The sequence below is a fragment of the Eretmochelys imbricata genome, chromosome 10, assembly GCF_965152235.1.
Source record: "Eretmochelys imbricata isolate rEreImb1 chromosome 10, rEreImb1.hap1, whole genome shotgun sequence".
In the NCBI taxonomy this organism is placed as follows: Eukaryota; Metazoa; Chordata; order Testudines; family Cheloniidae; genus Eretmochelys; species Eretmochelys imbricata.
In genome coordinates this window covers 13,076,812-13,365,169 of record NC_135581.1, presented here as the reverse complement: position 1 = coordinate 13,365,169, position 288,358 = coordinate 13,076,812, and the positions used below count along the sequence as shown (strand labels likewise).

Below are 288,358 nucleotides of genomic sequence, written 5' to 3'. Positions count from 1 at the left end.
CCCTTTCTGATGCCTCAAGTTGGCCACTCCAAAACTGAGGGTCTCCAAACACTAGTTACTTTAGAAAATCTGGACCTTCACCTTTCAATTTACATTACTTTGCAGATGTAAAAGATCTCCCATTGCTTGAATTAGTGTTGTTCTTTAGATTATACAATCCGCAATAATACTGAAAAATTGTTGATTTTTTTTGACAAAAAGATTGCTCAGTAAACTTTTTGCCGGTAATTTGTGTTTATTTGATGGTTGTACAGACATCGATTTAGGAGATTGTCACATTTTGGGGTTCAGCCCAGACCCATGAGAGGTCACCACCTGCCCTGTTGCCCTGGGTGTCTTAAACGCTCTGCTGTTGTGGCTCACAACCAGGACACCAATAGCCAGCAGACAAGCATGCAGTTCCCTGAATATGTGTGCACGCGCTGCCCAGGTTCAGCTCTCTCTGACCCAAGCAGTCTGCCTACAACACAACAGCCCCACCCTGCTCTCCACCAGCTTTGGTTGCTATTTGTAAGGTGACCCCAACGCACCCCCAGCCCCAAATTTTCCCCAAACCATCTGCCCTCAAGTGTTCAGCCCTCTCCTGGAACACTCAGAGAAGTAATAAGGTTTGTTGCTCCTTTGAAGAGACCAATATACAGTTTATTACTTTAGCTGGAGTTAACAATCCCTTCAATTCAAACAAAGCACTTGTTTTATTTTTAATCTAAACCAACCAAGTTTATTAACAAAAAGAGAGAGGTTTTAAGTGAATTCAAGTACAAGGGAGAAATACAAGTAGGTTACAAGCAAATAAAAGTAAAATATGCTTTCCAGTGGCTAAAACTTTACAATCTACAGCCTTGGTTCAAGGTAGATTTCTTACCGATCTTTTTCTTCCAAGCCATGGCTGACTTTCTCTCAGTCAAGACCTTCCACAGAAGTACAAGGTGCTGGTTTCCCTTGTCTTCCTAGGTGAATGATCTTTGCCTAAGCAGGTTTCTCACCTATATTCAGTTCCCTAGACTTCAACCTCTTGGTTGAAGGACCCATCTTTCTCAGCTTGCAAGAACTCTGGCCCCTTGTGTCTGTCCAGTGATGGAGGCCAAGATAGAATAATAGAATCATAGACTTTAAGGTCAGAAGGGACCATTATGATCGTCTAGTCTGACCTCCTGCACAACGCAGGCCACAGAATCTCACTCACTCAACTCCTGTAACAAACCCCTGACCTATGTCTGAGATACTGAAGTCCTCAAATCGTGGTTTAAAGATTTCAGGGTGCAGAGAATCCTCCAGCAAGTGACCCATGCTCCCAGGGCCTCTGTCAATCTGCCCTGGAGGAAAATTCCTTCCTGACCCCAAATATGGCAATCAGCTAAACCCTGAGCATGTGGGCAAGACTCACCAGCCAGACACCCAGGAAAGAATTCTCTGAAGTAACTCAGATTCCACCCTATCTAGTGTCCCATCACAGGCCATTGGGCATATTTACCGCTAATAGTCAAAGATCAATTAATTGCCAAAATTAGGCTATCCCATCATACCATCCCCTACATAAACTTAACAAGCTTAGTCTTGAAGCCAGATGTGTCTTTTGCCTCCACTGCTCCCCTTGGAAGGCTATTCCAGAACTTCATTCCTCTGATGGCTGCTTCTTTCTCATTATATCTTCCAAAACTCACTGTGACCAAAGCTGTTCTTTGCTTCCTGTGGACTTCCCATTCCCCTGCTGATTTATATGTAAATGGGGCTTCCATTGTTTTTTGGTCACATCTTGTTTAAATTTATGGGTTACCTTCCTTTTTGTATGGGAGAAAACCCATTTCTCCCTGTGTTTTGTCACAGACTTTAAAGTATAATATCATTAAGTATCCATAATTCCTCATATAGCATTAAAACATACATTTCACAATTATCTTCATCACCAGTGTGTAAGTAGTTTTCATAAAGGACCTTACTTGATAACACAGTAATATTTCTTACAATTAGTAGATTCAATTGCTTATCATCTGAGGTTCAGACCCCCGCAAGAGGCTATCTCCCCCACTCACTAGAGTTGATGGATTTGTTTACCTTTTATGCAAATATGCCTTCATTGTGTCTGCCTGACGACCAGGCTGGTCGGACAATCAAATACACTTTCCTTTATCTAAGGCAGGCTGTGCTTATGCATTGCTTGCCAAACAAATTTTAGGAACATAATTCTAGCACATATTCATAACTCGTTGTACACAGCCCATACATACATCACACAAGAATATTCAAGATCAGTGAGTTATTAGTTTTCCAATGATATCTTATATGATACCTTTTAGATACAGATTATGATGACAAGAGTGTGTGAAGTACAGTATATGAGGCCTGACAAGAGTTGCTGACATAGAGTAGTGAACGGCCAATGGGCCGCTGTGTCACAGAAAGTATACATGTTTCAGCCAGTTAGAGTTAGCTATGGTACCCTTTTATAGCTACCAAGCACATGTACAATATAGAACCCAAATCCTGAACTGAAATCCATTATCTTGGATGCCAGTGAGATCTTGCACTGATCCCAGGACTGTCACTAGCACATCCCATTGCAGGGACATAGCCTTAGAACATGGAGATTCAAAATACCAGGTACTTAATCTGATAATATTTTGTAGGTCTGATCAAGAAGTCCTTGCTTGGGCAAAACTTCTAAAGACTTAGGGCTTTATCCTGGAATAGTTGCAGGAAATGTGTGCTTGCAATCAAATGAACAAGAACAAACATATCAGACATGAATTTGATACTAATGTTCATTCTTTATGGAAAGAAGAAGCTAAGAACAAAAGCCATGGCAAGCGGTTCCAGATTGTCAGCGTTCCCTAATGCCGATCTGGAGAACACCCCTAAGAGAAAGAGCAATCCATGGCCATTCAATCCTAGGCCTTGCAGCTAGTCCATGGTTCTCAGTGGGGCTTTCTGATATGTATTATTATCTTATTTAACATTTGTCTTGTGTTAGAGCCTACAAGCCAACCAGGTCAGTGCCCTATCATGCTAGGCACTGTACAAACTTCGCGAGAATGCTTGATCATTCTCTCTCAAGATTCAGCCAAAGCAGCACCAGGGATTGAAAGAGAAAGAAAGAAAGAAAGAAAGAAAGAATGTGCGGAAAGTTGCCCAAAGTCACACACAGTGAGTTAATTTGCAGAGCCAGGAAGAGAGGTTTTGACCCTGAGCCCCCAGCTCTAACCACTAAAGAATGCCCCCTCCTTCCCTGCATGGACTCATACATAGGGGACATTTTTTGGAGTCAGCTGAACCAAAGTCTTAGCTGCATTTAAGATACAAGTTATATCCCTGTCTCTGCCTCCATTATCAACTGGGGGTGACCAGGAAGAAACTGCTGAATCCAAATGCAAGTAACCCAACTCTGTAAAGAAATATCTGACTACATGGATCTTTGTCTGTTAGAATGTGGCCTGAGACCACCAGCTCATTTCACATAGATTGTAAATGAATCTCGGATGACTGTTATTTTGAGTTACTACCATCCTGGTACAATTCTGAGCTGCTACCATTTAAATAGGCAACCTGCAGATGAAAGATCCCATATCCCATGATCTTTGAACTCTCCAGTCACCCCAGAGTCTACAAAAATGTGAAGAAAAACTCTTCATAATTCAACCTCCTCAAAAATCGGTTCCCAACTCTGAACAATCAAAAGAAAAATGTCTTATCTCCTTGTCAAAAATTAAGGTCTCACAAGTTGCACCTCTGTCATCAGTAACAATGGTTTATACTACAAACAGAAACTATAATGGGCATCCCCATCAGTTCTGAAATCACAGGATCTCCTGTTTGTTTTGTGGTTATGAGAGACTGAATGAAGAGCAAGACTGATGGTTCTGAAAGCAGCAGAGCTCCTGTGGGAGATTTGTTGTGAAGGGGGTGTTAGCAAGCACATGATTGTTACAAACCCAGGATCTGTATGCATCCAGCTTTGTTTCCAGATGGAGCCTAGTGCAGGAGACAATTTACCAATCCCATTTGCTTTTCCAGTTATCAGAGCCATCACACACAATATATCATGACTCCCAATGTCAGATGCACAGAACATGGAAATGCAGCTAGTGTTCTTTGAAAATTCACATTAAGGTAATTATTTTCAAACATACTTTGAAGACTTTCTTTTCTAAGCAGACTGATTTGACAGTGAAATGACATGACTTACTTGTGCCACAAAGTATGTGTCCGATACGTAGGATATTAGTCCCTTATGCTTTTAAGAAATAAACACAGGAGCACAGAAGCTGAGGGAGACACAGGTGGGATCTCATATACTCTGCCAATATACCATTACAGGAAATGGAAAGAGGCCAAAGTTTGAGAGCTCCTTCCCCCTCCCCCGAATCAGCATTTGTCAAGGTGAAAGGAATCCATAACAGCAAAGAACATTGTGCTTTTTATCACACCAAAGTCTTTTTAAAATGTTAACATTTAATAGGCTGTTCCCACGCTTTATATATATTTAGATAACAATGCATGGGCTGGTAGGCATCACTACAGGTTGTAATTCAGCTGAAAAGTCTTGTGATACATATGAGCTCCTTGAGGTTCACTCTCCTGGTTTATTACATTATCAGGACTCAGAGATTGAATTACAGCCTTATAATAGCTCTCTCCCTCTGCATTACCCTACTATTATTGTAGTTGTTATTACCCTATCTCCGATTAGAGGATTATATGTCCTTCTCAGGGCAAGCACACAGAAATTAGGTAAGTGTGGATGTTTAATCTATTGGCCCAATTTCTACAACAAATGCATGAATTATTTCCCTGAGCTGCAGATAAAATGGCATGTGTCCACACAGTAAAATTTGGTCCCTGCGGGTTGACGCTCCCTTCAGCTTGTGATGGTGGGGGGGAAAAGAAGCTTAGCAGAGTGAGGAGCAATGTGTTCGGATTCCCTCTGAGACCTTTCCACTCAGCTTATCCAGAACACCTTATCCAGTTCTGGAAGAACACTTCATCCAGCTCCCCAGGGGTCCAAAAAACTCTGTTCGACTCCAACTCCTCACTCAGGTTACTCTATTAGGCAGCTCTCCGCCCACGCTGGCCAGGCCCAGACACAGGGGGTTTAGGTAGGGAGTGATACCACAATTCCAATTCATGTCACATGCTACACAGTTTATATTCATCTTTTCTACTACTAACATCTATACTTCTTGCATTTAAGGACCAATTACTTTGCAGATTGTGTAAGGCAAGTTGATCAGTTCAGGGTGTGACACTCTACTTTGTTTACTATAAACATATCCACAATATTTAGTTTATTAAGCTTCTGCCTCCCTTATTTACCATGAACATATTCCCAAATGTTAGTTTTTCAGCAATCTTTTGTTTGGGCTCGCTCAGCAGTTACTTGTTCAGGCTTGTCTTAATTTGGGCTTGCTCATGTCAGCTAAGTTATCCCTCCACAATGCTCTCTCCCCAATCCTATGTGGTCACGTCCCCCCACCCCCAGAATTGGCAGAGCATGGGTTCAGAGGGAGCAGAAGCAGATCAGAAGCAAAGAAGTATAGGGAGGAAATGGAGGTGGGGGAACGGCATTAGCAACGTTTAAAAAAAAATTTTCTCAAAACTAAAGTTCTCAATAATCATTCCCTGCACTTATCCAGGGATCACAGTGCAGGTTCTTAAGTCAGTGGGCGTTTTGCCTGAGAAAGGTTTTGGCCCTGTGTCATTAGAGAATGTAACTGTAGTGGTTAGGAATTAGGTACTATCCTTTAAAATAGTTTGGGACCCCTTTAATGGGTCTCCCTATCTTCTATTGCAGAAGCCACCCAGAACCCTAACAGGGCAATAGCTAGACCTTGTATGTTTGTGTATCATTAGTAAACATGGTTATAGCTGTGTCCATGGGGTTTCCTCATATTCTTAATATTGTGGCGAGATCAGAGACAACAGTTAGTAGGATCCATCAGCACATATCTTCATGTCTATGAGAGCTCCATGTGTCAGAAAAGGGTGCTTATGGGAAGGTCCATTAAAGGAAATAAACTCAGGATGGCTTGCATAACTGCTTGACAAATCTGAGTGATTTGCCCATCCATATCTTCCCTCTTCCTTTCCGCACATCTCGATCAGAGTCTACGCTTCCTAGGGTTATTCCCTTTTGCCATAAAACCCCTTTGATATAAGCATCTAAGAGCGGACAGGGATGTACAGTCGCCTTTGTTAATTTAGTTAGAGTTTATTGATTCAAGCTGCCTTTGGCTGATGTAATTTTATTATTAATGAATAATCAGCATTTTCCCATCCAAGCAGCTCACACCCAGAGGCTTCTGAGCGCCCTAGCAAAAATATTATTAAAATTAAAGATTTCTATTGGGCTCTACTACAGCACGGCCTAATAAACAAGCAGAGTCTACAGATGATGTGAAAAATACCCTGATTTGGAGTATAGAACCAAATTGGCTCCTGTCTTGGCCCCTGGCAATAGTTAAAATTCATGGCACTCTGGGCTATTTTATAACAATTTGTTTTGCAGAATACATTATGTCTCCAATGAATTTGAGAGCTAGATTCACTCCGGTGGACACAAAGGAATGGAAATTGCTCCTTTGTGAGCCCATGCACGGTGCTGCACCAGAGGGGCGCATCACTCCCTGAACTATCCTCTGGGAATATATCTGGGGATTGCTGCTGCAATTGTCAGTAGCGACTCCACAGGCTGAGGCTGCCTGTGAGATGCACTGAGTCAGCTCATCATCCACTCAGCTTGGATTTGCCTCCTTCCTGGCTGGGTCCGCCCTGTCTTGGGACTGCATCAGCCAGCCATAGGCCTCACAACACAGCAAGTGTTGCAGCAGCTTTTACCGCTGCAATCCGCGACTTAAGTACAAAGGGAGCTCACAAAACCAGCTGACAGAGCAACAAAATGGCAGATGAAATTCAAGGTTGATAAATGCAAAGTAATGCACATTGGAAAACATAATCCCAACGATACACACAAAATGATGGGGTCTAAATTAGCTGTTACCACTCAAGAAAGAGATCTCTGAACACATCCACATAATGTGCAGCGGCAGTCAAAAAAATGAACAGAATTTTAGGAACCATTAGGAAAGGGATAGATAATAAGACAGAAAATATCATAATGCCTCTGTATAAATCTGTGGTACGTCCATGAATACTGTGTGCAGATCATATTATCTCAAAAAAGATATATTAAAATTGGAAGAGGTACAGAGAAAAACAACAAAAATGATTAGAGGGATGGTACAGCTCCCATACGTGGAGAGATTAAAAGGATTGGGACTGTTCCATTTGGACAGGGCCGGCTCCAGGCACCAGCGTTCCAAGCAGGTGCTTGGGGGAGCCCTGTGAAAGGGGCCGCAGTCCGTGTGCCGTCAGGGCAGCACTCGTCTTTCCGCAGCAGCGGCAATTCGGCGGCAGCCCCACTCTGCCCGCTGCGCCGTGGCGGCAAATCAGCAGCCGCTCCACTCTTCTGGCTGCCGCGACGGCAGCTTCTGTCTTCAGACGTCCTGCTTGGGGTGGCAAAAAAGGTAGAGCCGGCCCTGCATTTGGAAAAGAGACCACTAAGAGGGGATATTATTGAGGTCTATAAAATCATGAATGGTGTGGAGAAAGTGAGTAAGGAAATGTTATTTACCTCTTCCCATAGCACCAGAACCAGGGGTCACCCAATGAAATTAGTAGGCAGCAGGTTTAAAAGAAACAAACAAACAAAAAACAGGCAGCAGGTTTCAAAGAAACCAAAGAAAAATTCACACAGCACACAGTCAACCTGTGGAAGTCATTGCCAGGGGATGTTGTGTAGGCCAAAATTATACTGCGTTCAGAAAAGAATTAGATAAGCTCATGGAGGATAGGTTATTAGCCAGGATGGTTAGAGATGCTCCCCATGCCATGGGAGTCCTCAACCTGTAACTGTCAGAAGCTGGGAGTGGATGACAGGAGACAGATCACTCGATAATTGTCCTGTTCTGTCCATTTCCTCCTGGCATTGGCCACTGTCAGAAGACAGGATAAATGAACCATTGGTCTGACCCAATATGGCTGTTCTTATGCTCTTCCACTTTATTTTATGCTGCTCAGGGCTGGTAGCCAGGGGCCAGAGTAACCCAAGGGCAAATTCAGCACAAGGGACTTCCCTTTCCCATTATGGGCCCAATATTTCAATGGGAGCAGAATCCGGCCCTTACTCTCCTGAGTGCTCAAACACATTACTGAGGATATTCACCTGAAAATAACCCCCTGCTCAAGTGCTGAGGATGAAATAGGAGCTCTGGCTCAATAATAGCCAGGATAATCCATGTTTGAAACAGGGCTTTTGCTGACAGTTTCCCAACAAAATCTGATCTCACTGTAAGTAAACAGAGGTCTGAATCCCTCTCACTATGAAAGAGCTGCATCCCCAGAGGGTGTGTCCAGGCATCTCTATAAAAGGCAGCACCAAGATGAGATGCTCATGTATTTGTTCACCTCGCTCTGTGCTGTACCTTGATCTAAGTATGACCATGGTGAAAGTTTTGCTACAGTACCTGAGCACTAGCTCGCTGCTCTGTTTGGCAGGAGGACCGGTGGCTTTCATTTATTTTTTGACCAGCTCCAAAAAGTCAATTTGCAGTTTGTCTCCAGGGCTACCTCCCCTTCCTCTCATCGGGAACTTGAATGTGGTGGATCTGAAAAAGCCGTTCCAGTCGCTGATGGAGGTAGGATAGAAATGACTGAATAGATATGAGGAGCTTTGCAATATTTGATGATTGGGAAGTGAAAGGAAAACTAGTGAATAAGGATGTCGTTGTATCTACATTGTGTGGAAACAAAAATGAACACATTTAAAATTTTTATCTATAGTTACATACACACACAAATATGCTTCAGTCAGAGCCATGTGAGTGGACCCTGGAGCATGTGACAATACCCATTTAATCCAATGAGACACTGTGTGGGTGTAAGGCACATCTGTGTATATCTGATTGCAGGATAAGGATCATATATTAAATGGACAGAGCTGTACCTCCTTTTTAAAAAAGATATCACCCCAAACATAGACAGACTTGCTCATTTGTACATTATTTCCAGTGTTTGATGTTTTTTGCTAAGGCAAGTGCAAATTCATCCCTTCCCCTGAGCCAGGGTTATTTTAGTTGGGTTGGCAGGAAAACAAAGAATTCTGTTTGCAAAAAATTGAGAGAGACACACACACACCACCCTGGAATAGCCAATCATCCAGTGCTCTGAATTAGGTAGAACAGGGACTTGAACCAGAGTCTTCCATATTCTAGGTAAGTACCCTATTGTATTAGGTATCCAGGGATGGGGGGAGAGTGTCTTCCTCTCCTTCTCATTGACTAATTCCCAACCAGGCCTATATTTAAGATTCTTGTGCATGATTTTAATTTCACCCCGTTTGGGCAGTTCCATGGACACCTTTTTCTTACAGGAAAAAAACAGCTTAAATATATTTTAATTTGATCTATCCCTCATTTCATAAAACAACAGTGGTGTTCATGGGAAGAGGTGTGAACCATTCAAATCCCTTTCAAAGCTGTTTTGAATCCCATGGCATGCTGACTCATTTTGCCAAGCAGTTTTCCTCCTATTTTCAAGGCTGCCAGATCAAATATTCATGTTGCAGACAGAAGTCAGCAGCAGCAAGTCAGATGTGATGCCAAGAAATACTCATGCAAAGAATTAACTGAAGGAAAGCAGGGAAATTACTATGATTACCCACTTCTGGTGTGGTGCTGTGTTTAGGGGTGACCAGACAGCAAGTGTGAAAAATCTGGACAGGGGATGGGGGGTAATAGGTGCCTATATAAGACAAAGCCCCAAATAACGGGGGAGGGATAGCTCAGTGGTTTGAGCATTGGCCTGCTAAACCCAGGGTTGTGAGTTCAATCCTTGAGGGGGCCATTTGGGATCTGGGGCAAAAATTGGGGGTTGGTTCTGCTCTGAGCAGGGGGTTGGACTAGATGACCTCTTGAGGTCCCTTCCAACCCTGGTATTCTATGATTCTATGATCGGGACTGTCCCTATAAAATCAGGACATCTGGTCACCCTAGCTGTGCTGTACAGTTGACAGCAAAGAATCTCCCAAGCTGTCAAACCATCATGTGATGAAAACAAAATTCAATTTGTCTTGCATAATAGCAGGAGCCTCTTGTAATCTGAAATGTAGTTTACAATATGTACATAATGCATTGCAAATCATCACCTAGGCACATATGAAACAAGATGAAATATGTTGGCACAGATGACTCAGAATATGTTTAAACTAGATATAAAATTCTGAGTGAACAATTAGATTGTCAAAGCTGCTGTGGAGTGTAACAGATGATTCATTCTTACCTTGCTGTTAAAGCCTAGAGCTCCTGTGACATTATCCAGGAGTATATGCCTCAAGGCTGGATTCCAGTGTCTGACGGACAACAAATAATCCTTGATACGACTGAAACAGTATCCTCCTTGCAACTACTGGGGAGACAAGTGCCAAAGATAGAATTATTTTTTGAATTGTTTCTTGCAAATGTTGTAGATTGTATTTTAATGCTTTATGCACAAGTCCATTGATAACAGGTAAGTTATTATAAGTCAACAGGACCCCATGCAGCACATCTCTGCTATAGCATTTTATACTGGTCACTGTGTGAGCGCAGCAATATTTCGGATTGTTACTGTAGAACACTGTAGTCCTACAATGGCATCTCTCACCAAGTCCTTCTTGCCTGACATGAGCGGCCTAGTGAAGACCGTGGGCTTTGTCAGTTGAGACAAACATGACATGTCCTCCAACGCAAGCAGAGACACTAGCGCTGGCTGCTAATATATTAATAAATATCTATTTGTCAATTAAAAACTTGTCCCAAATCCCAGCCTATAACTGAGCTGTGCTCAATGCAGCTCAAAAAAAGGGTTGCAAAGGTGGCTTCAGACCACCTTTATGCCACCAAGCCCTGGGGTAGGACCAGCACCTGCCATAAATTAGAGCAAACTTGGGTTTGCTCTAAGTTATGCCTAGTTGCAAACAGGCCCAGGGGCTGTTCTATCAGCTGGATGTTGCCAGGTCATGGGATGTCTTGGCAACATTGAAATCAATGGGAGTTAGGCACTAAAAAAACGTTGAGAGTCTGAGCCTTACGGCCTCATTATGAGACAAGACAGTGTATGCTACAGACAGATGGGGGGAGCACAAGATAATACTAAAGCTATTCCAGCCACGCCCCTCAAAGCAGGGGCCAGCAGGGCAATGACACAGCAGTTGCTCTGGTGGCTCTGCCATCCAAGACACAAACCACTCAGAACAGGGGACAGCATCTGACTCACCTCTGATCAGCTATCACAAAGGCACAGTCCCCTGTAACAGTCTGACAACATCTCTTTTGTAGAGAAGAGGCACTGGAATTTTTACCCATTAACTGATCCAATTAGCTAAACATTCTTAGAGGCATTTAGAATGAGCACAAGAAACGCCTCGGGCTTTGTGGCCTCCACTACAGCAACTATTTAAAAGCTAGAAGGAAAAACATGTTCATTTTGCAGTGACTGGGAGAATTCTTTACATACAGTGCAAAGATTTTCTTGCAACCAATATAGTGCCAGATTATGCCTGTAGCCAAGCATATGCTGTGTATGCTACTGTGTACGATGGTTAATCTTCCGGTTAATTCAATGGGAGTCAGACAGCTGGGTGCTTTTGAAAATCCTAGTAGGCGCCTAAATACATTTAAAAATCTGTCCCTGAATGCCTCCCATTCCTACTGAAGTCATTGCAAAGTCCTAGTGAAGTCAATGGGAGTTAAGAGTGCTCAGTTCTGCATAGAATTGGGCCCTTTGGACTCTTACTGGGCTGGATTTTGACATCAGCTCTATATAAAGCTATTCTCATTCCATGAGTATATTCTGAAGACAGAACTTGTCGCACCGGGTGTGAGAGGCATATCAGGCTTAGAAGATTGTGGGGTTACTACATTTCTATGAGCCAAAAGCGGTGGCTCAGACAATGTGTACACAGATGATGGTACACTGTTAGCTACATCTGGGATCCAGAACTGTTTCTGAATTAACGTATTTACTTACATGTTGAAGCTCTCTGAGAAGTATGGCAACATATTCACTGTGCATTTTGGATCCAGAAAGGCAGTGGTGCTGGCTGGTTATGAGAACATTAAGGATGCCCTTTTAAATCATGCTGAAGAATTTGGAGAGAGGGCAGAAATACCCATATTTAGGAAGACAAAACACAGACATGGTAAACAAGCTTTTGTTTTGTTTTTGAATTTGATCATATTTAGTGTATTCTTATGAAAAGGAAAAATCCTGTTACTACACATTTTCATACATAGAATACTTTGAAAGTACATAGCAGCTTTCATACGAGGTACTTTACAAGCACTCATTAATCAAACTCGGTACCAGTGTGTTCACCTGTATTTTAGGCATAGCCTTCAGTCACGGAGTTATGGAAAACAATGCGAAGATTCACCTTATCTACCCTACGGGATTTTGGAGTTGGAAAGAAAACCATTGAAGTGCGAATTCTTGAAGAGCTAAATTTCATCATTAACTATTTTGAATCTCACCAGGGTGAGTGTTAAGAATTTCATCCTGAAACGGACAGTTAGGCCCCAGTTCAGAAAGGTACTTTAGCATGAGCCTAAGGCTTTGTCTACACTGGAACTTGGTCGGCAAAACTTTTGTTGTTCAGTGGTGTTAAAAAAAAAAAAAAACACACACACCCCCAAACGACAAAAGTTTTACCAATGAAAAGTGCCAGTGTGAACAGTGGTTTGTTGGCAGGAGCGGTTTCCTGCCGACAAAGCTGCTCCTGCTTGTCGCGGGTAGGATTTTTTTGTCGGCAGGACAGCCCTCTCCTGCCAATAAATAACAGCTACACGGTGCGGCTTTTAGCAGCACGGCTGTAAGGGCACACCCATGTTGCTAAAAGCTGCGTAGTGTAGACATCGCCTAATTTTAAGCATGTGAAGTCAATGGGATTTCTCATGTGCTTAAAGTGAGGCACATGCTTAAGTACTTTGCTGAATTGATGTTTTAAGCATCCAAAAAAGGTAGCCCTGGTGCATATCCTGGATGGTGAACTTGTTTAGCTCTAAGAGTTAAGGACAACATTTTCAAAGGAAACCATAACCAAGGATCTGATTTTGTGTTCACACTCATTTGAATGTGTGGTTTTACACACCATTACCCCAGCGTGTACCAGAACTTAGTCAACCGCTCTAGAGAAAACAAAATCTAGCCATTTCTACCTGAGAGTGAGCGCTTCTGTATGGTAGACTGAAATTGATGTTTTCAGCACAAGTGCAATTCCAAAGCCAAGTTGTTTTAATTGTTTTAAACATAGGGAAGCCCTTTGATGCGAAGTGATACTGAACAGTGCTGTATCCAATGTCATATGTTCTATATTGTTTGGTGAGAGGTTTCAATATGAAGATCCTATATTTCTAACTTCGCTGAAGTTGTTAAATGAAAATTCCAAATTGCTGGGCTCTCCTATGGTGCAGGTAATTATTTTTAATTTGGGGGGTTTATTAACACATTCCCACTCTGAACAGACTGAGGGCTAACTGCTGGGTTTAATAGCTACAAATGAAGAGGGGACAGGGTCGGTTGTATGGACGGGGAGCAACCATCATAACGACGCAGTGATGACCAGAGGAAATCTTAGAACACAGCAGTTGCAGACAGAATGCCTCCCAGGTCATGATGAGCCACAAGCTGCAGCCCTTGGTTGTCCTTTAAGGAGAAACAGCATATTCCTAACTCCTCATCCCAGCTACCTGATGCTACCATGCATGCACATCTACCTGCGGCCCTTTGGGCTTCCACCTCTGGTACTAACAGAAGTACTCTGGCTGCCTCCTGCATGACTGTGCATTCTGGCTGCCTCTTCCCTGAGCCCTCCCCCAGACCAGCCCAGACAGAATTTGGTACTTCAAATCCAATGCAGAATCACCACATACTAGATTTTCTCATCTCAAACTGTCCTGCTGCACCAGCAGCTTTGGTTGAGACATTCAGTTGCCGCTGTTTGTTCTCCCTGCCTCCTGGGGTGGGATGGGGCTAGGCTGTAGGTTGGGCAGTTAGCTGGTTTGCAGGGTGCTGGTGGTCTCCGAGTGCAACAAGGCGGGTGCTCTTTGGTCTGGTTCCGTGCTCAGATCCCCACCTTCCAGGTCTGTGGCTCTCAGTGTCCATGGCAGACAAGGCAGGTAGCAGCAGAGTGACTGTGTTTAAGGTTTAATTCCTTTCTGATGCGGGGATGTGCCCTGAAAAGGAAACAGCAGATTAATGTGGAACTTGACTGAAATGGACCAACCCGTGAAGGGCCAAGTGAAAACTGACCCCAGGGGCCTTTCCCCAACTCACTCACAAGAAGTGACATTCACTCTACCCACATAAAGACCCAGCATTTGAAGGTTTTTTGGGGGGAAGAGAAAATTGACCCCCACAATCTGCGGTCTGCCCTTCTGGCTGCTACCCCCAGCCGATGGGGGGGAGGGCGGGGTCACTATCCTCTTTGTGCTACTTGGTAGGAAATCAGAGCCATTTCCCCCTTATCTAGATGGGTCCCATGCCTCTCCCCATCATAACCCCAGCAACAGTGCCATGAATCCTGCCTTATTTCAGACCAATATGAAGACCCATCCTCACCACTGACCTTTGCACCATGGGTGAATTTCACCTAACTCAGCATACTCAGTGAAACTGAAAAGCAGTCAAATAAAAGGAAAAGCTTCTCTATGTGGCATATAAACTAACTGAGGAATCTGTTGTCAGAGAGGGATTGAAGCAAACATGGAGGGCTGGAATAGCAAGGGCATAATAGCTTTATAACCACTCATAGCAGTTTGGGCTGTACAAGCTAAAGCATGGATGCAGTGACCTTCCCATCTTGATGCTTCAGGGCATCCGTAGTTCACATGTGGGGGGGTCAGGAAGGAATTACTTGTGGCGCATCAGAAACATTACATGAATTAGCTAAGTACACCCTGGGGATTCTCCCTCCATGCTTCTTCATGCTTCTCCATGCTCTCAAACTCTGGTCACTGCCAGACCCCACTAGACTAAGGAAAAAGCTGGTGTGATGTGGAATGCCGACTCCACCCATTTTATGTAAAGATGTTACACAGGTTCACCACAATGCCGGTGAACAGTAATCCTTTTGTTTTTCCCAGTTATATAATTTCTCTTGGATTTCTGTTTGGAGCCCCAAAGACCGTGTTACGAAATGTAGATGAGCTGAATGCTTTTCTGGAGAAGTTCTTTAAGGAACACAGGCAGGAGTTTAATGAAAACAATTTAACAGGTTTTGTTGATGCGTTTTTGATGAAGCAACAGCAGGTACTTTAAAGCTAATTCTCAGCTTAACTTGCATCTTTCCGTTCTGTTAGCTTTCACTTCATTTATTAATGCTGTGCATCTGGCAGGGAACTGGAGGTGTGAAGACACAGATTTGTTATGATCAGAATACTCTAGACCAGGGCTAGATCCTGCTAGCCATACTCACATTGAATAGTACCTTACACCACGAGTAGGCTTATTGAAATCACTAATGAAGTGACCTAATTAGCAGAGTAGTCCCACTGAAATTAATGGGACTAGTGGGGGAGTAAATTATTACTGAATGTAAGGGTTGCCAAATCCTAATCATCATAGCTAACAGTTTGATGTTTCTATGATACCCTTTATTGAGATAACTGAGGGTCCACTAATTGTTTAATATGATGATACCAGCACTCCTTGCATACTTGCAGCGTGACCAATTCTTATATATTCTATGGTGTTTGGTCTACAAGATATCCCTTTTATTCCCTATAACGAAAATAAACTAAAGCAGTAAACTAAACCCTAATGTCTATACCCATACACAGCTGGAACAAAGATGAAAAAAATACAAAAGCTAAAGTCATCTGTATCATTTGCTGTAGAACTAATGTTCATTTTTTGCATGTCTCGAAGGAGTCAAGAAATTCTCACACACACTTTCACAATGAGAATCTTCTGTTCTCAACGCTGGACCTCCTTGCTGCTGGCACTGAGACTACATCTACCACTGTCCGTTGGGGTCTTCTGATGATGATGAAATACCCAGAGATTCAGAGTAAGACTAAGAACTAATCTCTTATAAAATTCTGTTAAATACCTAATCAAGTCTCCAGTTACAGAAGGGAGACAGCAGGGTTCCCACAGTTGAGACTTGAGTAAATAACATTAAGTGCTAAATTAGAAAACATCTGGCTTTACAAAGAGGTTTCATTCAGCTAATCTTAACTGAAATACATAAGCAAACAAGAAAAGCTGAATTCCAGTTCTGTTCATAAGCCTCTATAAGCCTCCACCCATCAAAACTCTCTTACAAGCTATTAGGTTACACCAGCATAACAAACTCATAGGTTTCCCATCTTATCTGAGAGAAGGTGGGCTGGATTCTGCTCTCACTGCCACTGAAGACTATGGAGTGACACTGGTGTGAGAATAGAATCAGGCATGGAATTTACCACAATACCCCCTAACTCTGCATTGGCCCAATAATAGCTCTCAGGGACCTACAGACCAACCCGCGCTAATTTCTGCAGCATGCAGATTTTTCTACTGAGGAGTGCCACCCAAATCCTGGCTAAACTTAATCCTGTTGAGATTTCAAGACAAAGTGAGCTCACAGCCTGTGGTAAAGTATCCTCAGCATTCCTGGAAAACTGCAATCCCTCTCCTTTTTCCTTTTCAAGGAAGGATTCAGGAAGAAATAGATCAGGTCATTGAGCCAGGACAAATGCCCATGCTGGAGGACAGGAAAAAACTGCCTTACACTGATGCAGTGATACATGAAATACAAAGGTTTTCCAATATTGTCCCAATGAGTGTATCATGTTCAACTTCCACCAATGTTAGTTTCAGGGGTTATATGATACCAAAGGTAAGTTTTGAAGTTGACAACAGAAACTGCAAATATTCATGAAGTTTTGTGAAACACTCATAAGAAAATAAATTTAAGAAGTTCTGGTGTTTGGTCTTTCGGTATTTAATCCCTCCCTCTACCATCTGTGCTACATCCAGAACGGATAGTGCAACTATGGGCCAGATTCTACACTCAGTTAGAGCCACATAAATGCAGAGCAATTGGACTGCTGTCAGTGAAGTTACTCTGGGTTTACATTTGCTTATCTAAGCACAGAACTTGTGCTGGATCTTTGCTTGGAGGGTGAATGAAAACGCTTAGGAAATAAATCAATTTTTATGTTATGAGGTGAAGAGGGAGAAGTGGAATATTAACCAATCTCAGTATCAAAAAACATGTATTCTGGGTACTAAACATCCATAAACAGTGCTTATAGCTTCCTGTTCTGATGTTTATTTCTATGCATGTGAATCTACCAGATTAAATATTCCACAGAGTAAGGAGATATAGTTAATCCTGCTCAGAAATCCATCTACTCTTTGCTTTCTTGCATGGAAGAATGAGTTGAATTTGTGAGAGTGACCACCACAGACCATTGGCTGCTGCACCTTCCAGTTTCCCTTATTCCTTCCAGGGAATAGAAGTGATTCCTCTGCTGACCTCAGTTTTGAAGGACAAATTGCACTGGGAGACACCAGATCAGTTCAACCCTTCCCACTTCCTTGATGCTGATGGGAGCTTTACTAGGAAGGAGGCATTTATACCATTCTCCATAGGTAACAGCAACTTCCTGTGCTCAGTCTGTAGTTACACTGATTGTACAGCGGGAGCAGCGGATGCTTGGCACGTCTGAAAACCAGGCCAAACATGTCTGAAATGGGGCACCTCAAATTGAGGATCTCCAGATTAAATGGTACTTTGGGCAATTTAGGTGTGAGTCATCCAAAGCACATAAGTAGACACTGGCATTCCTTTGTCTGCTAACCTCCAGACAGTCTGGAATGGTCACAGATTCTCACAACTTCCTGAATGGGCAGAAACTATTTCCTTTTAAATAGCCCTTCTGATATATAGATTGGGGGTGGGGTGGTCGGGGGTTGTCAGCTGGCTCCTCTGGTTGCTGTTACAGACTGTATATACATTTTAAAAGATCTCAGACAAAAGCACTGACCAAGCCATGCCTTGCTGACTTTCGTTCCATTGACCTCCATGTGGTTAACTTTACAGGGCGAAGGGTTTGCGTTGGAGAAGGACTTGCCAAAATGGAACTTTTTCTCTTCTTTGCGGGTTTGCTCCGGAAATTTATTTTCCAGCCGCATCCAGGGGTGGCGAAGGCTGATCTAGATCTCACTGCTGATGTTGGCTTTACCTTAAACCCAATGCTCCATCTGATTTGTGCTGTGCCCCGTGAATAACTGAAATGTAACTGAATGCATGAAATATTGTCTGTGGCTGATATCTGAATTTGGATCTTTGATTGCAACGATGCAAAAAACAAAAGATAATTAATGGAGAGAAAGGGGTGACCTGTGGTATGACGGTTCATTCTCTAAGTGCCAGAACTGCTGTGTTACTCCAACAGGTGGCGCTACCTTGCAACGGTTGACTCAGAATCATAGTAGAGGTGGAAAAGACTTAGGGCCAGATTGTTCCTGCGTCGCGGAATGCAGGTGTGGTGGTTGGGTTCAACCAGTCTTTCCCTCTTGTCAACCTGGTGCAAGGCCAAGGTCACTCATGGTGCCTGTATTTCTATGTGCCACTGAGGCCATGGCCCAACCTTCCCGTCCCCCCACAGCTTTTGGCTAGCCCACAAGTTGGCTGGGAGCAAGCTACACCATTCTAATAACAGGTGCAGCCTGCATGCTTCCCCTGCTCACTTGGTAGCTCAAGGAAGATGGAGCTGAGGATCTGGCCCTGCGGCCTTTAGGAGAAGGAGAACATGAGTAAATGCTGATTGGAAAGCTGTGCCCAGCACAGAGTCGGCAGTGTGAAAAGAGAGGTGAAGGCAGGAGGGTCTGTAGGAAACACAGGGAGCCCATAAGAGACAAACAAATACGCAACGCAGACAAAGCAGCACTTCCAGTCTCTGCTAAATGAAAGCCAGTTGCTCCATCAAATGCCTATAATTTCCCAGCACCCCATCTGAAAGAATGGGGAATTCTATGGATTAACTGAAATAACTGAAAGCACCTTTCTGTAGATAGAACCTGCCACAGGCTGGGAAGATATTTTATGTCCTAAAATAGAACGATGTGCCGATTACCCACAAGCATTGAAACCATCAGCCATGGTTGGGCCAAGATCTCTCTTTTTTGTTTTAAAGCACTTTACATCCAATTGTAAATGGCGCTCCCAACTCACTCCATATTTGGTTGTTTTTTTTAAATTTCCAGTTTCTGGATTCCTGCGATTACTTGAGAATCTTAGCTTCCATTAAAAAAAAAAGTAAGTTTTTATACCCCAGGATTGTAGAGACAAGCCTGAAAATGCAGACCTAGTACACCCTAAAGGCATGGAAACCAGAAGGCAAATAAAACAAAGCAAAGATTTATTGTTTTTCTTTTTAATCTCGTGATTTTCAAGCCAATCTAATGATTTTGGGGGGCCTGATTCATGTTTTTTTGAATGTATACAGTTGGCAACACTGCATTCAACCAAAGCACACAAAGATTCCATACATCTCAAGTGTACCTGTCATCAGTGGCCTCATTCCATTCCTTTCATGCTATCGGTTACTCCCACTAAGGTCAGATGTTTCCCTCTCCTTCATATCATTCTTTTCAAGAACTCTACTGACGTCAGCAAAGCAAAACTGGGTATCAAAACTGGGTATGACTTGGAACAAAGGGATCCATTGCCAGAATGGTGCCTATAAACTGGCAGTAATCAATGGCGTTTTTAATCTAAGGAAAGAAACTGTTGTAAGTGTTCTCTGCAGAGGAAGCCAGTGTGGATTGATGGTCTCGTCAGAATCTTCCTCTGGTATTTCACAGCACACAACACAAGTGTCACCTGGATTATAACCCATCACTCATGCATCAGCTGGAGCACAGCCAACATGCAACTAGAAATACTTGATGGGTTTAAAAACCTTCTTGAGACATTTTGATTCAAACTTTCCGCTAAGCCTCAGCTTGGCTTCCTTTGTGCAAGCACAATCTTCCCTTTCTATTTTTCTGTTAGTCCCAGCTCTATTGGTGCCACATGGGCTTATTATGATGATCTGCTAAGTGTGGGTACAATGTTCAAAAAGAATGAAGTGACTACATCCCGTTTTCAAAAGTGACTGACACACTTAGGTTCCCAAGTCGCTTCCGGGAATGGGACTTCCAGGCTTTTGAAAATTCTGCCTTCTTTGCTCACTATTAAACAAGACACATATTCCATGCTCCAAGGAGCTTGATGTTTCAAAACTAAGCAGCGAAGTCTCCAGGAAGAGCAACGTTATATTGTCTGGTCTCCAGTTTACCAAACAATGGGCTTGAGTTTGTTTGGTACCAAGCAAATGCAACTGCCATTGACTCCAATGGAAGCTACAGGTCCTCAGCACCTCTCAGGATCAGGATAACACAGCAAGATTTGGGGCCAAATTCTGATGTATGCAAAAGGCGCAATGGCCCCTCAAGTATGGACTCAGGTATGCTGCAAAACCAACGTTAATAAAGGCCCATATTCTATCCCCCGCCCGCCCATCACGACCTCTGTGCAATCTATACTACTACAAGCATATTTAGAAATGTAGACACCCTTTCAAAAATACCATACTTAGCTCAAAGGAAAGAATTTAATCTGAACTCAGAAAATTGCAATTGAAAAGGCAATTATAGCAGATCTTTCTTACTCATTAATTATCACCTTTAAATGTCTCCCCATCACGGGAATATGCAAAGTCAATTCAGATAGTTTAATCATGTTATGGTCCTGGGAACTTGGCAACCGCATTAGCAATGCCACACCTGGTCTCACCCACCCGCTGAGTAACAAGGATTAGAAAGATTAACAGTGTCTATAGCTCAACTCATGGTGAAGCAGAGGCTAAATCTGCATGCGCTGGCAGTTCTCAGTGCATGTCTGGTCAGTATTAGAAGGCCTGTGCAAACTCGGCATAGACCAGCCCCTTTAGGTTTGGTTAGAGTCACAAACCTCCATGAATTCCTCTTCCCCCATAACTGCCTCCCCAGAACCCCTGCTTCACCTTACCTTTTGATGTCTTCAAGGGAACTGGTGACCTGACCCCTCCTGTTCTGTTCAGGCCAAGGCTCTTCATGGGTCCTCTGGTGGTGCCAGGGTGCTGTTCACTGCCAGACCTTCAGCAGGGTCTTCAGAGGTGGATCTGTGTGGGTGACTTCACCTCAATCCACCCAGGGCTGTTCTGAAAGGGAAGAGGGGCATGGTGGAGGTGGGGTCCCACTCATAGGGCAGGAGATGCTGGGAAACGACTGCGTTCCCAGCCAGCTCTCTACTGAGTTGCCTGCAGCAATGATTCGCAGGGAACCCCCTGGGGTCAGCAGCAGTAGCACCATCATGCCAGCTATTTCTCAACCCCCGTGCATCTTTGCCAGGGAACACCCGCCATAACCTAACATCGCCATAACCCAAAGCGCTCCCTGATTACAAGTGGGTTTTTGGCTCTACACAAAACTTTTGACTGCATTAGTCATGGGGAGATGGCGACTGGCTGACACATATGTTCAACTTTGGTCACCATATCTTCAAATGGAGGCAGCGGAATTGGAGGGTGGTGGGGAGTCCGGGATGGGGCAATAGGGCTGATTATAGACGTGAAAAACCTCTCACAGAAAGAGAGGTTGGAAAGGGTGCCACTGTTTGCATGAGAGGGCAGATGAATAAGAGGAGGGGCATGAGAAAGATAGATAATGAATGGTGCAGAGAAGCTAAATCAGACACTTCTGTTCAGCATTTCTTACTGTAGAAGCATAAGTGGACATTCATTGAAATTGAAATGCAGCAAATTAAAAAATAATAAAAGGAAATACTTTTTACACGATGCACATGTAGACTGTGGAAGTCATTGCCATGGGATATCATTGAAGCCAAGGATTAAAACAAATTGGACTCCAGACCATCCAGAGTTATAATAAGGAAGATTTAAAAACCCCAAGAATTTGGGAAAGGATGGAAACCTTCAAGCTTTAGGTCGGGGTGGGCAAACTTCTTGGGCCGATGGCCACATCTGGGTGGGGAAATTGTATGCAGGGCAGGGAGTTGGGGTGCAGGGGCGGGGTGTGGTGTGTGGCTCAGGGCAAGGGATTGGGGCAGAGGATGGGGTGTATGAAGGGGGTCAGGGTAGGGGGTTGGGGTGCAGGTGGAGTGCGGACTGTGGGAGAGAGCTCAGGACAGGGGTTTGGGGTGCAGGAGGGGTGCAGGGTGCGACAGGGGGCTCAGGGCAGGGAGTTGGGGTGCAGGAGGGATGCAGGGTGCAACAGGGGGCTCAGGGCAGGGAGTTGGGGGGTCAGGTGCAGGCAGGGGGCTCAGGGCAGGGAGTTGGGGGCAAGGTGCTGGAGGGGTTTGGGCTCCGGCCTGGTGCCGCTTACCTAAAACGGCTCCGGGGTGGCAGCGGCACGCCGTGCAGCTCTGGGAAGCGTCCAGCACCACGTCCCTGCATGGCCCCTGGGGCGGGGGGCACAGGGCTCTGAGCGCTGCCCTTGCCATGCCTCCAGGTACCTCCCCCGAAGCTCCCATTGGCCGCGGTTCCCTGTTCCCGGCCAATGGGAGCTGTGTGTGTGTGTGGGGGGGGTGGGAGGCGGTGCCTGGAGGCGAGGGCAACGTACTGAGCCCTCTTGCCCCTCCACCCCCGGGGCCCCAGGGACGTTGTGCCGGCCGCCTCTGAGAGCGGTGTGGGGCCTGCGGCACCATGGGGGGCAATCCTGCGGACCGGATCCAAAGCCCTGAAGGGCTGGATCCAGCCCGTGGGCCGTAGTTTGCCCACCCCTGCTTTAGGTCATAAGCCAATCTCCAGCTAATGGTGATGAGGCAGAAAAATTTCCTCTGGGCAGATTAACCCATAATTGTCTGGTGTAGTTTCTTGTACCTTCCTCTGAAACACCTGATACTGGCCACTGTCAGTCACAGGTTACTGGGCTAGATTGACCACTGGTCTGGCTGAGTCTGTGTTCCTAATGCTCTGTGTGTAGTTACAGAGAAGGCACTCATAACAAAGAAAGCTAATGAGGAAGTCACTAGTAGGTGTCTCATAGACTCACAGACTTTAAGGCCAGAAGGGACCATCATGATCATCTAGTCTGACCTCCTGCACATTGCAGGCCACAGAACCTCTCCCAATCCTGAAATAGACCCGTCACCTCTGGCTGAGTTACTGAACTCCTCAAATCATGGTTTAAAGACTTCAAGTTACAGCAAATCCACTATTTACACTAGTTTAAACTGGTAAGTGACCCAGGCCCCATGCTGCAGAGAAAGGCAAAAAACTTTACAGATTCTGTTCTCCCTCACATTTGCTTTACTTTAGTGTGACATTAGTGGAGCTATTCCTGATTTACGCTCATGTAAATGAGAGCAGAATGAGGCCCTCAGTATGGAGAATGCTGATATCCTAACCGCTGATTGAAAAACACATGTTGAGGCCCATCTACAATGTACACATATTTCTTTAATGATTCAGGCTTGTGCACACATTATGCCATACCTGCTGCAATCTGCACGATATAAATAGGAATGGCTAGGGAGCTAAATAGGGACACGCCTTTAAATCCCCTTCACATGCATTGGACTAGGAGAGTTTATTTCAGGTACAGAATGGAAAATGGTTTATATTTTGTTAATAAAAACATGCCTATAAACAGGTCTATAAAATCATGACTGGTGTAGAGAAAGTAGATAAGGAAGTGTTGTTTACTACTTCTCATAACACAAGAACTAGGGGTCACCAAATGAAATTAATAGGCAGCAAGTTTAAAACAAATAAAAGGAAGTGTTTCCTCACACAACGCACAGTCAACCTGTGGAACTCCTGGTCAGAGGATGTTGTGAAGGCCAAGACCCTAACAGGGTTCAAAAAAAGAACTAGATAAATTCATGGAGGATAGGTCCATCAATGGATATTAGACAGGATGGGCAGGAATGGTGTCCCTAGCCTCTGTTTGCCAGAAGCTGGGAATGAGCGACAGGGGATGGATCACTTGATGATTACCTGTTCTGTTCATTCCCTCTGGGGCACCTGGCACTGGCCACTGTCAGAAGACAGGACACTGGGCTAGATGGACCTTTGGTTTGACACAGTTCTTAAGACTGTCCCTCCCAAATATGGATGGTGAAGAGGCATGCTCCTGATGTGCACATATCAACCGGTCTGATTTGCCTTTACTGCCAGTGTAAGAAAGAGGAGAACCAGGCTCAAAGGCCTTAAGAAATATAAATGGTATCTGTATGTTGAGTACCCAGCGGAGAATGCAAATGATCACTGGGCACTCTTGCACAAAGGAGACACTAGCTACCCCAGGCAGTTATCGTGTTAGCAGATGATCCACTGAGCCTTTAAAATATTTCCTTTGAAAAATTTGTGTCGTGTGATATCACAGACAACAGAACTGGACAATGGTCTGAAGTCAGATGGACACTGAAACCTGCCATACCCAATCTAGCCCAATCCACCACATGCACAGGTTTGGAAAGTTGCTTTTGGGGAAGTTGGGCTGGAACAGTGGCTGTGGGGTTAATCTGGGGACCTGGATATGCACAGCAGTCATGTTGTCTGGTACCTGGAGTTGTACAGTGGGTGTCATGCTGCTTGGGAATTTGGAGTCATGCAACGGCTGCCAAATAGTTTCGGAATCCAGACTGGGGCAGTGGGTGCAGCAAGATCTGGAAATTTAGATTTCAACTAGGAGGCTAGAGCGTTTGCTTTTCAAGGGTTGATCTCTGTGTGTGCTCAAGCAGGGGAGCACGTAGCAAGTGGCATGTCAGGGAAACACGTAGCAGATGCATTATCTAGACAGGAATTTCTTGTCATCACAAAAACCCCATGTAACCTTGTCATATCAAAGCATCACACCCAAGGGCCTGTTTCCAAAAGGTCTTTTCTACAGCCATTTAAAACTATTTCTGAAAAATCCCTTTTTATTATTTAAACATTTAACAAAGTTAGCGCAAAATGCCAAGGTGGTAGGTAGCAGCACATAGCTCCATAGGCTGGGGGTATGGCAAGCCAAAAAATCCTGCAAGACAGCACAGGTCATAGTGGCTTGATGTGTTGGGAGTATATTGACTGTTCCTTTCTGAAGGGAACAACATGCTTGCTTGGTGGTTGCTGTGGATGGCAGTGTATGCAGCTGTTGAATAGCATACAAGCCTTCTCTCTCACACTGCACCCCTTCCTCTCTAAACATGTCCCTCATGGTCATGGAAATATACTCCAAAGTGACAACAGCAAATTTGGCAGGTCCACTGTATCCCACATCAGGGTGCCATCAGGATGTCTGCATCATGTGCATTATGACAACAAAGGTTTTTGCACCTCTTTACATGCCTGCAGAAGCAGGAGTTAGTCTTGTAACACATTTTTGGAACCAAGGCTGTCCATGAGCGAATGACTACTGCAGGCCGTTTTATAAAAATTGCTTCCAGACCTCCATGTATCATGTAACCAAAAATTGAGTTTGTCTGCATTTTTGGAAGGGCTAAAAAGCACAATGAATTTCACTGGTCCTACAACACCCAGGAACAATGCTACATATTTTTGAGCCCCCATCTACCAGTACTGTCTCTAACTATTTCCGTATGTACATCTGTAGAGCACTTGTGTAACATGAATGTAGGGGAAGCTGCAGGGCACTTCTTGGAAATGAATGTAAAAAGCCCCAGACATGTTCACGCATGATTGCCAGATCCGAAGTTGGGTTGGCTGGTAATCAGAGTTCCTCTTCCAACCCCACTAGGAATGTGGTGTATCAATAAACTCAATTCAGATGTTGGAGATTCATGTAGAATTGTTGTATTTTCGGCCATCATTTTAGAATGCTGGTGCAAATGGAAAGCATTTTCACGTAGGGCAAATGATGCCAAACAAATGAAGCAATTGCTTCAGTAATGTCAAGGATTAACTATTCTGTGCCTCACCTTGCTGTCATTCTTGGGAAGATCTCAGTTAAAGACTGCTGCTTTTAGTTTACTATTTTCACACAGCCCTTCTGCACATCACTTCCACTCTTACTGGCTCCTTGTTAAGCTCCATACTGACAGCAATTATTCTGGGATGTGGCATGAACACAACTGCTGAAGGGTAAGGTTTCATTGCAATTAAGGCTATTGATTTACAACCAAATTTTCAACTACCATGCACTAATACACTTGCAAAATGTGCTGGTACATCCATTTGTACTCAAACTTGTGAATTTGTGTGTGCAAACAAGTATTTGTGCATGCAAAGCCGGAAGTTGGGTGCACAACTACCTGCTTTGTCCACACAGTTGCACAATTATTCCTGAAAATTCTCATCTACATGCACAAAGATGAGTTTTGCAGGCTCAGTCAGGTTCAAGTGCAACACTGATGAAGGTCCATTAGAAAATTTGACCAATAATATCATAGTTCTCCATATTTCATTAAAATCAGCAGAATAAGTATTGGTAAGATTCCAGATTTTAGCATATTTCCCTGGTCCAGATGTTCAGGCCTTGTAATGTTTTACGCTCACTTTGTACAGGCTAAAATGACTGTAGAATGTGCAAGACAGAGCAGAATTTGGCCCACAGTTTCTACCTAAGATAGAACAAACAGGAGGAGATGCACCCACCACTACACACCTTTACTGAGGTGGGCATGGTAACCGTTTGCACACATTGGGCCTGAAGCCTTATAGCCAAGTGCCAGCCACTGTCTATTCCAAAGGCCATAATCAACCACAGTGACTCTCAGCTCCCATGACTACTTCTTGAAGAGTCTCGTGGTTATGGCACAGATCTGGGCATCAGAAGTGATAGGGTTCGACTCCACATGAGGAAAACAGGCTGTTGCTTACAGTACTTGTCAATGACAAATCCTTATGTTTCCCCCTTTCAACAGGCATCGAAAATGGTCTGTCTACACTAGGGCCTTTTGATCCCACCTTCACTAGAAGCTACACCATTCTGAAGCCAGAGGAGGACGACCCACTGCTGACAATTCAACAGGCCATTGCCCTAGGGTAGACAGACCCCCGGGGTTCTATTCTTATCTCTGCAATTGACTTACTGTGTGATCTTGGGCAAGTTACTTCACTGTCCCGTGCTTCTATTTCTCCATCTGCACAACAGGCATAATGGTACTCATGTCACTGCTCATAAAGTGCTTTGAGATCCTCAGGTGAAGGCGCGACAGGAATCGCAAAGCTCGCATCAGACACACATACTCCTGCACAAATATGCACAGGCTTGTAACCCGAAACCCTGTTTATTGCTGGACAGACATTGCAAACTGCTTAGACCACATTCTCCAAGGTGTTTAAGGAGGGTGGAGTTTACAGTATGTATTTAGGTGTTTTGCAAACCCTAATAAGAGCAGAAAACGTGTGGCAATCGCAAAGAACAAACATAAAACCTGCGGCTACACTCTGAACAGCGCCACCGCATTTCTTTGTTATTGCTTCTAGCCCAAAAACCAGATTACAGCGAGAAAACAATGGCTTTTTTAATGCCATTTATTTCTGATCCTGCATTAATCTGTCTGCTAGGTGCACTGCTTTTATTAGGTGCATTTTATTTTTCAACTGGCTCTAAAAACTCACCTTTTAAACTGCCTCCTGGTCCACCTCCTCTTCCGATCATTGGCAACCTGCATTTGCTGGATATTAGAAGACAAGATAAATCACTATTGAAGGTAGGGGGGAAAAAAAAACGCCTCATGCATTTTAAGTCTGCCTCAGCTAAACCAGTGAGAAGACTTTGTTGTTGTTTATTAATCTGAATTAAATTTCAGAGCTGTAAAAATTGCACGGTAATGTTGTCTCAAGCTTCTTCTAGCTCCTGTCTATGTGGTGGCAATCTCATTTCTGATCAACCACTAAAAAAGGGCCCCTGGGGGTAGTGTGGATTTTTTCATGTAAACTTGATAAGGTACATAAAGTATACAGTGCATGTGGGACTTTAAATATGAACTTGACAACTCTCATACCCAAAGGGCTTTTAGACTATTAGCAAATAACTAACATGAAAAAGAAAATCCCCAGGAAGAAGTAAGAGGATTTCACTATAAAGAGTCCAATAGCCACATAAGGAAGGGTCAAATCCAGATATTCTTATGCAGTTGTTACTCCATTCCTAAGAAGGCAAATTCCCATTGAAATCGAGGGAGTGGCAGAACAACAGGATGGATTAATTTTGTCAAGTAGCTGGAATAAATATCCTGTGAATTCTTCTGTTAACTTGTAATTAAAACCACTTATCGTTGTCTAAGCAGATAATGAGTTCTTATCTGTAAGAGGATGCTGAAAAGGAGCCTGTCAGGCTAGGGTCAATCCAGGAGCTTTGCTTTTCCTTACCCCAAGAGAAAGGTTTTGCAAAACTTCTCCCTGGCTGTCTGAGCATGTTTCCTTCCTGCCCATCCAGCTCTGCCTTGGATCTGTTTCTGCCAGGGTTTAATAAACAGTGCAACAAATATTTGGGGTCCTGGTGCATGACTAGGACTCTTCGACACTAGGGTGATACAAATAGTAAAACAGCTATCATTGCAGGGTTCCATCCAGTGCATAGTACCTATTGGTTACTAACATGGGCTATATCCTTAGCGCATTGACCTCACGCAGGGGGATTTGCAGGGTCAGAAGATCTCTTCCCAGGGCCCAAATGCAATGAACGGGCTGTGGATGAGGCTGCCCTCTGCCATCTATGTTTAGGTTACAAGGCATTGAATTTGTGTAGTGGCCACACATCTCTGTGTCTCCAACCCCTCTCTATGCTGGCTTGAAGCACTGGCACAGTGACTTTGTGTGCAAATTGTGGTGTGTTAAAAGCCTTCCACCATTGTATCATTGGGGGTGGGAGTCAGAATTCACCCCATGTGCTTAGACCCTACTTTATCCCTTACCATATGGAAGGGCATGAAACTTTGCAATGCTTGAAAAATGAAGTTTCTTTGTAGGGATCCCATTCTGCTCCCCTAAAAATGCAAGATACGTAGCGGCTAGCAGCATGTACACACATGCCACCCCCATGAAACTAGGATTCTCTCCCCAGGGTGTTATGCTACATGCAGAATGCCTATGGGAGTCATTAGCAAACAGGATTCTTTACCAAACATGAACAGGAATCTGCCCCCCAGCACAGCCAGCTCTGCAGACATACTTATGAAATTAGACATGGTGGAGGTGAGGTAGTATCTTTTGTTGAACCACCTTATCGTGGTGACAGACACAAGCTTTGGAGCTACAAGTGCTCTTCTTCAGGTCCGGGAAACGTAGCAAGAGTGTCACAGCTAAAAACAAGATTGAACAGATAGTTTAGAGTAGTTAGCAAAAAAAAAAAAAAAGTTCAGACGTGTCAAAATGTCGACATTTTTGGAACAAAACATTTAGATGTTTCCTTTCAAAACAACTTTCAGTATGAATTTTATAACGTACAATACAATAGAATACAATATAGTAGAATATAAAGTCAAAAAATCAAAACGAAACATTTTGATGGAGCCAAAACATTTTTTTTTAAATATTTTCTTTCATGGAGAATTTTGCAATTTTCAGTTTTCATTCCAAATCAGAACAAAAAGAAATTAAAAAAACTTGAAATCCTGCATGAAATGGAATTTCTGTTCTTTTTCTGTTCTTTGTAACAACAGGTCTGTTTGTATCTGTCTTTCTCCTATTCCGCCATTTTGTTTATTAACTGATTCCCATTCTATAGGGGTCTGTTTGTTCTTTATTCTCCTTCTTCTTCAGAACAAAACCAGACTATTAGCTTCCTGTAGACCTAAGAATATTCTCTTGTGGCACTGAGCTCAAACACCCCACTAATAGTCTATACCAGTCTATAGTCTATAGATTATACCAGTCTATACCATACTATCCTTTTAATGACTATACTTCAGCTACCTGTCATGGAACCTTTTTCCCCTTTCTAACTACCCAACACTGATTCTGAATCAAGAACAGACTTCAATGACTTCCTAGATTTTCACTGACTAAATTAAGAGAAATGCAAAGAGTAAACAAAGTGCGTAAACACTGGGGATTTATGAATATCTCATTTTTAGCATTCAAGTATATGTAAAAGTATGAGTTTGTTTAAAATACATGGGGCCAGATTTCCTGGTCTGAATGCCACAGAGTTAGAGATTGGAGTGTGTGTGGTTTTCCCCACACAGAACAGGACTGAGCTCCTACTAGACCAACGGGTCTCATGCATATGCTAGTCAGATTAGTGCTATAAACAAATACACCAGCGTACGCCTTGGGTATTAAGAGGAAATGAGGGATTTCTGAATGCGCTGTCTCCACTGATGACACTAAAATCCTCTTCCTCTTTTTCAGCTAGCAGAAAAATATGGGCCAGTGTTCACCCTCCACTTTGGGTCCCAGAAAGCTGTGGTACTGACCGGATATGAAGCCGTGAAGGAGGCGCTCGTGAACTTCACGGATGAATTTGTAGACCGACCACCCATCCCAATATTTGAACAAATCCAGCATGGAAATGGTACTAGCCATTGGAGATGTGAGAGCTTCAAAAGGGCTCAGCCTTGGCCTAACTCTTCTCCTACTGCCACCATGGCCTGAGCACTTTTGGAAGTCCTGCCCCAAGTCTGTATTTTAGCCAAACTGACCCCAAAATTCTGCTTTTCCAGTTTATTTAGAATGGTTTGCAGCTGTTGTCATTAGTGGCAATTACTTTGGCAAACAACTTTGTAACCAGTTAACATCCTGAATTTTAAAAAATGAGGGCAGAATTTTAAAGGCACAATGGCAAGTAAGTGACTAATTCCCATAGGCAGCCAATGTGAGTTAGGTGCCTCACTGCCATGAATGCATTTTACCTGAGGTATCAGTTCATGAGAGATGAACCATACTGGATTTGGCACTCAGGTATCTCTTGCCAGTCAGTGCTGCCATTTGGGATGTATTCATTCCAGAAAGTCCTGCCTTCAAAAATCACCCGTTGTAGAACAATATATCACAGGTTCAGATAAGGGTTATGGGCCAAATCTGTGATCCCTTCCCTCAAACAGCTCCATCATTTCCCCAAGGCAGTTCCTCCATTCCCATATCCATGAATGGCTTAGAAAACATTTTACCTGGATCCTCCTCTTATTTCTTCCACTCTCTAGCTCAAAGTTTAACTAGGAGCTCCAGCATCAACTATCACACAGTGCTCCTTGAGTACAATGTGTGATAGAGCCCCCCCAGTCACACTCTGAGAACTGATCTCAGTGCTACAAACTGACAAATCAATGGAAGGAGGAAAAGAATTGGTCAGAGTCAGTATATCTGTAACACTGATATAATGGGGGGCAGTAGAAAAGCTTTCACATTTAGCTCCTAGGTCAATTCTAATGTAGATCAGCAGCTATTACAAGCGGCTGACTTTTAGTGATCTGGGTGAAATGAGTTTGGTAGGATACCGTCCACGTCACATAAGCAAACACTAATACCAGTAGTAAATAACAGTCTTATTGGTAGCTTCAGCAGAGATGCCAAGGATTGACTAAGGGCTTGGAGACTCTGTTATCCCTTGACCACTAGAGGTCATGTCAGATCTGGGGCACAGCCGGAAGCTTTTGCCTCTGCTACCCTTGCAGCACTTGTTGAATGGACCAACAGAGGATTTAGGTCTTCAGGGCTGTTAATCTGGCCCATTACATCAGCATTAAAGTCACACAGAAAATGTATTAAAAAACAGAGTGCTCTAAATGCCTGGTTGCCTCCCACATGAGTGTGATGGCAAAGACTGAACCAGGAGGAAAACTATTTCCATGAAGTAAAAGATGGCTAGGATTGGTGGATGGAGCTAGGAGGAGGACATAGAAATGAATGTTAAATGGGATAATGGGACAGCAAGGAGAAATGGAGGGAGAGAAACGGTGGAGATATTCTCATATTCTTTTAAGTAGAGTAGGATCCCCTTGAATTCTACGTTCTCAGCAATCACATATACCTCACATATACCTCAGGTGTGTTCTTTTCTAATGGAGAACTGTGGAGAACGACACGAAGATTCACTGTGTCAAGCATGCGCAACCTTGGAATGGGGAAAAAACTGATAGAGGAAAGAATTCTTGAAGAGCTTCATTTGCTTATTGAGATGATCAAATCTTTCCGAGGTGAGCTGGGGAAGATTTAGGTTAAATATCGCATTGCGCAGACTTTTCAAACACCATTGTAAACACAAGTCAGCGGTGAGGCTGCGGCATGAGAGTTATGTTTATGCTTTTGTTTGTTCTTATTATAGGTGAACCATTTAGCCTCAAGTCATTTAATGCTGCTCCAACCAACATCACCTTTCTTATGCTGTTTGGGGACCGGTTTGACTACAAAGACTCAACCTTTGTCACTCTGTTAAGACTCATAGATGAAGTTATGGTTCTTCTTGGATCTCCATTCTTGCATGTAAGTAACTCTTTCCGTGTATTTTGAGTCATACAGGCTCCATGATCCAGTGCAGAAGATCTCAGGCTGTAAGAACTAGCACATCCCATCTAAAACTCAATACTATTCGGGGTGCTGCCTTCATAATTATAATCAGTGTCATTAAAATGGAGTCTGATCCTCAGACCATATTTGAAACCAAGCTGTATACTATGTAATTGCAATCCGCCTACCACCATTTACAAATCATTGGTCTAACAGACTGAACAAAGGGACTGTGAGTTAGGAATAACCCTGTTATGCAGGGTTAGATTCACTCTGAGAAAGGACAAGAAGCAGCACTGCAAGCTTCCCCAACTCTCCAGCCAATGTGCTTCAACCATGACATGGGAGGAAACCCTTCTAGCCCCCAAAAATGGAATTCAGGCTCTGCACCCTCTTGGCCTCAAGGCTGAGATTACCAGTGAGTATGAGATATAGTGTCAGCTGTATTCATGGATTTTGTAACATGCCCATAAGATTGAAACTCCAAGAACATTTTGTGTCGTGACTATTTTCCACATCTATTAGTGACCTGTACTGAATTATACTTACTAAACGAAGGTTATCTACATTGCATCTGTAACAAGAAAAACTTGTCTGGGTGGATGAAATCCACTGGTTGGTCTATAGGTCCCTAGACAGTGTCACAAATCCACAGTGTTCCCGAGTGTTGTAATTTGCATTTGGATCGTTAATTCAACTGCAGGGAAAAAAATCACATTTCACCAGCCAGTTCCCTCTATTGTTCATGTGAGGATGGTCACATGCAGGGTTTATTCCAGCCAGTTCATTGCATGTATCACACTAGGAAACTAAGGTAACAGTTGTGTTTTAGTATGAACTGGTATCACAGTATCTATTTGATACTAATGTGATAGGTAATAGTGCCGAATGGAAGATATCGTGCTCATGAAACAGTTTACTAACGTGCTAGTTTCAGGTAGTGAAATATGAATAACTGGTGCCTGGAGTTACAACCTACTAGTTCTTGTTTTTATTCTCTTCAGCACAGACAAGAGCAACATCTTTGTGGCCAGGCTGCTGATAGCCTCTATGATACATAAAGTAGTCCCACTGAGAATTGCTGTCTGGTGTGGATTTGAGATGAGAATTATGCTATAAGAATTTTAGCCCTGTACTGAGTGTTGGTTTCTGCCCCCAAGATTTGAGACTTGTGACAGTGTCAGGCCAGATTGCTACAGTAGAGTGTTTTGTTTTTGTTTTTATAAGCATCAGGTTTAATACAAACAAGGGGAAGTCCTTTTTCCACACAATGGCAAGTTCAACTGTGGAACTCATTGCCATGGGATAGGAGGTAGATATATTAGCCCCAGATTAAGCAGATCCCTTTTCCCTGAGTAAGATAATAGGCTGTTCCAGAACAATCAGGAAGTTGCTGGAACCAATTAAGGCAGGCTAATTAGGACACCTGGAGCCAATTAAGAAGCTACCAGAATCAATTAGGACAGGCAGGCTAATCAAGGCACCTGGTTTTAAAAAGGACCTCACTTCAGTTAGCAAGGTGCATGCGAGGAGCTAGGAGCAAGAGGCACGCAAGAAGCTGACAGTGAGAAGGCATACTGCTGGAGGACTGAGGAGTACAAGCGTCATCAGACATCAGGAGGAAGGTCTGGTGGTGAGGACAAAGAAGGTGTTGGGAGGAGGCCATGGGGAAGTAGCCCAGGGAGTTGTAGCTGTCACGCAGCTGTTACAGGAGACACTATAGACAGCTGCAATCCACAGGGCCCTGGGCTGGAACCTGGAGTAGAGGGCGGGCCCGGGTTCCTCCCATTCCCCCAACTCCCTATTTGATATAAGAGGAGTCGATCTGGACTGTGCGTCCCACCAGAGGGGAAGGTCCCTGGCCTGTCCCCCGACTCATTAGGTGGGCCAGCAGAGACTGTGGGGATTGTTCTCCTCCTTTTCCCCATGCTGGCCAGTGATGAGGTTAGCCGAGTAAACGGCAGGTTTGTGCCACTAACAAAAGAAGCCAAACTGAGGACTGCTGTAAACCTCTGAGGTGAGCAAATCCATCAGAAAGTGCAGAACCCACCAAGGCAGAAGAAGAACTTTGTCATAGACTTTATCTTTTTAATTTATTCTATTTGTTCTTATATGTCATTTTACTGTGCATGACAGTGCAGCCTTTGCCTGCCTCCTTTGTATTTTCTAATCATAGTTCGTGTTCAGAGGCTATGTCTGTGTTAACCATGCTTCATAGGAGTCAGCAAACTACTTAATCATGTACCTAGCCGCACTGAAATCAAAGGACTAGATTTTGTTGCACAAAGTGGACTTAATGTGACCAGAGGAGAATTTCCTTTGTGCAAGGGAACTCTCAGCTGGCATAGCCAACTCCTGCTCCAGCCAAACATAGGGGTTACAGGGTCAGCATGTCAGGGACATTTTGGCAGGAGGGGCTTGGTGGAGTAGTGCACTCAATTTGTATCTAGAATAAGGTTCCCAAGGGACCCTGCACCTGTGATGTAAGTTAGAGCTGCTTCCTTTTAGCTTTGCCCTTGTGCTGAGACCTGGCACCTCAGAATCAGGGAGACATAACTGGCTCCCTTGTGGCCTCAACGCTGCATTTTAGCAGAGCCCAGATGCAGTAGAAAATCTGCTCCAATGGGACCACATAGTTAGGCCTGTCCTTAAGAACCTTGCTGAATCAGGGCCTGAAAGTGTAAGGCCCAGCCCTACATTCAAATGTGCTAGCTTCACCCAGGTAGAGTCCCAGTGATATCAGCATTGCTGGTTATCATTACAAACCTCTTTTGGGCAATGTTATGGACCTCTAATGACAGGCCGTCCAGAACCCTTTTGCTTGGCTCTTTCTGTATCTTGGCACTTTGAGTTTAATGCGTCTATTTTTTTTCCTTACTAGTTTTTTAATTTCTACCCATTCCTTGGATTATTTCTCAAAACCCACAAGATTTTACTTAAAAAAATAGAAGATGTGCGCATCATTTTAAGGAATTACATCCAGATCAGCAGACAAAATGTCAACGAGAACTCATTGAGCTACATTGATGCATTAGTGTTCAAGCAACATGAGGTATGTGACTGAGATGCTCCATTTACAATTTACTCTGTTTTCAACAAAAACACTTAACTAGATCCTAATCTCAGCCACATCAACTTAACCTTCCTGAGGTCAATGCCGTTATCCAGATGTAACTGAAATCAAACTCTGTTCCCTTACTTTTGCCATAATTTATCTAGTGAATGTTTCACCAAAATCGGATGTGAAAACACCACCCCACTTTATAATCTATGATCAACTGTTTGTTCCTACAGGAAAATCAATAGGGTTTCATGAAGGATGAATCTGACCCTTGTGTTAATAAAGAAACCAATCATTAATCTAATTGTTCTAAAAGGAATAATACACTCAAAGAAAGTTAGTTGTTATATCACAGCTACATGTCCTGGCCCTGAATTTATTTCTTGCATCCGGCCACTATGATTTCTAAGACAGATTGATCTCAGTGTAATATTAAAACAAAAAACATTGAGACTCTAAGCTTTTCTTCTTTAAAACAGAGCTGGGCCAGATATGCACACTGCACCTCCTAGCCACTCATACTGAGCTGGGTTCAAGGATCACTATGCCCCAACAGTCTGGCAGGGGAGAATGTTCACAAAAAATCTTTGCACACATTCCAGCCGGGCAGGTAGAGTGGGAGGTGTCTCTTGGAGGTTTGAAATGATTGAACTCGAATCTCCAGCTGCACACAGAAGGGAATAGGTATTTCCAACCCCTCCAAAATGAACTGCAGTGGTGAGTTTGTGAATACCATCCTAAGCAGAGCTCAGCCCTGCTTCAGATTAGAGATGAACCCTGAACCAATCGCTTGCATCAAAACACCTCTAATTTCTGGGGAAGTTCAGCTCTCCATGCAAATCTGCACTGTGTGGCTCAGACCAAACTCTGCCCTTGGTTCTGAAATCCTTTGCTGGCTTCCCCTTGGCTCACAAACCAAGGAGAATGCCAGAAAATGCGATGGACAAGGTGGGGCTTCCCAAAGCTTACTCAATGGTAATTTTGCCTCAGTCAGAGTGAACAAGAGCACTTTCAACACTAACTGAAACTTGTGTGTTTAAAGGAGACAAACAAGAAAGACAGCCTGTTTCATGATGAAAACATAATCGCCTCTGCACTCGACCTGGTCATGGCTGGAACTGAGACAACTGCCACAACATTGCAATGGGCCATCCTACTGATGATGAAATATCCAGCGATCCAAAGTGAGCCGCTCTCTGGTTTCACTCTTTGTCCGTGCCTTGTTTTAATAAGAAGGTCAGGTTAAGTGTCCGATGTGTAGATGCCAATGCTGCTTTCTGCCCCAAAAGCTGCATCCCCTCTCTTTATTATTAGTTATTATTTGTACTGCAGCAGCATGGGGGAGCCCCAATCACGGGTCAGGACGCCGATGTGCTAGGCACTGTATGAACACCAAACAAAAAGATTGTCCTTGTCCCAAAGAGTTGGCAGTCTAAGCTGATTAAGGCTGGTTTCTGTCTTCCAAAACTGGATTTTTCTATTTCCTAGCGGGAGCATGTAGAGAAGAGTTGTATAGGTGGAATCATATAAAACAAAAACAAAACAAAACAAAACACACATGCCTGAAATCCAGAGAGACTTGGGGTGCCTGAGGAAGCCAGGTTTAGGTTTGAAAAATGTGATTTGTTTTTGCCAAAGCAAATTCAAAAGTGGGGAGAGAGGCCTTCCGATGGGACACATTTGTGTTTGCTTCTACTTTTAGAAAAGGTACAAGAGGAGATTGGGACCATTGTCCAATCAGGAAATCAGGCCACATATGAAGACCGGAAAAACATGCCATTTACAAACGCGGTGATACATGAAGTGCAGAGATTCATCACCCTGCTGCCACACGTTCCACGGTGCACATCTGTTGACACACATTTCAGAGGCTACTTCCTCCCCAAGGTATGTATCGCATTTTTTAAATGGATACCAGTATGTTCCGCCCTTTGCCAACAGCAATGAATGGATACTTAGACGCTAAGGGCCAGATTCTGCCAGCCTCATGTGAGTAATTCCTCACTCCAAGAGGAGCTCTGTTTGACTCAGTGGGGCTATTTGCAGAGTGAGGTACTCTGGAAGGCTGGCATGCAGGATCTGGCCCCATGTTTGTAGTTTTCAAGGCAGTGCTGGGGATTTAGCCATCTTCTAAACACCCTACACGGCCTTGAAAATCTCAGCCTGTATTATGTACAGTGCTCTGAATGAAAGGGTTCAAATCATCTATGCAAGTGCACCTGGTAGAAACCAGAATTAAAGCTGGAATTTGGCACAGCCAACAGGTAAAATCCAGGTTTCAGTGAAGCCAGTAGCAAGATTCACATTTACTTCAATCAGACCGAGGTTTGGGTCACAGGAAGAAGCAAAGCTTTAACAGCAGGGTGGAGACTGACAGAGTAGATCAGCAGAATTCAATAATCTTTGAAGACCAAATCCTGCAGCCCTTCCTTGCCTCAGCCACCAGTACTCACACAGTTACAATGTCCTTGCCCATCTGAGTATGGCATTAGCAGCATCATGTCCTACTCTGAATGTTGTTGTTGTTGTTATTTATAATTGCTACGGGGTAGCACTGAGGAGCCCCAGCCAGGGCCAGGACCCCATTGTGTTAGGCACTGTACAAACACTGAACAAAAGGATACTCGTTGCCCCAAAGAGCAATGAGCAATGTACCTCTAAGAGAATTCCTCAGGATTGGAATGTCAGTTCAATCAGAGGTTTCATTTTGCTTTTGGATGTATAGAGGTTTGTAGAACCCAACACCTCTTTTAGTTTGTGCCTCATGTTGTATTCCAGGGAATAACCGTGATTCCTTCCCTCACTTCGGTGCTGCTGGATAAAACACAGTGGGAGACACCACATGAGTTTAATCCCAACCACTTTCTTGATGCTGGTGGGAAGTTTGTAAAGAAAGAAGCTTTCCTGCCATTCTCCACAGGTAATTAAGGGGCCCTATCCTGAAAGGAGCAGAGGATTCTCAGACTCTGGCAGGATCAGGAACTTTGTACTAGGAAACAGAGCATTGATCAGGAGAGATCTATTTCAGTATTTCAAAAAGGATCAAACCAACCTAATACCCAGCCAAGCAAAGCCAATGAATCTGCAACAGACCTAACTTATCTCAGCATAAGCCTTCCCTCTAACAAAATGGATCAGTTCTCAACTGATACAAAGGTAGACAAAGGGAAGGAAGGGTGTTGGCTCCAAAAGAATAAGAAAGGGAGCCCAAAAGGTGCTAAGGAGAGGCCAGCCAAAATAAACAGGACTTGAATGATACCCTAAACCAGAGACAGGAGGCTGTACCATTGACTTACTGTGTGGCCTTGACACATCACTGAATTCTTTCTGGATTTTAATTTCTTCATCTGCAAAATACAGTCAATAATACTCGGTCACAAGGAGGTGGTGGGCTTAATTGAAAGATGCTAGACCAGGGGTGGGCAAACTTTTTGGCCCGAGGGCCACATCTGGGTATGTATATTGTATGGCGAGCCATGAATGCTCACAAAATTGGGGGTTGAGGTGCGGGAGTGGGTGAGGGCTCCGGCTGGGGGTGCGGGCTCTGGGGTGGGGCTGGGCATGAGGGGTTGGGGATGCAGGAGGGTGCTCCAGGCTGGGATGAGGGGTTCAGAGGGTGGGAGGGGGATCAGGGCTGGGGCAGGGGGTTGGGGTGTAGGGGGGGATCAGGGGTGCAGGCTCCAGGTGGCGCTTACCTCAAGCAGCTTCCAGAAGCAGCGGCATGTCCCCTCTCTGGCTCCTACATGGAAGCGCGGCCAGGCGTCTCTGCGCGCTGCCCCATCCGCAGGCACCGCCCCTGCAGCTCCCATTGGCCATCACTCCTGGCCAATGGGAACTGCTGGGGCGGCGCCTGGGGCAGGGACAGCTGCGGAGTCCCCTGGCTGCCCCTACGCGTAGGAGCCAGAGGGGGAATATGCTGCTGCTTCCAGGAGCCGCGTGGAGCAGGGCAAGCCCTCAACACTGCTCCCCAGCATGGAGCGGGGCAGGCCCCAGACCCTGCTCCCTGGCGGGAGCTCGAGGCCCAGAGTCAAACGTCTGAAGGGCTGGATGCGGCCCCTGGGCTGTAGTTTGCCCACCCCTGTGCTAGACAGATGTGTAAAATACTGACCTACTCCACCCTTCTAAATGTGTATTTGTGTATGCATGCACGCACGCACACACGTATACACACACACACATGCAAACATGCAGCCAAGGTGGAATAAATCAAACAGCCCATCCCAAGTATTCAGATGAAGTTCCGACAGGCAAGGAACATTGCAAGGTATCAGGTGTCCTGTGAAATTCCATCCGAATCCCTCTTTAGTGGAGAGGTGTCCTCTAACCAGCCTCTCTGCTGTGGCCCAGCAATAAATGTTTCCAAATGCTGTTAATTTCCAAAGCTGCCTGTTTCCTGGCCTGCATGTGCTGCCATCCAGCAGAGTGCATTACAAGTGGCCACAGCTGGAAAGAGTAGCCTTACTATGAGGTTTACAAATCCCAGCACTGCATGAACCCTGAAGTACTGTTGTCAAGGTTCCTCCCCCACTCTGAACTCTAGGGTACAGATGTGGGGACCTGCATGAAAAACCTCCTAAGCTTATCTTTACCAGCTTAGGTCAAAACTTCCCCAAGGTACAAAATATTCCACCCTTTGTCCTTGGATTGGCCGCTACCACCACCAAACAAATACTGGTTACTGGGGAAGAGCTATTTGGAAACGTCTTTCCCCCCAAAATACTTCCCAAAACCTTGCACCCCACTTCCTGGACAAGGTTTGGTAAAAAGCCTCACCAATTTGCCTAGGTGACTACAGACCCAGACCCTTGGATCTTAAGAACAATGAACAATCCTCCCAACACTTGCACGCCCCCTTTCCTGGGAAATGTTGGATAAAAAGCCTCACCAATTTGCATAGGTGACCACAGACCTAAACCCTTGGATCTGAGGACAATGAAAAAAACATTCAGTTTTCTTACAAGATGACTTTTAATAGAAATAGACGTAAATAGAAGTAAAGAAATCACCTCTGTAAAATCAGGATAGTAGATACCTTACAGGGTAATTAGATTCAAAACATAGAGAACCCCTCTAGGCAAAACCTTAAGTTACAAAAAAGATACACAGACAGAAATAGTTATTCTATTCAGCACAATTCTTTTCTCAGCCATTTAAAAAATCATAATCTAACGCATACCTAGCTAGATTACTTACTAAAAGTTCTAAGACTCCATTCCTGGTCTATCCCCGGCAAAGACAGCATATAGACAGACACACAGACCCTTTGTTTCTCTCCCTCCTCCCAGCTTTTGAAAGTATCTTGTCTCCTCATTGGTCATTTTGGTCAGGTGCCAGCGAGGTTACCTTTAGTTTCTTAACCCTTTACAGGTGAGAGGAGTTTTACTCTGGCCAGGAGGGATTTCAAAGGGGTTTACCCTTCCCTTTATATTTATGACAATTGTAGAGGAAGATTGCCTGCAGAATCTCTCAAATCCTGCCTTGCAACCTGATACTTTACAGCTGCCTCTGTTAAATGTCAGCTGTGGAGTCCAGATCAGGAGTCCAGCTGTGATTCTGGACCCCGCTCTCCAGCATGGGGTTTGCTGCTACAGCACTGCATCAGCCAGGCATTTGCATTTTTGATGCAAAAATCATCAGCAGTGATTTTTTGATGTCAAAAGCCACGTTCTCACTTTCCCTGATTTCTACATGATGTCATCTCTCAGATACTGTCATTCTGGGGCAGGGGATCCTGCTAATAAAGAAACAGTTTTACAGGAGCCAAGAACAAAAGACAGTCACCAAAATGTGACTGGCTGGGTGATAACCTACAAGTCTTCAAACCATTCCACCTTTGGGGAAGGGAACATTTCTCGGGAAGACTGATTTTTAAGAGAAAGAGGTTGTTTGAAAGTGCTCAGGGGGCTGGGGTGTCAGGATAAGTCTGTGGATGATGTCTGTGGACTACAGTTGCATCTCAAGATTTCAGCCTAGATACAGAGCCCCACTGTGCCGGGTGCTGTACAAATACACAGCAAGAGGTAGTCCCTGCCCTGTAGAGCTCACAATCTAAACAGACAAGACAGACACAGCATGGGAGGGGAACAAACACACAGAGAGGGGAAGTGACATACCCCAGGGTCACACAACAATTCAGTGGTTGAATTCAGATCTCTAATTATGTCCTATCCACTAGAGAACACAGCCTGCCACAGAAAAGGGTGCACAATAATTTCATGTATTACATAGCCTGGCAATTTACCATGTGGCTATCACCTCCTTGCTATATGAACGTGTCTGACAAAGGAATCAACATGCATACCGTGGCAACATGAGCTACTGGCATAATCATCTGGCTACAACACAGATTATTTTGCTGTAACTATGTCAGTTCAGCTGGGTACAATGGTACACGAGGAGTCCCATTACTGCTCCTAATAGATCACCTGATGACTATAATATTAACATACATCACCTCTGTAACTATTTCTCTGACAGTTAAATCTAATCATTTTTGACACTGCAGGGCGCCGGAATTGCATTGGAGAAAGTCTGGCCAAGATGGAGCTGTTTCTGTTCTTTGTAGGGTTGCTGCGGACGTTCACTTTCCAACCCCCGCCAGGGGTCACAGAATCAGAGCTGGACCTTGCGGTTCCTCAGACTACTTTTACTTTAAGACCACAGCCTCAGTCAGCCTGTGCTGTTCTGTGTGAATAAGCAGGACAGTATTAGGGAATCATTCCTTTGTATTGACTTTGAGTGCATAGGACATTTCTGCTGAGCGCAGCAAAGAGAAGGCAGAGCCTTGGAGAAATGGTTAATATGTTTCACTCTCTGCTTCTCATAGACTTTAAAGGACAATTGTGTAGTCCACAGAACCTCACCCACCCACTCCTGTAATAGACCCCTATCTTCTATAATGTACACGCTCCTGCACCTATGGAATGAGCTGTGTTCTGAATAAGAATACTATGGGAATCTGACTGTAAAAGCTACCTCTCTCAAGAAGACTAGAGCACCATTAATCTGTAATGGGCAGAAATGCTATAGGAGCCCCATGCTAGTGCCATCCAATAGGATCGAGTGCAGGGGTTCTCAAACTTCATTGCACTGTGATCCCCTTCTGACAACAAAAATTACTACATGACCCCAGGAGGGGTAATGAAGCATGACCCTGCCCAAGCCCCGCTGTCCTGGGTGGGAGTGGGGGCAAAGCCAAAGCCTGAGCCCTGCCACCCCAGGTGGGGGGACAAAGCCGAAGCCCAAGGGCTTCAGCCCCTGCCAGGGGACCTGTAACCTGAGCCCTTTCACCCAGGGCTGAAGTCCTCAGGCTTCAGCCCTGGCAGTGGGGCTCGAGCTTTGGCTTCAGCCCTGGAAAGTCTAAGCCAGACCTTGCGACGCCATTAAAACAGGGTTGCGCGACTCACCTTGGGGCCCCAACTCACAGTTTGAGAACTGCTGATCTAGTGAATGTCTTCAAGGTTTCTGTAGCCATTTGTAGCTTCTACCAAAATTCTACTAGGCTATCCTCCCAGAGATGCTCCAGATGTCAATGGTGGAGGCTGTAGAACTGAGAAAACTTGACTTGTTCACGTGATTTGAGAATGGCCTTAGAGGGAGTGAGCAAACACTGGAAACTGACATAGGGAGTTCTGTCTCTGACAATACAAGTCTGCTTCATCGTCTAAATGAAAGAGAGAAGAGATGCCTCTTGAGACCCGCACTGGCAGCTGACTATAAAGAGCTGATGACATGGAAAAGTAATCCAATGCCTTGCACACATTTATGGATTTCTGCCCTCCTTGGGCTGGCTAAATCAGAGAAAACGTTCTTCTTGTTCTCCACACAATAGATAACTAGTCTGACTTTTGGAACCCATCCTTGCAATCGGTTTTGAGTGAGGTCTGACAGATTGTTCCTGTGTCAGCTGGATAACTGGGATCAGGAAACCAGCAGAAGGAGGGGGTGGGCTTTGAAGTTTGTTCTGTTCTGTACTCTTGGCTATGGCTGTCACCTCTGCCAGAAAGTACTCTTTTTATCTGCCATCGTAGTAATGAATCATGCTCTAATTCATGTCTAGCTCAGGCATCGTTCTGTGTTTGTATTTGCTTGCTAACTCCTCTCTCTGCATATCCATCATCAGATCAGCTCTCAATGCATACGTTCCTTTTTATTTGGCCACCCAATAAAGTTTTAACCCCAAAATGTATTTATTGCATATAATCTACAGAACTGAAGTCATTTAAACAGGACACCGAAAGTTGCTTGGAGACAAACCTCAGACCTCAGAGAAAGAGATTTGTCCTACGAAATTGAGGCAGACTAACAGCCCAAGTAATTACCCCAGGTCCTGGGCAAGCTTGTACAGCCCACACTGCAGTTGTGTCTATATAATCTGTGATTGCAGGGCACGCATATCTTCAGATTCACAGATGTGACCATTATGATCATCTAGTTTGACCTGGATAACACAGGCCAGAGAATTTCAGCCAGTGTCCCTACGCAAAGCCCATTCTTCAGGCTGAAGTAAAGTATGTCCGTGGCAGAGGCATCCATTGATGGCAAGCGTTCAGTAGGAGGGCCTCAGCATTCTGCACCAAGGGTGAGCATGCTAGGACTGAATCACCTTCCCTTTCACCTACCCCAGGTTAAGTTCTCCCTCCCACCTCTGATGAGAGACTTTCCTTCCACTGATAGATACAGGCTCTTTGTGCCCGGCCTGCCTAACCCTCACCCCCCAAAGCCTGCCTGCAGGCTGTGAAAGAAAGAACCTTTCTTCCCAAGGAGACAAAAAGCCTCCTGCTTCGCATCAAACTTTTGTTGCTACTCATGCAGCTTCCCTACTTGGAGCTGCTGTGGGCTCTGGGTTCGTCACTCTCAGCTGTTGGCAGCTGCTGCTGGCCTGCACTACTTCTCCTGGTCTGGGGATCCCAGTCCTGAGGGAGGCGTCAGAAGGAGATGGTCCATGGTGGACACCAGGCCGAGGGAGGGAGGCTGGGTGTTCTCGAAAGAAGGGAGGCAAATCAGGTCTGGAATCACTCAAGGGCTGTCCCCTCAGCTTCCACAACGGCTCCCTCCCTCCCTGCCACAGCGCTCTTTAGTGACACCCCACAAAACCTGGACTGAAATCCTTGCCCCATTGAAGTCAATGAGAGTTTTTTCATCAACTTCAGTGGGTCTAGATTTCATCCCTGGGATTTAGTCAGTTTCCAAGTGATATCCATCTAGGGATGCACTGGTTTCCAAACAATTAAGAGACAACACAGTCTAGTGATTAGAGCAAGAGATGGGGATTCAAGAGACCTGCGTTTAATTCCCAGTCGACTCATTGTATGAGACTGGTCACTGAAAGGCTCTGTGACTCATTCTCCACACCTGTAAAATACTTACCTTCCCAGGGTGTTATGCGGGTTTATTCGTTGGTGTTTGTAAAGCGCTTTGAGAGCCTGGGGTTTGGAAAGTGAAATGATTATGTCTCTCTCCTCTCCTGAGCAACAGCTTTCAGACTCTGCTGAAGCCCAGGCAACACCTCCCACACTTGAATCTTCTGATGAAGTGAGAGGAGCCTAGTGAGATCAGCTGTTTATAGAAAATTTGCAGATTATGTGATGCAAATACATCAGAAATGACTGAGATGGACTATTAATCAGAGCCAACTGATCAGCTGGTAATGTCAGGGGCAGAGAACAGGCTCTGATTTACAATTTTTTAAAAAAGGTATCACACTTCTTATGCTCATCCCTGTATCATCAGCATATGGGTAGAATGCATCACTCTACAGCCCTCAGGAAATCAGAGAGTGGGGTACATCTCTGCACGAAAGACTCCTCCTGTGTATCTGTCCACCCAAATTATGGAAAAACATTGATTATAACTCAGCTACAGATCTGACAGAAAACACCTGCTCATGAGCCTTTGAAGTGGGTGTAAATACAATCTCCATATTCTTCAATGGACTTCAACTTTTCACCTCCTCTACCTGCAAAGTTTGTTGGTCAAGTGCTTGTGCTCTGCATTGCAATATAACATTTCTAAGGAATTTGATTTATCTATTGCTCCCCTTTTGGCCACAAGATGGCACCAATATCCTGCAACGGCATTGACTGACAGCCAGGTCTTGCAGTCCTTACTCAGGAAAAACTCCCATTGAGCTTTGCAAATAAGGTTTGACTGAGGACAGAAGGACTAAGCCCACAGGGTTTTAGCCATCCATTGGAACAAAGCATATACAAATTAGCTTACACGAGAGGAAGGCTAAGAACATAAAGTCATATGTCCCATTTCATCATTAACCAAGAAAAATTCAGACATTACCCAGTGGGTAGGTTCCTTTACTTCACACAGGCAGGCTGTGGTGGAGAAGGGAACTGAACCCAGGTCTCTTGAGTCCCACTCTAGCATCCTAAGCATGGAACCACCCTTCCTCTCTTGAGTAAAAGCGGCCTGATGCTCAGAGGTGCGGAGCCCACACTGCTACACTGACATTACTACATAGGTCCTATGGGAACAAGTGTGTTGCCGTTATCTCTATAGGTGGCCTGGGGATCTATATGTAACTGTGATAGGAACTTGCTGTGGACATCGCTAAACCAGTCCTGATATAAATATAAGGATCATTCTTAGCATAGGGCCGAATCCGGCAAGACAGTGGTACCTCTTGAGGGGTACTAGGCATGCTGCCTCCCTGCGGGATCAGGCCCTTTTAGTTACCTGTGAAGAAAAGCAGGAAAGCTTCTGTCTTTGTAAACTTTCCATCAGCATCAAGAAAGTGGTTGGGGTTCAACTCATTTGGTGTCTCCCGTGGCATTAGCAGCATCCAGCTAACAAAGGAATCCAGGTTGTTTGTCCCTGGGACACAAACACATTGCTCATTAGCAGGTGTCAAACTCACAAACTCCGGTTATCTTTGCACATTCAAAGGCTGAAAGCGATAGAGCAGGGGAGCGCTTGCATTTACTTGGCCAGTCAGAACTAGAACCATGTGAGCATGGGAAATGGCACCTAGTCTGCTATGTTTTACAGCTCTCTCCAAGGGCCCTGGATTTATGAGCCAAAGTTCACCTAATGAAAGCCAGTGGAGAATATTAAACACACGGGTAAAAGGTGTGTGTGTGTGTACATGCATGCATAGACTGATCTACCTGATTTTATATGTATGTAAACACACACATACATAATCATACTAGGGGGCTGATCAAATTTTTTCTGATGACATTTTTTTCCCATGGAAAATTTGGCCTTTGATTAAATGAAATATTTTTGGGAAAAATGTCATCTCCCATGATGCACCATGCCACATGACTGCCACGATGTACCACATCCCCTTACCAAGAGGGGAGACCATGGGAGTCCAACCAGGGAACCCAGCCTATTGTGGAGAAAGTAAGTTTTAAGCACTCACACTACAACTCCCATGAGACACTGTGGTGACATTTCAGAATTGAAATATTTCAGTGTTTGGCTAAAATATTTTGATTTTTGATTTTCACCAAAAAAACTTAAGTTTTCAGCAGAAAAAACATCAGTTTTCCAACCAGCTCTAATACACACATATAACATTCTCGGTCCTGACACAACCCAACCCTTGTATCAACCATACACTACAAGGCTTAGCTCTGTCTCTAATGACTGTAGAAACCAGGGTGGGGCTTGAGCCCCATCAGTATTAGTTAAAGGGCTAGGATATGTCAGGACAGGAATGTTATGCAGGAATTGCAACAAGGTGGGTTGTCAGTAGTATTGGACTGGCTAGTGTGATGTGTATATGTATCGTTACCCTCGCCTGGATAAAATAAGAAACCTGTGTGTTATAGGCCCTGCACTGCTACCAGCTAAAGGAGTTTCTTGTTTAGCTCAAACAGCTTAGGGACTATGTGATTTTTGGATCAGGAGGACCTGTGTTTTATTTATGTTGCACCTATGAAGTTCTGAGTGGGCAGCATAGTTATATTGCAAAGTTCCTAAAGGTGGCCACAGATGTTTTGGTTCTACTGATCTTTGCTCTACATTTCTGGATGGTAATTGCAGGTTTTACCCCTTGCTGTAGTCTCATGAAATCATTATCTTCTGGTGAAAGTGCTAAGGAAAATGATATGTTCTCATGAGCAGTGTAATAGGGCACTTTCATCTCTGTGCAACTAGTAAACTGATCTCTATTCCAGTGTCCTTAGGGAGGTATGTGATGGTCTTTAATGCTCAGAAAGAATGAGATGCTTTGTCTCTGCCTTTCCAGTAATAAAGGATACCACCTGAGGACAAGTTTTGCACAATTATGTCACGCGGCATAGTAAATTCTTTGGGTCGGGTTATCCAATTTCTTGCTTTTCTTGAAGGGCCAAATTTTAACAGCTTGCAAAGATGTCTGCTGGATGTGAAAGATGTGTAGGTAATGTAATTATTTTCATATAGAACTTAGTAGGACATACTCATTAGATAAACTACCCTCAGCGTCTGCATATCACATGTTAACGGAGCAATAAAATACCTATTGTTTGATCACTAAGGCATCAATGTAGCTCCTTACATTGTTTTCATGAATATCTTGTCTGCGTGTCCTGATGTATTTCCTAAAGACCACACATCCCTCTTCTGCTTTTTTGCATAGCATCTTGTGAGGTTTGAAAAGACATCTAAGGAACGGTAGAAATTAAATAACTGAAAACAAAACAAGATCAAAACAGAAATTAGATGTGCTAATTATATTGCAAAACTAAAGTGTTCTGACAGAGAAGCCATCCGTATGGCCATCAAAATGACACATTACTGAAGTTTTGTCCTTTTTGGTAACTCAAGCTTTCCATGTATAAAGTGTCTCTTATTAAAGAATCTCTAAAGAAATGAATGGAGCCTATTAGGCTTGTCTAGACATAGACTATAAACATTAATTAAAAAATACAATTAAGGGAAAATCACAGAGAAACTGGTGAAACAATGAAATTACATTTTAAAAGAGGTAATAAAACAAAACGATAAAGCATCACACTTAAGGGGGAAACCCTCACAAAAAATCTTAAGAGCCAAATGTTATGTTTCAGAGTTGTTAGATCATCATTTTTAACTTTCACATGAATTATAAATCAATTACACTCAATTACCCAGCAACATTAAATTTCACATCACAATAAACCATTTCATTTTATACACCACATTGCTATGTTGTAATAAACCAGACTCCAAATAAAAATCACAAATCTCATGATCTCCCTTTTGCTAACTGGTTATAATTTTTGCTGTTCACTGCAGAATCCAACCTGCAGTAAACAAAAAACAGATCCAACAAAAATGGAAGTTTCTAATCTTTTTTGCTGCAACAAACTTTCATACACAGAATAAATTCAGGAGCACTCATGCTCTGTCATAACAACCATTTAGAAGACGGTCTCCAAACTAACAAAGCAAAAATGTGAACTGTTTCTTCTAGTCTTCACACCAAAGTATTAAACTTAACATTAGCTGCTTGACTGTGGTTGAAAGTTTGGTTAAATCCAGATGGAATACACTTTTTGTGCTGCCAAAGTTACAGGCAATGGAAGCATCCACAGCAGGGTGTACTGTGGAGTAATACAACCTGCATTCACTACTCTGAGACCTTTATCAGGATCTTAAAGGTGACCAACAGACTCAAAGTGCCAAATCCCAATAACATTTTAACTTGTGCCAAATTGCCCCAGTAGCTAGGCTAAGAAAATCAGTTACTTTGGGGCACTCACACAATATTCAGCAACAAGTTATTTATTTAAGTAAATCTTCCTATTTAGAAACGAGTCACCATTCAATAGTTTTACTAGTATTTTTTAAAAAGGAAGAAACTCTGAGTGCCACTTTGTGGCCTGTCTCTTCTGTCTCAGACTGCAATGTCTCTTGCGCAGTGCTTAGCGCATTCTCAGTCGGCACTTAACAAATAAGAGTAGCCATACTAATAACAACAAAAGATTGGCAGAATCCCACACAAGTCTCCCACCAAAGTGTTATGCTCTTTTTTGAGAAACAAGGGGCAGGAAACTTTTTCTAGGACAGCTAGAAAATGCTAAAGGAAGGACAAGGCCCAACTTAAGATCCTAACCCTACAATCAGATCTGTGTTTGTGGATTCCATGCACGTGGAGAAAAGTCGGAATCACTGGAAAATGTTTAGTTCTTTTTTTCAGATTAGATGCATGTGGGTTCTTATCCTGCAGCTGGATCGGTGTGTGGATTCCATTAACATACAGAGCAGAGTCCCGTGAACCTTCAAAGAACTCCAGAGAACCCACCCACTTTGATACATTGGCAGGACTGAGGCCTAATTTATCTTGGCATCAATCTAAAAAAAGAATCAAGCACTTTCCATTTAGATTAAGGCTGAATCCATCTCTCCACTGAGAGGCCACATCAGGCTCACACAGTTACTGCTATCACGTGATGTCTTCAGTCTGCTATAAGAATCTGTGCTTTGCAGCTAGCAGTAGTATATGCATTTGTGTTTCATGAATGAGGCACAAACAAACAAAACAAAACAAAACAGAGGACCTTAAGTTTAACTTTAGGTTCAATATCCACAAGAATCATCATAAAAACCCATCAGTGTTCAAAGTCTGCATGACCCACCAATGCAGAGAAGACATTAGAAGCAATATTAACATATGAAACGTATGGAGATCGAAGAAGGATCGTACCTTCATCTCTGAGTCTTTACAGAGTGACAAATGTTGGGTCTTTATCATTGAACCTGACCCCACACAGCATCCAAGGTGATGTTGGTGGCAGCAGGGTTAAATGATCTTATTTTAAAAGGTTCAACTAAAACAAATAAAAGCATAAACTTACTCATCATTCAACAGCTGGACAACACAGTGGTCTCTACAGCAGTGCTGTAAATCAACATGAAAGTATGGAGACTGGAAATAAGGCATAATGTTTTGAGAGTGAGGGTAATTAACCATTAGAACAATTTACCAAGTGTCATGGTGGAGTTTCTATCCCGGACAATTTTTAAATCAAGTTTGGATGTCTCTTCTCAAAGATCTGTTCTAGGAATTATCTGGGGGAAGTTCTATGGCCTGTGTTATACAGAAGATGAGACTAGATGATCACAATGGTCCCTTCTGACCTTGGAATCTATGACTCTGTGAGACATTTAATCTACAAATTCCCACCTCACCTTTGAAGATTTGGTCATCACAATAAGAAAACGAAACTCTTCAAGAAATCTTCCTTCTGTCCATTTTTTTAGCCTATTCTGAGATCCCGCACGTTTGATATAATGAATCTATGTTATTCTCCCTAGGTCACCAGAAAAAAAGAATACACCTCCAGGAAGGATCCCATGTAACACACTTAGCAGGACTTCTACAATAATATTTATATCATAGTCCAGTTAGCTGGATAGTTTTGCACAAGAAACTCATTACAGTAACATAGTTGGGAAATAAGTTGAGAGTTATAAAGAGGAGCTGTACCAATGATAGCAGTCTTTATGCTTTTATTCCAGGAGGAACTGGTAGAGCTGCTGATAGTTAAGATTGAAACCTGACACTTTTCATTATAAGGCCCTCTTTTCAGTTGCTTATAACTTTGCCAAACTAACATTTCAGGCTGAAGTCTTCCTTGCTGCGTGACTGCTTCAGGCTGAATTTTTCTGGGGAAGTTTCAGATTCGACAGTTCAGATGTTTCAGAGAACGAGATAAAGAGAAAATACGTTGTTTTGGCATGTTTAAAAAAAACCATACAACTGTTTGAGAAATCCTAGCAGCTCTATGCTTGAGGACACAGACTTGACAGGAGAGCTGCCCTGCTAGCAGCGATGTGCTTTTTGCTATCCCCATGAAAATAGCCCCAGATTTGGCCTTCACCAGCCCCTCCAACATGGTCCAGCCCCTCCTAGCTCCTACATATGTCCTACAAACCAAGCAAACGCTGGTAAAATCTAACTTAGCTGCTTCCATACTCCCACTCATGTTCTGACATATCCAGATACAGTAGAATCTCAGAGTTACGAACCCCTTGGGCACGTTCATAAAACGTTCTGGTTGTTCTTTCAAAAGTTTACAGTTGAACATTGGTTTAATACAACTTTGAAACTTGACTATGCAGAAGAAAAAAGCTGCTTTTAACCATCTTAATTTAAATGAAACAAGAACAGAAACAGGTTTCCTTACTTTGTCAAAAAATAATTTAAACTTTCCCTTTTTTTTTTTTTTTTTAGTAGTTTACGTTTAACACTGCACTGTACTGTATTTGCTTTTTTCTTTTGATCTTTGCTGCTCCCTGATTGCGTACTTCCGGATCCAAATGAGGTGTGAAGTTGACCAGTCAGTTCATAACTCTGGTATTCGTAACTCTGAGGTTCTACTCTAGCACGATCCAGTGTGTTGAAACAGGCCAGGCCTAACAAGACAGTTACAATACAAATTACAATATGTGATCCTTTAGCAGGCTGACAGGATAGCTGTAAAGTAAGGCCTGCTGAATTAGCAGGGCTGTAGTACCTCAGTGTATCACAAGAGGATACAAGAGAGCCAAACCTATGCTTATTTATTCAAATAAAAGAGTTAAGTGTAAGCTTGGCTATAGTGATGTGAATTAATATAATTCAGCAATGACTTACATACACTAAAGCAGGCCTAACAAATTAAATAATATTCTGAGTCCATATAAGGAAATCAATAACAATAATATACTGTATTATTCAGCCATGGTAAACTGAATTGCCCAGACCATCTGAAGTGGAGTGCGTGTACATTATTAAGCAATAAAATTTGGTATGCCTTAGCTAGATTTGAGATACTAGGTAGTAAGAGTTCTCTGAAAGGCTCCCAGGTCTGATCCTATTATGCCTTATGATGATGTAAATAATAAATTAAGTCAATGGAGTTACATCAATGTAAAACTAGTGAGAGATCAGAATTAAGCCTGGGATGTCTTATGAGAAGAGACCAAGATCTGGCAATCTCAGCTATCTAAGGCCTGGTCTATGCTGAGAGCATGTCTCTATGGCACTGCAAGCATGGGTGTGAATCTACAGCACTCCAGCATGTCACATGCTAACTATCCTACGCGTGTGCACTGAACATTCTCTAACCTTTAGAGTGCAGCACCAGGCTCCACACAGACAGACATTGTGCAGCTCACTGGAGCGTGGTAGATTTACACCCCTGCCTGCCACCCAATAACTCGTTTTCTGGACATGCTCTGAGATTTTTAGCTACCAGTGTAGCTGTCCCAGTGCAAGCTTGCAGGGTGCATACAGTTTACACCAGTGCAGTGTGTTTTGCACTAGTGCAGTATGCCAGAACCTGGTTTCAAATGGCATTGAAACTTTTATTTACGTTGTAACAAAAGCAGCTCACGGGGAAATTATTTCAGCTCATTTGGTGAAAATAAAATTGCAGCCGATGCCTCACCCACTGCACAGTGTGTGGTTTTTTAAACTTTCATGATGAAATCCTTTAGCTCCTTTATGGGGATTTTCTATTTCACGTCAGTTATTTGTTAATGCCTTAAAAGCCTTCTGGCACTGCAGCTGTCACATCGCTTTTACAATGCCACAAGCCCTATGTAAAGTGTATTACATGAACTGTCATGGAAAGGAAATGTCATGTGTGAAAAGTGTCTGTCTGCGAAAGCATGAGCATTCAGATACAGTGATGTGCATCAACTGACACAGTAACTGGAAGAACAGCAACTGACGAAGAGCCCAGTTCTGACACCTCTTCTCCTGCTGAGTAGTCCCTTACTGCATGAGTAGATGCATACATTTCTGAAGGACTGCTGACATAGTAAAACACTTCACCACAGGAGTAAAGATAGCAGAATTGGGCCCGTAGGTCCTGATCCTGCAAAAGACTCACACACGTACTTAACTTTAAGCACAAGTAGTCCCGTTGATATAGGGCAACTCACATGCTTAAAGTTAAGCATGTGTGTAAGTCTTTGTAGAACTGGGGCCTCAAAGATTACCAGAACATTTTCAAACCTTTAAAAACTTATTACCTTTTTAAAACCATGTTTTGGCACTGCTTAGTCCCTTTTGAATTGCAGCAAGTGATAGAATTTTAAATCAGCAAGACCCATGAGTAGCTGCTGCTTAGCTTTGGTGAGCAAAGGGAAAAGCTGGTTGAACAGTTCTTAGAAAGTGGCTTTTGTATTTGTTCAAGGTTATTGATGTCAGGTTTTTGCACACTACCTTAAAGTTGGAATTTAACTCATCCCCTCTTCACACACTGAGATCATGAGCTAATTTAGCAGGTTGCAAAACGTAGTCCAAACACAATTAAAAGAAGCTTAAAACCACAAACTCGCAAAATGGAGATATGGGAAAGGCCTACTTCATTCCCAGAGACTAGTGCAGAATTGCTCTGTTTCCTCTTCACTGCAGTAAATTGTCCAGCATCTGTGGTTCTACTTCTTCCCCCTCAGACTCTCACACAGTCTAAATAGCTTTACTGTAAGGAGATATTTCCTGATGGCAGTCTAAAGTTTTCCTTGCTCATTTTCATCCCACTACATCTAATCGGTCTTTTCCTGAACCATAAACAATTTTTCCCCTTCCTTAATGTGAATTCACCTCTACACACTGTCCTCCATAAATTCTACACATGCTCTTTAAACATTAGCCCCACAACAGCCCTCAGAGGTAGGTAAGCATTATTTGTTCTATTACTGTGCGTATGTCTATACTGCAGCTAGACTCCCATGGCTGGCCTGTGGCAGCTGCCTCTGGGTCTTGGGGCTAGGGCTAAGGGGCTATTTAATTGCAGTGTAGGTGTTTGGACTTAGGTTGGAACCTGAATTCTGGGACCCCTGAGGTGCTAGGGTCTTCAGGTCTGAAGAAGAGCTCCATGTATGCTTGAAAGCTTGTTTCTCTCACCAACAGAAGTTGGTCCAATAAAAGATATTACTGCCCTCACCCTGGCTCTCTAAACTTTTTTAAAGGGATACTACCCTGTACCTATGCCCTACATTTTAAGCACAAGTGGGAAAATACCATTTGTCACCTTCCGATGGCTTTCTACAGGAAAAATATTTTGCATCACCCTGTTCTTATGTAATGAAACTGTGTCAGTCTGGAACCTGGGATGGTTCCAAGGTCCTGCAAGCTTTGCTTTTACATCATGGGACTTTTCCTTAAAATCAGGACCATCTCACATAAATCAGGATGGCTGGTGACAAGTAGCGTGGCATCTCAGTGCAGGGGGTCTGAACCGCTTTGCTTCCAGATGTGATACTGCTTTGAAATATTACAACACGAACCCATTCCACTTGTGTTATAAATGACAGTGTTTTCTAGTGGTTAGAGCAGGAGACTAGGAGTCTGGATATTTGGGTTCCAGTCCTTACTTGGACAATGACTCTGTATGGGATGCTGAGCGATTCATGTCAGCACTCTGTACTGCCCTGCCTGCTCTGGGAATGAAGCAGAGTTGTGTAGCGAAGGAGGCTGTTGTCTGCAGCAGCCCTGCCTAATTTGGGGCTTGACACAACTTCCATTCAACTGATTCAGCTCCTACTCTTTGTAAAACATGTAGCCATTTCTGAAAGGCGCTTTGAGATTCACAACGAAAACACGGTAAGTGCAAAGTATTACTAATAATTGTCATTTTACAGCATTAGAGTTGCTAAGAGCAGTAGGTTGAGAAATTCCAACCTTAGACTGAAAACCTATTTCTAATTACTAAATGGGAGGGACTAATGGAGCAATCAGATTAACTAACCAGCAGTCACTCATCTGCGAACCTAGTACCCTCCCTGCCTTCTTCTGAAGCTACATGCTCTAGGATGAAAGATGGATCACTACACACACGGTAGAATAACCCATGGAAAAGACAAAGCTGAGCAAAGATCAGAATAGCTCCTTCAAAGGGCGTTTAAATATATTTTCACATAGGGATTTAAGTTAAATATTAAATCAGAGAAAATTAAACTTTACCTGGAAGTCAATGACCCTCATGAAAAATTAAACATTGGCAATTACTTCAGGGCCACGCCATTTACAGAGACACTGTAAATGTCACAGACGGCGAGGCACAGAAAGAGGAGTCTGCCAGACACGCTGGACCAAATCCAGCCCAGGCCAGCTGTGGTGGAAAGTTATTGCCATCTGACAGCCATTCCATGGCCTGTGTGTCTTGAGTGTGAAGATCTTAGTCTAGCTCCCCAAAGCCAGCTTCTTTTGGCAGTAATTGTCTCAGCAGGGCTGATAGGCCATCAGAAACTTATCTACCTTCTCTTGCCCCTTGGGATGTTCCCTCCAGGTCAGAGTTAGGGACATGGTCCATTGGCAGGGAAGCTTGCACTGCTGCATTTTGCACTGTATCATGTGGATAACTCAGTCTCCAGTAGCATCCCTCTGGCACTTTTCAGGAGCACTAAATCCACAACATGTAAAAGAACCACAAACAATAAACCAGACAAGGCAGGACATGAGAGTTCAGATGAGCAGGCATTTTGGTGGCATGGCTGATGCTCTCTAGACACTCGGATGAGTCCATGAAGTATACAATAGTTTTCTGGCTGGAGGTGTTTGTTTTCGCCACGTGCGCAGCATTTTGCAAGTGCTGCCTTTTCTGGGCTCTCCCTGGCTTTGCATAAGTCTTTAGAAATCAATATAGAATTGAATTTCACATGAAGAGGAAAATAAACTGGGGAAAGGAGCCTCCATTAGAAATCAAGCTCTTTCTCATCTCCTTTTGGGTCATATAATTTGTATCGATTTCCTTGAAGTGAGAACAAAGACTGTATACAGGGGAAAGTAACATTTCATCCCCTTCCCTAATAGACCCGCTCAGCTGCTTCCAATCTGACGCTGCTATGCCTCAGAAACAGGAGCCAGCAGATGTGTTGTTACTTTAGAAGCCCAGGTCTCAAAGTGCTCTTCTCGTTTTGTATGCCCTCCAAAAGCCTCAGAATCCCATCCTAATCCAGATGCTGAGCTGCTCCTTCTGCCATTGTCCCCACCAATTCTCTGGGCCAATCCGACGAGTAGGGCATTTTGAGCATGAGTCAATCTATGCATTTTAAATAAACCTCATCCCGCCCATCTGCCAGGCCCCAAAGCCTCAATCCTAATCTCTGGCGTTTAATTATGAATAAATACCACATATAGAAAACAAATATCTTTTCGCTCTCTTTCTTCGGTCTGGAAATTTCTACTCCGATGAATCCTTTCTAAATTCCATCACCTCCCTATACTGATCTCCTCTCTGCATCCATGCCTGTAAGCAATCTTCTCTCTGTTGCACTTTATTCGCCTCTGTAGGAAGCTCTTTGGGGAAGGGACATGGGCTGGGTATCATAGGCTCTGGGAGGCTGAGCCTCCCCAAACAGCCCAGCATGGCCCCGTTCATGCACCACCAACCTGTGCTCTGGGGCTAGGGTTGCGGGCGCTGGGACCGTGCTACCCGCCTGGTGCTCCAGCGCTGGGGTTGGGGGCGCTGGGACCGTGCTACCCACCTGGCGCTCCAGGGCTGGGGTTGCAGGGTGCTGCAGCCACGCCACCCACTCAGTGCTCGGGCTGGGGCACTGGGGCTGCCTGCCCGGGGCTCCGTGGCTGGGGGTGCTCGGGTGGCCCGGGGCTGGGGAAGGGAGGCCAGCGGCTGTGGTGGGGGTGCTCTGGGATCCGGGGATGGGGGGCCTGGAAAAGGAGGGGCAGAGGAGGGGCCTCGGGCAGAAGGGAAGGGGCCGGGGACTAGCTTCCCACAAGGACCAGTTCACCCACCACCCACCAGTAAGCTTGGCCGCTATCTATGGAATTATAAAAACAACACTATTTCTGTGTAGCATCTGTCCTCCAAAGATTTCAAATTGTGTTACAAATATCAATTCATCCTCAAGACCTCCCCAGTAGACAGGTGGCTGTTATATGCCTTTCACAGACGGGGAAGTTGAGACTGACAGAATTATATCCAACTCACACAAGAAAGCACAGGCAGAGTCAGGAATAGCGCTCAGGGCTCCTACCCCCACTGTCCCATGCTGTCATATATCTGAGTTACTAGATCTGCACTCAAAAATCCAGCATTCCCTCACTGCTGGAAGGACGGATGTGTTTGCCTTGCTGTGCTAGCTTACAAGATGGTTGAGACAACGGTGTCAGGCCTATAGACAAGGCAAGCACTTGGTTTTAGGGGGCCCTGTGCAAACTGGACACACAACACTCTTCTTCCCACTTGTGACTGGGCTTCCTGTTTCCACATGCCCACTGCTAAGTGAACTCAAGGCTGTTGAGGTGTACAGAGGGGAGCTTGTACTCCAGGAGGGTAATAAGTGAAGCAGGAAATGGGGCTAGTCAGTGCATAACTAGCTTGTAGTACTAGTGTCACACTGCAGATAGATAAGGAAGGAACTGAGGGGGACGGGGGGAGTTGAAGGCCAGTATGATGTGGATGGTCTATTGGAACGTCTAATGCTGGCACTATCAGCTGTTTGGTGGTTGGGCTCTGTGCTCCTGGCAGCCGCCACAGCTTATAAGTTTCCAGATAAAACGTTCAAGACCATTTACGATTATTTTTCTTTCAAACTATGTTTTGAATGTTATTTTGAATGGCCCATTGAACAGCATGAGCGCCCCTGGCACCTTCTCTTTGAGCCTTAATTAACACCCGCCGTCAGCTAGGACTCAAACGAGCACCGAAAAGCTGATTCACCACCCTTAATTTATCTCACTGCAGCTAGAGCGGGGCCCAACCCAGACTGTTGGATTCCTCAAAGAAGTTCTATTCTATCTCTTAGGTAGCTACTACAGCACACACAGGGCCAAACTACTTTCTATTATGGAAATTAGTAGATGCAGTAGATTCCAGCCTTTAAACTTTAAAAAAGCAACGACTTCTTGCTAATAGGCTAGAATTGATGCCACTTAATGTAGACTCTTCTCCATAAATAGGGCTCAGGGGGTGAGTTATTATTGGAAGGGTTTGATGGGGATAGTTTTGATTTGAGAACTGGTTGCCAAAGGTTAACTAAAAGAACGCTGAAGCTCAAGGGCCAGAAGTTGCATACCAGTTCTCCAGTTTCCTTGTAATGCTTTCCAGAACAAAACCATCATTTTCTTCAGCATAATCTCTCTCTCATGCTCATGGCTCCATGGGTTAGCTCAGCCTTGATGAGTGATAGCACATCATTCTTTATGTAAACATTAAGTGCCCTCTAGTAAGGAGGATGTTATTGTCTCCATTTTACAAATGGGGATTTTCAGAAAGAAAGGTGAAGTGACTAGTCCAAGACCACATGAGTCAGGATTAGAACTCAGGATAACTTCCAAGAGACACTCTACAGAATTAGGTTGCATTGTAAAATGCAATGATGTCCCAATGTCCCCAGGGGATAATAATATAAGGTAAGCTGTCAGGAATAGGTACATTTTGCCAAATGGGAAGAAAATAGAACATGACCTGGAGTCTCTGAACTATTCCATGTGTCAATGTCCCTGAAACTGGCCAGATTCCATGATGATGAGAACTTCACAGAAGGGAGCAATGTTTTCCCTTTTTATCTCAGAAAGATTAATTTTTAATCAATGACTTCAAGTTAAACTATTAAATTTAGCAGTCCAAATAAACAGTATGTACAATTACCAAATCCAAAGCAAGCAAACAGGGTGCTTATCTGCCTTTCCATAGAATCTGAACAATTTCCAAAATTTCTCCCCTCTTCAATGTGCTTTCAGGTCCTGCCAGAGCCTTCAGGAAACGAGCACTAAATCAAACAATGTTTGCTTCATGAAGTGTTAGCTTGCAAAAACTGAAATTGTCATAAAATGCATGGGCTTGGTCTGGTAAAAAAATGTGCATTAATAATGTTTGCTCATTTGGTAATACTATTGTAAGCCTCACAAAATTCAGAAACATTTCAGAATTTTTCAAGTTGCATCACCATTAGCATTTTCACATTTTTTCTAAATTGGTCAAAATAGAAAAGGTGGAAGTTTTGCCTGTGAAGAATAGCCTTTTGCCATCATATCAATGGTGAACATTTTGACACAAATATAGCAACTTCTTTAAAATGTGCTGAAATGTGGGACATTTTCACCAGGAATTAGAATCTCTTTTCACTGCTCTAGAGCCCTTAAGTCAGGAGATGATGGAAACAAAGCTAGAAACAATCATTGTACCGTACACAGTATAGTTTTAAGCTTATGATAAGGTAAATCTAGCTGTCAGAATAAAGTCTTACAAGTCATCATTAAAGCATTTGCACTTTTTATAATGCAGAGCCATTTTATAATCACCATAAAATATTCTAAGCAGAAGTTACTGGGCCATTTTCACACTTCTTGAGTGATGGCCACTCACAACCAGAGCGGGACAAAACTACACAACTTAGCCTGAATATTACCCCAAATCCATGAGCCACCAGGTGTCACTCCCACATCACTACTGAATTATTCAGCAGTGGATACAAGATGTGCGTCTTATTGCAAGCACCACTTAATTCCAAAATTGAAGAAATCCTGAGCACTTAGACTGTGTGTAGCTACCTACAACGATTCAACAGACACTCTCTTTTCTCCTCATCCTGTTTACCCAGGCCTCTTCTGAACGGGGTGATTTTGGGAGGGGAGTTCCGAAAGAGTTGAATCCTGGGATGAAAAGCTATTTTAGGGCATGTGTCCACAACTTCCATTTGGCCTGATTCTGTTCCTACTGATGACAGTAGAAATTTTGCCATTAGTTTACATGTGAATGAGAGTAATTCTATGGACTTCAACAGGAGGATAACCACTCAGCATTTTGCAGAAGGCAGGCAGTATTACAAATATTGGCTTCATTAACATTAATTTACTTTTCCAAATCTAGGATTCAGAAAGTGCCTGCTGGAAAAATGAAATGGACTGACCCCTCTGTTCATGTGCATAATCACACCTACTAATATTTTTGGTACGCACAATGCACAGGTTACCTGATATGGTGGAACTCTGCCTAGGATATTCAGTGACTATGGCTAAACTTGGTGTTCTTTATTCATGTGCAGATTTGGCCCATAATTTGTGGTATCGTTCTTTCTTAGCCACACAAGAGAAGGTGGTTATGTATCATAACCTCCCATTAAAGGGGCTTGCTTTCTAACGGTTGTCCATATAAGTGATAGGAGCATTAACTGTGGATTTTCCGTAGAGTGAGATGTAGCTGAATTTCAAAATTCCAGTTTCCCTTTTGACGTTTACTCTGGTTGTTGTGACTCTTCATGTTCCACATGTGGGTTTGCTATTATTCGATACTGAGTCCATGTACAGCCTGTAAAAATATATGAACAACATAGAGCTGGGACAAACCAAAAGGAACGGACCGTGGCATTGCTGGCTACTCTAGTTTAAAAGAGGAATGAGCCACGTGGCTAAAGTGTCCCTTGGTACAAATGGATTCACCACTGCATTCTGGCAATGTATCGAATGCTTTAATTTATGTTTGATTGACCATCCCCCAGGGCTGTGAATTACACAGATTTCATGATTTGGTTAAAATGCCAACATATTTTCAACTCCCAGCTTCAAGTCTGTGGTACATTGGAAGAAAGGATACTTTCTAGAATACAATGTCTTATAAACATTGGTTTGATGACTATCATACCAGAATCGCCTTTGGTACTTTAAACATAGTAATCACAAAGTATTTTGAATAGTAGCCTACAGCTACTGAATAATCTTTAATCTCAGAATAGAAACAAACCACCTCCTCTCTTCTGTCCTGGTCTTTTGGGCATTCTGAGGTTATGGTGGTTCTTTCTGGTTTCCTTTTCTGTATTTAGCAGGCATGTCCTCTCTGGATACCAAGTCTCTGATCTGAGTCCCAATCCACCAGTTTATTATGCAAGGAAAAGAGTCAAAAGGACAAAATATTAATGGGAAAGTTTCAAGGAGGATAGGCTTAATCTGTTTGCATTTACATTTTTAATAAGGTAGCATGATCTAAAAGGCAGAGGTGGGAAGCAGAAGCCAGGAGACCCGAGTTCTATTTGCAGGTCCGCCATTGATTGCTGAGTGACCTTGGGAAATCTTAACTTCTTTTCCTCTGTTTCCCTATCTGTAATATAGAGATATTAAGACGCACTTCACCATGTAAGGCTTGGTGTACTCCTTAAAGGAACGGTGACAAATACAGTAGAACCTCAAAGATATGAACACCAGAACAGAACACCACGTGAAACTGGAAGTGACGATCAGGCAGAAGCAGAAACACCAAAAAAAAAAAAAAAAAAAAAAAGCAATACTGTGCTGTGCCTGTCCTCACCCCACCCCTGGGGCAGCCACTTACAGCTACAGTAAGAGGTGAAGATGCTGGGGCTGCCAGCCCAAGGCAACTGGAGCCAGCAGAGCAGGAGCAGCGCTGGGGGCTGTGCTGATTTCACACATACCCCCCGGGTGGAGGACATGCTGTTTAGACACACATACCCGGGCCTCTCTCTCTCACAATCCGCCCCAGCCCTCTCAGGGGGACAAGCTTGAAAGAAACTGCCTGCTGGAGCTGAGGAGGGAGCTCAGCTGCTGCTGAAGCCTGGCCTGGAGTATCAGCTGCTAGATCTGGAGCCCAAACTGTGCTTTGTTCACAGTTACGGACAACCTCCATTCCCGAGGTGCCCGTAAAGCTGAGGTTCTACTGTACTAAGTACTAATAATTATTCTACATAGGGCAGCAAGGAGATCACAGGTATTGATACTTAGCTTAGATATTCTGTCCTCCTTACTTGTCTGCCACTTGTGCTGATGTTAATGGAAGTTACATATTAATGGGAGAATAGCCCCATTAGAGGACCATTCTAATTGCATCTAAGCACCACTGAAACAAAAACAGGAAGACTTAACCAGCCCAAACAGAGAGCAAACCAGAAGTAAAGGCTATATTATAGGTCAAAACTCATAGTCCTCAGGCCAGACACCCGAGCAGGCCTCAATTTCCAATTAGAGCAAAGAAGAGAATGAAAAGGGATAGCAAATACCAAAAGGGAGGATTCCTAGGGGATGGCTCCAAAAAAAGAATAAATATGCTACATCAATTTGCCTCTCCTTATTTATCTGACAAGGGGCTTCATTCTGTAAAGAAGCATGCTGGCCCCAACATAGCAAAGCACTTAAACACGTGCTTAACCTCAAACACATGCACGGTCCCATTGAAGTCAGTGGGATGACACGTGTTTAAGTGCTTTGCTGTTTGAGGCCAGATGACTGGGCACCCCGTGGAATCGAGCTCCATAGTCCTCTCATCACATCACCCCTTGTTCTTCATATACCAGAGATGCTGGTCTCAGTGCGGCATTTGTTCTCTCCTCCCACCAAATGACCTTTGCCCTCTGTTCCACAGTGTCCTCCCCCACCACCCCAGGCATAGATCTCCCTGCCAGAGCTCTTCGGCAAAGCCATTCCACTCTGCTCCTTCAAACCCTACAACGCACTTGCCTATCAGTCTTCTGCTTATTCATTCAAGCCATTTATTTCATTGATTAACATTATTTTAAAAGTCCATGCTGCTTAATGCCATGCGCTAGCCTTGCTGAGTAGCCATATAACTTATTAACATTGCCACATTCTATCGTTTTATTGCATCCTATCAAGAATTAGCATGTAAACTCCATGGGGCAGGTATCTTTTTCTATATTCATTTTGAGAAGTACATAAAGACCAAGAGCAGACACCACCAGCCAATCAAATTTGTTGTCCAGGGCAAAAGGCATGGATGATTGAGGTGAGGGTCATGTCGGAGAAATGGAAGGATTTTCTGGATAAGCCAGTTGGGACATCTGTTTCCTCACAGACAATTTTTAATTTCCAAATATTAAAATATTATCCTAAAAATGTTACAACACATTCTAATTTGAGAAACAGCAGGAGGCAGTGCAACTTAATGCTTCATCATTTCGGTATCTTGGGAGCAAACTTTCACAAGGACAACAAATATTTTCCTGTAGTTGATCAAACTGGAAAAATTTTTCAATCCCTCTGGAAAAAATCTGAGCATCAGCAGCTTAGAATCATAGAATATCAGGGTTGGAAGGGACCTCAGGAGGTCATCTAGTCCAACCCCCTGCTCAAAGCAGGACCGATCCCCAATTAAATCATCCCAGCCAGGGCTTTGTCAAGCCTGACCTTAAAAACTTCTAAGGAAGGAGATTCCACCACCTCCCTAGGTAACGCATTCCAGTGTTTCACCACCTTCCTAGTGAAAAAGTTTTTCCTAATATCCAACCTAAATCTCCCCCACTGCAACTTGAGACCATTACTCCTTGTTCTGTCATCTGCTACCACTGAGAACAGTCTAGAGCCATCCTCTTTGGAATCCCCTTTCAGGTAGTTGAAAGCAGCTATCAAATCCCCCCTCAGTCTTCTCTTCCATAGACTAAACATCCTCAGTTCCCTCAGCCTCTCCTCATAACTCATGTATTCCAGTCCCCTAATCATTTTTGTTGCCCTCTGCTGGACGCTTTCCAATTTTTCCACATCCTTCTTGTAGTGTGGGGCCCAAAACTGGACACAGTACTCCAGATGAGGCCTCACCAGTGTCGAATAGAGGGGAACGATCACGTCCCTCGATCTGCTGGCAATGCCCCTACTTATACATCCCAAAATGCCATTGGCCTTCTTGGCAACAAGGGCACACTGTTGACTCATATCCAGCTTCTCGTCCACTGTAACCCCTAGGTCCTTTTCTGCAGAACTGCTGCCTAGCCATTCGGTCCCTAGTCTGTAGCGGTGCATTGGATTCTTCCATCCTAAGTGCAGGACTCTGCACTTGTCCTTGTTGAACCTCATCAGATTTCTTTTGGCCCAATCCTCCAATTTGCCTAGGTCCCTCTGTATCCTATCCCTACCCTCCAGCGTATCTACCTCTCCTCCCAGTTTAGTGTCATCTGCAAACTTGCTGAGGGTGCAATCCACACCATCCTCCAGATCATTTATGAAGATATTGAACAAAACCGGCCCCAGGACCGACCCTTGGGGCACTCCACTTGATACCGGCTGCCAACTAGACATGAAGCCTATATCAAGGAACACCGGCTATAATTGCTATTTTCAACCAGCATCGAGGCAGTTCAACACTGCAGTGAAGTCTGCACCCTATTAAAAGGTATGAGCGAAAGCACGGAACCAGATTTTGTTCCCGATTTCCTGCATTGGATCACCTGACACCATGAACTAATGTTGGATTCTACAGAACCTCCTCTAACACTTTCCTGCAGAGAGAAATTCAAAACACAGTGGCTCTCAGCCCTACAGCTGGTCAAAAGTTTAATTTGACTGTTAGGCAATTCTATGAGGAGAACGAGATCCACTGCCAATGCAATGATGCAACCAAGGTTGATTGATACAATCTATTGAGTCAAATAAAGTTCTATTAAAAAGAAAACATCAGCACGAACAGATGAGCAATATTCCAGTGAAGTATTGTTTTTCATGGGCTTTTGTCATGTTATCTTCATTCTTCTGTTTAAATGGCAGTTTTCTTATAGAACCTTCTTTTCCACTAAAAGAAAAGGAGTACTTGTGGCACCTTAGAGACTAACCAATTTATTTGAGCATAAGCTTTCGTGAGCTACGACTAACACGGCTGTTACTCTGAAACCTTCTTCTCCACTGCGATTAGTAAAGAGAACCCAGTGATTTCTGCTGCTCTGTGTTATCTGGGTAATCCAATAAAATTCACTCTTTTCTAATGAAACAATGTTTCAGAGTGGTAGCCGTGTTAGTCTGTATCACCAAAAACAATGAGGAGTCCTTGTGGAGCCTTAGAGACTAATGAATTTATTTGGGCATAAGCTTTCGTGGGCTAAACCCACTTCATCAGATGCATGGAGTGAAAAATACAGTAAGCAGTACATATATACAGTACATGGAAATATGGGAGTTGCCTTACCAAGTGAGGGGTCAGTGCTAACAAGGCCAATTCAATTAAGGTGGAAGTGGTTTATTCTCAATAGTTGACAAGAGGGGGTGAATATCAAGAGAGTGAAAATTACTTTTTTAGTGCTAATGATGCCAGTGCAATCAAGGTGGATGTTGGCCATTTCCAACAGTTGACAAGAAGGTGAGTATCAGCAGAGGCAAAATTACTTTTTGTAGTGACCCATCCACTCCCACTCTTTATTCAGGCCTAATTTGATGGTCCAGTTTGCAAATTAACTCCGGTTCTGCAGTTTCCGTTGAACTGGAATTAATTTGCCAACTGGATTTCTTCAACAAAAAAACTTCAAAAACAGACTTCAAGGACTTCATTAGCAGTTTTGGTTTTTGCTTTGTTCAAAGACAGCTGAAATACTATTAAAAATTATTTAGAAAATGAAGAGAGAGCCCTGTGGCGATATTTTATATACATAAGAAAGCCATTCAACATTTTCTATGTTTCAGCCAATCTCTGTAAACTATTGTCAAAATGACCACAGTTTCATAGCCTGTTCTCTGCTATATCCTGTTTTAAAAAATAATAAAGTAATATGATGTAATAAAGTGCAGAGTATTATTTCATTACAAATTGCTGTATAGATGGTCACTTTTTGTCTCAGTTTTTATTTAAATGTCACAAAAGTTTGAAATCCAAACAGCTATCCAGGCTATTTTGAGACTGAGGCCAGCTCCTGCATTTAACTGTAAGATTTTATCTAACTTTGAGGAATGGTTTTCGTCCTGGTTTGCTGTATTAATTCACTTGGCTAAACTTTTCCACATATTAATTAGGCTTAACTATAATTTGCTCAGGAACTTCTCCTCCAGGAAGGAAAGCAAGAAGACAGGGTAATTCACAGTGTAACATTTGTAATGCAATCATCTGTTTATTGAAGGTTTGTCATCGTTTCAGTACAAAAAGCACATTGTGGGGAAAAAATAACCAACCCTTCAAATTAAAACATGTCGGAGTTTTTCTTCATTTAGACCCAAAAAAACACAAAGTTCCTATTTGTAACAGGCACTGAAAGCTACAAAGAGGAGTTTATTAGGGGCAGCTAAAATTTGGTTGCATTTATGCAATAGGTTTCACCCTTAGACAACTGACCACAAGCTGAGTTCTATGATCCAAGTCAAAGGCGTTCACTCAGGCAAAGCTCCTATAGACATCCAGGGAGTTTTGCTTGAGTGAGGACTGCAGATTCGGAGTTGATAGCATCCAGGTGCTTTGTGATTAAAACCAGAGGATGGTGACTTGGGGAGCGGTCTCAAAGCAAAACTTAAAAATTTCCCCTCTCCACACTTTTTAATTGCTTATCTTTTTACCCATCCAGAGTAAGACAAATCTGAAAGCAGACAGATTTCACCCCAGTGTAATCTCCCCTTTTTCCAGTACCAGAGTTATCCCCTTTGCTCCAGCACCAGCTCTCTTTCTCCACCCACAAGTCATCCATTATCTCCTTGTGCATGAGCATTGGGGAGGCAGCTTCTCTGACCTGTGCTGGCAGCTTCACTTCTGGTAGTGGTGCACAGTCCACAGGCACAATTGGGTCTGTGAGGTGCAGGAATTACGCTCCCTCAGATCAGAGTGAAACTGGAGTTTCACTCCAGTTTGAACCAACATAAATCCAGAGCAAAGCGGCTGACTTCAATTAAGTTACTCCAGGTTCTACTCCAAAGAAGAAGGATGGTCCAATGGTTAGGACTCTAGCCTTGGACACTGGGAGAAGGGACCTGAACCCCACTCTCCCATCACAGATTTTGGAGAAGTCACTTAGCTTTTCTGTTCCTCAGATAATAGCACTTCCCTATCTCACAGGTGTATAGCCAGGATAAATATATTCAATATTGCACAGAGCTCAGATACTGTGGGGATGAGATCCATATATGACTCTTAGACAGATACTGCTTCCAGTTGTAGGAGAGTATCTGGATGATGGATCAGATTTACTCACAGATGACAGTTGGTATTTGCAAAACACTTTGAACAGGTAAGTACATTCCAAGTGCTAAATACTATTATTATAGTTTGGTTAATGTTGTAATAAAAAGTAAATACCTCTGCATTCTTTTCCTTTGGATTGAGATGTCCTGAAGGAGACGAGTCGGCTTTGTGATGCTAGTGAGCATACTTAGACATGAATTAAAGTTTTTTACACGTATTCCACCTGTTTCGCAATACATTGTATACAAGACCATATAAAAAGGAACAGTGCTGTTTTGCAGTTGTTTAGACCCTAAGAGGGAACTGCAGACAGAGTTCAAAGAAGTTACAAGTTTATTCCTCTCTGCATATCACAGAGTACAATTCAACAAGGACAAAAATGCTCCTCTCGTAACATGGAGACTATTTTTTTTTATATTTAGAAGTTATGGCAGCCAAGAGTCATGACAGGAGGCATGTTGCCTTAACCATAAGCACGCAGCTTCAGGAGGTTACACTCCTTACTGTCATCCCTGCCCTCAGGCATGTTTCATGCCCCACAGGTGGTTTCTTGGCTCCGGGCAATCATGTCTATGTGCTGGCATGTAACTGTGCCCACTCACAGGTTGAGTGGGCCATTTTTAACAGGGCATAGGCAACAAATAAATAGGTGGGCAACTTCTAGCTTTTTACAGGACCCACCTCTTCTGTAGGGCATCCTTCCTTTGTGAGAGACAAAGAAGAGGTTGTTTGTATTTATTCATGCACCTGGAGAACACCCCCAATAGAAGGTTTCATTTTGACTATGGGCACACAGCGTGACAGTCAGCTTCATCCTAGCCACTTTCAGCCTGTGGACAGAAATAGTTTGGAACAACTGGTTGTGACAAGCAGCAGCCCAAGCCCGTAAATGGGGCATTATATTCAAGCAAGAGATATGGCTGGTTCTGCTTAAGAGTGCAGAGGGGTGGCTGTGGTCTTGTGGTGACTCAGAGAATTCCCCGTAGATGGATGCGCTGGTTCACTCAGCCATTCGATGAGCAGTACTGTATCACTGTACCGTATCGTTGCAATTTCATGGAGCTTAGGGAGGTACAGCTAATTCAAAGGATGCTACCAAAGCATCCTTTATAGCTCCACTAGAATAGTGCAGACAAACATCCAGTTTCAAAGTCATGCTTTGGTTCCACGCCAGCCCAACTGCAGATGTTTCTTGCAACAGTGCCACAGATACACCTGGACACTTACAGTCAAACCACAGCCAGGTTCCCGCCTTCAGAAGCTTACAATTTTATTTAGACATAGCACAGCCAAGGATGACACACACAGGGTTGAAAGGATTGGTGTATGTGAAAGATGAGCATTACAACAGTAAAAGATCATGTGATGTTTTAGTTACACATACATCTTATTAGCTCGTTTAAAAAAAACCCCGTGTAATTATGGGGGAGATCCCCCCAGCTTAGGTTGCTTCACATTTTCCATTATAAAAGATTGTTTATTTGAGATGCGCTAACACCACTATTGTTTGCAGTGGGCCTTTGAAATTCAGCAGGAAGAAATTATTTGGCTAGGGAAGTTCCTTTTCTTTGTTCCTTTAAATTCCTTTCAGATTGAGCTGTTATAAACAATTAAATCACTATTTCCCTTCTCTTGCTTGCATGCTTCAGATGAAAGATGGCAGCATGCCAAAATAATGGAAAATGAATATTCTAAAGAGCTGGGGCCATGCTCCCACCAAAGCAGGCGCAGGGGCAGCACACGCTGCATTGAGAGCAGTGCAGAGTTCCCAGAGCAGCTGTAGCAGCAGGGAGAAATTCCCTCCTGATTAAATCTCTGGACCTGTCACATGGCCCCACTGCCCCATCCACCTTCCTCTGGGACACTGCCTGGGGCAAGTGCCCCCACTTCTTGTGAGTTAGAGGGGAGAGCGAGCGAGAGAGAGCACGGTCAGGCTATTCTTGACCATCTCTAGGCACAGCACATGGGACCAGTGGCCCATTTCCACTCTGGGATAACAGCCTTCTTCTGCTACCAGTCACTATGGTTAGGCTCAAGGTGTAGACATCTGTGCTACAATGCAGGGTTTAAATCCTTATGTTTGTACCTAATTTTTTAAAGGTCATTTAACCCCTGCCCTCCTCCAAACTAGGAAATCACAAAAAACTATATTACAAGAATGTCATTGTGGTTGAAAGTGAAGCAATTGAAAGTTAGGATATGCCATATTTATTGTTGCCCATGCAACCTTAATTTTACCTCCTTGTGTGTGAACATTATAAAAGTCTTTAATTACATGCACACTATTTTTTTTTTTTTTAAAAACAGAAGATCCCTGCCTCATTAGCTCCTCAGACTGGCTGCACAAGGGGGCAGAATTAAAGTTACATGGCCAGTCACATTTCCTAACTTTTGAGTGGTTTGTATTACAACCTAAATATCTTTCTTCTCATGAGGTTTTTTTGCATGTAACTATGAATAGTTTGAAATAGCAAATGCTGGCGAGTGAGCAGGAATGGCTGAGTGGAGCTCAGTACTGGAAGGCTAACTGGAAGCAAAGAGTGTTGGGAAGGGACTGAAGGAGGAAAGGGAAGATACAAGGCACAGAAAATCAGGGAGGAAGCTCCCAGCAGAGGATGCAGAATGAAAAAACCTTTTGTGTAAGATGGAGGCCACAGGAGTTACAAGGCAAAGACCCAAAGCATAAAAAGACGAGTAGAACTCCAAATTTTTGCTGAGTGTACAAAAAACAATAGTAACAGGCAACTGCATCACTGTTCTCTTTCCATCCTCGGGTTCCTCCAATTGTAATAAAAAATAATATAAAGTGAACAGTGTACACGTTATATTCTATGTTGTAATTGAAATCAATATATTTGAAAATGTAGAAAAACATCCAAAATATGTAATAAATTTCAATTGGTATTCTATTGTTTAACAGTGCGATTTAAATTTCAATTAATTTTTTTTAGTTAATCGCGTAAGTTATTGAGTTATTGATTAAATTTGTTTTCCTGCTAGGTAACGTGTATGCAATAAAATTGTACTGTACTGAACAAGGTCCTGGAGGTGGGGTTAGAATTCCTAGAAGTCGGGTTCAATATGAAGACAAACTGAAACAATGGTTTCTCTTAGCTTGTTGAAGCTTGAAGAAGCAGCTTGTGCTAGAATGAAAGTTTGACTAGAAATGGTGTTGAATGGAGATTGAATGGTGGTTGAAGCATGAAGGGACATATGAATCTTTAGCGCATCTGACATGTAAATATCTTGCGATGCCAGCTACAACAATGCCATGCAAACGCCTGTTCTCACTTTCAGGTGACACTGTGAACAAGAAGTGGGCAGCATTATCTCCTGCAAATATAAACAAACTTGTTTTTCTGAGCGATTGGCTGAACAAGAAATAGGACTGAGTGGACTTGTAGGCTCTGAAGTTTTACATTGTTTTATTTCTGAATTTCGTGGGGTTTTTTTGTACATAATTCAACATTTGTAAGTTCAACTTTCATGACAAAGAGATTGCACTATATTACTTGTATTAGGTGAATTGAAAAATACTATTTCTTTTGTTTTTTACAGTGCAAATATTGTAAAATATACTGTACTGTACACTTTGTATTCTGTGTTATAACTGAAATAAATATATTTGAAAATGTAGAAAACACCCAAAAATATTTAAATAAATGGCATTCTATTATTGTTTAACCGCACGATTAATTGCAATTAATTTTTTTAATCGCTTGACAGCCCTAATATATAATCTAATTTCTGAATAGATAAAATTTTACCATATAAGTGAAGAATTTAATTATAAATCACTGCTACAACCAACTTGCTTTACAAAGGAAAAGCACATTGTGTCCCAGAATGACCAGAATCACAATAAACAATTAAGAACCTTATTTGCTGGGATATAAATAACTTCTCCATAACTGTAATAACAGGACGGAAGGCATAAATGAAACCATTCATGGCTAAAACAGATTAAACCACAGGAAAGTTTTATGCTGAAAAAACCCAATTTAGTTTAATTAACACTGGTTCAGTATTTGGATTATACATTAATAACAAAATCCGGACCTTTGGAAAGCTTTTTTAAAAAATTAAACATTTAATCAAATGACATCTCTGACCTTATCCTGTGCTCAGTGAAATCAATTGCAAAGTTCCCATTGATTTCAATGGTGCCAAATCAACCCCTTGCCCAGTCTTCAGCATAATGATGTAGATTTAATTTTTGGAAACAGGAAAAGAGATCTATTTCTTGAAGGTGGAAAATACAGAGCTTCACCAATTAAAACTGTCAGATATCTGTTTTACTTAGTGGAAAAAATAGTATGTGATCATGCAATTAACGACTGTGTTGTCATGTTTATGCACCCGGAGAGTGAATTAAGGTTGCACAGGCAACCTTAATACTGGCATTTCCTAACTTTTGAAGCTTGTCTCTGAAACCTTTATGTTCCTTTCCCATAGTTATTTGTGTGTAATTTATTTATAGACTGAATATACTATCTGATGGTTTATTCTGTACATTTAATACTGTAGGTTAAGCTGCACTCATATCTTTCATGCTGTTCTCCAAAAATGCGTAAGTTTGACACTGGATGGGTCTTTTCTAATGGGCTGTTGCTCTGCTCTGTTCCATGTTTGTTAGAGACGTGATATAGCCTCATACAAGAAAAGAAATCTCCATCTCCACCAGATCCCATTCCTTCCCTTTCCCCTTTTTTACACTGGTATCTTCTAAGCCACTCCCCAATACTAGCAATTATTTGGTAGAAGGAACCTAAAACTTCATGTATTGTATTGCTACTGTATATTTGTTAACTTAACTTAGTGGGTGGGAGGAAGAATAATAATTTCTAAGTAACTGAGAAGGTGTGAAATCAGACTAGGTCCACCCTTCTTTACAATTAACCTAAGACCAATAAAATAGAGCCATCCTGCACTGGGTAAAAAATGAACTACACATTCAATATCTACAATTTCTGCTTCCTAAATGAGGATGGAGAATCCATTTCTTCAGTAATTTTAGAATTCTGGTAACAAATTAAAAGTGAGGGCAGACACGAGATAACCAAGAAGATGCACAACACACAGTGGAGATCATCCAAATTAAAGAGAACTCTTCTACACTGTCAAATTTTTAGTAATTAGTATCGTCATTAGAGGCACATCTCCAGCTTTAAGCAATTTTGAGTAATTAATGTTTTTATATTTTGCATGAAAAGTCCTGACTTCAGCATTTTCCTAGCGTATGAATTCTCCTAGTCAGAGCAACACAATGCAGATTAACTCAGTTGAAAGGCAATTAGAGTAAGCAGAAGAAAATGTAATTTGTCATTCGGTACAAACTATTACTTCTAGTCTTGGATTTGATTTTTGTTAACAATACAATTGGCTGATTAAAAGAGAGGCAAACACGTGATTTTGTCAATTCATATTAACACATTTGCTGAGTATCTAAGCCACAAGTGCTATAAAATATTGAAAATTTTAAAATGACCATATAGACAAAAAAGCTAAACAAATGACAAACCCGAATTCCTTGCATAGGCTAGGCTGCTTACAGGATTTTAATGAAAGTATAGACTTTAGAACTTAAAATATCAAAGAGGAGGCCTTGTTATCTGTATTAAACAAACAAACAAACAAACATTTAAAATAGTGAACTGTGTAAGAAACTGGAGTATGGCTTAGTGGTTAGTGCACGGGGTGGCAAGTCAGAAGTCCTGGGTTCTATTACCTGAACAACCACGTGGGACCTTGGTCGAGCTCTCTGGCTCACATCCTCAAAGGTATTAAGGATACACCTAACTTCCTGTGCCTGAGACTTCTCATCTGTAAAATGGGGCTAACAACATATACCTACCTTCCTACAAGTGTTCTGAAGGTGACTTTTTCGTAAATCGGTGTGAGATTCTCCAGTGAAAGGGTCTGTAGAAGTGCAAAGTATTATTAAGAGAATCAAAGACCACAATTTGTCCCTTCCTGTTTTAATTACAGTGTTAGACATAAGATGGAACTTAGAACATTGAGGAATTTAGAGCCCTGGTAGCTTTAAGTTAACAAATACACAGTAGCAATACAATACATGAAGTTTTAGGTTCCTTTTACCAAATAATTACTAGTATTGGGGAGTGGCTTAGAAGATGCCAGTGTAAAAGAGAGGAAAGGGAAAGAATGGGATCTGGTGGAGATGGATATTTCTATTCTTATATGAGGCTATAACACTTCTCTAACAAACATCACCATTGCCTTTGAGACAAACCCAGAAAACACTTTCCCCCACTCTCCCAAGCCTTCAGAATTAGCCACACTGATTAATCAAACAAACAAACAAACAAACAAAAAGACATGGCCGATACAGAAGACCCCTAATCTCCGGTTCTTTCTCATCCTTCTCTGCTGAACTACATGGTACCTTGATGTTGGCTGCTTGAATAGGCAAGTCTTTAGAATTCAGTCAACCCCATCATAAAAGGGGCATATTTTCTGCCCTGAGCAACCCTACCATTATTGACCTAGCCCTTATTATACAGGACTGTTAGTTCCTTGAGTTTCTTGTGTCACCACTTGCTGTTCTGAAACCCATCTCATCCAGTTGCTTTTCATCTCAGTTATTTATTGTGAACGACTCAATTCAGTTGGCTCTGGATCTCCTCATCTTCCAGACAGCCAACAGTGCTCATACATCAGCCTCAGGCCAGCTGGTAGCACATGGGTATGACGGCGTTCTCTGAGTCACGTCAATGATAGATTAAGTAGAACAACAAGTTGATTGACAACTATGCTCCAAAATGCATGCAGGACGAATAGTATAATTAAATGGCTTCCACCCAGCTTTACCCTCCTGAAGAAAGTAGATGAGACAGGCCACCTAAACACTGATTGGTGACTTGGGATATGGTATAGCAGGACTATGTGTACCCAGTGGTGAGCTGGAGCCAGTTCGCACCGGTTGGAACCGGTTGTTAAATTTAGAAGCCCTTTTAGAACCGGTTGTTCCACGAGGGACAACCGGTTCTAAAAGGGCTTCTAAATTTAACTGGCCAAAAGTGGCGCCTTAGGCGCCGACTCCACGGGTGCTCCAACCCTGGAGCACCCAAGGGGAAAATTTGGTGGGTGCAGAGCACCCACTGGCAGCTCCCCACCCCACCCCACCCCTGGCCCCAGCTCACCTCACTTCCGCTCCGCCTCCACCTCCTCCCCTGAACGCGCCACCCCGCGCTGCTTCTCCACCCCCACCCCAGGCTTCCTGCGAATGAGCTGTTCGGTGGGAAGCCAGGGAGGGCTGAGAAGCAGGCCACGGCTTCCCGCTCAGGCCCAGGGAGGCAGAGTGGAGGTGACCTGGAGCGGGGGCGGGGCGGGCGCGAGGAGGGCCGCCTGTGCTGCACCAGATAACCGGGGGGGAGGGGGAGCGTGAAGGGAACTACTCCCCGCCCCAGCTCACCTCCGCCACCCTCGGCCTGAATGGGAAGCCGCGGCCTGCTTCTCAGTCCTCCCCCCGGCTTCCCACCGAACAGCTGATTCGCAGGAAGCGGGTGGAGGGGGGGTGCGCAGAGAAGCAGAGCGGGGCGGTGCATTCAGGGGAGGTGGCAGAGTGGAGGTGAGCTGGGGCCGGGCGCGGCACGGGGCAGGGAGCTGCCGGTGGGTGCTCTGCACCCACCAAATTTTCCCTGTGGGTGCTCCAGCCCTGGAGCACCCAGGGAGTCAGCGCCTAAGGTGCCACTTTTGATGTGATCAGTGGGGGAGCGGCCGCTCCCCCTGCTCTCCCCCAGCTACGCTCCCCCACCCCTAGGAACCAGAGGGACCTGCCGGATGCTTCCTGGGAGCTGCCCCAGGTAAGCATCGCCGGGACTCCCCACCTTGCCCCCCGGCAGGTGCCTCTGGCTCTTAGGGGTGGGGTGGGCACCCACTACAGTGGCCCACGAGACACTCCTGCCTGGTTCTGGGGGCAGTCAGGGGACGGGGAGGGGGTTGGATGGGGCAGGAGTCCCGGGGGGGTGGGAGTGGGCAACGACCCCCTCGTGGGGTGAGGAGGGAACCCGTTGTTAAGATTTTGGCAGCTCATTACTGTGTGTACCTGTCTCCATGCCTTTCTTTCATGCATGTGACCTCTATGCTTTCATCTACCGAATTTGCCGTGCAGCCACTCATCTACGTACAGGCCCTGTTCAAGATTCCTTCAAATTACATCAATCTAAAGGTGAAAGAAACAGGTGGAAATGAGGGACCTCCCATCCTTATGGGGGCAGGAGGAAATCTTATGATTCTATTAGGGTCAGGTGAATTAAGTGGAACAAGGGAGAACGAACCTATGTTCTAAATTCAGATGCATTCAAGGTAGTTTGCCAACACACTCTATTCATGCAAATGGAACTGCTCCTTTTCACATTAGCACAGAAAACACAGATTATTTAATATTCTGAATGCTACTCTAAATATAAGAGGTGTGATATTACTGCCTTCACATAATCTTGGATTATAAACTACACTGAGACCAGCAGACAGCAGAGTGCACATCTGAAGAAGCAAAACCAGTATTTACGAGATGAGGATATCTTCTTGAGCTTCCCATTTTATCTTCCAACTGAACTTCATCTTGGGGGAAAGCATGGAGCTCTTCAGGTTTTGTTTGTCTGATTTTAATTTTAATCCGCCGCTGCCTATGCTTGTAGTAAAAAAAAAAAATAGAAAAAGGATACAAATGCAAAAAAGGAGGAAATGAAAGAAAACAATAGAGATGAAGATACGGCAAGAAGGGGAAAAATGAGAGAGAATGAGAAGGGAGCCAGGTAGCACAACTGGCAAGTAAGAAAATGTCCATAAGCAACATGTGTGTCCTCACTGTTTCTGCTCCGGGGATTAACAGGCACTTTGTTGTTTTGTTCTCTCTTTATTATACCTTGGCTCACCCATTATGTTAAATTCCATTATAGTTACCATATTAGAATAGCACATGTTAGATCACTCAAAATTTCTGGCTCCCAATATAATTGTCTTAAAGAAGTCACTATGTATAAGCTGCTTTTATAACTGGTTGTATATTTCAAGAGTTACAGCAAGTCATGTATGTGTAGGTTGTCAAAATCCAGCCAAATGCTGTAATTACAAAACCTTTTGAGAATCAGGTCATGAGTGTTGGTGGGGAACAAGTGCTCAGTTAGTATTGTTATTAAAGTGAGATCTCAAACTTTTGAGTAATTAATGCCCCCTTTTTTTTTTTTTACACAAAAGTCTGGTCTTCAGCATTCTCCTGGGATGCAAATGTTCCCTCATTGAAGCAACTGAATACAGATTAATTCAACTGTGAAACAATTACAAGAGAAAGATGAAGATGTAATTTGTCAGGATGAACACAAAATGTTATAACACAGCACTTCCTGTTCTGGACAGCATGTTATTAAAGGTATAATTGGCTGATTTCACAATGGACATCTGATTTGGACCATTCACATCTGTACATTTTCTGAATACCTAGCTATACCATAAAGCACCCAAAAAACTTTAAATATCAAGAGGAAAACTAACAAAGCTGACAATCTCCAGCTCTTTGCTTAAATTGCTAATAAGCAAATGTGTTATAAACCCATGTTCGACAGATTGAAAATGATGTTTCCCAAATCCAAATGACATGCCGCTAAAGCTGAAAGTGACAGATTACAGCTGGCTGATAAAACACTGTGCTTTACATTCACTTTTAAAACTACCCTGTGTGAAAGAACCTCCAGGCTTTCTGTTGGTTGTTTTGCTTTTATTAAGAGACACAAAGCTCCTCTCATCAGTTAATAGTAATTACATGTTGATATGTGAAGAACTAAAGTGAGATGGATGATTCCATTCATTTCCAAGAGATGCAAAAATTACTTGATGGAGCCAAAATAGAATGTTTAATAATGGGCAAACACTGGTTTGTTTTGATTACAGTCTCCTTAATAAACTGTTTAATGATTGATTTAAAAATATTGTACAATGAGCAATGGAAAGATGAAATCTTATCATAATTACAATTCTTAATGAAAAAACATGTATTTACATATTTTTTTTAGAAGTTATTTGTTGCATTTCACCTGCTCTCCATACAATGATAGAAACAGACGAATCTAGCAATCTAATGACAAGGTTTACACACTTTCATGATAATAGCTGTAAAACTTTTCGTATGCGCTCACACTTCTCCAACTGACCTGGATCTTCTGTATCTGAATTGTCATACTCTTTCATAAGAGCTTCAGCTTTCTGCATGGTTACATCTCGCGCACTGCCTTTAAGCCCCTCCAGATAGTCCAATAAAATAGAGAAATATTCATCTGGAACCTTTAAGAAGAGAGATGGTTGACACAATGAAAGTCGTGTGATGGCACCAGGCTGAATATATACCAGGCTGAGTCAGACAACTACCAGGACTACATGGTTACTAGATGCAAGCAACTCTCGACTCAAATGGGGATATTTATTGGCAGTGTGCTAATCACTGTGGGAGACAATCATTACATGTTTGCTCTGTGCTCAGCTTTTAGGATAAAACTCTTAAGCAAAATGCAATCACAACAGAAGCTGAAATGCCTATTAGTACATCCCTCCACTTACTGACCAACATCTCAACCCTATACGAGCTGTTGAAGAAGAAAACAGTGGACCAAATACTACCCTTGGATATATGTGTGCAAGTTCTACTGAATTTAATGAGAGCTGCACGCACATATCTGAGGAAAGGATTTGGCCAAACAGCTCAGAATACGTCTAATAATAGCAACTTTCCTCCATCAATACCCAAAATTATCTGAGCTGCTGGGAAGAGATACCACCCACTGTCAAACAATAGATTGTAACTTTGACAGAACCATCATAAGAGGGGCTAGCATTTAGTCTGAAAAACAACAGATAAATTCAGACATATGGAAACCATTTTTAGATCACAGTGAATCAGATTCTGATAGAATCATTTAACTAAAACATGCCTAATGTGAAACAGCGTCATAGTCTCCAAGCGCCCCATCTGTTTTTTCTCCTCTCTCTTCCCTTCTCATTACTTAGTTAGTAATAGGTTACATTTTAGCTTCATCAGGTGGGATATGACACTGTTATAACCAATAAGTTGTATTTACATTACTGATAATCCAATAAAGACATTTTAGACATTGGTTTACTCCACATTTTTAACCATAAAGTAATGTATTTTCAAGAAGATCACATAAACTGATTTTCTACGAAGCATTTCTTAAATTTATGTACAATTTCTATGACAGCAATTCCTGTTATGAATAAAATATTTCCCTGTGATTCAGAAGAAGCTAAAATGACCCATTCTGCACACATTTACGCACATATTTAATTTTACACATGACTTCAACAGGACTACTCAATATAAAGTGTAAAGGGAAGCACACGGACAGGCGTTTGAAGGATCAGGGCCTTACTTGACAGAGGACTGTATGCTTTTATTCTACCTGAGAAATACAATTTTCCAGAAGAAAGAATTTTAACAGATAATGAACTTATCCAGTTATTTCTGCACTGTCACTGAGCCCGGTAACTTCACTGACTGAAAGTTCTATCACTCACAGTGCTCTGAGGAAATGACACTCCAACAATGTCATAGTAAATGAAGGATAATACAGAGCACCAAACCAAAAGCAAGATCTCTATTTATACTTATAAGTTATCCAGTAGGGAAGCCAACTATCACTCTTCAGCTACAACACTCTTGTTAAAAACCTACCCACACGAAAAAGGACATTAGCCAGAGGGATAATGATTAAACTAACTATACACAAAGTGCTGTCAAATGCATAGAGTAAATATACTGAAAAAATAAAAGGATCTTCTTGTTTTCTAATCTGGTTCAGTTACAGTAAATTTGTAACAACAGCAGACAAAAATGATAAGACACAAACATGAGTTTTAGGTTGATAATATTCCTTTAATCGAAATAATTCTCTCGATAGTGAATGTTTGAACTCAACAGGCTCTGTGTACTCTGTACTTTAGCCAAAACATCCATATATAATTTACCCTTCTTTTTACCAGACTTTATTTGTGTAGTTAGACCTCATCATGTATAATTATATCTATCATTATATAATTTAAGCAAAGTGCTTAAAGGGGCAATTAGTAGTCTATGCTAAACTTAGAAATTGTTTGTGTGGAGTAAATCATGTGGCTGCTTTGTTCTTAAGGCTATAAAGCATTTAGTTTTCAGCCTCAAAGAAAGGCGAACAAAAACCTTTGAAACATTTCTTTATTCTAGCTATATAATTTATTCCAAGTAAAAACCATGTTAACCAGACAGTGTTCTATGTATTTTTCCCTCCACTGAATATGCAATAGTGGTAGACAAACTTAATGGGTTTATGGTTTTGTTTATCATTTCCACTTGGCTTTTGTTTCATTTCCTCTCTTCCAAACAGCTTCCTTGCCCCTAGCCTTATCTGGAGAATGGTTGCCGTGTGTAGACTTGCTGTGTCTACGGTTAGTTCCACAGGGCTGCATAAGCACACCAACTGGGCATGGAAGCAAAAATAAATAAATAAATGAGGCAAATATCACATCTTCCCCCGAGTTAGACTGTCACCAAAACAATATTTAAGAGCTTCTTGTTGAAAAGTTATTTTTCTTCAACAAAACGATGCCATGGCTCCAAAGGACAGAGAGTTTGTTGTACACAATTCAAATAATTACTATTAATAAGTGAGAATAATTTTTGCAGAACCATTTCTTTTCATGGTGATCTCCTCGATGTAATCTGAATTAGGCCTGAGGCAATATTCCAGCTGGCTGTTGACGCCAGAGGAAGTAAATCAATTGAATATGTATAGTCAAACAATGCCATTTAGGTATGTAGGAGCCAAACATATTAAATGGAAATATTTACCTAGAAGTGAACCAAATATTATCAACTCTTGAGTGTTCAACAGTACTATATAACTGTGAAGGTGTTCAGCATTTACACATGCCACATGCCCCCACAAAGATGTAACCCAGAAGGCTCACACCTTTGAGTGGAGTTCTGGAAAAGACCAGGTTTAAACTACACGAGAAGTCAGAACTGGTAACGGGAGAGGCAATTTGACTGCAGAGATCTCAGCTCTCAGGCTGGAGTGCTGGACAGATGGTCTGAACTCCAAGAATGTGCTCAGCAGCTCCAATACTGGGGTTATGCCTGGTATCTGTTGAGACTCCAGAGTCTTAAAATACACAGGATCCAGCAGCTGTATCCCCTCACAGGAGTCCAGGGAGTTGCTAACAGGGTGCGCTCAACCAGACCTGTGACACCAGTCACCCACCATCTGGATTTTACAGAGTCAGCCCTAATTGATTTTATAGAAAGAAGCAAGTACACCTTCCTCTCTGAATCCTACTTTGCCCTACAGCAGGACCTCTGTTATCAACTGGGCACCACCAGAAGCTAAAGACGGAACTTGGGAAGGAACAGAAAAAGTGCTTTCTTTTGTATTTTATTCATGACTGGAACTCTGTAGACTGTATTGGCTAAAGAAGAAGCAGACTGTAAGGATAAAAATATATTCACCAAAGTGGTCCATCCTCACCAAGGGTCTGATGCAGGGAAGTACTTATGTATGTGCTTAACTTTATGTACTTGAGTAGTTCCTCGTTCAAACTCCTAGATATCAGTGGAAGTGGCCTATTTAAAGACCATTTGCAATCTGACCTCACCAGTAATAGACAGTTCAAAATATGTTAGTATAAATAACTCATAATAATCTCAATGGATTACAGAAGATACCAAAATAGGAAACATTTCTATTTCAGTGTTGAGAAATACAGAATTAAGCTATGTATTGATACTCAAATCTATTGAAAACATGCTATTTGAAGATACTATTAACCAATTTATGTCAATGTGAAAAGAAAGAAACCCAAAGACAAACAGGTGTAAAAGCAAGGACATCATTTTGGCTCTGAAATAGCTCCTAGACAGCTGTAGAGAACATGTTGTGTTTGGTAGGATGTTAAGGACTGTTTTAAAGGAGAAACAAATCTAAAGTACGAAGCAAATTATTCCACATACCTGCAATTAAACTTTTATTTTGTCACTTTCCAAATACAGCTATGCCAGTAAATGTACTAATGCTTTATGAACATTTTTGCCTAAATTAAAGACTAATTTTTTTTTAAAATCTCTCTTCTCATCAAGGTAACACTTTAAGTTGGTAGCTGGCTTGAAATTTGCATCAAATAGGCCAAAAACTATTTTAATTGGGTTATGTATAAAGTAAACATAAAAAAATCTTTAACTGTATGGACACATCCAGACAATGGGCAAAAATTGATTCCATGTCAACTAAAAGAATAAATGAACAACCCACTATGGATTGGCAAGGTGGTTTGTTCTATTATGCAACAAAGTGGAATGATCTGAAACATTCCCTCACTGCCACTGTAACCAGAGGCTAACTGGAAATTAAATCTCTTGTTTTCAAAAGTTATTAAATTGCTGGATTCTACCACTGGTGCAAGCCTAGCCTTTGATTTTTAACATAGATGCACTGCCAAGCCTTTTATAATCAGTCTAAGGTCCTATGTACATTGTACTGAGTGAGAAACCATATTAGCAGCCCGCTAACATGGTTTCACATCTGAGTCAGAGCCTGAAAGGATCTGAAACAGCTTCAGCTGCCTAAAATGTGAGTATCTATGATTTTAGCATTGGGTTCCACATTCAGAAGTTCAGATTAACCAATATATCTGAAATGTGGTCTAACTTTATCATTCATTTGTATTCAAAATGCAATAATATTTTCTGTACATTAATTATAACAATCTAGTGTACACAGGAGAAAAGTCATTCCAAACCATCCATGGTCTATTATGACCTTTCTTCTAAGTCTTGTTGCATTAACTATAAATGATTTAAGAAGAGATTGGCAAACATGTCTTGCCCATTGTTCTGAAAGGCTACAGTAACAAATGATTTCTAAACACTGCTGATTTGAGAATCAAAAGTATACATTGATTCCTTGTCCAGATTAAATCAAAAATTACAAATGTGTTGGGACACCATAGTAACATTTGGTTAACAAAAAATAGGCGTAACTAATTTATAACTACTTGCTCTAAGATATTACTTCGCTAAATAAAAAATATTGTTAATACAAACCTTCTCTTTATCATACATGTGCAAAAGAAGCCAAGTCTGCCTGGTCTTTTGAAACTTCCATTCTTTTGGTTTTTTGGACCAGCTGTAACAAAATAAATGAGAAAAATAATTGCTCAAATAAAATACTGGATAATAAAAATACTCAGCACTCACGTAGCACTTTTATATAATGATTCAAAGTACTGTACCAGCATTACATTAACTAAGCCTCACAACGTCCATGTGACCAGGTGTTAGAGTACATAGTCTACAGGTGGCAAAAGTGAAGTACAGAAGGATTAAGTGGCTTGCCCTAAGTGCCACATAAGTCACTGGGAGAGCAAGCAGAAGAACCCAGGAATCCTGACTACCAATTCCTTGCTCAAAACATAGGATAACTTTGCATCATATTTGAAAAATACAGTACATTTTAAAATCATGCAAAACAAATGCACCATGTCTGCAAATACTCTCTCAATGCTTCACATGCAAAAATTTTAAATATGTAAAAACTGAGCTGGGCTAAAATGTCAGACCGATGTGTGCAATTTACATATAGCAAGACTGCGATTTGAAAGCTGGTATATTTTGCTATAAATACAAAGAGGGAAGAAAACTGAGAAAATGGATATTTCGCCTCAAAACAACAGTAGAATAATGAGCGAGTAACAAATCTCACTATGAAATGCACACTGCTATTTTTGCCTCTACAACATAATACACAAAAATCTAATATCTTAATATGAAACAGGACTAGTCAATTTACTGAGGCATTATTACAGATGTAGCCCAATACAAGAAAACATAAACCCTAGTAAACTAAAATTATTAGATTTTACTCTGAAGAAGACAGTTCCCTTTTCCGTAACCGGTGTTCTTCGAGATGTGTTGCTCATGTCCATTCCACATTAGGTGTGTGTGCTCACCACATGCACCAGTACTGGGAGTTTCTCTAGGGAACCGGCTCTGGCACCCTCTGGAGTGGTGTCCGTATAGCATGGTATAAGGGGTGCCGCCGGCTCCCCCCGCCCTCAATTCCTTCTTGCCGGAATCTCTAACAGTGGGGAAGGAGGGCGGGTCATCAAATGGACATGAGCAACACATCTCAAAGAATACCAGTGTATGGAAAAGATATCTGTCTGTACAGGGAGAATTTGGCAAATCGGTAAAGTTCCTGAAACCACTATGGCTTATTGCTAAAAGCAGCCAAGTAACCCAGGGTAACATGTCTTTTCTTCTTCAAGTGCTTACTCATGTCCATTCCATATTAGGTGACTCCCAAGCAGTACCCCTGGAGGTGGATAGGATTTCATGGATGTGCAGATTGCAGCACAGCTCTTCCGAACCCAGTGTCGCCCCTGGCCCGCTGAGTGATGGCATAATGAGACGTGAACACGTGGACCGAGGACCATGTTGCGGCTCTACAGATGTCCTGGATAGGAATGTGCACCAGGAAGGCCGCCAAAGACACCTGCGCTCTCGTTAAGTGGGCTTTGACAATCGGCGGCGGCAGAACCCCCGCAGGTCATAATTGGTCCTTATGCATGAGGTAATTCAATTGGAAATCCTTTGTGAGGACACCGGGTGACCCTTCATCCTATCCGCTGTAGCGATGGAAGAGCTGAGTTGATTTATGGAAAGGCTTGGTACGTTCTAAGTAGAAAGCCAAGGCCCTCCGGATGTCCAGGGCATGAAGATGCCTCTCCTCATTTGTCTTTAGAGTAACAGCCGTGTTAGTCTGTATTCGCAAAAAGAAAAGGAGTACTTGTGGCACCTTAGAGACTAACCAATTTATCTGAGCATAAGCTTTCGTGAGCTACAGCTCACTTCATCGGATGCATACTGTGGAAACTTCAGAAGACATTATATACACAGAGACCATGAAACAATACCTCCTCCCACCCCACAGCTGGAGAGTGGGGTGCCACAAGTACTTCTTTTCTTTTTGCTCATTTGTCTTGTGCAGTTTGGGACAGAACACCGGGAGGAAGATGTCCTGGTTCATATGGAAGGTGGAGATCACCTCTGGCAGGAAGACTGGGTGGGGTGCAACTGAGCCTTCTCTTTGTAGGGAGGTTCGGAGGTCAAGGCTTTAATTTCAGAGACCTGTCTCGCCGATGTCACCACCACCAGAAACACGACTTTCCACAATAGTTGTGAAAAAGAGCAGGAACCCAGCAGCTTAAAGGGTGGGCCAATGAGCCTAGAGAAGAGCGAGTTAAGATCCCACTGCGGGACAGGAGACCGTACCTGCAGGAAGAGTCTCTCGAGCCCTCTCAAGAATCTGACTGTCATGTCATGGGAAAACACTGTTTGTCCTTGGATTGGCGGGTGAAAAGCAGAGATGACTGCGAGATGCACTCTAATGGAAGAGTGTGCCAGGCTCTGGTTCCTCAAATGAAGCAGGTAGTCCAGGACAGCCTGTATGGAGGAATGCGAGGGAGAGATGCCCTGTTTGGACGCCCAGTGGGAAAACCTCGTCCACTTGGCGAGGTAAGTCAGTCTAGTTGAGGGCTTCCTACCTTCCAGGAGGACCATGCAGCATCCACGCCGAGAGGTGGAGGGACTCGAGGTTGGGGTGTAGGGGTCAACAGTGATCCTGTGACAGCAAGTCTGGTCGGTTGGGCAGGGGCCAAGGAGGGGCCGCTGATAGGCTCATGAGTGTGCTGCACCAGTGCTGGCGAGGCCGTGTCAGGGGCGATCATGACGACCTGCGCCTTGTCTCTCTTGATCTTTTTCAGGGCCCTGCTTATGAGTGGAATCAGAGGGAACGCGTACAACAGGCTCCCTGACCACGACAGGAGGAAGGCATTGGAGAGGGAGCCCTTGCTCAGACCTTATTGAGAACAAAACTGATGGCATTTCCTGTTCTGTCTGCTAGTGAACAGGTTCACTTGGGGAGTTTCCCACCTTTGGAATATCCTTCAGGTTGCCTCTGGATGGAGCGACAACTTGTGGTGAGAGAAGTCCCTGCTGAGCTGGTTCGCCAGTGTAGTCCTGATGCCGGGAAGGCGACAAGCATTCAGGTGGATCTTGTGGCTGATGCAGAAGTTCCATAGATGGAGCACCTCCTGACAGAGAGTCGATGAGCGCGCTCCACCTTGCCTGTTGATGTAGAACATCGAGGCTGTGTTGTCTGTCAGGACTTGTACCACCTTGCCCGACAGGTGGGGCAAGAAGACTCCACATGCCAGCCAGACTGCTCAGAGCTCTTTGATGTTTATGTGTAACCACTCTTTATCCGGGGCCCACATTCCCTGAGTCTGGAGGATGCCGATAAGCGCCCCCCCAGCTAAGGGGCCGAGGCGTCTGACACCAACTCAATGGAGTGGGAAGGGTTCTCAAACGGAACCCCTTCCAGGACTGTTCTGCAGTCTGTCTACCACCGCAGTGAGGTATGTATTGCCTGGGGAATGATAACGATCTTTTCCAGGGGGTCACGGGACTGGGAATAGACCATTGTTGCAGGAGGTCGCATCTGGAGCCTGGCATGGCAGACCACGTAAGTGCACGCTGCCATGTGACCCAGGAGGCGCAGACAGACCCAGGCTGTAGTCAGAAGGAACACAGAGACTTCCGTGATGAGGTTCGTCAACGTGTGGAACCTTTCTAGAGGCAGGAATGCCCTGACGTAGGCTGAGTCGAGGACCTCTCCGATGAACTCTATCCTCTGCACTGGCATTAACGTCAACTTTTTGGTACTTACCAGTGCCTATTACCAGTGCTCTTAGATGGATATCGTGCTCCTTCTTTGTCCTAGGTTTGAAGGACTTGCAGATACGGCACTTGTCACTTATGTGCCCTTCACCTAAGCACCTTAGGCAGCTGGTATGTGGATTGCAGGACTTAAAGTCTGGGGACCGGGGCACGCTCCATCCCCCGGCTGAGTCCCATTCGGGACTAATGAAGAGTTCGAGAACTACTAATAAGGGTATCTAAGAAACTACTAACTATGTATAACTATTTTACAGGATTTCAAAGTTCTCAAGAACAGAGAATGAAATAACACTAGCCAAAGCAGCAGACATTGCAGCACCATCACTGGCGGCAAGAAGGAACTGAGGGTGGGGGGAACTGGCAGTGCCCCTTATACCACTCCATGCGGGCGCCACTCCAGAGGGCACCAGAGCTGGTCCCCTATGGATACTGCTGAGGGAAAAACCTCTGGCACCGGTGCATGTGGTGAGCACACACACCTAATAGGGAATGGACATGAGCAAGCACTCAAAGAAGAAAAACACATCTCTACAGGTATGATGCAAGTCCACCTTTAATGTTCCATTTTGTTTTACATAGTTATATCGAGTATAGAAATCAACTGGAAAGCCAGCTGGGCAAGAGTATTAACTTTGTTCAAACACTGTCAAGTCTAATAGAGCAAAGCCGCCCTCACATTACATTTCTTCTGCACTGGCAAATCAATTGCTCAGTGAACTCTGTGAAACAAAGACCAAGTGATAACAAATTTGTCCAGGAGGGTTTCATGAGAGCTTCTGTAGAAACATACAAGTGTACAAGATAAGCTCCTTTTTAACTTCAGAGGTTTCCAAACTCAGAAGGGGTGTGGGGGAAGAGGGGAGTCTGTAGTTCCTTTCAGAGTATTCATTGGTAAATTAAATGGAAATCTGCCTCAAAAAAAGACAAGGTAAAAAGCAAACAAATGATAATAAATTAAAAAATAAGACAAATGGTTAACAACCCAATGCATCAATTAAAGGTAAATTTTATACCATCAATTAAAGGTAAATCTGCAAATTAAGAAAGTCAATCCAGAAGTCTACTACGGGATATTGCAGTTAAAGAATCAAACTATTAGAGAACAAATATTAGACTGAAACTGAAAAAACAAGAACACTGGCAAAAGCTAAGATCCAAAAGTTATGAAATCAAATACAAAAATGAAAAAGAAATCAAAAAACTTCAGTTAATCATGATTCAATCGTTTGTGTTGTTTAACTACCCAGCAAGGATGCCTGCTATAAAAAGAATGGCTAGCACCAATATCAGATTTGTGGAGAATAAAAAATTAACAGTGAACGAGAAGGGAATAAAATTCAACATTCTTCACTGGTACTTTGCATTCATTTGTAGGCAACTCCTCTGTGCATCCAAACAGATGCAATGGCTGCAAAAGGGGAAACTGGCACTTGTGCAAAAATAGATAATTTTACATCAATTGACGGACCAAAGTGTGTGTGTTCTTTAAAAAAAAAAAAAAGTATGTGGTATATTCATGATGTTAATGGAAACTATGTTTGTGCCTATTATACTGGATAAACTCTTCACAAACAGCTCATTCTAATCTAGTGCACCCTCTGCACTATTATGGTCATGATCAAAGTCAGCTGTCATTTAAAGAAATTGTATGATATGTCAGTCATGTTTTCCCACATATGGGTTATTGGTGCATTCACATTTTCAGAAAACAGTTCTACATTTTTTTAACTAGTGCTCTTGGCTGGATTGTTCTGGTTATACTCATTCTCCCAACTTCATTGCACGCCAAACTCTGGTCCCATTCTGAGCCCAAGAACCCATAATCATGGATACAGAGTTAATATAATTTTCATAACAGAATTTATGTGGTTGTTCCACATAATGAACCCCACCCCTCCACCTATAAGCTTTTAGTATACACAGCATAAATATTTCATTAATACAGATGGCTGAATGAGGGGGAAAAACTGATAAATGACAAGAATATCACTGCAGAGATCATTAAAATCTATGAAAGTATCACTTCGTGAAGTGCAGAGCATGGGAGAACTCTGTTAGAATTATATATTTATACATTCACTATTTTTTGGATTGCCCTGCCTTTAAAGTACAAATAAAAGTTAAAGCCTTTCAGTACAATGTAATACAACAAGCCACATACAGGTCATCCTAGTCACATGCAAAGATTTTGTTAATGGACTTCAGGTTTTCTTGACATATTACAGCACTAATGCAGCCTTTTTATCTTGAGTGATTTAAAATCTAGTATAAATAAGATTAACTACACTACACTTAATAATAAACCCTCTTTATAGACAATCACTCCTTTTTCATAGTTTGAATGAAGCTGGTGGTCTTCAGAAATAGCTATATCCAGCACAATGTCCATATCTAATATAAGAAGTTATGGCACCAGATGGAAATATGTACATGTAAATATTTTTCCCATTATGCTTAGGGCAAATTTTCTAATATATCATACAGCTGCTAATTATTGTTCTGTATACAGTTACTGTTTATATCTTTTTTATAAGCACAAGCTGACTGAAAAAACATGTAGCTGACTGAAGTTTAATGGATCTTAAACTGATGTTTCAACGTAGTTTTAAAAGAGAAAAGTAGAAGACACATAGAAAATGGAGGTTTCAGAGTAGCAGCCATGTTAGTCTGTATTCTCAAAAATGGAGTTCATTGCAGCATGAATCAGACAGTCCCAGGACTTTCTTGGAGAATGACTGTCTCATGTGGGAGGCTTGCTCAAAACCCTCAAGACCCATCCACATTATAAGTACAACCATGATTTTAAAGTCAGTTCATCAGGTCTCCTATGACTGTTATACAAAACATGACTGAGTTGTGTACTCACAGCAGCAATTTTTATAACACAACCATGTGTCACCCACACTTAACAAGCTACTTACCCATGTATTTATTTTAAAATGCTGGGAAAATCTAGGAAAATAGCACCCAGGGGGTATGAATACAGTTGGCCACTAACATAGGGACACCGCACTCTGGGATGCCCTAGTATGCAGAGCCCTGAAACTAAGGAAAACGAGTTCCGCAGGCACAGTCAGAGAGTCCAAGCCACAGAGCAAAACAAAAGTGTTACAAACTGGATACAGGAAGACAATCATGTGCCTGTTTAGACTGCGGGCCAGGGCAGAATATTATTAGCTGCCATGGTTATTAACTGAGTATATAGAACACTGGGTGTGAACACAAACTATGTTCAGAGCCAACCATCTCACAAACTGTGTGACAAGGCTGTAGTATGGACAAGGCTAAAAAGACAAAGCCCAAGGAAACAGAAAAAATGAGAGCTACCCCATCGTGACCATAAAGACACAGGGTAAGATCTGGTGCACCCAGGAATACAGGCACGGGCTAAGGTGGCTTTAAGCAATCTTCTGATGGATTTATCCTCAAAGATTGTGAGGCTCTCAGACACTACAGTGATGGAGGCCATAACTTAGACAGAGGAAAAAACAGAAACGAACCCTCAAACTTGTTAGTGTTAAATAGAAGTTCAAAGTAATATTTTGTTGACTTTCAAGACAGAAATTGAATCAATTTGTTGTGTTGTTCCTTTAAACATACATACCCTTCTTGGTCTTAATTTCAAACCAAGAAGAAATCAGAAAAGAAATTAAGGATGCAGTAAAACAAAATAAAGCACCTTTTCTTATAACGAACAAGCCAATTGAAATTCTGATAACCAAGATTTTTCAGACCCCATATGTAAATCTTTTTATCATTTTAAACAAATATTGTCTGCTTTTCTTTTGGGATTTACCTTGACATTTTGCCTATTTTGTTTTGCCAAATCTGAGCTTTTCCAGCTGGTAGGGAGAACACAGTCTGTCTGTTTAGAAGGCAAAGGAGTCAACCTAGTTAAGCACAAATATATTTTCTGTAAAGAACTTAATTAAAAATACCTAAATCCTTACTCAGACATTTGGCACTTCAAAGTGACTTGTACAAACCAATAGTTTACAATACAGTATACAGGATATAAATGATACCCACACATTTGTGTGTTCTTGAGCTCCTACCTTATTGCATTCATTTGGGAGGTGGGTAGCATGTGTGTACGTCAAGACCAATTCAGCAGGTAAATTATAGAAAGAGTTACTGCACCAACACATCAGGCCAATGGGTCAGCCATATGTGGCTGGAAAGTCCCAGGAAGCTGGAGAGCTTGGCTGTGCTTGTCTAAGATGGCACGGAGGTATGAGGAGTTTGGGGCAAGTTTATTTTTTGTGGAAGAAGAGGCATTTATATGTGGTTTGGCTTTTATAATACAGTACTTGGACTAACTGAATGAGCAGTCCCTGCCCCTGTACTGTACATAGCGCATTTAGCACTGCTAACCTTTTCTCAGGCCACATAATGTTGAAAGCATTTAAGGGGGAAATACTCATGTCCTATTTATTTATAGTTTGGTCATTTATTTTGTGTTCAACTACTTTCAGAGTCTTCCCCCATGACTGTGAAAAGTCTCTTTCTTTTCAATAGTTGGTTTCTTAATGATTTAGACTGCTAACACCAAGCCACCTGTATCCAGATCACAAAGAGCAGCACCTTCTGGAGCAGCTCCTTCGTGGGGAAGGATGAGAGGGACAGGAGATGCTTGTGGAAGTGTAGATTCTGAAAAGTTGGGTGAGGGAGCTAGAAGTAATTTCTGATATTGTCTGTGGGATAAGAAGAAATCTCAGTGAATGTTCAGCTTTGAGTTGATGTTAGGCAAGTTTGCCATGTTTGCAAAAGAAATTCAAAATGTACCGTATGGATACATTTTCAAAGAACTGAGTGGAGGACTGTGACCCTAATAGCCACTAATGCCCACTGTCTCTCATCAGATCAAACCAACTCACTACATACAACAGTGTGTTGTCATGGTATTTATCCAAAAGGTACTGTGTAAGGTATCATAAAAAAGCCAATACCATACTGGCTATTAATGTCATTGTAAAATGCATGCGTTAATATTATATGTGAAATTATGAATTTCCTCTGTGTGATGTTTCTAGAACATGTTTAAGACAAGACAGCCTAGCCTAGGTAAAGGTAATAAACAGGTCTGTCCTAGACCAATGTGGGTTTACCTCAATTTACATATTAGCAGAAATCAAAGCTATTGACCTAAACCAGCTGTGGTTATCCTGATCCTGAACCCAAGAGACAGAGAACTAACACAGCTCCTGTATCACATTGAGACACAGGAGAGTGAATCTCCAGGAGGCATCCCTGACTTGTAAGACAAAGCCAGGCAATCCTTTTGGGGCTATAAAGAATAGAGAGAGACTCAATTTTTATCCTTCACCTTGGGAGACAACGAAACTAAGCAATCTGATGTCTGTGATGGGTCCTGGCCAGTAAAAGCTGGAAGGGAGACTGGGCGTGAGAGAAACCAGCTTGAACAGACTGTATTTTGCTAGATTAAGTTTTAGACTTTTAGAGATGTGTTTTCACTTTTATTTCCTTGTAACCATTTCTACCTTTCTCTGTTTTACTTGGTATCACTTAATCCATGCTCTTTTGTTAATACACTGTTTGCTTTCATTATAAACAATCAGTGCTGTGTAAGTTCAGTGAAGTGCGTATTTTGAGAAAGGGAACAGGTTGGAATGTTTTACTGTCTTGTTTTCTGTGTGAGGGTCCAGTCAGAGGGACTAGTCCCTGCAGTAGGATGATTTGGGGGTGAACTTGGGGCTGGAAGGGTATTAAGGTTAGACTGCAAGGAGTAACCAGGTTGGGCAAAGCCATGGTGAGGCTTGTGGGTTGCTGGCAGGCTGTTTGGATCAGATCTCTGGTCCAAAGCTGCACAGCCACAAGACACCCAGGGTTACAAGGCTAATGGTGACCAAACCTCATACTGGCCTGCTGGGTGGACGCCAAAATGTCACAAGGGCCATGTTGTAAAATCCTAGACAACACTTTGAAAATGTAGGAATCACATAGGTTAGGTAGAAGAACAGACACAAATTTGTCAAATTTATTGTACTAGTAATTTTTCTTACATTCGGAATGATTCTTTTTTTTTTTTTGGCCATTTTTGGGAAAGTTAATGTGCTTACATTGCTATTCTCAAATCCAATGTTCGCAAAAATAGATGGCTATATTAAATTATGTACCAGATAAGGTTTCTCCATATTGTTTGGATGATTGAAAGAAAAAAATGTCACTGTGCCAGAAGAGAATTTTTTGAAATTGTCAACAGATCCTCAAATCAATACCATGTTTTTGGCAGAACAGCTATACTGGCAACACTGCTCTATCTGTGGTTTTAAAAGCAACTTTTAATATGTTCTTCCATCTGGTTCAGACACAGAATACTGGCTAGAGATCTGTGCAGGGGGGAAAAAAAGGTTACAGACATTTTTTTTTTCTTTTTTTGGCAGCAAGGTAAACAGGACAGTGAAAAAAAGAAACAACAAAACTGTCAAAAATGCTTCTTTTAATATCTCATTTCTGCCCTGGTGTCTAGTAAAAGGGCAGGCGGTACCTGCCTAGCAGACTGAACTAGAGCCCAAAATTCTCTGTAGAAAACATTATAAGGTAAAAGAAAGATCCTGAAATGCCTTGAAGCAAAGAACATGATTATGTCTGTAGAAAAATAAAATTTGCATCAACCAAACCCATATTTGTGTATACAGCAGAACCCAGTTTATCTGATCTAACTGGGACCAGAGCCAGATTGGATAATCAAAAATTCAGATAATCTGGAGAGCAGGAAAGTGTGAGGCTGGAGAGTAATCTAGCAGCCAAGTAGCGATCGCCTACTTTTGGACCTGTGCACGCTTGTTTCTCGGTTAATATGGAGAGCCGGATAATGAAGGGTCGGATAAATGGGGTTCTACTGTATATTTTTATTGTTAGTATTATTAATTCTTTGTATTACAATTGCATCTAGAGACTTCAGCCAAGACTGAGGCCCATTGTTCTAGGCACTGTACAAATAAACAGTGAGAGACAATGCTTACCTTGAAGAACTTATAGTCTAAATACATAAGGCAGATCAAGGGTGGGAAAGGAAACTGGCCCAGAGAGTTGACATGAGGACTCAAAAATCACAGCAGGTCAGTGACAGAACCAAGAACAGAACCCCTGTCTCCTGAGTCTGAGTTAATACCCTGCCCATTGGACCACGCTGCCTCTTCTAGTATTTTTTGTTACATTTCATTCAAGATGCCGCAAGCAGTATTACACGGGGAAGATTTGTAGTTGATTTTGAATAGATCTCTTTATAGTGCAGCTAGTAAGTTACTGGTATTAGTGAGACTGCAAAATATTATATTTTGACTCTAAAAACGTAGATAGTAGTAGCAGTGATGTTGAGAACTTAATGTATTCCCTCCTGTATTAACAAAGAAGAGCCAGCTGGTAGGCATCAAAGACCAAAGGTGATCTGTATGATTTCTAACATGCTGTCAATGTACTTTGCCTACATATATGAACAGGAGAAAAGATGGGAGTAGAACAGCCTCACAAGACAAAAGTCTTTCTATCCATTTTCTTCCTTCCCAATGTATTCTCTTTTATTTCACAAAAGCCCTTTAGAATTTTGCCTGTCTTATCTTCATCCTGGGATGAATATGCTGCAATGTACTATCTGAGTGATGTGCTGAAGTCTTTCTGTCCAGATGTCAATCTTTTTCAACACATAATTCTGATCACCCTGATGGCCAAGAGCAGCAGTGACGGCGTGTACAGTAATGGGAGAGAAGAGAAGAAAATAACTAACATTCTTTCCCTCCCATGAAGAACATCTTGGGCGATGTGAGTGAGTGAGTGAGGAAGGAAGGGGGCCCCTTTGTTGGCATGAATATAACTCAAAAAGCCAACTGCAAGCAAGATCATTTACAAATACTGCCAGTAATGTCTCATTTATACAAATACTTTATAATGATCAGATGAAGGATACATTACCAGACTCAGGAAAAGCATAATAAGGTCTCGTTTTCTTTTCCCTCTCTCCTTCCCCCGCATATTACCACAATGTCACAAACTGTCTGATTCTTGTATTAAAATACTCCTGGTGGGGTCTGATACCTAGCTTGTCTGGGACTGACTGCTTGTTTTGGCAGTTTCTAACTAATCGGGGGTTTTTTGTGGGGTTGGTTTCACTTTATGTTCTAAAACTTTTTGTTGGTCTTTTTTTCCCCCCAGCCAGTTTGGGATCCAGAGGAGGAATACTTTGCACATAAGAGCAAAACTGAAAATAATTTGTTTTAAACCACATACTGTACTGGTCTGGACTGATTCCAGGTGCTCAAACAGAACTCTGTTTTCGTCCTTCATTTCTCCACTTCAATAATTTTTTAAATCAAGATGGTGTGATCTCTTTTAGGCTTTAGGGCTACATCCACAAAGGGACTTAGGCGCTTAACTGCCACTTTAGTGGCAAAGTCCAAAATCTAGACCCTCAAAACCTTTGCCCAGCTGCTGACTAATTCTGTGGGAACTTAAGTTTCCACTGGTAAATTTACCATGGAGCCAAAACTTCTGTCAATGGGCACACACAAAACTGCCTAAGTCCTGATTCCGCTGAGCTGCTTGGCACCTAAGCTCTGGAAGGTTTCTCAAACTAGGTGTCATCTTCTCCCCTGCACCACTAATGAGTTTAAGTTCCTGCTCCAAATCAAGTGGGGATTTGAACCTGGATCTCCCTCATCCTGCCCTAACAACTGGGCTATTGTGTATAAGGGAGTATGGGGGCACCAGCACCTTTTCCTGCATTTTTTCATGAGGAAGGGCTGACCTGGTTTAGGCACCTAACTCCAGGAGGGTTCATGGCTGTAAATCCCGAACAGAGTCTGGGTCAGAGTAAGACACCAAAGTTCCTTTGAGGGGTGGAGCTTAGGTCCCTGCCTCTCCTTGGCATTTCCTATTGGTTAGTTTAAGCAGTTCCCCATTCATCTTGCTGGCTTCTGTGAATACTATTTTTAGGTGCCTATCTCACCCTATGCATTATATAGGGAGCCTGGGCACCTAACTCAGGGCTGTGAATTCCACTGGATGGCAGGGTGCCTAAACATTGGGCATTACAAGACTGTGCCTAAAGTCACTTTGTGGATGTAGCCCTAAGTATTACACTGGATAAGATGCTACCTAGTACTCTCTGGAAGACAGATTTAAGATGTCTCAAAAATCTGACAGTCAAATCAGCCCTTATAGACTGATAAGATTACAATCACCATCTGTGAGAACAACAGTTTGGCAACAAGTGATTTTCCAGTCAGATGGTCAAGAGTTTCCCATCAGTCTGGAATATGACCAATTTCACTAGGTATTTCTGCAAACCTGTAAAAGGACATGTACCGGAGTGGACAAAGGTACAGGTACAGGTCCTTATCTTATTCAAATTATATCAGTTTTAAATATCCCATGATTTCAGTGGTGCAGGATCTGACTTGAAGTGATTGTAATTAGAGAGTGTGTAGGGTGGGAATAGTGGAGGGGGGAATGAGAGACTATACTAGAAGCTGTTATGAACAAATCAAATATTCATTAAAAAATAAAAGATATAGTCATCTGAGACTTGTTACTTTAAGCAGAAAAACTTGCAGTGGTTAAGAATATCACCAATTATAATTTTTGCTAAGGAAATACTGAGGTCATGTTTTTGTGCCTAGTGAACCTGAAAGTGTTGTCAGAAGAAAAAACATTAAACTCAAGGATGAAAATTCATCAGTGAAACTTCCTGAACAACTTGGAGAAGAATTTGGACTCTGAAGCTCTGGATGAGTGATTTTGCTTTGATGTTGCTAGGATGCCAAAGTATCAATTTATGGCTTGATAGATTTCACTGGAAGTTTATCATCATCTCCCTATTTTACAGCAATAGGTAGGGTGCAGCTGGCACCATAAAGAGGTGTGTCACCCAGCTGAGCCCTTAATCAACAACACTGTTGAAAATGTAGTGTTTCTTCTTGAGCAGATGTTTTTAATATAGCTTTGGTTTGTGTATTTGCGGCGCTACTCCCACCTTAATAATGAGCTATCCGACTTTTATTGCCAACAAGCTACAAAGTACTCCTCATCTCCAGTTCCAGCCTCTAACTCTTGATACAAGTGATTTCTTCTGGGAATAGGTAGGAGAACTGATATTTATCAACACTGATACAATCCCTAGACACTTGGGCAGCTATGAAGTTTCTGGGATTTTTGTTTTTTTAATAGGTCCACGGTTACTATTCTAATTGTTGATAGATAACTGGAGATAGTTTCTATGCACTTTGTTTATTTAGATTTTAAAATATTAAAAAAGTCTATCCAAGGTTCTAGACACCCTGACATCACTAACACCACAATAAATCCCAGCAGCATTATAGAATTACTTTACAGAAGTGATTCACTTTCACACTTACAGAAACTCCTTTCTACCCCCTTCATCATTATGGAAAGCATGCTCTCAGCCCTCTACAAAACCCAGTGGAACAGATGGCTTTTACACCATACCTAAAAGATCACCAAATTTGGGCTATTTTGGACTAAGGGTGGAAGCAAGCTCCAGAGTCTCAGGGCCTTCACAGAGAGTGACCTACCATCCACCCCATCTCTTACATAATGAGGGGGGATTCAGGTCCAGCCTCCTTACTGACTGCAGCTGTGGCAGTATGGAATGAGGAGAGAGGTGACTCCTCAGGTAGGCCATTTCTAAGCCATTTAGGCCTTTATTGTTCATAACTAATAACTTAGACTCCACTTGGAGATCAGTAATTCACCCTACTGTTTGTAAAGACAGATTTCTTAAAGCTGACAAACACAATTGCCAATAAAGAATAATCTAAGTGTACCTGATATCTGAGAGCCCTCTCTCAGATCTTACCATTTCTGCTGTAATTGGCATGCAATGCCACATACCTGCAAAATCTTCTACTGTCCTGGGGCATGAGTGTTCAGGACAGCATCACATTTTCTCCTTAATATGCTGTGATAGGCGTGGTGCAGCTGAGATTAGATTTCTGCCCCAACAATTTATGCTTGGGGAAACTGATTCACCAATTACTGCTTCCTGCAGATGACTCCCATTCCAATTTCATTTTATTCATCCAAAAGAAACAACGTTTACTTTTTTGGCATCATCATATTAATAATGAATGTGTGAAGTGGGAGTCTAATTTTATTAAGCATCTTGTTTTATTTTTAAAAAACATGTCTTGTTATTTTAACTTTGGCAGGGAGGTCATGATGGCTCCCCGGAGCTAACTGATTAATAATCATTGTCAACTGCATTTTATATTTTAATTTGGGCTTTGTTCGACTAGCCTAGACTCTTCCCTCAACTAGGAAGCTGTTCTCCACTATATTTTCAATGTTTGGGTTTTGGCTAAGAAGTCTTCACACTTCCCAGGAGCCAAAGAGAATTGTTCATTCTTTTAAAAGTTGTCTCATATTTTGTGACAAAAAGATATGAAATCATGCATAAAGCCCGTTGTGTTTCTCTCATGTCAAGAGCAAAACTAATTTGAGTGGAGAAAGGTGGGTGGGGATAAAAGGTGCGTGCTAGAATAAATAGAAAACAATCCGGTCTACAATACCTGTCCTGCAAAAAACCTTCACGGCCAAAGGTGTGGAGGGCCTGTAGTATATCAGCTCTGGAGACTAGGATGTAACAGTTGTGCTCCGTGGATCTTGAATAGGCATCATAAATAAAAACCTGAACAAGATCTCATGTGAATAAAATTGGACTGATCTATAAAATCTATAAAAATTGGACTGATCTATAAAATCAAGGAATAATAACCAATAGCTAGGATATTTTGGTAGGTTTTGCATATGACACCAATCTGTAGTGTTAACTGACTTTAAGCATTTTCCTGAGTTACAGTGATAATAATAATGCACTGATAATAATGCTTGTTATCTTGGAGGAGGGTATTCCAGTCATTTTTATTACTCTGTTTTTATGGTGTGACTTGAAAAAAGGAAAGTATCCTATGTTTTCTTCATGTAGTGTGACTAGACACAGGTGATCCTATGAGGTGCTCAGCACCCACAACTTCAGTGGGAATTGAGGTGCCCAGTAACTTGCAGGATCAGTCCTAATCTAGGTTGGCCTCATGATGCATATTTCTTCTGTTTCTGCACCTCTCTCTGATGTCTTGCAAGTGTAATAAAGGTCTTTTCAACGTTTTCAATTAAAAAATTCATTTGGAGCAGCAGAGTTGGATCCTGGGTCTCCCATTCCCAGGTGAGTGCTCCAACTACCACGCTCTATAGTCATCCTCATGCTTGCTTTCTCTCTCTAGTCCGATGAGTCTTTCATTAAATATCCACAGTGGAACTCTTTCAACAGAAGAGACTGAGAGAGCCTCACATCAGAATATCTCATAGCCCAGTGGCTAGGGCACTCATTTGAGAGGTGGCAGATCCCTGTCCAAATCCCTTCTCCATTGCAGGTGGAGGGGAGACTTGAACCAGGGTCTCCCACATCCCAGGTAAGTACCCTAGCCCCTTAGCTAAAAATTATGAGGGAGGGCCTCCTCTTCCTGTGACCCCTCCCCAATTTGTGTACTCTGACCTATAGGGGCCCGACCTGGTATGCGAGGTCTGAGCATGTATACCGAATCAGGCACTGAAGGCAAGCTAGCTGGAGGAATGCCTATCTTCCTCTAGTTCACACACGGCTCTGGGGCTTAGGCGTGGGGCTGCAGCATGAATGTGCAGAGGGAACTTTGAAAAGCTTCAGACAATGTGCGATTTTAGGGTTATGTAGCAGCTGAGCAGGATTCTTGTGAATCCCAGTGGTGCCTAATTCTGGGATTTAGGCTACTAAAGTGGCAGTTAGGCACCTACGTCTTTTGTGACTTTACCCTTATTGGACAGTATATAAAGCATTTGGAATATGGAAGCCAACTAGCAAACTTATCTAATGACTACATTCAATATACTGTAATAAACTGCCAAGAAAATTCATTTATGCCAAATTATATTTTGCTGGAAATTACAGTCATTAAGAAAGGATGCATTCAATTTTTGGAATTAAGTTTGAAAATTAAGCAGTTTCTTGACAGGAAAGAGAATTAAGCAGAGAAACGAATTATTTTGGTCAAAGTATTTATGGGTTCAACACCTGTAATGTATTTCCCCCCATCCGAGGAAGCATTTACTGCAAGATGGTCAACCTCACTGTTAATACATTTTTACAACCATTATATTTTATCTGAGAAGGCTTATGATGAGCTTTAAAGATACTACTGAAGTGAAAAAAATACAAGTAAACTAGGGCTTGAAAAATTCCATTCACCAGCAGTGAATGGGAAGCCTTCCTTGGCAAGCATGGAGGCTTTAAAATAAACTCCTTTATAATTATGAAGATAATCCTGCAAACATGAACTGATGTAGTACTGTTTTACCTAATCTGGAGTGCTTCTGCTCCTGCTCATAGATTTGCCAAGCAGCAAAAAAGTGAAATGGTCAGTTTCACTATACTACTTAGAACCCCATAAACAACATTGAAACTTTTCAAGTCAGGTTAATTTGATAGGGTTGCTGCTGTGAAAAGCTATGGAAGGTTTTATGGAAAAGCATCATTACTATGTCTTGATGGAGATGGAGGACATTATGATGAAAAATAGTAACAGAAATCCACTTACTGTTGGGTAGTTGGCTGTATTATAATTTTAACAGTTGATTCTGGACTCAATAGATGCCATATCCAAGGGACATAAGATTTTGTGTTAATGATACTATTAAATATAGTATTTTCCCCAAAGAGAGTGTTTGAACCAAAAGATTGTGTAAATATTTTGATAGCTTTGCTTCACACAGACATAAGGGTAGGAGTGCAGGGAGGCAGGGGTGGTAGGTTTCAAAGTAAATTGCTCTGCAGCTTTTACTGAAATATGCTTTGAGATGTGTAGTTGTGACCCTCCATAAAATAAATCAAAGTTTCAGAGAGGAGAAGGAGATGGTTACAAACTGTAAAGCAGCATTAGAGTTTCTTATTCTATTTCTCCCTTTTTGTAAATTGAGTGACCATTTATGGTTATAGAGATTATAGGAAGAAGTCTCTTACTTGAGCCATACACTAAATAGGATGATGGGCAGATTTAGCAAGATGCAAAAAGCTGCTGATTCTGACAGCAACTTAACAGGGGCAAAAGCCTCTTCAGCTTTTCCCTTTCCTTCTTAAGACATACATTAGGGCTAGGCAAAAGGTTCAGTGAGCTAATCCAAACCAGCTCCATACAAAAGGTTTTATTTTTTACAGAATATCAATGACTGTATCTTAAAAGGTTTGGTTCAGCTAAACATCCACAAGTCTGATTGCTTCTCAGAACCTCATATGAATGAGATGAACCCCTGAAGCCCACAAAATTTGACTGGAAAATCTCACAACAGGTGAAGTTCTGATACTTCTTTCTTCTGACTGGGTTGGAAATACCACAGAACAAATGCAAGATCTCAGAACTTCTACTTCCTGTCCCAGCTATAATCCAGCAGCTCAGAGACTCATAATTAGAAAATGGTAGGGTGGGGAAGGGAGGGAAGAGGGGAAGGGAGATGTGTGTGCGTTTGAGTGCGTTAGTCCCATATTTCAGACAATTTTGCTTGCTTCTGGAAATGAGCAAAGGTTTGGTTGTATTCTTTGGAGGTGGGGAGGAATTCTTATTTTCTCCCTAAACTAATTCAGCCATCCCTAAAAACAAACGCCTTTACTTTACAGAGTTCGGATTCAATTGCCAAATTATCTACTGTACCAGTCATATTATTCGTTACTCTTTTACCAGTATTACCATAGCTGAAAGTACACTCAGTTGTCCAAGACTGCAGACTTGGTCCCTCAAAACACAGAGCTATGAGATGGGTCAGTCATTTGTTAGAGGGCAGTTACAGAGTAACCACCTTCACCTTCAGCATGTTCTCTTTTCTTTTCAGGATGTGATGCTACTAAAAATAGGACTGTAACTCCCACATGTGTGTCTATTTCAGGTTGTAAATTAATCTAATGAGTTCAGTCAGGTTTCTCTTCTGACATTTTAACTCTTAATATCCAAAATACTTGACATGTGCCTAATTGAAACACCATATAGAAAGAGAGAGGACAACCTGTTAGGACAGAGATGGCTGGGATTTTTGATTATATGATTTTGCCTACCTGGAAGTCCTCATCAGTTTCCAGAATGCTATAGGTGTGGTTGAGGTAATTCATGGGATCCTTGATAAAAATAGATATCTGACAATAGTACAGAACTGCTTACAGGTCTTACTTTTGGTTGCAGTTTTTCCAGTGAAGTGGTAACTAATAATAGAGGGGAAAAAACAAAACAAAAACACCAGTTTGTTGGATTTAGTTTTTGTCTGATAGCAAATTTCCCTTCAGCTAAAGGGACTGACTGAAGTAGCCTCAGCATCAGGATTTACATATACACCTGTTGAAATAACATGTTTAAGACCCTAGGAAGTTTGGGGATGTATATTCAATTTCACCTCTCAACAGCAGGTCATATCAAATGGCATTAAGTACAAAATAACCTTGCTGGCTGGATGAGTAGCAAGAGAGGCCATTTCACCAGGTATTTAACATTGAGAATCCTGGATTAAATTAGATCAGCTGGAACAGAAAGCTCATTTGCTCAGCACCAGAGAAAAAGGTCAGGAAAAGGTCTAAATTTTGATAGCACTGGTTCCTTACAACGCCCACGGTGAGACTCAAAGAGACTTGGTGGATTTACTTAATTACTCAGATTTTTTTCTCACTGGGGTTCTGTAGGATGCAGCCCATGATGGTTTGTTTATTTTTTAGTACGGCACAATATAAAAATGAAACGAATTAAAAAGAAAATTAAATGGCTCCTATGCATCACAAAAGTTCATGATATTGATCCCAAAGATGTAACTGACACAAACGTAGCACGGTAACAGGGCCAGTGTTATTGCTAGATCTGCATCAATGCAGACTTTCATGCAGGTCCCTGGCAGTGGAAAATCCAGTAGGAGAGGAGGCTTTGGCAGCACAGAGTAGCTGTCACCTCTGTTGGGCTGCAGAGGAGCAGGAAGGGGCCTGCACAGCTCCCAAAGTGAGTCATGCTGGGTACGAAGGTCGCGTAGCCTGGACAGCGAAGAGAAAGTGCTGGTTTTGCCTGAGCTCTGAGACCCTTCCCCTTCGCCAGGTTTGAGAGTCGGGGCTCCCGCTCAAGCAGGAACATCTACATTGTTATGTTTTATCAGAGAATCATAGGACTGGAAGGGACCTCGAGAGGTCATCTAGTCCAGGGGTTCTCAACCTTTTTCTTTCTGAAACCACCCCCCCCCAACATGCTGTAAAAACTCCATGGCCCCCCTGTGCCACAACAGCTAGCTGTCTGCATACAAAAACCAGGGCCGGCATACGAGGGGCTAGCAAGCAGGGCAAGTGCCTTGGGTCCCATGCCACAGGGCCCCAGCGAAGCTATCTTGCTTAGGCTTTGGCTTCCGCCCCAGGTGGGAGGCCTCAAGGGCCCAGGCTTCAGCCCCATTCAGTGGGGCTTTGGCTTTCTGCCGTGGGCCCCAGAGAGTCTAATGCTGGCCACGGTTGGAGGACTCTCTGAAACCTGCTCACGGCCACCCAGGGGGCCCCAGATCCCGGGTTGAGAACCACGGATCTAGTCTAGTCCCCTGCACTCGTGGCAGGACTAAGTATTATCTAGACCATCCCTGACAGGTGTTTGTTTAACCTGCTCTTAAAAATCTCCAATGATGGAAATTCCACAACCTGCCTGGGCAATTTATTCCAGTGCTTAGCCACTCTGACAGGAAGTTTTTCCTAATGTCCAACCCAAACCGCCCTTTCTGCAATTTAAGCTCATTGCTTCTTGTCCTATCCTCAGAGGTTAAGGAGAACAATTTTTCTCCCTCCTCCTTGTAACAACCTTTTATGTACTTGAAAATTATTATCATGTCCCCTTTCAGTCTTCGCTTCTCCAGAATAAACAAACCCAATTTTTTCAATCTTTCCTTACAGGTCATGTTTTCCAGATCTTTAATCATTTTTGTTGCTCTTCTCTGGACTTTCTCCTATTTGTCCACATCTTTCCTGAAATTGGAGCCCAGAACTGGACACAATACTCCAGTTAAGGCCGTATCAGCGCAGAGTAGAGCAGAATTACTTCTCGCGTCTTGCTTACAACTCCTGCTAATACATCCTAAAATATCTGCTTTTTTGCAACAGTGTTACACTGTTGACTCATATTTAGCTTGTGATCCACTATGACCCCCAGATCCCTTTCTGCGGTACTCCTTCCTAGTTAGTCACTTCCCATTTTGTGTGTGCGCAACTGACTGCTCCTTCCTAAGTGGAGTACTTTGCATTTGTCCTTATTGAATTTCATCCTTTTAATTTCAGACCATTTCTCCAGTTTGTCCAGATCATTTTGAATTTTAATCCTATCCTCCAAAGCACTTGCAACCACTCCCAGCTTGGTATCATCCGCAAACTTTATAAGTGTACTCTCTATGCCATTATCTAAATCATTAATGAAAATACTGAACAGAACCAGACCCAGAACTGATCCCTGCGGGACCCCACTCATTATGTCCTTCCGGCATGACTGTGAACCACTTATAACCACTCTCTGGGAATGATTTTCCAACCAGTTCTGCACCCACTTTACAGTAGCGCCATGTAGGTTGCATTTTCCTAGTTTATGAGGCGGTCATGTGAGACAGCATCAAAAGCCTTACTGAAGACAAAATATACCATATCTACCCCCTCACCTTCCCCCTCCTCCCCACCCCCGCTTTCATCCACAAGGCTTGTCCCCATAGTGTGAGCCTGAGTCAGCTGACCAGGACTCTGACATTTACTGCAGCTTTTTTTTGCTGCCTAGCTGTACCCTGAGTGGCAGCTTGTGGATTAAAGCATCTGGCCCTTCGTCTTGGTGACTCCTCCCTGAGGCACAGCCTGAACTATTGATTCATTGCCAGTGAATTTAGGGGTGCACAAAGAAACAAGATATACATAAGCCATGAGCCCAAAAAACAAGGAGTGTAGATGTTAATGTGTCTACAGCACTGCAGCAAAACATGTTATACCACAAATAGAAAGAGCAGCTACTCCATCATGTAGTTACTAATCCTTCTAAAACAACAGTTGTACAACAGCTGCACAATATTCCTGCAGCAGGACATTTTGAGGTTAGGAAAACACTGGCATGGGTCCAAAAGCAGTTCATTGTGTCAGCTGCCACCAAGATACAGAAAACTGAATCCAAGTGCAGTGACTACATCTATAGGGACAGAAAATAACCAAGTGGTTTGCAGTTTAACATCTTGATGAAATGGAAAAAGTTGTGTGCTACTCCCTACTACTACGGGAGTGTAAGATGACATTCATCTGGTTCTCAATGTACGCTTTTGAAAGTCCGATTAAGAGGAGAAGACTATCACCCAACAATCTCTATATAGTAATATCTAAACCCATCTCTGATGACTCCAAGCCAGGACCGTACGTGACTTTGCTAGAGCCACCTTGAAATGGGAAGTAATTACTGTTGGAACAGCAATGTGGGCGAGGTAATATCTTTTATTGGACCAATTTCTTCTGTTGGTCCAATAAGAGATATTATTTCACCTACCTTGTCTCTCTCATATCCTGAGACCAACACGGCTACAACAACATTGCAGACAAGTCTGAATAACACAGAGCATGAGAAATTATTATGCTCAAGGTTGGTAAGGAAATACTGTCATTACCATGAGAATGAATAATCGTTAAAGAGACCCAGGGGTTACAGTGGACAGAAAATTAAACACATGCTTGCAATGTGATATGGCTACAAAAAAGATCAATTCAATTTTGTGCCTCATAAGCAAAACATGGAGCCAGCATGGAGCCAGGGCTTGGGTCAGCCAGTGTGGCTGGGGTGGGCTGGCCGGAAGCCTGAAGCTTGGAGTGGTTTGGCCAGGGCAAAGGAAGTAGCAGGTGGTCCTGAGATGGAGAGTTGAAGCAGGTTTTTTCGGCATTAGGCGGCACTGAAGGTGCAAGTGGCCTGTCCAAACTTAAAATGGTCACTGTCTTATAGCAGTGCAGAATGTGAATTTATCGCCTATCTGGCAGTGTCCATTTAAGGTATCTGGAAATTGTCCTGATTTTTTCATCTGATCCCATGAATTTGACAGAATGGCCAGAATCATGTATGACTAAATTACAGTTCATCATGTTTCTAGTTTATCCCTACCCCAAAAAGGTTTCCATTAAAAAAAAATACTCCCCCTTCATTTATTAAAAACAAAATATCCCCATTACACAATTTCCTTAATCTATGAGGCAACGCTGCTCTTTCAAGTCACTTTAAAGCACCAGTTTTTTAAGGGAACCCCCCAAGCAGTTCCTAATTACAATAGTTTTTTGCTTCTCCTAAATCAGTTGAAAGCATTTTTTTCCCAGAGGTTTATTCACATTCCACTCTAGATAATGAACTAACTGTGACACAATCTGATCAACTCTTGAGCAGTCTTTATGCAATTCAGGATAACATACGGCCTTCTGCATACATAGTATTTCCCTCTCATATGGGGAATTCCCTATCTTGTCCAGCGAGAAGTGTGTAATGAGACTCTGCTGTTCTATGTGTTAGAGTCAACATCAATCCAAAGGTGTCACAAATTCCCCAGCCTTTCAAATGTTACATAATTCAGTAACTGCATTCTGGGGACATAAGCAAATCACCACTCAATTGGAAAAGAAATCTGGATATAGAGATATGTTTAAGAATTTGCTCAAGTCTTCTTGGACCCTAGATGAAACTGTGTAGTTTATGGAGTGGCTGGGAATTTATGGAATCTTTATGACACACTCTGGTTTATATACTAGCTATCATCGTATGTTTTATTATTTATGTATTTATGCCTAAAACTACATGATTCTTTAGCATTGTATCGTAGGTCCTATTTATTTTGACAGTTCTGAGTACACTCAGTGCCTGGAATTTCATATTCTGCATAAACCATTTTCTTGCTATTATTCTAAGGAAGAAAACCTATCCCAAAGTTTTAACAATATTTGCACTGGAGTCTGAACATGGCTTTGTTTTGAACTTAATTTTCGTGACATCCGTATTATATATTACTAAATTTTAACGCCAGAAGACACCATTATGGAAGTCTGACCTTCAGCATAACATGGGTCATAGATGGCCCATTCCTGCATTAAGCCCATAACTTCTAGTTGAGCTAGAGCAACCATGTCTTTTAGAAAGACATCATGCTTCACTGAAAGTAAAAACTGATTTAAATTTTATTACACAAAATACTAAGATTACAGTAAAAATAAATTTGCTGCTGTTTCCACAATCAGAGCATTAATTTATTTGTACCAAAACCTAATATGAATTATACCACCAATTAAAAAAGAATCTAAATATGCTCTAATTTGGTTTAACCGCAATCGTAAAAAGAACAACAACCAAAAAAACCAACAACAACAACAACAACAAAAGTTGAGTTAAAGGTTCTTCTTCAGAGGTGCTTCAGAAAAGAGAGTGATCTCACTCTGTTCTTTTCTATCTCTGGAGGGAGAGCCAGTGAAACAAGGTCACTGGTTGCTTTCCCACTCAACCCTATTGTGTTTGCAGAGAATAGCCCCACTGATGTCTTCCCTAAACAAATTTGCTATATCCTGAGAGAGGGAGGGAGCAGACTGGATGTTAAATTTCTGTCAAACCCAAATTACTCCGTGGGCTCTGGAGGGAAATATCTATCTGTATGTTTAGAGTTCCAAAGCATCTACTACCCCCATATCTAAAGTCCTAATACTAGATATTAAGCTAGATATTATTGGCCTCCTCTAGAAGCTCTCTAGGAGTCTGGTGGTAGGAGCCTGGTAACAAATCCGAGCTCACATACAGCTTGTCTTCTGAAAAGCAGAGTTATTTTGAGCTGAAACAAGTTTGGCACTGCTATTAACAGGCTTGGCCAAGGGCTAGGACCCCTTTGATTCTGCTGACAGAGCTAATGCCTTTGGTTAGCAAGGATTCTAGTTCTAGAGCTGGTTGCAGTACTATTGGAATTGACCAACAGTGTGACTGAAAAACACAAAAGCTGCATTTTTACATTTGTGGTTTGGGATATGCCCTGTTTCTCTGGAATTTCTTTTAAAAATGTTTTATAGTTCTCTAGATACACTCTAAATCACTCTGTTGGCCAGGTGCCATAAAAAAAGAATGATTTGCAGAGAAAGGTAAAATCTATCAGGGAACAGAGATGATCCTCCCCAGGAAAGTGTTTTGACACTGGACGTTATTTGGTGCGACACAGAGCATTTCAAAGCAGGGGGTGGGGTGTGGGGACTTCCAAAGTACTTTTTAGCAGTAGGTGATAAATGACATCTCAGGTAGGGATGGTTCATAGCTATATCCAGTTAGGAGATTAACTCATCTCCTTTTCAATTCGGATTGTATATGGAATCAATCTTGGCATCCCACTTGCTTTGGTTATATCTGAGTGATCACCGTATGGGTTCCATGGGCGCTGGATGAGGCCATGTGTGCAGATCCACATAACAGCACATTCCTAAATCAGGCACAATAGAAAGAACAGCTCTAGGACCAAGTGAGTTGCCAAGACAAAGCAAGTTTTGCCAGACATTTTAGTGCCATGGCAAATTAACCATCTCTCATCGATATCTCTTATTAGCACTCCCACGAGTTGCAACATCCTTTTCTTGGAACCAAGTAGCACTCAGAAAGGTGTGAATTTTTCCCCAACTCTGAAATCTTCTAAGTAATGAAAAGAAATAATCTCTAAATTCAGCCTTAAAACTGAATCCTCACTGATCACTATAAATGAAGAGCAGCCACATTAACAGGATAGCTTTTGAAACTAAGATCTGATCCATGTTACCAAATGAACACTACAACCCTCTGCCCTTTGAGCCCTTTTATATAATTTGGCATATTTTCTAGTCTGTCTTCCTATCCTTTGGTCTTCTTCTGTTCCCCAGACATCCTTCATCTGTTTCTCTACCTTCATTATTTGTTCCTCTCCCACCCCATGTTCTTATAATCTCTCCGCCTCCCCACTGAGTCCACATTCTTTCCCCTCCACACTCCCTCAAATCTTTTCCCTGGTTTCCCTTTGATGGGAAACTGGTACTTGCAGATTATAGACATGCTGGGATCTTCAAACTGAAGAAACCAAGTTGGAGGGAGCTGACAAAGCCTCTATTTTGAGGGTGACGTGAAATGAGATAATCATGGGGAAGCAAGGGTTTCTTCTCCCCCTTTCCTCTTTTCACTGGCCAAGGAAAGGGGAGATGGAAAACAGTCTTCCTGCTCTTTAGGAAGGAGACTGGAAGGAAATGGCAGAAGCTTTGGTCTGCCCTCTGCTGGTTGCTTCTGGTCTCACACTAGTGAACAGAAAGCAATTCAAAGCTTCTGGTCTGCACGGGGGCTGGTAAACCCATCCAAGGGATCAGCCCATGAGATAAATACCTGGGTTTCCCCAACGTCCAGTTTTGGCATATTATTTGCAAGCTGACACTAGCTTATGACTTTTTCTTTGGAACTGATTTATATTGATACATGGCCATTGCATAAAACCCCACGTACCTGTACAATTGTTAGGAGGATCCATAATTTCGAAGGACCAGCAAGTTCAGATAAAAAAACTACCTGAAGTTTTTGGAAGCTAGAAATGGTTTGGTTAACTTTGTAAAAAATCTTCATGCCTCTCTATACTTCCTGATTTCATTCAGAATTAGAAGCATAAATATCAAAACACCAAAAGAAAAAAAAAATACTCTCATGAGCCTTTTACTGCATCTAAAACCAAGAACAGGAAATCTCATGAGAAAGTCTGTTCTTAGATTTACAGACTAATTTCTTGGTCAAACAGGACAAGAGATGTTCAGCTGCTGAGCTTTGGGATGTTTTTCCAAACTAAATATTTTGGTGGCTTTCCCATCACTAGCTCATATTATCAACAAATACTAAATATTGACCAACCTTCAAAGTTGTTACCTATTAGGGCACTAGTACACAGAAATTTTATACCTTATAAGATTCTATGACAATTAAAAACATGGTTAAAATGAAAAAAAAAAATTTACACAAAATTCAGATATGACAAAGGCTAGAAAATGTTCTGATCAGTTCTCTGTCATGCATGTTTTTTTTTTATTTTTAGACCTGATAAACTAAGGACGCAAGCTGAGTCTTACCTTTCAATTTCCAGGCTTTTGTCAGGGCAGCAGTGTGTCACATCTGATATTATTTAAATACAGGGTGTTTTTATTTTTAATATAACCAAATATTAGGAAACACTGTAATTAAAGTGTTCCTTACTAGTGTGACTTAAATTCCTTCAATTACAAGGAGGCATTGTCATCTGAAATCACTTTAAAGTGTTTTTGATCAGCTAAGGAGTCTTTTAATGAACATCCTTATACTTACAAGGGATTTTCATTTTGAAGTCAGCTGAAAAAATAAATCTGCTTTAGAGAATATTAAGGTTCATTTCCTGATGGATTTGTCCCTGTTGGCTCACACATGATCAATTAAATGACTAATGGATTGTACTTCCTGGGAATCCATCCAGTCAGAACTGATTTTACCTGGCTTGTCCTTCATCATCTTCCCATTTCATTTTGTGCCCCTTATCTATTTGTGAATGTAGTCACCTATCCTGCTTAGGCCTGCATTTATGACAGTGCTGATATGGCCATAGTCTAGGGTTTCCTGCCTTTCACCAGAGCAGATTCTCTGGTGATGTAAATTGTGATTTACACCACCTGAAGATTTAGACCATAACATTTAATATAGTGGTATCTCATCGTAGCATAGGATATTATGTTGCCAGGGCCCAGACTTCTCTAATTCCTCTGCCCCTCATTAGTAACAAACTTATAGTTCAATTTCTAGCACACTATGCCTAGCAGTACAGAACTTTCTGAAGGCAGGCAACCAACAGTGTTAATGAAGGATTGGAGGAGGAAGGGGACAAGCAAAAGCAGTTATTTCTACCACGGAAAGTCTAGCGCTGCTGTGCCATGCTGAGTATTATTTTCAATGGAAGTGTGATATTTTTATCATCAGGAGATAAAGTAACCAATCAACAATTACAACCTGCCCCACTCTGTGCATGCCTTATTCCCTCTTATAAATGTTATCCTTTCGTTAAATCATCTCACTTAGGAGTATGAGGCATGTCTTGGGGGAGAGATGCTACGCACCATCAAAGAAGGAACTCTAGCTTGTGGGCTGAGTGCTACTTCCATTTTATTTTCAAATTACCCCATAAAGGTTGCTCCTGAACTAGGGTCTTCTATATAAAGAAGTACTGACAAAACATAAAAATCAACTCTTGTTTCTTTCCTTCCCTTATCATCTTTCTTTCTTTTCTTTCAGTATCATTTGAAATAGGTTGACCCATCTCTGGTAAGAATATATTATTTATTCTGTCCCGTATAGTAGAACAGCTAAACAAAAGAACGAATAATCTTGGAATATGCAAACAATCTCCTCTCTCCTAAAAATAACAACTTAAATGTTCCCATGCATCTCTAGCATATAGATCTGTATATGAATCTCTCACTGAAGGTTTTCTAATATTTTCCTCTGAATTCCCTTAACTTGTCAAAAAAACCTTCACTATAACAACTTGGTGTTGATTTCTCTTAGTGAATTCAGAAGCCAATGTGGTGTTGTGTAATGTTAGGAATAGTCTGTAGCTAATGAACTGAAACAACAGTCTCAGCCCTCAGTGAGGATGTGAAGTTCCACTTGTTCCATAGGAGATTCACCCTGTACTCAGACAGTTAGGCTTCCATCCCATTTACCAACTATTTTATCTCTGGTAGGTCATATTACCGAGAAGGGTCAAAACATTCCCCTTTGTTTATTTCAAATTTCATACAACTCTTGTATCTGTGCTACTGCCTTGTCTTCCACCATATTACTTTCTTCAGAAAATGAGTGTAGGTATTACAAAACACAAGGACTAAAATCCTGGCCCTATTGAAGTCAGTGAGAGTTTTGCCATTGACTTAAATGGGGCCAGGATTTCATTCTAGATTCTCTTGAGAATACAAAACAAAAGCATGTTCCTTTGCGACAAATTTAAATTCAGGTTGATTTGTTGCCCATCTCTAGGGGTTTAGGAAGTTTCCCAAATGAATAAAAATCAGGCAGATTATTCTATAATTTATATTACTGCAGGAGAGCTAACTGGAATTCAAGGTTGGAAACCTACATCAACATGTTTGCTCTGCAGTTCAGCATCTTACAACCTCTTTCTGTCAAGCTTACTAGACACAAGTCAGTGGTTTATACACTAATTCCCTGGATATCCTACTGCGGTATATATCCACAGGACTCCATCTTTTTATTACCTGACCGAACTGTGTATCAACTGTACTTTGACAGCTTCAAAGGTAATTTAGTATTGGGTCAAGTGAAACTCTTGCAGTCAAATTTATTTAACTCCAAAGAAAAAATACTCTCAGAAGGTGACATAATGTACCACCTAAGTAAGCAAAAATCAACAAAGATAATACTAGAATATTAACCAAAAAACCTACAGCTTGTTCCTTTGCTTTCCAATCCTGAAAACCATTATCTCCATATCCACCACTAATACACACACATTCCACAGTACAGTTGAAACAGATGGTAGCTAGCTGCCAATCAAACTGCAGTTCAAAACAATGGTGAAGTATCCCAGCTGTTTTCCAGACTGAAAATATTATTGTCATTTTGCTATCACTCCATGATGAAGTTTATGTAACAAAAATGCACGTGTCCCCCAGTCTGGAATGCAATTAATTTCCTCCTGCCCCACTGAGAGTTGTAATACGTTGTAAGTAACCATTCAGACTATCTGATAATTTCAGTATTAAGCACTACCAGAAATAGAAAACTGGGGCTATTCCAAGTGATAACCTATTCTTTGTAACATGCAAATCTGGAGTTTTTAGAGGTGTAGCGTAGCTTGCAGTTTGGAAAAAAAATGAACACTCCTTTCCTGTTTATCCATAATGTCTAATTGGCTGAAGCATGCTATGAAAGTTTCATTGCATTTCTTTTTATTGTAAGCACTGACGTTGTTTTATGCTGGAATTTTACATACAAATAGGCTAGTAAAATATAGTAAATAACTATCTGCAGTCTGAAACCAATCACTTAACTTGTCATGTAATTATAAACCTTTGGTATGCAACTATAAGCCTTCGTACTTTACGAAGTTTAAAACAAAGTTTCATGCATCTAATTTATAACTGCTAAATGTCATAGATTGCTTTGGGTGAAATTAAGTAATATTGCATGATCTCAAATCATTTAATGTAATTTCATTACATAAAGAGTAAAAGCAACGGTCTCTCTTTTAAACAACAAGTTCTCCCAATGAAATCTCTTTAGCAACCTTTGTTAGCAAGATCGCAACAATCCTTTGAAAGTGCAGTATTCTAGGAATATTTCTACTTAGACTGTAAGATCTTCAGGGTGGGGACTGCCTTTTTCTTTAGGGTTGCCAACTTTCTAATCGCACAAAACCGAACACCCTTGCTCCGCCCCTTGCCCCCCTTCCCTGAGGTGCTGCCCGTGCCCCACCTCTTCTCTGAAGTCCCACCCCCACTCACTCTATCCCGCCTCACTCTGTCACTCGCTCTCCCTCACCCTCACTCACTTTCACCCGGCTGGGGCAGGGGTACGGGAGGAGGTGAGGACTCCGCTGGAGGTGTGGGCTCCAGGATAGGGCCAGAAATGAGGGATTCACGGTGTAGGAGGGGGTTCTGAGCTGGGGCAGGGGGTTGGGAGGGGATGAGGGCTCCGGCTAGAGGTGCGGGCTCCGGGATGGGACCAGAAATTAGGGATTCAGGGTGCGGGAGGGGGCTCAGGGCTGGGGGTTGGGGTGAGGGCTCTGGCTGGGGTTGAGAGCTCTGGGGTGGAACTGAGGATGAGGGATTTGGGGTGCAGAAGAGGGCACAAGGCTGGGGCAGAGGGTTGGGGTGTGGGGTGCAGGCTCTGGGAGGGAGTTTGGGTGCGGGAGGTGGCTCAGGGCTGGGGCAGAGGGTTGGGGTGCAGGCTCTGGGAGGGAGTTAGTGTGCGGGAGGGGGTTCTGACCTGGGGTATTGGGTTGGGGTGTGGGCTCTGGCTGGGCGGTGCTTACCTCAGGTGGCTCCCGGTCGGTGGCGCAGCTGGACTAAGGCAGGCTCCCTGCCTGCCCGGGCTCCACACGGTTCCCAGAAGCGGCCGGCATGTCTGGCTCCTAGGCACAGGAGGCTCTGTGCGCTGCCTGCCCCCACAGGTGCCCCCTCCGCAGCTCCCATTGGCTGTGGTTCCCAGCCAATGGGAGCTGCAGAGACGGTGCTCGCAGCAGGGGCAATGTGCGGAGCCACCCTGTCTCCTGCGCCTAGGAGTCGGACATGCTGGCTGCTTCTGGGAGCTGCAGGAAGCCTGCCTTAGCCCTGGTTAAGATATTGTTTACAGATTACTTTTCCTAGGGAGCTTTATATAGATTTTAGGGTTCTTACCTAGTTAAATACTCCAGTGCTAATTCAGCTCCTGATGGTTTTTTGGGCTCTGCTTTCTTAACAGCAATTCCAGCTTCCCGCATCAGTTTTTTTTCTTCCTTCTTACGCTCTTTCTTTAGTTTTCTTTCCAATGTCCTCCTTTCCTCTGTGGTAAGTTCCTCCGCCTCCTCCTCCTCCACCTTTTTTGTTCTCTGAAATAAAATACAAGCATATCTTTAACTGAAGAGCTCATGAAATAATTCACACTAGAAACCTCAGTGCTCATACACTGCAGGGAATACTGTTGTGGCTAAGAGTTCATGTCGTAGGGAACATTTACACTGTGGGTCTTCTCTTCTGAGTTGGGGAAGGAAGGATCACATACAAGTTTCCTTTCCTCTATTCCTTAGAGGAAATTGTCAGGTTGAAAAAATCCTGTGGAGAAAGGTTTGCATGTGACAAAGTACGTAAGAGGGAAAGTGTGCATATAAGATACTTTAGGGGTCAGCAAAATCCTAACATATAGAGGGATTCAAATAACTGAGTGAAGATGGGGAAAAGGAGAAGCGGAGAAGCTCATTGTGGACATCTGGGGAAGTCTGCACAGAAGTTGAGTGTTTCCTGATGTCTTTGTCAATTCTCCATTCTAGGGGTTCTTAAGCTAGGGTACACAAAGGCTTCTGTGATAGCCTCCAAAATCCCCAAGCAAGGAAAACCACAACGAAGACAGGATCTTAGGACGGGGAGTGACCTACATGAAGCTCTCTAGACACATAAATAATTTGCTGCATGAAACGGAGAACCATTACTCTGTCCTTTACGATTCAGCTGCGGGAAGAAAGGGCAGAGCCAGGATTCTTGACCAAACTCACTTTCAGAAATGTCATGTCACTGGGAATTTAAAAATGCACACAAAAGAAACTCTCAAACATTCTGAACGTCTCTCAAAACTCTCTGGCTCATACCTAGGTATCACTGCATGTTCATTAAAAGTCTGGTGTATCCAAGTAGTGTACATCTTAACTCTTAATAGACAAGACAGCTTTTCAATATTTTGCTACAGTAGTTTATTCCCAATCACCAATAACAAAGCACGTTTCTAAAGTATGGTCCTGTGACAGACTCGGGTAGGCCTGTACCCAGTTATGTCACACATTTTGTTTTCTGGCTTTCATTTTGTATCTGAGCATACTTGATGTTTTATGTTGCGAGCCAGTTTAAACAATATATGTGTACCCTGGTTGTGATGGTTAACAAGGTCCTATGGCGGACAGGGGTGCTTCTAAATCAGGAAGAATCATCAACAAGGACTAGTCAGGACTTCAGACTTGCTAATGACTTTTATCCACTAGCCCACTACTTATGAAACAGTAGTATTGTGCACATGAACCCAGCATGACTGGGGTATGGGGTTTCACATGGGGACTTCATGGCTGTGTTTATAAGCAAGGAGGTTTCTGGATAGAAGAGGCTGACCACCACCAACAGCAAGACGGACTTGATACAGGGGAGACAGGGGAGTTTCTGCCTAATCTGAACACGGACAGTCCTCAAACGAGAGATGAGATCTATCTAACAGGTGGGGATTGCATTCAGTTGTTTGTTGTTTTGCCTAGATCCCTGGGCGGCGGGTGAAGCATCCCCTCGAGGAGTCTAGCTCCTTGTCCTGTCTCTTCTGCCCCAGGCCCCGCCCCCGGCTTCACCCCAGGCCTGCCCGCTCGTCACGGGTGTCCCTCCTCTCCTTTCCGCTGCTTGGCCCCCCCCACCACCACTCGCCATTCCCTCCTCCCCCCAGTTTGACCCCCTCACCACCTGCCACCCACCTCTCCTTCCCCCCTCCTCCCTGCTCAGCCCCCCTGCCGCCACTTGCATCCCACCTCTTCTTCTCCCTGGTAGACTCCCATCTCGCCGCATCCCTCCTCCCACCACCCATGGCAAGCAGTGGATGGCGGGGAGGAGGGACCATTGAGCAGCAGCGGAGGGTCCCAGTAGGGAGGAAGGACTGGAAACCAGAAGCGGGAGGTAGGGGGAGGAGGAACTGGCAAGTGGCAGCAGGGACCACCAGAGAGAGGTGGAGAGGAGCAGCCAGGTGGAGAAAGCTGAGCTTTTATATGCGCCATGCAGGTTCCAAGGCAGCTCAGGACGTGGTATCTGCTACTCAGCTTTCTGGATTCATCAGTAATCTCCCTGGGGAGTCCAAGGGTCCCAGGAAGCTGAGTGGCAGATAATACCTCCTCAGCCGCTCAGGAACCTGCATGGCACATAATAAATAAGCAAAAACATCCTGTAGAAGCCCACTCCCAGCAGGGAGGGGAAAAGGCAGGGCCACCATGGCCCACCATGGTGCCTGTGCCAGGGGAGGCTTAGCTTCTCCTGGCCTATTATATCCGCCACCCCTGCCTAGATCTGTAACTTTCTTGAGTTGTCAAAAGTAAAGTGTGTGTATTTAAGAAGTCCATTTGCAAAGCGTGTGTTCCTTGCTGGAAAGGTGTCCCCAAAGACTTAGACTATGAACCAGAGTTCCCGCAGGGGTAGAACCCTGGGGTGAGTGTGTATAAGCAACTGAGGAAGTTGGGGGAAGGGAGGCTCTGTATTGGTTCCAGAGCTTAGGGCAGTTGGACTCCAGAGTCCCATATCCCAAGAAAGGGGCCAGACAGTGAGTCTGCATCCTGAGAATGTTCCTGATAGGCCGGAACTAGATACTGTGTCTGGACTCTGCCCAGGCCCAGCTGGCTCAAAAACATTTGGGATTCAATGGTTAAGTCTGGTGACCATCCGGTAGGGTACTCAGCCAAGTCTGTAACAGGCTCCATAATACCCTCTTTAGCTTTGAGAAGGCATTTATAACAAGAGATCAAATTTGTTAAAAATGAATCCCCCATGAGGAGGATTTCAGTTGCGTACCTACAGTCTCAAAGTACCTACAGTACCATACTTGCAAAGGGAAAAAAATAATTCCAAGGGACATTATTATATCTATATACCGGAGCACACGGAAGCCAAACTGAACATATCCACCAACAATATAACTAACCATTCTCTGTGCCTCCTTTTCACCTATTATGAGTATAAGGCACCCAAGACTGAAACCAGAATTGCACAAAAAGATAACCGATTACAATAAAAGGCTGGTTAAATGACACGTCCCTATTAAGGGCCAAACCCTTAATGTGTCAATCAGTGAATGTTTGTGAAGTGCTTTAAAATGAAAATCACACTGTAAAAGCTAACTAATAATAACTTGTTATTTTTACATGCAGAGAGAAGGAGATGTTAGATAAAACAATACCTGTATGCAACCTGATTTGCCAAAGACACCGGCTGAGAACTAAATATTTTTCTGTCTGGATTCACATATCACCCAAGTTTACTCTGACTCATCTCCCCAACCTGGTGCTTTCAAAGACTAAACTGATCTGAACAAGACAGAGACAGAAAACAGATATTTGAATAAATGAGGGAAAGTCTAAGAAAGGACATTTGCTTTGTTTTCTAAAACATTTTATTGAGCAGAGGTTGCATGCACATGCACAAACACTTAGAAAAATCAAGCAACGTGAGTATGCACTGCATTTGTACTGGAGAGGTTTTGTAACTCATACTGAAAAGAATTAGTATCTAGGATGAAGGTAATTATTTTCCAGGAAGCGAAGTTTTCACTTGATAAGCTGCTGTAGTATTTACTGAAATAACAATCTAGCCATGCAAAATCCAGGAAAAAGTGTGGAGTCATTCCTAAGATGTTTATGAAAGATTACTATAGCAGCTGTCCAATAGAGGACACAATATGTTTAATCTTCTTTTAAAAATAATGCAATGAACGTGTTTTCTTTTCTCATTGAGACATGAAGCTTTCAAATAAAGTGACTGTGGCACATCATTAGAATAGTTCTGAGAAAGAGGCCTCTTGGATCTGCATACTTACAGTAAATGTGTATCGCTGCATCTTCCCTTCTCCCACACATTCCACACATTATCAGAAAGCTTTTTATCCCTCTCCCTCTTGCTCCCGTAAAACAACACAAGTTGCTGTATCCATGTAATTAGGTCTAAATACAAAATCCCAATCGCTGACATTTGTTTCAAGCATAACAATTTTTGCTCTTCAGTGCCATCTGAAACAAAAGCACTGTTCTCCCTTTAGACTGGAATTTATCCTGTGTTAAGAGAGTCCGAGTTTATACATCAAGGTACCTTCTGGCAGAACAACCTATTATCCATTCTGATTAAAACATGATCCACCCAGGCTGCTGTTCGAAGTTCCCAACACATTCACTATGAACATGCTAGGAATTTTATAATTCACAGAATCTTTCTAATTACACTGAGCTTTAACCCTTTCATACTAGCTTCATCGGTTTTTATAAATATATTTACTGTGGAAGCCAGGAGTTTCAGCCTTGCTAATGAAATTTGTATGCAATCTAGCTGCATACTGTACATTAGATTTAAGTATCTCAGAATGAGTGCAAGCCACAAAATCACAGACCAACATTTTCAAATGAATTTCAAAGAGCATCCCTCCCCTCCGCCTCATCAATACCCCTACTGCCTGCCCCCAACACTGCCACCACTAAGCTCACTGCCCCCCTCCAGCCCCACCAATACCCCACAGCCATCTCCTTCCCTCGCAAATAATGCCCCCATTCAATCTCCCTGTTGAGTACAAAGCATCCAAGACAAAAACCAGAACTGCATGCACAGATAACCTATTTTTATAAAACGCTGGCTGAACTACACTTCCTTGGTGCCAAAGCCTTAATATGTCATTCAATGAATGTTTGTGAAATGCTTTAAAATGAAAATCACAGTGTCAAGGCTAAGTATCATTATTATTATTTACATGCAAAGGGAAGGATATGTTAGATAATATAATACCTGTATGCAACCTGATTTGCCAAAGACACCTGCTAAAAGCTAAACATTTGTTCTGTCTGGCTTCACATACCATCCAAATTTACTCTGACTCATCTCCCTAATCTGGTGCTTTCAAAGACCAAACTGATCTCAACAAGACAGAGTGGCTGGAGCTGTTCATCTGTCCCTGAACACCCCCATGCACTCCTTCCTTGCTGCAGCCAAGGCCCAGGGAAGAAGGAGTCATGACCCCCTCCCTGAAATAATCACCTGCCCCCAACCTTGGACCTGCCTCTGCCTCATGCTGTCCAGGCTCTGTGACATTGCCAAGGCCCCACATTTCAATTCTCCCTCCTCCCTCATTATCATAAGCAGAAGCAGAGCAGAGGTCACCTACAATACAAGAATCTTGGGCATCACCCACACATGCACATCAGTCTCTCTCAGTGACTTGGGGCAGGGCTGATGCGCATGTGTGGCTGACACAAAGCATTCTGGGTAATGTAGTTTTTATATGGGAGAAAATATTATTAAGTCGGGAGTTTTTTGGTTGCAAATGGGAGTCTCCCTGACATATGGAGACTTGGACTATTGTCTACACTACCATTTATGTCGGCAAAACTTATGTTGTTCAGTGGTGTGAATATTCCATCCCCTTGAGCAACATAGGTTACACAGGCATAAGCAGTCAGGTGCACAGGTGCACAGGTCTCTCGCTGCTCGGTGGGGGTGGTTTAATTTTATTGATGAGCGAGCTCTCTTCCGTTGGCATAGAGCGGCTACACAAGTGATCTTACAGTGGCACAGCTGCATGGATACAGCTGTGTCACTGTAAACTCTCTAGTGTAGACATAAATTCTGCATGAAGCTTGGATTTGAATCCAGGTTCCTCAAAGTTTGAGGAGTGGTTCAGATGCAGAGTTTTGGTGTGGTCGCATCTTTATTTAAAGAACAACAACAAAAATAAATCATGATTTCACTTGTTTTATTTAGATTATAAATGTTTCAAGTTATCTTTTTCCACCTTTGTAAGGTCACATGGTAATTTGTGGTGCTTTTTAAAAAAAATATAATAAATAATAATAATAATGTAAATCCACATATGAGCATGTGATACATTTGTTTGTTGAGGTGATAAATTTAAAACGTGTGCAATACATATGCTTATTTCCAAAGCCTGCTCCTAGCTATTATGCCACCTTGGTTTGTGAACTCCTTAGGTCTCAGTCTAAACAAAGTCAGGCTATGTTAGCGCTTGAATAAAAGACATCTGGAGAAAACCCAGTGGATTTTGTGATAAAGGATGTGACACTCTTCAGCTTGGAGTTTGTCCTCAACTAATGCCCTGACAAGCTGTTAAGGGGCTTTTGCCACCAGGTGGGCCATATTTTAAATAAGACAGACAAAAAATTCCTAACCACTTGTGCTCATTGAAGAGCCAGGTCACTTTCTGCAAGAGTAAGGAGGGATGCTAGCTCTGATGTCTTCACCAAATTCCTATTTGGGTAACTACTTTCTGTCTATTGTAACTTAAAACACCCCTTGCATTTGCAATTACATGCAGTTGTCTCTATTTCTTCATTTCTTCTCTTAAATTGTTATGGTGTTGCACTTGTTTCACTCCAGAGGTGGCTACATTTCAATGGTGGGCAAAGTGATTCCTATATATCACTATGAAATATTTCCAGATAACAATACTTTAGTTAAAAAAAGATTTCAAAAATTATGCACTGGGATAATACTATCAATATAAAAATCAACATGGAGAGTTTGGCTAATACGTACTCTCTCCTAATTCAGTCACTCTCTTTCAGAAACTGCTTCAATCTACAAAACATGATAGCAATATAAACTTTGTTGGTGAAAATGAAAATATTGCGTATATATAAGGAAACCATAAAATGGTAAGGGACTATCTAGCTCTGCACACCGATAATACAAGATGGAACAATATATCTCTGAGTCATGGCTTATAATTTGAAACAGGTCTGTAACAACTAAAAGGCCCTACACAAAGACAGCTATTGAATAGGCTTTGATAAGAGAATGAGTGGTTTCGGTTTAGTTCCTAGCTGACAGATAGTTACATTATAATTGGCATCCTTATTGGCTGACTAAGAAGACAGGCTAAGGATTGAATGGGTAAAGAGACAATACCATCACCCTCACAGAGATGGTCCTTCTAGGACACAGGTGGGCAAACTACAGCCCGTGGGACCCCCCTGCCCGGCCCCAGGCCCTTCCCCACTGTTCCCCTTCCCCCGCAGCCTCAGCTCACTGCACCGCTGGTGCAATGCTCCAGGTGGTGTGGCGGGGCTGCGAGCTTCTGGAGCAGTGCAGCTGCAGAGCCTGGCCTGACCCGGTGCTCTGTGCTACGCGGTAAGGGGGCAGGGAGCAGGGTGGGTTAGATAGAGGGCTGGGGAGTTCGGGGGTGGTGGCTGGGGGGTGGTCAGGGGGTGGGGGGGTGGATGAGGTCAGGGCAGTCAGAGCACGGGGAACAGGGGGGTTGAATGGGAGCAGGAGTCCCAGGGGGCAGTCAAGAAGGGGGGGGGGTGGATGGGGCAGGGGTTCCGGAGGCGGTCAGGGGACAGAGAGAAGGGGTGGTTGGATGGGGCAGGGGTCCCAGGGGGGCCGTCAGAGAACGGGGGTGGGAGGGTTGGATGGGGCAGGAGTCCTGGGGGGGGGGGGGGGGGGCTGTCAGGGGGCGAGAAGCTGGGGGCCGGGGTTGATGGGGGGAACATCCACGCCCCCTCCCCTAACTGGCCCTCCATACAATTTTTGAAACCCAATGCGGCCCTCAGGCCAAAAAGTTTGCCTGCCCCTGTTTCAGGACACCACTGAGGAACATTGGTTGGGCAGTGTGTGGAAACTCACACAGTACACTGTTTGTGCCACAGTACCCAGTGTAACAGCAGCTTGGAGCTCAGCAAATCACATAAGGCCATCTACAAGGGTTGGCATTACACCACTTCCACTCACCAAAAATAACAAAGAGAGAAAAACATTAAAATCATACATGAATGTTTCCTATTTGGTATAACTTTCCATCCTATGCTCAAGCCAGTCAGACTTGGGCTGTAGTGGTCTGTCAGGGAGAATCAGTTTCAGAAGTTCTCAGCTGAGGAAGCCCTGCTGCTTATGAGAGTGTATAAAACCAGGAACCAACAACAAGAGCCTCCTAGTAGATCTCAGCTAAAACCCCACCATACAATCTATCCAACAGCTAGATGGCAGATCGTTTAGCGCTTCAGCGATTATCACCAGCACCTTAAACTGCACTCAGAAAATGAAAAGGAAACAATGGGAAGACTTGAAGAGTTACATGCTCATAGTGGCTATTTAGGGGTTGAATAAAAAACTGTGTCAATAGGAACAACCGCAGATTTACAGCTGTAAAGCGGAAGGAAGTTGAAGTGGTTGTCTGTTCATATGCCCATCACTCCAGAGCCCTGTTACACTTCCATCAAAAACTAATGGCTGGAAGACCTGGCCAGTAAGATGAATATAATACAGTAAACTCAATGCAATTATTATAAGGCTACAACTATGATTAATTCTGTCATGTCTCCCCATAACAAGAAATATATATTTGAAGAATAACCGGCAGAAAGATGTACGGTAGGTTACAGTTTTGTTTCTCATATTTCCATAGTATAAAGGAGAGGGTGCATTTTAAGATTAGCTGAACATATGGTTTTAGGTACAAGAGACTGTACTGGACTACATGGCAAACTGAAAGTGGTTTTGTTTTTAACTAGATTTTTTTCTCATTACCTGCTTTCCAGAATGACCACTGATCTAAATCTCAGGCCACCTGACACTTAGATAATACTCAGGACATTATTCTAAAGGCCCATGATCCTTGCTCACCTGCTTCAGGATTCCCACCTTTACACTGTCACTGTTGTGTGATGGCAACAAAATGGAGTTTATTAAACTTGTGATCTCTGAAGAAAAGACTGTGGCAGGGGAACCTAATTTTTTATTCATATGGGCTTCCCAGTTATTACAAATTAGGCTCTGGGTCACAACTGTCTTGAGTCTGTGTTCTTTGTTACTTGTTCTGCTTGCCAACCCATTCTATGCGATGTCCTTGTCAACCCCTGGCAAAAACAAGCACAAACAGAGCCAAATGGCTGCACATTTAGCTGCTGCATCATGGCCAAGAACATACAGATTTCTACTGCTGCAGAGTGCTGTGTCGAGGCCACATTAGGCCATTAGGAATGTAGGAGAACTACTTGTAGCCCACTGATTTCATTTCAGTGACCCTTACAGAACTGGAAGTGATTACAAAGAAATGGGGAGGAACAGAGGATGAGGAGCAACACAAATGAGACACACCAGACACACAATGCTAAAGACAAGAAAGAGCACCACAAAATGGCATGAAAAAGGGAGGAAGCCAAATTCACCATTGATGCAGGTGGATCCAGCTCCACAAAAGTTGCACCCTTTTCTGCTAGCACACAGAAGACAACAAGGGAATAGAAGCCAGTGGGCAAGAATGAAGAGATATGACAGAGTTAAAGGAAGCACCAACAAAAGTTCACATGAACAAATCTTAACATGAACAACAGCGATAAATATACTGAGGATACAACAGATTTCCCCAAAGAGGAAGATGAGAAAGGACTCCCACTTTGCTCCTAGCAGAAGCATTATACTGCCTTGGTCTTCGGTTTTAATCAGAGTTATTATTATTTTTAAACAGTGATGCCAAAAGGGGCTTGTTCACACAAAAGACCAAAAATATGATTAATTTCATTTTAAAATGAAGTCTTTTGCCACCCAATTTTAAAGTTAGAGTAGCTAAAACATTCAGTGTCTTCCCCCACACTCAAAACACCAAACACTGACAGATCTGTGGCCATTTTCCAGCTAAAACATTCCAGCAGCTAAAAATATAATTTAACAGATGCAAAGAACCAGACCAAAGTTATACAACTCTCAAAAGCAAGGTTAATAATGAAAAGGTTGATAGATGATTTATTAATTGAGGTTTTGCCAGACAATTACACTGTAACTATAACTACAGAGACTACGTAAAAAACCTCACAATCTTACAAACTTCTTTAAACAATTTTCTATAGGTCACCACATTATCAACAGAGAAAGTATGAGCATAAATAGCATTTTTAAGTTTCAGGAAGATACAGAGAGCAGACTTGAAATCAAAGGAGCCCCTCCTCCCCGCAATATACGCCTTTCAACAGATGGACATTTACTTTATAAAGAAAATTGATTTTTATTCGATTTTTAGGCCCATAATATTCTTAGAATCGAATAAATATTTTAAAAAATGTACAAACACTATCTGGACAAAAGAAAAAATATTTTTAAAGTGACACATTGTACAAAGAAATAAACTGTTGTTTCTTTAAAAATAATTTTCATAAAAGCTAAATTGTTCGTACAATCTTACAACTCTTGGCAAAAGAAACACTGGGATGAAATTACATTAACTTGATTTGGAAAGGTTTCTATAGATGCAATTCAGGCAGAAAAACCTCAAATAAGTGCTGCATAAAGCCAGATTTAAATAAGAACAGAAATAAGCTTTTGTATCTTTCTGATCCAGGAAAGGATTCCTTCAGCTACTGTATACGTGAAGGGAGAAAAAGTGCATGAGTACACACATAGAGATATACAGTATCTTCTGTATCTCTCATACACAACAGGCAGGTATCATTTGCAACTAAAATTGAATTCAGCAGGCATGCAATTTCACTGACATAAAAACATAGCCAATTAAAAGCTTTAACTATTTCATATATCTGCATACATGTTTCTGAAGAGTACACAAAATGTTATCAATAAGAAATGCTGAATAAGAAAAAATTTTAGTAAATTTAAATTAAACAGAAGAGTTTAAGTGCACATGGGAGAAAAATATTTGCAGAAACTATTATGTTAATTAAATTCCACTAGAATGTATGTTCCTTTAAAGTGATCTGTACTGAAACTGATCACGTTCTGAAATATGAATTAGTATTTTATTTCTCAACTTCTATCAGTCATACTGTAGTGTCATTATTCTGAACACAACACAGGCCTAAGGAACAACAACAAGCAGTCTTGCGAATGCAGCTTTGCTTAGCCTGTAACTATGGCACTGACAGGAATCTGTACATATCTGCAGTACTATTTTACTTATTCCCTTACCATGGTTTGCTTAATTAAACCAGCTCATTCTGATTAAATGGCAATGCAGCAGAAGACAGAACAAGGTCAGAAAAACATTTTTACCCATTTATTTGGTACTCAGATTTGTAAAATTACTCCATCCTCTGCTAGCCGCCCCCCAAAAGAAATAAATTAACAGAATGGTTTTTAATAAAAGGAGCCTGAGATTGTTATGGAAACATTTGAATAAACAACATAGTATTCAGCACTTGCATCATCTTCTACAAAGTTATCTCTTTAAGGGTGCAAATAAAATTACCCCAAATATTGAACAGCTTCAGACTTAGGAAAGGTAGAAACAGAGAATAAGATGTTTTGAAGTTCTTGCTGGAGAAGAAAACAAGAGCTTGGTCTCCTCCAATGAAAGAAGTACCACAGAGAGTAGGCAAGTTGCCAGGCAAGCTCGGCAGCGTGACCACACTGCATTGAGTTTCTTTAATGAAAGCCAGGAAAGAACACATTACACAGTGTTTCTTCTGAGAGCTAGCTAGCCTCCAGTGATTGAAATCAATAAAAACAGTCGGCATGGGGCCCAGTGGGGGAAGAGAGAAATCTCTACTACAGCATTCAGTTTGCTTTCCACTTTCTCCGTCTTCCTAAAGTTAAACTTTGAACACCAAGACAAACTACTTCATTTCAGCATTCAGAAGATTTTGAGGGGGTGGGGGGAAGACAGTGTTTTAATTTTCCTTCTGCTTTCTGTGCTCCCTCTGCTCTCTTACGGAGTTCAGAAAATGAAAGGGTTGTTTTTAATTTGAATCCTGCCTGGAAGAACTTCTACAGACAAGTGCATCATCCTACACTTCAGAAAAGGGATGAATTTTACAGTGAAAGGATGTTAAGTGGTGAAAGAGAAAAGAAAAAATGGAATCTTATTCAGCAAAAAGTACACTCACTGGATAGAACGTCAACCACTGAGGTGAAAGCTTCTGAAACTGCATTCAAAAGAGTAAGACCAGTACAATACACAGTCTAAAGCAGCTGAAACTTATAAAAATACATGCTCAACGCAAAAGACAGGATCACAAGGAAAATAGAGGGTAAGTTGGAGCTGTTTTTAATGATTCGGTCTCTCAAGTTTGAAATCAGCAATGCACATTTCCACTGTAGTTTCTATAAAAAGTTTTAAGTGTTTTCTTGTTAACTCAACTCTTTGAGGACTGAATATTTAAAGTTACATACTATTTAAGCAATATGATTTATACCATTTTAAAATTCTGCTAGGTCACTGACCTTCACAGAGAATTATCAAATATCCACAGAATATATTTCCTTGGGTTTTTTTGTTTAGTTTTGTTTATTGACAAGGTACAATCAGGCCATTACGCAACTCCACCCACTCCGTGTTCCATGCTCTCGGAGGTCTGTTTGCTATTTTAATTATGGAACACTACAGAGACCACAAGTTGAAACTGAACTGAATTTGAGAAACTGCCAGGAATGAAGCTCTATTATGGTAGATATGTATTTGTTTGACTTATTTTACAGAGCACTTAATCACCATAGCAGCTACACTACATACCTAAACTGAGTTCTGTATGCTGATTTAAAACATAAATTATAGCAAACTGTATATATGTTGGTTAGTCTCAACTGACATCAAAGTGTACATATGAGGTATCTCTTAAAGGCATTTTTAAATCATTTATTATTACACCCAAGGTGGCTTTTTTTTTGGGTTGGTATATTGTTTGAAAAATGTTACATAAGTACATTCAGCACTTAAACATTCAGCCATAATAATTGACAGAACGTTTCACAGGGAGATACTAGCAGAAAGTGGTACAGATAGATTACTAATGCAGCAAATCCTTCTACAAGATTTCAGTAATTTTAAATAAAATTTTCAGTTAGATTAATGAGACTATGATAAGAGATTGATCCTGACCACAGCAAGGATGAGCAAAAATACTGAGTGTGCAGCTTCTTTCATAGTGTTCCAGCAAGCGCAGGAGAGCCAGAGTACCTTATTGTGGGGGTACCCTTTGAGCAAGAGCACCATACATGCCCTGTACGCTGGCTAGCACTTGCTGGTGACAGCAACATATATGCTGACTTACTGCAGGTGGGATGGGGGAGGAACTGGGTTCCTCTACAGTCCCCTGAGGAATGTGTCGTGTGGGCTGGTGCAATAAGTATCCGCACCTCCCAGCACAATCCTGTACGTTATAGAGGGAGCATGCCTGAATGAGTATAGGGGTGGAGGATGGGAAGAAGAGACTTTCTGTGCCTCCGCACTTGTGCTCCAGCTGGCTGAATTCATCCCTGGGTGCCTTAAAACACGCTTTCAAAGCGGGGAACCTCATTTATGTCAGGGATGAATTTTAAGCAATACTACATGATGGGAAGAAGCTCACTCTAACTGTTGGAAGCAACTGAAAATTGAAAGTTTGTTTTTTCAACTTTTGGTTAATTTTATTAAGCTAAGAAAATTACACTGGTGACAGTTTTAAAGAGCTGTATGACATTCTAAATGATCTTTTATAATCTTCTTAAAAATACAAATGTTTGACTATCCACATTGAAGGACGATTTCTTAAGACAGAGTTAGCTCAGGTTTAGGTCCCGGTCATTTGTACAGTCATATTTTTGCATTCAAATGAGGTAACTATATGTGCAGATTAGTAGCTAGGTGTGCTATTATCTGCTTTGCTTGCAGAGCGGTGGGATTTTGTTGGTGCAACAGGTGCATGCATGTTGTGCAGGTGCACCCATTGTTCCTGCTTTGGAAATCTGGTCTCTTATGGCCACTTCACTGTTTCCATTACATGGAAATACAAAAGACATTCAGTCTTGCACGTTACCAGACTAACAACAGAATTTGGTTAAAGTCTCCAGAACTGAACTGAGGAGCTGTTACTTTTGCACAAGTATCTATTTAAATGTTTTTAAAGCACATATTTTTTCAATCAAATGTTGGAAATAGCTGAGGTAATAATTACTGAGGTAGCGACACATTTTAAAAATGATTTTCATGGTTCCAATCTTCAGCACTGTATACAAAAAAAAAAAAGATACTTGGCAGAGCAGCTGGTCAACATATAATTAAGTAACATCCATTAAAAATAAAAGAACAAGGTTACATACAATTCATGATAGTGACAATACTGCTAGCTTTTGACATCTGCCCAGCTACCCCAAATTCCACTCTTTCCCCTAACCACTCATCCAAATATGCTTTCCTTTGTCTTGTCCTTTGCCTCTATAGGCCACCCTGAGCAAATGACAAAACCTAAGGTTAGGGGATGTTGGCAGCCACTCCCACAACAAGTGGACTACCACTTTTTCTACTACTCTTACAGCAAATATGCAGAGGGGCCTATATGCCACGTAAATCCCACCTAAGCCTTCAAAATAGGGCTTAAGTAATACAAGTGGCTTGTGTCAGCCTTCTGTTTGAGGTGAATTTCACATACCCCCACCACTCTTCTCTTAAGTAGAAGGAAAAGAAATGGCTTCTAGCTCGCCGAAAAGTGTAAGGCCTGCTCTACACTATTGAGTTAGGTTGACATAAGGCAGCTTATGTTGACCTAATTATGTCAGTGTACACACTACAGCCTTGCACTCTACTACACCAACATCATAGCTCCACCTTCACAAGAGGTGTAGGGCTTATGTCAGTGTAGTTAGGGTGACGAAGTGTCCATGTAGACACTGTGGGTTACTTACATTGGCTGTGGACTGTCATTCTTGCTCACAGCTCGGCTGTCATTCCTGGGCGGGTGGGGGGCTCCAGTGAGAGCCTGGCTGCCCCCAGGGCTCCCCTCTCTGAACCAGGCTGCCCCCAAGGTCCTGGCACCCCGCTCGGAGCCAGGCAGCTGCAGGGATCCCGGGTGGCTGCTGAGTTCCTGGTGGGGAGCCAAGAGCCCAGGTGGCTGCCATGCTGCTAGCAGGGAATGGGGAGTCTGGGGGTCAACTGGGCTCCCGGCAGGGAGCTGCAAACGGAGTTGAGAGCCTGGGTTCTCAGCCTCCCACACTGCCCCTCTGATGTCAGTGCAAATGCTCCTGGTGAGAACATGCACCACCGACAGAAGGATGGTAGTGTAGACATGAACCACCGCAGTAATTACCTACCCATTTAAAGAGCTAGGTAAACAGACTTGGCTGAAACATAATATCTGTCTATACTGGGTGGAGAAAGAATGTTTTAGACTCTTTCAGATTAACATGATCCAACACTTCTTGAATATCATAAAACTTCTGGACATCTTGGCCCAGATCCTCCAAGGTATTCAGGCATCTAGTTCGCATTGATTTGAATGGGAGACACTGAAATGCCTTTGAGGATCCGTGCCCTCCTACTTATACTGGTGGTTCATGCTGATGGCATGAGATGGATTCAACTGAGCACTTTCAGTTTGTCCAGTGATGTCATTACACAGCGGCGGAACTCAAACTGATTGGTTTTCTGTAATTTATTTATTTCAATATACAGAAAAGCTGTAATAAAAAATGGTTAGAAAGGGCACAATTTTCTTCTACATACTGAAAAGTTAATGAAGGCATGAGACTGTAATTATTAAATGAAAGATGATGGACAGTTTTCTCTAGGCAAGATAGGTTTCTGCAACTGTTGTATACAGAGTCCCGATATTTCACTTAGGAAGAAACGAATTGTTGTTGTAAAAGGTAATGAGTTTCGCATTTTTGCATACTTTTAAAAAAGTATCTACTTAATTATTAATCTGTCATCATTAGTTTCAGCTCCAGAATTCAACAGAATATGTAACTAGGAGAAATTAGTGTTCTGGGATTCATTCTCTACCTTTATCTCTCTAACTGTACATCCTTCCACCTAAATTAAGAGAAAGGATTACCTAATTGCAGAGTGACAAATTACTAATTTGAGAGAACCAGGACCTCTATAATTTGATTTATTAGGGACCTTTAAATAACTGTTGAAATATTCTATCATTTATTCCTTATAATTACTATACTTATATGTACTTCTATTTGCCATAGCTCAAATATCAGACAAAAAACCAAAATGGACAAAAAAACCCAAATACTGTGGGCAATTTTACATTATGGGAATTTATTTTTTCGCACAATTAACTTGTTCTATAACCTCCGAATTCACTATTCTACATCTCTGATGTAAATTCTCACAGTAATAGCTAGAGTACTGTGGACACAATTGTCCATTGCCCAGCACATTCAGACCAGTGCAAGCTTTGCAAAAAATCCTACCATTGTGAACTGTACCATTCAGAACTACCATACTCACCTTGCACACACTTTACAACAGGATAAATGCCTGCCTGTGGTCCAGGGAGATGGAGAATTGGGGGCCAATTTTAATCAAAACAAGGAACTACTGTGGGACCATGTTCCAGCATTTACATTTGACTTTGAATATATCTAATAATAACTGGATACAAGTGATTCAGCCTCTCTCTGCTAATTTTTCTGTGGACGCGTTCTGTGCTCAAATGTATGTGGTTTCCATGGATTTCAATGGGAACCTTGTAAGCACACCTGAGACCCTGGAAATTTAAACTCAAGAAAACAAACACAGCAAAAACTTCTGCTTATGGCTCATGCACTGAGCAAGATTTCTAAGAGTCTATACTAAACTTTCTTAGATTTTCTAGCTTCCTCTGGATCTGTTACTCTCTCATCCAGCCCAAAATTATCAATTCCAAATGGTTACATCTTATTAAAAGAATGATTGGTGGCAACTCTATAGCTAATGTAGACTGAATACTAGGCTGCATTGGTTTCAAAAAGAGATTCCTAGACATTTCAGGACCTGAGTAAAAGCTCCATCTCAGAACAGAGGTACAATTCCTGCCTTCTTCCATCATAAGAGAGGTTTCTCTTTGAGGAACCTTCATATGAAACTGCTTTAAAAACATCAGGATAGTAATAGAAGAATTGAGTTATCTTCATATAGAATTTGAACAGATTATGTACTTCTGTAGTGCACTCATAAGCTATAAGAGAAGGTCTCCTTGAAGGTCCTCAGGAAAAATATATCCATTTTATTCTGTATTTGAAATGCATTGGAATTAAAGAGTAATCTGTTCCCAACATACCAAATTTCTCTATTAAGTCTTTCCATGTTTTCTGCTCTTGCTAGCTCTCTGATAACTGTCTGTGACACTAACCTGAAAACTCTCCACGTTTACTATATAGTACTAGAACACTAAAATGACATATGTTTTTCATAGCATCAGGTGTACCTTCATTATGTTTCTGTGAGGCAAAGCAGAAAATTGAAAACCAATTATGATTTAAGACCCCAAATCAAAACCTGTCGACTGTTTAGTAAAAATACTCAGTAAAACTTGTTTGCCTTTCAACAGACATAATGAAGTAGTTTGCAGTGTTGTTATAGCCGTGTGGATCCCAGGACATTAGAGAGACAAAGTCGGTGAGTTAGTATCTTTTATTGGCAGAAGAGCTCTGTGTAGCTCGAAAGCTTGTCTCTTTCACCAACAGAAGTTGGTCCAATAAAAGATAGTACCTCATCCATCTTGCCAGTCTAATGCCTCTGAAGCAGATCATTTTAAACGCAACTAGCATAAAAAGGATTTTAAAAACAGAGACAAAACAAAAAACAAATCAAAAAAACAAAACCACCCCCACCCCACAAACCACAGAACCAAAAAGAGTCAGTCTTTTTCAGTTATGCTAAAACTTATTTTATCCTCAAATGTCTTCTACCTCGCTACAGTACATTTTTAATTATAAAAATAAATATTAACTGTTTAATTCACAAGTATGGAAGTTATGTCCTGATTTCAATTTGGAACATCCTATTTCTGAAAATTAATCTTTACACCTTTGTTTTCTTTCAACTCATAGCTCATACTAGTTACAGTATCAAACAAATCCCTAAATGAATACTTACTACGCAAGGGGAAGAAATGTATATTGTAATAATTTTATGTATTACTTATTATTTGCATTGTGATAGCATGTAGGAGTCATGGACCAGGGCCCCACTGTGCTAGGCTATGTACAAACAGAGAAGAAAAAGATGGTCAGTGCCCAGAGAGTTTACAGTCAAAGCATTAAACAAGACGCAACAGGTGGATACAGACAAAAAGATGGAGGAACACATGAAAACAATGAGACAAAGATGATCACCATGATAGGCAGTGGTCTCAGCACACCAGCTCCCTATTCGTCGTTACGTTTTTTGGAGGCATCACAGCAGAGTTTAATGAGGAACTTGAAGGAGGTTACTTTGCAGATATTTATGGGTAGCTCCTCCCAAGTATTAGCAGCTGGATGGCCGGTGGTGGTGGTGGGGGGGAAGCACATAGGTGCTTCTTAGAAAATTTAAGCAGTGGGTGCGGGAGGCTGGCATTATGGGCTGAGAGAGGCAAGAGAGTCAACATCTTGACAGTGAATGAAAGCTGAGAAAGGCTGTATGTTGTGCAGAAAAAATAAGCAAGAGTTACATGTAGCATGGATGTGAAGACCTAGAAGGAGGCCCGAGTCAAAGATGATGCCCAGGTTACAGTCCTGAGTGACAGGCAGGATAGTGGTGTTGACCACACTAACGGAGAAAGCAGGTAATGGGGCGGGCTTGGGAGAGAAGATTAGGAGTTCTGTTTTGGCCATGTTGTACTTGAGCTGATGGCTAGACATCCAACAGGAGATGTCAGACACAGGCATAGACTGTAGTTTGAACAGAAGGAGACAGGTCTGGAGTAGAGAGGTAGATCTGTGAGTCATCAGCATACAGATGGCAGTTGAATTTGTGTTTGTGGACAAGATTACCCAGAAATAAGGTGTAGAGGAAGAACAGAAAGGGACCAAAGGCAGAGCCCTGTGTAACCCACAGAGAAAGTTGGAGCGTGGATGAAGGGGATCCTCCAAAGAACTCACTGAAAGAGTGATTAGAGAGGTAGAAGGAGAACCAGGAGAGGCCAAAGTCGCTGAAGTGAAGGGAGTACATGATTTCAAGAACATGGTTGATAGTGGCAAAGGCAGGGGCAGGTTAAGGAAGATGAGAATGGAGTACTGGCTCCGAGATTTAACGAGCAAGAGGATATTAGAGCCTTTGGCAAGAGCAGTTTCAGTGCAGTGCAAGGGGTAGAAACTAGATTCAAGAGGGTCTAGGGTGGAATTGGAGGGGAGGAACTCCAGACAGTGATTGCTGACACCATGTTCAAAGAGTTTAGAGAGGAAAGGGAGAAGAGAGATGGAGCAGTAGTTGAAGACAAGCCCAAGGGAGAGTGAAAGCCATACTGTATTTTGTCACTCTTTGAAGAAATTGGTGAGATCGTGCGCAGAAAGAGAAATGGCGGTAAAAGGAGGGCACGGTTCAAGGAGTGAGTAAAGACGGTGATGAGGCAGCTGGGGTGGTGAGTGTGGGGTTCAATTAAGCTAGAGAAATAGAGTTGTTTAGCAAGGAACATGGCATAGAGAAGTGGCAGGAACAGGAGAGAAGAATCCCAATAACCCCACCAACATCTGATCCATGGAGGGGCATGTGAGAAAAGGAGAGACCTCCACAAGAGACGAGAGGGCAGATGCACATGCAGTGTCTGATGAAGGGATTCAGGTCTATGTGAGAGCCAAGAGACAGAGGGAGTGAGATAGAAAGTGGATGACTGAAATAATTTGAGAGACCGAGAGGGCATTTTAGATACAGCAAGAAAGGCGAGGGAGGCAGGGAGGGAGGAAGGGAAGGAGGAGGGGGATAGGCGTTATGTTAGGAATAGTGGCAGGAGAGGGGTAGAGGTGGTGGCAGAGACAGGTGTGGGAGGTGGAGAGGGTGGGGATGGAGGGAGCACCACGGTTGGGGCAAATGTAATCAGAAGTCAGCAGGCAGCAGAGGTTGTGCTTGTGAGATCTGCATTTGTGCTGGCGGGAGGAGAGGGGAAGAGAGCAGGTGGGAACTGCTGGGTGGTAAGAGGGATGGGGAAATGGAGCTAGTAGGCAGTAGGAAGGGGGAAGGATCTATGATGCAGAAGAGGGGTGTGGTAAGAGTCACGGGGGAGTGAGCAGATGGACCAAAAGGAAAATAATAGAAGATGTTATGAAGGTAACGCTAGCACAGCTGTCCTTCAAGTAGCTGGGGATGTGTTGCCTCTTCCTGCTAGGGAGGGAGAAAAAAGAAGCAGGGCTGCACCACTGGGAAGTCTGAGGAGAGGGGACCAACGGGAAGTGGAGCAGCTCACCAGTGCACAAGTTAGAGCAGTTTTCATACCAAATAAACCTCACGTTTTCAACAACATTACATAAACATTTCTTCTTACACCAAGGAGACAAACAAATTATTTCTGGATCATATCTATTTGGTCTTAAGTGATTTGTTTGTTCAATTCTTTTCTGCCTTTAGATGATGTCCTTTGGCAGCCTGAGCTATTATTTCCTGGATCACAGGGTTTAACTATTCAGCAAATGCATTGACATCTTGCCCAAAGAAAACTGTAAAGCAAATCCAGGAAACACAAACACTAGCAGCCAGGGAAATAACTAGAATCCAAGTGGAGTTCTAAGCTTTTCTAGCTGTCTCAATTTCTCTCTGCAGTGGCAAGATGCTGGCTTGCTTTCTGCATTTTAAAGTGGGGTTGTGATCAATAAAACCTCCACCCCCAGCCCTCGCAATTTCTGCTCCATGTAGTCAGAAGATTAAACAAAAGGAAAGCACCCATCAGAAACAATCACTTCTGTTCGTTTTTTTTAAAGGATTCATAGAATCATAGACTTTAAGATCAGAAGGGACCATTATGATTGTCTAGTCTGACCTCCTGAACAACGCAGACCACAGAATCTCACCCACCACTCCTGTAACAAACCTCTAACCTATGATTGAGCTACTGAAGTCCTCAAATCGTGGTTTAAAGACTTCAAGGTGCAGAGAATCCTCCAGCAAGTGACCCGTGCCCCACGCTGCAGAGGAAGGTGAAAAACCCGCAGGACCTCTGCCAATCTTCCCTGGAGGAAAATTCCTTCCCGACCCCAAATATGGCGATCAGCTAAACCCTGAGCATGTGGGCAAGACTCACCAGCCAGACACCTGGAAAGAATTCTCTGTAGTAACACAGATCCCACCCCATCTAACATCCCATCACAGGCCACTGGGCATATCTACCGCTAATAGTTGAAGGTCAATTAATTGCCAAAATTAGGTTCTCCCATCATATCATCCCTTCCATAAACTTATCAAGCTTAGTCTTGAAGCCAGATATGTCTTTGCCCCTACTGCTTCCCTTGGAAGGCTGTTCCAGAACTTTACACCTCTGATGGTTAGAAACCTTCGTCTAATTGCAAGTCTAAACTTCCTGATGGCCAGTTTATATCCATTTGTTTTTGTGTTCACATTGGTACTGAGCTTAAATAATTCTTCTCCCTCCGTGGTATTTATCCCTCTGATATATTTATCGAGAGCAATCATACTCTTGTTTGCTATTTTTGGGTGGCTAGGAGTACAACGGTTGTTAAACTGCAGAGAACTGCCGTGCTCTAATAATAAAAAACAGACTGTATGATTGGATTCAAAGAAAATTTGACTTTTGTTATGAGAGGGTAACATTACCAAAGTAAACTAAGGTTTTTAGTTGATAGACTTCCTCTCTTCCTGCAGTTTAGAAGAGCAGTATTATACTAAACTGATGAATATATTAAACTAAAGTAGAACTTCAATCCTTAAGTATTTTTTGTGAGCAAATTTTTTTTAAATTGATCCTTCACATTAGGGTTTTTTTTTAATACCACTGATGACTTAATTTTAATAAAATATGATATAATTAAGAACCGAGCCCAATAGACATAATTTTATATTTACATAAACTAAAATACAACAGTATATGGGTAATGTGATTAAAGTGATTAAAACTGCTCTGTTCTCCATTTACTATCTGTTGCCATCCTTTGCTTTTTCCCTTGTGCTTTTCCTCTCATCTCATTCCCACTTAGTGCAGGTCTACACTACCAGTTAAGTCGATTTAACTTATGTCACTTAGGGGTGTGAAAAAGCACCTCCCCCCCGAGCAATACAAGTTTCACTTTGTCCACACCGGCACTATGTCAGTGGGAGACGCTCTCCCACCAACATATCTTACTTTTTTCACAAAGATGGAGTAATTATGCCGATGGGAGAGCGCTGCATCAGTGCAGCTACACCAATGTAGACCTAGAATCATAGAAAATCAGGGTTGGAAGAGACCTCAGGACAGACCTCAGTCATCTAATCCAACCCCCTGCTCAAAGCAGGACCAACCCCAACTAAAGCATCCCAGCCAAGTCTTTGTCAAGCTGGGCCTTAAAAACCTCTAAGGATGGAGATTCCACCACCTCCCAAGGTAACCAATCCCAGTGCTTCACCACCCTCCTAGTGAAATAGTGCTTCCTAATATCCAACCTAGACCTCCCCCACTGCAACTTGAGACCATTGCTTCTGGTTCTGTCATCTGCCACCACTTGCCCTTAGAGAAGTTCCATCTCTGAAGTGCTAATTCAGCTCAGTATACTACTGGAAGCCAGAGGCAGTGCCAGGTTGACTGAGGTTAAAATCAAGTAACAGGTTAAAGATGCTGCATTATATAAACAGAGCATGTAATAATTACTGAACTGAGGAATTAGAATGGATCTACACTTATTATTTACTGAGCATGGAGAATGTGCTTTGTGCTGTACAAAACAGAAGAAGATAGTCCTCAGTACAATCAGAGTTTGAAAGACGTTACCGGGGTGCTGGAACAATTTATACAGTGGGGGTGCTGAGAGCCATTGGACCAAACTGTAAACCTTGTAATTGATGGAAACACCTTCAAGCCAGGGGATGCTGCAGTATCCCTAGTTCCAGCACCTATGGATGTTACCCAATGAGAGCAGGACTACATCTATCCCATCTCAAATCTATATAATGTTCTTGAGAGATCTTCATCCAGCTGCCTCGTGACTAGACATTTTAGGACACTGCTGCATGTTAGTTATTCCTCTAAAGCAGCGGTGGCCAACCTGAGCCCGAAAAGGAGCTAGAATTTACCAGTGTACATTTCCAAAGAGCCACACTAATACGTCAGCAGCCCCCATCAGCTCCCCCCAACCCCGTGCCTCCCGTCCACCGGCAGCCCTGCCAATCAGCGCCTCCCCCTCCCTCCCCGCACTTCCCAATCAGCTATTTTGTGGTGTGCAGGAGGCTCTGGGGCGGGGGGAGGAGCGAGGGCTTGGCAGGCTCAGAGGAGGGGGTGGGAAAGGGGTGGGAAAGGGGGCAGGGCCTGTGGCAGAGCCAGGGGTTGAGCAGTGAGCACCCCCAGCACACTGGAAAGTTGGCGCCTGCAGCTTCAACCCTGGAGTTGGTGCCTATACAAGGAGCCACAAATTAATGTCTGAAGAGCCGCATGTAGCTCCAGAGCCACAGGTTGGCCACCCCTGCTCTAAAGGAATTCAATAATATTTTCACCTTTAGCTGTTTTGTAATTAAGTCAGTGTCAGGATGATAGAATACGAAGTAGTAATATACTGAGCTATAGATATCCTTTCTGCTTAAAACGCACTCATCTGAAGATGTGTTGCCACAATATGAAAATGTACAGCCTCCTAAAATGCCTGTTTTTATCTGCAGTGCAGCCAAAATATCTTTAATAAGAGTCATTTACGTATCTTAGGGGAGGGAGAGGAGTACAGGGAAAAAAGATAATGAAAGTGGAATAAATACTTTCAAAGTTTATTGGACATAATAGTTCACATGAAAAATTTATATTTTCTTCAGTAAATAAGATAGCCTAGTAATTGAATTTTGTTGTATTAACTTAGCTCTGACTTATAAATGTATTTTTTTCATTTAAACATATTACATTAGGCATATGCAACCTATTTAATATATCTTTGGCTAATTAATGGAAAATTGTAATTGTAACCATCCTTTATACTTCCAATTCCTTTACAAAAAAATTACCACATTTTTGGTATTAAAAGGGTACTGTAATATTATTAGGCTTTTCTTTAACAAACCAGTAAAATGTGAAACATTCAAATATATTATTTTTAAAATATATGCATCCGGTAATGGGCATTATTAAAAATTGCACACATACATTTATCAACCTGATTTTCATAATGAGGAACTTATGTTTTGTACAAAGTGCTTAGACGAATTAGTATAGACTTAATGACATAGAACAGAAAAGTGTTCAGGTTCAAATTCTCCAATTCCTCAAACATTAGACTAACGATTTTCTTCTAACATTAAATCAATATTTGAACAGTAGAGCAAATATTTGAAATGCAGCTGGTTAGTTACCTATTACAGAGAACAAACTGAACTTAAATGATTTCTTTCCCTAGAAATGCTGAACAACCTCTGGATTTAGTTCAGAATATTTCAAAGAATTTATATATTTTACTTTATTCTCAAATTAGAACCCTTCTAAGATATTACTGTTATAACACCATTGGTGTACAGGCTGCCTAATCATGAAGAAAGACATTTAGTTCCCTGAGGATACTGGTCTGATTTGGACATTCACATTACAAACCCTGCTAGTGCCAAGTGCTCTTCACTTAGCAGAATCAAATGACTAAGCAGCAGCAGAGCCAGTTCAGACAACACTGCCAAACCAGTAGTCACAGAGAGCCTCTGGCTCCTGAGTGTACCATCCTACCAGGGACAGGCTGAAATGTTAGTACCATGTTTACTACTCATGCTCCAGTGCTGTATGCTGTGGAGTACGAGCTGGTTTGTGATGATGAAGCTCTGAGGTGTTAATAATTTAACTTCATGAAGATCACGTCTCCCTTTTTATCATGACCTGGCTAGGTCACACTGACACTGTCCTTCTAATTCCCTCATCTTTCTGTTTAACAGGAATCCTCCATCCACTATTTCCCCAGTTACTGCCTCCCACAAACACACACAGCATTTCTGGATGCATTCTGTATTCTCTCCACCTTGTGGAGCGGACACCCTCCCATAGTTGCCAGGCACAGAAGTTTAATACAGGTGAAGTGGAGATCACACAATGAATGCTAGACTGTTCAACTGGGAGCATACTTATATGCCATAACTAGATTTACTTGTGCCAGCTGTGAGGATCAGGCACAAGAGCAATAGCAGATAGCACTAATAGGCATCATTATTTGAAGGAAAGGCAAAAAGAGTGGGCTTAAGTTTGAAAGAGAAGAGGACACATTTCAGACATTTGTTATCAAAGGCTAATCATCTGGATGAAAATAATAGATAACTGGTATCTGGTCCAAGTACAAAGGAGTTACACCTGAGACTATAACTACTGTTCCTATACTTGCAACTGACAGCAGCAGATTAATTTATATTATTTTTTCAACTGCTAACACAAGAAAGTGTTAGTATAATAAAAGATGCCCACAGTCAAATATTTTAAAACTGAATTTTATCACGCTTGACTAGAAAATTGGTCATGTTAAAGACGCAAATTAATGCTGCAGCTTAGGTACCATTGATACATTGTGTAAGTTTAAGTCTCCATTAAATTCAAAAACGACAAAGAAAAAACAGAGAAACTTTTCACTGGTGAAATGTCATATAACTTTGGTTTGTTTTGTTTGCTTGTTTTTAAAGAGGGAGGCAAACATTGACTGCAAAATAAAATGAAAGTAGAAACGTTCATACTAAAATCTTAACAAAATATGTACGATAGACAGAAAAGAGATAAAACAAGTTAAAAGTGGAATCTCAAGTACAGTTTAGCTCCAGTTTAAGGCAAAACAACCACAAGGGAGGAAAACTATCACCTGTTAATTCTTAATGAACAGTGAACTTGAAATACCTTCTAAATTAAACTATTAGGATTTGGTTACAGTAACTCCTCACTTAAAGTCGTCCAGGTTAACGTTGTTTCATTGTTATGTTGCTGATCAATTAGAGAACATTCTCTTTTAAAGTTGTCCAATGCTCCCCTATAACGTTTTTTGGCAGCCGCCTGCTTTGTCCACTGCTTGCAGAAAGAGCAGCCCGTTGGAGCTAGCTGGTCGGGGCTTGGAACCAGGGTGGACCGGCAGCCCCCTATCAGCCCCCCGCTCCCCTACGTTTCCTGTGCGGCAGCCGCCCAGCAGGCCGGCAGTTCAGCTGTCCCTCCCCACACTGCCATGTGTTGCTCCTGCCCTCTGCCTTGGAGTTGCTCCCAGGAGCCTCCTGCTTGCTGGATGTGTGTGGGGGGGGAAACTGAGGGGGAGGACGAGGAGCAGGGGGGAAGAGGGGTGCTAATGTCAGGGTGTCCCCCTGCCCCCTGCTTACCCCATCTCCACAGAGCAGGGCGGGGACACGACAGGGCTCAGGATGGAGGGAGCTTGCTGGCAGCAGCTGCTCTCTCAACTTGCTGATCTACTTATAGTGGGGCAATGCACATCTCTCTCTCTCTGACACACACAGGGTGTGTATCCCTGTCTGCCACGCTGCCTCCCCTTCCTCCATTTGTGCTGCCTTGTAGAGTGTGAGGCTACATTAACAACAATGTGTTAACCCTTGAGGGCTCAGCCGAGCGCTAGTTCATCATTTAACAGTAAGGCATCCCCTGGGAAATATCCCACCCTCTGACTTCACCACCTCAACCAAGCTTCACAATCATCATTGCTGTGTACAGTATTAAATTGTTTGTTTAAAACTTAAAGTGTGTGTGTGTGTGTGTGGGTGGGTGGGTGTATAGTCTTTTGTCTGGTGAAAAAAATTTCCCTGGAGCCTAACCCCCCATATTTATATTAATTCTTATGGGGAAATTGGATTCACTTAACATCATTTCGCTGAAAGTCGCATTTTTCAGGAACAACGTTAAACGAGGAGTTACTGTATTAGAAATCTAAAGGGGTGGGGGGCAGAACCCAGCCTTTTCCAAGAAGATCTCAGATTACCCTTACAACCTCAATGTCAAGCTTGCTTGTACACCCTTAATCTACTCAAGGAGGTACAGTACTGCCACAGCTGGTACTTTGTTTAATCCGTTTATTCATCTTTTCATTTAAATAAAAACAATGATTGACATCCCACATGGAAAGTTTGCAGAAACACAATAGGTTCAAAATTGCATCCAGCCCCTTCTCTTCTGGGCAGTCCGATAACTCCCTTATTGTTTCCTTGATGGCCTTATTGCAGCTTTTTAGAATAAAGTTTTCATTCCCAGCTTGAAACAAGAACCTCATGTTTCCAGTATCATAAAACTTGCATATATTTAGAGTTTTTCACGACCCTGATTGATAAATGAATAGACAACTTGTAAATATTTAGCCAATCTCTTATATACTAAAGTAACTGTGGACTTTCTCCAGTTATATTAGTCAAGCACTAAGTTCCTAATTGCATTTTGTTAGCTACCATGAGTTTCAGGGTAGTTGGTTGTCACTTAAGGTCTGATTCGACAAACTCTTTCTGATAGAAGAATTACTTCAAACAGTTACTGTATGGAATCTAATTATTCTGGACGGCTGATTAGAATTACTTATATGAGTATGGCTTTGCAGACTGTGTCTTTATTTTGCCACTTCCAGTAGTTCATCTATTATGAATAAGGTTACTTTTTTTTTTTTTTCATGGAAAATGTTAATAAATGTCCTAGCAGAGGTGTGGGAAAACAAGGTTGTGTCTCAGAAGGAGGGAGAAGTGGGGACCCATGGGAGGGAGCCGTGCTTGACTGCAAGCCCATCAGTACTCACCCCGAGCAACGGCTCCTATCCCGGGGGGGCTGGGCCCAGCTCCCCACTTCAGGAGTTGCAAGCTGGCACATGTGATTGCAGTGCCACTCAAGTTTAGCATGTCCACCTCTTCACAGGGGAAGAGGGAGGGGCAGAGGGTGAACTCCGATTGGTGTTATGACCATGTAGGCCAGCTTGCAATGCCAGCCAAATTTGGCCCTCCATCTCTTCCTCATCATCAGTGTGTGTGTGGGGGGGGGGGGGGGCATATGCACCAAACCTGAGTGTTGCTGCAACATGTGGGCCAAGTTGCAATGCCCGGAGAGGAAAGAAGATCCTAATGTATGGGGGAGAGAAGGGGGGGGGGGGTGTCGGGTCACAGACTTTATTCAAATTCACTATTACCATGAATACCATGACCTTCCTGCCAAAATCATAGACTTAATTATGAACTCTAACTTAAGTCATGTGGTATGTTGAGTCTGTAAAACTAATTATTAAAGACGCAGTTCATTAAATGAAATGACAACATACACTCTGAATAGGTTAAAATATATTTGAAAGTCGAGGCATAAAAAGATATCATAAACTCAAGTTTGCTTTTGCCAATTAGTAAACAATACTGAAAACATGAAACCACAAAACCCATTGTAATTATTACAGAGACAGAAAGTCATGCAGCATTTCTATGGCACTTTCTACTGACTGCTCACCAGACCTAAAGAAACTAGAGGAAAAAAGTTTACTTACCCTACAGTAACCGATGGCTCTTCAAGATGTGTTGTCCGGAGGTTTTCCACTCTTGTGTGCATGTGCCCCATAAACACATGATCAGAATCTTTTTGAACAGCAGTGTCCCTGGGGTCACACATGCAGTCTGTATGACAGGTAGCAACCTGTAGCCGAGGGCATAAAGGGCAAAATGGCTGGAAATGCCCTTCAGTTCCTTTGCTAAAACAGAATCCATTTGACCCAGGACTCTGCAGTAGGGGGAAAGGAGTGCAGGTTGTGAAATACATGTGGACAACACATCCCAAAGAACAACAGTTATTGTGGGCTAAGTCATTGTTCTTTCTTCTTCAAGTCCTGAAGGTAGGTGTTTATAGTCTATTGAAACAACAAGTGTAAGACAGCTCTCCAAAGTGGGTGACAGATCTCGAGCTGTCTACCAAGGAGTAGCACTGGTTACTTATGCGGTTCACAGGGAACAATATGCAGTAAAGAGGGGTCACTTGCTGGAGGATTCTCTGCTCCTTGAAGTCTTTAAACCACGATTTGAGGACTTCAATAGCTCAGACATAGGTGAGAGGTTTTTCGCAGGAGTGGGTGGTTGAGATTCTGTGGCCTGCGTTGTGCAGGAGGTCGGACTAGATGATCATAATCGTCCCTTCTGACCTTAGTATCTATGAATCTATAAGCATAATTTAAAACTGTATGTCAAGAGGCAAGAACCATTTGTATGCGAAAGTACATTTGTAACCATTGTTTCAGTTTATAACACTGTCAGATAAGCCCCCAAACTTTCAAATTTTCTCACATTATTTCTCAAGGTTTCCCTGTACAAACTGCTTCTTTGATAACTTGCTGATGATGATAATGTACGAGACTAGAAGCAAACAAAAAACTCTGATAACTCTAGGATCATTTGCCTGTTATACACAGCTAGATAACCATTTAAAATATAAAGAGTACTTGCGGCAACTTAGGATATAGGAAGAATTGGCCCTGTCAGCACTGGTTCTCCACTTGTGAGGTAACTCCCTTCTCTTCATGTGTCAGTATAATAATGCCTGCATCTGTAATTTTCACTCCATGCATCTGAAGAAGTGGGTTTTTTACCCACAAAAGCTTATGCCCATAAATCTGTTAGTCTTTAAGGTGCCACCGGACTTCTTGTTGTTTTCGTTATCCTACTGTATTTAGCTTGGATATCAAAGTTTAATTTACTACACTGTGGCTACAAAACTGTAACAATTTATATGAAAGAATTCATGCATTCCACAAAGAGCATCACTGACTGCCCAGTTTTTCCCTGGGGCACTAACAAGGACTATTCTAGTTAACAAGTTGAGAAAGAGAAAGGAAACCTTAGCAATTTTCTACTGTAAGTACAAAGAAAGGAAAAATGCATTGAATGTGTCTTGGTTTTTAAACCATTTATAGCAACCCCTCACTAAAACTGTTAGCCCTTGATTATTTAAGCACCAGGATATTAATGCTTGAAGAAAATGTACTGAGACAATGTGTGAATTTATTTCCACTGTCCCCAATGATGAATTATTATTTAAATGCAAAACCAAACTGAACTGCTGTTTATGACGCCAAATCTTATTTTGTCTGTTTCTAATTTTCAAAGCCATGCCAGATGTTCACTTCATATTTTGTAGGACCCAGTTTGATTCCCATGCTGGGTATCTTGCACTACAAAAATCCTAGAAATTACATAGAAGAGAACTATGTTTTTATCATTTAGCACATTTTTGCCAGATTGTTCCCATATAATATATTTTACTGCATTTTGCTATACCTAGATTTAAATGTTCTGAGTGTGGGCGATTCCAGCATTCTCTTTAGAATACTATTCTACAGTCAAAAAGCTGTTATATATAACTTCTATAAAGCTTGCAGAACTGATCAGTATTCTGCCCTTTTAACCTCTAAAATCAAATGCACCATCATTTTATGGAACCTGGAAAGGAATTAACATCACACATGCATTTTAAATACACATTACACAAATGGCCATGGGGGAAAACACTCCACAAATGAGGTCAAGACACTTGCGTAACATACTTTACGTGGCGCATTACCTTTTCAAGTGGAATTTGTGTTTTTAGGCAGTGCCCTTTGCTGCAGCATCTGGGTGCTGTAACAACTTTGAGCAACAGTTTCTCAATCAGAGACAACCATTTTAACTTCATAAACTCTAGAATTTGCCACAACATTTAAAAGACCAAATAAACAAATATGCCTCCTTCTTTCTCTAAAGCTTGCTTTAGCATAGGCTTGTGTGAATTAGGGGATGTAACAAATGTAGACTCTGAAATGAGAATGCTCTGTCAGTAGTTTTGGACAACGAAACTACAGGAACAAACAGTAAAAATAGCCCCGCAAAATCACCATAATGGGGCATTATGGCACTACAAATGCATGTAGAGCAGTCATGGGCAACCTGTGGCCTGTATGCGGCCCATCAGGGTAATCTGATTGCAGGACGCAAGACATTTGGCTGACGTTGACCGTCCGCAGGCACAGCCCCCTGCAGCTCTCAGCGGTTCGCCGTTCCCGGCCAATGGGAGCTGCGGGAAGCAGCGGGCTGCAGGACTTCACTGGAGCTACGCTGATTTAGGCCAGTGGAGGAGTTGACCCATTATCTGAACTCCTGTCTATGCCATAATATATGTGATAGACGTTTACATGAGTTTATTAAACATATCCAACATTATTTATTCATTGTGCTCATATAAGAAACCCGGTGGTTGCAATTTTGGAGTTTAAAGCTTTGTCTAGGTTTGTAACATAAAGAGTGGCATATAGAAAGTTTTAATGGTGTCACATCACAATACAGAAGCCTCTTGATTTCATATAATTTGAAACCCTCAGAGATAGAATAGGGCCAATTTAATGTGTCATCCTGAATCAGCTTTATTCATCAACATAACACTGCCTATAATTCAGTTCTGGGGGTACATTGTCTAGTGATTTTATAATCTAAAATACTTCTGTTGGGCAAATGCTACAAAATAGAGGCAGCATTGCATTCTGCACTGTCAAACAACCTAACAGGAAATGTCACAGTGATGATTTCTAGGCACAAGTGATCATTGGATTGGAAGGAAAAGTTCAAGAAAACAGTAATGCTCTTGTGTATTAACAGAAGGCCTGTTCTGCTCTGCAGCTTGCTAGCCAAGACCATTTCCTTCCTTAATATTAAAATTCTAATCAGCCTTCATTTTATTTGCAGAAATGTATGACTTAACGTAAATCCTGCATGTAGCTTTTCAAACAACAACCTGGAATATCAAACCCAGCATACTGCTGCAGAGCATAAATAGATTTCAAATTAAACCAAAATATCAAAACTGCATGTGCACAAGTACAGAATATTTGGAAAATATCAAGGGTCTTTTGAACAATGAGCTATGCAGTATATTGGTATTATAAAAGATGCAAAAGTTTGAATTTCAAGGTTTAACCGTTTTAATATCTCAGAAGTAAAATGCAAACCTAGAAATGAGATCAGATACACTGTACACCAGATCTGAATTGATACTTTTAGAGTTTACAACAAGAAGGAGAAATGTATCAGTATTAGTCAGTCTGTGGCCTGTAGGATGTATCTCAATAAACAGAAAAGAATGCTCTAAAATTCAAGCTACTCAAAAAACAAAAACTCCAGTAGGTGGGAGAATCTTTAGGATCTGGTACTTTGGAAGAAGAATCACAGAATAAGGAGCAGAAAACACTGCTTAGAACCTGAATACAAGTCTGCTGCAGTGACCTGGAAAATATATGTTTAAAGAGACCCAAAAGCAAATACAAAAAAATGTAACACAAACTTTCAAACCTAAAAGGCAAGAAACAAATGCAAAGCTCTAAGGAAAATATTCCATTAGACTCCGACAACCATGCCTAAGCACCATGGCAAATTCCCTAGCATGTGGAGGTGGGGGAGAGTTGAGGGAAAATGCTGTACACTCAAGGAAAGCTCTGCAGAACTGGAGCATTCAGACATAACGAGACTCTGAGACGGCATGTCAAAGTATGAAAGCAAAGCATCAAAAGACCAGAGATAGGGCAAGGCCTCAGGTCCCAAAGCAATGTGCTCAGTCCCCACAGGGTTGAGACTTTTTATGGCTAGAAGGGCAGGAGCCACAAAGCCAAGCCTTGAACAAAATGCTAAAACATCAAGATCATGCTCAAAAGAGAAGGAAGGAACCATTGCACCTGCAGGTCCAAAGGCCAATGTCCAGTCAACAGTCTTCTGTTTAGTACACATAGAGGTCACAGTCTGCTAACTTTAAATTAAACAATCAGCCTGGAAGATAGGGACATTAAACAAAGACAACAACCTGGAATGCTTCAGCAAACTACCATGGTGAAGAAGGAACTGACTGGAATGTTCAAGAGAGAGTGACTGAAGGTCCAGAGAGGCATGAGACCACCGTTGGGGGAATACGGCTTATATCCCTGGCCGCTAGTTTTGCCCTTAGAGACCAAAATAACTTTTAGAGATTGGGGAGTTCGACCAGTCTCATACTAGGAAGAATGTTGACATCAAATTGAATTGTTTATTTTAAAAAATTAAAGTAAAACATGCCCCATAGTTACTACAGGATTTTCGGTATCTGAATGCAAACTTGATTCCCCATGCTGTAAGTTACCTTTCACATTCAGCAGTAACTTTCCACACATATCATGCCTTGTCTGTCTGCCGACTAACGGAACAAAAATTAGATTTCTGATGTGCTCCCTTTAAAAAAAACTATACCTACTGTACTAGCAGGTACTGCTCACGCAATTTATCTTTCAGTCTGCAAAGGCAGTTTGGCTGATTAGCCAACAGCCCTAAGCTATACTTTGAAAAGTAATATTTCAACACTTGACCCTTTCGTAAATCCTCTCATTTTTTTCGGGAAATAAAAACCATTGTATCTGCAGAAGTATAGTTACAAGATGTTGATTACACAACATTATATCTGGGTTTCAAAGTTTTGAAGTCTAATTTAATTAAAGAAGGACTTCTACAAATCAGGGTCTGAAAAGTGGTTTCTCCATTTATGCAGGTAGCAACAACAAAGAAGTCTTTAGGACGTACGGGAGTGATGGTTCAGGCTGCTGTATGTGCTATTACATACACACTGAGTAATCATAACAGGAGTTACATGGCTCACTAACCCATACATAGGCTTGGAAGGATTAGATAATATCAATAAATGTCAATTTCACCATACACACACAAACTCACAAAAAAAAGTCCATCTTTAATAATGAAATCTATAGAGAGGAAAAGTAAGCAAAATGCTGCTTGAGAAATTATTAGAGTTTGATTTAAGAATATTTACTTTGAACATTTTGACATGAGATGTTGACAAGTTTTAAGTTATAAGCTTTAACTTTTTGAATTTCAGCACCTACTGTCACTAAGTAATTATTGTCTGACCCCCTACTGATGGATCCTCTCCATAATTTCTTGCAAGAAAATTTAAAATAGATAAAACAAAAAAAAGTTTAAATGGCCATTGAAATTATATATATATTAAAAAAATCAAATTCTGCCAAGCCTACCCATATAGCAGTGGATGAGTAGTAAATTTTCCATTTTTCTGCAACATCCCTTTTGGTAATTCTGTAGGACCATTTCTCCTATAAACAATAATTCTGTATTGAGGATTTTCTTTTACTTTTGTGTGTGTGCTGTTGTTGCCAATACATGCTATCCTATTTCAGCTCTTCGCTTCAATCAGTCTCCTTTGGGCAGCTAGCATGTATGCTATTTGTGTTGGAGACAGATAGGCCCAAAAAGATCCTCCCTCTGATACCTGCTTGGCCTTCAGCCGGCATCAAGAGATCTGTGGAAGCAGAATTCCTGTATGTTTCAAGAGACTGCTTACTGATAAGAATGAGGCAGTCAGGAAAAGCTGACGTACATTATGTCATGCACATCCACAATTTCAGAGAAAACCAGCGCCCTGGGAAAGTTGGTCATCAGAGATGTTAGGATTTCAGCAGTACAGTAAATTAAATTTGAAGCCATTCAACTCTGACAGTGATGTATCTGCTAAATTTTTTTCTATGTAGAACAGACACAACATGGCCAGTAACACAATAGCAAACATCTGCAGCAGCAGCTGCCAGTTTCTTATTGGTCAGATTAAAACCTTACTTACTGTCTGTCCAACTCTATGTACAGAAAAAAAGTTAAACTCTAATTTAGACTTGTCAGCCCTCATATTTTATGTGGTTGAACAGGGCCAGAGAATGAGAACTCTTTACAGCTCAATGGATTCCACTTCAGCCCAGAAGTTTGTTTCTAAACTACACAAGTACTGTATCAAAAGTGAGAAATATTAACTTTATTACGCTGTTGAAAATGCACAGAAACCCACAGTGGATTCCAAAGTCAAACTAGTTACACCATCTTCCACTATACATCTTGTCTGCAGAAATACTCTTAAAAAGAAAAGGAGGACCTGTGGCACCTTAGAGACTAACAAATTTATTTGAGCATAAGCTTTGGTGAGCTACAGCTCACTTCATCAGATGCATTCAGTGGAAATACAGTGGGGAGATTTATATACATAGAGAACATGAAACAATGGGTGTTACCATACACACTGTAACAAGAGTGATCACTTAAGGTGAGCTATTACCAGTAGGAGAGCGGGGGTGGGGAGTGGGGTGACGGACACCTTTTGTAGTGATAATCAAGGTGGGCCATTTCCAGCAGTTGACAAGAACGTGTGAGGAACAGTGGGGGGTGGGTAATAAACAATAAATAGTTTTACTTTTTGTAATGACCCATCCACTCCCAGTCTTTATTCAAGCCTAAGTTAATTGTATGCAGTTTGCAAATTAATTCCAATTCAGCAGTCTCTGGTTGGAGTCTGTTTCTGAAGTTTTTTTGTTGAAGAATTGCAACTTTTAGGTCTGTAATCGAGTGACCAAAGAGATTGAAATGTTCTCCGACTGTTTTTTGAATGTTATAATTCTTGACGTCTGATTTGTGTCCATTTATTCTTTTACATAGAGACTGTCCGGTTTGACCAATGTACATGGCAGAGGGGCATTGCTGGCACATGATGGCATATATCACATTGATAGATGTGCAGGTGAATGAGCCTCTGATAGTGTGGCTGATGTGATTAGGCCCTATGATGGTGTCCCCTGAATAGATATGTGGACACAGTTGGCAACAGGCTTTGTTTAGCTTATTGCCTTTAACTGAAATAGTGTAATTTGGTTTTGATCAGAAAGAACTTTCCTTCAAAGCTACGCTTTCCTTACTGACCATAAATTATTTTTTATTTATAAAAGTCTGATGTCCTGTATTTAACAATATGCTGCAGGTTTATGTTAACAGAGTATTTTCAGTGGGGTGCATGAGTTGAAAACTGCTTCAGCTTAGTTAGCAGATGATTGTTTTTGCAAGTTGGGAGGTACTCTCCATTTATCTGCCCAAACCAGAACACGGAGTAAATAATATATTCAAAAGAAATGCATCAGCTTAAAGCGACGACACTGATGGCTCAGCTGAATCCTACAGTTTACAGGTTTCAGATCCTAGCTAAGGAAATAGGGGTTGTGACACACTGCAAGTTGGGAGAAATGCTGTTCATAAAGTGGGATGTTAAATCAAGTCCAGTCTGCCAGCTCTGGCAGTTGCTCATGTTGAAGTTAAAGATCCCATGAGAGCATTAAAAAAAAGGAACACTTTGGTATCCTTGCCAAACTTCCTTCTCTCACTTAATGTCACTACAGATTTAACTGCTTCCAGAGCAAACACTCATGGAATGTTGCAGCCACATAATGGCTGCCAATTTATTTACATCCAATCACACAGAGCAGGAATAAAATACTTAGTAAAGCACATCGGAAATCTGATTACATAGGATCTTGGAATGTTTTCATATAAATGCCAAGTATCTCAGCTTCTGGGGTATTTTGAACAAACAAAGTGGCATAGATCAGGTCTTATTGACATTGTTACTCTGCATTAGAATTCTTCAGCCTACAATTTGGTAACATTTTTCTTGGAGCATCTACAGAACTTTTTTATTGATACAATAAGCACTGACAAAAAATACTAAGTGCTGTTGGGATTTTCAAATGTAAACGCTTGGTACAAAAAGTTTTACACTCAGAGATCTAGTAGTGGGATAACACTAACCAGCAAAAGTGGAGGGAGCATTCTTTGCTCCCCAGAATCTCTGGGAGGATGCCAAAAGATAACCATTCATATTGACAGGAGGCACTATGAAGCTGTCAATGTCATATTCTGTGCAAACAGGTCGATCCACTAGACCAGTGCAACTCAAAGTGGTGGTCCGCGGACCGGATCCATTGGCTGCCGGTCTGCATGCACATTGGAAAAAAAACCTGCCGATCCCCCACATCAGATAGCTTGAGAAGCACTGCACTAGACAATGGTTGGAAGTGGTGAATTCTAAACTTGATCTAGTGATACAATTCACATTGTGAGAAAAATGGGACAAAAATAACCCCAAAGAACCAGGAAGGCTTTTCAGATCCATTAACTACTATTGAAAAAACAGATGGATTAAACTTCCCTTTAACTGGATGGTCTTGACATTCCAGCATCTGGAGTGCCCTATGAGTTTTGTCAAATAAGAGAGCACAGGCTTTCTCTCTTTCATGGATGAGTTGGCTCTCAAAGTATTAAATAAATCTTTAAAAGATACTCTAAACTGAGAGGGCATATAAGATCCCCCTTTGTGAATATTAATATTTTTCACAGGCAGAATAATCAAAATGTCACTCTCTGACATAAGACAACTTCCTCGCTATTCAGAGATATCACGCAAATTCTTGTATCCAGCACACAGAAAGATAAATACATAATAGCCATTTATATAGCCCTCTTCATGTTTAAAGCATGATACAATTATTACCTAATTAATCAATTATAAGTCACAGATCTTTTTTTTTTTAATCTAACCTCCAGTCATGCCAGATAGGCAAAAAACAAAACATAAAACAAACAAAAACATTCCCATCCTATAGGGATTTTATTCATAAACGGGAAGAAGCTTCCAAATTCTTCCAGGATAAACTGAGGACCAGATTCTGGCCCCTGCTCTGGCAGCACTAAGTAGCCAGAAACCCAGTTTAAGAGCCTACCTGAAGACTCTCTTCTCTGTAGGGGAAATCCCCAGGTGTCATAGGTTGCAGCTCCTATGCCACTTCTCTTCAAGTTCACAGCATATGGATTCAGCTAGACAGCTGCTGCATCTGGCTGAACTCCAGCTGCTCCAACTGCCCCAGGGTCCTATGTGCAGCCAGGCATTCATCAAAACAGCCCAAAGGATGTTCAGTCTCACACCAGAGACTCACCCTTCGCTAGTCTTTAGATTAGAGAGAGCATAATGGTGACTTATAGGCACCTTTACAGCCACACTCAGCACGGCTTGGCCAGATCATGGAAGCTGGTCCTGAGTGCCCAGTGCAAAGCCAATAGCTACATATTCTTTTTGTTTTTTAATGCTATGAAGTAGATGCTTCACCAGATCAAGAAGAAACAACAGAAGTCAGGGATTTTGGTGGGGAAAGGAGATCAAACTGGGACCCTTCTCCAAAAATGAAAAAATCTGTGAGCATTGGAACAATAACTGGAAAGGAACTGTTTAGGTGGATTGTTCATTTTTATTGAATATAATTGTGTGGCTATTCCCTTACTTCGTGGGGGATTCTCAGGCTATAAACTGACCAGTTTTACATCCACTCAACCCCAGAAACAAGAAGGAATATTGTTTTCCTTTAGTTTGAGCTGGGAATATCCAGGTATTGTTCTCTGTTTAAATGGATATTTGCCACTGACAGGCTGAAAATTAACTCCTCCTTTGGCTGTACGGTTGTTTCACTTTATCCTTTTTAACAGCATAAGAGCAAGAATTTATTCTGTAATTCAATGTCTAAACTTGTGAAATGCCCAGACTCTTCAACTCTGATTGGTATCTGTGGGAAAGGATGGTGCTTAACACAACTCAGCTTTGGGCCCCTTTGTGTTACCCTGATGCATGCTGGGTCATATTTTATTCAAGTATACTGTAACATACCGTCCAAAATACAACAGATTATTATTTTTTATAAAAGCTTAGTTTAGGGTCACTGCAAAGAAGAAGTTTAAGAAAGAAAATTTTGATAACATACAATTTAAAATTTTGTTATGTCCCAACATGGAAAATTTAAAAAGCTCTCTCAAGAATCACACACTACCTAGCATTTGTCTCTTTAGTATGTACTAATTCTTCTTGGCAGCTATACTTTTTATGCACAGGTTGAAAATGTAGTTGCAGCACTTACAAACTGAATAACCTGGTTTTTGGTCCATGAAACTTGCTTATGTGAAACATCTCACAAAAGGGCTACTTGGCTTCAATAAAGCTTCTGAAAATCAGTTTATAAGTATCTAGACTGCAAACTTCATTATTTGTCTCTACCAGTTTAAAGAAATTAAGAACAGTATGAAGCTCAGCATTTCAGTTATCATCTATATTTAGCACTTTTGCTAAAGAATTTCTAAAATATTAAGTCTACTTAATAAAGGAATTTTATTCCTTCAACCAAAAGATGTCTGATTTACAATGCAAGCAAATCAAAATAGTCTCAGGATGGGTGACTTCATCACTCAGGGGAACTGGTAATGAAATGAACGTTCCATCAGTCTGGATCCAGTTTAGGCCCATAATTACAGAAAGTTACTATCTGATGGCTGCTCACTGGTTCATATGAGATGAGCTGGTGTTCTCAGTCCATCTCCTAATGAATTGTGTGCACATAATAAAATCACTGATTAAACAATGTAATACATAAATAATATTTTGCATTTCTATGCAGCCTTTCATCTGAGAGCCTTAACGTGCTTTGTGAACACTATTTTAGTTTTACAAACACCTTTGTGAAGTATCTCCATTTTACAGATAGGGAAACTAAGGAATAAAAATATGTCCAAGATGACAGAGCAATTTAATGGCAGAGCTAGGAAAAAACCCCAGAAGTCCTGACTCTCAGTTTAGTATTCTAACCACTAGACTTCACTGTCTCTTCTTACTTCCGATTCCTATTACAGAGAAGGAATACATGATATCATAAAAGGTAACACTATAATTTTATTTATTTCTAACCAATGATTGTGAAACAGGAGCCGAATGTTTATAGATGTTTTTGTCAATTTACAATAGGGCCTCCTTAGCTACTTGCTTATAGCAAGAGGCCCCAAGGCATATTTGGGAATGGAAACATTCTGAATTCAGCTCTTATCAAATTTCCAGCCCACGCTATGTTTTTCATTAGTATACATGGTGTTATAATAAATGATGCACTTCCTTTTTCACTTTATGCTTTTAACATGTGACAATATTTCTACAAATGTTTTGTGTTACTGAACCACACTAAATCTGAAAATCTATTTTATGATGAAAGGTGAAAAAGACAGATTAAAAGCTGAGTGATGCTGACACAAATTTCTAGTTTAAATTCTCCACTGGGGGCCAACCCATTGCCGGTGACAGCTCCCTGGGGATCCATACTTATGGGGGTTATACTAACAAAAGGCCATCAATGAGCACATATTTGAGAAACCTATTCCCAGATCTTACAGAGAAGATGACTACCAGTTCACTCCCTACATAGCTGGCCTAGAAGAATTCTGCTTTCAAGACAACCCCCCAAGTCATGCACCTGCAACCCACTCAGCTGCCAGACCCTTAACCCCACCGTGCAAATGTGTAACATCTGGAAATCTGCCTAAGGCGCCACACATCTGATTTTCACAAGGGTCTTTCTGCACAAAGGCCAGCCCAATTCAACTTTTGTGTCAATATTCTAGTAAATATGAATAGTGGGAAAAATATCAAGGAGGCACAGAAGGAAAGATGTTTAAGAGCAATTTAGGACTCTTGGGCTTTAATAAATGTATCAGGCATTACAAAATGCTACAGTGTTAACCCTCTTTATTCTGACACTTGCATCTCGGATACCAATCTCAGGATAAACAGTAAGCTAAATACTATTTTCTTTCTTCTGTTAAACATAGATTTGCTCATATTAAATGGAATTGAACTGATGTTTTGCTCCCTATAAATACACCAGATTCTAAAAATCATTTGTATCTTAAGGAACGGAGTAGACTGGTACTAGGATGTAGACCCTCAGGCAGGATAACAAGATCCAATGGCAATTTTTTATGCACCAGATTATTCTCCACAAGATTATCCCTCCACACAAATCTCCCGAGTCTTGAAGGGTAGGGAAAGTCAGCAGGGAAGCGGCTGCCCCAAAGGACATGCACTACACTCCCCCGGCAAACATTACTGTAGCCCAGCTGCCAAGGGACAAAGGGAAAAGGGTAAGCCAAACTGTCCCAGGGCTACAGGGCCTCTGTGCAGATTGCCTTGGTTTCTGCAGATTTTGGGGAATCTGTAGACTTTGGAGGTTAAACTGCAATTGTTCTGTGAGGGGTTCAGAAGGGGAGCAACTTTCCTCTACTTCCAGTGAAACAAGCCCAGAAAACCTCCACAAAGATGCCCTGGTAGAGTTTTCCCTCCTCCATTTCTGCATCCTATGGGTTTTTCCACAGAGGGGGGTGATTGGGTCCTATACAGGCAAGTAGGTTACCACAGCTCCCAAAATAATTGCACTTAGGCTATAAAGAATAATTGCACCATTCATTCTCAAACCATATTTTCTGATGTAGTCTGAACTGGAATGTTTATACTGACAGGTATACAGAAGTAAAACAATTCTCCTTTTGCTTCATGAACTGACAGAATCAAATCTCTGCATTCTGTGGTCAAAACTGAATAGGGATACTGATGATGGCCTAAATTTTAAATTAAATTAATTCTATCCAGAACATTTAAGGTTTTAATAAGAGAAAAATGATGAGAGTCAAATGAAATGACCAGAGTTGACTCAGGCTCTCTCTAATTTTTGTCACTATTTATTGTAACACAGACATGTTGTTTTACTACTATTGTGGTTAAAATAAATGAAACAAATAATCATAGAAAATAGCTGTGAATAATGTATAACCCAAGACAACACATCTCTTAACTGAAATCTTCCATTGACTGCTATAACTACTAATCAAAGTGATTTAAATCATCAGTTTTAATCATGATTTATATGAGCAAGCAGGAACCTTGATTTAAATCATGGTTTTTAATCTTGTTTTGCATTTATACTTTTCAGTTATTTTCCTAAAGAAAGGTTGATTCTCATTGGTTTCTAACCACTAAAACACGTTGATTTGAAACTAAATGTAGAACAAAACTGTCTTTTCTTTTTGCTAACCAGAAGGATACATTACAAGTATATACATATATATTTAAGCAGTTATATAGCTTACCTTACAATTATTCAGATTCTTAATTTTTTTACATTTTCTGTTATGCTAGAAAATGGTGAATGATGCATTTCTTATTTGCTAGACAATGGCTTCTTTTAAATTGTGATTTGTGACAAGTTCTATTTGGATGGAAATTCAAATTCAAGTAAAATGTACATTTTCAATTTTTTTTTATTAAACAAAAGTATCTTAAAACACTGTATACAGAAGAAAAAAGTTTCAAAAGTTGCTCAAAAAGTTTGCATTTAAAACTAAGAGATTTATTAAACACAGGCAGTATTATCTGAAGTTAGGGAACTGCTGGTTTCTGGTGACTACATCCCTCTCTCTCACCCGGTTTTTATTCCTAGATTGGGCAGAGGCAAACAAGCTTTTGCTGCTTATTTAACTCCTAATTGGTTTCTTAACTTTGAATGAACTAGTCACTGAATTGAACTAGTTGAATAAACTGAAATGAAGAAAATATTTTCTCTGCACCTGCAGGAGAGGCTTACTGCTGTCAAAAGTTGGTTTGACACTTCAACAGACTCTGGTTCCAGGCACTTAGCCAGCAGCTTCTATCAGTTCAGTGATTTGACCTTCTGTAAAACTTAGATGCCAACATGTACTGCTCTTTTTTTATTTAGTTGAAATGATTTTAATAATTGTATTACGTTTAGGCCTTAAATTGGTTGTCATAATTTCAAATTTAATTCTAATTTTTTAAAAAAACTAAACCTATATTTAAATTTTTAAAAATCATTTTTTTATTTTTTAAAAACCCCATTGATTGTTATCTACCCTATAGCTACTTGAGACAACTACTGTAGCAAATATCAGAGGCGTAGCCGTGTTAGTCTGTATCCACAAAAACAATGAGGAGTCTGGTGGCACCTTAAAGACTAACAGATTTATTTGGGCACAAGCTTTCATGGGTAAAAAACCTACTTCTTCAGATGCCTCGAGTGAAAATTACAGAAACAGGCATAAATATATATTGGCACTGTAGCATAGAAGAGTGAACATAAGGATCTACCTTAATGAACTTCACATGTGCTAAGGACATCAGCTATTGTTAAACTGCAGAGCATAATGAAATACGTGTCCTGGCTAAAGGGCTAGCTGTACCTCTGACCCCTCTTCTGGTCTCACTGTTGTACACCACACAGGTGTTAGGCCTCATATACTTATATGTTCTGGGGTGGAATCCTGCAATTATCCAACACTTACACTGGGTCCTAGGCTACAATACCCTACATATTGACCATGCTTACCAAGCAGGCCCAGTTGGGTACCTGTATTTTTTTCCTTTGGGAATGTATGACCAATGAATTACAATGACCCAATCCATTTCTTAACTGTGAATGAACTATTGAACTGACCTAGCTGAATAAAATGAAACTACAAAAATATTCTCTCTGCACTTGCAGAAGAGGCTACAGCTGTCAAAAGCTGGTTTATCACTTCAACAAACTTTGGTCCAAATGACCCAAAACAGCCTTCTTAAAAGTATTGTTTGATCTTAACAGTAGGAAAAAAGCATAGCATAAAAGACAAAAGGATTTTAGAACAAGAGCCTCCATGCATGTCTTTCTTACCCTACAGCCTGGCTGGGGTCTAAGTCTCAGCCGTAGTAACCTGTTTGCCCCTTTTGAAGGAGTGCATATCTCTTTAAATCCAACCAAAGTTCTTTGTTCCAGGGGCTCACAAGCTTGGACCTGCTACCCAAAACAAGTTTGGCAAGCTCCGTAGGGGGTCGGAGCCAGAGAATCAAAATGAATGCCTCATGCATAGTCTTCTCAGGTGTTTGCCATGAGAAGCATACCAGGAAACACCCCCCTTCCTGGGTGCATTTCCTAACCCTGTTGCTACTGAATTAACTCAGTATATGCATACCGTAGACATCACAATAACCCAGTCAGGAGACAGTATTAATAAATTATTACAAGAAGCTCCAAATCCACCACACCATATATGATAAATTGTGAGTACACCTTGTAATCTATCTACAAACTTTATCAGTTTGCATGTCTTGTTTCTTTGTCTGTGTGCCTTCTCACCTCCTGGGCCATTACCCACTTGCCTCTGATATTAAAAACCCATGGCTCCACAATTAATTGTTGAAGAGCAGCAGCCAAGGAAGTAGAAAAAGAAAAGAAGAATAAAATATTAATTAAAAGTTAAAAGAAAGATTAAGGTTAAAGATGAATTCTTCTTGCCTCAGCAAAATACACACACTTGACAGAAATATCTTCTGGTAAAATTCTCTTTGATCTTATGGGCATTGTTCAATAGGAAGCACCAATGGTCCTAAGAACCTTCCCAAATGACCAATATGTACCTGCTCAGCAAGGGGGAACATATTCATTGCATCTCATAGATCAAATTTCACTCCATCCACAAATATAAAAAGATGTTTTCTAATTGGCAGCCCCACAAATTCCCCCTTGACCCTTTTCATCTCATGCATCATCACCAGTCACAGACTCTACTGGCTAAATAACACCCATACAACTCCATTGTCTTCTGATCATGCCTTCAGTGACATCTGTGTAACCCAATTAACCTTAAATGAGTTTGCAGAGGTGTGACTGCTGACATCCTCTGAAAACAATGGCAGTGCACAGGAGTAACTGAAGGTATAATTTGGCGTACAGGACCAGTAGTTTGGTAGTTGAACGAGAAGTTACAGAGCCATGACTAGAATTAGGGGGATGATTTTACATGTGGGGGATATGGTTGGGGAAGAGGTTTTGGGGTGCTGTGTGCACAGACTCAGCCTGGCTAAGCAGCTGATGGAGGTATACTGTAGAAGGTATAGCTGAAAAGCACACAGTCTCAGCTGGCAAATCTGATGGATGACCAGCCCAGACCTTAAATGGTTTAAGGAAGCACTAGTATGGATGTAATGGCAAATTTAAACAAAGTAGGGTGTTACAATGGATGACTAATTGTTTGTGCATCAATTGGTGCACAAGAACCAACTGATCCTAGGATAGGTGAAGCCTCTGTTTTCCCCTTTTATTTTCTTATACCTTTCTCTCTCTCTATCATTAACTGCAGTCTTGTTTTACATAGAGAATGGATGCAAAATGAAAATTGATATGGGCCAACATCTATTCCACATTCAGTAACACTGGTGTAAAACTGGAGTAACCCAATGACCTCAATCACAGATTTATACCAGTGTAATTGAGAGCAGCATTTGTCCCTAGAATTCTTATCAGTTTCCATTTGCAGACCATGTGTAAAAATTTACCCTTAGCCACAAAGGGAAAATTATTAGGATTAGTTAGGCTTTGTTTACACTACACAGCTTAGTCGGGCAGTGTAAATGCTGTTTGTTGGCACTTTTGCAGATAAAATACTTCCATCCCCTTCCACCCCACTGCCACTTGCTGGTCAAAACTTTTGTCTTTCCAGGGGGGGAGGAGCTTTTATTAAGCACCCGTGAACGACAAAAGTTTTGTCGTTCAGTTGGCAGTGTACACAAAGCCTTAGTATCAAACTATTTACAGTCAAATGGATGCTAAGGAAAAATTACTATTATTGCACCATCCTTTTAGTCTGACTTGCAGGTAGCTGGTTGTTCAGAGGCTAATATGAATGGAAACTGACTAATCCTAGTTGGTTTCCCTCTGCCTGTTCTTTACACAAGAAGTGCAAAAGGAAACTGACCGGAATGCTAAGCAGTTTCCTCTGTTATTCCTCTGGGTGTTTCCTTTTGAAGTGTAGCCCTAGGTGGCTGCTTATGCATAACTTTTCAGGTCACCTTTAAAGTGACCCCTCCCCATCTTTGCAGTTTCTGAGTATAGAAACAAACAATTCTTTAATTAAAACAAGTCAGTTGTATACCATTTCAGGCCTTCCTATTTCTGTTCAAATAATCTTTTGTGAACCTAAGATGTAGGTATTCTTTGTTCTAGAATTTCAGACTACACTGCAGAAAATGCCAAAATTTCATAGACTGAACTGAGGTAAGATGATTTGTATAACATATGAACAAGCCATGTCTGAAAAAGCCATTTACCTTTATCTTAAAGGGAAAATGCATTTTACAATCTAGAAGCAAAAATTCAAACTCCACAGTAGGTCCAACTAGTTTCTAACATTTTCCTACTATATTTAGTCGATAAGATAACCCCCCCACACACTGCATCATACGTACACATAATAAGATTTTTCACAGCCACATTTCTTCTTCAAAGATGTAAATCCATATGTAAAGTTCATATGGACTGATTCACACTAGTCTAACTTGCAAATAGAAAGATGAGCCACTTTTATGCCAGAGCACTGTAATATAACAGTATTAAACCAGCAAATACTGCCAGAAACAGACAGGAGTAGAGGACCTTCGTCTAAACTCCAGAGACGTAATAGGAACATGACGATGATGAAACCATCAAACCACATGCCATTGTCTTCCAAGCCTAACACATAAATGATGACTATACCAGTATCATATTGGTGGTTCTCAAACTTTTTATCATGTTGTGGACCACTTCTTAAGACAAGACCCCTTGTGGACAGCTCTCCAGATCTCCTAATTACCCACAGCATATACTGCTTGATTACCAATCCCCCCAATCCCATTAATTAATATTAAGACAGTAAGGAGAAAGAATTAAAATAAGGTTACTTTAACGTGATGGCCATGGATTCTTGGTTAGATTCCCCCATTCCCACTTTGTATATGTGCTGTTTATTTCCTTTCCCTGGCTAAACAACTTTACTGTCACAATCATTGCATTTCCTTTTACTGAAAACAGTCCAATTTTAATCCACACAGGTCAATTTGCAGTTTTGTTCCATTCTCCCATTTTTCCTTCCTCTCAAATTTTGGCGCTAACAAGTTTAACCACGGTTGAAATTACACCACAGAGACACCTGTCAGAGAGAGAGAGAGAGACATTAACAGACTGAATTTCCTGTTCATAAGCAGTCCTATGTAGCAACAGCATAATTTTTGGAATGACTTGTTTGAGAATCGCAGCTTTAATTCTATATTTCTTAGGTTTCTTTAACATCCTTGAAAAGGAATATGTATTCCCACCACTGAAACCTTAACATTTTCTTAAGAACATTTCTGTGTGGAAATTTTCAGCCAAAATTAGGAGACTACAAGGTGGGAGCTCAATCCTACATATTTTTAGGAAGTAGGGGAAGGAAAGACACTTTGGTCTGTTGGTCATGAAATCCTGCTAGCTAACCATCATCTTCAACCCACTGTCCTCATGTCACAGATTTCCCACGGTCCATAAAAAGGAGTCCCCCCACCCATCTCTGTGGGTACTACCACACTCCAGGCCTCATAAAGGAATATGACAGCAATGATGAGCCCCTTTCCTCTCCCCCAGCTTCAAGCACTTCTCCTTTCTTGTTCTACCTCCTGCCCCAGGATCCTGTGAAGGGAATTCTAGTGATTGAAGGCTCCCTTCACTGCAGCCTCCTCCTGCAATGTTTTCCCATCAGGCAGATATAAAAAATGGTTACCTTAGCAGAGAGGCAAATGTTGTAAGCACCTAGACAATAACAGTTTATAAGAAATAGCCAATATGGATTAGTCAAGAACAAATCATGCCAAACCAACCCAGTTCCCTTCTTTGACATGGATATTGGCCTAGTGGAAAGCAGTAGATGTGATATATCTTGATTTCAGTAGGGTTTTGACACAGTCCCACATAACTTTCTCATAAGCAAACTAAGGAAATGTGGTCTAGATGAAATTACTATAAAGTGGATGCAAAACTGGTTGAAAGACTATACTCAAAGAGCAGTTATCAATGGTTCACTGTCAAATGGTGGGGATGCATCTAGTGGGATGTGTGCAGGGTCTGGTATGATTCAATAGTTTCATTAATGACTTGGATAATGGAGTAGAGAGGCTTACAACACCTGTAGATGACACCAAGCCGAGCGGGGTTGCAAGCACCTTGGAGGAGAGCAAGAAAATTATTATAATTCAAAATGACCTTGACGAATTGTTCTGAAATGAACAAGATGAAATTCAATAAAGGCAAGTGCAAAGTACTTCACTTAGGAAGGAAAAATCAAATGCACAACTAACAAAACGGGGAATTCTTGGCTAGGCAGTAGTACTGCAGAAAAGGATCTGGGGGTTACAACGCATCATAAATTGACTATAAGCCAACAATGGGATGCAGTTGCAAAAAAGGCTAATATTATGGGGTGTATTAACTGGAGTGTTGTATATAAGACATGGGAGGTAATTGTCCTGTTCTACCTGGCACTGGTGATGCCTCAGCTGGAGTACTGTGCCTAATTATGTGTGCCACACTTTAGGAAAGATGTGGATAAGTTGGGGAAAATCCAGAGGAGAGCAACAAAAATGATAAAAGGTTTAGAAAACATGACCTTTGGGGAAAGGTTAAAAAAATCTGGGCATGTTTAGTCTTGAGAAAAGATGACTGAGCGGGTACCTGATAACAGTCTTCAAATATTTTAAGGGTTGTTATAAAGGGTACTGTGATCAATTGTTCTCCATGTCCACTGAAGGTAGGACAAGGAGTAAAAGGCACAATCGGCAGCAAGGAAGATTTAGTTTAGATATTGGGGAAAATTTTCTAACTTGAAGGGTAGTTAAGCACTGGAATAGGCTTCCAAGGGAGGTTGAGGAATCCCCCCACTGGAGGCTTTTAAAAGAAGGTTAGATGACACTTGTCAGGGATAGTGTAGGTATACTGGGTCCTGCTTCTTCAAACGGGCTGGACTTGATGACCTCTTGTAGTCCCTTTCTGCCCTACATTTCTGATTCTATGATCTTGAGCCTTAGGAAGCTTGTGGTTTCCCACTCTACAGTCTTAAGATGTTCATCTGGGCTACCAATCATTCCTTAAGAAACACACTAAGGCTGGTGGGGTGCACCAGAGCTTTAGGAGGTTCTTCAGCCCCAAATAAGGCAAATCAGGCTCATTAGGCCTCTGCTGAACCAAAACAAGTTTAATTAGGCCCTAAAAAGTCTCAAAGGGGGTGATGGGCCCCTAAATTCATGAGAGGGACCAATGAGCACTAAGGGTTTTCCCTCAAAGACTCTGTCTCCTTACAGTCACCTCTCCATGCCCAGATCTTCTAATGTCTGCAGGAGCAGGACTCTTTTCCTACAGTCTTCAGGAAGTACACAAGGCGGGAAGATAAAGGGAGAAGGGAAAGGAGATTGGTTGAGGGGAAGGGGCATTTCCCTTGTCTTGACCTCCTGAAGGTCTGCAGAAAAGAACCCTGTTGGCAATTGCTTTAATAAAAAGGACCAGTGTATTATATTATATGTGTTTGAATTAGTCCAGAATAGTTAAATAAACTGATTTAACTTTTAACGACATTTTTAAACAGCAGCTAATATAATTACCGAAAGTATGCAAAAACAAAGAAGCAAACTGAAGCACCATTGTAATCTCCCAAATACATCTACACCAGGAGTGACCAAACAGTGAACTTTAGTAGATCCCTTTTAACCACTCAGATTAGAGATCAAATGCAAATAAGCCTATGTATAGGTTTTCTAAGTACAAGAGACAGAGATATTCATGTCTCTGGCCATTAGCACTGCATCCACTTGTATGGAATGCAATAGGATCTTATCAGCTGCCACTCCAGCATAACTGGAGATTGAGGGTTTCAAATTCTTTTAGGGATACAACAAAGGGTAAGGAAAATCTCACGCTTTTAAGAATTATGCAGAAACATAGTATTATTTAATATATAACCAACAATATTACTTAATCCTCCACATAGCGGTATTTTATCTTTATATGAACCTGCCATACGTATTAAAGTGAATTCAAATTGTTTGCATGCACTGAGAGAGACTACAGATCTCTTCCTGAATTTTAAATTAATACTGGAATAGTTTATAGAACTATAAACCCTGTCAGCCCTGGCTTTCACATTTATCTTGAGCACACATACTCATGTTCAGTAATTAGAATGAAATTGCCAAATTCAAAACAAGGCTTATTTCCATCGCTGTAGTTAGCAATACAAGGTGTTGTCTCTTTAGAAGTAACATGAGTCAGGAATGTGTTGTATTATGAGTAATATAAAGCTATGTCAAGGTGCAGTTCTGCATACTCTGGATTATTTACATTCCATAACTATGAAATCCTTATCTTGCATAGACTGAAGGGTGGTACTTTGTTAAAAATATATATATATATATATATATATATATATATATATATATATGCAATTTTCACCCGTTGTTTATGCACATCAAGAGGAAAGATTGTTTTTGCGGTTACAAACATGAAAAGGCCAATATCGCTTTTGCTGTGTACTTGGAAAAACACTAAAGAGATAAGAGTTTGCTTTTAGTGGCATTTGAAAGCTCTCTAGATAAGAAAACTGAAATACGAAGGGTTTCAGAGTAGCAGCCGTGTTAGTCTGTATTTGCAAAAAGAAAAGAAGTACTTGTGGCACCTTAGAAACTAACAAATTTATTTGAGCATAAGCTTTCGTGAGCTACAGCGAAGTGAGCTGTAGCTCACGAAAGCTTATGCTCAAATAAATTTGTTAGTCTCTAAGGCGCCACAAGTACATCTTTTCCTTTTGTAAAATATGAAGACGGATCTAGATTAGCACTGTTATTTTAAAATGTGATAACTGTCAAATATGATATCTGATGTCAGTCATAAAATGTTGATGCACGCACATAAACAAAAATGATCATATCTATTTTAATTTAGCTCCAATTAGGTTTTTCCATGTTAAAGTGTCCTTGTGTGAGCATCCTAAATTGTTTTTCCAGTTAAAAACTTTTAGAAGAAGCTTCCTGCTTCAAAAGTTAAGAGTATAGCACTTCATTTTGGGCCTGATGCAACTCTGAGGGAAATCAATGCGGGTATTTCCACTGATCTCAAAGAGAACTGGACTGAGTCTTATTATTGCAGAATCATGCAACAACACCTCTTCATATCAGAGATAGGCACAAAAAGATTTCAGTTACCAAGCAAACTGATTTAACAACTCTAAATAGAATGGGGTTTTATGTTTGACCCCCCCCCCCCTTTTTTTGGAGCTGTGGGTGCGTGTGTGGAACAATGGATGGGGAGGAGGGATGATGTTACTTACTCAAGATTTTTATGTTGGGCCAAATCCTAATCCCCTTACTCATGAAAACTACCAATGAGTGTGAATTTTGCATGAGTGAGAATAGCAGGATTTTGTCCATTGTTGGCAAAGAGCAAAATATTTGTGCATAGCACAGATTTTTCTAATAGCACCTCCCTTATCCATCCTCCTCAGTCCTGTTATCTAAATACATGGTTATGTCCCTCAAGTGTGTCAGGAAGGTTCAGAAGTTTGCTAGCCAGCTTCCCAAGTTAGCTGGCTCAACAGGACGGAGGGGTCTCACACTATCAACAGGGAAACTGGCTGGGTTTCTATAGTAGAGGTGTAGACAGTAAGTCAGAGGTGGGCAAACAAAGGCCCGCAGGCCACACCAGGCCCGCAGGACCCTCCTGCCCGGCTCCTGAGCTCCTGGCCGGGGAGGCTAGTCCCCGGCCCCTCCCCCGCAGTCTCACCTCGCCGCCGGCGCAATGCTCTGGGCGGCGGGGTGAGCTCCTGGGGCAGCACAGCTGCAGAGCCCGGCCTGACCCAGTGCTCAGCCACACCGCCCGGCTGGAGCCGGGCCACGCCGCTGCCGCCACCACCAGCCACCGGTGCTCCAGGCAGCGCGGTATGGGGGCCGGGGGAATTTGGGAGGGGGGGCATGGATGGGGTTGGGGTGGTCAGAGGGCAGGGAAAAGGGGGGTTGAATGGGGGCAGGGGTTCTAGGGGGACAGTCAGGAAGGAGGGGGGGGTCGGATGGGGTGGCAGGGGCAGTCAGGGGTGGGGCTTCTGGGGGCAGTCAGGGGACAGGGAAAAGGGGGGGTTGAATGGGGGCAGGAGTTCCGGGGCGGGCAGTCAGGAAGGAGAAGGGGGAGTTGGATGGAGTGGCGGGGGGCAGTCAGGAGCAGGGGTTCCGGGGGTGGTCAGGGAGAAGGGGTGGTTGGATAGGGCATGGGTCCTGGGGGGCAGTCAGGAATGAGAGGAGGGGTTGGGTTGGGCGGCGGCGGTCCAGGGGCAGTCAGGAGACAGGGAGCGGGGTGTGTGGATGGGGCAGGGGTCCTGGGGGGGGATGAGGGAGGCAGATAGGAGGTGGGGGCGGGCCACAACTCCCTCCCCTATCCAGCCCTCCATACAATTTCCAAAACCCAATGTGGCCCTCAGGCCAAAAAGTTTGCCCGCCCCTGCCCTAAGGGCTTCAAATATTTGGATAGTCAAAGTTGCAACATATGTTTGTTTGTTAGGTTTTTTTGAGTTTTCTAATAAACCTCACAATTTTAATTGTTCGGTAGCTGGAAAAATGAACAAAACGCCTCAAATATACTAGGTTATAAACATATAGGAAAACAGTTCCTGCTCTTAAGACCTCACAATCTAAAACTTGCAAATTAATCTCATCCATGGGATCCCGTTTGCAATCTCAATTTTTCTTAAATTAATTACCAAATACACTATATGGATATTTTTATGACTGGATACTGATTAATATTTTGAATACTCACTCACCTAATACAAATTAATTAACCAGACCTCAGTAGATCTAAATATTATTATTATATTTATTATTTCTCTTATGCTTAAACAATTATACTGAAAGATATTATATTGGAAAAATTAGATAAATATCAACTAAGAGATACAAACACTATTGACAAGTACCTCCATTCAGCTTTTCGTATGTGTCAATAACTCCCATTGATGTTTGTACACATTATACACATATGGCAATGACACTATTATATATCCACTGATTTACTAATGTTACACAGGTAAATGAAAATGTGATGTATTTCAACACATGCACTTGGGTAAATATAAAGTTATATTGCAGCCACCACAAAAATATTAAACAACTAAGCCCTAGTTTTTCTTTAGTCTGTTGATGAATTCAACTGATTTAGTAATTTTTAACCTAACTCAGCAGATATAGGCTATTCTATTTTATTTAGTATTAAACATTCCTTAAAAACCTAATGTTTGAAGTTTATTATCATACTTGCATGAACAAAACCAAAGTCGATACAAGATTACTTTTATTATTTAACATTTGTACACAGAATACACACCTGACTTTTCCATTGTCTGTATCAAGTCTGCTAATACTCCAGAAATAACTTCATTTGAACCATTCACTGACTTCAGCTTTATTTGAGCCATTACAATGCACTTAGTAGTCAAGGTTCTGCTCTAATCAAATAAGACTTTTATGCTATCCACATTACTTCTAAGTGCAGACACGCAATAGCTTTATGGAATCGTCAAAGGGGACTATATGAAAGGCACTGTTATATCTCATACTGTATATTACTCAAGCTAACATCAACAAAATTGTACATTTGACTGATAGTAATCTGAGAAATTAAGGGTGAAATTTATGATGATGAGGGTCCACAAAGCTCTAAGAACCACTCAAGTCCTGTAATGCTTCTGCTTGGTGGAGATGGGGATTGGGAGCAGGAGTATGTTAGGGTATATTTATCCTGCAAAAAAAACCCCCTGTGACGGTGAGTCAGAGCCTGGGTCTACAGACTTGGGGGGTTCATGCTATGGGGTTAAAAATAGTAGTGAAGCTCCACCCTTGGGCTGGAGCTTGGGCTCTGAAACTCAGCAAGCGGTGGTGGGGATGTCTACGCTGCTATTTTTAGCTCTGTAGTATGAACCCGCAGACTTGGGCTCTGAGGGGTACATCTACAGTGCAAAAAAAAAAGCCCCTGTAACAGCAAGTCTCACAGCCTGGGTCAACTGCTTTGGGTGCGCTACAGGGCTAAAAATAGCAGTGTGGACATTCCTGCCCAGGTTGGAGCTCTGGCTCTGAGACTTTCCTCTGTTGCTGGGTTTCAGAGCCTGAGCAGGAACACCTACACTAGCCCCACAGCACAAGCCTGAATCACTTGACCTGGGCTCTGAAACTCTCTGCCAGGTTTTTTGTTGAAGTGTAGATGTACCCTTAGTGTGTAAAGCAGTCTCAGAGGAGCTCCGAACAGGCTAAAGTGACTAAGTGAGAATTACTGGTGCATGGGACCATCCTCAGAGGAGTTCCAAACAGGCTAAAGTGAGAACTACCAGGGCATGGGATCCTGCCTTAACTGAGGCACAGGGTAGGGAGACCCCTATAACACAAGCTGTGGCCACTATTCCAGCTGTAGAATAAAAGATGCACGGAGCCTTGTGGTCTGGCTAAAGGATGGAAGGGGGAGAACCATTGCATCCCCCAACCCTTACATTTGTTTTCTCCACAAAGTTCATTTATTGAGGTTTATGAGTTTAGAAGGTCTGAATTTCACCAGTAAAGCATATTTCTCATTACATTTTATAATCCCTACAACCATCATGGGAGTTTTCTCAACTGTAAATCACAACAGATCAAATTTTTGTGTGATTCAAAATACAAAATAAATAAAATCCTATCCACATAATGGTCTACTGCCAAAAGTGTAATTAATATATAAATATAAAATTGTACAAGCCGTTTTAACAATAGAAAAATAATCATCCAGAGCTGCCGAACCTTTCTTAGTCCATCTAAATACAACTCTGGGGGGGAAAATGTGCATCTTATCTAACAACTTAACAGCCAACTAACAATAGAGCATATAATGGAAATGCTGACAGACATAACTACAGCAGAGTTCCCAGAGCCACTAGACTATTATATAGATTATAAATAAGAAATGATGGAGTCAGTCTTTTACCTTTTCTAATGTCTAATCTCCTCAATAAACCACAACATTATTTAATTAGGCAATTTGTGGTTTACCTGTAAATACTGCTAAACAATATACGGTTCTGCTTTTCAGTTGTTCACTCTAGGTTGATTTTAAATGTATTTTGTATTGTGAAGATTTATCTTACAAGATAGTTTAAGAATAAAAATAAGCAACTAATGGTTTCAGGAGCTGAAAAAATACATTTTGGGCTCAATCTTATTCCCACTGACATCAATGACAAATTTCCCATTGACTTCAATGGGAGGAGGATCACTCCCTTCTTCTGTTAATAAAAAGTTGTGTTACACATTGCTGATTATTGCTTGGGGGAGGAAGGAGAACCTACATAAATTAAATTGCTGATTATTGTCTGAAGTAAAGACAAATTATTTCAGGGTCATCTGAATCCAAGCTAAATAATTGGAATCAATGTACAATACACTCTTTATTCAAATGCAACTAATTTAGATACTTAAAATCTCATTTGTTTAAAATAAAAAATGTTTGTAACATTGAAAGAGCAACTGATAAAGTCTTCCTTAGTGATATCTTGTTATTAAAATCATGCCATATTCTCGTTGAACGACTGAAAATGTTCCTAAAACATGCCATATTACGGTAGTATAAACCACTGTAAGCATGTTTTAAAGACTGCCCTAAATTAGAATGGCTCTGATTTTCAGCCCTAACCTTAGTTATGCTCTGGATCCATTTAGTATTTGCTTTATGTATGTAACTATATTATAAGTCAACAGTTCTCAAACCAGGATAATGCTTTTTAATATGTGCTTTAAAAAAAACACAAAAGAGTTCATGATTGTGCACACTGTTACACAGAATAGGCCTCTGAGTAACGATCAGACCCCATGATTAATGCCCCTTAACCCTCCTGACTTAATCACTTAGAGATATCAGGGTGGAGGGGTTGTTTTTGTAATAGACCTCTCAGCCAATCAGAGCATGCAGCTAAAGCTTAAAGGATTATACGTGTGTGTATGTGTGGGGGGAAGTCACATGTATATACAGAGTTCAGTAACACTAACAAGAGTGGTGCAGTGGAGTCAGCGTTCTTTTTCTAAGCTCTGCTATTGTTTATTCTTAATAGAGAAATGAGACATTGGAGATTCTGCTGAACTTATTCTGAAAAAGCTTCCAATACCAGCAAAATGTTTCTGCCTGCTATCAAGGAATCCATTTGCTACAGCCTCAAACAACAGGGACGTTCTTACCGGGTGAGTTTTTGACAAGTTCACATTGTAGCTTGCTCTTATTTTTTCAAGCAGCCTGCATAATAATTTAGGTATCAAACACAAACACCAACTCAGTGAAGTTGAATGGTTGCTTCATCAGAAGACAATATGCAGCTTATATGGTGCACCTCTAGAAAGAGAAACCATGTTTTTGAAATGTGTGCATGTTACTGCTTTTATTATGGACTGTTCAAAGGAAAATGCTACAGTAGACTCTCTTGTATGCACATTAATCCTCATTCATTTCCATGATATTAACCTTGATTGTTCAACTACTGTTAATTTTCATTTTTGTACAATTTTAAAAGATAAAATTCATTATATCTTTATTTTTACCCCTTATTGTTTATTTTAAATATGGAGTTCTGCCAGCAGAGAATTTAGTCTGTTTGTTCTTTTAATAAAATAGAAAAAAAATACCTCTCTTGAAAAACCAGTATACTCACTGAAAAAAAATGTTATTTTTACATATTTTATTCACAGCTACAATAGCAAATACTACAGTAAACTGTACTGTGTAATAAAATTGGAAAGTAGTTAAAAGACATTGCAATATACTACAATCAGAAACAAAACCAATTACTCACCAAGCCAATTATTAACCTGCTTTTTCATTTCATCTGTATTACAACAGAAAGTAAGCCAGACTGAAATTTCATCATGATACAGATTTGCTTAGTACTTTCAGCAATAACAAATATAAACTATTTCAAATATTGATTCTTTTTTTTTTAAGCTGATTAGGTATTTATACTATGTTTATCATCATGTGTGTTTTCTTACTGCATCTAACAGAAATTAGGCCCACTGTATATGAGGGCTTTAACTGTCAGTTGAACTTTAGGACTCTCTTTATAAATCAAAGAACTAGGAGAACAAGGACAAAAATGCTATTTCCTTTGTCACCATAACATTCTTGTGATGCACTCTGTTGGCCCAATTCAATTCACACTAGAGTCAAAGAAAAGTCTCCCACTGAAATCAATGGCAGTTGCACTGGTCCCCAAATTAGCCAAAGAAAATGGCAATCAAACATTTTGAATAAGATAATTCCTTTGAATTTCTGTTCTTGATCTGTAATAATGACCTTAAAGGAATGGAAAAGAGAACTATACATATTTTGCAAAAGCTAAACATAGGTCCCAATCCTGCATATGCTTAAATTTATGTTCTAGCAGTCCCAGCATCCCTGTTGCTACCTGTGGTTCAGCACTGATATATATTTTACATCTGTGGGCTGTGTAAAAACAATTTGTCATCCATTGCAAAAAAAAACCTGGCTGTGTGATAAATTAATTACTAGTCAATCTAAAGACTACACTGTAATTGTAAGTATTGGTATTTATTTCACTGCTGATCATTTCATTATTATATTGTATTGGGGTAGTATGTAGAAGCATCAGTCAGGGTTTATGGCCCCTTTGTGCTAGGCACCGTAAACAAACAACGGAAAGGTCCCTGCCCCAAAATCTTGCAGTTTAAATATACGAGGAGAGACAAACGAAACACACAACAGACAGATGGATAGAGAACAAGGTAACAGTGAGACAATTAATATAATAAGTAGTGGTCTTAGCACAGCAACTGCCTAGCCATTATCAAATGTTTTGTAGCCATCCCAGCACAGCTGAGTTTTTCAAAAAAATCTGAAGGAGAAAAATGTAGTGGCTTTCTGGATTTTTATGGAAAGCTTTTCCTATGCATATGGGGTGGCATTCAAGAAAGTACAAAAATACTTATAGGAAAATTTGACTAGTCTCTGCTCTGTACAGTAGCTTGCTCAGTAGAACCTTATGGTGTAGTCGGATTGCTAGTTTGGTGTAGAGACCTTTGTTTGACCAGATGTTGTCCATCCTTCCAAAGTGGTGTTTGCTTTTCCTAATCTCAAATGAATATCTGTATTGCAGACACCTTCAAATGTCATCACACTCCCCAGATAGAAATCGAACGGATAGAAGAATTCTGCTATTCCAGCCATGTACACCTTTCCATCTGTGGTCCAGTTTCCTATCTTCATAATCTTGTTTTTTCTCAGCTTTTCCTTTCAATCCTATTTTTGCTGCTTCCTATTCTACCTCTGATGTAAGGGCCCTATGTTGTTCCATGTCATACTTAGTAAAGCAATACTGTTGGCAAAGTCAAGGTTGTATAACTCATCTTCGCTAACCCATTTGACACTGTCCACAATGCCCTTTGTTGACCACTTGATCACCTAGTCTATTGTTAATGCCAAGAGGACTGTTGATAACGAACACGCTTGTCTAACTGCAGTCACAATATCAAACCACTCAGCCAGATCTGTATCTGATCTTACTGTGCATGTACTTCTGTCATATATACTCCTTCTTATGTTGATCAGCTTGTGTGGTGTCCCATAGCTTCTAGCAATATTCCACAGGCTGAACACTAATGAACACTTTCTTAAAATCTATAACGTTGATTAAAATGGTGTGATGAACTGGGGTTCTGTCTGTACCACTTCTTAATTATAGATGATTTTATGACATTGTAATATGGAAAGTATGGCTGTCAAGTGATTAAAAAAATTAATCTCACCATTTAGCAATAACAGAATACCATTTATTTAAATATTTTTGGATATTTTCTACATTTTCAAATATATTGATTTCAATTACAACACAATACAAAGTATACAGTACTCACTTTATATTTATTTTTATTACAAGTATTTGAACTGTAAAAAAACAAAAATAGTATTTTTCAATTCACCTAATACAAGTAATGTAGTGCAATCTCTTTATCATGAAAGTTGAACTTACAAATGTAGAATTATGTACAATAAAACTGCATTCAAAAATAAAACCATGTAAAATTTTGGAGCCTACAAGTCCACTCAGTCGTACCTCTTGTTCAGCCAATTGCTCAGACAAATAAGTTTCTTTACATTTGCAGGAAATAATGCTGTCTGCTTCTTGTTTACAATGTCACCTGAAAGTGAGAACCGGCGTTCTCAGGGCATTGTTGTAGCCAGTGTCGCAAGATATTTATGTGCCAGATGTGCTAAGGATTCATATGTCCCTTCGCTTCAACCACCATTCCAGGGGACATGCGTCCATACTGATGATGGGTTCTGCTCGATAACAATCCAAAGCAGTGCAGACCAACGCATGTTCAGTTTCATTATCTTGAGTCAGACGCCACCAGCAGAAGGTTGATTTTTCTTTTTTGGTGTTTCGGGTTCTGTAGTTTCTGCATCAGAGTGTTACTCTTTTAAGACTTCTGAAAGCATGCTGCGCATCTCATCCCTCTCACATTTTGGAAGGCACTTCAGATTCTTAAAGCTTGGGTCAAGTGCTGTAGCGATCTTTAGAAATCTCACATTGGTACCTTCTTTGCGTTGTCAAATCTGCAGTGAAAGTTTGTTCTTTAAATGAACAAAATGTGCTAGGACATCATCTAAGACTGCCATAACATGAAATATATGGCAGAGTGCAGGTAAAACAGAGCAGGGGACATACAATTCTCCTCCAAATCGTTCAGTCACAAATTTAATTAACGCATTTTTTTTAACGAGTGTCATCAGCACGGAAGCATGTCTTCTGGAATGGTGGCCAAAGCATGAAGGGGCCTGAATGTTAAATACCTTACAATGCCAGCTACAAAAGTGCCAGGCAAATGCCTGTTCTCACTTTCTGGTGACACTGTAAATAAGAAGAGGGCAGTATTATATCCTGTAAATGTAAACAAACTTGTTTGTCTTAGCGATTGGCTGAACAAGAAGTAGGACTGAGTGGACTTGTAGGCTCTGAAGTTTTTACATTGTTTTGTTTTTGAGTGCAGTTATGTAACAAAAAAACCCTACATTTGTAAATTGCAATTTTATGACAAAGAGATTGCAGTACAGTACTTGTATGAGGTGAACTGAAAAATACTATTTCTTTTGTTTATCATTTTTACAGTGCAAATATTTGTAATAAAAATAATATACACTTTGATTTCAGTTACAACACAGAATACAATATATATGAAAATGTAGAAAAACATCCAAAATATTTAATAAATTTTAATTGGTATTCTATTGTTCAACAGCGCAATTAAAACTGCGATTAATCACGATTAATTTTTTTGAGTTAATCACATGAGTTAACTGCAATTAATAGACAGCCCTAATAGAAAGCCTATATGTATGTGGATCCCCCAGAATTGTGTCATCTCTCTGCCAGGTCCAGAGACGAGTGATCAGCACTCAATGATGGGCTATTCAAAGTTAAACACCTTCGGACAATGGGTTTGCTCTAGCTGGGAAGAGACACATCCTCCTCTTGCCTGAAAGGAGAGGAGGGTTGAGAGCAGTGGAAAACTACCAAAAGGCACAACAAAAGAAGCAGGTAACCCCAGCAGCAGTGTATAAAAGCATAGCACTGGGAGCAAGGGCCATTTTTCAACTGATTAAGATGAGGGAGGCTGCTTGCAGGGGGCTGGGTAGGCAAGGGAGTGGAGGACCCTGCTTGCCTGCCTGCAGGAATACAGGTTTCAGAGTGACGGCCGTGTTATTCTGTATTCTCAAAAAGAAAAGGAGTACTTGTGGCACCTTAGAGACTAACCAATTTATTTGAGCATAAGCTTTCGTGAGCTACAGCTCACTTCATCGGCTGCAACCTGAGAGAGTTAAATAGTAAACTAGATTGTTTCACACTTTTGGGGTGGAGTTCTGGGAGGGCAGTGTGTCTGCAGGGTCAGTGCTATCCCCAGAGAGGCTAGGTGGCTGGACAGCCAGTTCCAACACTCAAGAATGATGCCAGATAGAAGGACTGCACTCTGAAATTGTGCTTAGAGACCCTGACACTGGGGCAGTGGCTGAAATACCCTGGGGATTTGGAATGGCAGAGGCTTGGATTCACCTCCCCTGGGTGTCCAGGAAGGGGCAATCTGTAGGATCTGTGACAGATGGGATTTTGCTAAGCTGTAACTTTTTCGATGATCTATCAAAGAGTAAATATCAGTTCACTGGTTTCAGAGTAGCAGTCGTGTTAGTCTGTATTCGCAAAAAGAAAAGGAGTTCTTGTGGCACCTTAGAGTCCAACCAATTTATTTGAGCATAAGCTTTCGTGAGCTACAGCTCACTTCATCGGATGCATTAGCTGTAGCTCACAAAAGCTTATGCTCAAATAAATTGGTTAGTCTCTAAGGTGCGCTCAAGTACTCCTTTTCTTTTTATCAGTTCACTGTTAGCTACCTACTGTCATGCTTAATAAAGGTATCAGTGGATGAAATATTACAAGAAGAACAGGCTGGATTCCGTCCAGGTGGACAAAGGCATATAGAGCCTGATCCAAAGCTCACTCACATCAGTAAGAGTCCTCCCACTGACTTCAATGGGTTTTGGATCAAGCTCACAGTAAAACAACAAAAAGAATGAGGAGTACTTGTGGCACCTTAGAGACTAACAAATTTATTTGAGCATAAACTTCCGTGGGCTAAAACCCACTTCATCAGATGCATGTCGGTTTTAGCCCACAAAAGCTTATGCTCGAATAAATGTGTTAGTCTCTAAGGTGCCACAAGTACTCCTCATTCTTTTTGCCAATACAAACTAAACATGGCAACCACTCTGAAACCAGTAAAACAAAAGTCCCTCGCCCAAAACAGTTTACAAAATAACGGCTATTTTTGCATGTGTATTAAAATGTTACCCTGTTCCAAAAATATTCAAATTAAATAAATTAAAATAGTATTCAGTCACAGCTGGAATTTATAACATGAAATAAATAAATTCACAACTGACCTCATAATGGCAGCTAACGATATCTATAGTCTAGATACCTGGCAAAATTAAAGATCACTCAGTGTCCAAAAACAAAAACCCTAAAAAACGCTCAGACTTTCTCTGACAACTAACAGGACAATTTTATATACAACAGGCATGGTACATTTTAGAGTCATGTCATCATTGGTATTCTACTTGTTCAGCCAGCAGCTGAATTTTCCTTCCAGACCTTAAACCAAATCAAACTGGTTACCTACCAATTTCTATACCCATTATGTGGAAAACAAATACTGTTTGTATTGGTGCATTTCCTGGAAACCTTTATTCAGTACTGCGTCCTTGCAGGCTGAGGCTGGAGAATGAGTCTATTTCACAACAGGAGTTTCCTATGGAGCCAGCGTAATGCACTCCTAATAAGTCACCAGGTCAGCTTTACCTCACTTTAGCGATAGGAAGTGGCTCAATTTCAGGAAAACTGCCTTCTGCACCTCCTGTCAGTTTTTGCAACTGGCAGCAGAACAGCTACTGGGAATGGCTTAATAATGCCAAGTTTCATCAGTGTTCCCTGTCTCAAATTCTAAGCACAGGTGAATCTAACAAAATGGAGATTGTATTAAGGAAGAACTGTAGTTTCCTCCATGCCAAGTCACGGGGTTAAATTTAATTCTGTTATACTTTCACTAGAATCATTGGACCTGCTGCTTCTCACACTAGGGTTGAATTTGGCCCATACTATCCAGGATAGAAGTCATTTTTGTCAACTTCGATTGCAAAGGGCTGAGCTGATTTAATGTAGCAATGTTGATTTAAATGGGCCAGAAGGATATTGTGAAGTTAACATATGCTCCATACAGCTGGGATCCTCAACAATAGGGGCGGCGAGTTATATGGGCCCATGGTGCCTGTGCTCCAGGAATATTCAGAGCACAGGGGCCCGTCTTCACCAGTGTTCGGGGCCGGGTCTTTCCCCCAGCCCTGCCTGATGCCCCTGCACGCCCCGCCTGGAGTGTCTCTCGGCCCTGACTGCTGCCCCCAAGCAATTTAAAAAGGCCTGGGGGCCCTGGCTGCCGCCACCACCACTGGCAGCGTAGCGGGCCTAAGGTGGCTTCCTGTCCACCCTCACTCCACACCACTCCCGGAAGTGGCTGGCATGGCACGGCACAGCACGGCCCTGTGGCCCCAGGGCCCCTGCTGCCCCGCCCTGACTGTTGACTCTGCAGCTCCCATTGGCTGGGAACTGCAGCCAATGGGAGCTAAGGGGGCGGTGCCTGCGGGCAGCAGCGAGTGTGGAGACCTGCGCCCCCTCACCCAGAGAGGGATGTGTGCCGGTCACTTTGGTAAGCACCGCACCCTTCACTCCCTCCCGCACCCCTGCCCCAGCCCAGAGCCTGCACCCCGCACCCAAACTCCCTCCTGGAGCCTGCCCCCCGCACCTCTTCCTGCACCCAAACCACCTGCCCAAGCCCAGAGCCCCATCCAGCACCAAATTCCCTCCCACCAGAGCCTGAACCCCAGAGCCCGCACCCCCTCCTGCACCCCACGCCCAAACACCCTCCTAGAGCCTGCACCCCTCCCATACCCAAACTCCCTCCCAGAGCCCATACCCCTTCTGCACCCAAACTCCCTCCCAGAGCCTTAGGTAAGTGTTGGGGCGGGGGGGACTTGGTGCGGCGGGCAGGACTTGGGACCCATTCTGGGCACCACCAAAAAGTATACAAACCTGCTGCCCTTGCTTAACAAGTAACTCTTAAGTATGATGGAGATTCTGAAATCCGGCTACTTGTGCTGCCCCATAAAAGAAGGTGTGAATGGTATATTTTACATGGACAGGATTCCTTTCACAGCTTCCTTTCACAGATGAAATGAAAACATTTCAGGGCTATAATCGTGAAATGTCTTGTGGCTTTCTGTGCTTTCACAAATAGTACCTTAGTATTTCTTTGTATCTTGTGATCTTGATGTACCCATTCCCATTCCTATTTTGGTTTTGGCTTCATAAAATGTAAAATATTTTCTCTTTAAGGCAATCACAACTGCTCTATGCACTGGTATTCTGTGGGCTGCAAGAGTTTGCAGGACGAGCTGAAAACTGCGTTAGTTTAAATGTCCATCAGATAACAAATGGTCCCAATGACTGATACATAGAATAAGATTCTGATTTTTTGATAGGTCATGACCCAAATGGTGCACTATTTTCAAGACATCAGAGTAAACTGTTTGACTAAATACTTCCATTTCATATAATAGGCCAAATTCATCAACAGGATTAAGTCTGTTGAAGTTATTGCTAAACACATCATTATAGAATGAATTCTTTTCAAGGTTACTTATCTTTCTCTGGTTCTTTGTTAGGTCTATAGGTTCACAGTGTTTCACATTAAAAGAAACTTCAATTTATGTTCAGCTTTGAATTTCATGTGCATGTATTTTAAGGTTGAAGGTGTGGAGTGCTCCACAGCAAACAGTTTATGTGACATACTGGTGTAGCACACAAGAAATTCTGCAGTGGGTCCATTTAAATTTTAAAATGGAAGTCTTTACTGACCCAAATATGAAAATGAATAGTACAACATATGCAACAACCTTCATGTTATTCACCTTGATAGTAAAGTAAATTCATTTTATGTTGCCCCAACTTTTTCTTTTTCAATGTACTGCAGAATTTTGGACTGACAATGAGTAACTGCACTGGAGAAATTGTTTGTCTGGGGAAAAAGCTGTACCCAAAAAGGGATGGCAGGTGGATTGGGATGGTAGTATGATGACAATGACTGGATATTCATGTTAAATGATCATGAGTGAAGTAATCAACAATGTTGACATTTAAATTGTCACTTCTTGCGTTCCATGTTTTCCTATTTTGGGAAAGGCTATTGTATAAGTCATCATCATGTGAAGTGTTTAGTTTTCTTGCTCTACACTGCTTCTAGTTATTATTACTATTTAAGATATAAATTTATGCTGGACTATAGAGTGTGGAAATAAGTACTACAGAAGTGACAAATACTTGACAATACTTTGTTTTCCTTAAGACAGTTTTGTGAAAATAAAATCCAATAAATCTTTGTGTATAATAAAAAATATTTTTCCATTTCCACATACTAAGTAAGTTCTGACTTGCTGGATGGGTATCTGTATTCACTGTACAAAGATTGCTTACTTTAACGGACACGGCTTTTGTTTAACTTATGTTATTTCTTTAGATTTGTACAAAAATAAACCCCAAGGATCTCCAGTTTTGCTGCAAAAAATTGTTACGTTGCAAAAATGTCATAAATGCATAATACATAAATGCAAAAATGCATACGAGGCATTCAAGTCAGGAGTGTGCTCTTCTCTGTGGGGGAGACGGGGAGGAAAACACCTCTCAGACATTCTAAATGGGAGAAGAGGGGCAGTCACCTCCCCACATTGAGGCTCCATTGAGTTTTGGTGTTCAAACCAAATCAGAAAAGTATAGATGACTGGTGCCCTGCCATACTGGGGTGGGTACCAGCTGAAGGGGTGGGTACCAGCTGAAGGGGAGGACACGTGACCTCCCCACGTCTCCTCCCTGTCCTGCCCTCAGCCCAGGGCCCCCCCCGGGCTCTCCCTGCCTCCTTCCCACCCTACGTTACCTGGGGGAGGGAGGGGACTCCTTGACGCCATCTCCTACTCAGCCAATGGCTAAGTCAATAAAACATAAAGGTGTGTGTTGGAGTTAACTCATACAGAATCACCTCTGCTGCTACTGAGCAGCTGCAAAGGGATGCTGCCAATGGTAGCGTGACCCCTGCAGGAGTCATATTGACAAGTAGTATGTAAGTAAATAAATAAATCGCCAGTAGAATCATTTGGAGAGCAGATGTCCCTACTGGATGGCTTCTACTGCCATGGATTTGGGACCTTTCCCCACAGCTCCTCAGATCCATAATGTTGGGATGTCTCATTGCCAGACAATTCAAACAGCCCTCCCATCTCCTCCTGAAGGCATGCTTTGCAGGAATCTCACCAGGTCTACCTAGTGGCTTTTTTCTGTCCCTGCTCTCCTTTCATGGGTTTCTTTGCTGAAAGGAAGAATATAAGAAACACAAATACACAGAACTTGTGTCCTTCTGTTCCAAAATACCTAACTTCCCCCACACCCTTCTGGGAAAAAAGGAGCAGAGGCTGCAGTGCCTTCCTTTAGGAAGAAGCTCTTAAGTAAGGATCTCACTTTTTTTTCTAGCCTAGGCCACTTGAGTAAATCCCATTAACAGAAATCTACTTTCCCATATGCGCCCTTAAGTTGAGTGGGTTGCCAAATATTTGATCTCAGCAGTCAGAAAGAGATCAGAATTGTATACATTCAATCATGTTGTCTTCTCCACTTTTTACTCATGAAATATTGGGTCTTTATTGACCCAGAGCTAGGTAAAGGAACTGTGGAGTCTTGGTGTAGCGAGATATGGGAGCCCCTACAGTTTAAGACTCCTATTCTGATATTATTTAAAAACCAAAGGGGTCTGATCTTCAGTGGTCAATAAAATTGGGGGTTCCACAGGTGGCAGGAACTCCCAAAATGTGCACTTGGCCTAGGGCCTGGCTTAGTTTTAGGGATGGCATGACATGGTGGTTTTTAGCAGGTAAAATCATGGGTTTTTACTGCCTTGGGAAAAACGAGTTAGTCCCATTTTAAGGCATTTTCTGTTTTTAAAATTGTTTCATTAATGAACACCACACTAAGTTTTAGTTACATATTCAAATTGTGGTTACATAAGGCAGTAGATTCCTAGATTAATTTAGGATTGTAAAATAAAAAGTAAAACTGCAGTGGGTGTAATAGTAATATATGTAAATATAATCCTGAATATCGGAATGTCCGCATATATTTTGGTATGTTTTCTCAGTGAAGTTATGCCTGTCATGACTCATATTTCAGTTTTCAATATTATATGAATAAAAGTCAAAAACATCTCATTATGTGAAAATGACAATAATGCATTATTGTCGGCTCGAAGCACTAAGCAATCAGAGGCATGTAGGGTTGCAGACCGCCAATTCAGGTCCATTTGACCATGCAGCATTCTGTAGCAGAAGACCAGCTTTGACGTAGTGGACAGATTGAGCCTGTTCCTCAGTTTTGAATGGATGTATCCAAAGTTTGAACAGATTCATTCGATGCTTGCAGAATTTGCTGGACACCGATGCAATTATTTTTCTGTTTCCCGGTTTAAGCGGATATTTACCAGCACCATGTCCTAAACTAGTTATTCCTGGGCAATTGCCAACCCTGCTTAGTTCTCAAGATTTTCCAGATTACTGTTTGCTACCACATTGTCAGTTAGTCCCAGAGATAATGCAGTTTAATTGGCAACATGCCCTTTGGCAGTTGTTATTGTGGTTTCCAAACTAATCAATCCTTTTGTCTTTCTCCCTGTAAGCAATCTTCCATTTTACTGAGCTTATCTGAAATGTTCTCGTATTTTAGTTTAAAAGAATGGGGAGGGGTGAGAGGAGGAGAGAGAAATAGACCAAAGAAAGAATAAAAGAGAGAAAAGAAAGTGAATATACCCTCTGATGGGTATTCATTTCTGAATAAAACAAACTGAGATACTTTTCATCATTTTTGGAGTCAGACATGCTGCAGTGTTACAGAGAACACTCAGCAGGAATGCTCATCTTGAAAAACCCTTGTCATTTATAGATTATGGTTTTTCTCTCTACCAAATAGTTATAGGAATGTCTTCACAAGACCCAGTCATGATTGGAGCCTCATTTGCCTGGCCCTGTTCATGTATAAACTCCCAGAGAGTTGACAATCTAAGGACAAGGAGGCACAATACAACTAGGGGAGAGGAGACAAATGTCACAGTAACAGAAACAAAAGGTTGCAAATATTAGCTATATATACAATTTGGAAGCTTTACTTTTTTTTATAAAAATAAGTGTCATGGAGTCAATCTCATAATTTACAGCCAGAAGGGAACCACCAGATCACCTAGTTTGACCTTCTGTCTATCACAGACCACCAACACCCCCCAGCACCCACACATGAAACACAACAACAGATATTAGACCAATGTATTACAGCCCACAGGAGACTAGACTATTCTCTGCCACAGGACCGAGGTGCACCAGTACCTGAGGACCCCACAATGGCTGGGAAATGATTAAGTGAGATATATCCAGATAAGCCTGGCAAGTGACCTGCACCCTCATGCTGCAAAGGAAGGTGAAAAAAGAAAAGAAAACAAAGTAACTGCTAATCTGAATTAGGGGAAAATTCCTTCCCAATTACACATTTGGCTATCAGACACTGAGCATGTGAGCAAGAACCAGCCAAAGAGAATGCTTGGTGCTAGCTCAGAGCCCTGGTCCACCCTGACCAATGTCCCATCTCCAGCGGTTGCCAACCTGATGCTTCAGAGGAAGGAGATTTAAAAACAAACATGCATGCATGATGGGAGAAGTGGGAATCTCTTCCTGACCCCTGCTGGTGGCCAGCTGTAACCTTGAATCATGAACATTTAGGAACATAAAACAAACTGGAAGTGAGCCCCCAGGCTACTGAGTCCTCCCCCCTAACATCACAAGCAACTCCGTCATACAGTCACACTCATAAATTTGTCCAGCTCTCTCTTTAAATTAGTTAAGTTGTTTGCCTCCACAACTCCTACTGGGAGGCTGTTCCAGAACCTTACTCCTCTGATGGTTAGAAACATTTTAATTTCCAGCCTGAATTTCTGCATGGCCACTTTATATCCGTTCATTCGTGTGTCAACATTGTCCTTTAGCTTAAACAGCTCTTCACCCTCCCATGGTATTTCCCCCCTCCCCACAATGTATTTATCGAGAGCAGTCATATCCCCTCTCAGCCTTAAGTTTGCTAGACTAAACAAACCAAGCTCTTCCAGTCTCCTCTCGTAGGACAGGCCGTCCTATTCTCCTAATCATCCTACTAGCTCTTCTCTGCACCTGTTCCAATTTAATTTGGTCTTTTTTGAACATGACTGACCAAAATTGTACACATTATTCCATATGAGGTCTTACCAGTGAATTGAAGGTGCTCAGCATTTCTCAAGATTGGGTCAAAATAAGTTATGATTGCAAGAGTTGTGGAGAAATTACTCTGTTCCACCTTGTGGCCAACTCTGGCCTTTTCGCTTGTATTTTTGAAACCTATTATTAGATTCAGTAGTATTTTGTGAACGAGTCACTTGTTCGTTACTTCTCTCATACTGCACTCAATTCATTACCTTACACCACCAGCCTTATATCATACAAACAATTACAAGTACCTCACCAGTCAAACTGGTCACCAGCTGCACCATTTAATCATAAATTACAGGGTTGGAAGAGGCCTCTTGGGTTACTCAGCCCAACACCCTGCATCAAGCAAGATTCTCCTCTGCACTAATGCTGAAGGCATTTTATCTGTGCTTCTAGGGCAGGGGTCAGCAACCTATGGCACGCCAAACACTGCATGCGAGCCAATTTTTAATAGCAGGGCAGACAAGCTTCCCCCGCCTCTTCCCTCAGCGTACTGGGTTCCTGCCCCTCCTTCTCTCCCTCCCTGCGGCCATGGCCCTTGCTATGGAGGGGGAGAGGTAAAAGTGGGGGAGAGGTAAAAGCGGAGCCGCAGAGAGCTCTCTGCTCCGGGGACCTTGGGGAAGGGGGTGGAATCAGGGCATAGCCCCTCCAGCCCCCTGCCGTGAGCCGCTCAGGGGCAGGGGCCTGGGAGCACCCCCATGACCCCAGCCCGCACCCCCAGCACCCCTCCACACACCCCAGCCCTCTGCCCTGACCCCTGCACCCCCCTCCCACAACCCCAGCCCTAACTCCGGCACCCCCCACACATACCCAGCCCCCCCCACACCCCATGCCCTGACTCTTGCACGCCCCACATCCCCACTCCCACCCTGAGCACCAAACGGGAGCTCCTGCACCCCTCGCATCAAATGGGAGCTGCTCAGGTAAGCGCTCCACACCCAAACCTCCTGCCCCAACCCTGAGCCCCCTCCCCCATTCTAGCTCCTGGCCAGACCCTGCACTCCCAGCCCTGTTCTCAGCACACTCCCACCCTCATCTCAGTGCAGAGAGAGGAAGAGAATGGCTAGAACCAGGGAGAAGGTAGGTACCTACTCTATGCAGACAGGGCTGCAACTCCAGACCAGCAGCAGGCTGAGTGGGGCCGGCAGCCAGGACGCTGGCTGGCAGGAGCCAGTGGACGGAACCCCAGACCAACAACGGACTGAGTGGCAGCGGGCTGAGCCGCTCAGCCCACTGCCGGTCTGGGGTCCCGGCCGCCGGCCCCGCTCAGCCCACTGCCGGTCTGGGGTCCTGACCGCCGGCCCCGCTCAGCCTGCTGCCGGCCTAGGTGAATGGAACCCCAGGCTGGCAGCAAGCTGAGCGGGCCGGCAGCGTAAGATCAGCGATTTAATTTCATTTTAAATGAAGCTTCTTAAACATTTTGAAACCTTGTTTACATATGACAATAGTTTAGTGATATAATATATAGACTTATAGAGAGAGACCTTCTAAAAAACATTGAAATGTATTACTGGCACACGAAACCTTAAATTAAAGTGAATAAATGAAGACTCGGTACACCACTTCTAAAAGGTTGCCGAACGCTGTTCTAGGGCCTCATTGCCCTTACTGTTACAAAGTGTTTTATCGAGTATAGATATTTCCATATAGTTTTAAGCCATTCCTTCTTATACATCCATTAAACTGTTATTCTGTTAATCCCTATGGCACAAGCATAAAATAAACATTCAAGAGATTCCTGGTTATCAGCTTGGCAATAGGGGCACCCAAGGTAATCACTGCCTTCTCTCCTTCAGGGGTAAAACTTTTATTTTCAAAAGTAAAAGTGACTAGTGCAGCGTTTTCCAACTGTGGGTCATGCCCCCAGCAGAGGTCATGAAAGGGTGCCAGGAAGATCAGGAGACTGTCCCGCTTTGACCAACAAAACGCCATTCCAGTTGAAGCAGCTCCTGTCCCATGTGACTGGCTGAGCTCGGCTCCCTCTCTGGCCCTTGGTGCACAGGAGTTGTGGCGCTTCTCAGGTTTCGCCCAGCCACCCTGAGAGGAGCTGGTTACACCAAATTTGAGTGAGTGGCCACAGAGGAGCGAGTGCAGCACATGCTTGCTCTGCAACTCCCTCCCCTTAGGGACAGCACTCAACCACACCACCAAAGAAGGGTGCGGCATGAAATGCTTGGGAACCACTGGACTAGTGACTGGTAATGCTGGGGGAAAAGCACCCATAATTATAATCAATAACACTTAGCATTTTCAAAGTGCTATACAAACACTTGATTAACTATCAAGCTGGGGTTACAGTATCAACGCAACACTTCTGACAATTTTTTTCCAGTTATCTCAAGCCTGATCTGAAGAAATTCTATACAGCCCAGTAAGGTGCTATGCACCTTCACTCCCATTATACAATATTCTTTTCAATCTCTATAAAGCCAACAGGAGTTTAGAGACCTCCAAATAATGCAGGATCAGGTAAGTAATGCGCAAGAGTCCTAGACCTAAAAGTACATGTGATTAATTTACTGGTTAGAGGTGATTGACAGTCAATATTTTAACTTGTGAATATGAGTTATCAAAGCTCATACAGCTTGGTTTACTTAGCTATTTCACACATATATGATAAATCTACAGTTTAAGCAAAAGATTATTTTCTAGACAAAAGGTTAGGAGTTTACACAGCAAAAATTCCAGTGTCTCATGACTGAAGCTTTTTTTTTTTTAAGTTAAATGAAAAATAACCAAACTTTAAAATATCACTGTTTGAAAGCCTGTTTATCTATCTATCTTAGAGAGAATCTATACAGATGAATAAATCCCTCATAACAATAAGGGAAACCAAAGCATTTGAAGCACAGCTATAAAGTAAGTGAAGGCAAAAAGTAAAGCAATATTTTGCTTTTGGTTGATACTGTCAATTAAAATGTGCATTGAAAATCAGGTAATAGCTTCTTTTTTGCAGTAAATCCTTCTGTTTTGCTTCATCTGGGAAAAGTATTTTAATTGTCTGAGCAGCTTCTATACAAACAAAAGAACAGCTAGAGTAAAAATGAAGTACAAGCTAAATTCCAAACCATAGTTCAGCCAGCACAGTTCAGCTCTCAGAAATGCTCAGTTTTAAGGCAGGTCTGTCTGTCTGTCCATGCATCCATCCATACACAAGTTTGTTTCTCTTACCAACAGAAGGGGAACCAACAAGATTTTACCTCACCCACCTTGTCCGTACACACACACACACACACACACTTGGGAGGCGAATTAAAAGTGCTTTGAGAACATTAATTTTTCCATTTCTTAATCTTTAAAATTAGAATATAAATGCCTGCACAAAACCCATTGCAATATACAGTTATATATTCACTAATATACATTAACATTTCACTACAATGTCTTTTATATATTCAATCTCTAAACTGAAAGTAAATTTTCTGAATTTGTTCTTATTAACTCCTAATACATACTAGTTCTTATGTAAGTAGTAGGGACACTTCTGTATCTTGTAATCTGTATTTAGAAATGCTGTACTATCTGGGATGCATCTCCTACAAAAATAAAACCTTAAACTGAATTTCTCAATTATAGTTTCCAAAGTCAAACACTGCATACATCCTTGAACAATTGTTGCCAAGCCAGTTAAATCTTCCATTTAATGAGAAAGAAGTAAGTTCTTAAACAGGGAGAAAAGATGCAAATGCGACTGTCTGCATACCAAACAAACCGGAGTGCTCCAGGAGCCTGTATGCTTTATTAGTAAACCTGAAGCCCTAAAATTTAGCAGTTTAATCCAGCAGTTCACTCCCCTTTGAGCACGCTTCTCATTTCTTGAAAATGGCTGTAAACAGAGAAAGGGAGGAGCTACAGTAGCTTGCCAAGTGAAGCAGAAACTTTGTGAGTAATTTACTAGAGGAAAAACAAGTGCAGCACACGCACGCACAGAAAATACCATGCTGTATGTGTTCTGCTGATAGGAGATCACAATGTTTTCACAGAGGAACAAGACAGACCTTTTGAGTCTACTTCCTTTCTCTGAAATGTTACTTACCAACTGTGTTTGGACCTTGAAGTACAGAGGAGTGTGCAACATGAACTGAAGGTAAGAGTTTAAAATGTTTTACAACAAAGCTAATGAAATAAAGTTGGGGCCATGAGAAAGTGAAAGACAAGCAGAAATTGAGGAGTAGTGGGTAAGGAGTTGTTTTATAAAATCAGAACTGGGCATTAAATTTAAAATATAATACTAGTGTAAAAAAAGGGAAGCTGGAGAGGAGGGCATTTGGGGAAGACAGTCAAAATAAAACATATGGGGGGAACTACAGGATTTACTTATGCATGAGACTTGATCTAAAACTGAACAAAATAACTGCTTCAGATTTATCAAGTGAGACAACTCCGTTTCAAGCATCCTAAAGACCTACAGTCTTTACTTAGGCAAAACTCCTTTTGAAATGATCAGGAGGTTTGGCTGAATAAGGAATGCAGGATTGGACACTATAGTTGTATATCCAATAGGTACAGTAGTTTCTCATGTGAATAATAAGCATGCTTAAAAACCAGGTGCTTTTGTTTCAAAAAAGTAGTTTCTCTAGTATTGTAGACACCTTTTAACTATATATTTCCCCAGAAAGTATGTTTATAATGGACTTTAGAATCAGTTCATTTATGTTCATTTCTAATGAGAGTTTTGTAATTTCACAAGAAAATTACTGGACAAAAAAAAATTGCCTACAGTTCCTATGATAGAAGTATGGCATTAAATTTAACTTAATTTAAAGGATATAAACATAATGGTGTTAATCTTTAAACATTTGCAGAACCAAACATTAAATGCAGAGATAAAAATGGCACTCTTTTCAGTATGAGACAATAGAAAGGGAAGTATTCTGTGTCTGATGTAATTTAGTCTGGGGTAATAACTATTAGCCACTTAGAGTTAGATCCTACAAAATGGATTTCCCTGGGAAAACCCATGTTTATACATCACTCCCCTGCAGTCAGTGGGGCTCCACATGGGTGCAGGGGTAGACTTGGGTGGATCCATTTGCAGTGTCCAGCTCTCAGTCTGCAAAATTAGTTGAACCAACTCACTGAAAATGTAATGAGTTGACTTGGGGTTACTGTCACCAGCAATTTTTTCAACATATTTAAAATAGTGTACACTTCCTGTACAAGGAACTAGACTGCTTTAGATTTTCAAAGATAATATCACGCTTTAAGAGACAACTTAAACAAACCTAAGATACTGTAATGCTGTAGTTTATGAACACACTAAAGGAAAAACATACAATCAGCTAGGAAAATAAAACTACTTTAAAACACTGATGAAGGAAAACTAGGATTAAACAATTATTAAACATTTACCTTGTACTTCCGCTGAGAGAAAAAAAAAGGTTTTCTGAGAAAAGTGAGTTCTTAAAAGTGAGTTAAGAGATTCATTTTCCTAATTGAAAAGATTTTATTTTTGGATTGATTCTTACTGCAAGAGCATGACTGATACAGGTAATTGGAAATACAAACACATACACTAACCAGCAGCAATAGGTATGGGGATTAAACCTTACAGACTCAGAGTCAAATGCTGTGCAACTCCTTTGACACTTCAATTGAATTACACCTGTGAAGCTGAGAGCCAAATGTCGCCCTATTGTGTTTAGAAAACTCATATTGTGTAATTCAATCCAAGGCAGTTCATTCAGTTAAACATGCTGTCTAGTGACATTAATTCAATTGTGAAATCTTTATTACACATTTGATTCATCTTGTCTCCCTTTTATTTCTTTTTATAAAGTGTGCTTATGTGTCCCCACACTCTCTCCCTCTCATACATTAAAAACAAAGAATTTAAACTAATGCTGAGCATCTAACTCTCGCTTTGTGTGTTTGACATATAAGATCACCCCCATACAGATCAATACTGTGGGACAGATGTCAGCAATCTTTAAACAGAACTCCCCATGTACTTCAGTGGGGAGTTCTGCTTAAAAACAATATAGTACTGTGGGAATACCAGTGCTGATACCACAGCCATGGTTATTTTCATTTTTACAATGTTAGAGGGAGATTATTTCCATACTTTTGCAAACAGAGCTTCCGTTTAGGTTTGTTTTTAGATTAAAACTGGTTTTAGTAGAAAAGTTATCCTTATGTTTATTAAGCATGGAGTAGCTGGACAAACTAGTGTACAGGGACCTTTTTAAAGAGTTTAAAGATCAGGGTTCCTTTTAAAGAGTTCAAGCAATTCAGGAAGAGGAAGGGGTATATAATTCTTACCCTTCTGGAACGAAGTGAGACTGTCCTGATACCCGGCTCTTATAACATTACAATTTGTATTTAGTGTCAATGTATACATTTCTTGATTTTATTTGAAGTGCTGACTTCAGTATTTTCTTTATGTTGGAAATAATAAGGTATTTTTATGTATATTCTGTATGAGTTAGGAAAAGTAGAGACTTGAAAGACATCTCTGAGATGCATGTTTCAAGTTGCTGGACACCAAGCCTCTCTGAACTCCTACATTATACTCACATTAGGCTTATCATGGTAAGCTAACAATCTTTAATTAATATTATGGAAAAGGCATTATTCCCGCCATAATTTATAAGAAATGAATTCATTTTTGAAATATACATTATAAATGTAATATAGTGCAATATTTGACACAATGTGGAAAAGTAGCCATCTCTCTCATTAAACTGCAGTTTTCAATGTTAATAATAGGGGCAAAACGCTAACTAAATCATGCGAAATGTGGAAACTGAGAAAGGAATATTTGAAAATGCTATTGCAAAAAAACTTATATTTTCTGAACGTATCCTCTACGTAAGGAAGGTAACAATTAATAAATTGGGCCCCAATCCTTCAAACACTGAACTACATACATAACTTTACTTACATGTGTAGTCCCACTGAAATCAATGGGTAAAGTATCTAAGTGTTCATAGATTTGACGCCTTTATTTGGAAACAACACTAAAAATACATTTAGTTTTCAAAGTTCTTTGTGGCCTTGGTCCACTTTACCACTGGCCTAATAGCCACCTGCTCCCACCTCCCATTCTGATCTATCTTGGCCTCATGTCTATTCCCTTCTTACCATTCTCTGCTGGGGAAATCACTCTCTTATTTATGCTGACTCCACCATACAGAATTCTACAGTCCATTCTCCATGTCACTTCTACTTTTTAAAATTAATCTTAAAACCTTCCATTTTTCTCCAGCTTGTTATTGGTTCCCTCCGTAATGTGCTTGTTTATTAAGGGTGCTGTGTAATAGTAGTCAAATGCATTGTACTATATATCTGTTGGAGTTTCTTTTTGAGAGGTATAGCTTATGTGTTAACTTCTCTTGTGTGCCCTATAACAAACTATTCATTATATTAGTATTAAGAATTCAGCACATGTACTAAAATTCCTCAAACATAATTTTGGGCTATAAACAATTTTATTCTAGACTAACAAGAGCCCAGGCATTTTAGCCATTTATAGCGCATAAAATGATCATGTATTGTGTGTCAGAGACGTTTTCTTCATGCCTGGATTCTATTTTTATTAGAATTTAAAACATGAACAATTTATTTACTTTTGATATTTCTCTCCCTTCAGAAAAGCTGGTAACCAGAAGGGAAGATACAAAAGTTAAGATCACTATGTGGAGCTGTGACGCTTTCAACAGTACCAAGAACAGCGAGAACCAGCATCTCTGCCATGACTTCCATCTGGTTCTTTTCATCTTTTCCCTACTCTACCTCATCATCTGTTTTCCAGTTGGCCTTTGTTACAATGCCCTGCTGGTCCTGGTTAATCTCTGTAACAAAGCAACTATGACAATGCCTGATGTTTACTTTGTCAATATTGGAATTGCTGGCCTCATCATCAGTGCCATGGCACCAATATACCTTCTAGGACCTGCCAATACAAAATGGGCCATCTGGAATTTTAACAATGAAGTTTATATTACATTACTCATTTTATTCAATATTTCATCTTTAGTTATCATGTACTCTACTACATTGCTCAGCCTGGACTACTACATTGAACGTGCTTTACCAAGAACTTATATGTCAAGCGTGTACAACACAAAACATGTCTGTGGGTTCATCTGGGGAGGAGCTATGCTTACAAGTTTTTCATCTCTCTTATTCTACGTCTGCAATCATGTATCCACTAAAATAATTGAATGTTCCAAGATGCAAAACAAAGAAGCAGCAGACGCCATTATGGTTTTTATTGGGTATGTCGTACCAGCTATTGCTGTACTGTATGCATTTGTGTTAATTTTGCGAATACGTAATGAGGCTACACCACTGGACCACGACACTGGAAGATTAGATCCTTCAGTACACAGGCTTTTGATTGCTACAGTCTGTACACAGTTTACATTATGGACACCCTACTATGTAACTCTTTTGGTAAACACATTTATTAATGCTCAAGGAAAACTTACAGATGAGAATTACATCCGAGTATTACCTTTTATCAAGAGTGTATCAAAACTGTTGGCTTTCTCAAGTAGTTTTGTAATGCCTCTGCTCTACCGATATATTAACAAAAACTTTCCCCACAAATTACGACGGCTGCTTAAAAGAATACACTGTGGAAATCAAGGATGTTCTCATGAACGCACAGTAGTACAGCAAGTTATGACGTAGGTATGAAAGAATCTCATGGGGCTCAATTACTGCAGTACTTTGTATACGGTACTCAGTATGTGACAATGTTTTGTTGATTCTTAAAGATCACTTATATGGGAGCACCTAGCAAGGAGACTTGAAAAGAGCTTCCATTATAACTAAATGATTTACAGTTTAAACCTACAGATAGTAAAAATGGTTGCAAAAAAATCTCTTAAGAGTCTGTCTACATGTTATAATACCTGTGTTTTCCAGTATTTTCAATGCACTGAGTCAGTTAAAAAGCATAAGCTTTGTCTTCACAGTTCTAATAATCCTGTCTGAAGAAATCACTAAGGGGTTAAATGAAGCCTTGATTGAATACACAGCACTTTGTTATACAAGAAAAAGAAGTATTTTACTCTCCGTATAAAGGAACACAACTGTTTTAATTTTAAAAGTAGAGCTATTCTTGGTGGTGGCAAAGACAGCATCTTTTCAATGAAGATGATCTCTGTTAAAGATCAGACTGTTCAACTATATGTTTTAATAGCGAAGTGTTAATTATAAGTTACTTTAGTATTTAATTAATTTGCTTCTTCTCCCTTCCCCAAAGAAGGGAAAAGGAACCTAAATTGCAATTCTAAGAAAGGATATTCTCATGCAGACTTAGCTACATTTTAATATCTTTGACAAATCAAATTTTCCTAGATGTAACAATTAACAAACATGCATTTAAGTCTTCATTGCTCTCTGTGTATCATAAAAACATTTCAATGATTCAGAAATATTTATTAACTATTTTCAGGGAACAAAGAGACATTTGCCCTGCATATTAAAACGAAGGATACAATGGTTCATGAAGTTAGAGTGAAAGTAAAATGTATATGGTTGAAGAATGTCTGGCTAAGTGTTATGGTCCACAAAAGTTCATGTAACTAGAGTGAATTATTTTAAACAAATAAATATGTTTCTAATGAACATTTTGCATTTTTAAGGGATATATTTGTGACAGTAATAAACTGAAGTCTCTTTAATCGTGGGACATAGTTAAACTTTTTGGGGGAAAAGCTTTCGATCTAGGTATTTTAAAATGGGCGAGGACCTGGAGCCCTTTTTAAGTCTGATAAGTTACTATTTTCCTGGAACAGAACAATGTGTTGCTTCCTTTAAAATGTGTCAGACTATGAGTAATCTTTCTTAAGCTAGGCTTAGTTATCACTATCTTACTTTTTAAGTACCAAAATTCAAGCACTTGAAGTTACAGGAAATGTAAAATGATACAGAATGAAAAGAAAAAAAATCTATAGTTTCTAGTATTATTAAACATACATTTTTAGCATCTAAATTTAACCAGTTGAAATTGCTTTGTTTTACATAAGCAAGAATAATTTGTATTTTATTTAATGTAGAATCAGCCAAGTTATACATAAAAGAAATAAGGAAACTAATCCATAATAGGAGTAATATTTAAAATGGATATTTATTAATTCAAACCAGCACTAGTTATTTGCTAAATATTTAGAAGCGGAACTCCTTGCAGCGTGACTCTAGAATGCACTATATCAATTGAATTTTTTAAATTCACAATACTGATTGCCAAATTTTACAGTTGAGAGAAAAGGAGTACTTGTGGCACCTTAGAGACTAACAAATTTATCTGACCATAAGCTTTCGTGAGCTACAGCTCACTTCATCGGATGCAAGTGGATGCATCCGATGAAGTGAGCTGTAGCTCACGAAAGCTTATCCTCAAATAAATGTGTTAGTCTCTAAGGTGCCACAAGTACTCCTTTTCTTTTTGCGGATACAGACTAACACGGCTGCTACTCTGAAAACAGTTGAGAGAGTATTTGAAAAACAGAGATGCTGCAAACACAAACAGTGGAACCTCATTGACCTGCACAACAGGGGAGTGCAAATTAGAGAGGTTTGGGGGCTAGAAAATATTCGGGGAGAGCACCTGATCCAATAGTTAACTATAAGTACTCTCACCTTTGGCACAGACAGCAGAGAAGCCAGAAGATGAACTGGTATTCTTCTAGTGGCTTGTGGGGAACATGACATCATCTACACTGGGCTGTCTCAACACAGTAGCAGAATTCCATTGGTTTAGAAGTTAAATTGCAAAACTAAAATTCCACATTAGTGTGTATTTACAGTTTACCAAAGTGCAGGTTAGCAAGATTCTGCTGCAGAAGAAATGAGGAGAAAAAATAACTTTAAAACCCTTTTAGTTATTAATAGCACCATTTCACCACACTCTTTGTCTCAGGTTTTTTGTCTCTTTCTGTATAGATTACAAACTATATGAATCAGGAAGAGCGAGCTCACAATCCATTTACCACTTCTTTTCCCTCCTCCCCTTCAGGACTATTCCACTCAATCCTCCACCCACCTGTCTCTGCTTCTCCTCTCTGGGTAGTAATTTATTCAACTCTCCCATGAACATGTTGATTATCCTCTACTGTTCTTTTTGGTATCTTGTTCTATATTTTTAATAATTACTTATTTTAATTAAGACTTTGCCCAAAATAATTTTACTCTTAATTCCCTGTACATTAAACCACTTGAAGGACTATTCAACTCAATCATATTGATCCCTTTCATAGGTTCAATGTGTTGGTTAGCTCACAAATATCTCCCTCATACCAGCTGATGGGAATGAGCCTAATCTTTTCCTGTTACTGTGTATGATTTACATTTCACCTCATTTTGAGCCAATATACCCCTTTCAGCCACATGATCATTTGTGCTCTTCATATAGCATATGCCTTGCATCTCACTAAATATAATCTACTGTAATAAAAAGAATACTGTAAACAGTCATCCCTCAAATCTCTTTTCTGACCAACATATTAGACAGCCATTAAATTTTGCACATGTTCAGTATCTGCCTTTATGTTTTCCAGTATTATGGAGCTGCTCAGTGTCATAGCATCAAAAATCTTGCCTTTATTATCAAACTGTTTTTAAATGTAAATAATGAAAGGGTAGAGAGATTTACCATTGATCTCTGCACTACCTCATTAGTAGCTTATTTTTAGGATGGAAACGCCAATTAACAAGCATGAATCTCCTCCTCTAAATAATTTTTGCTATGTTGCCAAGTCTCTTCATGCTCCACTATCTCATCTTCTTGAAACTTATTTCTGAAGTGGAACTCTCTGAAATAATTTCTCTGAAAACATAGGCATAGGGACACAAATGCATCTTTCTTTTTGCCATAGCAACTGCATCTTCGCACAGCTCCAGCTTAATTCAATACGAGATGCCTTTCCCAAGAGCTTGCTGGCTCTGTTCAGTCAAGTGCTACTTGTCCTAAAGAGCCCAGACTAGTTGTCTGAAAAAATGCTTCTTTGCAGCATTTCTAAAGTCATTAAACTTTATTCCATTAATTTGCTGTAGATCTCTTTTAAACAACAGCACCGTGTTACAGGCACAGAAAAAGATGGAAGCAATTTGGGGAACAAGGTGTGCCAGGACACAAGACTCTTGGTGGCTCTACCCTTGCGGGGAGTAGTTGTGGCAGGGAAGTCTCCCTTGCTTCCAGAGACAGGAGCGGCAACGGACATTCACACACACCCATCTCAAAAGTAGCAAGGGTGGCAGCAGATGTTCCCTCTTCTTTTTAAACAGTGGGGACTAGTACTTAACATAGCATCTAGGATGTATCCGCTTGGGTGGGTGTGTGGATGTGTACACCAGGTCCACTGCACTTTCCGCTTCTGCCACACACCGTCCTCTGTCAAACTGTTGGTGGTGGGGCTTCCCATAACAATAGGTTTTGGCGTTAACATCACATTGAAACGAATGGAGCACCTCATACCTCTCAGAGCTGTTGTTTCAGGCAGTCTGCAGACTAAGGGATACTTCAGGGCACCAGTTGCACTCAGTTTGTGAGGGCCTAGAGTGCCTGTGCTTTAACCTGGGCCTGTATGGGCATTTTTACAAATCACCTGTTTCCCTGTCTACTCTGAGTACTTGTAACAATTGCAGCCTAGCCTTCTTTAATCCCCCTCCCCCCCCCCCCCCACACAAGTGAACAGATAATAAAACTTCTCTTATACCCATCTAGCAGAATAAACTCTCCTCTTCTTACCAAAAGGAAATCCATTTCCTGAAGGGCAACATTAAACCCAGCATTTCTGTCCTATAAAAGTTGTTGCAGAAGTGCAGTCCAGCATCCAAGGAAACAGAATTTCTAGATGGAAGGAACCTGGCCTTGCGTGGTGTGACTATAGAGTCACACCAGACTGATTACCTCTTTAAAACACACCTCCAGAATGTTATACCTGTCTTAGAGATTTAGCTGCATTGTCAATTTTAACTCTATTTGCTTTCCTTGCACACTTCTAATTTTATGTCCCCACATAATCTTATCCCTAATTTTCACAAACATGCAGCCTCTTCATTTGCAAAGTATAAAATGCCACATTAATTTCTGTCCTTTTCCACTTACATGAAATTCCCTGCTTCACACGACTGATCTTTTATAACCTCTCTTCAGATTATCACCTCTTGTCACTTTTAATGTACTATAAAATTTGATTTTCATGTTTCATTTTGCTCTACTACTCTTTCACGTGGGGCCTCACACTTTATCCGTGGTACCATTCACAGTGTTTTAGCTTCACTAGCTTCTGTTCTGTTGTCTTTTTATGACATTTCAGTTTTATTGGAATGATTTGATATTGTAATTCAAGGCTCTCCAGTACAATGGAAGGGGAGGGGGGGAAAGGAAGATCTATTCCGTTTTCTTCAACATACTCTACAAATCTGCAGACTGTTTTAAAGTCCTAGTTTGTGTATGTGTGTGTGCCTGAAGTTAAGTATTTTTGCACATATCCTCAGAAATATTTTAAATATGAGGATATCATCAATTGATTCCCCTCCTCACCCCCTCATTTTTGTTTCTGGATTAGACTGGGTTGTTATTTTCAATAGTGAGCCTGATCTTTTGGTTGCTCCGTAGACACTATGGCATGCAACTGCGGGAAATGCTGAGAAGGCTTACTATATTCGCACGCACTCTCCTTGAATATTAGATCAATACTGACTTTTTTAAAAATAAACATTGAAGTAAACATTCAAATGGGCAACGACTTTGTACTGGTTATACAAATATAAAAATATATGAGCACATACATTAGAAACTGTACTTGAGAGAAAATTAAATATGGGATAGTGAAAATATAAGGAGTTTTATGAACAAATCCTTGATATGACAAGTTCTCAAAACATGGCAAACACCAGTACATCAAAAGTGGGGCCTTTCCATTTCAATGCCTGAAGGTTTCTGATTGCTTTGTAAATATGAGCCCATCTGTTTTGCATTTGAATTAATATTGGTGAAGTACTGTATATATGCAGGTAAAAGTAGCCTACTGATGTACAAAAATTTGCAAAGAATTTATTAAATTATTTCAAAAATAAGATACAAGTCTATCACCATTTAAATGTAAACCTCTTTCAATGATTAAAGTGTACTGTATAAATTTCTATTTGCATACGTTGTACATTAGAAAGTCAGCACAAGAAAAGTGACATTATTAACAGTATTATTTTCTCACAGAGTTTAGTATTTTTGAGTTGATTTATGGTTTGTAGCCTCTCTGCTTTCAGAAGAGCCAGTTATGTCAAATCAATAAACTAAGAAAATTGTTCACCTCTGCATCTGCTTATGTTATTGCTACAGCTGGTTTTCAGACTGATTTGTGTTGGGTAATTGATAAAATCACTAGCTTCCATACTTTCCATTTGGGAACCAAACTCGCTTTTACCATATAAATATAAAATAAATTGACTGGAATATGAATATTGTACTTACATTTCAGTGTATAATATAGAGAGAAGTATAAACAAGTCAGTGTATGAAATTTTAGTTTGTACTGACTTTGTTAGTGCTTTTTATGTAGCCAGTTGTAAAATTAGGCAAATATCTAGTTGAGTTGGTGTACTCTCTGGAAGACCTCCACGTACATGTACCCCTGTACATGTACCCCTGGTTGAGTACCACTACTTTACTAGTCTAAATAAGAGAGCCAGCACTCAATTAACAAATTCATTGAGCAATATATTAAAGGCTGTTTCAGATGATCCATCCTGTGTTCATCTGTTGAACTTTCCATTTCCACTGGTACACAACAAAAAGACAATCAGTGTTCATCATCTTGCTTCATAAACTATAACCCCATTTATTCAAAAGGTTTCATATTAATGAAGATAAACTAGTTTATAAACAATAGGCTAACTGGTCACGAGTTTTGTAGAGGCTGAACTCTGGACCTGATCTCATTTACACTATTGTAAATCAGTAGCAAGTCCACTGAAGTCTTCTGAATTACACTGGTATAAGACTGGTGTATGAGAGATCCGAATCAGCCCTTTTGGATGTACAGTTCCAAGATCCTATTTGCTTTCTGGATGTTAACTCTCACTGACTTCAGGTGAGAGTTACTAGTATTCTGAGGTGGGAGGACAGAATCATGGGAGTTGTTTGTGTCAGAGTGCAGTGAAAATATGCCAGGGGACTATATTTAAAAGTCCTGGGGGAAATAAACAAGACTCAGACTTAAATGGGGTTGTACTATGTATGTTTACTAAGAAAGAGTGACAGTAGTACAGTGGTTAGGTTTGGAGCCAAATTCTGCTCTCATACCAGTAGAAATCCTGAGTGATGCCACTGACTTGATTGGAATTAAATAATATTGACAACAGTGAAAGGGAGAGCAGAATTAGGGTCTTGAATTCTAGTCTCAGAACTGAGAAGCCAAGTAATCATTTTTTCCCTCAATCTTATTTAATCTTTTTATTACTGACCTCGGCACAAAAAGTGGGAGTGTGCTAATAAAGTTGCGGATGACACAAAGCTGGGAGGTATTGCCAATTTAGAGAAGGACAGGGATATCCTACAGGTGGATCTTGATGACCTTGTAAACTGGAGTAATAGTAATAGGATGAAATTTAATAGTGAGAAGTGCAAGGCCATGCATTTAGGGATTAATAACAAGAATTTTAGTTATAAGCTAGGGACGCATCAATTAGAAGTAATGGAGGAGGAGAAGGACCTTGGAGTATTGGTTGATCATAGGATGACTATGAGCCGCCAATGTGATATGGCCGTGAAAAAAGCTAATGCGGTCTTGGGATGCATCAGGAGAGGTATTTCCAGTAGGGATAAGGAGGTTTTAGTACCGTTATACAAGGCACTGGTGAGACCTCACCTGGAATACTGTGTGCAGTTCTGGTCTCCCATGTTTAAGAAGGATGAATTCAAACTGGAACAGGTACAGAGAAGGGCTACTAGGATGATCCGAGGAATGGAAAACTTGTCTTATGAAAGGAGACTCAAGGAGCTTGGCTTGTTTAACCTAACTAAAAGAAGGCTGAGGGGAGATATGATTGCTCTCTCTAAATATATCAGAGGGATAAATACCGGAGAGGGAGAGGAATTATTTAAGCTCAGTACCAATGTGCACACAAGAACAAATGGATATAAACTGGCCACCAGGAAATTTAGACTAGAAATTAGACGAAGGTTTCTAACCATCAGAGGAGTGAAGTTTTGGAATAGCCTTCCAAGGGAAGCAGTGGGGGCAAAAGATCTATCTGGCTTTAAGATTAAATTTGATAAGTTTATGGAGGAGATGGTATGATGGGATAACATGGTTTTGGTAATTAAATATTCATGGTAAATAGGCCCAATGGCCTGTGATGGGATATTAGATGGGGTGGGATCTGAGTTACCCAGGAAAGAATTTTCTGTAGTATCTGGCTGATGAATCTTGCCCATATGCTCAGGGTTTAGCTGATCGCCATATCTGGGGTCGGGAAGGAATTTTCCTCCAGGGCAGATTGGAAGAGGCCCTGGAGGTTTTTTGCCTTCCTCTGTAGCATGGGGCACGGGTCACTTGCTGGAGGATTCTCTGCTCCTTGAAGTCTTTAAACTACAATTTGAGGACTTCAATAGCACAGATATAGGTGTGAGGTTTTTTGCAGGAGTGGTGGGTGAAATTCTGTGGCCTGCGTTGTGCAGGAGGTCGGACTAGATGATCATAATGGTCCCTTTTGACCTAAATATCTATGAATCTATATGCAGCTGAAAAGTGAGTAAAACACTTACATGCCTCAAATATGTGCTGTAAAGTTTAATTTTTGCAAAGCTTTTAATAAGTGCAAATTATTGCTACTGTTACTATATAATGCAAGGTTTATCTATGAATAAAAGCAATCATATTTATGTCAAACAACTACAACATTAGATTGCCATGTAGCAAATGAATTTAAGTGTGAAATGTCTCATGTATTATACTTATTACTTTTAATTTTTCCATTGTCCATCAAAGCATTTTAATATATTCCTAATGTTATTTTTCCATATATAGAAAAATGAGCTAAGAGAGGCATTTCCCCTTTTTTATTTTTAACGTTTCATTATTTGTAATATCCTCATAAAAGCTGGAAATAGAACCCCTTTTCTTGTCTATTTTGTTCATTTACATATTTCGTACATCAGAAGCAATCAGTTCCCTTATACTTTTCTCTGAGGTTGAGTACCAACATCTTTAATTATATCAACAAGAATGCTCAAAATTTTGGAGATAATATTCATTAACAACTTTAACTCTAGCAGGTGCAGCTCCCATGTTATTGCATGTCACACCCAGAGGCTGGTTTTGAATTTACGAGTTTCTCATAAGAAGATCTGTAGTTTTAAAAAATAAAAATATACTTAAAATCATTTTTTACCACTAAGAGTTCTTTGAAACTGAGACCAAACACTGACAAGAATAAAGTGAATCAGTTCAACCTGGATTTTAAAGCATATGATGTCTTATTACACAGGAGATTAAAAACCAGCAGTAGTGGGGGATCAATGCCAGCATGGAGTCCTGGATAGAAAGTTTTGTTTCAGTATTAATATGAATTTTTGTAAAACAATATTCAAATTAATTCTAGAATAAGACCTAAAGTAATATCAAAGCCTTGACTGAAAACTCTTTAGAAATTCCACCTTGTGGTCACCTGCTGAATATTCTTACAGTTCACTGTAGCAGTTTACTTGAATAAAATATAATTTAAAAATAAAATAACTTAAAATAGTCTACAGTATATTCCCACTAAATCTAGATAGACATTTAAATGGTTCTGCACACAACAGTAGGGTTGCCAATTTTGGTTGGACGTATTCCTGGAGGTTTCATCACATGACATAACCTTTAATTAAAGATTAATCTTGAATTTCTGGAGACTCCAGGACAATCCTAGAGGGTTGGCAACCTACAGTAGAGGCTCATTTGTAACAAGGGAATCAAGGAAATCAGTTGTTGGAAACCATGGTCTTCCAAAAACTGCACTACAGCCTTGGACAAAGCCAGGCTGTTGAAATGAAGTTACGTCTCAACCACAAGACCACATAGCATTTAATTACGTTGGGGAATAATTCTGCTGTAACCATTTCCTTCAACATGATTGTTGTAGCAAATCCAAGTCTTGAAAGACCTCTCCTAAACAGGTCACATGGGCATTTGGAAATAACCAGATACGTTACTATAGCAGCACGAATAAAATATTCTGCAGGTCAAAACAGAAAGAGAGGAATTACTACTACTATGTTTCTAAAGTAAATCCTCCACTTCTCACCCTCTGTGGGAACTTAAGGTCCTACGCGATATATTAAAATAATAAAATGCACTATTAGTTAAAGTCATTAAGCAAAGAAAGGGCATCTGCAACAGAAGATAAATGTGCTAAATGAGGTGTGAGAGAGGAAGGTAATAAATATAAGGTCAACAGCAACCATGTTAAAACGCATCATTGGAAAAAAAGGTTTAAGGGTTTTTTTTAAAGAAGAAAGGGACTGATAGATTGATATTCTATGAGAGTGAATTTCATACACAGCCCATCACAGTCAAAGATTAATTGCTGATTAAAATACTACAGTACCACTGGATCCCCAAAAGACAGGTGGTGTGTGAGCACGGAAACCAGTCAGAAAGAAACATAAGGAAGAGGCTTCGCATACAGCCAGGGCGCACACCACTGTGAGCTTTAAAAACCCAGCCAATGCAAAAAATACAGAGCAGGCATCATTTGAAGATAGTTGCTCAAAACCATGTGAGTCAACATGCTGCTCCTTTCTGCACACAATAAGGAGCCCTGCTACAAGCTCTCCAGGGAGTGAATGAAAATTAGGTATTTTAGGCATGAGGGCACACACATTGCTGCTGCAAGGATGAGATGAATAAGGTGAACCCTCTTGTAAAAGAACAAACCTTAAACATAGGTAGATTTCATGGAAAGAACTTGAATGAGTAACAGCAAACTATTTAGCCTGACTTACTATTCAGAGGGAGATATAAATTTAAAAACCAGTAATCCCAAAAATTCAGGGGTTTCTTGCACCTTTCTCTGAAGCATCTGGTGCTGGGCACCACCGGTGACAGAATGCTTGACTAGATCAACCCTGGGGTTTCTGATCCAGAATAACAATTCCTATGTTTGTGCACCGATATAGTTAAATCAGTGAAACCTCCCTTGCATAGAAACTCTTAAATCTGTTTCAGAGCGTCAAAAATCAATTTAGGTTAAATAATATTTTTACAGATTTACACTAAATCTATATAGGGCACTCAATCCAAAATAATGTCCGCACATGGGGTCTGCATGGATTGAAGTAGACCAATGTATAAAACAATGTAGTTAAATTAGTGCACAAACTGTGCGTACCGCAGCTAGGTGTAATATCATGTTCTTTAATACCTGAAGGAGTTGGATAGCAAACACGTTGCTGAGACAGGATTGCCTAAGCATGGTCAGTGAATGAGTCCTCTGAACAACAGTTCTCCACTACTCAGTCAGATAAAGCAGTCAATAGAAAGCACAAGCATGGCAATCTCTTGGCATGTAGTCAACGCATACATATTAACCCCCTCTTAATCTATTACTGGAGTAGTTTTATCTCTCTTCCTCTCTATGATTAAATAGCAGCCTGAGAAGCAAAAAATAAATAAGTGAAAAAGCAAAATAAATTCTCAATCACCTATTAAAAACAAGTTCCTCAAATATCTTCTCTTCAGCCAAGAATGCAGCACTTATTCCTGTCCCAACCACAGGATATTATGAAATGTATAGCAGCTGTAGGGTGATCACCTATCCTGAATTGGGCAGGACAGTCCCAAAATGCAGAGTTTAAGTCCCGGTTGTAGCTTGAATGACTCTGGGACAGTTTTTGTCACGAATTCTCTGAAGCACTGCTCCTTGCCTGCCCAAGGCTCACGGGCAGCATCAGTCCCTTTTTTGGGGGAGGGGGAGTGCGGGGGGCCTTAGCCACCCAGCCACAAGGCCCTGCCCCTGCTCTTCCTCTTCCCCCCAAGGCCCCACCCCCTGGCCAGGCCAGAAACCAGAGCTGGGCCATTGTAAGAGCCACCGAGGGAGCCTGAGCCGCTGTAGGGAGCCCCAGACCCTACACCTGCCCTGGGCAGCGTGCCCCAGGGCGTGGAGACATAGGCCAGAGGCTGCTCTCAGCCCCTGGACCCTGGCAGGTGGAGTGTCCGGGACTCCGCACAGTGGCCCAGGCTCCCTAGGTGGCTCTTACCACAACCTGGCTCCAGCTTCTGACCTGGGCAGGGGGCAGGGCCTCAGGTAGAAAAGGAGGAGCAGAGGCAGGGCCTTGGAGGAAGAGGAGGGGTAGGGGTGGGGCTCCTGCATGTGTCCCACTTTTGCCTTTTGAAAAGGTAGTCACACTAGGAAACTGTCATGGGAAACTCTAACACAGTGGTTCTTAATTACACTGGTGCCTCAAAAGAGCAGAAATATATGGTATGTTAAATCACCAGTAGTAACAGGCAAAGCAGCCTAAGGGAAGGGGAAGAGGAGCTCATATTTCTCATGTATTCTGGACCAGAGTTAGCCGCTTAATAATAACAACCAACAACTTAGAGCTAGCCAATCCAACTCTAACCATATCCATAACCTGCTGCCTGCCTTGGTCATCTCTCCACTTAACGATGCCTGCTTGGTGTAGGCAGGAAGATAAACGAAGACATGCCATCAAGCTGAGTGTTAGGCCTTACTTTGTTCAGCAAATTAATAGTGACAGCTACAAGCCACAAAAGATTAGAGGACAGGTGAACAAGCCAGAACTTTCCATCTCCCTGCTAGCTTTCACTGAATATGCTCCATTGCATCCGCTCTTAAGTGGATGAGAACAAAGAGATAGCAGGCTTTATTATTTTAGTGTCACACTCTTATTAGCAGTACTGAGCTGTATTTGATACAGGGAGGTAAGGGACACGACCACTTTCTCTCAGATCCGATGGTATCAGTGTGTACTGTCATAATGGAGAGCGCCGTCGACAGACTCTGATCTCCCTCTCAGACGTCATCATCAGTAATACCAAACAATTAAAGAAATGATTGTCTGAAATTAAAATAAACAAAGAACAAATGTAGCGTCTGTTTTAATTAGAATAATATCAACTATAATCTATCTGCTCCATTCATTTTGCCATATTAACAACAATATGGTTTTTTTTTTAATTGTCAATTTTCATCTGCAACTGACTGTTTGCCTTATACACTACTTGGAATTCTAAATCACTGGCAATCCACAGAGCTTTAATAATTATCACCGAACCTGACAACTGCTAACTACTGCAACTTCTACCTCACCTGCCTCCACTCTACCAACAATACCATTGCTAACAATTAGTCCTACATGTATCAAGAGAGTTATTCACTTAATCAACATAATACTAAAGTTATGCATCATCCTACATATACAGCTTCTTAGCCAACATCTTTTGAAAATTAAAAGTAATCAGCCTTCTTATATATATATATAACTAAACAATAAAGTTTGTTCTCTTATTGCAGTCTCAGATGACTGCATCCTGTGATCGTTAAAGTGAATCATAGTGAGCTGATTTATAGTTTGAGGGAAGACACAGCTGAGAAGAATGACAATTTCTATCTCCTCCTCTTTCAGTTTCCAATGTCAATGTGATACAACAGTTATGATGACTAATTGTTCATGAAATATAAGGCATCATGCAAATGTATACTGATTATGCTATCTCTGTTCAAAGGTCTTTACCATTATCACAGATGGGCAAGTCAGATTTGTTTGAAATGCAGTATAATCAGTATACATTCAGCACCCAAGAATTGCAGCTATTTATATGGGAAGCAGTGTAGTATAGGGAAATGAACACGGAGTTGGGATTCAATATCGTCTGATATGTAATTGCACTAATTGCACCACTACCACTGACTTATTCTGTGATCTTGGGGAAGTTGCTAACATCTCAGTTACTGAGTTTCTTCTTCCCTCAGGAATGTTATCAGAATTAGTTAATATTTGTATAGCACCTGAAAATATAAAGTACTACTTAAGTGCTTGATATCATCTATCTGAAATCAACTGCACAGTATTAGAAGCGTTATTGCTCTCATAAGATAATTTAATAATAAAACCTAGTATATTCAGTAATTCAAAATACAGGGTATATTTTTGTAATGATTATAAGTTTTAAGAGGGAGTTTTTTAAAACTACCTTCTTCTCATCCCAAGCATCTTTACAGACATGAGGAGCAGTACAGCATTACCATTTATTCTTGTCCATACCTATTTCTCCATTAATATCAGCCTGGTCACGTCCACGCACACGATGTCATGCCATCTAGTGGGTGGTCGGCCTCTAGGTCTGTGACAGTGCTTACACTTGCATTATTTTCTTTGGCATCCTATCATCTGTTTTTCTGCTAATGCGTCTCCAACATCGTAATCCTTTCAACTGCGGTCAGTCCCATACCCTGATTTCAGATGCTACTCTCCTAACTTATTCATTTGTCTTAAAATCATTCCACTTTGTATCTGCCATCTTCCGATGAACTCTCATCTCTACTGCCGCCAGCTTTCTGATGTCTGTTTCCTTTAATTTAACCGTGTCTCTAGACACCACTGAGTAATACTGTTAGTATACTGATAAATGTTCACTTTGGTACCAAATATAATGTTCTTATCAGTCCACGATCTCATCAACTTCTATGCATCCCTTGCAACTAAAGCACATCTCCTTTTAACCTCATTCTTGATGGAGTCATTGGCACTGATCAAGCTTCCTAGGTACACATACACATGCAGGCATGATAATGGAGCAGCTGATAGGGGACTCGATTAATAAAGAATTAAAGGAGGGTAATGTAACTAATGCAAATCAAAATGGGTTTATGGAAAATAGATCCTGTCAACTGACTTGATATCTCTTTTGACGAGATCAACAAGCTTGGTTGATAAAAGTAATATTGTTGATATGATATACTTAGACTTCTGTAAGGCATTTCACTTGGTTCAACATATTTTGATTAAAAAACTAGAATATAAAATTAACATGTCACATATTAAATGGATTAAAAACTGGCTAACTAATAGATCTTAAAATGTAATTGTAAATGGAGAATCATCATTGGCAGGTGTGTGTCCAGCAGGATTCTGCAGGGATTGGCTCTTGGCCTTATGCTATTTAATATTTTTATCCAGGACTGAGAAGAAAACAAAATTATTGCTGATAAAATTTAGGTGAGTGGTAAACAATGAAGAGAACAGGTCTCTGATTCAAGTGTGATCTGGATTGCTTGGTAAACTGGGCACAAGCAGACAATATGTGCTTTAATTCAGCTAAATGTAAATGTAAATGTATATATGTAGGAACAAAGAATGTAGGCCATACTTACAGGATGGGGGTCTCTACCTTGGGAAGCAGTGACTGAAAAAGATCTGGAGCTCATGGTGGATAATCAGCTGAACATGAGGTCCCAGTGTGAAGCTGTGGCCAAAAGAGATAAGGCATTCCTGGGATGTATAAACAGGGGTAACGCTAAGGTTACAGCTGAGTGCAAAAAAAATTTCTAAATTTGCCACTCCAGTCTGCAGGGGACGGGGCTGGCTGAGGGGGAGACAGGATCAGGCGACCCTGCTGGAGCGCTCCTGCCAGCAGCAGGGCCAGTGAATGGAGCAGGGGGACAGGGGCAGGAGAGTGGGTCTCTCTGGAGGATTGGGGGGAGGCTCTGGGCAGTGAAAGGCTCGGGGTTGCTGAGCAGTGGGGGACTTGTTGGGGGTGCTGGGTATCATAGGCCTGGGAACTAAAGGTGTGTGAGGGGGAACTGTAGCACCCCCAGATTTTACTTTGGCCTCTGCTCCTGGCCCCACATCTTGGGTCCTTGCTCCTGGCCGCATGGTGTCCCCCCGCCCAGCCCTGCGCCGCAGGGCTCCAGTCCTGGCTCTGCTCTGGGCATATGGGTCTGTGGGAGGATTGTGCAAGGGTGGGGCGTGGGCAAGGAGGGTGTGTGTATGGGTCTCTGGGCAGGGGAGTTCTGGGAATAGGGAGTTGGTGGGGCATTGGGCAAGAGGTCGGTGTGGCGTGTGATTCGGGTCAGCCTCGAGGGGAAGGGGCTCGCTGGCAGTGCAGGGCTCAGCAGGCCAGTGTGCGTCTGGCACAGTGGTTCTCAACCTGCAGCCCAGAATGGTAAACCAATTTTTTGGTTGAGGAAGAGCTCCCCTTGGATCTCTGCTCCACTTTTCCTTAATTAGCCCTCGGGGGTTTGCAGAGCAACATGAGGCCTATTCCTGCCATCAAAGCATAAGAGCTTGTCTTCACTAGAGTTTTTATCTTAAATTAATCATCAATTAACTCAAGATAGTAACACCTTTATAAAGGGTCTGGACACTCCCTAGGCTTTGCTTTACTAGTTTACTGTTCTGGGGTACACTTTACCAGTAAAGCACAGTCATTTTTAGATGCTTTCTCCACAGAGCTCCAAGTTCTTGAAAGCATCTGAGGATGAACCTAGGAATCAAACCCTTTTGTGGAGTGCCAACTCCAAGACCACTGGACCAAATTACATGCTATAAAAATGTACATACATTTCTGATTTAGGTTAAATATGTAGGTGAAATAAGTGCAAGTGAAGGACACCAAGATTGAGTGCTCTGCAGAATAAAGTCCTGTGTTTATCCCCAGAAGAGATACACAGCAAAGACAGCAGACTTGTATTTTCTTCTCATGGCTCCACCCATGTTCTTTAGTAATAACCAGGAAGAATAATTTCAACGGGTGAAACACTAACTCAGGCTTCCTGGCCCAATAATAATCTCTGCTAAGACTATCAAAAAGGAAACCCAATTAGCAGAGTTTTTTTAAAATGCAGAAACATGTCCACTGAGCACCACCAATGTATTTGACATAGTGACTGAACCACCACTGGCTGGTAACTTTCAGTCTCTACCACCCTGGGTTGGACTTGAAAGACTGAAAAACTCTTTAGCCCATTACCAAAACCTTGACCCATCTACCCATCTGCTCTCACTTGTGTACTTTCAGAGATCTATTTAAAACAGTTCGATGCCAAAATATCCTGAGCAGAGCCTTCAGGTACAGTGCAAATTGGTGCTGAAACACTTTTTCTAGGCAATTTGTGATTCCAGCTTACTTTCGTTTTTGAAATCCAGAAAATTTGTTCTATGCAGCTTCCCTATATAAAAAGACCAGGCTCTGATTTTCAGTTGGTTTTCTTTAAAGCATGATGAAATGCATCAGATGAGGGGCGCTGTAGAAGCATAGTACTGACCAAACGCAGGACAGTGAAAATTTTAGGTCCTGCGCAATCCCTATGCCTCTCGTTACTGCAGATTTTCAGAAGACTACCACAACAAAAATTTTTCCGTTGGGTGTACTGATTTGAGGGAAGATACAGTGATTAACAAATTCTAAGCAGTGAGCTTGTATATGCTGGAATGAGCCAATCCTATTTTTTCCCCATTTATAATTGAAGTTTTAAACACACTATGAAATACTGTCACTAAGAACACTGGTGCTGAGTCAGACACAAAACACATTAAGGACTCAAAATCCTTCCCTCCCAATATATGGTGGGCATTACACTGGATCTTGGAAAATAAGCTATTGCATGTGCACACGATCTGGCCTTCCAAAAAAACCAGCATCCTATGAATCAGGAAGCAGGAATGCACCCTAAATGTTAATTTTAAGCAAGGTGATTTTTGTTTGTTGAATTTTTGTTTGCATTTTTTCCTTTGACTTTTTTCATTGTGTTTTATTATTTAAAATACTGCACTTCTACAAATTTAATTGCAAAGGTTGGCTAATACAAGTAGGATCATTTCAAGAACAGAAAAACATCCAAAAACTGAATGAAAAGCCACTGGATGGCCTCACATACTCAGAAATGCTTGGGGCAACCACTACTGGAATATCTCACTGCGTAGGACAATTTGAACTTTAAAGTCACATGATGAAACCATTGGTTTTCTAAACATGCAACGTATGCAGTTTGAATAACTTAAAACCGAGTTCCTGTTTCCCCTGCAGAACTGTAGGTTTTTGTAGTCTGTGACTGTCTGGGATTTTTAGCTTGATACACAGCAACTAAAGAAGTGACTTTGTTTACGCAGGGAGCAGAGTATATATTTAAAAAGAGTTATTTCCTCCTAACAGTAATTATATTTCATCTCACTATTCACTGTGAAAGCCTCAGCCAGTTGCATCTGTGGAACATTTCTTTGCAGAGGTAAGTGTTTTACCTTGCTTTATGTAATGTTTTAATCACCACTAAAGGATCAAACTATAAAGTTTTAATTTAAACATTTTATTTTTCCTTCCATCTGTATCATCTGGACCATATAAAGTACAATAAAATACCACCCATCTGCAAAATATTTTCATAAAACTAATGTTTAATTATAAAATTGAATTTTAGACATAAACAGATTTAGAGACTAAGAGAGCATCCAGACCACTTTCTTAATGGTTGGGAATTATCATGCAGTTTTAGATACATAACAGGAAACGTTTTATATAACACAGGAAACACGTCAACGGTACTGATTAAAGTCTATGCAGAGAGTTAGTGCTACTTCATTTACATTCCAGAGAAGTAAAAATGTACAGTTTCAGTTAGACAGAAACTGATGAACTTTTTAAAATTGAAGCATCTGTCTTCTTGAACATTCAAAATTCCACATAATTTCAAACCTGAAAGATTTGTGTGGAAGTTTCAATCATTCCTACTACTCAGAAAATTGTCAGGTGAGAAAAATTTCAGAAGGGTATTTTAGTGTTTCATCATCTTACTGTACAGCAGCTGCAGCCTCTTATAAATAAATTCTGTCCCCATCTTTTAACATGGCAGAACCTAGAAGTAGTAGGAAGGCTGATCAGGGTATATTTTATTTAGAAAGCCTAATCTGCATTGCGCTCAAGAGTTAACACTGCACATGCTCATCATGGGCTGAGAGCTGGTAGCCACAGAAATCTTGTGTACAAAGATTTCTGGTTGGATGAAAGGAAATTTTTCTGGTGGTTGGAAAAAAGAATGCAGGACAGACTCTCCTACTAAATTTTTTTATACAAAAATAGACTGGTTGCTAAGGAAATCATCCCCAAATTTAGAGATGCCCCTTTGAAGGTTTTAAATAAGTGCCAGTTTCCATTAAGCCAAGGTTCCAAGTCTTGGGAGCTTAAGCAACCAAACACAAGAAAAAATTGGTTTTAGAGTACAGGCTCTCTCTCAATGTTTTCTTTTCACTTCTTGCAGTCCAGCATTGCTTCTTGTGTGTTACATTGAATTGCTCTGCTCCAGCTGTTGGCAGTGAAGGATAATTTATTAGCTGTGTGCCTGTGCTTCAGAGAACAGGAGTCTGACACGTACACCTTCACTGCCTGCACACAAAGCATAACAGATCAGACTAGAGCAATGTAGTGCCAGGAAAAAAAAAACAAACAGAATGGGAAGGGAGAGACAACATGAATCAGAAGCGGCAAAGAGTCCTGTGGCACCTTGTAGACGAACAGACGTATTGGAGCATAAGCTTTCGTGGGTGAATACCCACTTCGTCGGATGAATCAGAAGAACAGTGGACAGAAGAGCAACAGAAGAATGGTGTTCAACTATAACGAAATGGAGAAGAACAAAGGCAAGGAAGGAGATAATCTAAAGAGGTGTAGGAAAGAAATAAGCAAGATAAGATCAAAAAGTTCATACAAACAGAACATATTGAGGATGATTTTGTGATTGAGGCACAGGACTTAAATTACATGAGATGGGGAATTAATTCCAGGCTCTGCCACAGCCTCCATGTCATGTCCGGTGCCTCACTTCCCTAGATACAAAATGCTGACAATGTTATCTATGTAACTTACAGGAGAATTGTGAGGAAAAATTAAATACGGTTTGTCAGGCACTTAGGGATTAGATTGATAAATTCCACAGTAAACCAATAAAGAAAGGACATATAATCATGCAGAGCATAAACTGTGGGGGGTTGTTGAGAGTACACCACATGCCATTGCAATAACGTAAGGATTAGCAGCAAATGTATGGAACACCAAAATTTATCAGAGAGTGGTTGAAAGGGAATGTTACGTCCTTCATGTTTTCCATACTAGAAGCTCTAAGGGTATGTCTACACAGCAGCTGGGAACGTGTTTCCCAGCACAGGTAGACAGAAAGCTAGCGTGCTAAAAAGAGCATGGCTACAGTGGCACAGGCAGCGGCTTGGGCTAGCCAGCCAAGTACCTACCTACGGGATCAGAAGGGTTTGTACTTGGGTGGCTAACCCAAGCTGCTGACCTTTCTGCTGCAGCCACACTGCTATTTTCAGCATGCTAGCAGAGCTAGCATGCAACTATCTACCCACATTGAGAAACACCCTAACAGCGGTTGGATAGATATACTAGTGTTTTGAGTAAATTTACAGCCTGCTTGACTGCCTGGATTTTCTGCAGTGGGAGAGGTGTGAAATAATTGCCTTCAAGCTTTCTGCTGCCTCCCCCACAGCCACACATCTATTTACTTTGCAGAGCTAGTGTGGAACTCCTCAAACCCAGCTGATAATATTATTAGGGCATACATCTATCAACACAGATTCATAAGAACATAAGAATGTCCATAGTGGGACAGAACAACGGTCCATCTAGTCCAGAATCCTGTCTTCCGACAGTGGCCAGTGCCAGGTGATTCGGAAGGAATGAACAGAAGAGGGCAATTATTGAGTGATCCATTCCCCGTCATGGAGTCCCAGCTTCTGAGCAATCAAAGGCTTAGGGATACCCAGAGCATAGGGTTTCCTCCCTGACCATCTTGGCTAATAGCCATCGAGGGACCTATCCTCCAGGAACTTATCTGATTCTTTTTTGAAACCAGTTATACTCTTGGCCTTCACAACATCCCTGGCAACGCGTTACCCAGGCTGAATGTGCATTGTGTGAAGTAACTCCTTAGGTTTGTTTTAAATCTGCTGCCTATTAAATTCCTTTAGTGACCCTGGTTCTTTTGTTATATGAAGGGGTAAATAACACTTCTTTATTCACTTTCTCCACACCATTAATGATTTCAGTACCAGTTTGCCTGGTACTGAAGTTAGGCTTACCGGCCTGTAATTGCCAGGATCGCCTCTGGAGCCTTTATTAAAAATCCATGTTACATTAGCTATCCTCCAGTCATTTGATAAAGAGGCTGATTTAAGTACTAAGTTACATACCACAGTCAGTAGTGCTGCAGTTTCATATTTTTAAATGCTACTGTGGCAGGTTTCTTTGTTATCCCCCAACCCCCAAGGATGTTAAACTGAATTACATTATGGTTACTATTATCAAGAGATTCAGCTATATTTACCTCTTCGACCAGATCCTGTGTGCCACTTAGGACTAAATCAGGCACTGACTCTCCCCTTGAGGATTCCAGGACTAGTTGCTCTAAGTAGCAGTCACTGATGGTGACTAGAAATTTTCTCTCTACATGCCATCCTGAGGTGATATGTACCCAATCAGTACAGGGATAGTTATCTAGTCTTCTGTTTGTGTAGCCTCTCTAATCTCCCTGAGCGTTTCACCATCACTGTCATTCTCCTGGTCAGGTGGTCGGCTGTACATTCCAACTGCTATACTCTTACTATTCAAGCACAGCATTTTTATCCATATACTATGCTACAGTTCGATTCATTTAAGATTTTTACTATATTTGAGTCCCTGCATTAAAAATTTTTCTGACCAAATGGCCTGAAAACTTTGCATAACAGACTACCATAAGAGAGATGTGGGCATCAGGATTATCTTACTGCAGGTTAAAGGATCACATGCATCCAACAAAGAAGCCTTGTTTGAACCTCAGGATCAGTTTAGTAGTATATTAGTGCACTCTGACAGTGAATTCACAAAGCAGCATTGGTTTCAGTCTTTAAAAATTCTGCTCATCTTAGAAGTAATAACTATTAGCAAATAATATATAGAGGCTAAGCCAATTGTCCAAGATCACACAGCGGATCAACTGCAGAGATGGCAATAGACCCCAATAGCCTTAGACTCCTGGTCCCATTCTATAACCACTAGAGACCATGCTCCTCCACTGAATCACCCGATCCTGTGAGGTGTTGCTTAGCACCTCTTGTAAGGTGTTACGGATCCTCAACTCTCTTTGAAATCAGTTGGTGACACCTGCCAAGCTCTCTTTGAAATCAGTTGGCAACACCTGCCAAGCTCTGTGCACCTTGTAGGATAGAACTGAAGTAGGAAAAATAGATTTTGCAATAATGTCTGTCAGAGAAAGAAGCATGGCTCTAAGTGTTAGTTTGTGTCCCCTCCAACCGTATAAAAGAGCGTGGATAGTGAGTCCTTTGGATTAAACCCACGCTTACGGAGAACTCTTTCCTACCTTAGTCTGAATTCACAGCTGACAACGTGTTCTCCTTTTTCAAAAACACACCTGAAGAGATAGCAAATGAAAAGACAAGGCCGATGTTTGTACGTTTTAAAAACTACTACCAGAAAAGAAGCTCCCAGAAGCAATTTACAAGACAGAACTGACACCTAAAGTACTCATTTTAATCTTGCTAATTTTCCAGTTTAAAAATATTCAAGGATACACCACAAGCCTCTAACTACACAAAAATAGCATCTCGTGTTTCCATTTTTATTCTCCTGAGGTGGACCACATGTTCATGAGTTCAAGCAGGCACTGTGAGTTTATTGATTAAGGAAAGGAAAGTTTTAAACAGCTTGTTGTTTTGGTAAGATCTCACTAACGTGGAGAGTTTCCCTGGAATCTTTTTTAGCACGGTGCATTGCTAGGATTAAAACAGAAAACAATTAGGTCTTATCTACACAGGAAAGTTTTGCTAGTTATACTAATATATCTATTCGGGTATAATTATAGCAGTGTAACAAACCTGTCTCCTCCCTACCCCCCCCCCCCCCCACAAATCCGGACACCCTTAACTCTAGTGTGAATGCCTTGCTACAATTTAGCTTAAACACCTTACAAAGTGACAAACTAAACTGAAAAAAGACACTTGTAGACTGGAATAGAAGTACCCACATGAGGAGTGATACTAGTTTAAATGCACACCAGTTTAAATTTACATCTTAGGGCAGATGGGGGAGAAAGGGAGAGAAAGGGGGAAAAAGGGAGAACAGGGAGGAAGAGGAAAAGAAAAAAATTGTAGATAAGGCCTCAGTTGTAATTTTAATTTGTTTCTGGCATCATTTTTTTGATAAGTGTGAAAAAATGAGACCCATATAGGTTGAGAATATCTTCTTCAAAATGTCACTGAGCGCAAAAGCAGCAGGATAAATCTACTCGGTCAGTAATCAAGAGGATGCAATTTATTAAGGCAATAAGTTGTAACTTCTGCAGTTTGCTGCTCTATATCTAATCTTCCTTGTCTCATAGTCTCCTTGGTCTTATGCTTTGGATATTCAAAAGGGGAGTTAGCTGCAAGTATGATTTCCTTGGCTATAGTCAACAGATGGAGCTGCTACCAGTACCAAGGCCAGATCCTGGCCAACTGCAAACATACATCAGTATTATCACTGGTTTTTCAATAGTCTGATGCAGGCTGATATTATTTACAGTTTTCAGAGTAACAGCCGTGTTAGTCTGTATTCGCAAAAAGAAAAGGAGTACTTGTGGCACCTTAGAGACTAACCATTTGAGCATGAGCTTTCGTGAGCTACAGCTCACTTCATCGGATGCATACCGTGGAAACTGCAGCAGACTTTATATATATACAGAGAATATGAAACAATACCTCCTCCCACCCCACTGTCCTGCTGGTAATAGCTTATCTAAAGTGATCATCAGGTTAGGCCATTTCCAGCACAAATCCAGGTTTTCTCACCCTCACCTTTCAGTGAAATCTTACACCTTACAGTGAAATCTAAAGCTACCTTCTTGTTTTCATGAGCAACAATACTACCACAAAAGTAGCCTCCTATAAAGCTATACTGAGATTCCATGTAAGGGAACTGGACATGGTTACTCGAGAGGTTACTTGGCCAGCAGTCTGAAAGGAGTTCGGAAAACAGTAATGGAAACATTTATAGAGCCAGAACTAACTACAAATGCTCAATGCTGTCAAAAAGTTGACAGGTCCAGATGAAAATATCACAGGAGGCTGAGGTAAAAAAAACTCTTTAACCTTAGAAAGAACATCTCACATTTATCTCAGCCTCCCAATGTCATTGTGTAGGATGATTCCTTAAGCAAGTGACCACCCTCCTCCATGTGCCCAGCTTCCCTTCATTACCTCACAGTCTAGCCTCTTTGGCCATGTCTAAACTACGAACTTTGGTCGATAAAAGTTGGGCATAAAGCCACCATAGTCAGCATATCGCTCATGTGCATGTACACTTGGTTCCTTGTATCGGCACGGCACATACTCACCAGGAATACGAGTGTCGATACACAGTGTGGTGCACTATGGGTAGGTACTCCTTTATGCAGCTTGCCATCTTCCGGCACACTGTCTTTTGGCAACTTATGGCAATGCATGGTGGGGCAGAAATGAGTCACACAGTGGTGACTGTGAGCAAGAGGTCAAGTTCCCAGGATGCAACTTACTTCATCCCATAATGCAATAATTTTCCGGCCTTTTTTTAAAATCCCCAAAACCTGTGCGGCACTTCTCACTGTCCATCATCTCTGACAGAAGCATGGAGCCCATACAGCTCTGCAGGATTGTCATGAGCATTGAAAACACAGGATGAATGAGCCTCTGATATTCGCATAGGAAGTACCACAGGAAGGGGGCACATAACAATTTGTAGAGAAGATTGCTCTCTGACATAGGCAAAAACAATTCAAGGCTGTTGGTGGCCTTCACAGAGCAGTTGCAGATGGTGGAATGCCACTTGATGGATCACAAGGCATGTGTCGCTGACATCAGTGTTGGCTGGTCAGGAAAAATGCACGACACTTGCATCTTTTTACTCCTCGGAGAATTGTACGCCAAAAAAATAAAAATTTTGGCATATTTTATTTGTCAAAATAATGCAATATAATCATGAAAGTTTCAATTATTTGGGTAATTTATTTAACCTACAATACAGAAAAAAAATCACAACTATTCAGCATTTCCTAAACTCATGAAAGTTAAGTTACAAATACTTGGTAACCAATACCCTGTATTCCACTTATAATCCTGGGTTTTCATTTAAACTACATTACAGAACACCAAACAGCAAAATAAAGTAGAATGTCATTTTAAGTTGCTCTTACATTTTTGCTAATCATTGTCCTGCATTTTAGTATAAATCCAGTATTTTCATTTAAATTACAGTACAGAAAACAAAGAGCCTTCAAGTTTTTCTCACTTAGTGATTTCCTTCTGGCAGAAAGGATCAAATTGTTCAAGTGAAAAACTTCTCTCCATTCAGAATTTGAGACAGCATTTATGCAATTCAAGGCTAGTTTGATGACATTTTGAATTCTCTCTTTCAATAAAAGCCAAAACACTTGGAGATCTACAAAAATAGGTTTACTTTGAATAGCCTCAAACACAATCTTTTCCCGGTACAGTTTTAGCTCCTGTTCAGGTACCTCAGAAAAACCAGGTATTGCTTGAAAATATCTCAGTGTTCTGGCAGGATATTAAACACGATGAATATCAAATAACCTACAAGCCTTCAGAAAATTCAGATCTGGCTGTTGAAATTACAAATATTTGTCAACCTTTTCCACGGGCTGTACCTCCCAAAACAGCCTGGCGTGGCCCCACCCACGCTCTGCCCCCAAACCCTTCCTGCTGCTGTTCCCTTCTGTGGTTGAGAGGCTAGGACAGGGAGGATGAGGGCCATGGTATGCAAAAGACCCCACCGTGCCCATCTCCTGGGGCTGGGCCCTCGCTATGCTCCGGCAGTGGTGCCCACCCCAGGCTGGGACCTCGCTGCGCTCTGGCCTCGCCGTCTGCTTGCCTGCCCAGCACTGGGGCTCGGGGCACGTGGGGGCGTGTGTTTTCCAGACTCCAGCATGGGAGAGTGAACAGAAGGGATGGAGCCTTGGGCAGAGCTGGAGGGACCAGGGGCTAGCCTACCTCAAGGGCATGTTCACCCGTTGCCCATGAGCTTTTCAGAAGCTTCATGGAATGCCTCTTTAAAGAGATCTAGGCAGGGCAAGTCTTTCAACAGGAGATAAAGTTTTCTGCCTCCCTAAATTTGAAAAACTCTGAGGTGGCTTCTGAAGGGAACTCTTGATGTGAACTGAAATATATCTGGAGTTCTTCCAGAAGGTCAAATGCTTTAGCAGTGCAAGGCTTCCCACTCTCAAATGCAAGATATAAGCTGAGAATTTTTTCAGATTTCTATGCTGGAAAAGTGATCTGTACTTTCAACAATGCACACTTAGTTGGGGCATTTAGCATTTTCTAAATTGGGGTCGACAACCTTTCAGAAGTGGTGTGCTGAGTCTTCATTTATTTACTCTAATTTAAGGTTTTGCGTGCCAGTAATACATTTTAACATTTTTAGAAGGTCTCTTTCCAGAAGTCTAGAATATATAACTAAACTATTGTTGTATGTAAAGTAAATAAAGTTTTTAAAATGTTTAAGAAGCTTCATTTAAAATTAAATTAAAATGCAGAGCCCCCCAGACTGGTGGCCAGGACCCGGGCAGTGTGAGTGCCATTGAAAATCAGCTCGCATGCCATAGGTTGCCTACCCCTGTTCTAAATGGTTTGCACAGAAACTGAGGAGTTGCTGTAGCACTCTTCATTAACGAACCCTGCAGAGCTGAAAGTTCTTAGAGTGATACTAAACAGCATGGAATCAGCTGTTCCAGCATGTTCCACCTGGGCTAGGACTCATGGATGCTTTGGCATATGGAGACTCCTCTTGTAGTTCTGGTTCATGAAACAGAGGTACCTCCCTTTCCCACTACCAGAGTTATAGAACATGTTTTTGAAGCACCTTACAAATGTATCAACCAGCTGAAAAGGCTTTCTAAATGATTTACCAGTTAACAATATGTGCCAAACAGGTGACATGCACAGAATTTGGAAACACTGTAGAAAACAGAATCTAATGCCTTTTTCACCGAACTAGCATTGTCAGTATCAATTACTACAACATTTTCATAATCAATTTGTTATTCATTTACTGTTTTGACTACAGACTCTGAAATAGTTGAATCATTAATAGCATCTAAAAACACTATCTACCACAAAAGTTAACATGCCCACTGCAATCAGGTTCTAATTAACTGATCTTGCCTCATCATCATCACAACATTCATCAAAGATAACAGCGATTTTCTTGCCTTTAAGCTTCAGTTCTAAGTTTTCCTTTTCTTTGGAGGTACACATCAGGTAAGTATGTCTCAGTCAGTTGTATCCTATCAGGAATGGCACCACCATTCCAGATCCTGCTGTCAAGAAATTCTCTCACAAGTGGGTGATCAGTCTTTGACAAAGGGATGTTGGCATCTGCTACTATCTTCTCACCCATATTGTACAAATCTGAAGGTAAAAGTTAGGTAAATCTTGAGTGAGCACAAATGTTTACTATCCTGTAACATCTTTCATCTTGTATTAATACATGTATTCATATTATATTTAGTTCTGAACTTCTAGATTTTAATTTAGATTTATAGTGAACGATCATGATTACACACACACACACTCTAACTTTAATATTTAGTTATTTGGCTTATGCCTCTATATCCAAGGAGACTCGCACTCAATCACAAAAATGCATTATTAAATTATAATCAACTGTAAAACATCACGTGAAAGTGCAAAAGTTACAGAATACATTCTACACTATCATCATCAACAGAAAACTGACCATAGTGATCACTTAAAAAAAAAAAAAAAAGTTTAAAAACAGAGCTATCTATTCAAGATCCCAGAGCAAGTGAAGAGACCCCATCGCTATAGCTCTTCTAAGCTACTTATCTTATTTTTCTGTATTATAACATTTTCTTATATTTCCACTCACCTCCACACATTCTTTCTCCACCTGTGTTTTGTTTTTCAGTGTACTTGTAATGATTTTCTGATGTTTGTTTCCGCCTTCCTCTTGAGGCACCTTCCTCTTCCACCTTCCATCTGTTTGTGTTTTTTTGATGCAAAATGATCCACAATTACAGACCATCGGTCATGATTGAGAACAACATTGCAGGATGTGCCAAATAATTTGTCCCCATCCACATGCAGTTTTGTAGGAAATTCTCGAGCATGAGAAGCTGGTGTAGCTGTTTTTGATGCATTATGTGAAGACATAATGCATCAAAAAAAATCAGAAAACCTGGATTTGTGCTGGAAATGGCCCAACTTGATGATCACTTTAGATAAGCTATTACCAGCAGGACAGTGGGGTGGGAGGAGATATTGTTTCACGATCTCTGTGTGTATATAATGTCTGCTGCAGTTTCCACGGTATGCATCCGATGAAGTGAGCTGTAGCTCACGAAAGCTCATGCTCAAATAAATTGGTTAGTCTCTAAGGTGCCACAAGTACTCCTTTTCTTTTTGCGAATACAGACTAACACGGCTGTTACTCTGAAATATGTGAAGGCTGTTCACATTGGACAAAAGAGCAAATATCCCTTTTCCCTTTGGTAGCTACATCAGGACATGGCTGGCTACTTTGGGAAGTGCTTGGTTCTGACTGTCCTGACATTTTATTGACTGCTTGATGAATGTTTTATTTGCTTTCAAAGTCTTTTTTTTTTTTAAATGGGTAATTAAAATAGATCCTGAGCTGTAATCTAACCCCACTATACCACTGTGGCATGGGACAAAAGCGAGGAAGCACGCAGATTTTCCTATCTGAGGATTTCCTTACTGTTATTTACAATAAGGCTTGTTTACACCACTCTGGCAATGTAAAGGAGCCTTAAAACTTGTATATGTGTTTTGTGCTCCTGGGGGAATTGACTAAGAGCATGGCTACACTGGAAACTTCAAAGCGCTCCCACGGCAGCACTCTGGAGTACGAGTGTGGTCGCGAGAGAGCTCGCCAGCGCTCCTGGTAATCCACCTCCATGAGCTTTAAAGCGCTCAGACTTGCTGCGCTCAGGGGGGTGATTTTTCACACGCCTGAGCCAGCAAGTTAGAGCGCTATAAAATGTAAGGGTAGACAAGCCCTAAGAATGGGAACAATGCACTAACAGTAGGAACATTAACAACTCTGCAGGCAGACTACTACATTTTCTGCTCTGCCTGAGGTGATAGAGCCTGCATCATGCCTACTTCCAAACAACCCAAAGCCCACCACATTAGCCAGCTGAGAGGGAGTCGCTCTTGCTCATATGCATGCACACTCACACACCCCTGGCAGTGACTCACATCTCCCCATGTATGCATGCCCAAACCTCCCCCTCCCCCCTGCATGCTGATTTATGTCTCTGCCGGCTACTCTGGGTGCTTGAACAGACGTACACGGGCTGCTGGGGAAGGGACGTGTGTCCCCCGCAGATTTCTTTGTTTCCTCATTTTTCTGCAGGGAAACAAAGAAATCTGCGTGGAACATGAATTCTGCATGCATACAGTGGTAAAGAATTCCCCCAGGAGTAATCTTTAAAAACACAGAACTGTTCAGAAAGCTCCAAGGAGGGACATTCTTTCCTGACCAGCAGATTACCATTGGAATTTTGAAATGCCAACAGTGATCCTAGGGAATCCAGACTATCCCTTGCTCCCCAGACTCATGAAGCTGTACGACAGCCACCTCACCAGGTCCAAGGAAAGATTCAACTACCAGCTCAGCAGGTGCAAAATGACAGTTGAATGTGATTTTGTTAGATTGAACGGACACTGGTGGTGTTTACTCACAAGATTAGATCTTAGTGAGAAAAATATCCCAGTGATAATAACTGCCTGCTTTGTCTTGCATAATACCTGTGAGGCAAAGGGGGAAAAGCTGCCACTGGGGTGGAGGGCAGAGGTGGAGCAGCTGTCTGCTAGGTTTGAACAGCCAGACACAAGTGCTATTAGAAGAGCTCAATGCAGAGCTATGCAGCTGAGGGAGGTCTTGAAAGAGCAATTTAACAGTCAGCCATAGTACTGTAGCGTGGTGGACTGGGCTCAGTGTGTGTGTGTGTGGGGGGAGAGCTGGGGAAGTGCGTCTTGTTGGGATGTGGGGTCAGGGTGCAGCTGGTTGGGGCTCAGTGGGGTGTAGGGGGGCTCCTGATGCAGGGGGTGAGGCTTGGTGCGGGGAGGAGGTTCCACGTGTGTGGGTGGGTGAAGGGGTCAATGTACAGGGAGTTGCGGCCCCTGTCCACCCAGCCCCTGTGCATCTGGAACCCCCTGCACCCACCCACCCCTGACCTGGAACACCATCCCCGCCCCTCCCCTCAAGCCTCATCCCCTCCCACGGTGCAGAGCTTCCTGCAGCCAGGGGAAGTTTCTGGGGATTGACCTGACCCAACCCTGGCTGCTCCATGCAGGGGAGGGGGATGGGGAGCACCATCCTCCCCCAGCCCCACAGCTGGGACTAATGTCCCTGGGCAGCCAGGGCATCCCCAGACCTCTCCCCCCCAGTGATTTACCTCTCCCCCGGCTTCCCAACAGATGCATCTGAGCTGCTGAGCTGCCAGAGAGTAGTGAGTGAGTACTGATGCAGCTTCTTTTTGCTTCCCCACAGAAACCATTTTCTGCAAGAAAGCAAAGGAAATCTGCGGGGGAGGGGGAAGCGGGGGGTTTTCTGCTGCACTGCAGTTGCGCAGAATTTCCCCAGGAGTAATGCTAAAACCACTGCTGACTGGTGTGGGAAACTGACCTACCATGGAGGAAAAAATAAGACTGCCAGGTCTAGAAAATTTTGGGAGAGGATTGCAGGGTACTTCCACGAAAGTTTCTAAGGAGGATTCAAGGAACATCTCTGTGCACATAAAGTGCTCTGCCTCCCCAACTAACTCTACAACGGAAGGAAAAACAGATAACCCTACTTCTGTCTGTTGCGTCTTCTAGTACGACTAAATTAATAAAAAGTCACTATATGTGTACTGTTACACTGGGGTCGGGCACCATCTCTATATTTAAATATTATAATGGCAAATGCATTCACACGCTTACGCAAGGTTCAATCCCCTGCATCGTGCTCAGCGACCAGGACTGACCACACTGCAGTGGAGTCTTAAATAAATCCTCACTGGTGGCATAGCTGGACACCCAGTCGCATGACCCCCATCCTCCTCCTCCTGTTCCTCCTTCTCCTGACAGTTCACAACAGCCTTCACACAGGTGTGCACTGTGGGGTCTCTGCCAAGTATGGCATGCATCTCAGCTGTAAAAGCGCCTGGTCTGTGGCTTGGTACCAGATCAACAATTGGCCTTCCTGACCTTCTGGTATGCCTGCAGCAGTTCCTTTGCTTTCACATGGCACTGCTGCTGATCCCTGTCACACTCCTTTGCCTGCATCCCCCAGGCAATCTGCTCGTAGATTTCCACATTTCCATGATTGCTCCGTAGGTTAGCTTGCAGAGTATCTTCTTTTCTCAGGCCCAAGAGATCCAATACCCGCTTTCTACTTCAAGCAGGAGCACAACTGGATCATATAGCTGCCATGGTCAGTTGGGCAGCTGCACACAAGGCCAGAGCTGATAGGTGTGCTTGTCAAGCTGCACAATCAGGAAAAGGCATTTCAAAAATACAAAGGATTTATAAAGTGAGAGAGGGTGGCTTCCAGTCTCAGTGACCCCGGGCAGTGGAGTTCACAATCGTAACCAGAGCAGTTAGCGTCAAGCATTGTGGGACAGTTGCTGGAGGATTGTTAAGATCAATATAGGCCATGTAGTGTCTATACTCTCACTGCATCAACCACAGTATGTTGACCACGGCTCAATGCCACCCAGGGAGAGGGTGCTACTGCGCAGCTGTAATGGAGCACTTACATCGGCTGGAGACAAATTATAGCATAGACACACGCACAACTAGGTTGACACAAGGTGACTTACATCAACCTAACTTTGTAGTGTGGACAAGGTCTTTCATTCATATTCCTAAAGAGCTACCATACCGGGATAGCAGCGTTTACAGAAAAAAACATCCTATTTGAAGGTCCAAAATTTGACCTACTTTGACCCCTTCCTTCACTCATGGGTTTTCTTCAGTATGTTCAAGGGGAGAAGGATTGGGGAAACTAGTATTTCGTGGTCAGTGGGGTCGTTCCCTGGCAGAAAGAAAGGGAACGAAAGCAGCAAGAAAGAGACAGGGACAAAGGCAGCAAGTCACGCGGTCCTATGCTGCAGCATGCTGACTGGCATGCAGTTAACAGTTGAGAGAAGTTGCACCTGACTGCACGTCAACATAAGGTAGTTGTTGCAGAGCCAAGGGAGTAGCACTGCACCATCTGATTTTGTAAGGAACAATTTCTGGATTTTCTCTATCTGGGTTTTTTTATGCTTTACAGTCTCCCATGAGAAAACAGAAGTCATCACTGTTAACTCATGAACTTTGTTCTCCAGCTGCACAGGAAATGGAAGTTAAACTTTGTTACCAAAATTGTGCTGACACAATCCAAGACTGTCCTCTTCTTTCTTTTGAGCAGGGAATAGTATTGAAATTCACACGAACCCTGAACTTGTCATCTCCACCACTCAAAATAAAGTTTGTAAGATCTAATTTGAGGACACCCAGCCTGATCAGTGTTGTTTAAAAGAAATGCTTTCAGGAAGTCCAAAATTTGGAAGGGAAGGATGTATGACTAATACACTCAGGGAGTGTACTTTCCCCCGCCTACAGTTTCATTGTCCTCTGTATGTCCTTCTCCATCCCCCACTAGGACCAAGATCTTAGGTAAAAATGCCAAATGCAGTTAAGTGAATTAGGAGCCTAAGTTCCACTGAAAATCACTTTTTAAAAGGGGACTTAGGTTTCTAAGTCATTTCAGAGCTTTTGATAATGTTACCTAAGATCTTTTGTCCACCAGCCTCTTCCTGTAGCTTGTGCTGTGGAGTTGAAAATTTGGAGCATGCAAGATGATGTGATATAGATGTCCTCTTAGCCCAGCAGGCTCTTGTCCCACTGCCTATTCATCTGTACCACAGAGGTCTTCTGTTTGCAGAAACTATTTCTGCAGTGGTACTTTTCCTAGTCATACAGTGAGAACTCCCAACAGCAAAACAGTCTAGGAGAGAACAAGTACTGCTTTTTAAGGGAACAAACACCACTAAAGAATCAATCATTTCTATGTCACAAGATTATAATACACACACACAAATCAAAATCACATATACCTTTTGGAATAGAAATAATATTAAAACTCAGACTAATTGGGGAGTGATTAGAAGTATGAGAAATGTGAGGGGGGTGGGGGAAGAAAAGAAAAAAGATGAGAGTCACAGAATTAGGAGGATTTGCTTTATCTATAAAGAACATTAATAAAAATCTACCTCTGTAATATACGTAAGTTAAGGTTATAATTTTCTATAGGGGGGGTCTGTCAATTAAAAAATGCCTTCATATTAAGAGTTTACATCACCAGATCCCTTTGTGTAAAAAAGTCTTATGTACAGTTGGAGGTACGTTATTCTCGTCATTAACGTGTGCTCTATGGAACCTTCAGATAAGGGAAAAAACCCAGTGTGCTGTCATATCACTTTCTGATTCATTGTCTACAGACGCTGCTTGAACAGATCAGCTTTACATACAATTGAATGAAGTGAAGAAACTTACATTAAAACTATGACTTAGTGCAAAATTAAAATGCTTGTACGCCAAGAAAGTGGAAGAAAAAGCGCAGAAAATAGCATGCTATATTTTTAAACTATAGATATGCTAAACCATTTTTCAATGCTAGCACCACACTTGATCAGTAGAAGTTTGAAACTTGTAATTTGCTAATTACAAACAATTAAAATATTTGAGTTTATTATCTACAGCAAGGAGCTGTTTCAAAATTATATATTCATCCTTTGTAACTAAATTACCTACCCAATGAGAAACAAGTCCATATTTTCCAAAGCAGCTGACTTACCAGTACAAAGTGCATAGAAACTACCTTTTTGACAGTGAATAAATCATGCTTTTAGGTGGTCTATAAAATTTATACACATATTTATTGCGTTCAGTTTCTCTTGAACAAACAACTATTTTCCTACACAGTCTCCTATTTGCTTAAAAGAAAAAAAAAACATTTGCATGGTAGCAGAATTATTAGAACAACATGAGATAGACCCATTAAAGTTAACAGCATGTCAGCATTATCTCTAAAAACCCCTATCTTCAGGAATTTATAACAACTGTAAAACACATGCTCCTGTCTGAAACTTGGAGCATAATGTATCTGTGAATGTAATCTAAAATTTAAGGGAGATAAATTAAATTTTGCCAGTCTTTAGAGCATAACAAGGTCTAGGCCTCTGTAGTATTTAAGATAAAATGACTATATTATTAATGGATGACAATCTAATACTACAAAAAGACATTTCTTTCTGAGTAGTTCTCAAACAGTAATTCCCCATAATTTTAAATGGCCTCTTCAGCATGGACTGCAATTATGAAAAAAGCTAATCATAACAGAAGAAATCTAAAACTTAAAAATAAAGGAAATTATATGTTTTTTTCCTCCATGTTTTGTGTATCTTTGCATCTCCCAGCACACAGCCTGAGTACAACAGACTGTGCTCCAAGGCAGTCAGCAGGGGCCAAGAGACATGGAATCTTCATCTTGACCACAGCACTGTAATGAAGCCACTTGTGACTACATCTCTAGTCTACAGGCTGCAGTTGCCTTGCATATGGTATGCATCACCTTTTGGCAAGATGGTGAGGGAGAGTGGCTCCACACAGCAACAGATCCAACATCTTCTCTAGCACCCTACAGATCCCCGGTCTAAGGCATACGGGGCTGTAGGATCACTGAATCCTTCCCATCCTCTGCACAGCAGAACTGCACTAGTTTCACATCCTCAAAGACTAACAGGGAGGAAGGAAAGTAAAGGGGACAGGAGAGCATAGATAAGAGTAGAGCAGTCAGGATTGGTCTTGCTACAAATATGAAACTACATAAGCTACCTGGAAATTACTAACATGAAATTGGTAATGTTTATAAAATATAAAAAGGTGACTACCTTATATTGAAAAAATAGGTTTGAAGAACAAGAGCTCAGGAATATGTGGCTATAAATAATCTAAAAACATGTGAATGAAGGACCATTTAAACTGTATTTTTAAAGATGTGTTTTACTTTCATTTTAGGTTGCCATTTCAATCTTCATAAAAAAGGAAATAGCTTTACACAGAAGGATGATTTCTCACAACATGACATGGATAAGATATCCAAGCCGGAGCTTTGACCCATCCATCGAAATAGAAGACCTCATAGTTTCTCAAAATGTCATATCAAGATTTATGCACTGCTACATTGCCTTCTTTGTACCAACAGGTTTAACAGCCGGCATATTTATCCTGACCATCTTCATAAAGAACTATTTGCGGCATAGTGTCTTGGAAAAATTAGACATATTTCTTTTTTATTTCACCATCAGCAATATTGTAATGATATTTTTTTCATTTACTGTCATAACTAGACCTGACTATTTAATGGCAACCCACTTAGGGTGTGGAGCGCTGTCGTTTTTTTTCAATGTGAGTTATTTCAATTCTCAATATCTTCTGATTTTGATGCTTCTTGCTTTTTTACTCAATAGATTCCCACCAAGGACTGTTTTGATGACCAAAGCAACTCAAAGTCCAATGTTATGTGTTGGATTTGTATTAACATGTGCCTTCTGCATATCACTGGTAGTGGTGGCATTGCTAGGCACAGATAACTACCACAAAGAAACAGACTGCCAGTTAGATCCATTATTCGCATGGCCTGAATATGAGATTATTAAATTCAGCTTTGGGTTTGGAATTCCATTGTTTTTCCAGATGCTCTGTTTTATTCTATTTTTTGTTAAAGCAGCACAACCAGAAGCTCCACCCCTAAGAGAGAATATTCGAACTTATCTGGCTGTGCTGACTATAACCATAACAATGTTTGTATGCCGTCTGTTTTACAACATCATGATTCTCTCCAGGACCACATTAAAGATACACAAAAACATTGGAACTCCCAAGAATGAGCTAATGATGAATATTGCAGAGATAGTCTTGTTTAGTGAGAACTGCATTAGTTTGATATTCATACTTTGTCTTCATAAACCATGCCAGGCTGGAATACTGAAAATCCTAATGAATCTCACAAAAGTCTGCAGAAAAGATACCACCAACAATCGTCCTGAAATACCAGTAACAGAGATACGTGGTGAAAATGGGTCTCACTGACTTCCCTTCCCCCACAAAGTATTGAAACTTTTTCACTTGTTTTATCAAGAACTGTCCATCTGTTTTGGCCCAACACTAGACCTACCTTACAAATATCTGAAGACAAATGTTGTTTGGGACCTACCGTCAAGGTTTTTAAAATGAAAAGAACTGGTTTATGTTGGAATTTCTCTAAACCAAAACAAAAAGTCTAACGTCTGCCAGAACAGCATGCTTTCTTGATGACTTCAATGCACAAGCACGGAACTAAACAAAAGCACAGCAAAAGCATCTTTACCAAAGACAAAATCAGGAGGGAAAGACATTCCGGTTTCACAATGGTATTTCCATGCAACTGGAATTTAGTGTACTGGAGACTGACAATATTTATCTATTACACAAATAATGGCTAATTCGAAGGGCCATAGCAGTAAAATATGGCCCAAGAGTGAAAAATGTCTTGAAATTGTGATATTGGCAGAACTGCGATATATTGTACAGTATTCCATAATTTAAAAAAATACTGTGTGAACCTGAGAACATTCTCTCCCCTCCCTCCACCCTCCCGCTTGGAGCCCGTCAGGGGATTTTTTGCCTTCATTCCCCTTGTGGACATAGCAGTCTTTTGAGAGAGATGGATCCATTTAGCTCCATCTAGATTATAAAGGAGGTGAGAGTGTCTCTTTGAGCAAGAGGGAAATAAAGGCCTAGGGTAGTGAAGGCCCTGGAGGTGAAGCCTCTAGGAAGAGTGAATCTTAGCATAAGGTGTTTAAAAAAACAAAACAATTATAAATAAAGGTAGACCCCAAGAGGGAAGAGTTTGGACTCTAATGCGGGTTCTGTGTACTCTGCTGAGAACAGGGTAGGGACTAGCATTTGGTCCTAGAGTTGGGATACCCTAATACCCACTGCACAAAGAGGGAAAATGGAAGAAATTCTGATATGGATGGTAGAACAGCAACTACACTATCAGCCAGTTCAGAAAGCCCCCTTGCAGCATCAGCACAGGCTGAAGTCCAATAATTACCAGTTTCAGATGCAAATGAGGCTTACCTGGTTTCTTCTGAGTGGGGAGTTACTGCAGTTCAGTGGGACAAGGAATCATGAACTATACATTTAATCTCCCTTGCCCCCTTTTTTGACACGGCAGTGCAAGCTTCATACAAGGCTTTGGACAGGCATGCGGCCATAGGTTACAAGACTATAAGGACTTATTTTGGACTGACTGGGAGGTCTCATAGGAGACTTACCAGCAGAGGTTTTGAAGTGAGCTCTTTCTGTCAGGGGTGCAACCCCATACCTTTGCTCAGTATTTGATGGCTTGGGAACTCACCGGCTCAGGCGTAATACTCAGATGGTCAGGGAACAGTTGGATTTTATAACAGTGGAACAGTGCTTGGAAAGTCTGCCTGAGAGGGTGAAGGCTTGTGTGGACAGCTGGTGTCAGTGCACCCTGGTACAGGCATACAAAGAGGACTAACTGGAAGTTAAGCCACTAGAGATAACCACTGCCCTGTCCTAAAAATAAAGGAGGACATCCAGCTGGACAGATGGTAGAACTTCCGCATAGAAGAACAAGGGAGGAACCAAAAAGGATGCTTGCCCAGAATCCCGTAAAGATCCAACACCTTTGACCTATTGTCCATTTCCAGAGTGGCCAACTTGCACACATAAAAAAGTCCTGCTGTTTCTGGAGCGTGACTACATGGAGATATGTGGTCCCACTAAAGCCACAAGGAGCGGGCTTCTGACAGGAACACAGTGCCAATACAACTAGAAGGGGGACAGAACAAGACTTAAGAGATTTGGGAGTGACCAAACATAAGTTAGGAGGTCTTTGTCAAGAGTGAGATACTACACTTGTGTCAGCATGTGACTCCTGGACAGAGTCCATGACTTTTGTTTCCCTATTTGGGAGTCATATGAATTGACTCTGTCCCCCTTATTACCATGGCCTTCTTGTCAGGAGGGGAGACTAAAGCATTTCCCTGGAATCCAGGGCACATACTGGGCCCTTGCTAATGGTCATGACAAGGAAAACACCAGAGGCAGTGAGGCGACTGGGTTCAGTGGCAGCAACATGAGACTGGGAATTGGGTCCTGCATGGGTTGAACAGGAGAAAATGAAGGTGAGCCCAGGGAGGGGCTGGAAGGTATGTAATAGGGTGGTGGACTAAAACCCCTTATTGGAATATATACGTCATCCTAGGATCAGGTGCTCAACGCTTCCATTAAGATTCAGGGTAATCACTGCTGGGACATGATAGCAGGAAGTTCCAAATAGGATATAAGGGGGTGGGAGTGTCTCTTTGGACTAGAAAGAACTGGGACAGAATTGTCCCTGTAGGAACAGCCAAGGGAGGGAAAGAAACTTCAGCTAAGGTTTGTATGGTTATGTTTTTTAAAGTTATCACTTTATCACTACGGGATAAAGGCTGAACCTATTTACCAAAACGGTAGTGTGCACTTTCCTTCCCTTACCAGCAACAGCTCTGTTAGCCACCCTTTCTCCTGCCAGACTCGCCTAACTTGCTGAGAAATAATCCACATTTATTTCTGGCCATATCACCAAAAATTAACCAATGGCATTAATTAAAAAAAGCCAAGAGTGGATACTACATGAAATATGTACATATGCTCCTAGGCACCCAGTTTGCTCTGGAAAAAGCCTTTGTCTTTCATTGTAATGCAAGAGATATAGGCTGCTGATTGCTGGGGTGTTTGGGTGTGAATTTTAGTGCTGATGAAATACATTGGAATGGCAGCTCTAGAGGCTAAGGACTTGCCTTCACTGCAACATTTAGCTCTAATTAGTACATGCAAGTTACTCAACTCAAACTAGCCACTGGAGCTCCAGAGTGACTTAATTATAAGCACAAAATGACTGGATTAGCAGTTGCCTGATTCAAGATGCTGCATCCCCTATTACATTCCTAAAGTCAGCAGCACTGGAGCTTCAGACCACACCTATTGATGGAATAGCTAGATCAAAAGTACCACTTAATTTAGTTTAGAGATTTTTAAATCTGGGCATGAGTTGTGTTGGAGGCAAAACGTGAGTTACACTACAAGCTAACAAGGCAGCAAGGATGAGCCCTGAAGCCCTCTATATAGTCACAGAACATATACACCTCAGACACTAACAACAAAGATTTCCCCACAATGTCCTGCCAATAAGACTAAACCTGACCTGCAACGAAAGGATAGGTGAAAGGATAGGTTTTACCCTTGATTCCTTAGTTTTAGGCACTGATTGGCCAACAATGGGGCCAATTAATGCCAATTGTGTTGGTGGGTTTTATGTGGACACATGTCCTCAGACCTGGGACATGTCTGAGAAATGAGACTGATGTACCCAGCAAAGGCTGCCAGGCTCAATTGGGATTTCCAGAAAGCACTGCTGTTTCTTTGGACGGTGGATTGGGTTAGTTTTTTAATTTCTTATTCTATTTTTATACTGATTGCAATGTGAAATGGATGATTAGTTATGGAGTTCTAATGTTGTGTGTCTTTTTTCTTGAAGTTTAAAAATCTGGGATACTAAACCCAGTTTTTTGTAACACAATTTAACAAAAATAAAATTTTTACAAAAATAATTTACCAGTGATCCAGATGGTCTCCATTTGAGAACAGATTCAATTTTTTAAAATTGCTAATAAGAGAAATGTATTCGCTTGCCAATAATTCTGGAAAAAGCTGATCCATAAAATACACACTATTAGAGGCTTTCAATACTTCCAAGAGGCATGGAAAACAGCTACCCACTCCAGCTCAGATCAAGATCATTGTTAGTAACTGGGGGAAATTACCAGAGACTGCCTGGGGTTGGGGAAAGGGTGGGGAGTGAGTCCAAAGGGAAAGGATGTCACCTAAGGGTTTTGTTTTTTTTTTAAAAAAGAAGGTAAAAGTAGTGTTTGTCAGGAGAAAGATGGGGGAGGGGGAAGATAATTTGGGGAAGAAGAGAACAATCTACATCCAAAAATAAACTATGTACTGAGCTTATGCATTTCAATTATATCAGAAAGATAAACATCCTACTTTATATTTTCTACAGATTTAACACTTTGTTAATTTCAGCAAAGTCATAGAACACTATTACTAATTCAAATTTTTCTGTATGCTGCTTTTATATTTACTTAACAGTTTTGCTCCTCTTTCCACTGGGTACAGCTTCCCTTCCATCTGGGAATGCTCCAGCCCCTGCTATCTCAGTCCTGTCCTCCAAGGCTCACCTACTGCACAGCTCCCAGTGCTGTCTCAGGGCTTGTCTTCACTATGGGGGTAGGTCGATCTAAGTTATGTTACTCCAGCTATGTGAATAACGTAGCTAGAGTCGACATAGCTTAGGTCGACTTACCCCAGTATCTTCATTGCGCTGTGTCAATGGGAGATGCTCTCCTGTCGACGTATCTTAATCTTCTTGGGGAGCTGGAGTACCAGCCTCTGCCATCAATTTAGCGGGTCTTCACTAGACCCACTAAATCAACCCCATTGCATTGACTGCAGCAGCATCGATATCCCCGTAGTGGAGACCAGCCTTCACACTTCTCTTGGCAGATTCTAGCAGCCTTCACCTCATACATCCCTGAGAAGCTCTAGCAGGCTCCTCCACAATCTGCAGCCAGCAGGAGAGGCTGCTTTGCTGGTAGCATGGAAGGTGGGTTCACTGCTTGAAGTCCTCCTTGCCCTGCTCTCACTTAGGCTCCTACTTCAATTACAAGCCCCACTCTTTCTGCACCATAATGGCGGGGATAGAGGAGTGAGGCTGCTGTTGCCAAATTATGTGGGAGTGACGGCTGCTCTTATATATTTAATCTGTAAAACTATTACTAACACATGAGAGCACATAGGAATTGCAGTCACTAAATCCTGTATGTTAAAAATAAATAAAATTATTAAATACCATTACATACTGGACTGAAAAATCAAAACACTCAATTGTTATATAGTCACAAATAAGCCCCTTGAAAAAAAATCACAATTAAGCAACTACTTCTATTCTCAGTCTCACATATCCCTATACAGAGGTACCAGTAATTATCAAGTGCATTCCTAGCAACAATAAAGTTGATGACTTACGTCAGGAAGTACCGTAAACTCCAATAATGGCATGATTGTCATTTAACCTGGGTTGTTAAGATACCCTTTACTATCGAATGTGTCTGGAATATCAGCAAAGCTAAGGAGATAGAAGGGGTACAATGTTCATCAGCCACAAAAATTTGTTTGAACCATTTTATATCCCTTTTTACCATGGCAAGGCTTAATGCTAAAATGCCACTTGATTAATCAATAACATTGACGTTATAGCTGGACAAACAAATCTACATTCATATTTGAATATGTTTTCACCTTTTTTTTTTTTTTTGAGAAAAGTTCAGAGAAACTTCAGTAGAGCATAACCCCTTCAGACTACAAAAAATTTGTAATGAATATAGAACTCATAAAATTATAATAAAACAATGCTGTGTTTGACTTTTTTCTGCTTTATGAAAAAAAGCTACTTAATGGTGAGTTTCAAAAAAATATCTTGGCCATTTAAAAAAATGTTTGTTTTCTCCAAAATGCCAAAAGAATTAGTACTTTTTACAAAATTATGTATTTTAATATAAAGCCAACTGATGTTTAGAACTTGGAAAACAAACGCCTTAAACAGAACCTTTATTTTGGTGATGCTGTCCCCTCTATAATTGATCACAACACAGGGAGGCAGCATTTTTGCTACAACGGGGCTAAGAAATGCCCATCATCCACTTACCTTCTCTGTGCAAAGCCCTTTTATTCAAGTTTTACACAAGAAAACAAATCTCTTTCCTCTGTTACTTAAAATAAAATAAAATAAAAAAGACACCAAAACAACTCAGGGAATTTTAACAATGTTTTGTAAACATGTAAAAAAGGCATCAGGCTGACTACTTCTATCCCAAGTTGAACCTGTAATCTGAACTTCTGAAAATCCTGAACACAAGGATACATGCTTAACAAGACCTTCTGCAGCCTACCTTAGGAGAGTAGCTACAGAATACTGCATAGAAGTGGAGCAATGAGAGGCATTTTACAATAAAAGTCATACCATAAATATAAAAACAGAAGTAAAACAAACAGCTCCGAACATTGTGCATATAAACTTTAGTTTTGTTCTTTCAAATGAGAAATAAGGGTTTAAAACATTTATCTGGTTTTATAATGTTCTAAGACTTTCTTTCCAGTTATGATAGAACAATTCTGACAACCAGCAGGTAGTGTTTGTGCAACTGTCAGCTAAGCTCTCTTCCCCTGGAGAGGAAATGCAAAACTCCACCTGCCGTACTGGGGTTTGGAAGCAAGACTGATTCTCCAAATCAACTGCATCATTAAGCTTATTTCATATAGGTGGTTTTAAGCAGAACAACTAAGCAGAGTCAAGTTGAGGATACATGTCCATATGGAAAATGAAATGCAAAGGATTAACAGAGAAATAGGACTCGCAAAGAGGATCGGAAAATTTTAGTCAAGTTTTCAACTCATTCATTAACTAGACTACTATTTTTCTGAAGTTCTAATATTTCTCTTTGGACTGTGAAAGTCTTTTAAACTCTTAGATAAACTGAACTATTGCTATAGATGCACAGTAAAATATGTTTCACTGCTACTCAAAATTAATATTTGAACTGGTGCTGAATGAGCATTTGAATCTACAGTTTTATCCTCTCTCAAAAACAAGGGGAGGGTAAAATGAAAGCTGTATTAAGTATCATAAAGATAGTTGATAGATATGAGGGAAAAGATTAATGTCTAGTACTGGTAAAGAAAAGGAACCAGCAAAAATGGGGTTAATTCTAGCCTAAGGAAGCCTGTTCAACACCACTTCAAATGAACACAAATTAGAAGGACCCTGGGAATCTATAAAGCCATGTTTTATTACCAAGGATCTGCAGTAAGATCTGCATTTGCTGCAAAACAATGACAGTCATTTATTTAACAGAATATGCTTTTATATGGATTTTTTGTTACTGAATTGCTCAACAGGTGACATTCATTGCAGCTTGGTATCACCTAAATAACATTAAAAGTTTTGACTGCTGGTATAGCTGAAATTAACATATCCACTAACAGTGTATCTGAATATAAACCAGCCTTATGGTGTTTGGAAGAAAATCAGATCTGAACAAATGACTGTGGATGGACACACAGGAATCAAAGGTAAATTCTAACACTTTACATAGCTACAAACAATGTAATCGTTGAAGGTATTGGTTTGGTTTTTGATGGATTTTTATGTATAGTTAGATTATCTTTACAGATCTACCTTTCTGAAACATTAATTTTTTAAAACATTAATTTTCCCTTCATTGCATCTGAAGCAGTTTATCACCTTATTCAAGAACAAAAATTGTTTCTATTACGAATATTTCAGAAAAAGGCAACAATTCAAATATATATGGCATGTTTAGATCTCTAATTGAAAAATCAGAATGACCTCTGATAAACAAAATTTCATAAAAATGCTTTTGTGTGAACAAACACTTGCATTGCAATAATGCCTCAAAATATATTCTGCTAACTACTAGCAATAGCTGGAATGATTTTTAAGTCATTAAGTCAAAAAATAAATTTCATAATAGAAGATATTTTAATTCTGTCCAGTTCTAATAGCCTGATCATTTTCTCTCCTGGGAATGTGCACCACCAGTATTTTAAATCACTAAGATTTAAAAATAATAAAAAGATAAAGCATCTATTAATTTATGTATTTACCCAAGCATATCTTTGCATGTCTTTTACAGGTATACATTTTCATTTTTATAGTACAGAATAGAATGTAATCATCTTACTACTAAAAGGTTTATTATTTTTAAAACAAAATTAGGTAAAATCAACTTTAAAAATATTCAAATTGACCATTTTCTTGCCTTTTTTTTTTAAACTTGGAAACTTTTGCCAAGATTTCAAGTTTACATATAAAATTACATTTATATAAAGTTCTTATTTTTCACGCTCGTGTGTTGTTTTCAACTCCATTCCCATTATGGAAGTTAATGCAGTATAATTTATTGCAAAGAAAATAAGGTTAAACATGAAGATGGTATAAATTAATACAAATTCACATTATCTTGAGGTTTTAAAAGATGTCTTTTCCTTCTGTCTCTTTCTCTGCAAGCAGAAGGTACCAAGGTACCATCTGTCTAGATTTTTTCTAACATTTTTGCAGCCAAAGCCTATGCTACTTAATAAGCTTGCTATTTGACTAGGAAAACAAGGAATATGATACATAGGAAAGTTCCTCTCTTCTACTCCAGAGATTCATGGGTCAGCTTCACTGATTTATCCCCCCCTCATATTTATCAATGTTAAGAGTTCCTGATTAGCACACATCTGATCAGGTTGCTCCTAATACTCTCTCTCTCATGTACATTAAATGCTTTTTTTGCTGAACATTTGTTTATATGTATTCAAGCATCATGTTCCTAAACACACAATCAGTTGTGTATGTAAGTGTAAACCCACAATCCATATACCATAGAATGCCCGAGCTTTAAAAACGTTAAAAAATCATCTAGGCATGAGTTTAATAATTTTTCATTTACTAATTGCAGGTCCAAGGATATTCAGTAATTGTTAAAAGGAACAAACAGACCTAAAATTCTGCCATTTTCCAATCTGCAAGAAGGAACATTTGTGAAGAAACATTTGTGTACGTGCAATTCAACTACCATTAAGTTCAGAAAGGTCCTACATGATCTGAAACATTAATTTTCTCATTTGCCTTGTGCATGGCATCTTACAAATAGCAAATTTCTTAAACGGTTTACTTTTCTGTAACTGATAAATTTCAGCTAATTTCAAGCCTACTTGGTTTGGCTTCCATTCCATTTCCAAACAGTTTAAACATTTTATACAAAAAACAGTAAACCTCTTTCCAAATCCTTAAAATGCTTGTTGTAACCTCTGTGGAAATCCCAACAGTTTAACCATTTTGGCACTGAAAGTCAAAGCGTGAATACAGATGTAATCTTTCCAGCAGAGATCCTAACCATGGAATCTTACACAGGAGCAGTATCACCATTTATTTGTAACGGCACATCTTTTGAACTAAATGGATCACATTTATGCAATGAAAGCATGTCTTCTATCTTGGCTGATAAATCAGAAGAACACCAACAATACATTATTGGGCTTTTCTTATCATGCCTTTACACTATTTTCCTTTTCCCTATTGGCTTTGTGGGAAACATTCTGATTTTAGTTGTGAACATAAGTTTTCGGGAAAAGATGACTATTCCTGACCTGTACTTCATAAACCTTGCAGTAGCGGATTTGATTTTAGTTGCTGACTCCCTCATTGAGGTTTTTAATCTTGATGAAAAGTATTATGATATCACTATAATTTGCACTTTCATGTCTCTGTTCCTTCAGATCAACATGTATAGCAGCATTTTCTTTTTGACATGGATGAGTTTTGACAGATACATAGCACTTGCAAAAGTAATGAGGTCCAACATATTTCGTACTATGCAGCATGCTAGATTAAGCTGTGGCCTCATATGGATGGCATCTATCTCTGCAGCACTAGTGCCATTTACAGCTGTACATTTGCAGCACACTGGAGAGGTCTACTTTTGTTTTGCAGATGTAGAAGAAATCCAGTGGTTAGAAATAACCTTGGGGTTTATAATCCCCTTTGTGATCATCGGTCTTTGTTACTCATTAATTGTTCGAGTTCTTGTAAAAGCACACAAACACAGGAGTCTTCGACTACGGCGCCAAAAGGCTCTTCGAATGATTTTTGTAGTCGTCCTGGTTTTCTTTATTTGCTGGCTACCTGAAAATGTCTTCATTAGCGTTCAGCTTCTTCAAGAGAAAGGAAAGACTCTCTCTTCAGGCAACCAATCTTTTCGGCATGATTATCCCCTAACAGGACATATTGTAAACCTAGCAGCCTTTTCTAACAGTTGTTTGAACCCACTGATTTACAGTTTTCTAGGTGAAACTTTTAGAGACAAATTACGGTTGTATGTCGAACAGAAAACTAAAATGACAACGTTCAGTCGTTTTTGTCATGCTGCCCTAAAGTCAGTCATTCCTGACAGTAATGAGCAATCAGAAGTTTAATTTAGTAGTGCTGTATAAAAACATAACTGAAAATTGCACAAATATAGAACAAAATGCCTGCTACTAACAGTAAAATATAGGTATGTAGAATGCCCTGCTGAATATTGAAGGTTTATACTCTAAATATTTTTATGACAAGACTTTGATGTGGAAGAATACATTTTAGTCAGATTTATATTTAATCATCAACAGGATTACTAAAAACTGACTAATAAGGGGCCTTTAGTTTGCATTATACATGTATGAATGATAATTTATCAGGAAACGTTATCAGACTAGGCAGAATAGAGATAACTCGATTATCAGAGAATAGCTACTCTGCTGTCATATGCTAGGTGTTCCCATTTAAATAATGAAGCTGCCACAACAGTGGGAAAACTCATTACAACACATTGATGTGGAGATGCAGAAAAAAGTTATTGATTTACCATCCAAATATAGCCATTTGACAACTTTGCTAAGAACTACTGTGCTACACACAGGACTGTATATGCTTTCTGTTCTAACATACATTTCAGGCATTGATTTTTTTGTTTGTCTTAATGTAATATAGAACTAGGATGAAGATTTTTTTCCTCGTTTGTAATGTTCACATCAACGCTTCATCAAATCTGAAGTCACGCATATTTCCTCCTCATCTGTATTACCTTATCTCAGAGAATCCATCAAAACAAAATTCACTGCTTCACTTTATTTTTGAATATTGTCCATAGAAAAATCAGGGTCTTTTGTCACAAGCACAAACTACAGATTAAAGTGTCCTAATTATCGAAACTACTGCTATCTTCATTTTAATTTTTGTGTGTGTATGTATACGTATACACACACACACACACACACACACACAGACAAACACATTTACATCAGTCACTACGTTTAAATGAAAATTGAACCATTTTAATATTGTAACAATATTGGTCTTGGTTGTAAGAATGGAATATTGTTGTTTTTTTAAAAAAATACTTGCCTTCTACAAAAAAACGACAGTGTAAGAAACTCTCATTAAAATGTTGGAAGCCTCATTATTTTTGGAATCACACAATTTCTGTAACTGAGAAAATGATGAGCCATCAGGTCTTTTTCCAAATCCACTGGCCTTTCTGGATCTTAGATACCTGCTGGCTTCTTTGTGGATTTTCTCCTTCACAGAAAAGTCATATCAAGAAGAAATAAAAGGAGGAGTTACGCAGTGGATTGGGGTGGGGTGGGGAGGAAGAGAGACATATGACTTTTCCAAATTCTGCGAGCCTGGAAACTAATAAGTGAGCTTTGAACTCAGATGCCCTGACATATAGCATGTAACAGGTTACTGCAAAGCCTTCACACAAGGTGCTATCAAGTCTTAAAGATCACGTTAAGACCACTAAAAAAAACCCCATAAACATTAAATCAGAGCTGCACTGAAATATTACTTGTTATGTCTCTTGAAATGCACAGAAGACTACACATATAAAATCTCGCTATGTGCAGGCAGTTACACATGCAAATCTCTCCAAACTGAGATAAGAGCCCTTCATTCCTACTTCTCATGTATTCTACATCAGCATGGTTATGACATATGAACAAGTGTTTTTTAGATAATTTTAAAGAACATTTCTCATGAAATTACATTTCTTCTGAAATACCTGAGTTTCTTAATGGAAGCTGCAGTCACAAAGGACTTGACCTACAGGTGCCTAGGTACAACTGGGTGATGGGTGGATTAACAACACATTTAGCTAGACAGATATTCCTCAAATTGATTTACATGAAAACTGTATGTTGGTGTTTCCTATACCTGTTTGTTCTGGTGTTATTTGCATATTTTCGTCATCCACAGCATCTAAGGAACAATTTCACTTTTGCATATCTTTCCCGTGGGAGTGTGAATCCATCTCCTCTCAGGGAGGACGTCCGCTTTATCATACCTTCTACATGTAGAATGAGTTGCTATACAACACTTAGCAACAAATCTCCCATATTTCTGCTGTCTAACATGTGGTGTTTTGTCCTTTTCCCACCCACTTTCATCTCTGCAATTAACCAACATTATTCACCAGCTATGGATTTGTCAGTGTATATTAACTTCATCATGGAAAGATTGGCATTTCAACTGACATAGAATCAAAGGAATGGATTCTTCTCTCAGGTAAGCACTGCAAATGATAAAAGTCAGCCACATACAAAAATCATGCATGTACAAAAATCCTGGATTGTTCCTGGCAAGTGTCAAAATTACCAACATATCTTACCTGTAGTCAAAAAAAAAAAAAAACCCCAACCCAAACCAGAAACCAATATCATTAGATTTTATTTAAGCTCACAAGAGGATTGCCTATTCTGTTTTTGGAGGCCCAAAGGAATGTTTCTTCTTGTTATTCATGGATTGTAATTATATCTGTTGGATCTATGTGTTGGAAGAAGGCCTTTTCATCAGCAATAACAGATTATACAAAAAAGAGAAAGCATTTATGTTCAGAGATCTACCATGATAGCAAATATTAGCAGAGCTCCCCTTCCTGTGAATTAGCTGTTTCTACATGTAAAATATACTGGGAGATCGTAATCACATACTATTTACTCACCCAGTTCCAAAGGATGTCCCAACATGAGTATCATGTTCTAAACATGATAAATGTCTAACTTTGGACATAACTAATTTTTGACAATGTATCTTCAAAACTCTGAAAACTTTTTGTAGTCAGCTATTTTTAATGTTCAGATACCACAATGATACCTAGAAATATCTAGGCAGGTTAGATTGTTATAGAGTGAAAAAACAATGTGTAATGTCAGGAATGACAAAATATACAATTCCTCTTACTGCCATAATGTACCACATTTAGACCCAAAATTACAAGTATGCCTTACCAGGATAAAAAAAAAAAGCAGTTTTCTGCTGCCTACACATTTTAGCTCTGAATATAATTATGTGCTTCTTGAAATCCTAGCTATAGTTCTTCAATTACTCACTAAATAAAGTCCTCTGCTAGGGTGCAGAAACAGCTCACCTCCTCCCACCACTTCTCTATCTTCTGTTTTTTAAATTCATGTAAATGAAGTAACATTCACATACATGCCATTCAACTTCTATGTTTGCTTTACCATCTACAGCTGCAATTAAACATAATCTGCCTACACCATCACATATGGGATCAACTTGTTTCAGGAGTTCATCCATTTACAGAAAGGACAATAATTTGCCAAAGCAGGTTTCCCCTGCCCTTCTTTGAAGTTGGAAGGTGTGTTTATCATTAAGTATGAAGTGCTTTTGTGGGGGAGAAAAGGGGTACTCTGGGTTGTTCTCCCACTTTCTTCCTCAACATCACCTTTGAGTTCCACAATACAATGACCTGCTCTTTAGCCAAGGAAGGTAGGTCAAATCTCCAACTGGAGACCATTAACTCCGTTCCAAACACTAGATCATTTAAGAAAACATGCCTCCTCCTCACTTCCAGTTCACTCCCCCTACCAATCTTCAACTCCCTGAAAGAGAGACTGGGTTTAGGACTCAAATTCAGGTCTCCTGTATAGCAGGAACCAAAGATAAAAGTTATAAGTATTTTGCATCTGCTATTGATTTTGAAGGGAACTTTTACCTGCAGCAAGATTCTAGAGAATTTAGAAAAAATTTAAAGATATAAAACTTCATTATTTTAAACTACACCCATAATCTAACTGCAATATTTGTATTGCCAATTGTGTGAGGAGCAAACAACAATTTTTTGTGTCACTGGACAGACCTATCTTTTGTCAAAAAACAATTTTGCTTTAATCTAAATTAATTTAATTAGCAACTATTTCTAAGAACTATTAAATTTAATTTTAATTAATGCTTTTTATAAATTTAAACGCATTCCAGAAAATACTCTGAACAATTAGATTTCCACTGTAAAAAATAAAGGATGTCCCAACATGAGTATAAATTATCAAAAATCAAATTAAAAAATGTAAAATATAACTTCAAAGGTAACCACTCAAAATTCTGAATAATTTAATCTTTGGAAAGGACTTCATGGGCATTGCTAAAATGTTAGGTGGATGCTTCACAAACACTGTATATAAAATCTATGTACATTACAGGTGCTTAAATACCTTGCTGTATTGGGGCCTATATGAAGTGTCCGGAGACATGAAAAAAAAATACAGTATTACCGCTAACGGTATTATTTCAAAAGTTCCCAATGAATTAGGAGCAAGTCCCACAGAAAATAATCAATGAGACTTGTACTCCTAAGCCATGTACGGGCTTTTGAAAATCCCATCTTACACTAACAAACCTGTCTCTTGAATATGTTCAGTATTAGCAAATGCCAAATAAGGAGATAAACCAAAAGAGTGGTCCGTACAAATGAATGACACATCCAAATATGTTGTTTAGTGGAAGATTTATAATCAGAGATGAATAACTATAGATAAGTCACTAAAGCAATTGCCTCTGGCAGCTGTGCACAACCTTTTGTAGTGATAATCAAGGTGGACCATTTCCAGCAGTTGACAAGAACATGTGAGGAACCGTGGGGGGGGGGGGGGGATAAACAAGGGGAAATAGTTTTACTTTGTGTAATGATACATCCACTCCCAGTCTTTATTCAAGCCTAATGGAATGGTGTCCAGTTTGCAAATTAATTCCAATTCAGCAGTCTCTCGTTGGTGTCTGTTTTTGAAGTTTTCGTTGTTGAAGAATTGCGACTTTTAGGTCTGTAATCGAGTGACCAGAGAGATTGAAGTGTTCTCCTACTGGTTTTTGAATGTTATAATTCTTGAAGTCTGATTTGTGTCCATCTATTCTTTTACGTAGAGAATGTCCGGTTTGGCCAATGTACATGGCAAAGGGACATTGCTGGCACATGATGGCATATATCACATTGGTAGATGTGTAGGTGAACGGGCCTCTGATAGTGCGGCTGATGTGATTAGGCCCCATGACGGTGTCCATGAATAGATATGTGGACAGAGTTGGCAACAGGCTTTGTTGCAAGGATAGGTTCCTGGGTTAGTGTTTTTGTTGTGTGGTGTGTGGTTGCTGGTGAGTATTTGCTTCAGGTTGGGAGGCTGTCTGTAAGCAAGGACTGGCCTGTCTCCCAAGATCTGTGAGAGTGATGGGTCGTCCTTCAAGGGAGGTTGTAGATCCTTGATGATGCACTGGAGAGGTTTTAGTTGGGGGTTGAAGGTGACAGCTAGTGGTGTTCTGTTATTTTCATAGAATCATAGAATATCAGAGTTGGAAGGGACCTCAGGAGGTCATCTAGTCCAACCCCCTGCTCAAAGCAGGACCAATCCCCAATTTTTGCCCCAGATCCCTAAATGGCCCCCTCAAGGATTGAACTCACTACCCTGGGTTTAGCAGGCCAATGCTCAAACCACTGAGCTATCCCTCCCCCCATTTTCTTTGTTGGCCTGTCCTGTAGTACTTCTGGGTACTCTTCTGGCTCTGTCAATCTGTTTCTTCACTTCAGCAGGTGGGTACTGTAGTTGTAAGAATGCTTGATAGAGATCTTGTAGGTGATGTCTCTATCTGAGGGGTTGGAGCAAATGCGGTTGTATCGTAGAGTTTGGCTGTAGACAATGGATCGTGTGGCGTGGTCAGGGTGAAAGCTGGAGGCATGTAGGTAAGTATAGCAGTCAGTAGGTTTCCGGTATAGGGTGGTGTTTATGTGACCATCGCTTATTAGCACCATAGTGTCCAGGAAGTGGATCTCTTGTGTGGACTGGTGCCGGCTGAGGTTGATGGTGGGATGGAAATTGTTGAAATCATGGAGGAACTCCTCAAGGGCTTCTTTTCCATGGGTCCAGATGATGAAGATGTCATCTATGTAGCACAAGTAGAGTAGGGGCCTTAGGGGACGAGAGCAGCTAGAGCTCACTGGTCACCTGGTGCTGGTTCTACTCCTTTTTTCCAGCTGCTAAATTGCATTCAAGCTAAAAACACATTAAATACTTCCCCAGTACTACTTCAGTATGTAAGCAATTGCTGTAGTTAGCACAAATGTTATAGGACTGCAATAGGGAAGTGAGGTTGTCTGTGAAGTTGTGAATGGTAGAGGAGGTGGGTCCACAAGAATCTCTCTATTAAGTAGTAGTCCGCACTATGAAAAAGTATGAGAATCCATGATTTAAGAATTTAGGATCAGCTCTTTGATAGCCAAGTCAAAAAAAAATTTAAATGTGCATTAAAATCTAATACTATTTGACAGCAATTTCTACAGAAGTAGGAAAAATCTGAAATTTAAGTAAAGAAATCAGCTGTATGAAGCAGCTAATTTTGCTTTTTAATAATTATCCACCCTGGTAGCCCATTGGATTGGTTTGATTTTTGTTAAAAAAAAAAAAAAAAGGCAAATGAAATCAAACTTTTTTTTGTTAAACTTACAGCAAAAATATAGATACTTTATAAGAGTAAAACTATATTTCTAGCTGGTTTTAAAAGATTCCAAAAATGGCTTAAGGTCTTAACCAAGGTTAATGCAGCTAAATTTTTCCTCACTGGGGTGAGGGAGTGAGAGAACCTGGATTTGTGCAGGAAATGGCCTAACTTGATTATCATGCACATTGTGTAAAGAGTTGTCACTTTGGATGGGCTATCACCAGCAGGAGAGTGAATCTGTGTGGGGGGGGTGGAGGGTGAGAAAACCTGGATTTGTGCTGGAAATGGCCTAACCTGATGATTACTTTAGATAAGCAAGCTATTACCAGCAGGACAGGGGTGGAAGGAGGTATTGTTTCATATTCTCTGTGTATATATAAAGTCTGCTGCAGTTTCCACGGTATGCATCTGATGAAGTGAGCTGTAGCTCACGAAAGCTCATGCTCAAATAAATTGGTTAGTCTCTAAGGTGCCACAAGTACTCCTTTTCTTTTAATCTTCATTCAGATTTATAATTTAGGCATGCTTTTTTCAAAGGTGTTATCAAAACTATTTACATTGACATGTTACTCTAAACTTTTAATACTTGGCTTTAGGCCTCCTTTTAGCCTTCCTTCCCATCATTCAGTGATATGACAGAACGAGGAGCTAAGAATAAACAGCTACCTACTGAGCCAACCACGGTAGCTGACAACTGCAAAAGCACTGCAATTCTGCTTTGTTCTGAGAATCTGAGATAGCACAGCTTCATCTCATTATTTCCAGCTCTGCCACTCAAGTACTGCAAAACTACAGTATACTTTGATGAGCAGCTCTGGTGAATTTTGTAGCAGCATTAATGATAATGTGAGCCTCAGTTCTGGAGACTGTGAAGTAGCTTTGATAGTCTCCAGCAGAGCTGATGAACTCCAGTGCCCAATCCCATGGGCTACTTTCCAACCATTTTTTCCCCCCAAATTCCCATCTCCCTCCACATCATATTTTTAACAATATGTTCTTTTCCATGACAATCTTATAACATGGTTACAGAAAATAGATTTCTCCCCATACATCGATACATTTTGGAATATTTTTAATATACAGGATTTTCACTTAAAGACAATGCTGAAAATTATTTAGAATATGATTTTAAAGGTTTTTGAAAAAATATTTTGTGATAAACATTGTGATTTAAGAGTTTGGAGAAGGATGCACTATTAACTAGAAATATTTACAATAATGCTTTGCAAGTTCAAATAAATAGAATTCTAAATAGGGATGGTCTTAGCATTGGGTACAATCCATTATTTAAAGAAATTCTGCTTAGCTTTTTACTTCTGTATTTACTAATAACTACTGTGATGATTTGTTTCAGAGTAGCAGCCATGTTAGTCTGTATCCGCAAAAAAGAAAAGGAGTACTTGGCTTATGCTCAAATAAATTTGTTAGTCTCTAAGGTGCCACAAGTACTCCTTTTCTTTTTGTGATGATTTGGAGAATCTGTCTATGCACAACTTACCACAATTTCATAACATCAACCAGAATTCATATCATTTGTGAAGTCAGTCATATTCTATCAGGGCTGTGTTCAGGTATCTTAGTAGTCCCCGATTAGGGACAACAGAAAGTAGTTAAACCTTGATGGCTCCCATTCAAATTGGGAGTGTTTTAGGACAATGGGATGGCCACATCCTAAGTAAAACCAATTTTCTCCAACTTCTCTGCAAAAGAGAGTGGGGTTGGGAGAGTGGAAAATCCCCAGAGAACAAAGATCACACATTAACACTGGGTTTTAGAGACTGCAAGGCCTGGGGGGGGGGGGGGAGAGGAGAGAAATCGGAAGAATTCACAGAGACAAGTATCAGAGGGGTAGCCATGTTAGTCTGTATCCACAAAAACAAAGAGGAGTCTGGTGGCACCTTAAAGACTAACAGATTTATTTGGGCATAAGCTTTCGTGGGTAAAAAACCCCACTTCTTCAGATGCATGGAATGAAAATTACAGATACAGGCATAAATATACTGGCACATGCAGAGAAGGGACTTACCTTACAAGTGGAGAACCAGTGTTGATAAGGCCAACTTTCTCCACTTGTAAGGTGACTCTTCAAGTTGGGCCCTCTAACAGAGGGCATGCTTTCATAGCAGAGTGTCCTCCTTTCTTAACTACAGGACAAGCTGATAAAGGGGGAGGAAACTGGATGCAGAGGAAAGAGAGACTCCATGATTCAAAAGAGAAGCCATGTGCAAAAGGTACTGCCCTCCTAGAGCAGTGTTTCTCAAATGTGGCCACCAGGGGTTTTTCTTGTAGTCACAGCCTTCTGAGCTGTGATTGGGTGGGTGGGGGGGCGGGAGAGAAGTGGCAAAATAGCAGCCCCTCCCTGTTGCTCCTGGATGCACCGCCTTGGTGTTGGTTACTAGGGCCACCAGCAGGGGTTGGACCCTGCCCCCCTCCGGAGACACCTGGGGCACAACGCTGGAAGCAGGCAGACAGTAAGTTCCCCACCTTCCCAGGGGCAGTGGGGCTCAGGCTTTGGTCTTCAGCCCTGGGGAGGCAGGGCAGCACGCTCTGGCCATGGAGCTTCAGGCTCTAGCCCTGGGCTCCAGCCCTGGGCTACGGCTGTGTGGCAGCAGGCCCCATGCTCCATCCGCACAGCCTTGGGCTCCATCCCCAGGCCCTGTCTGTGGAGCTTCGGGATCTAGACACAGGGATTCAGGCTCCAACCCACAAGTATTTTAGGAAAAAATATGAGAGCGGCCACCAGCAAGAGTTAATGGCCGCACTCTGAGGCCATCAAAAATTTAGTCCTGAGAACCCCCGTCCTAGAGGACTCTGACATGAACCCAAAGAATGCACAAGAGTGGTGAGGAAATGGAGGCAGAGAAATATATACAGGTATTTTATTATTTTGTCTAGATCTGTACATTTCTTATGCTAGCTAACATAAAGAGCTATTTGTTTTTGGAACCGTTACAATGCTTGTGTCTCTATTTGCTTCCACTATCACATGTCCCTGGAGAGGTGAACTGTAAACCTACATTTCCCACAAGGTTGGAGCTCTGAAAGAGGATGTGCTAAAGCTACTGGGGACTGGGAAGTCTGAGGAGTCAGCACTTGTCCTGCGTGCCTGCCTGGGTCAGCAGGACCATGAAGTCCTATTGTCATGAAGTGATAACAGAGTCTGGGCCCAGGAAGCGTGCAACAGGTGCCACGGAAAGAGACAGTGTTGCAGCCTAATGTTGTGATATCCGGATGAGAGAGCTTTACCAGCTTTGTGACAATTACACTCAAAATATACATAAAGACCATTCCACTGTTTAAATTAAACAATTTTTGTTTAAAAATCCCCAGACTGCTTGACTAGTAAGTGCAGTCACTGGTAATTGTTAAAAGTTTGGCAAATTACTAGGAAAATGTGTTTTGGGAAGACAGACAAAAGAAGGAGAAAGAAACAGTGTCGAGAATCGAAGAAGTTGACTTCCTTTGGAGTTGGGATGGGAGTTTTTTGATGGAAGGCCAAATATATCAAATATATCCCTAACACAAAAGGTCGGGATAAATTCATTTCTTACCTCAGCACAGGATATACCTCCTGTTTTAGGCCTTCTCTCAACAGAGGCAGCAACATAATGGCCATCAAGTGTTATCATCCTTGCCATAGAGTTCTCCCACATAGGAAGTGCTATAAAACTTCACCGAAGAAGGAGCAGCGGAGATAGTCCTCACCTGAATACTGATACAGTTTAATTCTTGTATTCTGGTGCCTGGACACCACAGTAATAAGAGTGCTAGGTATGGAGGAGAGGAAAAGAGAGCACGTACAAATACAGAAATAAGTACCACGTGTGGGTGTAAAGGCATCCCGATCATCTACCTGTAGATTAAGTAGCAATAGAAAGGCAGAGTTAAGGATGCGTGTGGCAACAATTTTAAAATTTCTTGGCTTTCAAATATCAATAATAACTGAAGTCATAAAGTTTACTTCTGACATCATTACAATCTTAATGTAATTATGCTTTTTGTGTAGGTATTCATAATAAAAGGAAACTGTTTATATAGTGAAACTTTGATTTGTTGATCTAGTTATGAATCTAACCCTGAGTTTGATTTGGTTCTAGCTGTGGGCCAGATTATCAGTTACTGGGACAAGTGCTGGATTTCTTGAAACTGATTGTGCATTCCAAAATTTTATGCACAATCAGTAAAGGGAGATGGACTATAACACAGTCACTCTTAATATGTTGTCCACACTATGGAAAAAGTTTGAGACTCTGAATTGTAGCCCATCAGGTTTTGTTTTTAGATTAGGTGAAATTATTAATTGAAAATTAGATTAATTATGAATTTAGGTCTTGTTTCCATTTGTAAATTGCTCATGAGTTGATCCATTTTTTTTGCTGGCATCCTTTTGTCTACGAGAGACGGTGGGAACTGCAGCCTATGATGTAGATGGTTTGCAATGTCTCATGTGACTGAATAGGCCAATCCAAGATTTGCATGTTCTTTGGCAGTTATTGCAAATATATCTTGGTTGGGAGCTGCTTGCTTCCTATGGGCTCTTTTCTCTTCAAGCTGGAGGAGCCAGCTCCTGTCATGGATTTTGATACCCTGATGGAGACAATGGCGCCACTTGTTACGATCACTTGCCAAGATTTCCCATTGGTCAGGATCAATTCCAAATTCCTTCATATCTCGCTTGGGACGTCCTGTTGTTCTTGCTCCTTCTGATAGCTCCCCGCATAGCATGTCCTTGGGTATGCATCCATCTTCCAACCTCAGATGGCCCAGCCAGTGCAGTCGTCTTTGCTTGAGCAGGGCTGTCACAATTGGTAAATCTGCCCTTTGAAAAACCTCTCCATTGGTGACTTTATCTTGCCATTTGATGTTGAATATGCAGTGTAAACAACATAGGTGGAAACTGTTCAACCTTTTCTCCTGATGAGCCTAAGTTGCCCATGTTTCCCCACCATACATGAGAATGCTGAGGACGCAAGCTTGGTACCCTAGCATTTTGGTCTTGACAGTAAGCTTTGAGTTGTTCCATGCCCTTTTAGTTAGTCTGCTAAAGGTGGTGGCAGCCTTTCCAGTGCAAACACTTAGTTCTTCATCCAGTCCGAGGTTGGTAGTCACAGTAGAACCTAAACAGCTGAACTTTTGGGCTACTTCTAGCTGGTTTGCATTTAAGGTAATTGAAGGATCTTGTGGAATCCCCTGTCCTAATACAACTGTTTTCTTGATGCTGATGGTGAGAGCAAATGCCTGACAGGTACTTGAAAAGTTCTTGTAATAGATCTTCATTGTGGGCAGAATCATCAGCTAATAGAAGTTCCCTGTTTAGCACCTTTTTGACTTTGGTCCTTGATTTGAGTCGGGACAGATTGAAGTGTTTCCCATTTGATCTTGTGTGGAGATACACTCCATCTTTCATGACCTTAAACGCAGAGTTCAAGAGTACTGGGAAGAAGATTCCAAAGAGTGTAGTGGCAAGAACAAATCCTTGCTTCGCTCCGCTTTTCATCTCAAAGTTGTCCGAAGTGATCCGTCAAGCTGGACAGTTGCTCTCATGTTGTTGTGGAATGAATGCTTAAGACTTAACAGGGTTGATGGACATCCTATCTTTTCTAGTCTTGCAAATAGACCTGCTCTGCTGACTGTGTCGAATGAATCATAGAATATCAGGGTTGGAAGGGACCTCAGGAGATCATCTAGTCCAACCCCCTGGTCAAAGCAGGACCAATCCCCAAGTTTTGCCCCAGATCCCTAAGTGGCCCCCTCAAGGATTGAACTCACAACCCTGGGTTTAGCAGGCCAACGTTCAAACCACTGAGTTATCCCTCTCCCCTCTTCATGAGCCATGGCATTAGGCTGGGTCCCCAGAGATAACTATAGGCATTTCAACATCTCCAACGGTTATTTTCTGGTCTGGAAAGTAAGTCCCTTGCTGCAGCTGTTCATACAGACCAGAGTTCCTGAAGATGCGAGCGTCATGTACCTTTCCCGGCCATTCCACATTGATGTCAGTGAAACGTCCCAGGTGATCCACCAGTGCTTGCAGCACCATTGAAGAGTACCCTTTGCAGTTTATGTACTGGCTGCCCTGGTGGTCTGGTCCCAAGATAGGGATATTCATTCCGTCTATGCTTTAGTTAGGTCCACAAAGGCGATGTACAATGGTCGGTTTTGCTCTCTGCACTTTTCTTGGAGTTGTTGCAGAGAAAATATCATATCTATAGTTGATTTTCCAGCCCTGAATCAGCATTGTGATTCAGGGTAGACACGATTCGCCAGCTGTTGTAGGCAGACTAAGACTACTTTTACGAAAGCTTTTCCTGCTATGCTTAGAGGTGAGATACCCCTGTAGTTGATGCAGTTGCCCTTTTCACCTTTATTTTTATACAAAGTGATGCTGTTTGCATCACGCATCTCATCCTCTTTCCAGCACTTAAGTAGCAGCTGATGAAGATATGGTAATAGGCTGTCTTTCCCACACTTGAGGATTTCCGCTGGGATGCCATCTTTTCCAGGAGCCTTGCCACTTGATAGCAAATCAGTGGCCTTGCTTTGCTCTTCTACAGTGGGCTCCACACGTAGCTCTGGCATGACCTGTAGAGTTGGTATTTGGTCCAGTGATTTGCTGGTAATGTTTCTTTCTTATGCGTATAGCTCTGAATAGTGTTCAACACAACGAGAAAACTGCTTGCTTTTATCTGTAATGATTTCACCACTGTGCGATTTGAGAGGAGCAACCTTGTTGTCAGTGGGACCTAGAGCTTTCTTCAGGCCGTCATCCATGATTTTGAGGTTTCCTTTGCCTGAGGCTGTCTGTATCTCTTCATGGAGCTTGATCCAGTAATGATTTGCACAGTGTCTGCTTGCTTGCTGTACCTCGGTTTTTGCATGATCCATTTAGGGTTTTTTTATATGTAGGTATTTACTAATAGTCTGAACAAAATTTGCAAACTAGAAATAAATTCACTATTATTTGTGTTGTTTTAGGAGAATATGAAGCTTCCTCTACAATCATTGGTGGTCAAACAACACAGCAAGTTCTTACATGGAAAAATAATACTAGGAAAGTATAAAACTTTTTTAGCTTACTGTATTGTGATTGAGAACTGGAAACATGGAGAGCCAGCATCATGTGACCAGTTAGCTCTCTACAGACAACCAGCAAGTGCTCCAGTGAGCCATAGTTTGCAAACCACTCAGTTATAGTAATGCAACTTACATACTGCAAGAACTTCTCTGAAATAACATCTGACACTTTGCAAGCCTTCAAAAACTTGATATCCTTACAACATGGTTCAAATCACATCTTGCAAACCATATGTCTCTATTTCCCTGTAATACCTCAGGGCTTTGTAATGGGGCCATTACAGTACTTTCCACTGACATGTTTCCCACTTGCTTCACTTTTCCATCATTATAGTATAACCCCGTCATGGTGATTACACACCATGCACTTTTTTCCTCTCTCTGCTTTGGTTGCAGCCTCTGTTCTGCTGCAGTGTCTGGCAAAGATTTAGGATTAGATAGCTCCACATTTTCTAAACCTCAATTTGGAAAGATTGAAATAATGTTGGCTGGTTTGTGACATGTGTCTGTGATGCCTGTAGCAATTTCCAGACTTCAGGCAGTCAGCTTTTGCAGAGGGAGAACGAGATAATGAAGTGCAGCAAGCAGCCAAGGGCAGGCAGCTACTGACAAAAATAAGGGGGAAGGGCTCACAAGAGTTGGCAGCTACTTGACCGAGTCCAACTAATCTTTGGAATTAAACTCCAATGTCCCTATTTAAGGAAAAAAACACTTTTACTGCACCTTGAATTTAAAAGGGTACAATTATTTTAGAAAAAATCCTTTAGGAAATATAGGAACCCTGACGACTCCGGTTGGCACCAAGCTGCCAACTGGGTCATTAAAAGTCAGGTTGGCTATGCAGTGGAGGCCTTGAGCTAAGGCAGGCTCCCTACCTGCCCTCGCTCCGCACAGCTCCTGGAAGCAGCCACCGGGTCCCTGCGGCCCCTAAGCACTGGGGCAGCCAGGGACTGGGAGGTTCCACGCGCTGCCCCCACCCTCAGCGCCAGCTCCACAGCTCCCATTGGCCGGGAACCGTGACCACCACACAGAGCCGCATGGCCACCCATGTGCCTAGAGGCCATGGGGACCTGGCAGCCACATCCTTGGAACCGCAGTAAGCCGCCGGGACCCTGCCCCCCTACCCCCTACCCCAGCCAGCCCAGAGTCCCCTCCTGCGTCCCAACCCCTCATCCCCCACCCTACCCCAGAGCCCGCATCCCCCAGCTGGAGCCCTCACCCCTCTTACACCCCAACTCCCTCCTGTGTCCCAAACCCCTCAGCCGGAGCCCTCACCCCCTGCACCCCAACTCCCTGCCCCAGCCCAGAGCCCACTCCTGCACCCCAACCCCTCATCCCCAGCCCCACCCCAGAGCCTGCACCCCCAGCCCAAAGCCCGTAACACCCCTCCCCTCCCCCCGACCCCAGCTCCCTGTCCCAGCCCAGTGAAAGGGAGTGAGGATACGGAAGAGTAAGCGACAGAGGGAGGGGGTTGGAGTGAGTGGGAGGCGGGGCCTCGGAGAAGGGGCGGGGCAGGGGTGATTGGTTTTGTGTGATTAGAAAGTTGGTAACCCTAGGAAATCACAGAACTACAGGCCTCTACCCAAAACATCGGAAAATATAGACATGAGCATAGCCATGATTACAATAACTTTAATCAAGAGAAAAAACCAGCAATCCCTCACCTGTTCCAAAGAGAATCAGAAAAGAGAAAAAGACAAAACAGCAAGTAACAAAAGGGGGGCCTCATCCAAAGCCAACTGAAGTCAATGGAAAGACTCCCACTGACTTTAATGGGTACAGCTCAGGCCTAAAGTGGGTAAATATGAGAAACAAAGTTTCTGTTCTTTACAATATAAGAAAAAAATATGAACTAGGCAGAATGTTACTAGCTAATAAAGGCTCAATTTTTCACATACTTGACCATTTTTCTCTATATTGTATATAGAATCTCTGATTATTCTTGAAGGGGTCTGGTACTACCCCGTGGCTACAGCCTCTTGACAAGTTTTCATGTGATTTAAATGGTGCCTGGTGTGAAGGTTGAGGATCTCTCGAGGCATCTAGATAGACTTATGTGTAGTGCTGGGGAGAAGCTGGTGGTCGTGGCACATATAGGTACCAATGACGTAGGGAAGGGTAGGAGAGACGTCCTGGAGGCCAAATTTAGGCTGCTAGGAAAGAGACTGAAATCCAGGACCTCTAAGGTGGCATTCTCAGAAATGCTACCAGTTCCACGCGCAGGGCCAGGTGGGCAGGCAGAGCTTCAGAGTCTCAATGCGTGGATGAGACGATGGTGTAGAGAGGAGGGGTTTAGATTTATTAGGAACTGGGAAAACTTTTGGGATATACAGGAAGGATGGGCTCCACCTAAACCAAAGTGAATCCAGACTGTTGGCACTTCACATTAAAAAGGTTGTAGAGCAGTTTTTAAACTAAGAGATGGGGGGGAAAGCTGATTGCTGCAGAGGCACTAGTGGATCGGACAGAGACTTCTCTTAGAGGAGTCTATTGACAGAGATTCTCTACGTTTTAATCAGGAGGAGGGGATGGAAGAGGATAAAGCGTGGGCCAGATCAAACGAGAAACATTCATATAAAGAATCTGACACATCAGAAAAGGGCAGACAAATAAGCAGTGATAAGTTTTTAAAGTGCTTGTACACAAATGCTAGAAGTCTAAATAATAAGATGGGTGAATTAGAGTGCCTTGTGTTAAAGGAGGATATTGACATAATAGGCATCACAGAAACCTGGTGGAGAGAGGACAATCAATGGGACACAATCATTCCGGGGTACAAAATATATCGGAAGGACAGAACAGGTCGTGCGCGGGGGGGAGGGGGAGGGGAGTGGCACTATATGTGAAAGAAAAGGTAGATTCAAATGAAATAAAAATTTTAAATGAATCCACATGTTCCATAGGATCTCTAAAGGATAGTAATTCCGTGCTCTAATAAGAATATAACAGTAGGGATCTATTATCGACCACCTGACCAGGACAGAGATAGTGACGATGAAATGCTAAGGGAGATTAAAGAGGCTATCAAAATAAAAAACTGAATAATAGTGGGGGATTTCAATTATCTCCATATTGACTGGGTACATGTCACCTCAGGACAAAATGCAGAGACAACATTTCTCGATACTTTAAATGATTGCTTCTTGGAGCAGCTGGTACAGGAACCCACAAGGGGAGAGGCAACTCTCAATCTAGTCCTGAGTGGATCTGGTCCAAGAGGTAACTATAACAGGACCGCTTGGAAATAGTGACCATAATATAACAACATTTAACATTCCTGTGGTGGGAAGAACACCTCAACAGTCCAACACTGTGGCATTTAATTTCAGAAAGGGGAACTATGCAAAAAATGAGGAGGTTAGTTAAACAGAAATTAAAAGGTACAGTGACTAGAGTGAAATCCCTGCAAGCTGCATGGACACTTTTCAAAGACATCATAATAGAGGCTCAACTTAAATGTATACCCCAAATTAAAAAACATAGTAAAAGAACTAAAAAAGAGCCACCGTGGCTTAATCACTATGTAAAAGAAGCAGTGAGAGATAAAAAGGCATCTTTTAAAAAGTGGAAGTCAAATCCTAGTGAGGTAAATAGAAAGGAGCATAAACACTGCCAAATTAAATGTAAAAATGTAGTAAGAAAAGCCAAAAACTCAAAAGGTAATAACAAAATGTTTTAAGTACATCAGAAGCTGGAAGCCTGCTAAACAACCAGTGGGGCCCCTGGACGATCGAGATACAAAAGGAGCACTTAAAGATGATAATGTCATCACAGAGAAGCTAAATGAATTCTTTGCTTCAGTCTTCACAGCTGAGGATGTTAGGGAGATTCCCAAACCTGAGCCATCTTTTGTAGGTGACAAATCTGAGGAATTGTCACAGATTGAAGTATCACTAGAGGAGGTTTTGGAATTAATTGAGAAACTTAACAGTAACAAGTAACCGGGACCAGATGACATTCACCGAAGAGTTCTGAAAGAACTCAAATGTGAAATTGCGGAACTATTAACTACGGTTTGTAACCTGCCCTTTAAATCAGCTACCGTACCCAATCACTGGAAGATAGCTAACATAACGCCAATATTTAAGAAGGGCTCTACAGGTGATCCTGGCAATTACAGACTGGTAAATCTAACGTCAGTACCGGGCAAATTAGTTGAAACAATAGTAAAGAATAAAATTGTCAGACACATAGAACAGCATAAATTGTTGCGCAAAAGTCAACGTGGCTTCTGTAAAGGGAGATCATGTCTTACTAATCTATTAGAGTTCTTTGAGGGAGTCAGCAAACATGTGGACAAGGGGGATCCAGTGGACATAGTGTACTTAGATTTCCAGAAAGCCTTTGACAAGGTCCCTCACCAAAGGCTCTTATGTAAATTAAGTTGTCATGGGATAAGAGGGAAAATCCTTTCATGGATTGAGAACTGCTTAAAAGACAGGGAACAAAGGGTAGGAATAAATGGCCAGTTTTCAGAATGGAGAGGGGTAACTAGTGGTGTTCCCGAAAGGGTCAGTCCTAGGACCAATTCTATTCAACTTATTAATAAATGATTTGGAGAAAGGGGTAAACAGTGAGGTGGCAAAGTTTGCAGACGATACTAAACTACTCAAGATAGTTAAGACCAAAGCAGACTGTGAAGAACTTCAAAAATATCTCACAAAACTAAGCGATTGGGCAACAAAATGGCAAATGAAATTTAATGTGGATAAATGTAAAGTAATGCATGTTGGAAAAAATAACCCCAACTATACATACAATATGATGGGGGCTAATTTAGCTACAACTAATCAGGAGAAAGATCTTGGAGTCATCACGGATAGTTCTCTGAAGACGTCCATGCAGCGTGCAGCGGCAGTCAAAAAAGCAAACAGGATGTTAGGAATCATTAAAAAAGGGATAGAGAATAAGACGGAGAATATCATATTGCCCTTATATAAATCCATGGTACGCCCACATCTTGAATACTGCGTACAGATGTGGTCCCCTCATCTCAAAAAAGATATACTGGCATTGGAAAAGGTTCAGAAAAGGGCAACTAAAATGATTAGGGGTTTGGAACGCGTCCCATATGAGGAGAGATTAAAGAGTCTAGGACTTTTCAGCTTTGAAAAGAGGAGACTAAGGGGGGATATGACAGAGGTATATAAAATCATGAGTGGTGTGGAGAAAGTGAATAAGGAAAAGAGCATGAGGTTGTGGCCCTGACCATCTTGGCTAATAGCCACTGATGGACATATCCTCTTTTTTTTAACCCAATTATACTTTTGGCCTTTGCAACATCCCCTGGCAACAAGTTCCACAGGTTGAATGTGTATTGAGTGAAGAAATACTTCCATATGTTTATTTTAAACCTGCTGCCTATTCATTTCATTGGGTGGACCCTGGTTCTTATGTTATGTGAAGGGGTAAATAATTCTCTATTCACTATCTCTACAATACTCATGATTTTATAGACCACTATCATACCTCATTGGCGTATCTAGGGCTGCTTCTCAGATAGTAATCTGAACTTAATGTCACCCCTTAATTTTGATAATGAATCTCAGAAACCACTATATCATTTCACCAGGAATCCATCCTGTTGAATTATTTTACCTTTCCTAGGAACACTTGTAAAATAAATAAGAATTATTTCTGCCTCTAACTGCTGTTCCCTCATACTATTCCTACTCTTATTAAGAAATGGTAAATCTAATACTCTTAAAATTCCTGAGAAAGCATTTCTGTTCTACTGACCTGCATAATATAACAGATAAACATTTGGTAAGCATTCACTAATTTTGCTTGGTTCCAAGACTACCATCTGATGCACAAGTTATTTCATTTATCTATCTTATTATTCATTAATAGCTAAAACAAATATGACCCAATCTTTTCACCTCACTCATGTTATTTAGTTTATAGATGCAGAATTTTTTTTTCTGCCTCTTTAGGGGATATCAAATTATATTTACATATCAAGCAAAATAGTTCTCCATGGGTTTCTTATTTATACTATGGAACTTTTCCAATCTTCCCTCCCCCTCAAACCTTTTAAAATTTTAATACATATAATTTGTCCCCTAATAAAAATCTTTAATACAGATTCCCCTACAACACAAAGATAAAATATTGGGGGGAGGAAAATATGGCCTTTGGTAAAATCAGCAAAACTGAAATCTCTCAGTAAGTAAATTACATTTTACAAGTTTGTTTTGCCAACAACTTAATGTTAACAAAATTGTATCAAGAGTAACAGCCAAGCAACAAGAAGATTCTGACTCATAATACAGTGTCTTACATTGGGTATATGTCCAACTCTCAAGCCCAGTCAAGGAAACCTGTTTTTGTATGCACAGCTGTCCTCATTTCATCCCATACTGGGATGAGGCACCTTGACTGCCATCTTTTTAATCTCCTCTAGCAAACTTACTGCTTAAATCAACTCTCCACTAAAAACCGTGGCCAATGCAAGTTGCGTTGTCAGACAGCTACCAAGCCTGTATATCAGTTGGGCACTTTCATACTTGGCTGCTTGGGTCTGCACTGCATGTACGCACCAGAAGTGCTTGTATCGACATAAAGCATGGTGCACCATGAGTAGGTATCCCAGTGCGCCACATGCTGCTATCTGGTACAATGCCTTTTGGTAAATTTGCACAATGCGTTGTGATACTAATGACTTGCTCAGTGATCTCCAAGCGCTTAGGGTCAAGCTCGCAGCATGCAACTTTCTTCATCCCATAATGCCACTCATATCCCACAATTTTCACACCATTTTCCCCCCCAAAGATCCCACAAAACCCCACAGCGCTTTTGGGTGAATGCCATCTCTTACAGAAGTCTGGAGCCCACAGAGCTCTGCACTATTCTCATAACATCACAGATACAGGACACATGATTCTCCTGTATTTGTAGACCAGCAGGAAGTACCCCAGCACTGGGAGACGTGACAATTACTTTTAAGGACATAGGAAATAGCCAAAAAACAATTCACGGTGGTTGGTGGCATTCACAGAGCAGCTGCAGACAGTGGAGCACCACTTCTGTGCCTGAGAAATGACCCGACTGGTCGGATTGCATCATAATGCAGGTTTGGGACAACAAGCAGTAGCTGAAGAACTTTCAGATGCAAAAGGCCACATTCTGGATTTGTGTGCTGATCTCATCCTAACCCTCCAACTTATGGACAGCAGAACGAGAGCTGCACTGACAGTAGAAGAGTAAGTGGAAAGAAGCTTGCAATGCTGGATTGCTACTAGTCAGTGGGAAATCATTTTGGAGTTAGAAAACCCACAGCGCGGGTCATTGTCATGCAAGTGTGTAGGGCAATTAATGTCTCCTGCTACAAAGGACTGAGAGTCTCAGCAACGGGCAAGAAACCGTGGATGGATTTGCAGCAATAGGATTCCTGAACTGCTGTGGGGCCATAGATGGCATGCATATCCCTATTTAGGCACCAGCCCACCTTGTCACAGAGTACATCAACAGAAAGGGCTACTTTTCTATGGTTATGCAAGCATTGGTGAATCCCCAGGGACACTTCACCAGTACCAATGTGAGACAGTCACAAAATGTGCATGACACCCGCATCTTTAAGAACACAGAACTGTTCAGAAAGCTGCAAGGAGGGACATTCTTTTCCGACAGGTGGATTACCATTAGCAAAACTGAAACGCAATTAAGAATTCTATGGGACCCGGCTTGCCCCTTGTTCCCCTAGTTATGAAGCCATACATTGGCCATCTCAACAGATTCAACTACCGGCTCAGCATGTGTAAAATGACAGTTGAATGTGCCTTTGGTAGACTGAAGCCACACTGGATGGGTTTACATACAAGATTGGATCTCAGTGACAAAAATATCCCAACGGTTATAGCTGCCTGTTGCGTTCTACATAATATCTATGAGGCAAAGGGGGAAAGCCACTGCCAGGCTGTAGGGGGAGCAGCTGTCTGCTGACTTTGAACAGCCAGATACAAGGGCCATTACAAGAACCCAATGTGGAGCTATGTAGTTGATGGAGGGTTTGAAAGATCACTTTAAACAATCAACCATGGTAGTGTTCTGTGCTGGAGTGTTCTCTTGGTCTAGAGCTTTGGGTGCTGTTAAGAACTGTGTGTGTTCACTGTACACAGGATAGCTTCTTTCAGCTATGAATTATGTGGTGCTTGGTTTATATTTACAAGCTCTGTTTTCTTTGACTACCTCTGCAATATTTGTTGTGAACTAAGATAGATTATGTGATTACCCAAAAACAAAATTTTATTTAGTGGGGAAAACACAGTGCAGGAAAGTAATGTGCAAAAAATACCACAGGCAACGTTCTACAATCTTTTTTAATAAAGGGGGTGAACATTTGAAATTAGAAAGGAAGTGGACATTTATGTCCACTTGGAGTACACAAATGTAGTCCATTGTGGCTAAACATACAGCAACCATGGTTCTCACAGGTCAGTGTATGTGAAGCTGTGGTTTTCCTTGCTGTGCCCCGTGACCTCATATGTTATGTTGGGGGATGTAGGCATCAGTGACTATGGGGTTCTCCAAGGACTGCAAAGGGTGGAGAGTCTGGAATTTTTTAACCTGTAGGTCAACCTGGATCTGCAGTGTTTGTGTTTCCTGTCTGAAAAGACCCATTATGTCCTGGTGCGTTTCCCTCTCTTAGTCCAGTTGGGACTCCTGGGACGTTTTTCCTGTCCTTTTTCCTTCTCCAGGTAGCCAGTCACATTGGCTTCCAACTCCTTTGTTCACGGTCCGATGCAGGAGTGGCTTGCAGGATCTTGTAGAACATGTCCTCCCTCGTCCTCTTCTTTCTCCTCCTCATCAGGGTCAGGTGTTCTGCTGGCAGGGAGAGGACATTCCTCAAGGCCACCAAACCACAGATGTACCATTGGATTTACAGTCACAAGAGATAGGAAAAGATAAGTTTCAGAACTCCCTTCCCTTATTCCTATAAAGGCTTTTAATAAATGCTTATTGACACTTCAGTTTGGGAGTGCCTCAGCACTGTTCTCCAGGACCACCCATAGTGACTATGGCCCAGCAGAGGCGAGGGTGTATGTGTGGACTTTCTATTACATGAAACAAAAAAATTTCAGTCCCTCTTCCATGAGTACAAGCATAATGCAATGTCACTGAGTATGGACGCTATTTTCCATAGGCGATTTTAGCTGATATCTAACTCCTAAGGGTCACAAGAGCACAGACAACACAGCTGTGTACTAGCATCCAAAACCCATCTTGGGCCACATGCCACAAGACTTTTTACTGCAATGATGCCAACCAAAGTCATCACTTAGCAGGGTGGGAAGTGTCCTGCTGCGAAGGAAGAAATAATGCAGCCATAACTAGAAACCTTTGAAAGAGGGTTACAGACTATCTCCGTGAAAGCTTCATCAAGATCTCGCAGGAGGATAAAAGGGACATCCCTATGTACATAAACGAAGTCTTCGGAAGCTCCTTAACCCCTGCCTAATCCAACAGGAGAATGCAACGCAGTTGCCAATTCCACCTCTATTTGTTGTACCTCTACCTTTTCTCATACAAATAAAACAATGAAATGTAGATATCTTTGCCTTGTTAACTTGGGGATGGGCCAGGCACCATCTTTAAACTTAAAACATTGTAAGGAAAAAATGCATGCACACTTACCCGAGTCCCCTTCCCTTTCACCAGGCTCATCCATGCTCTCCAGGCAGGACTGACTAAACTGCAGTCTCAAACGGGTCCTGGCTTGCACCATGGCTGGTTTTCCCCCATCACTTCTCTTCACCTCCTTCTCCTCACTGTTCATGGCAGGGATCTCTGTCTTGGGTTCCTCCAAGGAATCCACAGTGGTCTGCAGGGTTCTGGTGGGGTCTCCGTCAAGCATGGTATGCAGTTACTTGTAGAAGTGGCAGGTCTGTGATGAAGCACCAGATCTATTGTTGCACTTCCTGGCCTTGTGGTATCCCTGGAGAAGTCCCTTTGCTTTCAGGCAGCACTGCTGCTGATCCCAGTTGTACCCCTTTACCTGCATCCCCCATGCAATCTGCTCATAGAGGTCCACGTTACTAGGACTGGTCCACAGCACTGCTTGCATAGCCTTTTCTCCCTAAAGGCCCAGGAGATCCAATATCTCCTGTCTGCTCAAGGGCAAGTCTAGTGCATGGAGTCAGCGTAGTTGGTTGGGCCATTGCACATTTCAAGGGTGAGCTGCTAGGTGTGCTTGCTAAGCAGGGCAATCAGGAAAAGGCATTTCAAAAACACTTGGGGGGGGGGAATTTAAAGGGGAACGGGGGAGGAGGCTTCCAGGTTCTGTTGCCCCTGGATAGTGGAGTTTATCAGAGTAGTCACTATCATGGGGAATGCTGCTGGAAGACTGTTAGGGTCAACCCAAGTCATGCAGTGTCCACACTCACAGTGCGTCAACCTCAGTAGGTTGACCACGGCTCTACGCTGTTCAAGGACATGGTTTTACAGCATCACTGTAGCAGGACACTTACATCTGCTGGAGACAAATTTGAGAGTAGATCCATGCACAAATACATCAACACAAGGCAGCTTATATCAAGCTATCTTTGCAGTGTAGATAAGGCCTGTATCTCTTGCAGAACTGAGTATCTTTTGGCAATTTAACCATGAGGTAAGCAAATACCGCTTACCCAAGCTGGGTGGTGTGGAGGGAACCTTCCCTCTGCTTATAGCAGAGAAAGGGGAGCTTTGTACCTCACTCCCCATTATTTTAACTCCCTGCTTGCTAACTACATGAAAGTAGTCATGACTGTATGAAAGTAAAGAGAGAAAACTAATCAAACATGATTAAGAGAAAATACCTGGTAGAATGAAACAGCTTTTCAGTTAATACCTAATGAGAAATACTTAATTCCTTTAAACATTACTAAGACGCACACTAAATATGTTTATACCAAAAACAGTTGGAGATGTGAGCTGTTTGCCTGGGAAAACCATCTTCAAAGTAGCAACTGTTTTCCCAGCTGTGAATACCCTTTTCCTGGGAAATATGTTCTTACCATTACAAAAATAATTTTCAAAGGAATGTAAAATTATTCAGGCTAATCTATGCATAGCAGTATTTCAGAGACAGATTTTTTGCACTTTCTTGAACTTGTCTGTTTACAAAAGGCCTAATATTCTTTATAAACTTTTCAGTGTCAATGAGACTTCACAGTTTTAAAAAATAAATAAACACACTGTGAATTAATTTAGCAAAAGAATTTAGAGATTTTTTAAATAACTCATTCTCCCTCTCTCAGCACATCTGGACTGATGTACTACTTCCCCCCAGAAACAAGCGAAGAATGAAATGAAGACAATACTGAAGCATATGCTACAGGATCAAGAGTGGTAGTTGATGACTGAGTGAGTGAAGGAAGAGCTGGAACTAGCATCCCTATGCAGCAATGCTTCTAAAGGTTTTACATAGGAGCTGATATGAGCCACGTATCGGTATCAAGGCAATAGGAACCTCGCCTTGGACCATCTCACTTGCAGTTACAGAAAGAGAATATAACAAGCCATGGAAGGGGAAACACTTCTTTTGAAGGTTACAAAATAAGCCTCATATTAAAGGGGATAGAATAGCAGAAGAATAGGAGAGTTGTAGATGATTTGCAGACAAACTCATTAAGCTCTCACAATGCTTTTAGTATGAATTAGTGAGGTGACAAAAGGACTGAATACGCTCTGATAGAGTAGCCTCCCTCTGAAAGTATAACCTTAATTGTCTGTCAGATTCATTAAACATGTTCATTACTCTGCCACCGGTAACCTAGGGTACCTAATCACTGGCAACATGTTCACCACCACCACACAGGTAGCTCTTCAGCTATCCACCAATATCATGCCTTTATTTCCACAGCTCAATGAATATAGCTTTATACATAGATCTTTCCATCATTATACTGAAAATAGTGACATTAAGCAATTACTTATGGGGTTTTTGTTATTGTGCTGCTATTTAATAGAAATAACTCTCCACTGGCCTTTGTAATAACCCCTCAGGAACTTGAAAATAAAAATGTTTTCCTTACTGATTTTGTCCTTTTCCATTTGGGAAATAGATGTCTCACTGTTTGGGCACCTGCATGCTATTCCACTGATTAAAGGGATACCACTACTTGTTTATTCTTCATTGTTTATATTTCCCATATGGAATCTTGAAAATAAAATTCCTTTCCCACTGACTGACTTTATTTGGGGAATATGTTGATTCCTCCTTCCCCATCCATTTGCAGTACAGACAGCAACAACTCCGTTCTGTTTACTAAGAACCTGACCAGATTATAATAGTGCTATGAGACGACAAATACTGTAACATTTAGCATCCTTTTACCTACTCGGAGTAGAATTTGGATTTAAAAAAGGCTGAATGTTTCTTAGTCTCACAAGAGGTAATGATGTTTTCTCCACTAAATTAGGAGCAGAATGAATATGACTTTTTATAGGATCTTAGTTTAAATTCTGAGTCTTGAATAATGACTGATTACTTCCTGCAAAATTTCACCTGCTTCTGTTGAACCTTATAAATCTTCAAAGAATGTTGGAGAAACATTGTCTTTGCCATCATTAAACTCAAAAGATTAATACATCCTTTGGATACAGCAAGGTCTCTCTTAATAGGACTTAAAGATCCATTAGAGACAATACAGTCAAATCTTTGTAGTTCCACACTTGCACAATGTAAGTGCCATGGTGGTGCTTTTAGAAGCTGTTCTTGCAGTGATATGCTGAGCCAGCTAAGAATTAAAGTGGAGGTGGGCAGGGAATCCATAAACATAAGCAACACTTGGATAACTGAAAACAAGCACTTCAAATGCCTCTCACATAAACATGGCTGGAATAAGAAATGGTACTGTGGGAAGAGTGGCAAGGCCAATGGAAGCTACAGAATGCTTAACAGTATCAAAATCAAAAGAAAATCAAACTAATTATACATTGAAGATAAAGAGATAAGAGAACCAAACCTGAAAATTAACACTCAAGGAGATCTCTGTAGTAATAAATATCTGCTACCTCTGACCATCTGAGCTCAAAAGATGGTTCCTTTCCTCTTCCTCTAACCAAGCCAGTGATAATATTTTTCGCAAAGTACTAGAAAGGTCAAAAACCATTTTCCAAAACTTTATTTTCTTACATTGCAAATCAATGCTCTTCCCTGAAAACCATTAGGGCCTACGTAATCTCCCTGACGAACCTCTGCATCTTTCAAATTAAGGAATGAAGAGTAACTTGATTTCATACCCAAGGGGTATGGCTGATTTCTCTTTCCAAGTGTCTTCATAACAACTACACAGATTTGGTGTGAGGCTAAGGGCAGGTCTTCACTACCCGTCGGATCGGCGGGTAGTGATTCATCTATCGGGGATCAATTTATCGCGTCTCATCTAGACGCGATAAATTGATCCCTGAACGCGCTCTCCGTCGAATCTGGAACTCCAGCTCACGAGAGGCAGAAGCGGAGTTGACGGGGGAGTGGCAGCGGTCAACTTGCCGCCGTCCTCACGGCCAGGTAAGTCGACCTAAGATACGCCGACTTCAGCTAAGCTATTCGCGTATCTTAGGTCGACCTCCACCCTCGTGTAGACCAGGGCTTAGTCACATTTCATGGTAAGCAACTATACATCTTTATGTTAAAAGTGGTAGAGTCACCCCTACAGAAATTGACAAAAGACCACTGAGACAATCTGGGAAATCTATCTATGTACAACTTACGAATTCTAGTTTGGTTTGATGAACTGTTTGTACCCTTATGTCTTATGACGGTCTTTACTGCATACTGCTGTCTGCAACTCGTGCTAAGGAGCAGGGAAGCTGCACCTACAAGTCCATCTTTGAAAGAGACTATTTTTAAGGGGTTTAAACTAATGAATAAACCTGGCCCAGGCAGAACAACACGATGGCTGAAGGCTGGGGAAAGCCAGTTTTTTTTCAAGTTCTCTGTAAGAGCCTGATTTTGGAGAGTGGAAAATCCTCAAACAGCAGAACAAAGAAACCAGGTGTCAGCAAAGCCCTTTAAGAACACAGAGACAGAGGTTGGGGAGGAGACTTAGAGAGACACATATGAAGCTTAGCAAAAGAGAAGAACAGAGAAGTGGGTCTTATCTGTGAAACCAGCCAAGGAAGAAGGAAACTGGAGACACAGGAGAGAAAGCTTTTCATCTGACTCACGGAGTCTATGTGCAGGAAGGGGGAATCCTAGATTCTTCAGAGGGCTCTGACCTAAGCCCAGAGAACACTCCAGAATCATGATGAAAAGCAGGCAGGGAAATTCTTTTCTGGATCTATACTTATTTTGTGCAATATAAAGTAAAGAGCAATTGTGTTTAGAAACCCTCACAAAGCCTGTGTCCATTTGCTTCACTGTCTTAGGACCCTGAAGAGGTGAACGGTAAACCCAGAGCACCAACAAGAATGGAGCTCTGGGAAAGGGTGTACATAAACTACCAAGAAGCCAGGGGGAAGGGAGGGGAGGTCTAGACTTGTCTCAGGAGAGTTGGACTGCCAGACTGAGACACCCCCTTTCTGGGAAGAGGTAACAGACAGAGCTTGTACCCAAGAAGTATGCTGGAGAGGCCAAGAAGAAAGACTGTGTGGAGTCCAAGGAAAGCTTAGGAGTATACTGGTCTAGTGCTTTGGGACCAGCCACCTTGTGAGTGTCCAGCCAGGGGAGTAACTTGCATTGCCCCTGGGGAGTGTCTTTTTCACACCCTGGAGCAACCTAAGTTAGATCGACTTAAGCTGTAGTGTAGACCTGCCCACAGAGAAAGAGACACATGGAAACTGTAGCAAGCAGGCTCTCCCCCACAGTCTGTGGAGGTAACTGGGCTGAATGTAATTTACAAAAATCTACAAGGAAAGATTAAAGTAGGTGTAGAAGCCTTTATTGTTTTTACCCTTTGCTTTGCATATCATGTACCCTTGGGTGAATAAATAATGTTTCGTTTTGAAGAAGCTGGTTTTGAGTCACTTTAATTAGTCATTGTCACAGGCTCCCGGAGGAACAGTGGCTTACTGCTGCCAACCCCAGTTGGGCCCTGTCATGTTTATGACAGTTGGGAAAATGGGAGCTGCAACCCAGAGACACAGATTAGGAGCAGTAGAACATGGTTGCAACCAGAGAGGTGTGAAGGTAGTGAAACCTGTCCCCAAACGTGTTCATTTGAGCTCATCTAAAAGGAGTCTAAAAGCGCAGCGCTCCCTCAAACTGACAACCTTAAAGAGGCCTGATTTTTAAAAAGTGTTGAGCACACCTCTCTTGAAATCGCGCATGCAGAAATTGAGGCACCCAAAATCAACAGTCCCTTTTGAAAATCCTGTCCACTGTTTGTGTATGTATATAAAAAGAAAAGCACATTCGTGGTAAGTGATTTGTGAGTGACCTGGTATTCTGCAGACACACTAAGTAATTGCCACAGAATACACAAATGCTTGCTATAGAAATCTAGGCATTTTGCACATGTATAATGGATAATCATTAGCCATCCCACTTCTCTGTTTGCCTGGCCCATTCTTGTGAACAAGTGGGAAAAAGGACATACATGATGCAACATGCAATGCTCATGTCATCAAACAATGAACTTAACGCTGGCATATTAAACAATACTGAAATCCTTAGGTCAGTAGAATCTTAGAAATTAGAAAACTTAGAACCATTTTCCCCATGTCTATTATTTCTACGTTATATGGCTTGAGGATGACAATTTCAAAGTAAAAACAGTTTTAAAATATGATCATATTGATAAATTACAAAAAAAATAACTGACATGTAAAGTTCATGTTTGGGTAAATTAAAAATAATAGTAAAATGTGTGACATTTACTGCTAAATATTTTAATAAAATTGTAACATCATGATAAACTATTAGTAAAAACACAGGACTGAACAAAGACTAAAAACATATACAATATGCTACTTAACTCAACTACAGAAATGTAAAGTCATTTAGAACTATAGTTCTAAGAACACTCATGAAAACATTTAAATTGAATTGTTTGTTGCCATTTAATGTAAAAGGAGGAAAAAAGAAGATGAAAAATCAATAAAACACCAAGATTACTCTGAAAAGTAAACTTGTTCCAAAGAAGAATGTTTTAGCCTTATGCTAGTAAGTATTTTTGGAACAAATGTCATGAAAGAATGATCAATGTAATACTAAATCCAGTCACTGAAGACACATTTTAACTTGCCCTCCTGCAGCTCTACACAGAAATCAATTAGAGATTTACATTTTCCACTTTGCAGCCTGAAAATGCACTGCTGGAATAGCTAAAAGTAAATCACGGGTAAATAGTGACTTAATGAACCAGTGAAACTTCTCCAGTGCCAAAAGTAGTATATTATGCATCTGTTAGCTTAAAAAGACTAAAGTATCTCCATACAAGGTTCTTTATAAGAACCTAGTAAGCAACTGTACCCTGTCAGAACCTTTCTGCTTCAAGCATTTAAAAAGTTACAGTCACACTTTGAATCAAAGCTACTACATTAAAAGACAGTCACAGTTCATTATGCTTTATTGGATACTCTTTTGGAATTCTTGGTGATCCCTCCCTCACCCCCTACATTTAGCAACGTGTCTGTCAGCTCTTTATTTTAAAGCAATACTAGATTTAAATTCAAATATAAATATATCAAACTATCTACCTACGTATGAAAATCCTGCATGCCGACACTTAATGATTTAGTAGGTCTTTCCCCATTGTCTGTTTTTATTGCTCGAATACTATATGGATTTCATAAAAAAAAGCTACAAATTTTTTTTTTGGTGGGGGGGAGCCCTAACCTAAACAAAGTAAACCTCCAAGAACAAAACAGAACGCAAATATAAAAGACGAACACTGCAAAAGTGAGATTCCAGGGAAACACCAAGAAAAGAAAAATTGAAAGTTGTGGGGAAAAAATATCACTGACAGCACAGTTTTAAATATAACATACCAGTCATAGAAGATTTGGCTTAGAATTAGCTCTTAAGGCCAGAGAGTTCACGGTCTTGTTTTTTAAAAAGCTGGAAGGTTTAATATCTTTTAACAGCTTTATTTCAGGATGTCAAAAAACAAGTTCACAGATTCACACATTAAGACCAGAAGATATCAGTATGCTTGCTTTACCTCATACTTCCTACTAAACTTTGCATACCCTCTGACAGTGTTTGCTGAACAAAGGTATTACTTTAGAATAACCATGTTAACTAAATTGGGCATTCCCCCAAAATAAGTCCAGTAAATAACTGACAAAAATATTCATTAACCATTTTTGAAGCAAAGTGTTAAAATGTATCTCACATTTGTTACTCTCAACAGTAATTTCAAACAGTAAAAATGTGGTTTACTAAGTTATGCTTTTTTGGTATCAACAGTTACAGTTTATAATGCTGATGCCAAAAAATAGCCTGGCATAGGCCTTATATGGTGCTCCATAAAACTAACACTGCATACATATCTAAGCCACCCACTAACGCCTGTAATTCTCATGACTGTTATGCTTAGTGATGTTCTCAGATAGCATTTAAGGATACTGTTCTTTAATAAATATTTCCCTCCTTCCACAGTGCAACAGCCTGTACAATGAGCAGAAACTAACTTTTGTATCTCAACAGTTGATCAGACAAGACATCAAACAGTCCAGAATGGCTCTGCATTCTTAAGATTTTTCAAGTGATACTCAGACTGACGCTTGTGAGCCATAAGTGGCTCTTTAATGTGTCTCCTACAGCTCTGATATTAAAACACTGTGTGATTTAATTATTAATCAATCTAAATTATTAACCAAGCAGGATGCTTTTACTATGTTATTAACAATTGTAGTTGATAAAATAATACTTGGTCAGTCATTTTGCTGTGAGAATTAATTTATGTATATATATCTTGTTTATATATATATATATATATATATATATATAAAATCAAATAAAAATAGTAAATGAAACAATGAATTCAGACGATCGCGGCTCGTGGGGTAATGTTGATCGCTAATTTGGCTTCTGAACCACTGAGGTCTGAGTTTCACTGGTTTATAAGCTCTGTCTGGGGAGAGGGGTTTGTTTTATACGATGCTAGCTGTGCAGACAGACTATAGATAGTTAAAATTCTGTTAAATTGCCTTTAGCATTCTCCCTCCAAATCACATACAATTAATTTTTTGCCTGAAGAGTTATTTCGAACCCAGCTCTTGAGTTACTTTTCTGTACATTTTACGGGGTACTTGAAGGAGGTTAAGGATCCTGCTAGATCCCTAAAGTAAAGTACTTTTGGGATATGTAGTGTGAAGAGAGGAGGAGGATTGTCTCTTCATAATCAAAGATCAAGTTTAATTGAAACTATGACTTCTCCTTCCCCTTCCTGACCTATACATTCTACACTCCCTAATTTTACTTTCAATTTTACTTTCCTGTAGAAGGAAGTCAACACCTCGCTCTGTCTGCTTGGAGGCAGATTAACTAATTTGAAATATAGACTGCAAGGCCTTCACAGCTTTTCTGAACCTTATAGGCACAATACCATAACCTCTACGTTGCAGTAGCTATATTCAGACAAGCTGGAGACATTTACTCACACGTGAAGAAACTCTCTCAAAATATTTGTCCCATTTGCTAACTGAGCCTAAATAAAATCTAGCCAAAGATCAACATCCACAAGTTTTACTGTAAATGACAACAAGAAGGGGAATCAGATCAATGCTACTTAAAACCCTGAACTTTAAGCACATGCATAAATGTTTGCAGGATCAGGATTTAAGACTTCAAGAGCTCCTGAGGAAAGGCAGGATTTTTTTTCCTGTTCTCTGATCTACAATATTAAGATACTTGATCTCTGGATTATTTGATTGGCAGGACCTGAATGCTTACACATAGTCTTTGCAGATCTATATTCGAATATTTCATTCACGCAAGGTACCCAACTGCAGAGGCAATAAGCACTAATTGATAAACGTAAGAACTTGAACTTTGATGCCTGACTCTTAAAGTGCCACCAAAGAGATTAGATTTTAATACATGGCATTTGAATGATTGCTTCTCCTCATAATAGCTGAACAGGAATGCCATGTTCATATACCACTCCAGCGAGAACAATTCTGCAACTCTGCTTTTGCAAGAAACAATGACATGTAGTAGTGCGCTAAAGAAAAAAGTTTCCAGCAGGTGGGGGTTACTTTTTACTGGAATCTGTTATGCTGTTAAATTCAGTTCCTTTAAAATTAATTTGTAAGTGCTCTATATGTGAAGAGGCTGCTGACACCTTCTGGTCAGTCAGAAAGTACAAGTTTCCATCACTGCAGTGAGCACAAACATCATCTTTAATGCAACACGATTTTCAAAACAAATCTTTCAAATTTTTCCAAATATGGTATCTGGGTGATCAGAATTATGTGTAGGCACAGCCTAAGACCACCTTCCCATCTGATGTTATCCCAGAGAAATCACAGCCACTTGGTTCCCATTTCACCTTTAAACCCTACCTGACATCTTTCATATTAACACCCTATACAGGCAGTGATCACATACTTAGGCCACTGTTATACACTTTAAAAACAGACATGCCTGGAGAGCAGCTGCCCATGGATCCATTCATGTTTTAATTTCATTTACTCTGGATGCATCATGGACTCAATCTAATAATGCACTCAGATCCAGTATTGTACCTCTCTATTTCTGTAGTGTTGGGATTACCAACGTACCAGCAAACTAAACAAACAGATTCATTCTTGGGCATTTACCTCCAGGTTTTGTTTCTTTTTCTTCGGTTCAGTTTCATGGACTGGTTGTTCATTTTCTGCCACATGCCGTTTTGATTTTTTCCTCCTTTTTTCTTCCTTCATTTCTGTGTTTTTCTTATTCTTTTCTATTCTGAAATTAGTTGACAGACACAGAAAGATACATTTCAGCTACAATTCAGTATGAGCTAATTACTGTACAATGCAGGAAAACAACACTGGAGTGGAGTTAATCCAAATGTTTACCCCAAATCCATTTGTGAAGGAGGTTTTGACACAATGAATTGCATCAAAATGGCAGTAAATTGTGGAAGTCAAATCACAGAAGAAAGGAGAATAAGTATAGAATTTTATCAATTTTTAAAACACCTGCTCCCCAGCCAACTTAGCATCAGTTGGGAGTATAATTTACTACATTTGGAATTGCTTGGTCAAAATTCATATTAGGCAAAGTGTTGAATGTGCACTTAATTGGCTTCAATTAGGACTGGGTATTTTGAAAAGTACTAAAATATAATAAATAAATAAATAACAAATGAGTATGTACAAACAAGTGGTAGGCCTAAATAGTAAACTGGAGAACTTACTTGTGTTATGTAAAGAACTCTAAATGTTTCAATTTTGGATGATGAGCGAGGGGAAAATGTATTTAAATAGAGAATTATATTGTACTTATTTTGCATTTAATTTCAGACAGCCTGGGGATGCAGGAGAGATTCCAAGATAGCCCTGGATCTGACACCAGACAGACACTGGTCTGGTCCTCATGGATTGCTCTAACTTACATTTGGCTACAACCACATCTATGATGCATTAATTGCAGCTGAGAATGACTAAAACATAGAGGCATTTAAGCCACACCATCAACCTGAAACATTCAAGGGGCTTCAGAGTAACAGCTATATTCGTCTGTATTCGCAAAAAGAAAAGGAGTACTTGTGGCACCTTAGAGACTAACCAATTTATTTGAGCATAAGCTTTCGTGAGCTACAGCTCACTTCATCGGATGCATACTGTGGAAAATACAGAAGATGTTTGTATTTTCCACAGTATGCATCCGATGAAGTGAGCTGTAGCTCACGAAAGCTTATGCTCAAATAAATTGGTTAGTCTCTAAGGTGCCACAAGTACTCCTTTTCTTTTTTTGAAAATATTTACAGTAATATTTGATGGTTTCACTTTAATCTAGTAGTAACTGTAACTTTAATACAGTGAAACACCAACTTTATTTTATGGTCAGCAGTGTGGCATGAAGAGAGAATATCCAACCACCCTCAGATGGTCAGCTACTAGTGATTTTAATTATACCATATTTATCAGTTACTTGTTTGTGACTCAGGCTGTTGTGTACCCTGTGAAGGGCCCAAATGGTGAGCAGGCACTAGAAAGGGTGTGGGAGAAAGGAAGTTTACAGTTGTATGGTATTTAATCACAGATTGAGCAGCAAGATCTATTAGCAACACAGACAAAGACCTTAAATGGTTACTCACGGGGTTCCTTTCAGTACACAGGTAGTAAGAGCTGTTGTCACTATAACACGACACACCGCTACTGAGTGTTCGTCAATTACAATACGCCAGGCTTTTTGGACTGAACGCCAATATACCAGCACCGCCCACCTCCCAGTCCGCTGAGCATCCTAACCGGGGCCTGACGTGTAATCAGCTTATGCAACCACGAGGAGACGGAATAATTCGCTCTGCCAAACTACCACGCAATGCCCGGGAATCTGGATGCTACCGGAGCAGAGCTCCCCGCCTGCTGGGTCAGGAGCTGGGCATCACTGCCGCCGCCGCCCACCCCGCAGATTCAAGGCAGAGAGAGCCTCCTGCAGCGCTTCGGGACTACCCAGCGCGAGGAGGCCACCGCCTGCTGCATGGGCACCCGAAACACAGCAGAGTCGGGGGGGGGGGGGGGTTTAAGCATCCCTACCCCTGGTGAGTGCCCCTCCCCCCGGTCCCGGCGGAAGGAATCTCCTCCCCCACAAGGCTCTGCCAGCCCCTTTTGCCCCCCACCAGGCCCTGCGGGGACCCACCCACACTGCCCCCCCCCCTGCACGCTCCTCCGGCTGAGGGCAGCCGAGCAGGCTTCCTCGGCAGCGACCGCCCCCCGGGGGCTCAAGCGGGGAGCTCTGCGCCCCAAAGAGACTTCGAATAGGAGCCCCCCTCCCCCCAGGGGACGCCTGCTGAGACTCCCTCAGTCCACTCGCCACGCACCTGTCAGACCCGCCTCAGCACATTTAACTCAGCCCTGGGCTTGGCGCTGCAGACCGCCCCCTCTCTCTCATTGGCTCCCGAAGGCCAGCGAGGGAGCCTCGTTGGATTTCGCTTTGTCAATCACGAGAGTGACCAATAGAAAGCCACATTTGTCTTAAAGCCTCCTCTATCCCCGGACTTACGCGCTTGTGCGCTCCGAGAGGGCCGGCCCGCGTGCAGGGGGGCGGGCGCGCACGCACCGTGTCGACGTCATCACTGTGCGCTGAGACAGCCGGGCTCTCAGCTTCTGCAGGGGGAGGGGCCCCAGGAACTTGGCTCCTCCCAGCCCTCTGCCTTTTCCCTGACCTGCCCTGGCTCCTCTCGTGCCCCCTCCCAAACCACGTGCCGCACAGCTGGCATGGGGTGGATGCTGCTGCCTCTGGGCGCACGCTCTCCTGTGGCCCCAGTGGCACGTGCCTCTGGCCTAGGCTGCTAGTCTTTAGCCTGGAGCCCGCGTTGGGAAAGGGATGGGAGATGCTGTCTGGACAGTGGCTGGTTTAAGTGCTTCCCTCAGGAGGAGCCTGGTACCAAGAAAGAGCAAGTTGCCCTTAATAGGCCTGAAGACCAGCTCTGTGTGGTGCATAAGCTCCTCTCTCTCCCCAGCAGAAGTTGAGCCAGTAAAAGATTACAAAAAGAAAAGGAGGACTTGTGGCACCTTGGAGACTAACCAATTTATTTGAGCATAAGCTTTCGTGAGCTACAGCTCACTTCATCGGATGCATAAAAGATTACGGCTCTCACCTTGTCTCTCTTAACAGGCCTAGACATTTACATGTGCACCCAATCCCTCTTGCTGCAATGTCCCAATCTTAATCAGCCTGCAGTTCTCCCCTGCTGTGTGTGAAGAGAGGACAACGCACTGAGTCTCTATTTTGTATAGTCTAATATCTGCTGCCACCTGGTAAATGATAAAAGTACTGTAGTACTTACATTTCTCTGAACCTTAGGCAGAGTTGTCCATGGGAAGCTCAAAGCTTAGGAACCATATGTGGACACAGATTTATTTTCATCCATGAATCGCAACCCTGCCACAGACTCCCTCACAACCAGTGAATATGGAGCTATGAAATTACCTGTTAAATAAATTCATCAACTCATTTTTAATCTGTAGATTGTAAAATTTAATATTTGAAACCTTTGCAGTGTTGGTAAATTGTTTGGCCACACAGGAAACAGAAACAGATGCTGTGACCTGAGTGAATGAGAATATACCTTTAGGATACCAGTGCAAATATTTGTTTACAAACTTTTGCTTTCCATAGATATTCTCCACTATTTGTTTATTCACCAATATTTTCTGTTTCCACAATCATTCCTCTCAGGAAGCTCATTTGCTAGAATAATATAAAACAATACCAAAAGAACTAGGCATTTGTTTTCACATTTGAATGAATGGTCAAGGAACACATTTTGCCATGGTATAGTATATATACTAAACAGAAAAATACAAGATGAGCCCTACCTAGATTACATGATTATAATATGTTTGAAATACACAAGGGTGTTATATTCTAGAGTTGTAATTTAAGCCTATTCAAATCTAAACGGGCCCAGTAATAATTGTCCAGACTCTCTGGGAATCGGGTCATGTTCCTTCAGTGCCTCTGAGAGGGGACATTGTGCTATCTCAGATCCCAGACTCCAAGGATTAATCTCTTGTCTCTGAGATGGTTTTATACTAACAGATATGGATATGTGGCCGGTACTGTCTTTGTGTTTAGTGCCCGATTTGGGATGGGGCTCCACTGTCCTAGGTGGGACTGGACAAAAGCTGGCCCCATACCACGGAGCTTGCAGTTTTAGGATGCAAAGTGCACATGTGGATTAATAAACTCAAAAATTGAGATTTCTATTGTATTAGATATGGAGTGTAAGTAATACAATCAGTACAGAGGTCCTCATTTCATAGTACATTCATTTGTTTTACAAAGTGGTCACATTTTCAATATGCTGTATATTTTTGTATCCATGAAGGGGACTGATGATTAGGAAAAGACAGCTTGAGTTCTTGGCACCCAGGAGTGAGGCAACTCCTCTTTCTTTTGAATTTAAAGTCAGTTCCCTCACAATGGGAGGGAAAGAGGGAGGGGATTGAACTCCTCATTGCCCTCCCTTTCAACAAGCAAGGAATCAGCACATTAACTGGCTATTTCTGCTAAAATGATCAGTAGTAAAATAATGAATGATGACACTGGGCTTCAGAGTCAAGATCCCATTAGGATAATTTGGACAATTACACCTCTCGGGATATTGTTTGAGGCAGATTCAGGAACACAACACTGGCCCTGTTGCAGCACACAAAGGGTGGGGAAGAGGGACATGGCTGGAAAGTTACAATTCCCACATAAAAACAACGAGGAGTCCTTGTGGTACCTTAGGGCATGGCTACACTTGCAGATGTAGAGCGCTTTGAGTTAAACCAGCCTTCAGAGAGCGCAGTAGGGAAAGCGCTGCAGTCTGTCCACACTGACAGCTTCAAGTGCACTGGCGTGGTCACATTTGTGGCACTTGCAATGACATTGGGAGCAGTGCATTATGGGCAGCTATCCCAGCATGCAAGTGACTGCAACATCCTTTTCAAATGGGGGAGGGGTGGAGTGTGACAGGGAGTGTGTTGTGTGTATGTGGGGGGAGAGAGAATGGGTTTTGGGGGGGCTGAGAGCATGTCAGCATGCTGTCTTGTAAGTTCAGACAGCAGCAGACCCCGCCCCCTTTCCCCAGCCTCTCTGTCACACACACAGCATTCCACACTAATGGCTTGCTTTGTCTCGGAGCAGATAAGTAGCCGGTTGTCAGAAACGGAGCTTTCAAAGGGCATATCCGCATTCCTGCAGCGATTCAAAAACAATGACAAGAGTGGGCACTTGACGTAAGGGGATTATGGGACATTTCCGGAGAGCGCAGTAATGCAATACCTCGTTCACACTGGCACCGCGGCGCTCCATCGGGGGCGCAGCAAATGTTATTCCACTTGCCGAGGTGGAGTACCAGCAGCCCTGTACCGCAGAGTCAGAGCACTCTATGTGCCTTGCCAGTGTGGACAGGTAGTGAGCTAGTGCGCCCGGGGCTCCTTTATTGCGCTGTAACTCGCAAATGTAGCCAAGCCCTTAGAGACTGGCAGGTTTGTTTGGGCATGAGCTTTCGTGGGCTGGAGCCCACTTCATCAGGTGCATGGAGTGAAATATACAGTAAGCAGTTTGTTGCCAGCTGTGCCCGCATATCTATTCAAGGGACATCATCATAGGAGCTAACCACATCGGCCACACCATCAGGGGCTTGTTCACCTGCACATCTACCAATGTGATATAGGCCATCATGTGCCAGCAATGCCCCTCTGCCATGGGGCCGGATGCGCTGCATCCGAGAGTGCTAAAGGAGTTGGCGGATGTGATTGCAGAGCCATTGGCCATTATCTTTGAAAACTCATGGCGATCGGGGGAAGTCCCGGACGACTGGAAAAAGGCTAATGTAGTGCCCATCTTTAAAAAAGGGAAGAAGGAGGATCCTGGGAACTACAGGCCAGTCAGCCTCACCACAGTCCCTGGAAAAATCATGGAGTAGGTCCTCAAGGAATCAATTCTGAAGCACTTAGAGGAGAGGAAAGTGATCAGGAACAGTCAGCATGGATTCACCAAGGGCAAGTCATGCCTGACTTATCTAATTGCCTTCTATGACGATATAACTGGCTCTGTGGATGAGGGGAAGGCGGTGGACGTGTAGTTCCTTGACTTTAGCAAAGCTTTTGACACGGTCTCCCACAGTATTCTTGCCAGCAAGTTAAAGAAGTATGGGCTGGATGAATGGACGATAAGGTGGATAGAAAGCTGGCTAGATTGTCGGGCTCAACGGTTAGTGATCAATGGTTCCATGTCTAGTTGGCAGCCGGTATCAAGTGGAGTGCCCCAAGGGTCGGTCCTTGGGCCGGTTTTGTTCAATATCTTCATAAATGATCTGGAGGATGGTGTGGATTGCACCCTCAGCAGGTTTGCAGCGGACACTAAACTGGGAGGAGAGGTAGATACGCTGGAGGGTAGGGATAGGATACAGAGGGCCCTGGGCAAATTAGAGGATTGGGCCAAAAGAAATCTGATGAGGTTCAACAAGGACAAGTGCAGAGTCCTGCACTTAGAATGGAAGAATCCCATGCACCGCTACAGATTAGGGACCGAATGGCTCAGCAGCAGTTCGGCAGAAAAGGACCTAGGGGTTACAGTGGACGAGAAGCTGGATATGAGTCAATAGTGTGCCCTTGTTGCCAAGAAGGCCAATGGCATTTTGGGATGTATAAGTAGGGGCATTGCCAGCAGATCGAGGGACATGATCATTCCCCTCTATTCGACATTGGTGAGGCCTCATCTGGAGTACTGTGTCCAATTTTGGGCCCCACACTACAAGAAGGATGTGGAAAAATTGGAAAGAGTCCAGCGGAGGGCAACAAAAATGATTAGGGGACTGGAACACATGACTTATGAGGAGAGGCTGAGGGAACTGGGATTGTTTAGTCTGCGGAAGAGAAGAATGAGAGGGGATTTGATAGCTGCTTTCAACTACCTGAAGGGGGGTTCCAAAGAGGATTGGATCTAGACTGTTCTCAGTGGTAGCTGATGACAGAACAAGGAGTAATGGTCTCAAGTTGCAGTGGGGGAGATTTAGGTTGGATATTAGGAAAAACTTTTTCACTAGGAGGGTGGTGAAACACCGAATGCGTTACCCAGGGAGGTGGTAGAATCTCCTTCCTCAGAAGTTTTTAAGGTCAGGCTTGACAAAGCCCTGTCTGGGATGATTTAGTTGGGGATTGGTCCTGCTTTGAGCAGGGGGTTGGACTAGATGACCTCCTGAGGTCCCTTCCAACCCTGATATTCTATGATTCTATATCCTAGATTTGAGTAGCAACAAGTATTTCATTAAAAAGAAAAGGAGTACATGTGGCACCTTAGAGACTAACCAATTTATTTGAGCATAAGCTTTCGTGAGCTACAGCTCACTTCCACAATATGCATCCGATGAAGTGAGCTGTAGCTCACGAAAGCTTAGGCTCAGATAAATTGGTTAGTCTCTAAGGTGCCACAAGTACTCCTTTTCTTTTTGCGAATACAGACTAACAGGGCTGTTACTCTGAAACCTGTCAAGTATTTCATTGTGGGTCCTGTTGTGACATCTTGTGGTGAAATGTGGTATTACAGACAATGAAATCACTTCCAATTTAAGGACTAAAAAGAAAAGGAGTACTTGTGGCACCTTAGAGACTAACCAATTTATTTGAGCATGAGCTTTCGTGCGCTACAGCTCACTTCAGCTGTAGCTCACGAAAGCTCATGCTCAAATAAATTGGTTAGTCTCTAAGGTGCCACAAGTACTCCTTTTCTTTTTGCGAATACAGACTAACACGGCTGTTACTCTGAAATTTAAGGACTATAGATAGTGTCACTTAGCTCCAACATAGAATCAGGTTTCAGAGTAACAGCCGTGTTAGTCTGTATTCGCAAAAAGAAAAGGAGTACTTGTGGCACCTTAGAGACTAACCAATTTATTTGAGCATAAGCTTTCGTGAGCTACAGCATCCAATGAAGTGAGCTGTAGCTCACGAAAGCTTATGCTCAAATAAATTGGTTAGTCTCTAAGGTGCCACAAGTACTCCTTAACATAGAATCAGTTTCTCCACCTATGAAACTAGCTTCCTGAGAGAAGTTTCCCAGGGAAATGGTGGGGGTGGGGGTGATGGTGGAGGATTTTAAATGTATATGGTACCTTTCATCCAGAACGATTAAAGATACTTTGTAAACAAACTGATTATGGATGCATGGGGGCAACTCCCTAATTAGGGTTGTAGCAGGATTTCTGTTTAAAGCCAACTTTAAAAATGCTCTAAAATCCATAGGCAGAGGGCCTTGAAAATTGCTATACCACTTGAAGACACAGGGCCTGTTGTGGTGCAAATCTGAAGGTCATTTGGTCAAAGGGTCCCCAGGTAGAGTTTTCCCTCAAATAGGAATGGACTACCACATCCATCCTATCAAAAGCTACCATTGTCTCTTCATCCACCACATTCTAAGTCAGGACTGGGGAACATACTGCTAGTTGGTAGATATCAGATTGGACAAAAAGGCTGAAAGAGGACTAAGGTGCTACAGTCTCCCTGACCAACTCCTCAGAACAGGGATCAAAAGGGAGCAGAGTGGACATTGCGTAAGCAAGGCATTGTCACCTTACCACTGCATTTCCTGGTTTTAAACAATTTTTTTCCTGTAATGGACCTTAACTCTACTTTTGCTATGCATTCTGAGAATTAAACTCTTATAGCCTAGAGGGATACCATAAGTACAGGAGATTGTTGAGCACCTCTGTTCGCTTCCCTAGTAATAGAAGTTATTGTACGTGAACACAACAGATACAGGCATCCCTTTACGCTTCACTGCTGCCTCGGGAAGCAAAAGACAACTTTTAAAACAGATAATCCTTTATTCCTGTTATTGGTTCAGAAGTTTGTGCTGTGAGCTTCCTCTTTCACAAGAGGAGCAAGATTGAATATGAACTCAGTGTAGCTAGTGATGATTCAATAGATACCAATCTGCCTCCATTAGTTCTAAACTAACGCTCCAACATAATAGTAGAGAGTCACAGGCTGTTAGTGGAGATGGCATTGTTCCAATGAGACATGAAATTGAGGTCTGACCACCTGGCATCAAGTTTAGAGGAGTGGCCTGCTTAGAGGCCAGTTCAGGTAGTTACATTTTTTTTTTTTTATTAACCAGGAGCCCTTCCAGCTCATCTGAAACTCTATTTTCAATTCCTAAGCTAAACTGCTGTATATTGTTTACCAAAAAAAAAAAAAAAATCAGTGGCATAGGAAGCTATTGAAGTTGAAAGTCAGTAACTACTGAAGGACTTAGTTTTGCATTTGAAAATGTGGTATAATTTGTTTATAAGCAGTGAAAAATAGCTATGGGGCCGAGTACTGCATATGCTACAGAGGGGGAGGGAAAAAAAAAGATACAAAGACAGCTCTTCCCCTCCCACTAAGCAAACAAATCAACTGCTTATGAGCGCAGCTTGACCTTTGTAGTACATCCTGAAAATGATTCAGATTTTAAAGTACAGGACAAGTGAGTTCTAGAGAGGAGTTATGCTCAAACACCTCTGCTGAGTAGCATCCCCTAGGGAGTCCCACAGACTGTCCATGGCAGCTGTCTGACTTAGTCACTTCACAGCTGGAGTTACTTTAAACTGCACCCTACAGCTAATACAGATGAATCAGGTGACATGTTCACACTATAAACTGCTTAGTCACTACAGCTTGTTTCCAAATGGATTTCAGATGTATATTGCAATAGCCCAGGGTTGGAGGTGTGGTATTAGTTGTTACTTTAGTGTATCCTTCTGCTATAGGCATACAGAGGTTTCCTTCTTCCTCACTTTCCTTCCTGTTTGGTTTTACAAGGAGAAAATGCTAGCTATTCTCTTAGGACTGAGGTATTCCAAATACAGAGAACACATTACTATCCTTTACAAAAGGAAATAGCAATTTATTGGAAGTTGAGAGATTAGATAAAATAATTTTATTTGTACTGTAGAAAAATATGCACAAGCTTTAGGCAATACATTTACAATAGTTTAAAGGAGAATTTAATCCAGCTATTAGGACTGCCTCAGCTCATCAGCATCTGAAAGAGAACAGATTGAAATTATTAAATTACAGATTTAGGCTAGAGTCCTGCAGTGATCAACCCTAACCAGGAAAGTTTGAATAATTATTTAAGTGTTGAAATAGTCCGATGGCTGAACTAATGACATTAGTCACCCAATAATGAGTTCAGCACTTGACATGGTCAAGATGTAAGGACTGACTCAGCTACTAGGTCATTGTAGTAAGTAGCAATTTGACTGCACATTTATGCACTATGCAAAGATTAATTGCCACAGTGACAAAACAGCCATGTCTTGGACTGTTTATGCCCCTCCTTTACACTCCTGGCATTGCTCAGATGTCAACTGGCAACTATAATAAAGTTTTAAGGAAGGAGTGCCAATGGCAATTTTACATTCTGTAGACACAAGGCTGTTTTAAGTCACCTTGTTTTGCTAATCTCATAACCACACTTCAGTTTATACCTGTTGTGAAGATAAGTTAGAGGACATCTTGTTTGATCCTGATGCTCTCATTATAGCTGCATATCTACAAGGAAATAGAACCATGCTGAACATCTGTTTACTCCACCACCAATCACACATCCATCCACTTCCAGATTTGTGCAGAACTGGTCACCCAACTGCTCTAGAATACTACTGCATGGAGCAAGGAAGGTAGCTGTGCCTAGAAGAGACATATTACTCCATTAGAAAGGCTCAAGTTTATACTCTGTTTCCTACAGTAACACTTGGATACTAAGGGAATTGGTGCCTTAGAGAAGTCAGTCTGATACAAAAGGCTCACCACTAGAAAAGTCAGTCATCCCTTTCCTTCCAAATGTGTTCTCAAATTGCTCACAGAATTTAGTCCTACAAGGGCTTAAGGAGCCAAATACTTCAGTGAGATAGCTGACCAACTGTCCTCCCAGAGATAACATTTGAGAACTCATTTAGCTGCAAGTTGCAGAGATAATGGTATGGTCTCCCCCTTGCTCAGGCAATTGCTTTCCTACCTCAGCCTGTTTCCTGTACTATGAAATTTAACATCCTTACCCTGCTTTGGAGATAGGGCGACCTCCCACTTTGCAGTCATGATCCAGAGGATGCCGATGTTTTATACAGAAGTTTCCATGGCATTGGTTACAAACAAGCTTCATCATCTCTTTCCTTTTGCAACCCTCTTTTAAGCACTTGTTTGTGAAAATCTAAAAAAATGTAGTCCAGGACAGTTGTTTTAGTTCAAGCAGCAAGTACTTCACACATTACTGGCAAATTAATTTTCTAATTGGACCAAGATGGCATCCAGGCCTCGAAATTAGATTTACCTGAAATTTAGAGAGCAGTTTGAGGGGGGAAAAGAAGATTGTTCCAACTCCTTGAATTCAGAGTTAAATATTCTATACTGCTTACTGGGCAAAATATAACCATAGTGCAGAGCAAGAGTGACAGTTTCTGGTCTTGGCAATAGTACTAATTAGCGCTTGCTGAACTCAGAGGCACTAATTGTTTGGGTACTGAAAGCCTTTAGTTTGGTCACCAGTTCAAACCCAATTGGTCAGGAAAGGCTGATGACCACACTGAATCACTGTTTACTGGTCTGCAGTATAAATTGTTCTCTACCCATTAATTGGACTACTGCTCATATCTTGATCAGTACAGTCAGGCAAATAATTTAAGTGAGTTTGGGTATCTCTTCTAGGAGTCTTCCAGAGGAAGCTTGAGGCCTAGTAGGTAAGTGAGCTTGCATTGCTGCTGCCTGTATCATACTGTTATGAGTTAGGTGGCTTGTCTCTATAAGCATCAATTTAGATTTCAAAGCAAGTTTTCTTACCCTCTGTTTCTGCTGAGTAGGATCATATTTGCAGTCCCTGTCCATGTGTGCTCCAACTACAATGTCTGGCATCTCTCCTCTTCTCACTGGGATGGGAGTGTTACATAAAGGACATACTGGAACCTGCACATCCTGAAGACAGTGAAGTTATTAGAAATGGGACTGAAAGCAAGACCCAACTCAGATTTCCATCCCTTTCCTTTGAAGGGAGAGGGAAATATTCTGAACTGAGTGACGTTCTGTTCCTATACCAAGTTCTCTTCAGAACTTCCAGCACATCCACTTCAGCAGTGCTGGATTCTGCATTTCCAGTTACCACAGGAAATCCATGTCAACATCATTGTAGTTAGTGCTAGCCAGCTAGCATGAACGTCCCATCTAGTTTGCTTTTAGATCATGTAATTTTCAAATCCTGAGTACACTTTCCTTGTTGATTTGGTTTCTTCCCTAGCCCCAATTGTGTAAGTTCTTTTGTTGAATTTCCAGGTATGGTGTACAACTATGGTTCTAGAACCACAAGCAACCGCAGCAAGAGATATAGGTGACCAGAGTTTGAAGACTGCTGCACAAGAACAGTATATTTGTTAACTACATTAGATGACTTTTGTTAAGTCAAGTCAGATTCTGGACCTAGATAAGCTGAAGTGTTTATTTCAAATAAGACTGTACTTATTCTGGCCAGTAATTCTGTATTGCTAGAACAGACACATGAGAACTTTTCTTGATAACCTAAATTTCAGTTCTCATACAGACCCATATTCTAGACCAGTGTTATTGCTAATCAGACTTTCCATCCATCAAGTATTCAGTCATTTGCTTTTCTGTAGTTTCACGTTCACTGCCATATTTTTATCAAGTTAAGATTTGGAGAAACTTTACTGAACTCTCAACTGATAGCCACTGCATTGCTGAAGATGTACAGCACTGTCTCTGCACTCTTTATGGGACCCCAATTTAAGTGCAGGATGCAATCAGGTTTGCTACAGCTTACAGAAGTTTACTGTTTGAACTTTTAATTTCAGTTGTAAACTAAACAAGTCTACTGCAAGCGGAAGACCCAGCAAAGCAGACTACAAGAAACTCCTAATCAGGTTTCAAAGTTGGCTTTCTTCACAGCTAGAGAATTCCTTAAGTGGAAGCATTCGAATTACTGTTAGACACTTACCTTCTTATATGAAGAGGTACATTTGTGTGTGTCGTATGTGATGTGATCTTTACAGAAAACTTCCTTACATGCATCACATTTTAAAGGAAGGAAATCTGTAAGAAAAAAACATTATATGCCTGCAAGTCCTAAATATGGAAGACAGACATTTACCTTTTAAAGCGTTACTAAACATTGTGAGTAAATTCCTCATGCATTAAGTAGGCAACATGAAAGCAGGTGTCTGGTTACTCAGAATCCAGGACACCTTTACAAGGAACTAGTTTAGGCCATTCCAAGATGTGTATTTTAGTGAGCAACAGTGAGTAGACACGCTTCTCTCAATTTGAAAGTGCTAGGGTTTAAAAGGGCTCACTTCTGCCTTTTAATCCACAAGTTACTTGCAAGACCTGCTAAACCATCAATACAATGAGACAGACTGCCCTAGGTCCTTGCTCAACAGCAGCTGCTAATAGTTCTGGGGGCACATTAGTCAGAGGCACCAAGTACTCTCCTAGGCCTAAAGTCACAGCAGATTTGCTTTAGCTCACTTTATTATACCCAAACACAGAAGTCTCCCAGCTGTTAAGAGTGAATAGCTGAGACAGCTTATAGAAGTGTAGCATCTGCAACTATTCTTGGGATATCCTCATAATTAATAGCTGATCTAGACATAGTAACAGAGACTCAATGCATTACAACAAGGAATCCAGATATTTTGACAGGCATACTGTCTACCTGTCTTGCCAGAGTCCACAGCCTGAGGTGCTTCTCTGGATTCTAGGGTTTCACTGATGGTTGGAGGTTTATTTCAGTTCTGGCTGCAAATCTAGACATCTCAGATGCAGATTATTGCAGATACCTGCAATAGTTTAGTGTAGGACAGTTTCTACAGAGCAGAACTACTTGCTTGTTTAGTGCCTCTCTTCTCCAAGATCTGTACTGCTCTATCAGCTCATTTCAAGTCTTGTCCAAAAGAAAGACTCTTCCTGTACTACTAGTATAGAGATCAGATGTGACAGGTTTAACAGTCCTCAGATATGAAGGCCTTGGGATAGACAGGCATTTCTGATCTCAAGTTTCTCTGCTTCAGGACAGCGTTGCAGTATTTGGTTGTGGTTGTTCCCAAGGAGGTGCTGGGAGTATTAGTTTGTGGGTAAGCAACATTAGTATTGCATACCTTGTATAGCTAAGCAAGTATTCTCAGAGTACTGATGGGTACATTTTAATAGGACAAGATAGTCTAGTCACGCTTCTCTGGTCCTGGCAGTGAAAACAAATTCACTCCACTCCTGTTCTCTAAATCAGGAGTCTCCATCTCATAACTCAAGTCAGGTTTCCCCAAAGAGGATTTGAGGCACACAGCCTTTTGGCATTTATGGGTTCAGCTGATCTTATGTCAGTTCACCACTGCTAGCCAGAACCAGATTTTCATTCAGTAAATCACCTTAACTTCTAGAGTACCCCTTGTGTGACAGTTCATTTGGTTCATGAAAAGCTACCAACAGGACTAGAGCAGATAACAGAATGTAGTAAACTAACTATCCCAGTAGTTCAGGTTTCAGAGTAGCAGCCGTGTTAGTCTGTATCCACAAAAAGATAAGGAGTACTAGTGGCACCTTAGAGACTAACCAATTTGTTTGAGCATAAGCTTTCCTGAGCTACAGCTCACAAATAAATTGGTTAGTCTCTCAGGTGCCACTAGTACTCCTTTTCTTTTTATCCCAGTAATTGCAGTCAAAGTGCTTCTTACCCAGCTGTTTGCAAGTTTTTTCTGAACAATGCTTGCCCAAGTCCGGAAACTCCATCATAGGCCAGCAGATGCTTCAAGCTCCTTGACCACTTCAGCAGTCACCTTCAAAAATGAAGTGGGGGGGGGGTGTTAGTTTATTGCAGTATCAATACAAAAAGCCAGATGCACCTCACCCCCCCGCCCATCAAAGCGTTTTGTAGGAGCGATCTTTAGATTGGGCCAGAGGAAGGGATCAGCCAGCGCTAGCTCTGACAACAATGGGGGAGGCTAGCACCAGGCGGCCGGCAACCGGTCACGAGCCACCAGTCACACCAGTGGGGAAGGCCAAGGCGCCATCTCCGCCGAGCAGGGGGAGAAACCCCCCGGGAAGGGAGCCGGACTCCGCTCGGCGCGGACGGATCACCGCCGCCGAAGGGCGAGCGGGCGGGCAGCGCGACTGAGCCGCGCCCCGTCTCCGCCCGGGACGGGACCGCTCCAGGGGTGAGTCCGCTCGCCCAGAAACGGCGAGGGGTGGGCGGCCGCACTCACCCCACGCTGCCGCGAGTCCACCACCAGCCTCCCCGCCGCCCCGCCGGGCCTTTTATCCCTCAGCCCTTCCGCTGAGTCACGCTCCGCTCGGCCGAGCCCATCTTGGCCGAGTCAGGCCTGGCGCGCGTGCGGTTCATGACGACATCGGCACCCCGGACCAATCACGGTTCGCCGTTGGCGCGTTCTAGCGCGCTAAGTCAGCACGCGGCCAATCAGTGGCCTTCAACTGTGCTGAGTCAGAGGGCGGTGGGGCCTTGCGGAGCTCCCGAGGGGGAGGGACGATGACAGTGCGGGACTGTGTGTTCTAGAAGAGCCTGGACTAGACAACGCCCCAGCGCCCCAAGGCGGGTATCGGGCAGCGGCAGGTCCCCCGCAGGCCATGGGGGAGTAGATCTGGGTCCCCGCAGCACGGGGGCAGGATCCCTGCAGGCCATGGGAGAGTAGATCAGGGTCCCCACGGCGTTTGGGGCGGGTATGGGGTGAGGCAGGATCCCCACAGCTTATGGGGGAGTAGATCAGGGTCCCCGCAGCGCTGGGGTGGGTATCGGGTAGGGGCAGGATCCCCACAGCCCTTGGGGGAGTAGATCAGGGTCCCCACAGTGCTGGGGTGGGTATCAGGTAGGGTCAGGATCCCCACAGCCCATTGGGGAGTAGATCACTGAGGGGTGGGTACAAGCAAGAGTGAAGGCCTGGAATCTAGGAAGCCCTAAATACTAGTCTTTAATAAAAGAAAAATCGTGCTATCTTCTTTTTTCTATTCTTTGCTGTTTGCTCTCCATTTAGCACTGCTGGAGAGGTCTAAACATCGTGTTCTGTAGCAAGGCAGGGGACACCATGCAAACTCCATGTAGTGTCAGGAGATAGGCAACATCCATGCCGTGCAGACAGGAACGTAGCTATTTGTCCTGTAGTATTTGTCTATAGCTCCAAATGTACATAAACATAATGCTGTACAACACTGGAATGCAGAATGTTGCCTGTCTGAAACAATGGTCATGTAACATAAGGGTTCATCCAAGAGACCTACTGACAGGCCTACGTGGGACTCAATTTATCTGCCCCAACTATGTAGGTGTGACACAATCTTCCTGGGGTTTGTGCTTACAATTCTCAATAATTGAGGCATTCCAACCAAGACTTAGGGCTTGTCTACACTAGTAAGTTTCCGTGCAGTAAAAGCAGCTTTTTGCGCTCAAACTGCGGATGTGTACACACTGCCAAGCCAGTCTGTGTGCAGAAACTCCTCAGTTGCAGCGCTGCAAAAAAACCCACCCTGACCAGAGTCGAGAGTCGTAAGCCTATTTGCACAGAGGCTCCAGCGCTCTGTTGCCAGTGTCGACACTTGATTGCTTTCTGCACTGTAATTGGCCTCTGGAGCTGTCCCATGATGCCTCAAGTGGCCGCTCTGCTCATTGTTTTGAACTTGGCTGCCCTGGAGACATGCGCCCCTCCCCTTTCAAAGCACTGTTTCTGACAGTCTTTGGATGCTGTGCTGATCTGCTCTGGGACAAAAAGCAAACCATTAATGTGGAATTCTTGTGCTGTTGAACACAGAGGCGGGTGCCTGTGTGTGTGAGAGAGAGACATTGCTATGCAGAGCCCAGGAAGGGAGGTGGGGGCTGATGTCGGGGTTTCCCTCTTCCTCTGCCTCAGGACTGGTTGCTTCCTGTCGCTGTCTGAAGTTACAAGACAGCATGCTGACACACTCTCTGTCCCCCAAAACACACTGTCTCTCTCCCCCGCTCCATACACACACAGACTCTCCCTCCCCACTTCAGTTGAAAAGCAGCTGGCAGCGTAGGAGGATGCCCTTGGAACAATGGGATTGGGAAACCTGCATCTTGTGACGTTGTGCCTACCCCATGAGGCATTGCAAATCCTTCCCAAAGCACTCTGCGGCCAGTTGCACAGTGGGATAGCTACCCACAATGCACTGCTCTCTTTGCCGTTGCAAGAGCTGCTCATGTGGGTGTGCTGCAGTGTCACAAGGAGCACAGTGTGGACACACAACAGCGGTTTAATTCCAGCGGTTTAAAAATAGTGGTATAACTTGTGGCACAGAAACTTGCTAGTGTAGACATACCCTTACATTGCTACACCATCCATTTAGATGGCAATATTCAACCCAAGGGATCCCACAGCTCTAAAGTAAACCAGTTTCATACACCCAAGTAGAGGCAGTGTTCTTTAGCAGTGAGGACAGAATGCTGACTGGGCTTCTATTTCCAGCTCTTCTGCTAACTCCCTTTCTGGCCTTGGGCAAGTCTTCTGTATCAAAATTTTCAACAGAGACCTCTGTTTTTGGATGCCCAACTGAACATAAAAACAGCCATACTGGGTCAGACCAATGGTCCATGTCACCCAGTATCCTGTTTTCCAACAGTGGCCACTGTCAGGTACTTCAGAGGGAATGAACAGAGCAGGTAATCATCAAGTGATCCATCCCGTGTCACTCATTACCAGCTTATGGTGAACAGAGGCAAGGGACACTTGAGAGCATGGTTTTGTAAGTTAATAAAAGCTGTGAGTGCTCGAGTTGGACACCCACCCAAAAACTGTAGGCACCCAAAACTCAAGATCTACTTTTGAAATGTCTGGTCTTTCCCTCCCAGTACCTTACTTTCCTTGCCATTCAAGAATGGATAATAATACTTACCTCCCAGTGGATGCTGAGGATTATTAATTAACTAATGTTTGTAAAATAAGAGTCTAGAAATGCAAATTACTACTGTGTCTCTGATACTGTTCTCTAGGTAACCCCATAATAAATACCTGACTTTCCCATATAGTATTAGGAGTTGTGTGTGTAGAGTGTGATCATGGGATCAGGGAGTCAGGTGCTCATTTAATGAGCTGGAGGAAGGCATATGGTGTTTTGGATGAACATGACTAAGGCTGATTTGTGCTGTGTACACAGTGAAAACAGCATGTGGTGATCATGTGACTCCATAATGCTGTTATATCATGCTCACATAAATCTCTCTCTCATTTACACCATGGGCAGACAAGACAAGCCAATGCTAGAGCTCTCTCCTGAAAATACTGTCTCTATGCCTGAAATTATGTTGCACTGTCAGTCAGCCACTGTTTCGGTACAGGTTCCAATCTGATCCATCAGAAATGCTGGTCATACTGAAAGCCAGAAGATGCCAGAAGACCAAGAAGAATTAGCCAGACATGTACTTCCCTGGAAGTGTGTATGAACTAACCTCAAACCAGTGACTTCCATGCACAGCAGGGGTGAAGATCTTCAAAACAGGACATTTTCTGAAATTGTGGTGGGGAAGAGTGGTCACTGTATGTCCCTTCCCTCTTCAACAAAATGATTGCAATGCCAGCACCCCCTGCAGTTTCTCTCCTACCCCACTAAGGGCAACCCCTGATTTCTCCTTCATTTACAACAGTAACAGCATGAGGGGTGGTACAGCCGTCCTTAACTGAAGCTGCCAAGAAGGCAAATGACCAAAGTGATTCTTCATTTGTGCTGATCTTGACTTCCACTGTCTCCCTAACTGACTCAAAGGTTGGATGAGGTGGTAGGCAGCACAAATCTGGGTAAACACCGTAGTCAGGAGTACATGTAATAGGATAAAACTGAGAAACTCCTTGTGGAAGCTGGGAACATGAGAGATTGTAGCTAAAAGCAGGAGTCTCTTCCCCAAAGCAGGAAGTTACATTTTTGCAGTGCTTTGTTACTTTGTGGCATTTTCTACAAATGTCAGTGAGCATATAAAACGGCTGTGTTTGGATAGCAAGAATAACGGAAAGACCCTTGATTTTTACCATGATACATAACAGAAATGAGATCATATTACAGATGAGGAACTGAGGCACAAGAAAGGGTAAGTGATTTATGTAGTGTCACACACCAATCAATGGCACAGTTCAGGATACAA

General features: G+C 41.6%; 5 protein-coding genes and 1 pseudogene across 13 annotated transcripts; 4 read left to right on the top strand and 2 right to left on the bottom strand.

The window, feature by feature from the left end:
* The first annotated feature begins 8,495 nt into the window (after positions 1-8,495).
* On the top strand, positions 8,496-18,309 carry LOC144271402 (cytochrome P450 2K4-like; annotated as a pseudogene).
* A 9,220-nt stretch (positions 18,310-27,529) lies between these two features.
* Positions 27,530-42,222, top strand: CYP2W1 (cytochrome P450 family 2 subfamily W member 1). The gene is made up of 9 exons (XM_077828743.1): positions 27,530-27,727; positions 30,372-30,534; positions 32,006-32,155; positions 32,284-32,441; positions 35,347-35,517; positions 36,569-36,710; positions 37,229-37,413; positions 38,305-38,446; positions 42,032-42,222. Exons 1-9 carry the CDS (start codon positions 27,530-27,532, stop codon positions 42,220-42,222), a joined length of 1,500 nt encoding a protein of 499 aa, XP_077684869.1.
* A 34,858-nt stretch (positions 42,223-77,080) lies between these two features.
* CHLSN (cholesin) lies at positions 77,081-271,689 on the bottom strand. 4 transcript variants are annotated; one of them, XM_077829082.1, is made up of 6 exons: positions 271,542-271,587; positions 270,816-270,855; positions 269,329-269,458; positions 113,558-113,748; positions 82,402-82,483; positions 77,087-77,597 (listed from the first exon to the last, which is right to left on the bottom strand). In XM_077829082.1, exons 3-6 carry the CDS (start codon positions 269,428-269,430, stop codon positions 77,415-77,417), a joined length of 558 nt encoding a protein of 185 aa, XP_077685208.1. In that variant the 5' UTR covers positions 269,431-269,458; positions 270,816-270,855; positions 271,542-271,587; the 3' UTR covers positions 77,087-77,414. The 4 variants fall into 4 exon arrangements, with proteins under 4 accessions (XP_077685210.1, XP_077685209.1, XP_077685208.1 ...); XM_077829083.1 differs by lacking the exon at positions 271,542-271,587 and having other exon boundaries at positions 77,086-77,597; positions 270,816-270,962; XM_077829081.1 differs by lacking the exon at positions 270,816-270,855 and having other exon boundaries at positions 271,542-271,689.
* Positions 125,217-191,554, top strand: GPR146 (G protein-coupled receptor 146). 4 transcript variants are annotated; one of them, XM_077829079.1, is made up of 3 exons: positions 125,217-125,619; positions 169,092-169,218; positions 189,567-191,554. In XM_077829079.1, exon 3 carries the CDS (start codon positions 189,611-189,613, stop codon positions 190,610-190,612), a length of 1,002 nt encoding a protein of 333 aa, XP_077685205.1. In that variant the 5' UTR covers positions 125,217-125,619; positions 169,092-169,218; positions 189,567-189,610; the 3' UTR covers positions 190,613-191,554. The 4 variants fall into 4 exon arrangements, with proteins under 4 accessions (XP_077685205.1, XP_077685206.1, XP_077685203.1 ...); XM_077829080.1 differs by lacking the exon at positions 125,217-125,619 and adding an exon at positions 159,172-159,193; XM_077829078.1 differs by lacking the exons at positions 125,217-125,619; positions 169,092-169,218 and adding exons at positions 185,963-186,062; positions 188,404-188,506.
* GPER1 (G protein-coupled estrogen receptor 1) lies at positions 234,832-236,213 on the top strand. The gene has a single exon (XM_077828623.1). It carries the CDS (start codon positions 235,137-235,139, stop codon positions 236,211-236,213), a length of 1,077 nt encoding a protein of 358 aa, XP_077684749.1. The 5' UTR covers positions 234,832-235,136.
* Positions 271,690-279,082: 7,393 nt separating the features above from the next.
* Positions 279,083-284,607, bottom strand: ZFAND2A (zinc finger AN1-type containing 2A). 3 transcript variants are annotated; one of them, XR_013347302.1, is made up of 7 exons: positions 284,463-284,606; positions 283,935-284,036; positions 282,203-282,297; positions 281,038-281,169; positions 280,260-280,411; positions 279,690-279,891; positions 279,083-279,241 (listed from the first exon to the last, which is right to left on the bottom strand). XR_013347302.1 is itself a non-coding variant. In XM_077828172.1 (7 exons), exons 2-7 carry the CDS (start codon positions 283,990-283,992, stop codon positions 279,227-279,229), a joined length of 516 nt encoding a protein of 171 aa, XP_077684298.1. In that variant the 5' UTR covers positions 283,993-284,036; positions 284,463-284,607; the 3' UTR covers positions 279,083-279,226. The 3 variants fall into 3 exon arrangements, 2 of the variants coding, with proteins under 2 accessions (XP_077684298.1, XP_077684299.1); XM_077828172.1 differs by having other exon boundaries at positions 279,690-279,753; positions 284,463-284,607; XM_077828173.1 differs by lacking the exons at positions 279,083-279,241; positions 279,690-279,891 and having other exon boundaries at positions 280,256-280,411.
* Positions 284,608-288,358: the final 3,751 nt, after the last annotated feature.

Coding starts and splice junctions, on each gene's coding strand:
- CYP2W1 (XM_077828743.1), top strand. CDS start 27,530: ATGGCTTTTTTAATGCCATTTATTTCTGATCCTGCATTAATCTGTCTG. Junction 35,518..36,568: donor TAGTGTTCAAGCAACATGAG/GTATGTGACTGA, acceptor GTGTGTTTAAAG/GAGACAAACAAGAAAGACAG. Junction 36,711..37,228: donor GAAATATCCAGCGATCCAAA/GTGAGCCGCTCT, acceptor TTCTACTTTTAG/AAAAGGTACAAGAGGAGATT.
- GPER1 (XM_077828623.1), top strand. CDS start 235,137: ATGGAATCTTACACAGGAGCAGTATCACCATTTATTTGTAACGGCACA.
- GPR146 (XM_077829079.1), top strand. CDS start 189,611: ATGTGGAGCTGTGACGCTTTCAACAGTACCAAGAACAGCGAGAACCAG.
- ZFAND2A (XM_077828172.1), bottom strand. CDS start 283,992: ATGATGGAGTTTCCGGACTTGGGCAAGCATTGTTCAGAAAAAACTTGC. Junction 281,170..282,202: donor GTACCTCTTCATATAAGAAG/GTAAGTGTCTAA, acceptor CACTGTCTTCAG/GATGTGCAGGTTCCAGTATG. Junction 279,754..280,259: donor CGCCCTATCTCCAAAGCAGG/GTAAGGATGTTA, acceptor ATTTCCTTGTAG/ATATGCAGCTATAATGAGAG.
- CHLSN (XM_077829084.1), bottom strand. CDS start 185,915: ATGGTATTTTCTGTGCGTGCGTGTGCTGCACTTGTTTTTCCTCTAGTA. Junction 113,749..185,678: donor GGAGCACTCCGGTTTGTTTG/GTATGCAGACAG, acceptor ATTTTATTTCAG/AGAACAAAAAAGGTGGAGGA. Junction 82,484..113,557: donor GCACTGGAGTATTTAACTAG/GTAAGAACCCTA, acceptor ATTTTGTTACAG/CTGGTCCAAAAAACCAAAAG.